At 42.9% G+C, this 288358-nt stretch overlaps 1 protein-coding gene across 6 annotated transcripts; it reads left to right on the top strand.

The window, feature by feature from the left end:
* Window positions 1-78193: 78193 nt before the first annotated feature.
* Dgkg (diacylglycerol kinase gamma) lies at window positions 78194-285986 on the top strand. Of its 6 annotated transcripts, none has more exons than XM_047563811.1 (27): window positions 78194-78616; window positions 119598-119907; window positions 131150-131226; window positions 138691-138856; window positions 139415-139477; window positions 148981-149151; window positions 153156-153205; window positions 156742-156816; window positions 157524-157646; window positions 162064-162181; window positions 163893-163981; window positions 166886-167002; window positions 167991-168083; window positions 169939-169998; window positions 172397-172476; window positions 173555-173629; window positions 176165-176250; window positions 181384-181473; window positions 182589-182749; window positions 191206-191270; window positions 218394-218484; window positions 239608-239785; window positions 260243-260363; window positions 262864-262924; window positions 273549-275855; window positions 281426-281488; window positions 285845-285986. In XM_047563811.1, the coding sequence occupies exons 2-25, from the start codon at window positions 119841-119843 to the stop codon at window positions 273645-273647; spliced, it is 2376 nt and encodes a 791-aa protein (XP_047419767.1). In that variant the 5' UTR covers window positions 78194-78616; window positions 119598-119840; the 3' UTR covers window positions 273648-275855; window positions 281426-281488; window positions 285845-285986. The 6 variants fall into 6 exon arrangements, with proteins under 6 accessions (XP_047419767.1, XP_047419765.1, XP_047419763.1 ...); XM_047563809.1 differs by having other exon boundaries at window positions 281426-281521; XM_047563807.1 differs by having other exon boundaries at window positions 273549-277164; window positions 281426-281521.
* Window positions 285987-288358: the final 2372 nt, after the last annotated feature.

Here is a 288358-nt window from a genome sequence, read left to right as displayed (position 1 = left end):
CAGTGATCCACTTTATGCTTTGAATATAGCCCTCGATGCTCTGCCACACACGACTTACTTTTTTAAAGGACATGTTTCTTCCTCTCACCCTCCTCCTCTCTAATCTCTCCCTCTCCCTAATTTCAGGGGAACTAGTATTACCTTTCTTCCCATCCTAGGCAGAGTTATCAGTCCTTGAGCACACACCCACACAGGAACGAGTAATTCAGATTTGGAAACGGCAGGAGAAGATCTAAGAAATGATCATCTCCCACATTAACAAGTAAATCACAACTCCAGACAGAACACGTGGAATGTAGCCTTTGAATCACCTCTTTAAAACAAAACAAAACCAAATCTTGTTCCCGTTAATGGGTAGAATCACAACCTCTGGGACAGGAGCCGCCTATGTTTTATCTTGGTCAGCAAAGCAATAAAACTTCTTTTTCCTTTTTCTCAAAATTATGTCCTCATTATTGTATTGTCAGGGACAAGGACTGAGCTTTTGGTAACACTTTCAGTGCCGTCATAGTCTTCTGCATTCCTAGGCTAAATGTAGATATATTTTTTAAAATTTATTTTTGTAGATTATATTTTTAATCAGCAGTGACACTAAGTTCCTTTGCTAAAATTATGCAAAAAAAAAAAAAAAAAAAAAAAAAAAAAAAAAAAAAGCCACACCTGGAGTCACTGGTTTCTCCATCCCCAGGTGGTAGCTTCATGCTGGGAGACTGGGCCTCCTGTCCTCCCCTGGAGATTCCTAAGGAAGAGGAATGAATGGAATGTCAGAAGAAGCTGAAGCTCAGTAAATGAAATACCCACCGAGGAAATGAACCACGGTCTACTTGAGAGCTCTCTACAATCATAAGCATCTTTGAAATGTTTCCCCTCCTTTGCTCCAATGATACAAGTCTTTAAAATTTGGGGTGATTTCTAGGTTGACAAGGTGATGTGGGCTAATTGTTGGGTGCAAATTCTGGGTTTTCCAGTTCGCACACTTCAAGGTCAGTTCTATTTAATAGTCAAATTCCTATGGCCTGGGAAGAGGTGGGGACCAGAGTTAGAAGCATCCTGGGGGACATCCGTTTATCTCACAGCTGTCTTTCTCTATTTGGTGAATGGGCACACAGCTGATATCCTGAATGACAGGTCAGCATAAGGAGAGAGAAGGAATAATAGAAAGTGCTTCCTTAAGTGGCCTCATGGGAGGCGGGATGGGTTTTAGGGCAGGAGGGGAGGCAAGTGCATACTTTGCTAGCAAAAGTGCCAGGCCTTCCCTGACAGTAGCTCTAAAAGTAATGCTCATAACTACTTGTGAAGTGGGTACCATTTTTTTCCCACTTAGGAGGATGAAACTCTGGGGATCGGCTTAAACGACTTTGCAAGTAAATGTCAAGTAAATAAGCAGGGATCGACCCCAGTTTTCAAATTCTTAGACGTTGTCCATCCTGTAAGTAAACTCCTCATTCTGGCTGCTGTGAGAACAGTCGTCAGGAGCCTAGACCTTCCGAGCTTTCAAAGGACTGGAGTAGCATCGTGCAGGAAAGGGCCTGCTGATCAGCCAAGATGCCACCTAGCTCTGGCACAGATGGTGTGACCTGGGGCACGTGCCTTTCCCTCTCTGGTCACTGGTACCTCACCTGAAAAAGGAAGGGGTGTGGGGGTAGGGAGCATGAGAGGTCACCTGAAGGGGTGTGGGGGTGGAGCACGGAGGTCACCTGAGGGTCTTTATGAACTGTAAAAGGCCAACCCCACGGGGCCTGGTGTTCAAATGAGAATCTCTAGAGTTGGAGGACACCAATCTGTTAAAGCAACTCTTTAGGGGCTGCAGTTACACAGCCCTGGTTAACACACCAGGCTTTGAGAACCATGAAGCTGGTGAGCTCTAAAGTCCCTCCAGGTTTCTGTGTTTAATCCACTATAGGACGGAGAAGGGGGAAGAAGCTGTGAAAAGTGCAGCGGTTTAGGGAATACTGATCCAGAAGAGGCCACTCCCCTCCCTGTCACCTCTTGGCACACTGCTGGAACTTTCACTTCATCTCCTCTTGAGACCTTACTCTGTACTATTTGGAGAAATACATGAATGGAAAATCAACACTTTTTAAAGTCAGATACAATAACAACTTGAAGGGGTTTCTCCCTGGTCAAATCTGAACTGATTTGTCATCCATATAATGGTACTGATGTACCATATATACCAACTCCTGAGTTCCTATGTTTATATAAATAAATAGATAAACTGAGGGGAAGAAAAAGCTGTCCTTCATAATAGAAAACCAACTAATAGGTGTGGAAAAACTGACCAATTAAAAAGACCCCATTTGGCGACCTTCATAGTAATATCGATTCCGCCAAGGATCTTCAATGGATGCTAGAATAAATGAGGGAAAGCTTGATGAGGAACAGAATACTCAAGTGGTCTCACAGTGTATTCCTACACAATCCTTCCTAATTACTGACAAAATGCTCACTTCACAGAGAAACCATGGTAACCAAGCCCTAGAAGCCAACAGCACCATTTGGGTGGAGTGGGCATGGCACCACCTGACAGGGTGCCCTGAGAACCCAGCATGCTTCAGTGCTGTTCCTGCCATACACAGGGAACCTGAAACCTAAAGAGGAAATGTCAGAAAAACCCAAACCAAAGGAGTGTCATCAAAGTCATGCGCTCTTCAAAAATGAAGACTAGGGAACTGCTGCAGATTAAAGAGGCCTCACAAACAAATGCCACACGTCATCACGTATGGCGTCCAGGCCCAGAAAGGAAAGGGTAAAGCATGCTGATGTTTGTGGTTGTTGCTTTTTATTCTTATTTTGAGACAGGGTCTCCCTAAGTTGCCTGAGTCTTGCTAAGTTGCTGAGGCTGACTTCGAACTCGCCATCCTCCTGCCTCAGCCTCCAAGCAAGTGATATTATAGGTGTGAGCTGCCATGCCTGGCAATTTTTCTCTTCTTGAGTGTGAGCTGGATTTAATGTCTCACTTCCAACAAGTAGAGTAAGGTAGGACTAAGGCAGAAGTGATAGTGTGATTCTGACAATAGTCAGAAAAAGGACTGGGACTCCTCCTTGCTCTCTCTCTCTGACTAGATCTAGGTGATTGCAGCTGGCACATCATGAGGACACAGGCTGTCCAGAGTGGCTCTGTGGTCTCTGGCCAAAGGCCAGGGAGGAATGAACAACCACCACGATCTGGTTACCTTGAGCGAATCCTTCAGCCTTAGTCAAGCCTTTACCCCTACAAGATGGGACCTTGTGAACCAGTAACCAGGCCAAGTTTCCTGGGAAAACCTTCTAAGCCTTGGCCTGCTGAGTTCCATTAGATGAGATCATTCTCAAATCTGACGTTCCAGGCAAGGCCTTGGGTGCACAATTGATTTTCCTGAGCATATGCTCAGAATATTCTGATTTTTTTTTTAAAAGACAGATTTTTGCTTAACTTAGGCAAAAAATTTTATTGTCATGAAAAGTTGGGAGGCTTAATAAGAGTTTCTGATTTCAGGGGGATCTGTGAGAATCAGATAATTGTTTTACAATGCTACATTTCAGTACATAAAAGCAGAGCTTAATACATTGTTATGGGTTACACAAAGTTTAAGGAGGAAAGGAAAGGGTTTGCTTGCTTTTAAATCTGCAAAAGAGAACATTCAAACATCAACAGTATTCTAAGCCAATAACCACAGCAACCTTTTCCCCATCAGTTCATTCAGTCCAGTGTAACTAACACAGGTTCCGCGGCATCTGAAAGGAGTCCTGGAAATTCAGGCTCAAAACACTGGTAATACCTGAAAGCTGCCTAAGTTGATGCCTCAGAGACCTATAACAAGTCGATTCTTTCTTTTTTCTTTTTCAAAAAAATTTTACTGATGTATTTTTAAATTTGGTTCATTCTAGTTACATATAAGGTGGAATTCATTGTAATATATTCACGCATGCACATGATGTTGTTTGCTTGGTTTCATTCTACTGTTCCTCCACTTCCCATCTCTCCTCCTTCTCCCTTGGGCCCCTTTTTGTGCTCCACTGTTCTCCCTTCTATTTTCGTGAGATTCCTCCCCCCTCTCTTTAATTCTTTATTTTCCTCTAGCTTCCACCTGTAGGAGAAAACTTTCGACCCTTGATTCTCTGCATCTGGCTTATATCACCCAGTATGATGCTCTCCCATTCCATCCATTTACCAGCAAATGTAAAGATCTGTTCTTTGAAGAGTCATAGTTCCAAGTACCTGGCGTGGTCCTTCTCCATGGGGGGCAGAGAGATGGTGTTTCTTTGTTGAAGTCCTGTAGCTGAGAGCAGAACCTTCAGACAAGCATTACAGCAAAACAAAACTATGTTGGATGATAAAGCCACTGGTTAATTTATTACTGATGATTTTTAAATGTAAAGGTCTGATGAGAGTTCATAATAAGGACAATGTAGCTGACAATTAGAATTTGATTTTTCCTGTGCCATGCATAACAAGATGATAAAGCCATTCCAAGACAAAATTTTAGACAACATGTCTCTAAAATAGTGATTAGGCCTATTTCCAGAGAAGTCAGTGAATGTTATATCTGATTTATAAAAATGGATGAACATAATTTTAGAGAGGAAAAACTTTGAGGCGTAACATAATAATTCTGAGACATAATATAGTAATACACCAAGATTATAATGAGTATATATCAGGAATATACCAAGAAAGAGTAAAAAGAAATTCAATAAATCTGGCACAGAGGTCTGTAGTTTTATATAACTCCATCAGTTAAGTCTGAAGTTTATCCCCACGTAGAATATACTAGATTCAAGTAAAAGAATTAAGCCTATGACCGAGTTAACATTTTAAATAACTGAAATTATGATTAATATCACTGTTGTTGTCTAATATCCTCAGGCAAAATGTCATCAGGATTGACACATGGGAAACTCAACAGAGTGCAGCCAGTGTTTCCTCTGAAGTTCAACCGTATGGAAAGCAAGGGCACTGACAAATATCCAGGGACTTCCCATGAATTATATAACACCTGAAATCTCTATATTAAAATATTTTACCTATCCAAATTTAACTGTCTCTTCTGATTTGACAACTTCTCCCATGAAACTTCACAATAGTAATGTATCAAACAACCCTAATTATTTCTAGCACCTCTCTTTTTATAAGGTGAAAGAACAAATCTTTGCAATTTGGCAGGAGCCCTCTGGGAAATCTCAGAATGGATTTTATATAAAAGATATCCTGAATCATCCTCCCTCCTCCCCTTATATTTCTATAATTGGATCTGATTTTGAGGAGGCAAAATTCAAAAAAGATGTCAGAAGAGATTTAGACATTTTATTAAGATGGCATTAAGATGGCATTATGGGTGCTTGAAAATGATGTTTGGCAATCTATTTAATCAAAACAGGAATCACAATTCTAAAACCACATAAAGTAAGATGGTAGTAAAAAACATTAAGTTCTTTCTTAGTTGTGATACTTTTTTCTTAAATAACATAGACTATATAACAAAGTTAACATAAAGAATCTTTGCTCTGCAGGCAGATTACACAGCTAGTAAAGAAAAACCCTGCATACTGTAGGTGAAGAATTCATCAGTAAATCAAGGCAGCAATCCCATCAAAGTAGACCTGACTAATGCCAAAATGTGCGCCCATTTCCTACCTCCTTTTAAGAATCAGGTATTATAAACCAAGGCAAGTAAAATTCACTTACCAAACCTTGTCCTTTATTATGTTCCTTCATATTCTGGAACAATCTGAAACGTTCCAACAATATCTTCAGGTTTCATAAACCTTAGGTCAAAACTAATTTCATAATAATTATACTGAGATGTTCTGTTAACATGCAATGTGTTCCTCATAGCCATCTTCAAATGAAAAGAAGTATTTTTAAATTTCTCAGTTTTCATTTTGTTTACTTTTTAAAAATTTGTTTTAATTAGTTATACGTAATAGTAGAATGCACTTTGATACATCATATATAAAGGAGTATAATATCTCATTCTTCTGGTTACACACGATGTAGAATCCCACCCGTTGTATAGTCACATATGCACATAGGGTAATAATGTCTGATTCACTCTACTCTCCTTCCTACCCCCAGACCCCTCCCCTCCCTTCACTCCCCTCAACCTATTCTAAGTTATCTTTATTCTTCCCTAGCCCCCCATTGTGAATTAAGTCTTAATTTTTAATGCAGTATCAATAGTTACTACCCACACAAAGAAAGTTCTTGGGGTGGAGGGGCTGTGATAACTTTTTAGAGTGTCAAGGGGCCCGGAGCCCAAAATTTTGGAAGCTACTGCTCTACACAAACTGACTTTCATGGTACTGGGCCCCAAAGAGATGAAAAGAGTCCAGAAGCCGAGGGAGAGGTGAGGAGTTGCCCCGCTTACCGCCACTCCTGCCGACCTGCGTGTGCACTTTGTATTTCCCAACCCTGTAACTCGGCACTTCATGACTTCAGAGGTTCTGGTTTGCAGAGAGAAAAAGCTTCCTTTAGGAGATCCAGCAAGGTTCCCATGAAACTTTTAGCTATGGCTGTCGGTGAGCCAATTTTGCCTCCTTGTGCCAACAGCAGACAAGGAAAGGAGTCACCATCTGGTTTGATTATAAAGAGGAGGGAGGGTAGGGTTGCCCCATGGGGCCAGGAAGAAAATGCTCAACATTCAAGTTTGATAGCAAATGTCAGGGCAGCTACCATGGCTCCGCGTCCCTCAGGGAGAAAAGCCTAGACGGCAGAATGGCCGGCTGTGGCTGAGGGCTCTGGAATGGTACTCAAGCGGGGAGACAGTCGGTCAGTTGCAGCCTTGGGGCCGTAGCTCCTCCCTTTTCCTTTCTTTCGCATATTTCCCCCAAAAAAGGACCAACCACAATTCTGGAGGAGCTGTTCCCAGAACTTAACCTACAAAGCAAATGGATCCAAGTGGCACAAAATGTGGGCTTTCAGGATGCTGGGGTGCTCTTCCATTGTCCTCTCTAAGGTCGAGGCACTCTTTCCCAACTGTGGATGGGGACTCAGAGAAACTGGGGACAAACCCAACATTTTGTGCCGACCACAGACTATTTCTCTTTGGAGAAAGCCCCGGTACTTGCAGTGGACTGCAGCCCACCGTTGTCTAGGTTAGCATAGAGCCCCTTCCTCCTGTGCGGGCAGGAGTCTTGCTGTCGCCCAAGATGTGCGTCTGCCCATAAGTTCCTAAAACACTGCATTCTGGGCAATCCTGGGTTTCTACACCCTTTCTTTGGTCTCTGTGCACCTTCTGCCCTTGGTTGCCAGTTCTTATACCCTGGGTTTTTCTGAAAGAGTACCTACTGCTATTTCTTAGTAGTGTCCTAAAGGGCACAGCTCAGGAGATACTAGTTCACATTTTTAAGCATTTAATTAGCAATCATTTTGTTTGGAATCTTTAAAATATAAAAGGGCTTTGGGGGAATCTCTTAATAAGTCACTTGTAAAAGCCATTTGAGGAAGTTAGAACTGATGCCTACGTTTGCTCTTCATAAATTGCTCAGTAAGAGTCAGAGATATTGAAAATCGATTCACTGAACTCCACACTCCCTCAAAGTTGGAGTCAATATTTTGAATAATTAGCTCCACCAGGACTTTAGCTGTAACAGTTTATAAAAATGTCTCTGGAGAATAACTCTACTGAAACAACTGAAAGGGTTCATTCATAAATTAAGAAGTCTCCGTGCGTGGCTGGCTCACGGGTGCCCTTTAGCAAAAGGGACTCAGACTCCTTCCTGCATCAGTTGCTGTGGCTCTTGCCAAGTGAACTGAGTGGCACAGTTCTGATGATCTCACCCAAAGGATGAGCCTGTGGATTGACTAAATATAGGAAAGTCCAAACACCATGGGAAGACTTGACACAAATCACTTCCCCAGAGAAGTGGCGCTCTATTTGGATGGTAACCACCTGACTCAGTCAAATTCCCTAATTTTTTTTTTTTTTTTTGGTACTGGAGATTGAGTCCATGGGTGCTTAACAACTGAGCCACATCCCCAGCCCTTTTTCATATTTATTTTGAGACAGAGTCCACTAAGTTACGTAGGGCCTCACTAAGTTGCTGAGAGGCTGGCTTTGGACTCACCATCCTCCTGCCTCAGCCTCCTGAGCCACTAGGATTACAGGTGTGAACCACCACACCCCGCCGAAATTCCCTGTTGCAGGAAGTATATTATGTCGGATCTCTTAAGTGAAGTTTGTAACGCATGCAACACTGGGCATTTGTTCTCAGGTTTTGTTCTAGTTCTGCATTAGCTTTGTTGTACTTACCAGTCTTAACAAATTGTGGAACCAGAGTAATGGGGCTGCTATGAAGAGCACTTCCTTTGTTACTCTGGCAACCCTGTGCATCTTTGTATAAATTCTCCATACCGAAGGGAATCTTTAGAATCACATAAAAACCCAACCAACCCAGAAATTAACACTAAAAGAGGAGCAGAAAGAGGGCCTCAGTGGAGGCCACAGGGTGGAAGATAGTGAATGATCCACATGTTGAGTGGAAGGTTAGCAAGTCTATACTGTACTCTTGCAGTGAAGCCATTATTAAGCTCTCTATTTTTGACAAGAAATCCAGATGAGGTGCCCACCAAGACTGAGGCAATGACAGATGCCATTTCATGGGGTATGGAGGAGTCCCCAGGTAAGGACAAGTAAATTGCTTCTAATGGCTACGTAACCCTCAAGTGGAGACCCCAGACTGTACTGCTCCAGGTGAATAAGGAAACTGACTCTATTCAGGACATGCCATTTGCTTTGATTTGTCTTCTGCAGAATGAAATCAGAAATTGATTACATTCAGAAATTAAGTGGGAGCTGAATTCCTTTTTATATATATATATTTTATTTTTTGGTACAGGAATTGAACCCAGGGGCACTTAACCACTGAGTCACATCCCTAACCATTTTTAGTTTTATTTCAAGGCAGGATCTCATTAAATTGCTTAGAACCTTGCTAAATTGCTGAGGCTGGCCTCAAGCTTGTGATCCTCCTGTCTCAGACTCCTGAGCCACTAGGATTAGAGATGTGGACCACCATGTCCAGAGGAAGCTGGATTCTTAGATACAAGTGTTTTCAGTCAGTGTTGTGGTCTCAGCTGGCAAAACCAGAATTGTGAAAACTAAAGGAATAGCTGGGAATCCTCAGATGAGCCTGTGATTAGCCTATTCCCATTGCAATAGTCTGGATTTTAAAAGTTCCCCAAAGGTTCATGTGTGGAAAGCTTGGTCCCCCAGCCTGTGTTGCTATTGAGAAGTAACAGAACTTTTAGGAAGTGGGATTCAGTATAAGGAAGTTAAATCATTGGATGTGTGTCCTGGAAGGGGATATTAGGACCCTGGCCCCTTCCTCTCATGTTGCTTCCCGGTTGTCATGAAGTGAACAGGCCTCTTCTGCCACACACTCCACCATTATGTACTGTGCCACCACAGGCCCAAAGCAATGAGACCAAGTGCCCATGGAGTAAAACCTCTGAAAATGTGAGTCAAAATAAACCTTTCTCCCTTTTAAGTCGATTACCTCAGGCATTTGGTCATAGTTACAGAAAGTTCACTAACATAGTTTATAACCTCTTCTCCCCTCTATAACAGTTTTTGCTATAAATGGCTCAAGATATTTTTTTTCTATGAAACACCCAACCCTACCATGAATGAGCTTTTTAAAAATAATGACATCTGACTTTTAAATTTTCCTGGGATAGTTTCAATTTATGCCTGTAATCCTATTCAATTAGCACCTCCTCTCACTCTCCAAAGAGCCTGGTTTGGAAGATAAGTTATACGCCTATCCTATTTCTAAATAAAATGCATATTATTTTCCTCTACTTATTAACCTTAAATTAATTAGCTATTCTTGACTTCCTCTTTGAAGTACCTGTCTTGCCATACAGCATGTTTTCACTTTAACCAAACACAGAATCACTGGAGGAATGGGAATAGTAAAGGAGTAACTTGACAAATAGGCAGTGCTGAGAGCAGAGGTGAGGAGACAGGGAATGCTGACTTCCTTCTCCCCAGGGTATCTCCAGAAGCTGCTGTCTCTGTATTTATTGGCAGCTCATCCAGACCCATAGTGTCAATAAACAGGAGGAGGATTCTGTCTTCAGATGACTGGCACGTGAAAAATCTGCTCTTGTCTTTTCAACTGAATGTCCAAAGTGATACATGAGGGGATTCTGGAATCCCTTTTCATGGAAGTATCTGCCCAGTCCTCCTCTAAGTGAGAAGCTGGTCTAAGTAAACCTCCTCAGACACAGTCCGAGGAAAGACAAGCCAGGAATAAGGCTGCATGAGAGGAGAGCCTGTGATAGCCAGGGGCTTACTCTTTAGAGAAAATCCTTGTGCTTCTGGGGAAGGAGAGAGAATCGCCAAGGAATAGAGGGAAGCTCCAGACACAAAGGTTGACTAACTTTATACCCTTCATTCTAGGTAGCTAGAAGCAAACATTCATTGAGGATTTCCACGTGTTCCTACTGAGAAAAACCTTGTGGAGGATCCAAAGACAATCTTACCCCCAAGGAATCAGAAATTGCAAACTAAGATGCTTACAAGGGATAAACAGGAACATGAATGACTGAAGACTTGGTGTAAAAAAAATGGTAACAGCAACTACCATTCAGTGTCAGAGTCCAAGAGACAGTAGGGAATGATGGGGACTTGGGGAGACTTGGAAAGACCACAACTCTGTACCAGAAGGAGTATCCACCACTCAGATACAGCAGGTTATTTCTATGAAGGTCCAATGCCAGACTTTATGATTTTCCAATAAAATCTAGAAACATGGGTTTTCATTCAGTACGTACCTATTCTTTAACTATTGGTAAATGTATTACATTTTGTTTTTAAATTATGTGCCCTTATAACACTTGGAACCAAACAAAACATTTCTGTGGACAACATTCAGTCCTTGGGCCCCAGCATGTGCTGTGTGTAAGCTGGCTTCCTGTTACTATAATGAAATACCTGACACAATTAGTTTATGAAGATAAAAGGTTTTTAGCTCATAGTTTTGAAGATTCCAGTCCAAGATCAAGTGACCCCTTTGCTTTGGATCTCTGACAAGGACAGCACATGATGGCAGGAGTGTGCAGCAAAGCAAACTACTTACATGATGAACCAGAAAGCAAAAATAGAGAGGAAAAGACTGGGATCCCACAGTCTCCTATGAATGTATGTCTCCGAGTGTCTCCAAGGCCCTAAGGCCCTTCCATAAGGCCCCACCTCTTAAAGGTTCTATCACCTCCCAATCTTGCCAACCTGGGATCAACTTTTAACAACTGGGCCTCTGGGACATTCAGTGTCAAAACTCTAGCAGCCTGAATTCTAGATTTGCAGCTCATGACTTTGCACATTTCAGGGACAAATGAGCTTTGGCACATCCAACACTTGAGATGCAACTTTCAGCTTCAGACAACTTTGGTCAAATCATTGAGCCAAAAGTAGTCTTAGAGCTCATCAAGTTTAATTTCCTCATTTTACCAAAGAGGAAACCGAAGTTCAGATGCAGATAGAAGGCAGCTAGGCCCTGCCCAACATGAGATTTTGCCAGTCTGGTGTGACTCACCATGAAGACTTGGAGAACAGATCAGGTAGTGAGGCACTCACGCTTCCAGGCCCCAGGCCCCTGGAAGGCAGTGCATGTGCTTGGATTGTTCTAGTTGGCTCCCTGGCCTCGGGGCCTCATCCTTTCCTGAACCCACTGGGAACATTTACAGCCTAGAGTGAAGGGGTTAGGGGTAAAGGGGAGGAAGAGCATTTTGACTGATATCAGGATTAGAAAGTTAGGAAGGTTCTAAATAGCTCCTTCTGGAAGGTTTTAGGCAAGTTAAATTTAAAGCAGTGATTTGAATTTAGGGCCTAAGGAGGTCATCTGGACCATCCCTCTGCCTCCAAAGAACATTGCTTTTGTTTTACATTCTCTGAGAGTTTCTAAAGGCAAGAGAAGGCCAATCCTGCCACTAGGTCACTATTCTGCCTCCATTTGGACATGCCTGCGGGAAAACACCTTGGTAATGTGAATTTCTTTTTAAAAATCCCATTTACATGTTATTGGGTAAATAAAATACAACTTGCAGAAATTTTGAAATATAAATACAAGCATATAGAAGACAAAACTGCTATACTTGAACTATCTAGAAACAATCTGAAAATCTGTTTGTATTTTCTAGATATATACATATATATACATATATGTATGTGTAATGGTATTATACATATGATTATATGTCTGATATTGAGTAAGATGTAATGCTTTTTGGGTGCGGTGGCACACACCTGTAATCCCAGTAGCTCAGGAGGCTGAGGCAGGAGGATCTCGAGTTCATAGCCAGCCTCAGCAAAAGTGAGGTGCTAAGCAACTCAGTGAGACTCTGTCTCTAAATAAAATACAAAATAAGGCTGGGACTGGGGCTCGTGGTTTAGTGTCCCTGAGTTCAATCCCCATTAACCCCATCCCCACAAAAATGATGTAATACTTACATACATATGTTCCATAATTGTAAAACTTGGGATTATATACATACTCTTTGGAGACCTGTTGTTCAATTTACTTATAAATGTTTTTGCATGTTTTAATGATCCTTCTATGATTTTTTTCTATGGAATATCAATTTCATTTGATAGTTTCTTTGAGGGAATCAGAAACTGCTGAGCAAAGAAGTTTCTGGCACAGTTTAATTCAAGAGTCTTGAATCTTTTTTCAGAAGAAATAAAAAAAAAGAGAGAAAGAGCTACTTGATTTCTCCCAAAGCCAGGTTATGGTGATATACAGTCTCATAAGTGGAGCAGGGAGAGATTAAGAGGGATGTAGACCTTGGTCACTTCCTGGGACACCTACCAAGAAATTTTCAAAATCAGCTGGTCAGCTTTTTGTGACACTTGGCCTCAAACACTCACAGTGAACTGGGAAAATGTCCTAAATTTAGGGAGGCCTGGGACTCTGGCTGGTATGACCCCACACGGGGCACCAGCCTATTTACAGTGACACCAAAAATGGCAATTCCCTGTGTAAAAAGTTGAAGAGGGTGTTGCTGGCGAGCCCAGCAGAGTTCCCTGCCTCTTCCCCTGCCCACGGCCCCTCCCGAGGGCACTGCAGTGCTGGCAAAGCTGATGTGCAAAACCCCATCCTCTGTCCCAGCAGGGCAGGCAGAGCGGTGTTTCTCCTTCCTACGCAGAGCCTGCCTGAGTCCTGCTGACCCAAGGAGTGACAGGCCTGCTCCAGAGGCAGCTGGGTCCTTTCCGGGAATTGCTTCTGCAGACCCAGGACAAAAGGGTTTTCCTTCAGGCAGAAAAGCACAGCAGACATAAGAGCCACTCATGGCACCAAAGCAGGATTCATCGCCTGTAGTTTTTCTGTAAAAAGTCACTTATCTTTCCTTCGTCCCTGCCTCCCTCCTCCCAGGCCACGGAAGCTATTTTTAAATCACCCTAGCAACAAGAGGACACAGGCTGGGCCTCCTGTGATGCTGCAGCCACCATTAACAGTGAGTGTGACTGTCCTGCAAAAGGTGCAGCCTGTTTCTCTCCTGTCCTGACAGAAGGATGTCCTCACAGTACATGAAGAACCGTGTTCCCTGCCCCACCTCTGCCTTAATTCCTAAATTGGATATTGCTAGATTTTTTTCTGAACAAACTTCTTAGACTTCAGCTCCCAGGAAACTCTGAGGGTTCTCAGAAACACCCTCTAGTGTGGGAACGCGTTGGGCGGCTTGAGCAGGTTCTGGGGTGGGTGGGGGCAGCGGCCCGCTGCTGGTGCGGTGAATAGAGGCATCTCGTCCTTAGAGACTTTAAAGTCAAAAGCAATAATTTAGGAACCAACATAAAACTAGTCTGCTTTTTATTACCCTCATGGGGCAGCAATTCTTTTGTCAGTGATAAACAGTCTTTGATGGTCCCTTTCCTGTATACCTGCTGCATTGGTGGCTCCCCTTCTCCTGGTGCCTCTCTGCTTACTTCACGTCCTGTGATGACTGGGCACCCAGTGGCCAGAAAGGACAGACATTCCTCAGATCAAACTCTATCAAGTTCCACTTGCTGGTGCTTAGCTATGAGCAACGGATCTCCTGGCTGCTTGGATAACTGCAATCACAGTCCTGGAATGTGACAAGTCTGTTGTCCGAGGAACGCTGCCTCGTGAGCCCAAGAGAAATGATTACTGCAAGCCCCCTCCCCACCTCCAAAGGGCCCTCTCCCAATCCTCAGAATGGTGTCCAAAAGCTGGTGGTAGAGATATACTCCTCCGGGTCCTGAATGGAAAGTGAACTTCATATCCTTGGCCAAAATACTCTCAGAGGGGTGAGACTGACCCCAGAGAGCTAAGAGAAGTGGAAAGGGAGGCGGAAGAAATGGCCACAAAAAGTCCCTTGCTTGAAAGTTTGGCCTAGAGCCTCCCACTGCATATTTTGGTTCTGAGACCAAATATGTTAATGCTACAAACGCAGGCTAGGTGAATGAAACCTCATTGCCTAGCCGAATTTCATGCCATGCCCTGAAGCACATTTTGTAAGTGCAGCAAGCTCCGAGGGTGCCCATGCCTGGGCTGAATTGGGGCATTTACTCTTTAAAGGAATTAAATGCTCTTTCTGCATTTTTTTTACTACCGCATCTGGAACTGTTCCCTCAACTTCCCTTATATGTTCCTCAGCTGAACTGAATTCCCTCTTCTTTTGGTAAGAGTGCCATTCACACTGAGGTGCGTAAGACCCGGGAGTTCAGGACCGTGGCAGTCCGAAAATACATTTGTGGTTTGGATTACTTTTCTCTGTCTCTATTTTTAATCCTCTTGCATATTTACGTGGGATCTTTCTCCTCTGGGATTCCTATTGCTTCTCAGCTACAATCTGTTCTTCCCAGCTTCTCCTAAAGGAGGTGAAGAGGTATTGCTATGCCACTCTTTGGTTTGGTTACCAGTGTCACTTATGAGCATTGCCTGAGAACAGATTGGGTAATTGAAATATTTCATAATCATCACAGCACTCCAGGTACCTGTCCGTCAGAATGGACACTGCAGGCGGCAGCACGGTCCTTCGGGATCAGACATTCACCCTGTACTAGCTGGAGTACATAGAGGTCTGGGAGGTTCCAGTGGAGGACCTTGGGCAAATAGGGGACCTGGTGACACTCCACAGATGGTTCAGGCAGCAGTTATTTTCCAAGAGGTACAGAAATACTTTAATATTTTTAACAATTGGGGCAGCTTTCCCTCTGTACATTGCCTTGTCGAAGAATAAAACATTCTCATTAGATAGCTCTTAAGTGGGATCACAGCAATTTACTCAGTGCGTTTGCTGGGTTTATGCAGATTAGGGGTGAATTAAGAGTCTTATGTGAGTTTTCCTTTCAAAGAGGTTCAGAGCAGCCATTCTGTTCTCTCTGCAGTTGGCCTCAAAGTTATGACAACTCTCCTTGGGTCTCTTTCGTTGTGGTCAGGTTGTATCAGGTTGCACCACGTCCCTGTCTTTTCCTTCTTTTTCTGGCATGTACAACTAGCCCATGAGGGGTAGAATTACTCAGAAATGATAAGACCAGATCTGTTATTTCATATGTACTCTGTGCACTGGTCCATGATGAAGAAACTTTGCTTTCAGAGACTTCATTTTTTAGAAAAAGAAATTATATAGAGACAGCTCTCAGGACAGGTGCGTGTTCAAGTATAACCAGGCAGAGCCACAGACTGTGACCCACCTAGGATTGAGTTCATCTTCTTTTGTGGAGAAACTACCACCACTGACCTCGCACTGCCCATTCACCTGTTCCTTATGCCCATCTGGGACCTCCAAAGATTATAAAAAGAACTTATTTTAACATTTAATATTTGGCTACTCATTGTGAGTGTAATTAGACTAACCACAGTTATTTCCCAATAGTCTAAGTACACCTTGAGTTATTTTTGGTGCAAGTTTCAAGTCCACCAAACTGTATTTGATGTTTTCTGTTGTTCATATGGCCTCATAATTCCAATTTTTCCTGTACAGCTAGTTGCCTGAAGTATGATGCTAATTTGGATTCAGAGTGGTACTGTAAGAATTTACTTGGGTGCTTGCTATAACAATCTAAATATTTGAGTGGGGTCCAGAGGGTAATTAGCACAGGGATGCTCTGCTAATGAGCAGGACATCTAAGATGGCAAGGGTAGGGTACCACCTCGAAGCAGATTGTTCATTTCCTTAGGCAGTAGGCATAGAAAAGTAAATCAGCAAAAAGCTGTTTTCTCCAAAGGTGAATTTTAGAGTTGAGGAACTGTAGTTGCTCCAACACTATGTTGAGTCTCAGAACTCAACATAAAAGTTACTACTTTTTATGATCTGATAGAATGTGAAAGGAAATTTGTTTGACTCTTGGTTTCCTGAGACCAAGATGGCAAACAGCCCTTCCATGAGATCATCCTGAAAACATTTGATCCCTTGAAGTCAATAGCTGATTGAATCCAATAGCCTACTGGCTAATTCTTATAGAAAATTGTTCAAATTATAATTCTTTTGTGTGTGTGTGTGGTGCTGGGCACTGAACCCTGGGCCTTGTGCAAGTGAGGCAAGCACTCTATTATATCCCCAGCCCTCAAATTATAATTCTTAATCTCTGCTTGGAGTAATGAGATTCATTATTCTCTTCAGAATGCTAATACTTTCACTGCCAATCATATCATGTTGAGCATTTTTGTTTCTAGAAGAAGTCCTTAAAAAAAATCTGGTATCATGTGATTGCTTTTCTAATCCCACATAAATTCTTCAGCTTGATTGTGTCTTCTTTAACATTCCTCAATCAGGATTCAACTTGTGGTTTCCTAGTCTGGAGGCCCCCATGGTTTGTATAAGAGAATAATGTGTCTGATTCATGATGAATTCCATTCAAAATTAACCCACATCCTAATAGAGGTAGTTGATGTTCTGACCTGTTTTATTCTTTTTTGGCTACACAAACTTTTTGGAGTACAGATGCTGCTATCTCTGTTGAATACTGTACTGCTGCCCTTTGTCTTAACTGGAACTTTGGATGCCTGTCACCTTATTTATATAATTTAACCTACCTAAAGCACCCCCTGACTTTGTAAAATTTTGCAAGATTATTCTCATTGGACTAACATTCCCAAACCAAGGTGTTTGATATTAGTTTCATTATTTTTCCACATGACATAAAAATGTTAAGTAAGACCAATTCTTTCATTCCCTCCTCTCTTTCTAGTTCATCATCCTTTTAAAAATACCTTTTACATCCTGTCTTTTAACTAGGTCCCTGGACAAAATGGGGGAAATGAGTTATCATTGATGTGGGGGAAATACTGTCAAACTTTTCACAGATCTTCTTACAAGGTTTTGGAAATATCAGTAATGTCCACTGTTTGTTTTTCATGAATGCCCTTTAACTTCTTAAACGATATGATATATAACATGGCATAATTTTAACTTATGTGACATGTCCTTTTATTACATTATCACACATAGATTATATTTGCCTATTGGTTCAATAGTTAGAGCTTTCAGTTTCACATAAATCAAGTCGCCTATTGTGGTTGTAACCTGTTTCGGTGCTACAGTATCAAACTTCCAGTTTTGCATTATTTTTCTTGAAAGGAACACACATAGTTTCTTGGTCCAAGTTCTCGTTTTGAAGATGTGGAAATGGAGCTCCAGAATACTGATATGACTTGGTTAAATCTGCCAAATGAGTTATTTCAAGTCAATGTTCTCCCTAACCTTACAGCAGTTCAACATGTCTATTTAAATTTTCAGGCACCTGCTATTTATTAAGAAATATGCAAACATTCTGAGTTGGCATTTCTGCCAAGTACCTTGCCATGCAATTGTCCCAAGGGGTGGGTTTTTACTCAATTATCTCTGTTCTCAGCCTGATATATTGCTTCTTCCTGAATACTCTGGTAGGCTCTTGATCTGAATGATGAAATGATTCAGATTTTATGCTTGGGCAGATGATTTGCAGATTGTTTCTACATCATATTATGGTTATATATTATTGACAAGGTTTGTTTCTATTTTTGTTTTTTGTACTAGGGATTGAATCCAGGGGTGCTTAAATACTGAGACACATCCCCAGCCTTTTTTATATTTTATTTCAAGACAGGGTCTCACTAAGTCGTTTAGGGTCTCACTAAATTGATGAGGCTGGCTTTGAACTCATGATTCTCCTGCCTCAACCTCCCAAGCTGCTGGGATTACAGGTATGCACACTGCATCCAGCTACTATTGGCATTTATGTCTCCTACACAAGATGGTAAACACCTTAAGGCAGTTGGCATTCTCAATTAGTGTATCAGTCAGCTTTGCGTTCCTACAATTAAAGACCTGGGGTAGCTAACTTATGAAGAAAAAAGGTTTATTTAGCGCACAGCTTTGGAAGTTCAAAGTCCAGGATCAGAGACTCTATTGGTGAAGGTATAGAGGGGGATGCATTGTGGTGGAAGTGCATGTAAGAACAGTCACATTTTGAACAGGAGCAGAGAGAAAGAGGATGGGCAGGGTTAGACTTGCACCTTCTATAATATATACAACCCTCTTTTGAGAACTCAAGTGGTTACATGAAAACTACCAAGGGGTTGTACTTGAAGTCCCTCAATGACCTAAGGAGTTCTCACTGGACTCCACCTCCCAAAGGTTCCACCACTCCTCAAATAGCACCTCCTTGGGTACCAAGACGTTAACCACATGGATCCTTGCTGGATACTCAGACCATACCCAAACCATACATTTAGTATCTTAGATTTTAGCAGGTACTTGAAAACTGCTTGAGGAACTGAATGATTGAATTACCAAGGACACACAGGTAAGGTAAGCCTTTTGAAATCCACTGCCCAGTAAACATGTGTGCAGGTTATTCAAAGTGGTTCTGACAATCAGCCCTTCAAATGTGAAAAAGAAAAACTTGATCAACACCTGGCATCATAATAAAAAAATAAATAAAAATGAATCATAGAACTAAATGTGAAACCCCAAGCAATAAAACTTCTAGGCAAAAACCTTTGTGGTCTTAGGTTAGAAGAAGATTTTGTAACTACAACACTAAAATATAATTCATGAAAAAGATAAATTGGACCTTTTCAAAATTAAAACATCTGTTCTTCAAAAATGCTGTTCAGAGAACAAAAAGACAAGCACAGAAAGGGAGGAAATATTCACAAAACACATATCTGATAAAGTTCTTCGTTCCAGAATATATGACGAACTCTCTGGATAATAATAATAAAGCAGAAAACATAATTTTAAAAATTGGAAGATTTTAGCAGACCCTTCAGCAAAGCAGATATGCTTATGGGTAGTAAGTACATGAAAACATGTCAACGTCATTAGTTATGAGGGAAATGCAAATGAAGTATATCTGAATAGCGTGAGCCTGGCGTACAAGTCTATTAGAAAGGCAAAAAATAAAAACAAAAGCTGGCAAAGTTGTTTAGCATCTGCAACTCTCAAATATTCCTGGTGGAAATGCAAAATGGTGCAGCCACTTTTGAAAGCCTTTTCATCGTTTTTTATAGAGTTAAATGTGTACTAGCCACATGATCCAGCAATCCATCACCTAGGCATAAAAAAAAAAAACTATATTAATATAATAATATGAAATAGGATGTTTATAATAACTTCATTCACAATTGTCCAAAACTAGGGACTGGGGGTGTTGCTCAGTGATAGAGCATATAACCATAATTGCCAAAAACTGGAAACACTATTCTTCAAATGTACTTCAACCAGTAGATGGATAAATCGTTGTGGAGAATCTTGATTGTGGTGTGAGTTACATAACGACATGCATTCATGAAAATCCATAGAACTTCTATTAGAAAGGTGAACTTTATATGAAATTGTAGTCAATAAAATTGACTTTAAAAATAGACTTGTTGAATATTCCCTGTTTCCAGTTTCCCACAAACTAACTTAGGTGTCATTAAAATGAGAACATCAGATCCTGGAGGGGGGACTCCATGCCCCCACTGACCACCTCTCTTCACACTGGGGTGAGAACCTTCACTGTATTCCAGGATTACAGTTGTTAAAATGCCAATTAAAATGTTAATGCCCAGGAACTGTTTATGGTTAAGACCCAGTATCCTAATCTTTACCAAGCAGAATAATTTGTTAAAAATATATATACTTTGGGGATACAGGACCCTAAAACAATTCCACACCCCATACCATGCTTCCTTTACAAGGACAGCCCTGCTAAGCTACTCTGATACTGGTGATGGATGGCATAGTAAGCACACAGCTATCTCACACCTGTCTAGTAAACTGCGTGAATACACAAAGAATTGATGTGAATATAGGAGTAGGGAAAAAAACCACAAGCAACACTATGTTTATGTCAAAGTGCTACAATTAGAGTGTTTAACTTATAAAATTTCTAAATGTACATAAAAGAAAATTACATAGTGAACCCATCAAAGACAAAAGATCATGGTTTCTGTTTTGGTGCCTTTGATTACTTTTTTTTATTAACCCTTTTTAGTTATACATAATATTTGGGTTCATTGACATAATTCTACAAACATGGAATATCATTTGCCCTAATTCAGTCTCCAGTACTTCCTCTTTCCCTCTCCTCCTCCCTCCCCGTTTCCTTTCCTCTACTCTAATGATCTTTCTGCTATTTATTCATAGTTTTTTTTTTTTTAATTTGTACCTTGTGGATATACATAACAGTGAGATTCACTGTGTTATATTCATATATATGCGTGGAAAATTTAAGTCAGATTCATTCCACCCTTCCTCCCTTTTCCTGTCCCTCCTCCCTCCCCTTTAATCCCCTTCCTCTGCTCCAATGAGCTTTCTTCTATTTTCCTGGGATTCCTCCACTCTTAAACTGCCCCCCTCCCTTGCCAGCTAATATTTAAAAAGTGAAATTGTTCTTACATATTTATAAAATAATACACACTGGTTCTGAAAAGTACATGTGGATAGCCACAAGTACGAATAACTGAACACTGCCTCTTGGAGCACCTGTGACACCAAGTTCCGCTCTAGGTATACAAATGTTGTTCACATTCTTTTACAAAGACTCAGCTGACCTTGCAACAGGCTCCTTTCCACTTAATGATATTTCATGAGTCCAGATTCCACTCAGTCTGCAACCCCTGAAATAGGCCCAACTGCTGAAGACTAATGTGACTGTGGCAGCCTGATTTGATAGGCAGCCTGCACGCCAAGCCGACTGTCTTTTTCCAGTGAAAGTTTTCCAGGCTAATGGAAGAAAAATGTATAAGTGAGATAAATGCCCCTTTAGTGTTTTCCCAGAGTATCATCCAAGCTCCCAGAGGCTTGCTTGTGGGGGAGGGAGGAGGCTCTTTGCACTAGGCAGCCCCTGGTTTACCTTGGTGATCACTGAAGAAACCTAGGAGCTGAAGGGGTTCAGGGCATGTGGAACCACCCAAGGAAACTTACTGTCATAAAGTGTCCTCAGCACTGTTCTCTAGATCCACAATTTACCTCTGGGACCTCAGGGTGGTATGTTGGGCCCAGTAGACTGTAGCTTTCCATAAAGCTGCCCCCAGAAGGATAAACCAAGCTGTGATCTCCTTGATCCTCAGAGCTTGCTGGCTCTGCTCCAGCTGCAAACTGGGTGACTGTGGAAACCACTCAGCATTCACACACCTGCCCTTTGGAAACCTGACTCTCCCATCTGGAAAGTGTGGCTAGGCTTGTGGCCTAGGAGAGTAACTGCTTGGAAGGAGCTGGCTTGTGCAGGGGCGTGGCCAGAGATCTAGCCTGGCAGTTGTGTGCAGGACACATTGATGCTAAGGGCTTTGAAGAAGGGGACCTTTGGCAGCCACCAGAACAGTCCAGTTACAGAACTTCTGCACTGGAGAGGCTGTTGGAAGAGGCTGCTGGGAAACATTTCCTTTCCAGTGAACAAGGACCAGAGTTTAGAAACTATTAAAAATGTAATCGTTTCTATGACTGCAATAGTTCACAGAAGGAAATCCAGAAAATACCTAAAAGTAAAAATAGAAAATTCACTCTTAACACCACTACTCACATTTATGCATTGTAAACAGGTGCGAAGATTTCTGATCTTGCAATCATATGGAAAATTAGAAAATGCCATACATGCCCCGTTATAGCCTACTTTTATTTGCTTAACTTTGGGGAGAACATCCTTCTTGGTCACCAACTGTTGTACCTTGCTGAGGATGGAAAAAGTGGATGCAGGTGGCCACCAGGTCTCTGACATCTCTTCTCTTCTTCACTGTCTGTCAGCGTCCCCTCCCCAGTCCCACACTCAGACAGCTGTCAGTTTATCTGTGATAAAGTGCTATCGTTTCCAAGGCACGTGCCTTTTATAAGAAATTCTGAAGAGCAGGTAATCTTCACACAACCCCCATTTAGTCTCTAACAGTGGGATATCAAGGTGGGGAGAGGTTTTGATTTTCTCAAAAAGGTCTGCTTTGTCAACTCCCGGCTGAGATGGAATCCGAAGGGAATGGGGACACCCAGGCCTTTGGTGAACGATATAGAGATAGCTGAATTTCCCCTGGAGTCCGACAAAATGTCTCAAGCTAATCCATCCACCCATTAAGATTTGTTGATTATTGGGAAACATTTTTTGAAGATGGACTCATAGCTTGGGGTAACAGTAACAACATGGGATTTGGAGTCATATGACTATAGATTAAAATTCTGGCTAAGGTTTTAGCAGTGTGACCCGGGGCAAGTTACTTAGCAACTCTGCGCCCCAGTTTCCTCACCTCTAAAGGGACATCGCAACACCTCCCTCACGGCTGCTGTAAGAATTAAAATAGGATAAGATTTGTAACTATTTAGTCTGGGTAGAGATCTCAACAATAGGTAGATACTAATTATAAAACAACAAAAGCAACAGCACACAGCTTTTGAAAAGATTTTGAACAGCAGTGAAATACATAAATACATAGATACAAACCACATCAAGAAAATGTGACATATGAACACATAAATTATGATAGTACAGTAAGGTCTGATTGGTTTTACTATAAAGGATAATTTGCCTTGCAAAGATTTGATCAGTTAATCAATAGTTGCTGCTTTCTACAAGCCAAGAAAAGGACTAGGTCTTGGATACACAGAAGTGAAGAACTCAGTCTCTGCTCTCAGGGGTTTTACATTTTAGCAGGGAAGACAGATACTTAGCTCATTATTTCAGACTTATGGTCATAGATATAAATATGCAGCTAAAGACACAGTCGCATACAGTCCCCCCCAACCCTTGATGGCAGGTCCATACTATGACGAAGGTAAAACACAGTATTCTGGTAGACGATAACTGGCAAGGGAATGCATTAGCTGACACGGGACCCTCTGAGGAGGTAATATTTACGCTGTGACTTTAATGGTGAAGAAGCAGTCATGTGTAGGTCCGGGGGCAGGACAAAACTACAAGGACAAAGACTTCAGGGCAGAGAAGCAGACAGTGACTAGAATACCGGATGAGGCCAAGAACACAAGGCGGTGTGGACAGACACAGGCAGGAGCCAGGGGGTGAGAGCAGGGTTGGCAAATGGCTTCTATAAAGGGCCAGAGAGTTGATGATGCAGGCACGGTCTCTGTTGCAACCACACAATGCCCGCGCTGCCCAAGGAGCCCTAGACAACACATACATAAATGGTCGTGGGATGTTCCAGTGAAATTTTATTTACAAAAACAAGTAAGCGAGGAAGGCATTTTTGGCCCAATGGCTATAGTTTGGATGAGGAAACTGGACTTTATTCTCAGTGAGGGTTCAAAGCAGAGGAGCAATAGGACCTGACACACATAGTCAAAGGATGGCTGTCTTCTGTGGGGCATGGACTGGGGAGGCACAGGTGGATACAGGGACCTAGGAAGGAGGCGGCTGAGATGGTTCAGTCGAGGTGACAGCTGAGGTGCTGAGAGGTGGACAGGTCCTCGTTACACATCGGATTAGAACCAACAAGATTAGGGATGAATTGGATGGGAAGATGGAAGACAAAAGAGAAATCAGAAGGATCTCTGGGTTTTGATTTAGCAACTGGGTGGACAAAGCCACATGCAGTAAGAGGGAAGCTAGGGCAGAGGTGCATTATGAAGGACAAAGAGCAATAACTCAGAGTTGCCCCTGTTGAGTTTGAGATGCTCATCAGACGAGGAGGGGGCTGTGCTGCAGGCAGGGCTGTCTGCCCTGCTAGGACTCAAGGAGAGCGCCAGCTAGAGGTGGAAACGTGGGAGGAGTCAGTGCGCGGGAATAGACAGCCTCCAGATCAGTCTAGGAAGAAGGAAACCGAGTCAGGAGGACCAAGGGGAAAAAACTGCAGGTCCCTCCAGGGCATCACGGTCTGGTAGCGGCAGCAAAGACAGCAGAGGAAGCTGGGAAGGTGCAGCCCAGGACCTGGGGGCAAAACAGGAGAATGTGAGGGTCAAGGGATCACACCTGTCTCAAGAAGGATGCCCTCTGCCACTGCCTAGGACTCTGCCGAGTGCTCCAGGTCAGAGGAGGCTTCTAGGGTTCACTTGTGGACTCCCGTAACTCCCATTGCGCTGTCTGGGACATTTAAAATATGATTCAATTTACAAATATGCAAAAATTCAATTTACTCACAACTTATTCATAACACAAATCAACTCAACCAGTATTGAGTTACTACCGTGACTCACCTTTCTGCTTAGAAATCATTGGAACAAGGGCAATATTACAAAATGTCTTAAATAAAGCAGTCTATGATTGGGGTGAGGGGCAGATCATAATTTTCTGTACTTTTAGGGTTATAGAGGTAATAAGCAGAAAAAGTCTGTTTTCCATCACCTCTGCCAATCAGAAACATACAAGGTAAGGAGAATCAAATCCATCAGTCATGCCCAAAGACCACAGGTGATCTTTTTCAGGCAGTGGTTTTCATTTCATGCACTACTGATATTCATCTTTAAATTAGAGGCATCAAGAAGAAAGCCTAATTTGAGTTCCTCTGCCCTTTTCTCTCTCCACTTTTAGGAAAGATTGGTGATCACAAGAAATGAACTGGCCAATGTGCACTTAAAAATATGAAACAACAAATCAAATCATCATATACAACTATAATGCACCAAAAAAATGTGGAAAGAGAAAAAATAAATCATATGTATTAGATTAAATATATATTTATACATATTTTATTGAATTGCTATTATATTACTATATTAATAATTTTATATTAATTGAATTGAATTAAATATATATTATAGCCAGGCATGGTGTTGTACACCTGTCATCCCAGCGATTTGGGAGGCTGCGGCAGGAGGATTGTAAATTCAAAGCCAGCCTCAGCAAAATTGAGATGCTAAGCAACTTAGTGAGACCCTGTCTCTAAATACTCTAAATAAAATACAAAATAGGGTTGGGGATGTGGCTCAGTGGTCGAGTGTCCCTGAGTTCAATCCCCAGTACTCATCACCCCAAAATTATATATATGTGTGTGTGTGTGTATGTGTGTGTGTGTGTGTGTGTGTGTGTGTGTGTGTACATTTTTTTTATTAAAGAAAAAAACAAAATGAACTAGCCAGAGAACCAAAGAGCACAGGGAAAGGAAGAATGATCAGAGGGCTTCTAGATGGCCATCAGTCTTGTTATCCATTGTCCGAAACAGCAGAGGCTACGGTCCTCTACTGTTGCTGATTGGGATAGTCCCCCAGGCATTGGTCCCATTCACAGCTTCCGATTTGCATTCAAAGGGTGGTTCTCTTTGACCTCTTGGGCCACTGACACACACCCTGTACTGCCTCTTTTATTGTTCCCTTTCTCATTTCGAACCCCTCCTTTCCTTGACTGCTTCTCTCGTTCCTGTCCCAAGAAAAGTGGGAAGGCCTTAGGAGGCAGAGGGAAGCAGAGTACCTGCTCTGTGAAAGGAATTCTGAAGCCTTCCCCAGCTTTGGCCTCAAAGCCTGAGCCGGCAAGGTCCCCCAGGGATCAATGAACTAAAAATAGCCAGAGGCTTGTAAATGAGCTGGACCTGTTTCTGCTGCCTTCTTAGTCCTTCACAGTGTGTGGGGACACAGGGGAAGCCACAACTCCAACGCCTTTTATTTTTCTAGCCAGGCCCATTGGAGGCGAGAGCCCCACCCCTGCTGCTTGGTGGATTAACGATGGCATTTCCACCCTCTAGCTTCTCAGCCTCCCTCCCAGGAAGGTACAACTTGTCCTGTTCTGGGACACCACTTGGCAGTCCTCCTGGAGGAAGTGGATTTTGTGTTGCATTTCAAAAGAAATGTAATATCACACCAGTGTGCTCTAAATTGAGCACTCTCCCACAGCCAGCAGGGTAAGTCCCATCCTCCACAACTCTGGTTCTTCTCCTGAGGACACTCCCTGCTGAGCATGGTGACACTATCCACCCACCTGTCTACTGATATTTTCTGAAAGCCTCTGAGGTGCTGTATAGTATGCAAAATAGTGCCGGGTACTATGCTAGATGCTCAGAATTCACACATGAATAAATGTGGTCTATTTATAATTCATCATTTTCCCTGAGAGACGAGGAGAAGGGAAAGGGTGTTCCCAGGGTCTGTCAATCTGGCCCAAGAACGGACAAGTTCAAGAGCACAGTGAGGAGGAGGCAGCCAAGGTCATCTCCAGAGTCTGGGGAGGAGGAAGGAGTTTTCCTCAAGGTCCAAAGCCCCTAGTGACAGACTTGGTTGGCTTTGGCTTATGCCATATTTTGGCACCTGGTAGGCACTCAACATGTGGTTATAGAGTTGTGGGGTTTTGGAATCTGACAGGACTTCTGTGCTTACAGGTAACCTAACTTCTCTAGGCCAAAGTTCCTTCATTCATAAAAGAGGGATCATGATTAAATCTTTCTCAAAGGTTGGTTGTGAGGATTGAATGAGACCATCTGTCTAAATCAGTTACTTTCCTGCCTAGCATAGAACAAAGGTAAATGGTATTATTTTAAAATGTAGTGTATTCACAAAAATTTTGAGTTACAGCAAAACATACAGATCTGAAGATGATTGTCACTAAGAAGAGACTTTGCTACTCACAGTTCCCAAGATAAGGGGCATACCACACCATGAGTGTGGGACATGAGGAAGCACCAGGTCAGTCAGGAGAAAAAGGAGAAGGAGGTTTCATTGTGGTTCCATGAAAAGTAAGAAGTGAGACAAGGAAGAAATCTTATTTTTGGTTAGTGTGAATAATTGCAGTGGGCTCTGGGATAAAGGGACTATCTCTAATCACCAGACACCTGGCCTCAGATGATTAGGACAGGTGGATAGTGCCCAGGGTGTGAGAGCTCTATGAAGGAGGAGTTTGGATATGTAGAATCTGAATTGGTTGGTTTGCATTTGTAAGGTATAATCTTGAACAAGTCATTTTCTATCTCTAGGAATTGACTAAACCTCAGAGGGCAGACAGACCCTCTAGAGTTTGCAAGGTCCCAAATGCCAAAGCATTAGAATATACTAATGCATTAGTCATCTTTTCTTTGCTACCAAAATACCTGACAAGAACAAGTTAGAGAAGGTAAAGTTTATTTTGGGATCATAGTTTCAGAGGTTCAGTCCATAGTTGGTCAACTCCATTGCTCTGGTGAGGTGAGGCAGAACATCATGGCAGAAGGGCATGGCAGAGGAAAGGTGCTCAGTTCATGGCAGCGGGGAAGCAGAGTGGGCAAGAGAGAAGCCAGGGACCAGACCTAGTCCAAGGACACACCCTAGTTACCTCCTTTGGCCTCACCCCACCCCCATCTGATTAGATCAGTCCATTTATCATGAATGGATTAACTACCAAATGGATTAATCCATTGACAAGATTATAGTGGTCATAATTGTTAGTTTGGGACTTAAGTGGCAATGTGGGAGGGAACAAAACGACTGAGGAAGCAGGCATCGCACCAAAGAGCAACCAATCAAACACGGACAGATAAACTCCACTGACCCTTACGTCTACCTATACTCAGCAGGACCCCTGCCTATTCTGGCCTATAAAGATCCTGGGCAGCCAGGGCCACATGCAATTTTCTGAGGCTCTCCACCCTGACCTGTACCCCAGAGGGCTGGGAATTTCGTCTGAGAGTCAAATTCCAATAAAACTTTCTTCTGCCGTTTCTGACCTTTCGTTTGGCCACCAACCCTTGCCCTGGAGCCTACAATAATCTAATCATACCTGCATTGCCTAACACGTGAGCTATAGCCAGGAAGCATCCTCAGATTTCTCCGCCAACTTCGAAGTAACAGTCTAGGGGGAAAGGTCAAATAGATGCCCAACAGTTTCCTTTTTTACCTGTGCATTCACCTAAACAGTATTTCTCAACTCCCTTGGTGTTGGGTTGGTAATGTAAATGGACTCTAGATAATGGAATATTAGGTTAGTGGAAGTGGTAAGGGCCAGACTCAGACCTGGCTTGTGAGAACCTCCCTTCTGTACTCTTTTCACACTCACAGGCTGGATGCCTCTTTTCCAGAGCAACCTCAGGGTCACATGTTGGAGATGGCAGAGGGCCTGGCTCACAGATGACCATGTAGAAAGACTCCTCCCAATTCCACTGCATTCAGCTCCATATTGAACTGTTATGTGAGAGGAAAAAACTTCCATTTTGCTAAGCTGTTGCATTTATCTATTTATTTCTTACTGGAGCTGATGTTACCTAACTGATATGCCTTCCTTTGAGAATTTCCTTCATCCAAACACTTCATAATGGTTGATTTACACATTCATCAACTCCATAAGACACTCTCAGATCCCCATCACATGCATCGGAGTGAACTGAATTAAGTTCCATTGAATCCCAAGGGCAATTCAGAAAAAAAAAAAAATTACAAAAGGCAACATGCAGAATACATGCAGGAAGAGGAGAAGAGAGTGGACTTTATAGGAGAATTAACTTTGCATGTTATTAACATTTGACTTATGGGTGGCTTAGTGACCTTCCATGCCCACCACTCAGCTGCTCTGGGGGCTTCAAAGTCTAGGATGCATAAAAATTACCTGAGGACCTTGTTCTATGATAGGTGTCTGAGGTCCCCTCCCCCAGGTTCTAACTGATCAGGTTGGTGTGGGGTCCAGACAAGCACATCTCTAATAAACCTTCCCCACAGTCTCAAGGAAAGTGACTCACATCCAGATGAGACATTTGGACAAATGCTTCTCTAATGCCACCTCTGAACCCCAGTTCTCCATATGCTGCCAACAAGCTTGGGGTGGCCATCAGAGCCCACAGGCAGAATTCTTGGAACCCAGTAACTTTACACTACCATTTTGATTCTTGGCAACTATTTTATGAAAGATATGGTGTTTTATGCATTGCCATGTTTTTAGTAAATGTTTGGGAAAATGAGTTCCAGCTTAATTAATTACAAGTTACCTTTGGAAATAAAACCCATTCTGAAGGAGAAATTGTCTTCACCGGTGGAGAAAGCACCTGGGTCCAGTGTAAGACAAATAAGAGTATTCTTTAGGGGAACCCTAAAATTAGCTCACGGTAGATGATCAGGTGGGTAGTAGGAATAGCCACATTCAATAGCCTCGGGCTCAGGTCTAGATGATTTGACTGATACTCAGCTGCCTCCTCTTGTCCCATCTTCTCAATTCTTAACAAATCTGCCTGCCATTTTTACCATTGATATTTCTCTTTAAATCAACACCCCCACACGTATAGTTGTTTTTGTTTGTTTGCTTGTTCATTTTACTATTGAAAAAGAAACTCTTGTGTAAGGGGAAAATAGATATTTGAAAATTAGTAAGGATCCTGGACTCAGAAACAAGTGAAGCTCCAGAGCGAGAGGTCAGGGATCATGCAGACCAGGAGCGAGGAGGACATACAGCAGGTGGAGGAGGCAGGGAACAGGCCATAGGGGCTGGCAGCCCAGGGACAAAGAAAGGACTTCTGCAGGGGAAAGAAAACTGGCTGGGGACACAGAGGAAGACAGATGGAGGTCAGCGAGGACACACGTGGAGAAGGAATACAGAGACTGGGAGAGGGAGGTGCTATAGGGGTACGGAAGGGAACTGGGGGAGAGCTGCCAGGTACCCAAGGCCAGAGGAGGCCCAGTCTGGGAGCTGAGATTCCTGCAGGCTCAGGATTTAGGGAGGAACCACAGACAGAGTACCAGGGAAGTTGAGGCCCAGTAGGAGATGTTGGAGGAAGGTGTTGATGGTAAAGAGGCTGAGGGGGAGGAGTTCACAGACAAGAGTTGAGGGACCAGAGCAGGGCGTGTGGGCATGGGGAAGTGCTGGGGGGCAGGTGCAGAATGTGCACCCCATAGTACTGGGCTGTGGGGTTTGCCTTCGTGGGACTGGACTGGAGCCAGGTGATGCAGCCAGGTCATCCAGTAATGGTGATAATTAACAATCGTTGACTACTGACTTCACCTGCAGTATGTCGTTTAGTGCTCATGGCATGCCTGACAACTGGTGCTATCCGCATTCACAGCTAAGAAACAGGTGCAGCAGGAGAGAGAGGATGGGTTGTCATCTGCATTTCATCCTCAGGGAGAGATGATGTTAATATGTCCCCAGAACAACTTCCGTGTCACCAGAAGGAGGGCTGCTTGATGTGAGAGGGCCAATGGAACCAATGCCAGCCCTGCCCATTCCTGGCTCCATGTTGGGGTGGACTTGCTCCATCTGGTCCTAGAAAGGAGATCCACTAGGGCAGGAACCTGCTCATTTCCCATTATCCCCCTGTGCCAGAGAAGTTCCTAGCCTCCAGGAGCTCAAAACATTTGTTGAATGAATGAGTGCCGGAGTGGGTGGCAGGTGGCACTTACACATGTGGTGAAGATGGCTGAGTCATTGACCCAGTGTCGTTCACCTTAGGATACTGACAAGGAGCAGCTGCTCAGCTTTCAAGCACCCAAGAGCCACCTGTCTGAGGGAGGGGAAACTTCCTCACACCAAACCCAGGCTCCACTCTGCAGGGACCATCCATGGTGCCTTGATAAATATACATCTCTCTTCTAACTTGAAGTATCAGTCTTGGAGACAAGATTGGAAAAACCAACCTTCTGAGTCTGCCAGAAGGATACCAGGCTCTGGATCCTGAACCTTATAAAAATACCAGCAATAAAAAAGCTAAAATTACTGATCCTTATTCTATACCAGGCATCATACCTTAGCATATATTATCTGATTTGATCCTGACCACCTTGTGAGGAGCACCCGGCAATGACCCCATCAGAGGGGTGAGGTTCTTGCCTAAGTTTATGCGCCAGCAAGCGGTGACAGCAATTGATTGCAGGCGGGGGGACACAGCACTCAAGCGTCTGTCTGTTTTGAATTCCACTCTGGGTCACACCCTTTGCAGTGTGCTCCCCACCTTAAAACTTTTGTGAGGTAGTCTAAGAGCACTGGACTAGACGACAGAGACTGGATTTGACATTTCTAAAATTTGCTGTCTATGTATCTTTGAGAACCTATTCACTCAAGTTTTTCTGAGCCTCCGTTTATTCAGTGTTAAAATAGATATGATGGTATTTGTTCAATGTATGTAACCCCTTTAAATAAGTTTTTAAGTCAAGTAGGTAGTATAGATGGCCACTCTTTGCAAAATACACAATACTGTGTTGAAGGGATTATAATCATACAGATGATTAGAACAGGTGGACAGGACCCAGACCCAAGCTGTCATTGTGATTGCTTTGGTTCAAAGGGAACAGCATTGACTTTTTACCACTGCTCTGAGCCCTGACTTGGGATTTGTCTTTCAGAGGAGTCTCCAGGGTTGTGGTTCTGTCTCAGTGTGAAATCCAGGAGGTCAAGACAGCAGAAGAGCAGAGATGGAAGCAAGTTGGGAGGGGATATTCATTGTCCTTGAGACAAGGATAGAGAAATTGTCCCTGGGGACCTCTCTCTCCCCTGACCTTATCTCCACCTGCCTAAATGCTTTCTGCTGGTGGTGGTGGGACATCCTGACTCTGACGTGCTAAGGTTGCTGTCTGAGGAGGACAGTCTGGATGCTGCCTCCCAAAGTCTTCAAACTGTCCTTCAGTTTCCTGAAATGCTGGGCTCAGGGCTGGAATCTTCTCCCAAGTTGGAGGCCAGTTCACTCTCTTAATACCCTGGATGCCTGTCCAGCCTTTGTCGCCTCCCACACATGCCCTCAGGCCTAGGGGAGCCTGAGTTGTTCCCTGAAACCCCCAGGCCTTAGGGAGGCAGCCTTCATCCGGGAGCAGGTATGGACATCCCCAGATGGACACTGCGTCTGTTTGGTTAGAAACTTTAGGCTTCTTAGAAGCTTAACTTCAGCTCTTGACCTCTCTGTTTTCTTTTTCCACTTAAAGGGAAAAAAAATCTATTGCGAGGCTATTTTAGGTGAACTCACTGAAAAGACAAAAAATAAAAATAAAAAATAAATAAAAAGAAGAAGGAGAAGATCAACGTGGGGACGTCACAGCTATTTTTAGCTGGATCTCCTCGCCCTCCAGGACTCAGGCTCTATTTGGGAACCTTGTGTCTTGGTGGGCAGCCAAACTTGTGCTTTTTCACAGAGTAATCCCCTGGCGAAGGGCAAAGGCTTCTGGTCCTTCTCACTGTTTTTATGAAGAGCGTTCGTCAGTGACAGCCTGACCTCTGTTGTGGCTTCATGCTCACAGCCTCCGACAGCTCAGCGACTTTTCTAGGGTGCAGAGACTGAGCAGTCGGGCCCACCGCTCTGCCCTTCCCGGCTGCAGACACTTCACAGCAGAGCAACTTTCAGCAAATGAATGACTTTGCATCCGGGTCACATGTTGTTGTGGAAAATTATTCATTATTTGCTGGTCTGAGGATCCTTGTTACCTAAGAACCCAATTCATGTGAAACGTTGTGTGATCTGGAATCCTGTGCCTAAGTACCCAGAAATTCATGTGCACTTTTAACTCAAAGAAAAGAAGTTACTTTGCTTTTGAGATGGATCACCATGAAAATTGGGGGAAAGAACAAACATAAACAAACTGGATTAAAACCCACCAGGGACCAAACCCAGGGGAGCTGAGCTGCAGGTCAGCATTGGCAGGGATGAGAGTCCCTGTGGCAGGTGGGTGGGGCCTGAGATCTGGTAATCCCACTCCCATCAAGAAAGAGCCAATAAGAGTGATGAAGTCCTGGGTCCCAATTTCTAGTTAGAAGCTGATGGAGAAGAGGTTGCTGGAAACCAGTTCTCTCTCATCCTCTGGAAGGGGCAACAGACAGAGTTCGCCGTTAATAAGGCTGAATTGTCAGCTACTAAGGATGGTAATTTTGGGGCCACGTGGATGGTTTATTTATCGCTTCCATAAGAGATAGATCTCTCTCTCTCTCTCTGTCCCTCTCTCCCCCTCCCTCCCTCCCCTCCTCCCTCCTTCCTTCCTTCCCTCTTACTAGTACTTGGAATTGAACCGAGGGATGCTCTGCCTTTGAGTTGCATACCCAGCCCTTTTTATCTTTTTATTTTGAGATGGGGTCTCACTAAGTTGCTGAGGCTGGCCTTGAACCTGCCATTCCCCTGCCTCAGCCTCCCACGTCTCTGGAATTCCAGATGTGCACCACCTGGATAAAGGCGCAAGTTCCTTTTTCTTGACATCACCTACCACAGTGCCATTGTGGGAAATCCACCGTTCTTTCTGGAGGGAGCTGCCTTCCTCTGGAGATGCACTGATCCTAGCTCAGCCTCTCTCCGTCCTGTCTCAGAGAAACCCTGCTCTGGAGCTGGGGGCGGAGGACTTTTATGAACTTTTTCCAGGGCAGCTTAGAGCCCCTTCCTTACTCAGAGACTGCAACTCAAGGTGGATGCCACCCTGGAACTGCCTGGAGAGGGTCGAGGGCTTCAGAAATGATAAACCTGGCAGGTCCAGGAAATAGCCAAGATTTAAAGGGCCTGTTTGACTGTTGACTCTAGTAGGCCTAGTAAGAGGGGAAGATTCCCTGAACATGAACTCTGCTCTCTCAAGACCTGGTGCTTGCTTCCAGAGCCATCCTCTGACCTAGGGTCATCTGGTAATGGTGATAATTGACAATTGTTGACGACTGAATTCACCTACGGTATGTTATTTTGTGCTCATGGTATACCTGAGAACTTGTGCTATCCCCTTTCACAACTAAGAAATAGGTCCAGAGAGGTTAAGTGCTTTGCCCAAAGTTACACAGCAGAGGGAGATGTGACCCCACATCCATGTCTACTTGACTCCAGAGACCAAGTGCTTCATCACTATGTTATGGTGACTGCCTCAGCAGTGACAGGTAGTACATTTTGTGATGGTTAATCTATGCCAGCTTGAGTGGGCCATGGGATGTCCAGATTAAACATTCTGAATGTGTCTGCGAGGGTGTTTCTGGATGAGATTAGCATTCGAATCAATGGCCTTAATGGGTCACCCTTCTCAGTGTGTTTGGGCCTCACCCCAGCTATTGAGGCCTGCATGGAACAAAAAGGCAGAGGAAGGCGGGAGTTCCGCCCTTCTGATTTTCTGCCTGCCTGCTCCAACTGGGACATTGGTCTTCTGCCCTCGGGCTGGATTTGCGCCAGTTCTTGGGCTTACAGTTGGACTGAAGCTACACCACTGGCTCTCCTGGGTCTTTGACTTGCTGACTATAAATTTGATGCTCAAATTGGTTCTAAATTTGTCAGTGGGCGTTTCTTCCATTCGGCTCCTGAGTCCCTTTGACGCCACCCCATAGTCCTTAACAGCATCCTTGTTCTAAGCATGATAAGATGTCCCGGGCTTCTGTTGCATATTTCAGTCCACAGACCTGTAACCAGTCATTTCTCCAAGGACCCTTGGTTCCTTTGCATGAGAAATAGGTTAGGGACCAAAATCTGGGCATTAAAGATGCTGCTAATGTGACTCTGACTTCACCTACAGAACCTCATTTGTGCTCACGGCTCCTCTGGTTTTTCAATCAGCTTTTCCACGGCTTTGACTAAAAGACCCGACAAGAACAATTTCAAGGAGGAAGTGTTTATCTGGGGGCTCACGGTCTCAGAGGACAGTCTACTCCATTCCTTGGGGCCTGAGGTGAGGCAGCACCTCAGGGCAGATGTGGGTGGCAGAAGAAAGCACCTGGGGACAGGGCACCAGGAAGCAGAGAGAGAGAGAGAGAGAGAGAGAGAGATCCACTCAACAAGGACAGGCCCCCAATGACCACCTCCTCCACTCATACCCCACCTGCCTACACTTACCACCCAGTTAATTAGGAGATTAATGCACTGATTAGATTAAGGTTCTCATATTCCAATCATTTTACCTCAAAACTTTCTTGCGTTGTTTCACACATGAGCTTTTGGGGAATACCTCACATCTAAACCATAACACTGGTGAACTTGTGTTATTCTCATTTTAGAGCCCAGAAACAGGCCCAGAGAGATTAAGCACCTTGCCCAAAGTCACACAGCAGGGAGAGTCCTCAAGTCCATGCCTACTTGACATGTTGCTGGTTGGTGGTTGTTTCTAGTCCTTTTGGGTGGACTAAGGAAACGTGGACTTCTGTGACAAAATGCAGAATGAATTCATACTGCTAATTCAATTCAAATTTAAGACTACTAACTATATTGTATGGAAAAGTGATATGGCCATTTCAGTAAGTCACAAATACTTAAGTATGGGCAGTTTTGATTGGTTCAGCCTGATACATTCACACCCCTCTTTTTAATTAAGTAGCAATATGTGACACCTATTTGTCTCCCCTTTGCTTTTTTCATGTAAGATAATAACCTTTGTTCACTTTCTAGTCATCCTAGACAGAGGTCTGTTATTTCTAGGAATCAGTAAAAAACAACAATTCAGTAGAAAATACACAAAGGTTATCAGCGTAGCCATTTTGGACAACTATAGCAAAGTATCAGACTGGGAAGCTTATAAACAACAGAATTTACTTAAATCTATTTCTCACAGTTCTAGAAGCTGGGAAGTCAGGATTCAGGGGTGTCGGATAAGAGCCTCTAGTTCACAGGTGGTGCCTCCTCTCTGGCGTCCTCACACTGCAGAAGGGATGCATGCAGGATATCCTGGAGGTCCCTTCTGTAATCACACTCATGAGGCATCTCCACTCCTTCCAAAGGCCCCACCTTCTAACACCATCACACTGGGGTTTAGGCTTCAGCATGTGAATGGTCAGGAGGGACTCAAACATTCAGACTGTAGAAGCCCGGATGTGGCTCAGTGGTGGAGTACTGGCCTCTCATGCTCAAGGCCCTGGGTTGATCCCCAGAACCAACCACATAAAAATAAATAAATAAGAGACTGAATGCTGTAGCATACGGATTCCTTTAAAAAAAATTCAAACTACAGCATTTATCAACATATACGTTACACAAAGGAACAGAGAAAAATATGCTGAGTTTTACTACAACTAAAAGAAACACCAATGAAAACTGCCATAATATACTATTTTTTTCATGGCTGATACTAAACTCTGTGGATAAGTCTATGGAAAAAGAATCACTCTCATACATTGATGGTAGAAAATGAAAGTTGGTATAACCACTATGGAGTACAATTTGGCAATATCTACAAAATAAAACATTGAAGTCAGCAATTCAACATCTAGGAATGTACCTATGGACATGACTTACACAAGCATAAAATAACACATGCGTAAGGTTATTTATGGGTTATAGAAGGATTGGTGTTTGTAATAGCAAATAAATGGAAATAACCCAAATGTCCAACAATAGAGGACTAGCTAAATAAACTATTTTAAAGAGAATGATGAATCTATGTTCTGATATGGAAAAATCCCCAACAAAATCAGAACTGTCAGTATATTCTAAAACTTTTGAGTAAAAATATGGAGGGAAAAAAATAGAATGTGCTTTTGCATTTGCTCATGTATGCTAGGGAAATTCCAGAAGACCCTGTGAGAACTGATGACAGAGGTTACCTGGAGCAGAGATGAGAGTTGTGTGGATGTGGACCAAGGATGGCCAACAGACTTTTTGCTACATATATTTATACAATTTAAACTTTATAAACCATGTGAACTCTTAGATTCATAACTTTTTTATTTTTTAAAGAGAGAAATAAATAAGCTAAAAAACCAAATGCCCCGGCTCAGCTTCATTCCTACAACCCAGTTATCATTCACCATTGTCAACCTGGAGACTGAAACCTCTACAAACCACAGGCGCTGAATCATGCCATCCGTAACTAACAGAAATAAATTAGATTTGTGAAAAAATAATAACATAATTAGGAAAGGGGAGAACCCGAGGCTGACTTTTGCAAGGGAAAAATCATAAGCTCATTAATTTTCACAAGTTATTTGAGTGTTAATTAAGTATCCTGTCACTGAAGGAGAGTTTATTTTTTGAAAGATAATTGCCAAGAGGAGAATAGGAAATAGTGTTAACTCACTGCTATGGTTTAAATCTAGGTGGTGTCCCCGGAAGGGCCATATAAAAAGGCTTGGTCCCAGGGTGATAGTGCTGGGAAGTCCTGTGGACCTTTAAGAAGTGGGCCTTTAAGAAGTGGGCCTAGCTGGGTGCAGTGGTGTATACCTATAATCCCAGCTACTCAGGAGGCTGGGGTTGGAGGATTGCAAGTTCAAGGCCAGCCTCAGCCACTTAGGGAGACCCTGTCTCAAAGCAAAAACAAATGAAAAGATCTGGAGATGTGACTGAGTATTGGAGCACCCTTATTTAATCCCCAGTACCACAAAAATAGAGAGAGGGAAGGGAAGGGAAGGGAAGGGAAGGGAAGGGAAGGAAAGGAAGGAGAAGGCAAAAGAAAAGAAAAAGTGGGGACTAGTGGGAGGTCCTTAGGTCATTGGGGGCATACCCTCAAAGTGGATGATGGTACCCTCTCTGTCTTTTTCTCTGCTTTCTGGCTCAAGGTATGAGTACTCCCTCCAAGAGTACTTCTGCCATGATGTTCTGCCCTTGCCAGAAACATAAACCAACAGGGCTGCCTAATCTTGGATGTGACCTCCAGAACCATGATCCAAAATAAACTTCTCTTTTTTTTTCATGAGTAGCTTGTGTCAGGTATTTCATTATAGTGATGGAAAGTCTACTACTACACCCACCATTCTTCTCAGTGAACATACTTTCTGCAAGAAGTTTTTTTTAACCTTCTTCGTATCCTGTTTATTCTGATGAGTTTCAGGTAGGTCTCCACTATATTCTCTATGTTTCAGATTCAAAACAATCTACTGGAAATCTCCCAGATATCTCATAGGCTTCCCAAACTCATCCTGCCTAAAGTTAAACTCAGCACAGTAGTTTCCGCAATTTGTGGTTTTGCTTTCCATGGTTTTAGTTACCTGTGGTCAGCTGTGGTCCAAAAATACTAAGTGGAATATTTCAGAAATAAATAATTCCTAAGTCTCAAGGTGTGCACCATTCTGAGCAATGTGATAAAATCTCACAGTCCTTTTCATCTTGAGCAAGAATCATCCCTTGTCCAGGATATCCACATTGTACGCACTACTCACCCCTTCATCACTTAGTATTCTTTTCAATTACCAAATTGACTACCTTGGTATTGTAGTTCTTGTGTTATTTTTCTTAAAAATGGTTCCAAAGTACAATGGGAGCAATTTGGATGTGCCAAAGAAAAACCATGTTGTCTTAAAATGAAAAGACAAGTTCTGTACTTAATAGGAAAAACATGATAAATATAGGGTTGAATACTCTGTGGTTTTGGGTATTCTCTAGGATTCTTGCAATATATTCCCCACAGATAAGCGGGCCTACAGTATATGTCTAAAAAGTCTGCTCTACATGACTATAGATGGCATTGTCATCTACCCATTTTCCTGATTAGGAAAGTGAGGTTGTTTTATTCTTCCCTTTTCTTTCTCTCCCTTCCAATCATAAAATCTCAAAGATCTTACCTCCTCGGTATATTTTTGCATTTTGAGAAATTCTTTTCTTCCTGTTTTTACCCATTACCTCCACCATCACTTCCATCCCAGACTGACTCTATCTCATGCTATTGTAACAGCCTCCTAAGTGGTCTTCCAGCCTCTGACCTGCCCAATCCATCCCTCCCACACATCTCCCACATTGGTGTCCAAATGACCCTCAGAAAAAGTAAGTCTAGCTTTGCCACCTCCCTGTTGAGACTTTTTCATGTCTCCCCATTGCAAATACGCTGAGGTTCAGGTTCCTTATGTGGCCTATAGGTGAAAGGGGCTATGCATTCCCATGAACCAAGACTATTCCAGGTTATTCCTACCATCTTGAGATCCTTGCTGGCTAATGCTCTCTCTTCCCTCAAATTATCCTGGTTTGGATAATAAATTATTTGGTCTCCTTAAGTCTAAATTCTTCCAGAATATGATTCTTGTTTGTATCTCCACTTTCATCTCCTACCACTTTGTATTCCAGTAATGTGGAACTAGACATCACCCACCTCATATATGTCACTGTTTCTCATCTCTGGGATTTTTTCCTTGTCTCTGAGTTGGTCACCTTTCTGTTACTGTAACAACATACCCAAGACAAATCAACTTAAAAGTGGGAAAAGTTTATTTTGACTCATGGTTTCAGAGGTTCTAGTCCATGATCACTTGGCTTCATTGTCTTTGGTCTGTGGTGATTCAGGACATCATGGTAACAGCATGTGGCAAAGGAAACTGCTCATTTCCTGGTAACCAGGAAGTGAAGAAAGAAGAAGGGGAGAAGCCAGGGGCCCAAAATCCCCTTCAAGAGTATGCCCCCAATGAAGTAACTTTTATCCACTAAGAGGTAGGGACCTCCTAATGGTTCCACCACCTCCCAGTAGCACCACAGGCTGGCAACCAAGCCTTCAACACGTGGACCCGTGGTGAGGACTTATCCCAACCAGAGCAGTCTCCTCTGCCTGGGGTGTCAGGACCCTCCCTCTCCTACACACTCCATCTTGTCCTTTAAGACTCAGTTCAGCTTCACTCTGCCATAAAGTTTTTCCTGATGGTCTTCCTGCATATGTGTGCTTGCACATCTGCACACACCAAACCACACACACATACACACCCCACACACCACACCCACACACTGTACCCCTCCCAGATACCACACACAGCTGTATTCGTTATGTCTTCAGCCATCTCTGCTCTTGAATTTAGTAGGCTGCATTATAATTGTCAATACCTTCCATCAATGTCAATGCCAGTTGTCATTGCCCCCCATAACTAGATTGTAGATTCTTAAAGGAAATGACTTTCTACCTCCGGAACTTGAAAAGTTCCTGGTTTCCAGGCACAGCAGGCCCCAAGAGAGAAAGCACAGTGGCAGAAACCAGCAGGGGATGTTTGAGGAACAGAAAGAAAGTAGGTCTGTGTGGCTAGGGCAGAGTGAGGGGGAGAGTCCAGCACAGGATGGGGCCACAGGAAGGAGCAGACAGACCAGGGAAGGGCCTCAGGTCTCAGTTGGCACCCTGGCCACCAGCACTGTGCTCGAGTGCAGTGAATGTGAGATTTGAAGTCCAACCGACGGCTCTGGCAGCTGGCTCTCTTACATATTGACTGCATTAACATGGATAACTTTGAGAAATGTTTCCAAGTCTCAGTTTCCTTGTCTATAAAATGGACATAGCAAAATTGTGGTGAGGAGGAAATGAAGCAAAATCTATTGTTCATCTGGCACAGTACCTGGTATAACCATTTAATTCATTCAATCAGAGATATTGTGATCATTTCTCAGAAGAGGGTACAGAAGTTCTGAGAGTGGCATCAATATTCTCAGGGACGAGAGAACTTTCTATGTTCTGAGAAGGGCTGAAAGGTGATAGCAGACAGAAGACCCCAAGGTCAGAAAAGTGGTGCAAGTTCAGAGTTCTACAAAACAATTCTATTGTACCAAAGCCAGCTCCATGCACAGCCCATCCCAAGCTCTGCCTGATCAGAAACAGAGCCCTTGGTCCATTCCCAATGAACTGGCTGAGTTCTCATTTTTTATCATGAGAATCAATAAGACAATCGGGTTCCTTTGAAGAATCTCACCATCTGGCCACTTTTCCAAGCAGACATCCTTTCCATGTCACGAGGGATCCTTGAGAAAACCTTCGAGGGTGCTCACTACCCCTCCTCTAGAAACACTGCATCACCCACAATTAGCTCTGATGCAGGAGAGTTCTTATTCCAACCAAGTATTTCAGATATTGCTTAGCGTCCAGGGGCCCATTCCACAGTTTCATGAGCTCGGCCAGGAATGAAACCAAACTCTATCATGACTGGTACAGCACAAGCAGAGATCCATGAGGGGGACAGTGAGCATAGCACTGAGCCATCAATGCCTCCGATACCCAGGTGATATCCTGCAGGGCTTCCCACGGTGGCTGGGGTTAAGAAAGCACCCAGGTGGCAACTGGGTTCAAGCCAGACCACATTTTCACAACCAGTTCAGCTTGTCAGTGTGTATCTCCTGCATGACAGACAGGTGGGTGGGGTCAGGAGTTCATCTGCAGGAAATCTATTCAGCAGTGATTATTGCTTTGTCCCTCACATGCCCATGCACTTTCCACCCAGAGTGGGCAAAATGAGCCCACCAAGCAATAGGGTGTGGTCAAAAGATGTTCAGATAGGAAGATAGGCTCTCGGGCCCTGGTCTAGGCCTTGCTTTCTACTATCTGTGCGATAGTTGGCAAGTAAAGTTCTTTGTGTGTAAAATGGGCTGGCAGGCTTGCTTAGTAGGGATAGTGTGAGAATCAAATATGATAATACCATGTCTGGCCTACCACTTAGTAGGTACTCAATACATGGCAGCTTTTATTGTTATTCTCTCCAATAGCCTGAGAGTGACTCTTTTCAGGGTGTTGCCAGTCCTCCAAAGGGACACAGGACACAGATGCTGCCTTCAGAGACTTGCATTCAGGAAGGTCTAGTACCTTCACTTGATTGTTCTGTGAGCACTCCCCGGAAGGGGCAAGACAGCCACCAGGAGATTCCTGCATCCCACCCTCCCAGCCCCCAAGGGAAGCTGGTACAAAGTGTCCAACTTTTGCAAGCCCCTTTGTTTTGGTTTTTGTTTTGCAGTGCCAAGGATCAAACCCACGGCTTTGTGCATGCTTAGCAAGCACTCTATCACTATGCCATATCCCTAGCCCTGAAGTCCCTTTTGAAGAGGACTGCAGGGCACTGAGCAGAGGTGTTGATAGGAAGAGTGTATGATGACCAGCTTCCTAGGACCACGAGGTAGGAGACGGTGGAGGGAGTGGTGCCTGCCTTTCCCCACCCTGATTTTCTTCCCCTCCTGCTTCCCACTGTGTTTGGGCAGTTTAACAGGGTTGCCATGGGAACAACGTGTATGGTGGAAGGAACAGAAATAAGCAGGCTAAAGACTTGGGTCTAAATCCTGGACTTGGGTCTAAATCCTGGCTCTGCTGTTTTCTGGTCACATGCCCTTGGCCATGCTATTGAGTGTTTAACACTCTTCTTCCATGACCTTCACTTCTTGAAAAATAGAGATTCGTGCCTTCCCTGCCCACCTGGTACAGTTGTTGTGAGCTTTGAAAGACATGCATGTGAGAAGAATTTCATTAATGTACTCTCCAAACATGGTGTTTTGTAATGTGATTGTTGGCTTAATGTAATCTGAATTTCCCTAGCCCTTCCAGCAAATAAGGCACCATTAACAGCTGCTAGTTTTACTTCACTGACTGCTACTCTTGCAACTCAAGATGGGCATTGACACCTATAAAGGGCCTCCTTAGGACTTCTCACATCCTGAGAACACCGAGCAGTCCCCACACAGTCTGAGTCCACGAGCACAACTTCTGTGCCTGTTCTCCTGAGCATACCTTGGTCCTCGCTTGCTCTGGGGTTCCCCTGGGGGCATGCTGCCGATGCCCAAGAAGCTCCTCAGCATCAAGCAGTGTTGCATCCTCTCTTCTGCCCCCACCTCACATCACACACAGTCCCCTGTGTCCCCTGGGATGCCAACAGAGACTCGCATAGGAACAACTTCTATAGCTTCTCTTTCCCTAGGACTTGAATGCCAATCTCCAGACCAAGCTAATCCCCTTTGTCTTTCTTTCTCCACATCCAGGCCTTCATCAAAAATCTTCCTTGTCATCCAGCCAAAGTCAGAAGTCCTCAGGCATTGAATTTTGAAGAAAATTTTTTATAAAAAGAACATTTTCATAGGCTGTCTATGAGTTATCCAGTTGTGGTTGGGGACACTTGGATGTCTTTGGGCTAAAGGTGATATGCTTACTATAATAATATGTACTATGAATCATCACTTTTATTACTGCAAGTAGCAATACCCCATCTGTGATTCTTAACTCTAATTGGAGTTACCCTGGTGGTGGTCTCAAAGCACCCCAGATATGACCCAGGAGACAGTCCTTCTAGACACCTCTGACGAGAACAGTCCTCAGGGACTGCGGCAGATGAGCTCTAGCTGAAAAGCTGATGGAGGACAACCATGTCCCAATATTCACTACAAAGGGATTTGAATTGAAATTAAAGGGAGGGGCCAAGAAGTCCAGAGAGCTTGTTACCAGGATGGTTTTTAGAGGTCATGATTTCTGAAACCATAGTTCAGACCTCCTTAGTGTGTTGTGAAATTGGCTTAGTGGGTCGTCACCAGCATTTTAAAAGATGAAATAGGCTAGGAAAACTATTGGAGTGAATTACACATAATAAGGTTAAGTATTGCTTCATAACAACTTTGTTTCTGTTACAGAGATCAAACTATATGAAATTGCCATTTTTTAGGTCAAAAAATCAAATATCTACAGTTTCATATAGTTCATCTTAATAAATATGTTTATTTAACTGTAATATAATTTTTTCTGTGAATCACAATTTTTTATAAAAATTTGAAAAAAAAAACTATTGATTTTGGAATCCAAAGATGTACATTTTGATTTCAGCAGAGTTACTTGCTCACTGTGCACGTTCAGCATCAATTCTTTTTCTTTTTCTTTCTTTCCTTTTCTTTTTTCTTTCTTGCTTTTTTTTTTTTTTTTTTTTTGTGCACAAAGGGGGTGATCAGCCTACTTGATCAGACTGGTGTTGAGAATTGTGGGAGAGAGGACTTGTGGTAGCACATACTAAGTACTCGCTAAGCATCATTTAAATCTGGGAGAACAGTGGATACAAATGTGTGGGAGTCAGGACTCTTGCTGCAAGTAATAAACTTGATGCTGAGAGCTGCCTTGATCAGTTTTCCACTACTATAACAAAATACTTCAGACTGGGTAATTTATAATGAAAAGAGGTTTATTTCTTCAGAGTTCTAGAGGTTGGGAAGTCCAAGGTCTGGGGATCTACATCTGGCAAGGACCTGCTAGCTGTGTCATCCCATGATGGAAGGAAGAAGGGCAAGAGATTAAACTCATAGCCTCAAGTTATTTTGTAACAGGCATTAGTCCATTCCTGTGGTTGGAGCCGCCAGGACCTAAACACTTCCCACGGGACTCCACTTTTCCACACTGTTACATTGTGGATTAAGTTTCCAAAACATGTTTTGCTGGGGGTCACATTCAAATCACAGCAGCAGACAAAGTTAAAAAAAAAAAAAAAAGAAGAAGAAGAAGAACCCCAGGAGCTGGGTGGCCTCAGAAATAACTGGAGGCAGGGACTCAAATCGCTGTCACTCCCTCCTTCCACTGCTCAGCTCTACTTTCTTTTAAGGATGGAGTTCTTAATCACCCGGAGGAGAGGGGAGCATTGCTGTCCACAGATCAGGTCTGCATCATCCCACTAATGGCTCCCAGGTGCTCCCAGGGGAGCACTGAGACCCAGATCACTACACATGCTCACCCTTAAGTGTGTCTCTAGGACAGAGACAGGATGAAACCGCCCATGCGGCTCAGCCTCCCTGTGGTCAGAGGGTAGGACTTTGCAATTGACCATCTGAGGAGAGACATGGCAGGGCAGTTCCCAGAAGAAGAGGAAGTTATTATTACCAGAAACAGGGAAAGGAAAGAACACCCAGCACACCAAGATGAGTAAGAGGATTGGAGGTGCCAGCCCAGGGAGTCTGGAACTATATTTCTGATTATGGGTATCTAAGATGTCTATCCACACAATATGTACAGCAGGACAGTGAGCAAGTCAAACAGCCTACCCGTGGGGCAGCCCATCTGCTCTTACAAGGCTCTCTTAGCATGGTGGACGCCTGTAATCCCAGAGACTTTGGAGGCCGAGGCAGGAGGATTGCAAGTTCAAAGCCAGCCTCAGCAACTTAGCAAGGCCCTAAGCAACTCAGTGAGACTCTCTCTCTAAATAAAATATAAAAGGGGCTGGAGATGTGGCTCAGTGGTTAAGCACCCTGGGTTCAATCCCTAATCCCCCCTTACCTACCCCACTTCAAAGAAAAAGGAAAAAGAAAAAGAAAAAGCCTGTCTGTATGGACTTGATGCTGAGCTAGGCCGAGTGAAGCACGAGGGCTTTCATTAAGAACATACCCATTACTGAAAGGTGAGAGAAGAGATGGAAGTCAAGAAGATTTAAGACCACCTGCAAGTTTATAATGCTTGTGACCACGGTAGCATGCAGAAGAGCAAATGAATAACCCAAGAGAGGAGCAGACCTGACAGAAACTGGGTAAAGGGAGGAAATGCAGGAGTTTCTCTGGTGCAGATCATAAAACTGATGCAGGGAGAACACGGTAACATGGGAACTCATGCTAATCGGATCCCCTAGAAGCGTCATTTGTCTGTTTCCCTTCCAGACTATTTAGCTCCTAGGGAATAAAGGAAGTAGAAAATTTTTCTAGATCAAATTCTAAACAATAAGGAAACTGAGACGATAGTGTGGTGGGAGGCCAGGTATGGGCTGGAAAGGAACTTGGGGATAAAGCTTCTGAGTAATTCCTGATAGGGGAACAGACAGCTGGACAGAGCCAAAGATCCTCCCTGGACCTGGGACAGGCAGATATCAGAGCATTTGCAAATGCTGGTTTCATGACTAGGGGAGGCTGGAGAGGATCAGCAAGCTTCCAGAAATACAGTTCTAATGGCGTAAGAACAAAAGGTGAAAAGGTGGTGGTGTCTGAAGAAACAGAAATGGAGACAATTCACATAAATGACTGATTGGTTTTCTGTTTACAGTGGAACTAGGTTTTCTCAAAATCATTTTTATCTTCTTGTTACCCGCCCTCCTAATATCTGTCTACAACCCGTGATCACGCTGACAGTTTAATCTCTCTTTCTCTATCTCACACATACACAAACACACACAATTACTGGTTCTCCAACAACTAGATTCCCTATTTCTTTAACTTCCTCATTCTCTATTTGACAGGAAACTTGGGCGGTCACTAAGTTTGCTGTCATCTTTGGGGTGCCATGCTATTTTTGGAACATACGCTAAGAAAGAATGTCTGATCTAAAATTCAAATTTAACTGGGCATCTTGAGTTTTGTTGTTGTGATTTGCTTCATTGGTGCATGTGTGTGCACACACAAAATCTGAAACCCTGTCCCCGACTCCAGTCGCTCACCCTAGGAGGCTAAGATAATGGCAAGGAGTCTTGGCAGGGGATGCAATCCGGGGCAGGGTGCTACAGTGGGATCTCACATCTGTGGGTTCTGGATCTCTGGACTTCACCAACACAGATGGACGATATTAGGAAAAAAATTACACCTGCACCCACCATGTACACACTGTTTTGTCTTGTCATTATTCCCTAAACTAACAACTGTTATACTGTGAGTTGTGAACCACCTTTTAAGAGATGAAATAGAATACAAATACAAATACAATAGAAATATTGGAATGCATTATATGCAATAAGGTTAAGTGAGTATTGTTTTATGACATTTTACATATCATGTACATTGTATCATGTACATGGCACTGTAAGTAATCCAAGTAACATAAGTTACATGCCAATACTACAGCATTTCATATAAGGGACTTAAGCAACCTTGGATTTGGATTCATGGAGTGGTGGGCGGGTCTTGGACCAGTCTCCATGGATACCAGGGACAACTGTAACTCCAGGCTCCCGGGAATCACCAGATTCCAAGAAGGGGAGGCTGCAGCTCCCACCCTCCGAGCCTCCTCATCCCGCTTGGTGGTTCCTCTGCCACACTCTGAGCCCAGCCACCCACCAGGGAGTCCCACCAGGGACATCTCAATGCTGCTCTTTCAACTACACCACTCTTAGTAAGCTGGTTCATTTTCTGTTCCACAGGAGCTGTGAGGAGCCAGTGCTTTCTTTCAGCACCCAAGGCAGGGGGCTTTGCTTCTGCCTGGTGTAGAGGATCTGCCTGTGGGGCCCCTGCCTCTCCTGTTATTGCAGCCCCTCAGGATTCTCCAGGTCACACCTTCTTCTCTGCTTGTCAGTGGTACCACTGCACCTCTGTCTCCTTCCTCCTCCAGCTGCTTGTGGGCCCCCTCCCCTTCCTGCAGGCTTCTCTCAGTAGTCCTGTGGATGGTTGCTGTAGGACACACTCCAATTTGCTGTGGTTTTCCAAAAATGAGCTGTGCGCAACTAAACCCAGAGTTGCAGACTGGACTCTTAAGGAGGGGCCTCCAGGTCTGTAGGTGGTCCACTATTGATGGGGACAGAGTGTAGGGGGGTCATCCTAGAAGGCAAAACACAGCCTCTGACCCTCAGCGTCAGGCTGCCTCACCTGTCCAACTCCCTTTTACAGAGTATCCATGAAATAGATTTTTTTTTTTTTACATTATCTCTGTTCTCCCTCTCACTGATCAAATACCCCTTAGTTAGGATTAATCAATGCAGCCATTTTCTGGGTATCTATGGAATTCACATATACAGGTTCCATAGTTGCAAGAACAGTTTTCCATTTCCTTCTTGAATAAATTTTTCCAATTCAGACCTAATAAAAAAGAATTGATCGCATGAAAAACAAATCAAGGAGATCTTATTATATACCAGCTTAATGAAATTGAGACAGTCATTTGCTCTTAGGAGAGCATCTTATGTGTCTGGAAGAATTACTTTGAAGATGATAAGTGAGGTCAATGGGTGGATGGATGGCTATTTTCCCCCAGAGGCCTATTCAAGGATCCAAGGACTGTCACTACATTGTCTTTGAGGAGAGTGGGTGGTCTATGTGGTTAGAGACCCCTTGCTTTCTTTAATCCAGGATGAGTGTAAGTCTGTGAAGGTGGGAGCTCTTATAAGGGGAGGAAAAAACCACGATGGGGTGAGGATATCTAGGAAGAAGAAAAGAACGAGGAAAAACAAACAAAAAACTTCTGCCAGCACTCCAGTCAGAGGGGCTTCTGACAACCTAAATCAGAAGTGGTTAAGACACATGTTTTTGGAAAGTAGCTTGGTGTAGGATATACAAGGTCAATCTGTCTTGCATCTTCATAATGAAAGCTTCAGGAGGAATCTGCATTACTCATCGGTGCTTTGGGTTGGACAAGTCCTCTCAGAGAAGCCAAGGAGATGCTGAGTTCTGCAAATGCATTGTACAGGGAACAAAGAAAATAGGACAGAACTGGAAGATAAAGAGAAAGTCAAAGGGAGGCCCGCACTTGTAAATCATTAGCAAGATTAGATTAAGGAAGTTTATGCATCCATTAAAAGTAACACCTAAAAATCAACTGGGGGGCGCCACTCAGTGGTACAGTGCTTGCCTAGCACACTGAGGCCCTGGGTTCAATCCCCAGTACTGAAAAGAAAAAAAAAAAAAAAGAAAAGAAAAGAAAAGAAAAGAAAGAAAAGAAACCATATTGAAAAAAATTGCTGAAAAGTGATGTCTATGGAGAATTTTTGATGCTATGAGAAGTGGTTTATGCTAAATGTTAAAATGAGAGTGCAAGGTTTCAATTATGCATTCTTTATGATCTCAATTATATAAAAATTATAGAAAAATGACTGGAAAGAAATGTACCAGAATGTTAACAGCTGAGAGGGTAGAATTATGATGACATTTTTCTAATACTTTATGCTTTTATGTACTTTCCAAATTCTATGAAATGAAAATGTACTACTTTAACAGCAGAAGGTAAAGAAAATCCATGTGATCAATAAAAATTTTATATCTGACTCCCTCTCCCAGGAGTCTCTAATGGAACACTGGGGAACCATGCTGGGACCCTAGAAACCTGAGTAAAGAAGATGTGTGACTTAATAGATAGAAGTTGGAAAACCCTAATTCTGTTGCAGCTGCTAGTCCTGAAGTACAGATGGACTATCTAAGATAACCCAGGACAGATAGGACTGACTGCTGTCCCTGGAGGGCCAGATGCACTGAGTGTCTGGAAATCCACATGACTTTCCATACAGGTAACCACTGGATCAAGGAGAACCACAAACAGTACCTATCAGTATTAGACATGGCTCTTTGATGGCAAGTTTCTAAGAATTTTTCCCAGTCAAGTTCAGAACAGACATCCATGGAGAGAGTGTGAGACAGAGAAATTGAGGTTAAAACCCAATCATATAAACAAGGACAATATCGGGGACTATGAGAAAGTTATGGTTTGAAGGTCATGTGTATGTTCAGGGCTCATTCCTTTTAGTTAATTAGTCATTTATTCATAGATCAATCCATTCCTCCATTCATTCACTAAATATTTGTTGGGGCTTCCATGCATCAGAGGCACAAAGCAGTGTTCATGAGCTATCAGATTTATGCCAAATCCTCCCGCTTGGGTGGTGCTGAGGTCTTGAGCACACTGAGGATATTCATGAACTTATCCACGTCTGTGGATGGCGTACACTGGTGACTTTAGGGCCTGGGAAAGGAATTACCTCATAAATCCTCCTTTAAGTCATTCACACCTTGTCCCACTGCTTCCTGTTTCACTCAATTAGTTTAGCATTGGAGAAGGTCGGAGCTAGCAAGAGCCATAGAAGGTTCTCCCAACCTGATTCTTAACTGTATTGCCTAAGAACTGTATGCTGATATCAGTAGGAATCTGCCCAGGACTGAGTCCAGGAATCTAATGAAAATCACAACTGGTTCTTGACATGTGCACAAAGCTCTAAAGTGACAATTTGCCTGTAAGTCCATTTTATCATGTAGTCCCAACATGACAGCTCTGAACTGGTCAGGAATTGCCTTTCCAATTTTACAAAAGAGAAAATCAGCTTGGAGACATGAAGTCCTTTACCTACCATAAGTAAGTAACAATGGATCCTTCTTCCAGGTCCATGGCTTTTTGTTACTGCTCATCCAAAGAGTTGAGCTGGACCCACTAACTCCAAGGGAATGGCAGGCCTGGGGCATTCTCAAGTATGGTGTGCAGACGTGAAGGTACTGGGGGAAGGGTGAGGCTGGGTGTCTTAGTTTCCTATGACAGCTCAAATAGATTACCATAAACTCAGTGCCTTAAAAATGACAGGAGTTCTTTGGATATCCTGGAAATTAATGCTCTATCTGAGGTGCAGGTAGCAAAGATTTTCATCCATTCTGTGGGCTCTCTCTTTACATTCTTGATTGTTTCCTTTGCTGTGAAGAAGTTTTTTAGTTTGATTCATCCCATTTGTTGTTTCTTGATTTTACTTCTTGTGCTCTAGGAGTCTTGTTAAGGAAGTCAATTCCTAAGCTGCCATTATATAGATTTGGGGCTACTTTTTCTTCTAATGGGCACACGGTATCTGGTCTAATTTCTAGGTCCTTGATCCATTTTGAGTTGATTTTTGTGCAAGATGAGAAATGGAGGTTTAATTTCATTTTGCTGCCTTTGGATTTCCAGTGTTTCCAGCACCATTTGTTGAAGAGGCTGTCTTTTCTCTAATGTATGTTTTTGGCACCTTTGTCTAGTACGAGAAATCTGTATTTACGTGGGTTTGTCTCTGTGTCTTCTATTTTGTACCATTGGTCTACATGTCTGTTTTGGTGCCAATGCCATGCCATTTTTGTTACTATAGCTCTGTAGTATCTCTAGCAGTTAGAGAAATGCAAATTAAAACTACACTGAGATTTAATCTCATTCCAGTCAGAATGGCAATTATCAAGAATACAAGTAACAATAAATGTTGGTGAGGATGTGGGGAAATGTACACTCACACATTGCTGGTAGGACTGAAAATTGGTGCAACCACTCTGGAAAGCAGTATGGAGATTTCTCAAAAAACTAGGAATGAAGTTTTTTGACCCAGTTATCCACTCCTTAGTATATACCCAAAGGACTTAAAATCAGAATTCTAAAGTGACGCAGTCACATCAATGTTTGTTAACAGTTCAATTCACAATAGCTAAGCTATGGAACCAACCTAGGTACCCTTAAATAGAATGGATAAAGAAAATGTGTTCTATATACACAATGAAATATTACTTAACCATAAAGAAGAATGAAATTATGGAATTTGCTGGTAAATGAACGGAACTTGAGATTATCATGCTAAGCCAAATAAGCCAATCCCATAAAACCAAAGGCAGAATGTTTTCTTTGATATGCAGATGCTAACTCACAATAAGGGGGAGGGGGTAGGAAAAAATAGAAGTATTTTGGATTAGACAAAGGGAAATGAAGAGAAGGGAAGAGGAATGGGAATAGGAAAGACAGTAGAATAAATCGGACATTACTATCCTATGTGCATATTTGATTACACCACCAATGTAATTCTACATCACATACAAGAAGAATGAGAAGTCATACTCCATACATGTATAATAAGTCAAAATATATTCTGTCATGTGTACCTAATAAGAACAAATAATTTTTTAAAAGGCAGGAACCTATTCCCTCACAGATGTGAAGGCCAGAAGTCCAAAATCAGCACTGTGGTGCAGAAATCAAGCTGTCCACAGGGCTGCACTCCCTCTGGAGGCTCTAGGGGAGAATTTTTTCCATGCCTCCTCCAGCTTCTGGTGGCCATTGGCATTCCTTGACTTGTGGCTCCATCATTCACTCCGGTATTCAAGGTCAGCATATTGAAATGGCTTTTTCCTCTGTGTGTCAAATCTGTTCTCTCTCCTAATTATATGTGATTGCATTTAAGGTCCTCCTGGATAATCTCCTCATTTCAAAATTCTTCATTTAATCACACTCACAAACACCCTTTTTCCAATAAGGTAACTTTTCCAGGTTCCAGAGATATAAATCTGATATTTTGGGGGGACATTATTGAGCCCACTACACCAGACTAAGGGTTTGCATGCTACAGTGACCTCTTCTGTCTCCGGGTAATTGCGTCGTGAAAGCTGAATATACTTGTGAAAAAGGAAATATGATATGGTGACAAAAGAATTCTGGGAAAGCAATGTGGAAGAGGGTAGGACTAAGATAGCCTTCCTTAAATAGCATGTTTGGTCATTGCAGCCTCAAGGCGTCTATTGATTCTGTCTTAGATCTGCCACTTCTGCCCATGCGCCTGAAGAGTTGGCTCAGGTTCCCAGGCTCTTAGCCTCCGTTCTCTCCAATCAAATCCAGGGAAGATGAGCTGGCTGTGCAATCCTGGAATGTCAGAGTCAGACAGGTCCCTAGAGATCACACTGACCAGTCCCCATTTTCCTCCTTCACTGGTGGAGAGCCTGAGGCTTAGTGAATCCCCTTCCCCCATAGACAGTACTAACATTGAGTTTGTATTTTTAAGGGGCCAGCAGAGTATACACAGAGGCCTTAGATCTGGGACACAAGCATCAAGGCTTTTATTACCAGATCGACCTAATATGTGAAAATCATCTTGGGAGAAAGACAGCTGCGTATTCTCTCCTTCTATGCCCTTTCTGAGCCTGGCTGTGGTGCTTCCTGCTCATTCTTCCTGGGTCTCTGGGCTCTGTCTTTCACTCTCCCTTGTCTATCCTCTCCATTTGATGAAGTCTCTGCCTCTGCACTCGCTTCTCCTCCCTGGGCTTTACTCTTGGTCTGAAGGCCCAGGCAGGACTCCCTCTTACCTCCCTCGTCCTCCCTCCTAGTGCCCTTCCTTTCTCAGCCTGCAGTATTCTGACTTCCCTGGGAGTGGCTCTTTGGCTAGTGTGATGAACCAGAGAAGCATACATAGTGAATTCCGAAGACAAAGAAAAAAAAGATATTTTCGGGGTTAAGTTAAAGTTCTCCAAAACAGAAAGATAATGAGGAAGGAAGTGGGGATTTGAGGGCGGAGGGTTCACCTTAGCTTCTCTGTTGTGGGTTTCACTTGCCTGCATTTTTCTGTCACCAGAATGATGAGCAAACATGTAAGCATCTACTTGTGTAATTGAAGTGTGAGCCCAGTAGCAAAATAGACCTCCATTCCTTGGGTGATAAGACAGTTATACTTCTACCAAGTTCCAACATCATTTACTAGCCATGTGACCTCTGGAATCACCTTTCCTCATATTTGAGAATCAAGGGGATAATAACATCTACTTCACAGGGTTTTCGTGAAGCATAAATGATATAATGCCTGTGAAATCCTCTGACACAGAAATTAGTGCCAGTTGACAGTCAGTAAATATTCGTGGAATTGATATCTGGGTCATTTCCCCTGTGAAAACTTTTCGGATCTCCTACTTCCAGGAGAAATGACCTGTCCTTAGTGCCCCATTTGTGCCGTTTTACCTGTCTTGCAACTGATCATGCACCATTACCCTGCTCTGCCCCCATCTGCCTGCACCCTTACCTCTCTCCCCCAGTCCTGAGCCTTTCCAGGACAGAAGTGCACTTAACTCATCTCCATAATCCCAGTGCCTAGTACCGTAACTGGCTCATGGGAGATGCCCTGTAAATACTGGTTGATTCATCTTGAAAAGTTGAGGCTTTGGGAATATAAGCCTTTTGGTCCAGGATTATTTTTGATTTATCGTGCCCATTTCTGCCTCCTATTTATAAGATCAATGGCAAAAGCCCATTGAAAGGCATCTGGCTGTCGTAGCCCTGGGAGATTCTGTCGGCTCTGGTCCACCCAAGCAGACAGGCCTATGAAGAGATCAAGCTGTTTCCTAGGCCGGCACAGTTTCCCATTCGATGCAGTCGTACTCTTGAGATTGCAAAGGCTCAAATGAGAGCCACGTACCTATCCAACTTTTCCAAATCTTGTTCCCTGAGAAGTCTCCTCTGGCTACAGCCAGAATCCTGTCCAGATGTGACGGTTGTATACACACCCAGAGAATCACATCTCAACAGGAAGCATTCCAGGACTTGTGAGTGCCTCAAGCCATTCTCTTTTGTAAAAAATATTTTTTATTTGTTCTTATTAGTTATACATGATAGTAGAATGTATTTTGATATATAATATATATGTGGCATAAAAATTTCTCATTCTTCTGATTGTATACTACAATGGTGGTGTAATTCATATATGCACATAGATAGTAATGTTCAATTCATTCTGCTATCTTTCCTATTCCCATTCCCCCTCTCTTCCCTTCATTCCTCTTTGTCCAATACAAAATACTTCTATTCTTTCCTACCCATCCCATTGTATGTTTGTTTCTGCATATCAAAGGAAACTTTGGGCCTTTGTTTTTTGGGGATTGGCTTATTTCACTTAACAAGATAGTCTCCAGTTCCATCCATTTACCAGCAAATTCCATAATTTCATTCTTTTTCATGGTTAAGTAATATTTCATTGTGTATATAGACCATATTTTCTTTATCCATTCATCTGTTGGAGGGCACCTAGATTGGTTCCATAGCTTAGCTATTTTGAATTGAGCTGCTAACAAACATGGATATGACTATGTCACTGTAGTATGCTGATTTTAAATCCTTTGGTATAAACTGAGGAGTGGGATAACTAGGTCAAGTGGTGGTTTCATTCCTAGTTTTTTGAAGAATCTCCATACTGCTTTCCAGAGTGGTTGCACCATACATTTCAGTCACCAGAAATGTATGAGTGTGCCTTTCCCCCCACATCCTCACCAACACTTCTTGTTGCTCCACAAGCCATTCTCCAGGAATGTCTGTAGGATATTGTCAGATGGGGTCCTGTGGAGTCCTACCAGTGTTAGAACTTCAGAAAGAATAAGCTGGGTTCCAAATCTGAGGATGACATGGAGTATCAACCAAAGAATAAGTTACAACGACACAGGAGTCTCTAAAACAGGTCATGGGAAAAAGTGAGAAACTGGCCGAATGGTTACTAATAACTGAAAGGAATTACCATGAATTGAGAAACTACTAATGTGCCAGGCACACACAGACACTTCATCTTTTCACTCATCATGGTAACACATAAAGTAGGCTCTCCAAAAATAAACTGAGGCCCAAAGAACTAAGAAATTTGCTGAAGTTCACATGACTGGCAAGTGGTAGAAGTGGGCACACTCAGGCAGTGGGCCTGGTCTTCCGCTCCTACCTGACCCCACTAGCAGAGCGGGCGGGGAGGAATGTGCTATGATCTCTGGAGGCACGGGCCCGGCTGATTTGGGTGTTCATGCTAGGTGGAGGGGCATGGCCCACTGCGTGTCTTATAAAGAAATAACCCTCTCCTGACCCTTGTGGTCTATTTCTGGCTCTTGAATTAGCACTGGTGTCATTGCACTAAGTTTCTTTCTCATTTGTTATTCAACAAATACACGTTGCAGTTATCCAGGCCAAAGTACAGCCTCATGTTATGCTTGGTGACGTGGCCTTTCCTGAGTTGATCGTCATAAAGAATAGGACTTGAGACAGGAAATAAAGAAGGTGGGAGGGAAGGCTCCCCTTCTCTCCCTTATCCCCACACAACCTGTCAAAGAACACGGTTTTCTGAGGCATGATTCTTGGATGCCAGATGGAGCCACTACATGAAGCCTGCCTGGAAACCAGAGTGACCATCTGAAGACCAAGTTATATATTGAGAACCAGGTTATCCAGCTGCAAATTACTCTCTGTGATTATTTCCCTATTGCTATCCATGAGCCCTGAATGAAGGAATGTTTAAATACTCAAGGTTGCCTTCTGCTCTCCAGGGAAGCTTTTAAGAAGGCAAGGTCAGGACTATTGAAGGTGCATCTCTGGAAACAAGAGTGGGGCCATGTTGCTTTCTGCCCCTCTCCACCTGGAGAGGCTTCTTCCTTGGCTAGTCTTGCAGAGCACTTCACTTGGAATCCCCAGCTGGAAAATGTTGACTCAAACTGATTTAACAGTGAGGAAATGTATCATCTGATATAAATGTTGGGGAACACCGGGCCCCAGACATGATGCAGGCTGTGTATCAGTGATGGCGTCAAATACGCAGGTTCTTTGTGACATTCCACTCGGCTGCCCTCAGTAGTAGCTTCATCGCTCAACTGGTTCTCCTTTTGGTTTTAAGACAGCAATCAGGGATACAGTTGTTTTATGCAAATCAAGCAATGCGATGCTTTCTTGAGCATGGATTATAATTCCTTAGTCTTGATGAAACACCCTCCACATTCCCACACCTCAACCAGTAACAGATGCTAGTAGAATGTCCCAAGTTGGTAATGGGTGGATGCCTGAGAAAATCAGGATTCAGGTGGGAAGTTTTAGAGGCAATTAACATACTCCGGGTATTATTTTAGCAAGTAGAATGGCATTTTCCTTCAATCTAGCCTTTGCTTCTGTGGTTGGTTGGAATTTGGGTCTCTCTCCTTAAACACAGGCTGGTCAGGTCAGGATGTCAAGGATATTATAGGCAGCTACACACAACGCCTAAGCCTTGTGTCCACAGATGATTTGGTGCTCTGTGTTGCTAAACTCTGGTCACTGTCCAGAATTTCTAGGGGTTATAGATACCATGGGCAGATCCTGTCCTAGTGGAGGCAACCAGGGTATAAAAGAAGCCCTTAAAACTGGTTCTGGAACTGCCAGGGACCAAATTATGCCACTCTCTGTGTACACTCATGCAGGTGAGCACTTTTTCTGGTGGCTGTCTTTATGGCCTGTGTCCTTTGGGAGTTCTGTGTATGATCTGACAATGCTGAGTTGAGCCCTGTGTTCCAGGAGGCTGTCTGATCCTTGGGATGACAATTTCCCTGCACCACAGTTAATGTGGCCTGGAGAAAAACTGAAGAGTTTCCACATGTGTATCACTCAGCCCTCATTCCCTTCATTGAAGACACATTTTTTTAACATCTCCCCAAAACAGACACCAAAGAAGGAATGACATCTGCATGCTCTTCCTCCTTCTTGCCCTCGAGATTATTACTCCCTCCATGGGAGGAAATAAGGGACTCTGTCAAAAGCAGGCCCTTAAATGAGTCTACAGGTTGGGTGGTATTTCTGGGAGCATTTGGGGCGATGGATGGAGGAGTGCATGCAGTGGAGAAGGAATATTGTGGAGCCTAATAAACAGCAGGTGTCATTATGGGTGCAGCTACACCAAGCCAGCCTTGCACACAGCCACTTGCCAAGGAAGCTGGTGAGTCACACCAGTTAATATAGATAACACAGAATGGAGTTTCCCTCATCAAGCACCCCAAATATCATTCCTGACAGGCGAGAGGGCACTGGAACTAAACAGAAGGCAAGCCTGGAGTCCTCTGGGGCCCCACCACGGCTGCATCCAGGCCACTCTTTGTGACTTCGTCCGGCTCACTCTCACTTCACAGAGGCAAACAACATCCTGACTGTCTTCTCCGGTGGTGTCTCAGTGGCTGAGTCAGTGGCAGAGCTGCCAGCACTTGCAACCACCCTGGATCAGGATGGTGGAGGTGGACATGTGGCCCCACTGAGCCACTCTCCATCCTCTCTCTACTGGTTTCTGAAGATAAATAGCATGAGCTGTTGTAGAAACTCTTGTGAATGTGAGGGTGGGCTCGCATGCATGCGTGTGTGTGTGTGTGTGTGTGTGTGTGTGTGTGTGCGTGCGCACATGAGTATGTGTGCACACGTTTGTCAGAGCGTATGAAGTGTGTGAGCACATATGTGCCTATTAGAGAAAACGGAAGCGTGCATGGACCTGAATACATTTCCATCATAAGCTCTTCCACAGAGGCTTAAAAACTCTGCCAGCCTGAGGTCTCTGTGGTTTGGCCACTTGGGAAGGGAGGATACTGGCTGTGTCAGGCGAGATTCCAAGAAGCATCCTGACCTGGACAGGCCAGGAGAGAACTATGGAGTTACTCATTCTCCTCATAGGGATGAGCTACCCTGGAGCAGTTTGAGCAACTGTTTGATTCTCTGAGAACTTACCTTCTGCCAATATGGAGGCTGGGGTGTTCCCTGTGTGTACTGGCTTCTCGGGCTTCGGGGAGTCTAACTCTCAATAAACCTTAGGGAGTGAAACATTCCCTCCAAGACCATCACCACCACCTGTTCTAAATTTATCCCCACTTCCTCCCCTAGGATCACCTCCTCCTCCATCTTGAACCACCATCACGACTACTATCCCCACCCTAACCACCCCCACCTCCACCTTCATCTTCAACCACTGCCACCACCCCACCTCTGCCCACCTTGCCTCTATCACCATCCTCATTGCCTCCACTGCCACCGTCACCACCCTCTTCTGTGATGACCAACACCACTACCACCACCTCCACAGTTACCATCCCAGCCACCACCTCCCCCACTACCGCAGTCATTACCATCTCCATCCCCAACGCCACCTCAATCACAAACACCACCTCTGCCACTTATACTACCACTATGTTACCAACACCTCACCACCTCCACCATGGCCACAAACACCACGTATTCTGGATGCTTACCGTATAAGCTTGTGCGTCTTTGTGGTTACACCTCGCTTTTCTATCTCTTATGACAATCTCTCGTTTTGTAAAAATCTATACAGTCTATACAGTTCCAAGCACAAATTAGAAAACCATTTACTTTGGGGATTGTAACTTTAATCCATGAATCAGGGATTCAGATTAAATGACTTAGGGATTCTCTTTCAGTTCCAAGATTCTTTGATAGGTTGGGTGGGTGGGTGGGTGTGAGTGTGTGGGTGTGAATGCACAGAGGTGGCCAGTTCAGCCTGGTATTTGTCTATCTTTCCATGAGAACTTCTGACAAACCCTAGACTTCGGTCGGTAGGAGATGAAGCACCACAATGCACTGTGCACACGTAATCCCTTCCAAGTTCATACAATTGGGCATGGCCTTATAATCCAGTAATGTGTCAGGAATTCTGGCTTGTGGTGAAAAATGAAATTGTCATCATGAGGAATTAGAAAAGACTGGTGTTAAAAATCTTTTAGGCCACTTACTCACTGAATGGTACTAGGCAAGTCACTTTCATGTCCCTGAACCTCAGTTTTCTCTACTTATAAATAGGAATAATTTTGGCCACTTTCTAGCATTAGTGAGAGGATTCAAGCAAAGACGATTTGTGAAATTATCTGATGCCAGGCCTGGAACACAAGGGGTGCTGGTTCCTTCCTTCCTCCCCCACTGAGACCCCGCAGCCTTCAGTTGCTGGGGGAGCACTGTTCTCCATGAAATCCTCTGAGACAGTGGGCTTCCTGTTCCCAGTTCTATCTCGAGTGGCTCTGAAGAAAGAACACAGTGATCTTGTAAAATGTCACTGAATCAGAAGCTCAGCAGCTTTGCCAACAATCTGAGGGAGAGGACTCCGGAGCAGCTTCAGGGAGAGTGAGCGGACGGTGCTGGGGCCAGTGCTGGTGGGTCTGGAGGGCAAGTCCTTCATCTGGTCTGCCTCTGCAGTATAGGGATACACCACACACACACACACACACACACACACACACACACACACACACACACGTTCACACACAGACCAATCCCACTACTGGGGTAGAGGACAAGGACAAGCGGAGAGCAGGATCAGAGACCCCAGAAGCTCAGAACTGTGTTCTGGAGGCCTGAATACTTCCCAGCCCTCATCCCAATGCTGCTGCTGGGTGGCGACTTCCGCAGCAGACTTCTGTATGCAGCCGGGGCACACATTACAGCGAGCTCCGCTCAGCAGGTTTCCTTCCTCAGCTGCTCTTCCTTCCCACTCTGTGGGAGAGTCTCTCCAGCCCTCAGCCCATGGGTCTCACCCTCCATCCCACTGGCCCCAGTAAGGGTGGCAGGGCCTTCTTGTGGGAACTGGACAATGGCTTTGTGATGGTGACCCTCCTCTGTCCCAGCTGCTAGCATTATCCTCGAAAGCAAGCCTAAGAGCGGCTCCTGAAATTACAGCCAGGGAACCGAGTCTGCCTATTCGGGGCCTTGCTGCATCCTGTAAGAGGCTTTCCTATTTCCTCTTTAGCTCACAGACCCCACAGAGGGAATAAAGAGTAAAAAAAAAAAACCTCTGGGTTCATCTACTGGAGGTGCAAACTTCATGAATACCCTGAGCCCCGAACTTGATCCACTTGCTAGGTACAGGGTTTTGGGGAAGTTACTTACCCTTTTCTTTATGCCTTACTATCTTAATCTGTAAGATAAGAATATATAATGACATCTGTTTGAGGGAATTGTGAATTTAAATGAGATTATTTAAATGAGTTGTTTCTGGATTCTACAAACGTTAGCGAATACTGTTCTTACTATGACCGCCTCCACCCTCCACCACTACAACCATTATTGTCATCATCACAAAGTTTGTTATCGGAGCGAGACCCAAGCCTCAGTTACTATTTAGTTAGCATTTACTATGGGAATGCATCAGTTTGCCGCCATTAACTCTTTTGACCCTCTCAATTAGCCTGTGTGGCAATCGTGTCATTTCCACCCTTTTATAGATGAAAAACCTCAGCGACAACCGGGAAATCTCCCAAAGTCTCAGGGGAGTCAGGCAAGAAAGGGGCCTCTGCACACTCTCCATATGGGCATTTCTGCAGTTATTTATGCCTTGCTTCATTCCAAAGAGGAGTTGAGGATCTCTAAGTGATTCAGGTGCTGGGCAGGAGAGTGTCTTAGGAAGTACAAAAGCATCAAAAGTGGTGAGATCTGGTTGGAGTCTCAGCTCTATCACTCGGTAGCCAAGGACTCGGGCATGTAATATAAACCCTCCTTGAGCTTCAGTTTCCGACACCCACAGATGAGCTACGCAAACTGAAAGGTAGTCATTATTAGCCACATGTTTCTGATGAGTAAATCAAGATTCAGAGATTTTGATATTCTATGAAGTTTACAAAACTAATTATGTAAGTAAATAGTGGAACTAGATACTGGCCTCAGGTTGATTTGATTGCAAATTCCAAAGTTCTTCCTCAAATTTCCGAACAATCGGAATGGTAGCCTTCCTAAGTACAGAACTGGAATTAAAAACAGTACAGGGTTTTCTTTTTTTCTTTTTCTTTTTTTTTTTATTGTGTTATGCTTTGCCATTTTCTTAAAATAGTTTTTTTTTTAATTGTAAACAAATGGGATACATGTTGTTTCTCTGTTTGTACATGGCGTAAAGGCATACCATTTGTGTAATCATAAATTTACACAGGGTAATGTTGTTTGATTCATTCTGTTATTTTTTTCCCTTCCCCCCCACCCCTCCCACCCCTCTTTTCCCTCTATACAGTCCTTCCTTCCTCCATTCTTGCCCCCCTCCCTAACCCTAACTCTAACCCTAACACTAACCCCTCCCACCCCCCATTATGTGTCATCATCCACTTATTAGCGATATCATTCGTCCTTTGGTTTTTTGAGATTGGCTTATCTCACTTAGCATGATATTCTCTATGACATCGTGGGGCTACTGTTTGGGGGAAGGCATCGGATTTAAGGGGAAAATTAAAACAGGTCAACAGACATTCTGACTCTCTAGATATCTGCTTTTCTCATCTCTATAGTCACCCCTTCCAAATAAGAAGTATCTCAGCCCTTTTTTCCAGAAAAATTCAAAGTAATAAATATAGGTGGAGATAGAGTTTGAATCAGTGAAAACCAAAGCAGCCCAGATTGCAGCTTGAGTTACTGGTTTGTTTGTTCCTCATCCTCTGAGCCGTGTACCATTGCAGTCTGGCATCTGTCCCAACGTCCATGAAAAAAATATTCTCCTAAGGTCACCACTGATGTGTCCAATATCATGGGTCTTTAGAATATTTCCATCATTCTGTACCCAAAATATACAAACGCTTGCTGTGTGAAAGCTTTGTGACAGGTGGTCCAGTGATTACAAGGGTGCCAGACCCCGGGAGACTAGAGCTGTGGTGGAGAATGACAAGAAGAAAGGCCACGTGGAGTAAGAGACAGCTGCGAACCCATCCTCACCTATCATCTCTCCCACCCTCCTCCTCCTCACCCGACTCATCTTTCTGTGCGATCTTTCCATTCCCATGAATGAAGCAACCACTCCCCACTCTGCATCTCCAGCCCAGAATCTTTTCCCTAACTAAGCCCTAATCATTTAGTTGCCACTTTGATGACTGTGATGGTTAATTTTATGTGTCAACTTGACTGAAATAAGGGTTGCCCAGATAGCTGGTAAAATATTATTTTTGGGTGTGTCTATGATGGTGTTTCCAAAAGAGATTAGCATTTGAATCAGTAGACTGAGTAAAGAAGATCCACCCTCACCAATGTGGGCGGGCATCACCCAATCCACTGACAACCTGAATAGGAAAAAAAATGGCAAAGGTGAAGGGAGGAAAAATTCTCTCTCTTCTCTTCTTGAGCTGAGGCATCCACTGTCTGCTCCTCTGGACACCAGAGATCCTGGTTCTTGGGCCATTGAATTCAGTCTGAATTACACCAGTGGCTTTCCTGGTTCTCCAGCTCTAAGATGACAGATCATGAGACTTCTCAGTCTCCGTAATGGCATGAGCCAATTCCTCTGATAAATCTCTCTATAAATCTACCACCTATCATCTATCTATCCTATGGGCTCTGTTTCTCTGGAGAACCCTGGCTAATATAATGGCCTTCAAAACCAACATATTCATAATGACACCAACATTTTCCCACTAGTAACACCTTATTTGTAAAAGATGGTATTGTTCACAGCTGCCCAAACAAAAAACCTGAGCTCTCCCTAATACCTCTCTCTCACTGATCTCCCGATTTAATCAGTGTCCAAAATATTTTCAAATCTTTCCTCTGGGTATTCTTTGAACATATCTGCTTGTCCCATCTCTACAGTCACCTAGTTAATTTGGGCTTCCCTGTCTCTTATCTGAATTGTTCAGTCAGCCTCCCAGCTGATCTTTGTGCCTCTACTTCAGGCCATCCCTGACTTGCTACCTACACTCTATCAGAGTGACCTTTCTAAAAGCAAAAGATCTGATCTTTGCTTCTCATGCTTGAAATCCCCATGCATTCAGTGTCAAGATTAAAACACCCGGCCTGATCCATACTGCTCTTCCAGACCTGGCCCCAATCTTCTCTCTCCTCCCTTCCCTTCTCTCACTCCCAATCCCATTATGGTCCGTAATTAGGGTGATTGAATATTTTTTCATCCAAGTCAGGATACTTATGAGAGTGAAATGAGGCCCTATTCACAATTATGCTGAGATAATTTAGGATTCTTCAGGGCAAACTAGGACATACAGTCATTCAATCCATAATGGCCTTTTCAGCACCCAAATCTGTAAGTTTTTCTCTCTTCCTCAGAGCTGACAACTTCTTTCTGTGATTCCTGGATCAGGTCTTCAGGGCTAGAGAATTCTTTTTTTTTTTCCAAACTCATCTTTCAAAGCAGCCCAAGTAAGCCCCTTGCCAAGCTCTGGATGGGTTAACTGCCCTACGTCAGGTGATAAGAATGGGCCGATCAGGGGTGTCAGTGTGCCGGCTGCTCTATGGTGTAATATAAGGTCACCCACATGTTCATGGTCACTTATGGAAGCAAGGCATCAGGACAGAGACACCCCTGGAAGGGGGTTAGACAAGCAGTTACTTTTAAATATTTCTAGAGTCTTAGGAACTCAGTAAGGATTTGTGGAATGAGTAGAAGAATGAATTTTAGTCCTCTGCTCCTAGTCTATCCTTCTGCCCCACCCCAACATCTCTCCTGGTCATTCATTCTCCCTCCAAACTAAAACTTTTTCATGCTAAGACCAGAATTTCAAGTGCCAATAGAATGTTAAGCAGGCACTAACTTTGGCAAAAAAAGAAAAAAAAAAAAAAAAGAAAGAAAGAAAGAGAGACAGGTTTGATCCTGGAGGCTGGATCTGGGAGGCAATATAGGACAGTGGTTAATAACAAGACTTACAGGTTCAAATCCCAGCTCCACCCCTTGTTAGCTGAGTAACCTTGAGCAAGCTACCTAACCTCTCCTGCTCTTCATTTCCTCATACGTAAAATGTGCTAAGACTTTTCCTAAGGAGTTTTATGCAAAGATTAAACTCAAGATAAGTATGAAATTAGTGCCATAACATTTACTTGCCATCATGATGATCATTACTATCAAACAAGGAGAGGCTCATCCTAACATGAAGTTCTGAAAACTTGGGCATTCCCCAAGGACTTGCAGATCATGCTTCTTGTGCACCCCAAAACAAAATCTAGCCAGGCACAGTAGCGCATGTCTGTAATCCCAGTTACTCAGGAGGCTGAGGTAGAAAGGAAATTTGAGGCCAGCCTTGGCAACTTAGTGAGATCCTGTCTAAAAAATAAAATAGAACAAAACAAAATAGAAAGGGTTGGAGATAGAGCTCAGTGGTAGAGAACCCTAGGTTCAGTCTCCAGTACCGAAGGAAAAAAAAAAACCTACCAAAAAATTTTCCTCAAAAAGTGGAAAGTCCAGTTTGCTCTGAATAAAACATATGAGGAAATCACATGATAAATGTATTAAATTCTGCAGCCTGGGTAATTTAGCAATAAAATTAAAAGGGCAGGTGACGTAGCTCGGTGACAGAGTACCCACGGGTTCATTTCCCAGTATTACAAAAAGGAAAGATAAAAAGAAAGAAAAGTGTTGAATTCTGTTGAGAAGCAGGAGGAGAAGCATTTTCATATTGTATAACTTGATATTAGAAACGGGATTAGAGAATGATTAACTTCTATTGTAAGCTAGTTCAAACTCCGTTCAAACCCTTGATGCTGGGGTTTCCCGTACAGCACCACCAATCAAAGGGCAGATGACCTCACCACTCACTAGGGGATTCACTACTTGCTGAAGCAGCTCCTTCTATCTTCATCATCTCTGATCATTAGGACTTGGTTTCTTATGTTGAGCCATAATGTATTTCCCTCTAACTTTTGGCCTGTTGTCCCTGGTTCTAGCCCTTGGCTCCTTTAAGGGAGTTCAGTGGAATTTATGTATGTGTCCCAACCCCATAGATCCAGGAGGAGCTATGATTGCATCCTTCACCTGGGCCACTGTTGACTGGTCCAAGGGTGGGAACCTGACTCAAGTGAGGCCAGTCGAAATCCTTCCCTGGGATTTTAAAAGTTGGAAGCAAAGCTAAGTGTCATTGTTTTCTGCCACCTAGAGAAATCAGTCTGGAATGTGAGAAGACGAAGCAGAAGTTCAGAAAGAAGCAGGGATAAAATTGGGTTTTGGAGGTGAGAGAGAAAGAGAGGAGAGAGATTGGGAGAGACCAAAGCCTTATGGCATCCAATCCCTGGGTCCAGTTGCTGCTGAGGTTTCTCTAGTTTTTCCACGAGTTGGTAATTCAGAGGTTGCGGGTATTTTCTGCTATCTGAACCGCAATGAATAGGCCAGACGGTTCTTTCCCAGGAGTCCCATCAAATGTTTAAAGACAGTCCTTAGGTACTTTGCTCTGAGTCATCCCTGCCCCCAGCACCGTCCACCCATCTCTGGGCAGCTGTGGCGTTCAGAGGAGCCAGATCAAGGGCCACATGGAGCTTTGCCTTGTTTTACTATTGGGCTTATCTATAAGACTTAGTTTGAATGAAAGATTCTGTGGTTTAAAAACACTTGGGAAAAACACCCTTAATTTTAAATTATTCAAGGCAGAGCCCATTTGGGATTCACCCTTATACTTTCAGTGCTTAGACTAGACCATGGCATCAATAAATGTTAGAAGAATGAATGTATTATTGGGTTCAAGTTCCTTCATCACCCCGGCTATTTTCCTCTGAAAGCACTGGCCTGGAGGTCACCCAGAGCTGTCTTTATCTACACTATAAAACCTCCTCCCTTCCTCGGGAACATTTGCCTTGCAGCAGGCTTTGACAGACACCCCGAGGTCTCACACAGCTCCTCCTCCGCACCCCAGTCACTCTGCCCCACACCCACCAGCACAGCTAACTCGTCAGCTGGCTAACTTGGAGGATGTCCTTCCTTCCCAGCTGAATTTTCTTCTCTCTTCCTTTCAAATCCTGCTGTGCTGTTATTCAGTAATGAAAACAGCAGAAATCATTTTAGAAAGGAAGCCAGCTGGTTCATTAGTCTGATTAAACTCAAGCAATGGAATCTGAGCACAGTTCACATGATAAATAGTGTGCCCTCCCCCAGGCCACAGTGAGTTTTGCACTGATTATTAATCTTGGGGCTCAGTCACCCCTCACATCTGCAAAATCATGTGTGGGTCAGAAAGAAAAGACAGCGCTACAGCAAGATGATGTCAGGACTTTTTGAATCAAAGTGACTCAATCTCCCCTCTTTTCCTCACTGCATCCCTGGCCAACTCTACAAAAGTTTACCAGGCTCTCCTAGCCTGTTGGAAAGAGAGTCAGAGAGAATTGTCTTTAAATCAGATTTTGTAATGTACCAGCTGTGTGATTTGAGGCATCTCAAGTGGGGGATAAAAATACATATTTTTAGGAAAGTCACAAAGGCTGATAACTACGTAAAGTTCCAAATGCAGTGGTTCAGAATGTGTGGAGTGTAGAAAGGAGTGGGGAGAGGTGAGAACTGAGTCAGAATAAGGTAAAAGGGAGGCTGAAACACAAAAGGTCCTTCAGGTTGAGCAAGGAGGTTAGGATTTTATAATGAAAGTATTGGGGAGATTGTAAACATAAAATCATAAGAAAGTGAGGTGATGAGATCTGCCTTGAAAAGCTCTGTCTGCAGTTTAGAAGTGTGGCTGGGACTGGTACTCGGCTGACAGGAAGGAAGGAGAGCAATGAGGAATCTGCCTCTCTTGCCACAGATTTGGAAATCAGAAAGGAAACAAGACAAATTGTCATTGCTGAGGATGGGAGGTGGAAGGGGACCAGGAGAAGAGGAGCAGGAAGTTTCAGTCGAGCCCTGAAGTTTCTAGCTGGGGTGATTTTACAGAGTGAGATACATTTTCTAAGGAAAAGAACACAGTGGAGAAACAAATTTGTGGGATAAGGAGACAAACCGAGTCTGGGATGCATTGAGTTTGAAGTACTATTTTCAAATTTTCCAGTTAATGGCATAGAATCCAATTTGATGGGGACAAAATTAGGCTGAGCTTGTCTGAAGTGGTCACCTCCTCAGGTCCTATTTCTGGGAAGATGAACAGCCAAACTAGCCCAAACCAATTTTTGTTCATCCCTTGAATTTGAAAGTTTTTTGGGGAGAAAGTCTTTTGGAGGCTGGGAAGGGGCTGGGTTTTAGACATGCTTCTAAGTTTTCTGCCAAGAGATTTCAACCCCTATGCAGAACAACTGAATCTACCATTTCTTATTTTCCCCTCGCCCTCCAGGGATGCCCGCTACACATATGCATTTCTCTGCTGGTTCCAGGTTTGGAGAGGAGAGGGAAGCAGCTCCACCTGAAAGGAAGATAAGCGGGTCTGTGCCCTGCGGAAGAGGTCAAAGACAACCCCAGATAACTGTTGTTACTCGGGGAGGAAAAGTCAGCACGATGGGAAAAGCATAAAGATAAATGATGAGCAGGGACGATGGAAAAGAAAAAGCAAACATGACAACCTATATATAAAGGAATCCCCAAAGTGTTCTACAATGGGAAAGAAAAAGAAAATGGACCTCAAAGAGGCTTGGCAGAGTGGAAAGCACCTGGTTTTAGAGCCCTGTGTCTTCGGTTTGAATCCTGGGACAAAGCCTGGCTATGTCACCTTGACCAAGTCACATCAACTCTCTGAGGCTCAGTCTTTTCATCTGTGAAATGTTTATACTAAACCTTCTTTGCAGGGTCAAGATGAGACTTAACCCTTCGCGGTGAGCTGTGCAGAAGAGCTAAGGGGCTCATTTCAGTGGTGGTTGGTTTCTGCTGCTACTGCCTCCATTTTTCCTTCTTCCAGCTACCCTTGGGCAAGTTTTCCCCACTGTGCAACCACAGGAACAATCCTGCATCCCTGTGGCTCAATTCTTGCAGCTCTATAAGGATGTTAACTGCAGGGCAAGCCCTGGACATATCTTCTACAGGGATCTCTGGGGACTCCTCTTGATCTGTGAAAAAAAATTAGAATTTGACATGAACTTCTCTGGATTTTAGAAACATCTGGTGATCATGAGGAGAAGCAACAAGGTGGAAAGAACTTGGACTGAGGGGTCTGAAAGAATGTCTGCTTTCTGCCACTACCACCCCAAATGAGCAATGGCGGGCAGCTCACCTAACCTCCCTGAGCTTCAAGGTCTTCTTTCCCTTAAAGGGCAACTATGGGGGAGAAATGGCCAAACCCATCAGAGAGTGTCTGTCACACAGTAGGCACAGGAGACATGTCTTCCTTCTTGCCCTTTCTTTCATCTCATTTGAGATTCTAGAAAAGACTAGGAATTAAGTATAAAACTGCATAGAGATCCATGGTATCAATCAATCTCTTCAATTACTGTTAAAAGTAATTGTCAGCAGAAGGGAACAGAAAAAACAAGCTTCTAGAATCCAAAATAATAAGCCAGTGCTGACTTTGTGGATTGATGACAAACTGGCCGAGTTGCTATTCCTTCCTGCGTTTAAAGTTATAAGGGAGGTAACACCATTACCCCGGCTGCAGAAGATGTCTCCGTGTGTTTATATTTGGAGTTTTAATTCTTTTCAAATACAAGAAGCAGTCATTTAGAACAAACTAGGCCAGTGTTTGTCAGCGTCTCGGCTTTAAGAGTTCAATGACGGGGACTCTTCTCCATCTCCATTCACTACTCAAAAGCAAGAGGATATGTAGCCTATTTCTGCTGTTTGTTAGTGCATTACAGAATCATGAAAAGATCAAGGAGTTGAAGCTAAAATTTCTACTAATTTTTAAAATATTTTAAAAATGTTGATAGGCCTTTATTTTTTTCATCTATTTATATGTGGTGCTGAGAATCGAACCCAGTGCCTCATACATGGAGGCAAACGCTCTGCCACTAAGCCACAAACCCAGCCCTCTATTAATTTTAATGATCAAACATGGGGCAGCAAAGAAATCTAAAGCATGTAGTGATGTATTTCAAGCTTTGCCTCAAGACCTGAGGAGGTAGACCCAAGTTTATTCTCCACTGACAGCAACATTTCTAGGGAAATGTTTGAGAAGACCCAGGTGTCCCTACCTGCCCCTTATCACCCTCGGGACAATGCACTATCTGAACCCAGCACCCTGTGCTTCTCTGCACAGGGCTTCTGCTGAGTGATCCAGGGAAGGATAGGGCCAACCTAAGCACCCCCAGGGAGTGTTTACCCAGCAGCTTCCTGGAGTTAGGGACAGGTTAGAACAAGAAGCTATGTCTCCTTCTTGTCCCAGTGTGAGTTTCTAGCATGGCATGAGGAGTAAAATAGTACAGCAGGACTGATGTGCTGGCAAATCCTTAACCACCTGGCAAGGCTGGGGAAGGAGAGCCCTGATCCATGGCGTTTGCAGGTTGCTGTGGTAAACACTCCCACCATTGCTGGTTTGAAGTTCCTAATAGATATCATGGAATGCAGACTCAGGAAGAGAAGAGCATCATCATCTCTAGCACCCCAGTGGGTAAGACCCTGGGGCTACCACCTGCTACAGTTGTCAGGGCAAGCAGAAGACGCTGACTAGCCTTCGGGACACAGAAAAGGCATCAATGTCCTCCGCACACCAGCTGGACCCCTGCATCTGTCTCTCCGGGATCACCTGTGAAGACATGGTGTCACCATCTGCCCACATGCTAGTCTCCCATGTAAACACAAGGTCCTTTCTTTATTTCCATTCCCCGAGCACCTAGCAGAGTGCCCGGGAAAAGTAGGCACATAAAGAATGTTTGCTAGATAAATGTGTATTGAATGCACCCCAGAATGAATACAAGTGAACGCTCCAGGAAAGAGGAGGGGAGAGAAGGGGAAAGAACCCAGAAACTGCTTGAAGCATCCGCAGAGATGTCTTATAAAAAAGGGATCTGAGTTATTCTTATGGTTTCCAGTGGACGAAACCAGAACCAACAAGAGGAAGTGGCAGGGAAGCAGGTTTTGGGTCTCTCCGAGAAAATAAATGGAACTCCCAGCTCCTACAGAGGCATAGAACACAGGATCCTCCCTAACTTCCACCTCTCTGCTAGTATCTTGAGTTATTCCCAGTCTCCAGCCTCGCCTCCACTCTCCAGTCCAGGGAAAGGACATTTTACTATTGCCATGAATACTGAGGGCACATCTACTGGTGTGTATTTCTAGCCCAGCAGAGTTTGGGGTCCTTCAGAGTAATAGAGGTCACAGTTGTGAATATCTCCTCGCAGTAAATAAATGCATGAAAAGTTCTCCTGGCAGGTGCTCAGGATTTCTCTCCCATCCTTCCTCCACAGACTGCTTGACTGTCTCTGCTTTAGACTATTAGCCCACAGCACCTTACCAGCACCTTCTTCCCTGTGTGGTCTATAGTTTTTGTTCCACCTACAAAACTATAAGCCCCTCTGGGACAGAAAACAACACCCCTGTCTGAATCCTCAGTGGCTGACAGCATCAGGCGCATGTGAAGTGTGTTAAATAAACATACAAATGAGAAAGAAAGTCCATTTTCTACACCTCTAATCTTGATATCCCAAATTGGCTAAACTCCCGGAAACATCTAGAAACAATTTGCAGAATCAAGTAAGCTATGAAGCTAGCCAGTGATCTGTGAGAAGACAATTCAGGAAAACCCAGAGTTCCCAGTCCACATCCTTCTAGGGCCAATTGTAAAAATCTTTTTCTCAGACACAAATTACTACAAAAACCTTAAAACACAGACAGTTCCCTACTTAGGAACATGTTGTGTTCTGAAATTCTATTTATGAAATTATAGTTTGAAAATCAGAATACACTCTCTTAAACCATGCTCAGAAGGGGAACTGACAACGTAGCTCTAACGCCAGACATTTGCAGAGGAAAACAGTAGGAAGCCAATAAAGCTATACGGTGGAGTCCACTTTTTTTTCTTTTAAACATCATAAAATAAACATAGAATATGCTGAATTACACAGTAGCCTCTGTTCCAGGGGCCACACTGCTAAGCAATAAAACTAGAGTTTAAATGGCTTTTTGTTAATGGATGCTGGTATGTAGAGAAACAAAGCTAGTTTCTTTGGAGCAGTTACAGAGGTTGAAAGGGAGACCCCAGGGTGGTTCTTAGCCTAGGCTATGGTACTCAAGCTTCCAGAGGCACTCTGCCTCTGAGCCACGTTCTCATTCCTTTTTTTTAAAAATCTTTATTGTACTGTGTATTGAAGCCAGGAGCGCTTAACCACTGAAACGCATCCCCAGCCCTTTTAATTTTTTTTATTTTGAGACAAGGTCTTGCTATGTTGCTTAGGGCCTCACTAAGTTCTGAGGCTGGCTTTGAACTCTCAATCCTCCTGCCTCAGTCTCCCAATAACCAGTCCTTTTTATTATTATTATTATTTTTTATTTTTATTTATTTATTTTTTTGAGACAGAGTCTCTCCAAGTTGCTCAGGCTGGCCTCAAGCTTCCAATTCTCGGGCCTCAGCCTCCTGAGTAGCAGGGTCACAGGCACACAACACACCTGGAGGAATATGCATTTTAACAAGCATGCAGGAGAGTGACCAGGGGGTGAGAGAACCTCACCCCAAGGGGAGGCAGCGCCACCTCCACTTGTTTTGTAGGATCAAAACAAAGATATCAAAAAATATAGCCAGGCAACCATAAACCATAAACATAAATTCAGTTGAATTTGTTCATAGTCACACCTTTCTTTTTCTCCTGTTTCCTGCCCTATGGGGAGAAGAAGGCAAATAACCACCAGTCACTTTTATAGGATGTATATGAATCTGGATTGAGGGTTAAGAGCACAGGTCAGCCATGAATGAGACTGCTTAATTCAAGTAGCAAGCACAGAGGACTGCAATTCAACTGGTTTGTAGGTGATCAGAATTAAAAACAAAACAAAACAAAAAAAAACCTTTGTAGGACCAAAAAAGTAATCTCAGCTCTGAGTCTTCCTTCCAGTAGTACTCCCCTGCCAGTACCTACCTGATACTCTCTGAAGAATGGGATTACTGTAATATATCTTCTTTGTAGCATGAGTGTATTTATGTGTGTGTGTGTGTGTGTGTGTGTGCTGATAAATACATAAGTGCTTATATGTTTATTTTTATTATCATGTTGCTCAGCAAGTATAATAAACTCTAGTTGTAGGATCAAAACAAAGATATCAAAAAATATAGCCAGGCAACCATAAACCAGTTTTCTATACAAGAGTTGAATTTGTTCACAAGTGCCATAGAAGGGAAATTAAGGCAAGCCCAGGTGGGAGAAACCTGCTTAGAGGAAGCAAGGACTACACCTGAGGCTTCTGGCTGCTGGTTTCTGCATGCCAGCTCCACCACTTACTGGCTGGGAGATCCTGAGCCATCAACCTCTTCACGTGGAAGACCAATGATTCTCTCTTCCCAGGACTGGGGCATTTTACACAAAGTCTGCATATACCTGGCACATAGTAGGTGCTCAGTGATGGGTATCTCTTTTTGTGAGTTTTGAAAATGGGGTTAAACTTGAACTTAACTGTGGAATCTCAGGGTAAACTGAGACCTTTAGCTGTCTTTTTAAAATTCAGTCTGATATGATTGGCCCTCCCCTCTACTGTGTGTAGTAGTTGGAGGGTGATAGGAAAACGATGAAGATGTGATGTAAGGAAGACAGATGGCTGTCCCAAGATGGCAGGGCAGTGGGTATGAAGTAACCATAATACAAGGGAGCCTGTTATAAGCACTAGAATAAATTATAAATGAATTTCAATGGGGGCATAGGAGAGAATATAATTAACTTCAACTGGGTGGATTTAAGAGGCAGACTCTAGAAAAAGCATGAGAGAGATGAAAGGCAGTTCTCCTGTCCGTGGGAGCAGCCTGAGCAGAAGAGGGAGAGGGATGGGTGCACCGTGTTTGGAAGATGAAGCTGGTGGTTCACTGGAAGTGTGAGTGGATGAGTAGGCTGGGACCACTTCTTGGAGGGCCCTGAATGCCATTTTAGGGAATATGAACTTTCCCATAAAGCAGTAACAACAATAATTCCATTTATCAGGAACCTGTTATGTGACTGACACTGTGCCTGACTGTTTATAAACACTTCTTCTAAACCTGGCTAAAGTCTTGCATAAGTGTTATGATATCCACCTTATGGTCAAGGAATCTGAGGTTTCGAGGCTTTGGACCAAAGGGAGCGCTCTGGGATCTGTACTTTCAGAAAGCAACTTGACAACAGCAAACGAGAAGAACAGATGAGAAAAGTGGGGACATTTAGGGGCTCCCTCAATTTCTTACAAGCTGAGACTTTTTGTCCCCCCTAAATTGGTTAACAGGCCATCAAGTGGCCAGTATTTCTAAAAATGGACTGATCCTCTCAAAAAATTTTGTGGGTTGGGCAGGCTTTGAAGCCTGTGGTCATTTATGGAATTAGAACCTTTTCCTTCCCGTGGTCTTTCCCAGCGTTCCCCATGAAAAGCATCCCCCCCAGGGACCACAGTGAAGAATTCCACAGCACTGTCTCCTGACCAGGCAGAGCAGAAAACAAACCCGGAGTAATGTAGTGAACCAAAATTAGCCTCTTTACAAGCACATTAAAGCATAAAGATTAGAGTCCATTGCCCAAAATATAACAGGAAGGCGGAAGGCTTTTCTCTTCCTTTTTCTCCCTCCTCCCTCACACCTCCCTTTCCACCATGCTTCTCTCAGTAGGCAGTACTCCAGGGTCTCTGATGAGTATGAGGTCCCTTCATTTTCAAATTGATTTCAAACTCAAATCAATGTTTCCAAGAAAACTACCGTGTGCAACTTCGGCGACATTGCAGAGTTCCGGGCAAGGGCAGGTTTGCAGCCTGTTTATTAGTCAGTCCTGAAGTCGGCCAGCTTCTTTATTAAGTTTTTATGCTAAGATACTACTATCTTTAGGAGCACGGAGACAGTGATGCTGACCTGAATTGCATCGCTGCTTCTTAGGAAGCAGACAATAGAGCAAGTACTATAATAATTGAGCTTTAAAAAAAAAAAAAAATTGTCTTAGGGAAACAGATTATCTTTAATAGCAATACTTTACATGTTTGCATAGCATTGCTAAAATTGACAAAGCATTTTCACATATGCTTCTTCATTTAATCATTACCCCACCCACTGATGTAGATATTACTATACCCGTTTTACAGAAGAGGAAACTGGGACCGGGACACCCACCTAGATCTTTCAATTCTATCTAAATGATCTATTTATCACTCTTAACATCACAGCATCTCTTTTGTGCTTAAAAAAAAAAAAAAAAAAAAAAACCCTATCAGTTGGTATTGAAGGAATTTTCCCAGCTTGCTTTATAGAGGAATCCCACTCAAGCACTAGGGCTGTACTTAAAAGTTGGTTGATGTTGATGGACAGTTCATAGCACAGTATCAGAGCCAGAAAGAGTTGTAGGTTTTTACCTACCCAAATAAACAAATAAAACTGAAGCCCACAGAGTTGGAGAACCTGCCTATATTCCCAGGACTGGATCCACAAATTCCTGTCATGGTAAAATTATGACAAACCTGTCCCCATTCCATCTCACAAGCCTCCATAAGCATGACTTTAACAATCAGAACCAAGGGGAAAGCTAAAGTTAGGACCTGAATAATAGTAGTTCCCATCCTATCTTGTCTGATAAAATGAAAGATCTTACCCCAGTGACTTGGGAGGCTGAGACAGGAGGATCGCCAGTTCAAAGCCAGCCTCAGCAAAAGGGAAGCACTAAGCAATTCAGTGAGATCCTGTCTCTAAATAAAATACAAAATAGGGTTGGGGATGTGGTGCAGTGGTCAAGTGTCCCTGAGTTCAATTCCAAGCACAAAAAAAAAAAAAAAAAAAAGAAAGAAAGAAAAAGAAAAAAGAAAGCTCTTACTGTGAAATTGTGAATCATTAGGTGGGAGGGAACTTGTTGATAATCTGGTATAATCCTTTGCTTTTGACTGTGAGGAAGTTGAGACCTAAGAAGACAAGCAGAGCCCCCAGAGCCTCAACTCAGGTTTCCTGGTCCTCAGCCACCAAGCCTACCCTGTGCTTGGTAGCCCTGTTCTCAGCTGTGCTCAAAGGGTCAAGTGCCACCCAGCTGGTGAGAGACCGTGGGACTTAAAGATTTCCAGCTACAGGTACCTGCCTCAGTTTTTGCTTTGCCTTGGCAGTGGAAACCAGGCATCAGCTGCTGGTTTGGATGATGTGTTCCCAGAGCAACAGGGTGAGTGTTGGCTGCCAACAGAGAAATCTCAGAGAATGTAAAGTGTTGAGCCAGTTAAACATCTCAAACTGCCCTGTCTCTCAAAAACAAAGGTGACTCATCAGAGCGCTTCTGTGACTGGGGAAGGTGTTAGGGAAGCCACGGGGCCTAAAATCCCACACTCAGAAGCCCCCAGATTCCCCGCCTCTGGCCTTTTGCTCACAAGTCCTTTCTCTAACCTAGAACCAGTACCTGCGCCACTCCCAAACCCAGCCCTCCTCCCCAAAGCCCACTGGACTCTTCAAACCTGGAGCAGGTTTCCCTTCTCACATCCCAAGTCTTCTCTATATAGTTTGACACTTGATTCTGTATTTCTTTTACTGCTTATTAGGCATTTTGAGTGTTTTATTGTTGACCCAGATTGCAAATGATCTGAGGAGAGAAGCTGAGTTTCCTCCTCAGTACCCTACAGCCTGCGTCAAGAGCAGTAACGTGTGCAAACTCACAAACAGTTCTGACTTTAAGAGCCTTTCTTTTTCAACTTGTATTTGCACATATAACAAATGCTCAATAAATTTTCACTTGTTCCACAGTTGCTTCTGTCTTTTCGAAGAAAAGACTCAGGAGCTGGGCCTCTTTGCAGGTTGGAAAAAAGGTGCCCCTCCCCTGGTCAGACCCAGCCTTTTCAGGTTGCGTGACTGGGCCAGTGGAGTGCAGGCTAGAATCCAGTTCCCCAACTGGGTGCCCTGTGCAGTGAGCTCCTGAATCACCTGAGCTGTAGCTCTTTGTAAGGGCAGCAACAAGATCTTTTCCCCCACAACCCTCCTCCGCTCTCCATTCTGATGGGGGAAGGCCTACCTGGGAAAGCTGTATTGAACACTTCCCAGCATCTTTCCTGTCATAAACAAATGGAAGCAAAACAAAACAACAACAAAAACACATATGCACATACACATACACACACATAGCTCCTTGCTGTGTCAACACTCCCAGCAGGACATTTGGAGGCCCTCTACAATACTGTCCCGAACTTCCTCTCTTCTGCTGGGAAGACCCAGAACCTACCATGAGTTGTCCTATTTCTCTGTTTTTGCTTTATCTCAGTCTAGAGTGCCCCTTTCCTGCCGCTCTTTGGGTCAAATCCCTTTGTTTCTTTCAAGTCCCATCCCAAACCCTGTCTCCTCCACGCTGCTTCCAAGAGCACTACCCTTTCTTCTTGGTGCTTCTTAGCACCCCCATTCCACTTTGCCTTCCATGTTGCTTAGATCTCTCTTAGAACACTATTCCTTTATGTTACTAGTATGTAACCTAGTGGTCAGTGTCTTCTAGACCTCTGTTCACAAAGGATTCTGGGTACTCATCCTGCATCAACCCAGATGCTTAATTAACTATGCACCAGCCTGACTTCCCCAAAGGACTCATTCACAAACAAACTGGTGAACAATCTTGACTGTAGAAGTGATTTATTTTATAGGAACAGGTACTTTCATAGCTCACCTTATAGCAAACTACTTACCCATCTTTGCAAACAATGCAATTCTCCAAGTCCTTACTTGGCAGCCTTGTCCTGAGAGTTTCTCATCATTCTTCTTTAATGTGCTCCCAGCCAAGCTGAATCTCCATACTGTCTACACATGTCTTTCCCATTTGTCACACTCAGCTCATTGTCTTTCCATCCTGACAGGCAGAAAAACTCAATGTTGCCTCAACTCCTAACTGCTCTCACGCATCCTCCAATCTAACATTATACTCAGTGAAATACAGGCTCTCCTTCAGTTTAACCTTCTTTAGAACAAATCAGGAACAGACAAGGCTAGAACATTTTTCTCGTGACATGCATGCGAGAGTGTTTTCCATCATGGAGGATCGAGCTGGGAAAACAAGAACTGAGTCTTCCCCATCCATGCAACCTACGCAGTGAAGATACATCCTCGACAAAGAACAGGACTGGAGCAGTTTAAAGTCTTTTCTGTCTCCCCTTTTCTCTTTCCTCCCAAGTAAGACCCAGAACTGGAGACAGGGAGAAATGCCTGAAGATGTAACAGACACTTAATAAATAGTTCTGAAATAAATGAGTTAGTGAGTGAAGGGGAAACAAGAGCAAATAAAAGAGCACCTTCACCAATAATATTTCAAACTAGCTGAAGGGAGCTTTGAAAACCAAACCAGGGGGATAGGATGAAGTGTGAATGGTAGGCTGAAGTATGAGTACAGGGTTCTGGTATCAGCTCTGCTTTCATCACCATCTGAAACCTCAGGGACTTCTTTGGGCTTCAGTTCCTCATCCATCTAATCCGCCTGCCTGCAGATTGCTCAGTATGAACACTGATCATTGGGGTCCTCAGGGCTATTTGACATTCATACATGCAGCGTCTTCCCCAAATGTCCAGCCACCCAGGGTCCCTGGGCGCCTTTGCACTCTGCAGAAAGTTTTTCTTGGCTGCAGTCCTGGCCCAGGGACCTTCATTGCCCGCTAGCAGAAAAGAATTCTCAGCTGTGGAAACTGGTAAACTCCACATATTTTACAGATGAGAGTCTAAACTCCTGGTGACTCTAAATGTGGTGTGAAATGGACAGAAGTCATCCCGCTGGTGTGACATGGCTGAAATAGCATCACCATCACCATCACCCCCCACGTAGACATTCACGTCATGGAAAGAGAAGCAGCAACAAGTTATAGTGCCTTAGCCAGTGGGGCCTCTCCCCATCTCTCCCCTTCACTCCCAGTCCCATTCTGGGTTTTTCTACATTTTTAAAAAATTGGTCTATTTGTTCTGTGAGAAACAGTTCAAGGTCACCTAAAAGCAAGGGAGGAGATTTACAAACTACACTCCTGAGACCTGATTTATCCATCAGCCTCCAGCTCTGGAAGGCTGCACAGCACCCCCACCATACATACCTGGGGAGAAAATCTTTTCAGGTTGAATAGCCACCAATCCGCTGCCACCAGGGTCAGAGTTGTGAGAAATGTCTCCACGGACAGGGGCAATACTTTAAATACTAACAACATTGAGTTCCTGGGAAACAGAGAGAACTTGCTGATTTTTACTTTTTTCTCTAATTTGGTTAGGATATTAAAGCAACTTGACCCCTAGGTTTCTAGACTGAGAAAAGGAAACACCCAGTGGAGATTTTATTTTTTAACAATTATCTTCCACCAACAGGTCAGCTGGCTCCTGATGCCCATCACTGCTCTATCCTTTCTGCACCTCTAAGCCCGTAACTCCTCCTACCAAACCAAAGCCCTGCGAATACGAAGAGCCCCAACCTGCCCGCACTCAAGTTACATCAAAGGGGCGCAGGTTCCCATTGAATGTATCCGCATTCATGTGTGTGCGTGCGCGCGCGTATGTGTATGTATATGCGCGCGTGTTTGTGTGTGGAGCGTGTGTATGCGCGCGCGCGGGGCCGTGGAGGGGGCGGGCTCTGAGCCCAGGGGCCGGGCTCCGCAGTGAAGAGTGGCAGCTGGACTTGCCAGGCTGCGAGGGACAGGGTGCAAAGCCGCAGTGCCGTACTAGCGGGCAGGCGAGATAGACTGCTTTCAAGCTGCGGATCCCCGGGCAGAGGTGGAAGACCCTGGAGCTGCCTAACCACAGGCGGGTCGCCTTATCTCCGCGCCGCGCACGCCAGCCGCCATCCCCCTCCCCCGAGAGGGCTGCGCGGGCGGGAAGACGCCTAGCCGCCAGCTTCGGTCCCCTTTCTCTCTCGGTTCCTCTTTCCTCCCAAGTAAGGGAATAAGCCTCGAGAAAGGAGTGCCCCAGGCAACCGCGCAACCAAGTGTTGCATAGTGAGGTAAGACGGCTGCCGTCGTGAAGGAGGGGGTCTCTAGTTCCGGAGGCGCGGGGTGTAGCAACTTGGAAAAGGAGGGCAAAGCGGGAGTTGGTCCCGTGGTCGGGGAAGAGGCTGCAGACGAGGCCACTGCACCCGCCCTGGCAGTGCCACCTGCCACAAAGCTGCAGGAAGGGATGCTCCACTGGAGAGGTGCAGGGTGGGGCGCCGGCTCCTTCTGTGATTAGGAGGCCCCCAAACCTAAAACCGTGCGAACGAAAGGCGGCCTTGCTACAGGCAGTTTGTTGAAGCAACTGGTCCAATTTCTTCCCTTCTGGACTTACCTTGGCTCCTTGGTATCGAGTTTGCGCTCCAGGGAGCACAGAGCTGCGAAGAGCACGAGACGCTTTTCCTAATGTCTGGCGACCAGTGCCTTCTCCAGTCCCGCGGCCAGACTCTGAGGCACTCCACAAAGCCTCTGGGTTGGTGGGCTCAGCAGGAGAGCTGAGGAGAACATCATAGACAACTTGGCAGATGAAGAAGGGGAGGATCAGGAAGAAAATATAACGCTAACCTGTGTAGCCTCAGAGCTAGATGTGTCCGCGTGTGTTTGTGTCTTGAGGGGTGCGCATCCAGAATCACCTGTGGGGCTTTCACAAACTCCACCAGTCCACCTCGTCCTGCATATTCTGAGGTCTTTCCCTCTGATCGAGCAGAATAGAATTTGGGGAGGGGGCTGTGGAGCTCTACAAAGCCCTACAGGTGATTCTGATATGTCGCCTCCATCCCCGCCATCACTGCAGTGGAAAGCATGGGACATTAGCAAAGCGGCAGAGGAGACATTACCCAGACGTGAGCGATCCAGCTGTGAAACTCAGGGTGGCAGTGAAGACCCTTCCCCCAATCGCCCCAGGCGGCAGGAGGGTCTGTTGCAGCGCAAGTTGATTTGTGGCTGCGCCGCAGTGGCGCGCGGGAGCGCTGTGAACCTGTGGTCTGGCTGGTCTGTGTTGCGCGGTTATCTCCCCAGGCCTCATTAGCATACGATGACCTCTCTGAGGGGAGGAAGGCCTAGGAGGGCTGTCTGTCATGCTTTCATTTCATGCGTCTTGCATTTGGAGTGCCCAGAGGTCGCCTCTAGACATGTTGAGGAACAGTAGTCAGGGCACAGGAGTGGAAGCTACCCCTCTGGTCCAGATGGGGGCATCGACTTGGTTATTTCTGTGCCTGGGATTCTGTTATAAAATACAGCTGGCAGAGCCACTTGCTGGAGCATAGGGCACCTTCGTTGTCAATGAAGGACATTAGATCATAGGGCTCAAATGTCAAGGTCTGGTCACAAACTGAGTGCACACACACGCACGCACATACCCTTTTATGCTTTATGCCCTTCTCATTCCAGGGATTATGTCCTAAGGTAGGAAGGTATTTCCACATTTGTCATGTTAGAGAGGGATATATTTGCCAGAAATTCCACTCTGAATAGAAATTGTACTCATTAAATAGTGACTTCCACGAAGCTAACTTTCTGCTTTACTCGTGATCCAAGTGGGGTTTTATTGTTTTGTTTGTTTTGCCAGTTGCCTTTAATGTTTAAGTCCAGCATTATAGGCTCTATGGCAGATATTTTTCTGAGAGGGTTTTGGTAGGAAGCTGGTAGATAAGCCCTTCCCACCTTACATTTTTATATAATGTTTGGTTCAGATCAACCAAGACTTGTGGGGGAGGGGGTGATAAGGTGATAAACATCAGAGCAACTTGGAATGTAGACTCTCAGATAAGAGAGGCTACTAAGATATTCATTCTAGCTTCCCCTCAACTCAACACAACACTATGAGAAAGTGTCAAGGATCCCTTCAACCCTGACACTCCCAGCCTAGGCTGTGCATGTGTGAGATAGGCTCTGCCAGGGCTGGTCCCCAGCTCCTTCGGGGGAAGGGAAAGAGGAAGAAGGAAGAGAAGTACTTTCATTGTGGTAAAATTCTTTTTTAAAAATATCTGACTGTATTACAACCCTATAGTGTACCTTTTAGTATAAAAGTCATTTGTGTCCATTGCAGAAAATTTGGCAAGTTGAAAACTGCAAAGAAACAAATGGTTCATAATTTCACCACCCAGGTCTCACACTGTTCCTATATTGGCATATTTCTTTTCCATCTATTTTTATGACTTGAAATTATACAGTCTGTAGAGGGCCAACATTTATAGGTAACCTAGTAAATGTACTTTTCATGGCGTTGAGCATTTTATACTCATTATGTCATTTAGTCCTCAGAAGGCTCTCTGAGATAGATAGTATTATTATCAACTCCATTTTTCTAGGATTGCATAGAGTTCAGGTGACTTGCTCAAATCAGGCAGCTAGTAAGTGGCAGAGCCAGAATTCAAATCCAACCTACCTGAACCCCCAAGGTGGATGCTTCGCTTCTGTAGCTATTGCTTCTCTACTTTTCTTCTCAATTGGTGTTGCAGCAAAAGTCTTTTATGAAAATCGTTTTCCTGGCTGAATATTATCACACTGTTAGTCATGTAAGTTGTTTCCTATCATTAACAACTACAAATAACTCTGGGCAAAGTCTTTTCTGTACACATTTCCAATTACTTCCTTTGGGTAGATTCCCAGAAGTAGAATCACTGGGCCAAAGGGCACAACTGTTTGAAAGGTCCTAACATATAGCAGAAGTCAATTTTTTCAAAAGGGCTGTACCAACTTATACTTCCATTCACCAGAGGCAACTCTGTGAAAGCAGGTGACCCTTAGCGACTCAAATTGTCAACTGCCTCACATGACCAAGCCACACCACATGAACATTCCCTGACCCCATGGGAGAAGGAACCACACATATCACCTTACTTTATATACTCAAGTGTGATTATAGAAACCATATCATATAAAGATATGCAGAATTCTTTGGCTAGAGGTCACATATTAATTTTAAGCAAATCAAACTAATGTTAAAAAATATATGAATGTGCATAACATAACATCCACTTCTTCATACAAGTAACTATAATGACCCTCACTCATGCATGTAGAATTCCACAACCAAATCAAAATAGGAGTTGATATTTCCTTATAAGTAACAGTTTGGCCAAACACACACACACACACACACACACACCACTCAAGATCAGTAACTGCTAATAAAACAATTTTTAAAATAAGATTATACGCATCATCACAAAAATGTCCCAGGTGGAAGAAATGCGACTTGCAGACAAGGAATCGAATTGGGCAATACGAACACACACACACACACACACACACACACACAATTTTGGACGAAAGCAAACTGGCCCTAGCTATGAGTTTTCTCTAGATCTGTGTTTGCCTCAGAGTCATCTCTGCCACCAGCAGTGGGCTTGACCCTGGGGTACAATTTACAGTTGCACATGAAGTAAATACAGTTGAACCCCACTCTGAGATTTACTTTTGCAAGACTCAGCTAAGGACTTAAATTGTCCTTCTGAGAAGCCTCCCCTGCTGCTCACTGAAGTCGGGCCTCTGAGCTGCACCCACAGCACCTGTATGTACACTTACCTCATTGTGGTGAAATCACTTATTTGCATATCCCCCACTAAACTGTGAGTTCCCTGAGAACAGAGACTACGCCTAATTCTTTCCTCTATCTATAGCACCTGAGATTGTTTCAATGCATGACTGACAATTAAATGTGATGAATGAAAAAGTAAAAATTTCCAGGCACTGTACTGGGTTCTTTGTATGCATTTCTCTTTCAAGGCATCTTTATTCTGTTAAGCCTGGTCAGTCTTAGAAAGGTACCTGTCGGTTTTCATATGTAGTTCTTTCATGTTCATTTAAAGCTTTGAAATAAAATAAAATTAAAAATCCAGTCCTTCAGTCATGCTAGTCAGATTTCTAGTGCTTAATAAACACCACATGTGGCTTTTGGTCACCAAATTGGAGAATGCACGTTCAGAATATTTCATCACTGCTAAAAGTTCAACTGAACACTATCTGATTAGAGTGTAAACTTGGTGCAGGCAAGGGGTGTGTCTATGTCCATTTTGTTTTCTCTACCATACCATCTACACTGGCATCATGCCTAGCCCAGAGGAGATGAAGGGAGGGAAGAAGAAAGAGGGATGGTGGTAATAAATGTCATGAAAATACTAGTTATAGCCTTTATTGGCCACCTACTCCATGTCTCATATTGTGGTATATTTGAACATGAATTATCTTAATATTTGCATTACTACAAACCTGAATTAACCCCATCTCACAGACAAGGAAACTGAGTCTCAGAAAATTTCAGTAACTTGGCTGTGTTTGGCAAGCCCAAAGGAGAGGCTGAATTTTAAACTCAAGTCCATATGATTCCAAAGTCTATTCTTTTAGATCTTTTGCTTTATTCCCTTAATAATTGCTGTGTGTGGCACTTCTGATGTGAATTATCACCATCTTGGCTTCCCAGGAAGTCAGAGAAGGTATATTTTTGAAGGCATTCCAAGGGAAATGATCACTATCATTTGTGAATTGCATTTCAAGAGTGCAGAATTGTGCTCAGGGACTCGAGAGGCCCTGTCCCTGGCTGGATTAGGAAGGGCTAAAGAAACTTACCCATCATGTAGCCTGACCAGAGGACCAGAACCTTAGAGAGAGAGAGCCAGCTGCCACCATCCTCTGTGCTTCTCCTGGGGAGTCCTGTCACAGCTCCCAAGAGGAATATTGGCTTGACCAGGATCTCAAAGCCCATGAACAGAGTAATCTGGCTCCTGTTCCCTGGCCAAGTCCCCCCACTGCCCCATCCTGCCTAGTGGGCCTCTTGCTGCAGTACCCCCACTGTCATTATCACTCGGTTTTCTCTAATTTTTTTTTTTTTGTACCAAGCATTGAACCCAGGGATGCATAACCAATGAGCCACATCCCCAGCCCCTTTTTATATTTCATTTTGAGACAGGTTCTTGCTAAGATATTTTGGGCCTCGTTATGTTTCTGAAGTTGACTTTGAACCCGTGATCCTCCTGCCTCAGCCTCCTGAGCTGCTGGGATTACAGGTGTGCACCACCATGCCCGGCCAATTTCTTTTTCTTAAAGAATAAAATTCATATTTTCAAGGGAGGACTAATCAGCACCGAGAAGAGTGAGATTATCACTCCTTCGTACCACATTTCCTGTTTTTGTTTAAATCCTCTTAGGTCTAAAAAAGAGCTCTCATTCTTTAAGCAGTATGGATATATAGGATGGTTAGGTGAACGTTCTGCAGATGACTGAAATAGTAATTTTATTAGTTGTCGCCTGCCCAGGACATACACCTACCATGGGAGTAGACAGGACAAATAAGTGAAGTGTGAATATTAAATTATTTAAAATTTCCTTTCCCGTAAACTTTCACTAAAATTTGGCTAAAGAATATTGCTTTGTAGAAGATAAACTTTGTGGTGAATATGCCAATCGTTGTAAGTAATGCTAGTGCACTTGCAAATGTTATTTTTAATGTTTTGGACTATCCAACTTCTTCATTGCACAAGTAAGTTGTTAAATCTGTGAATAAAGAATTTCCAAAGCAAACAAAAAAAAATCTTCTAAGGTCCAATTAGGAATTTATATCATTGACACCTCTTAGTATTAACTGAAATAACCCACCTCTCCTTAAAACTCACCCCTGAATTGTCTCACCCATCCCCTCACCCCCACCCCACGCTGGTACAGATGATACTTGGGTTACAGATGGAACAACTTCTTTCATTCCTCATTTTGTCTTACTCGGTTCAGTCTGTCTTGCCAGCTTGCCCACATACTTCTGTGATTTCTCTCCAGTGTTCCACTGTCCATTCCAGCCATGCCCCAATCTCATGAGCATGCCTTCTTTGCCTAAGTCATCAATAAAAATGACTTAAGATTTCAGGGTTCCGAGTCATTTCACTATAGGTTCCATAAAGGTAGAAAATAATCCAATCCACTTATTTAGAACATGTATTCAACTTGTCATACTACCATTAGTTCACATTTCTCTCTCTCTTTTCTATCATAGGAATCTTATCAAAGTTCTTGGTAATGACCAGATTCTCTATTGCTGGTATTTCCTTGATCTGCTGTTTAAGCAGGCAGACATCTGCAAGGCCACTTTGATCCTCAGATGCTGAAATGCTTGAAATGTTTTGGCTTAAATGTTTTCCTTCCCTGGTGGCTTTTCTCTACCCTTCTGTCTCGTAACAGCAGCCCACAGCACTTCACCAGTTGCCTCAGTCTCCCCACATTTGGTTAAAGTAAATCAAGTATAGGAAACTGTCACCATCTCCCGGAGGGTCAGAGTGCTCTTTCCACTTGGGAGTCACATAAAGTAGGTATTCTCATCCAATCTCTCCTTATTCCCCATCTTAAAGTCCCATCAGCAGGGGTGTTTATAACCCCCAGAACCTGACCCCAGGAAACCCACTGGCGGAAGTCCAGTGTCTTCCCTTTTCTTGTGCCAGCATGTCCAACTGATCACAAAGTGACCTTTCTTAACTATTAGGAAGCCAGTAACCATATGTTCCTACAGCCAGAGAAAGTCCTTTCTTCCCCAAAGCCCATACGGTCTCAAATTCTTAAGTCATGCAAATCACAACAGATGCTCTCCTGTGGAGACTTGCTCAACCATGAAACTAATATTAAACCAATATTAAATCAGCAAATTTGTATTGAGCACCTATTTCTGTACTAGGTATAGAACTAATTTCTGGGGAGGACCAAAGGGGTTTCTAGCAGCTGGGTGGAACACACCCAGAAACAGATATGATGCAGTATTATCCATAGATGAGAGTCAAGGGTGGGTCTCCTCTACAACCTGGGAAAGAATCCAACCAAGAAGATCAGGAAGTACTCGGGAGTAAATGAGCTTGATCTGAAACATAAAGGTGGAGAGAACAGTATCAGCAAAGGCTCAGAGGCAGTTCTTGTCACTGTTGCTGTCAGGTGATTCACTGTAGCTGGAGCAGAAACTCCCAAGTCAGGAAGTAATGGGAGATGAGTCTGGAAATGTAGGCAGGAGTTGGGCCCTCGTCTTGTCCAACACATTATTCTTGAAATTGTTGTAGAAGGCACTGAAAAATTTAAGTGGGAACCGACATGGTTGAATTTTAATATTAGAGCAATCCCTTAGGTTGTAGTGTAAGAAGGAGAATAGAGAGGAAGGAAGCAGGACTGCTCATGGGACACTGGGCATGGAAGCAGGGACAGAATCTGGAAAGAACTTGTAACTGAGTGAATGTGAGTGGAATGAGTGGGAGGGGAATCGAGGACACCTCCAGGTTCCTACCCTGCGCACCTGGGAGAATGGTGATTGCATCAACCAAGAGAAACAGGGAACAGGAGCAGAGTGGCACTAGATAATGAGTTCAGCTCAGGGCAGGTTAAATTTGGGGTGTCAGAGAGAGAAAGATCCAGATGGAGATACATTTGGATAGATGAACCATTTTGCAGAATTAAAATCATGCAATGGAAGCATGAACTTTAGAACAAAGCAGAAAACTCAAGATGAATGTGCATCCTCACAGTACCGATGGAAAACGCACAAAGCAATGGAATAATGAGTGACAAACACGGAGGCTGCAGTTCAGCACGCTAAATATACAAATACAGAATCTTTCTAGAAAGGGAAACAGGAAAAGGAAGAAAAGTTTGCAATAAAAAAATATAGAAACATTTTCCTGAGTTTTGTTCAAAATTGTTCCCGGTGTACCAGGGAAATTAAAAGTATGTTCTGATGAAAGTTATTAATTATAAGAATAAAAATCCACTGGCATGAAATCAGAACAATAATATTTTATTTTCAAAGAAAAAATTAACAAGTGTCCAACATTCTGTAATACTTAAATATCTGTAGGAAGTTGAGATATATGGCTACAGAATTTTGAGGTGATAAGATTACAACCCAGAATCCTATATTCAAGAATATTCTGGGGCTGGAGTTGAGGCTCAGTGGTAGAGCACCTGCCTAGCACATGTGAGGCACTGGGTTCGATCCTCAGCACCACTAAATAAATAAATAAATAGATAGATAAATAAATAAAAGGTATCATGCCCATCTACAACTAAAAAAAATTTAAAAGAATATTCTTCAGGAATATGTGAAGAAAAAAAATATCCAGAAAGTAAGCCACTGAAATTTTGTACTGAAAAAAGGTTGTTTACTCAAAATATTCTGGTCAACAGGGAAATTAATGAGTTGGGAAGGAAAAGGTGAAATATTAAAGATGAGAGGTAAATAACCCAAAGCACTCAAACATGGACTTAAAACTCAGGTTAAATCCTGAAATGAAATAAACCAGGTGCAAAAAGACAGGTACCACATTATCTCACTTATATGTGGACTCTGAAGAAACAGATCTCATAGAATTTGAGAGTAGCATGGGGGTTCCCAGAGGCAGGGACAAGGACAGTGGGGGACAGGAGAGATGGGAAAAGGTGGATTAATACGTGTGTGGTTACAGTTGGATAGGTAGGAGCAGGAAGCTCTGGTGTGCTATTGTACAGTAGTGACTACAGATAACAGTGGTGTACTGTATATTTGGAAAAGCTAGAAGAAAGATTTGAAAGTTTTCACCTTTTGAAAGTTTTCACTGTAAAGGAATGATAATCATTTGAGGAGATAAATGTGTTTAACCTGATTTAGACATTACAGAATGCATACCTGTATCAACACATTACATGGTACCCCATTAATATAATTTTTGTTTTTAACTTATCAGTTAAAAGTAAATTTTCAAAAATTTACTTTTTGAAAATTCAGGTTCCTAAAAAATTTAATAGAAGTGCTAAATTTGTACTTTCATACTGTGGGAAACATTGAGTAACTTTTCATTGTTGACTTAGAGAAATTTAGATTTAAAGAGTGTAGACAAGGATCTGGGGTAGTGGCTCAGGGGTAGAGTGCTTGCCTAGCATGTGTGAGGCACTGGGTTCAATCCTTAGCACCACCTATAAATAAATAAATTAATTAAATAAAGGTCTATCAACATCTAAAAAAATGTTTTTTAAAGTGTAGACAAATATAAAACTAGAATGCCACAAAATCAAAAGGAAAATTTTGAGGAAGAAAACATAAAAAGCAAGGAAACATAAAAATAGAAAGTATAAAATAAGATGATAGAAGTGAGGTCAAACATATTAGTTATAACATTAAGTGTGAGTGGTTTAATCATTTCTATTAAAAGATGAAGAGCCATGAATTCAGCAAAAACCAATTCTAAATATATGTTGTTTTAATCAAAATGTGACAGAAGGAGGAGAGGGCATAGATGTACTAGGAAAATGCAAACAAAAGAAAGGAAAACCATGTTAATATTAAACAAAGTAGAATTTAATACAGAAAACATTAAACATGAATGTAAGATACAATGAATCTATGAGAAATTATAATATCATGAATATTTATTCTGATTGACAGCTATCAAATTTTATAAAATAAAATTGGCAAAATACAACTGCAGAGGAATGTTAACATATTTCTATCAATCTTCAGCAGATTGAATGACAAAAGTAAATGAACATATAAAGGATGTATTAAGGATATAAGCAACTCAATGAAATTAAAATATATGGGAGTTTACATTAAAAATGAAAGCATCTATAGCTATTAAGATGTGTTTAAAATATTGAGATCTTTTGATCCATTCAAACAGAAATTCATGATACATTCTAAAGAGTAGAATGTTCTGGCATTAAGAGGAAAATAAAATGGAAGTATAGTTACTCTAGTATAATACATTCTTGAAACTCGACTCAGGTCTGAGATGTGCACACATTCATTTGCCACTCTTTGATTTCAACATTCAGTGAGAACAAGACCAAACACTTTTTATTTGACAATCGCCAGGTCTATAGAACACTTCCTTCTTTATGAATGAGCAAAGAGTAAAGCATAGGAACTGAGGGAAATGCAAAACAAGGGAGCAAAGAATAGCATGCAGTATGAAAATGAGCCCCTCCAGCTGGACCTGAAAGAACCTTTCAAGAGACTAGAGTCTTCATAAGAGGAAAGGAAGGCATGGCTTTTACAAGGCAGAAGATTAAAATGAAGCATGGTATTCAAAATATGAATGAAAAAATGGAGGGATCACAAGAAAATGAAGAAACAATTGCAGAATTTAAAATCTGCTAGTGGGAATTAGTAAGCACAGCATTCTATCAAAAATCAAACCAAGTATGAAGAGGATGTAAGAGGGGAAAGAATAGGCAATTAGTACTGAAGCCAATTAAAAAGAAGATGTCTACATAATAATTGTAAATCCAGTTTAAAAATTGCTCACAAAAGTAAAATATATTCCAAGAACAGATATGCAAAGTTACAAAAAATTCTGAAGCAATGGGCCTGGGTTTAATACCCCAGGTTACATTGTTTTCAAGCCTGAGAAGACTGGTGTTTGGGTCAGTAGGGAAGGATGGGAAGTGGAAAAAAAGTTCTTAATTCCTAGGCTCAATTCTGAGAGTCATTTCATGCTCAACACTTAAATTTAGAAATTAATAGTTTTAGAATTTATTTTTCCACTAATCCACCTTATAGACCAAAAGGTCCAAAGAAACAAACTCTACATAGCTAAAGAAAATAAAGGCAACAGCTAGAAAATACTCAAAATAGTAATAATAGCAACAGGGAAACGATGACACCAAACTCCTGAGTTATAAGAATGCATATAAATGAACTAAATCACCTGATTTAAATAAAGGACTTCAAATTGGACCCCAAACTAAAATTCAACTACATGTTGTTTGCATAAACAACCTTAAAACAAAATCATGTGCAAAAATTAAAAAGCATGATGCCAAGAGAAGGTATAGCAGGGAGATGCAAACAAAAACTAAAGCAGAATCATGAAATTAATATTAGACAGAATGCAATTCAAGAAAAATATAATTGACTCATACAGGAAGGGTTGACTTACCTAAATGAAGAGGCCCAGTCACAGAGCCAGGTAACTATCATGGAAATGGATGCATCAATTATTACTGCAGCCCAGAGAAATGCCACTCTCAGGCTTTTGCAAGTCAAGTAAGCAAACAACATACAGCAGAAGTACAGGAACATCGTCATCTAATTAATACCACCAAGATACATAAACTGTATAGTACCCAGAATGCAGAGAGTGAAACTTTCTTTTTTAGAGTTCATCAAACATTTGCAAAAATTAATTATGTATTAGGTTACAAATAAAGCCTCAGCAACTTCTTCAAAGCAAACATAGCAAAGCCATAGTTTTTAACCATTAGAAATGAGTTTTTAAAATAAACGACAATAAGCCAGGATAGTAACACAGACCTGTAATCCCAGCCTCTGCAAAGGCTGAGGCAGGAGGATTGCAAGGCCAGCCTCAGCAACTCAGTGAGACTCTGTCTCACAATGAAAATCAAAAGGGCTGGGGATGTAGCTCAGTGCTATAGTACCTCTGGATTCAATTCCCAGTACCAAAAATTATTTACTATAGACACCCCTAAAACAAAGTGATGTGCAAAAATTAAAGTATAATACTGAGAAAAGGAAACTGGAAATAATTTATGGTCTATTTATATAGTAAAATAAAATGTAGCCATGGAATATAGGATTGTGTGTAGAAAAATGTTTAGTAACACCAAATAATGGTCACCATTAAGTGAAAAAAGTAAAAAAGAGATAAATGAAGTTGAAAGTAAAAAAAAAAAAAATGTATATGCCTACAGGAAAATTCTAGAAAGAATTTATAGCAAAATGTTAATTGTGGTTATAGATGGGTGATGAGGTTATATGTGATTTTTATTTCAAAATAAGAGTATGATTTGGATTCTCAGCTAAGATTAATATCACATTCACACTGTTTATGGAGTCTGTATTCTTCCATTTTTTTGACAGTGAAATTAATTTTAGATTTGCTCATTTCTAGTCCTTTAGCTTTTTTAACAGCACTTTTTATTCTAATTGGCTATTTATGACAGAAGAATGCATTTAGACACATCGTACACAATTGGAGCATAACTTCTCATTCCTCTGACTGAACATGGTGCTGAGTCACACCCGTAGGGTAGTCATACATGTATATAGGGCATACGTGTATATATGTCTGTCTACATTCTACTGCCCTTGCCATTCCCACCGCCCCACCCCTCCCCTCACACCCTTCTGCATGACAGAGTTCCTTCCTTCTTCCCTACCCCTGCCCCCAACTATGGATCAACATCCGCTTATCAGAGAACCCTTTGGGTTTTTTGGGGGATTGGCTTATTTCACTTAGCATGATATTCTCCAGTTCCATCCATTTACCTGCAAATAGCATAATTTCATTCTTATTTAAGGCTGAGTAATATTTCATTGTGTATACATACCACAGTTTCTTTATACATTCATCTATTGAAGGGCATCTAGGCTGGTTCCACAATCAAGCTATTGTGAATTGAGCTGCTATGAACATTGATGTAACTGCGTCACTGTAATATGCTCATTTTAAGTCCTTTGGGTATAGGCCAAGGAGTGGGATAACTGGGTCAAATGTTGGTTCCATTCCAAGTTTTCTGAGGAATTTCCATACTGCTTTCCAGAGTGGTTGCCCCAATCTGCAGTCCTGCCAATAATGTATGAGTGTACCTTTTCCCCACAAACTCACCAACATTTATTGTTGCTTATATTCTTGATAATTGCCATTCTGCCTGGAGTAAGATGAAATCTTAGGGTAGTTTTGATTTGCATTTCTCTAATTGCTAGAGATGATGGACATTTTTTATATGTTTATTGATTAACTGTATTTCTCCTTCTGTGAAGTGTCTTTTCAGTTCCTTAGCCCATTTATTGATTGGGTTATTTGTTTTTTGTTTTTAACTTTTTTGAATTCTTTCTATATCCTGGAGACTAGTGCTCTATCTGAGGTGTGTGTGGTAAAGATTTTCTCACATTCTGTGGGCTCTCTCTTCAAGATATTGATTATTTCCTTTGCTGAAAAGAAGCTGTTTAATTTGATTCCATCCCATTTGTTGATTCTAAATTTTACTTATTGTGCTTTAGGAGTCTTCTTAAGAAGTCAGGCCCTAAGCCGACACAATAAATATTTGGTTCTGTTTTTTTCTATTAGTCATAGGGTCTCTGTTCTAATGCCTAAGTCTTTGATCCTCTTTGAGGTGATTTTTGTGCAGGGTGAGAGATAGAAATTTAATTTCATTTTGTCACATATGGATTTCCAGATCTCCCAGCACCATTTGTTAAAGAGGCTATCTTTTTTCCATTGTATGTTTTTGGTGCCTTTGTCTAGTATTAGATAACTGTATTTATGTGGGTTTATCTCTGTGTCTTCTATTTTGTACCGTGGTTCTACATGTCTAGTTTGGTGCCAATACCATGCTGTTTTTGTTACTATTGCTCTGTGGTATACTTTAAGGTCTGGTACTTTGATGCGTCCTCCTTCGCTCTTCTTGCTAAGGATTGCTTTGGCTATTCTGGGTCTCCTATTTTTCCAAATGAATTTCATGATTGCTTTTTCTAGTTCTGTGAAGAATGTCATTGGGATTTTAATAAGAATTGCTTTAGGAGGATCCAAGATGGTGAACTAGAGGGAGGATGCATTCCTTGTTGCTCCAACATCATTCTTAATGGAGAAAAACTGAAAGCATTCCCTTTAAAAACTGGAACAAGGCAGGGATGCCCTCTTTCACCACTTCTATTCAACATCGTCCTTGAAATACTAGCCAGAGCAATAAGACAGACCAAAGAAATTAAAGGGATACGAATAGGAAAAAGAGGAACTCAAGCTGTCACTATTTGCTGATGACATAATTCTCTATTTAGAGCATACAAAAAATTCCTCCAGAAAACTTCTAGACCTCATAAATGAATTCAGCACAATAGCAGGATATAAAATCAACACACATAAATCTAAAGCATTTTTATACATAAGCAATGAAACACCTGAAAGGGAAATGAGGAAAACAACTCCATTCACTATAGCCTCAAAAACATAAATAAATAAAATAAAATACTTGGGAATCAATCTAACCAAAGAGGTGAAGGATCTCTACAGTGAAAATTACAAAACATTAAAGAAAGAAATTGAAGAAGACCTTAGAAGATGGAAAGATCTCCCATGTTCTTGGATAGGCAGAATTAATATTATCAAAATGGCCATACTTCCAAAGGTGCTATACAGATTTAACGCAATTCCAATTAATATCCCTATGGCATTTCTTATAGAAACAGAAAAGATCATCATGAAATTCAACTGGAAGAGCAAAAGACCCAGAATAGCCAAAGCAATCCTGGGCAGGAAGAGTGATGCAGGAGGTATCACAATACCAGACCTTAAACTCTACTATAGAGCAATAGTAACAAAAATGGCATGGTACTGGCATCAAAATAGACAGGCAGACCAATGGTACAGGATAGAAGACACAGAGACATACCCACATAAGTACAGTAGCCTCATACTAGACAAAGGTGCCAAAAACTTACAATGGAGAAAAGATAACCTCTTCAACAAATGGTGCTGGCAAAACTGGAAATCCATAAACAGTAAAATGAAATTAAACTCCTATCTCTCACCCTGTACAAAACTCAACTCAGTATGGATCAAGGATCTAGGAATTAGACCTGAGACCCTTCACCAAATAGAAGAAAAAGTAGGCCCAAATCTCCACCACGTTGACTCAGGACCAGACTTCCTTAACAAGACTCCCACAGTGCAAGAAATAAAAGCAAGAATCAATAAATGGAATAGATTCAAACTAAAAAGTTTTTTCTCAGCACAGGAAATAATCAATAATGTGAAAAGAGAGCCTACAGAGTGGGAGAAAGTCTTTTCCACACATACTTTGGACAGAGCACTAATCTCCAAAATTTATAAAGAACTTAAAAAACTTTACACCCAAAATACAAAGAACCCAGTCAATAAATGGGCTAAGGAAATGGGCAGACACTTCACAGAAGAAGATATACAGGTGATCAACAAATATATGAAAAAGTGCTCATCATCCCTGGTAATTAGAGAAATGCAAATTAAAACCACCCTAAGATTTTAACTAACTTCAGTTAGAATGGCTATTATCAAGAACACAAGCAATAATAAGTGTTGGTTTGGAGGTAGAGAAGAAGGCACACTCATACGTTGCTGGTGGAGTTGCAAATTGGTGCAGCCACTCTGGAAAGCAGTATGGAGATTCCTCAGAAAGCTTGGAATGGACCCACCATTTGATCCAGCTATCCCACTCCTTGGTTTATACCCAAAGGACTTGAAATCAGAATACTACAGTGATGCAGCCACATCAATGTTCATAGCAGCTCAATTCACAATAGCTAGATTGTGAAAACAACCTAGATGCCCTTCAATTGATGAATGGATAAAGAAACTGTGGTATATATACACAATGGAATATTACTCAGCCATAAAGAAGAATAAAATTATGACATTCGCTGGTAAATGGATGAAGTTGGAAAATATGCTAAGTGAAATAGGCCAAGCCCAAAAAACCAAAGGCCAAATGTTTTCTCTGATAAGTGCATGACAATATATAATGAGGGGTGGGTGATGGGGGGAAGAGAAGAATGAAGGAACTTTGGAAGGTATAGAGGAAAATGGGGTGGAAGCGGATGGAGGACAGAAAGATAGTAGAATGAAACAGTGTTACCCTATGTACATGTATGATTACATGAATGGTGTGAATCTACATTGTGTACAACCATAGAAATGAAAAGTTGTACCCCATTTGTGTACAACGTGTCAAAATGCAGTCTGTAAAAATAAAAAAAAGATTTTAAAAAAAGAATTGCTTTAATTTTGTATAACACTTGTTGGTAGTGTGGCCATTTTGACAATTTTAATTCTGCCTATCCAAGAGCATGGGAGATCTTTCCATCTCCTAAGGTCTTCTTCAATTTCTTTCTTTAGTGTTCTGTAGTTTTCATTGTAGAGTTCTTTCACCTCTTTTGTTAGATTTATTCCCAAGTATTTAATTTTTTTGTTGAAGTATGGTAAATGGGGTAGTTTTCCTAATTTCTCTTGCAGTGCATTTATCGCTTATGTATAGAAATGCATTTGATTTATGGGTGTTGATTTTATATCCTGCCACTTTGCTGAATTCATTTGAGTTCTAGAAGTTTTCTGGTGGAATTTTTTTAGATCTTCTAAATACAGAATCATGTTGTCCCCAAATAGTGGTAGTTTGAGTTCTTCTTTTCCTATTTGTATCCCTTTCATTTCTTTTGTCTGTCTGATTACTCTGGCTAGAGTTTCAAGGACGATGTTGAAAGCAGTGAAAGAGGGCATCCCTGTCTTTTTCCAGTTTTTTGAGGGAATGCTTTCAGTTTTTCTCCATTTGGAAATATGTTGGCCATGAACTTAGCATAAATAGCATTGACAATGTTGAGATATGTTCCTACTATCTCTAGTTTTTCTAGTGTTTTGAACATGAAGGGATGTTGTATTTTGTCAAATGCTTTTCATGCAATTATCAAGATAATCATGATTCTTGTCTTTAAGTCTATTGATGTGATGAATGGCGTTTATTGATTTCCATATGTTGAACCAACCTGGATCCCTGGGATGAACCCCACTTGATCGTGGTGCACTGTCTTTTAAATATGTTTTTGTATGCGATTTGCCAGAATTTTGAGAATTTTTGCATCTATGTTCATCAGGGTTATTGGTCTGCAGTTTTCTTTCCTTGATGTGTCTTTGTCTGGTTTAGGTATCAGGGTGATACTAGCCTCATAGAATGAGTTTGGAAGGGTTCCCTCCTTTTTTATTTCATGGAATACTTTAAGGATTTTTGGTGTTAATTCTTCTCTGAAGGTTTTGTAGAACTTGGCTGAGAATCTGTCTGGCCCCAGGCTTCTCTTGGTTGGTAGGCTTTTGATGGCTTCTTCTATTTCATTGCTTGAAACTGACATGTTTAAATTGTGTATGTCCTCCTGCTTCAGTTTGGGTATATCATATGTCTCTAGAAATTTGTTGATGTCTTTAAGATTTTCTATTTTGTTTGAATATAAATTTTCAAAATAGTTTCTAATTATCTTCTGTATTTCAGTAATGTCCCTTGTGATATTTCCTTCTTCATCATGAATTTTAATAATTTGAGTTTTCTCTCTCCTCTGCATTAGTGGCTAAGGGTTTATCAATTTTGTTTTTTCTAAAGAACCAACTTTTTGTTTTGTTAATTTTTTGAATTGTTCTTTTCTTTCAATTTCATTGATTTCAGCTCTGATTTTAATTATTTCCTGTCTTCTCCTACTTTTGGTGTTGATTTGTTCTTCCTTTTCTAAGGCTTTGGGATGTAATGTTAGGTCATTTATTTGTTGACTTTTTATTCTTTTAATGTATGAGCTCAATGAAATGAACTTTCCTCTTAGCACTGCTTTCATAGTGTCCCAGAGATTTCGATATGCTGTATCTGTGTTCTTATTTACCTCTAAGTATTTGTTTATTTTTTCCCTAATTTCTTCTGCTATCCTTTCATCATTCAGTAGCATGCTATTTAGTGTCCAGGTGTTGGAGTAGCTTCTATTTTTTATTTTATCATCGATTTCTAGTTTCATTCCATTATGATCTGATAAAATGCAGGGTAATATTTCTTTTTTTTTTTTTATTTGCTGAGAGTTGCTTTGTGGCATAAGATATGGTCTATTTTAGAGAAGGATCCATGTGCTGCTAAGAAGAAAGTGTGTTCGCTTGATGATGGATGAAATACTCTGTAAATGTCCATTGTCTATATCATTGATTGTATTAATAAGTTCTGTAGTTTCTTTGTTTAGTTTTTGTTTGGAAGATTTATCCAGTGGTGAGAGAAGAGTGTTAAAGTCACCCAGTATTATGGTGTTATGGTCTAATCGATTCTTGAAATTGAGAAGGGTTTGTTTGATGTATGTAGATGCTCCATTGTTTGGGGCATACATATTTAAAATTGTTATGTTTTGTTAGTAAATGATTCCCTTAAGCACTATGAAATACCTTTCTTATCCCTTATGACTAACTTTGGTTTGAAGTTCACTTTGTCTGAGATGAGAATGGAACCCTCTGCTTGTTTACACAGTCCATGTGAGTGATATATTTTTTCCCAACTTTTCACCTTCATTCTGGGGATATCTTTTCCTAGGAGGAGAGTCTCTTGAAGAGAGAATATTGTTGGGTCTTTTTTTAAAATCCATTGTGCCAGTCTGTGTCTTTTGATTGATTAGTTTAGGTCATTAATATTCAGGTTATTGTTGAGATATAATTTGTATTCCTGGTCCTGTTGGTTGATTTTTGGTTATTAACTTGACTTAGTTTCTCCTTTGATTGTCCTTTCCTTTAGTGTACTGGCAGCAGGCGATCCACTGGTGTTCTGTTGGAGGTCTGCAGGCTAACACAGTCAATGGCGGGAGGACTTGGGGCAGCAGGTGAAAGGCAGGCAATGGGCAGGCAAGAGGTGGGGGTCAGAGAGCAATCTGCATTTAAAAAGCAAGTGATATGCTGGCAGATGGCAGGCGATCTCAGGGGACAAATCGTCCCTTAGCTTTTTGCTGTTGTTTTTCTCCATAATTTTTCAAAGTCCAGTGAAAGTGTTTCAGTAGTCTCCACTGAACGTCTCCAGAACATCTTATTCCCACGCAGTAGACCAAGCCATTTTCTGCTCTTCTTGATCTAAAATTAACCAGCCCACTTCCCGAACTTCCCCCAACTTTTTTTAGCCTGTAGTGGTTTTTTGTCATTTAGTATTTCCAGATCATTTTAAGCTACTTTTAATGGCAATAAAACTGATATTTTATTTCTTTATTTCATGCTTATAAAGTAAGTACTAAGGCATATGAAGTTGTAAAGCACCTACAACTTCATTTAAAACTACTTTTTAATGCAATGACTTTCATGTATAAGTTTGTGGCATATTCTTCCATATGCCTTTGTTTTCCTTTTTTCTAAATGTCTTTCAAATATGAACCTATGGGTTAGTCCTGCAGGACTGTTTTGAAGAACCATTCCTTTTTCTTCTTTATTGGAATTTTTAAAAACTGTCTTCCCATTTTGGAGAATTTCACTTTGATTCCATTCCAGAATTTTTTTTTCTTTTTAACAAGCAACACTATCTTTGTTTAAATTTAAAAAAAAAACAAAAACAAAACACCTTCATGGAAATATATCTGTCCAAGGTGTCTGTTGTTTACTACAACCAGGCTCCTCCTTCCTAAAAATCATGATCTCTTGATTGGAGCAGCTTCTTTCTAGATATCTCTTGTGCTGCTTCACCAAGCAGTGTCTTTGTGTTGGTTAATGAGGGTCAGAGGAGTTCATCCAGCTCAGCTTCTGTACCCTGTATCAACAAGAGTAATACGATGTGTCTGATGTGCTACTTTTATCAGAAGGAGTCTTTCTGCAAGTGTTCACCCAGAGCAAGTCCACTTTCACTGCTCTAACTTCCTTTGTGCCAGAATAGTAGTGGTGAGGAATGCAGCAGCTGTTTCCTCCTTGTGGCCAAGTAGCCTATAGAAAATGCTCACAGTGCCATCACACATGTTCCTTACCTCTTTCTGCCACACTCATGTGATGTTCCAGGTGCTGCATCCTTAGGGTCATGAATTCTCATCAAAAACCAGTGTTTGATCTAAAGCCATGTTGCCGTGGAGACACATCAGTCCTCAAATAGTCTATAACATGCTTTGTAATTGTGTTGACATTGTGTGTATGTGAGTGTGTCACCAGGCACATCCCCTCTGATGTTGTTTTGCTAGCATTTCTACACAGTGAATATTATTCTAGTTCTCTGATCCTCTTCCTTGTCAGTTTGTAGGCAAAACCATGCCCTTCGTGACTGGACATGAACTCATGCTTCCAGCAAATGGAAAGTCGTGGCCCAGAAATCAACAGCCAGTTATCAATATCATTTTTTTTTCTTTTTATCCTGGAATCCCAACTGTCAGTAGAAGGAGTGGATGACCATCCCATCTTTAATCCCAAGTCCTTTTTGGACTTTTGTCCAAAATTTGTGGGAGATCAAGTGAGACAAGATAACAGTGGGCTTGAATACCTAGAAGAGGAACTTGACCTAAACTACAAGTTTAGTTTTTGAGCTAGGAAATTGCAACTAGTGGTTTCTATAAAGTGCTCATACAGCAGAGCAGACTGAAATGCAGGAAGATAGTTATGAGGACTAGAAGCAGATGCTGGGGCCAGTTAAGAAGCTGTCACCAAGAACAGCTTGGGACATAAGTGTCCCATGGAATAAAATACAGAGTAAGAAATAAAGCTGAGAAATAATCTAAAACAAAACTGGAAGAGTTGGTTTCTGACTTCATATTGACATTTTTGGAAAGGAGGAGAACATAAGTAAATGGAGCCAATGTATCAAGCCCAGTGAATATGGAAAATGACATTTCCATTGAAAAAGATATTGAATTTTGGAGGCCAAGGTGAGAGGAAAATAAGTTTAAGAGGAGAGCTATTTGTGTTTTAAAGTCACACCTAGTAAAAGGATGGAGGAATGAATAAATGTGTGTGATTCCATCAGCAACAGGGTGTCTTTCTGATCCGACTAAAGTCAGCATGCGATTTCACACTATGATCAAAACAATGTCAATCAAATGAAATGGTATTTTCTTTTTTCTGTAGTGGGGGCTGGTTTCTGTTGCCTATTTTTGCCTAGTCCAAAGTGCTTCACCCAGGGAGTCCATTCCTTCCAATTGGATTGAAATTTATTAAATGCATCAGTCAAATGACTAAAGGCTCATGTCTCAAACCCTCCAGTGTCCTAATCTAGCCCACACATCCAGCCACTCCTAACCCCTATAAGCAGATATTGCCACAAAGTTCATAATTTTCTGCTTCAAGGAGTGAAGGTGAAAATTTATTCTCTTCCATCTTTTACAGTTGATGTAAAAAGTATCTTCTTTCTCTCCCATTCTCTTCCTTACACTGAAGTCTAAGGTTTTTCTCTAAATTCATAACTTCTCTCATTTAAACCCTTCTCCAATGAGGGCACTCAAGGTATTAGGGAAACATGAAATATGTACCTGTGTCTGAGAAAGAAGGGAAGGCGACTAACATCCACTCTGCCTTCTATACCAGGCACTATGCTAGGAAATCTGTATTTATTATCTTTAGTCCTGAAACTTAGGCTCAAGAGATTAAGAATGAGTAAAGCGCCCAAGACCAAAAATTTAGTCAATGTAATGGATAAGATGCTGACTCAGGTTTGTTGGACCCCAGGATTATCCTTTTTTTTCGTTTCCTGACAGATACAGATTTCTGGGTGTAGGATACTGTTAGCCCATTGTTCTCTACATTGGAAACCTATGGTACAAATGAGCAGTTCAGATGAAGCCTTTTCTATCTCAGGTCCCAGTGTAAGGACTTCCAAACACACTTGAATAAACTGGACTCCCTAGTATGGAATTTGGGAGCAATGAAATAGTGCATTCCTAATTGGTTTGCACTGAGGAATTCATTAGCTGTATTTTCATTGAAATTGAAAATATAAGAAATAATTTCATAGCATGCAGAAACTCTTTTTAAATGAAGCACAATTTAGGAGTCTTGAAGTTTTGATTTTAGCAGTTCCCCTCTCCAGTGCAAGCCATGTAAAACAAGGGAGTAAACACAGGTCTTTTCTGCTTTTTCGTCTCAATCGACCATATGGACATCATAGCACGCTGAGCTGTCCTTTCTCTGAGCCTCACAGGCCTGCACACACATAGCCCAGGACTCCAGCACTTATGGAAGCACTGTGGTATTCCCAGTGTGCTGTCAGTGCACTGAGGGCTGAAATTAATCATAATCCATCCGTGTGTCCCCATAGCTCCTAGCAGAGCAGTGTGTACATACTAAGAACTTGGTAAATGTACAAGTATGATTGTCCTTAGAACATTATTTCTTTAACCAAACTTTATAGGAAAGGATAGGATAAATAGAAGGGAGAATAGGATTTCAAGTTAGAAAGTCTTCTATGATGCATAAAATAACCATTCTGGTGTAAGAGAACTGTAGGTGCAGGCAGTTTCTTTACTTAACTATGATATGCATTCATGCAACCTTCAACAATATTAGAATTCACATAATACAGACTGCCCATATTGTAAGCTCACACACCACATATGTTCATATGTAGTACTCCTAGATTTATCCTCCAAACAATGACTGCTGGGAGGTGTACGTTCAAGGGAATGCCCTATAAGGCTCAATCTCTAAACCATGGAGTTAAACTATGAGAAAATTGATTTGGGTTGTGCCAGAAAAAAATATAAGACCCAGATGGTGGAAATAAGGAATTTTCTTTAAGTTTTTTAAAGAATGTAAGTAATATAAATATAATATAAATATAATTATTAATTATATAAATAATATAAATATAAATATTTATTATAATATAAATATAATATAAATAATACATTATTTTTAAAAATAAGTAAACCATTACAAATAATAGAACTGCACTTCTAATCTCTATGTATTCCTTGGAGGTAACCATTACATTTTGTGCATATTTCTATTTATTTTTCTGTTTTTTTTATGGTTTAATGCATATATTTGTACCATTAATAATAGTGCATTTAATTTTGAGTTTTTAAAAAATGCTACTTGGTTCTACTAGTTTTAACAGTCACAAGAAAATGTCCGTAAAGGAGAATACGTTCTTATGAGGAAACTAAGGTTTAGCTAAGATTTTAACTTTCCCAAGGTCACATACTTATAAGTACTAGAGCTAAAGTGTGTGTGTTCCTAACTGTGAATAAGATACTTCACCATTTATTCAGTCTTCTCTTTACATCCTTCTATAAATTTCACAGATTTTTCCATAAATGTCTTACACATGTATTGTTAGATTTATTCCAGGGCACATTATACCTTTCATTAAAATTTTGAAATAACCCTTTTTCTATTATGCTATATTTCCTAACTGACACTTGCTAGTATAAAAGAAGATCATTAATTTTTAATATTGGTTTGGAATCAGGCTCTTTCTTGATAACCCTTAATAATTTGTATTTATTTGATTCTCTTGATTTTCCTAGCTATGCCTTCACTTAAACATTGTGACAGTTTCACCTTTTCTATTCAAATTTCTATAGCTTTCATTTTTTTCTTATTTAGTTGCATTGGCTAGGGCTTCTAGGAGATTGTTAGTACCAGTTATAACTTACATTCTTTTCTTGTCTTTCATTTATCTGTCCTAATAATGGGAATGCTTCTAGAATTTTGCCATTTAAATATGAAGTTTGCTGAGGGGTTTTGGTTCATAACCATTATAAAGTAAAGGATGCTCCATTTATCTTCTAATGTACTTAGAGGTTTTGTTTGCATTTTGGTTTTCATCATTTTAGAGTGTTAAATTTTATCTATTTTTTCCAACATGGTGACACAGTCACATATAATCTCCTATTTTATTATGTTAATACAGTGTATTTGATAGGCGTATTAATGTTGACTTCATCCTTGCTTCCTAAAATAAAATCTATGTATTGATTTTGTTTGGTTGGCTTTTTATTTTTTGGTTTGTTTTTTGTTTTGCTTTGGCAGTACGAGGAGTTAAACCCATGCTGGGCAAGCACTCTGTCTCTGAGCTACTTCTTGGTCCCCTGCGTATCGGTCTTCTAATATAATACTCGATTTTACTTTTTCATGTGGGGTTTTACTTCACTTAATAGGTGTGGTTGGTTTTTTAATTTTTTTTCTTTTTTGTGGTACTGGGGATCAAACTCAGGGCCTTGTGCTTGTGAGGCAAGCACTCTACCAGCTGAGCTATCTCCCCAGCCCTTTAATTTGTTTTTTATTTGTGCTCTTCTTATTCAATTTTTGAAACCAGGAAATCTGACTTCATAAAATAAATGTAATGTAACATGTTTTTCTATGCACTGCACAGTTTGTGCAAGAGGAGAATCATCTTCTCCTTGAGGATTGTTAGAAGTGGCCCGTAATATTATCTGGACCAGGGGAGTGGGGCAAGATCTTTGAATATGGATTCAATTTCATCTGTTGTTTGAGAGTTTATATTTTCTCAAAAAATTCCCCTTTCAACTAGGTTTTCAAATGTATTGCTATAAAGTTGAATATAGCATTCTCTCATAATTTAACAAAGCTCTGACAATCATGTCTCCTACTATGCTCTTTCCTCTCCTCTCCCCCCTCTCCCCTCTCTCCCTTTCTCTCTCTGTCATCTATCAAAAGAATCTTCCATTTTATTGGTTTTTTGCCCCAATAATATCAACAACAAAAAGGGCTTTTGGTTTTATTTACTAACTTTCCCATTGTTTCATTTTATTATTTGATTACTATTCTCTAATTTCTGCCTTTATTACTGCCTTTTTTTTTTTTTTTTTAATTTCTCTTGTGTTTTTTTTCCCTACCTTCCTGAGTTGGAAGCTGGGTCACTTTGGTTTTGTTTGTCTTCTCATCTACCTTGTTTTCTGAGATGTTCACCTAAGGGTCCAAGTGTTCTTTAAGCACTATTGGAATCCAATTTCACATCTACTAGATCAATAATGCTTCCATGTTTACATTTTCTTGTTAAACAAGAAGTTCTTTGAGAATGTGTGGGACTTTTTCTTAATTTCTATATTGCTACAGATCAGATTTCCTAGGTCCCAGACTCTAAGATGGAGATCACTGTACGGAGGGTTTGTTTTACTAAGAAATGCTCTCTTGGGATCCCCACTTATAGAAGGGAAGGGGAAGAGAAGCATTTGGCAAAGGGAGAAGTTGGACTGGTATAGTCCTATGGAGTGGTTCCTAGTTAGGGAAAGGGGGCGAGGCTATTGGACCCCAGGCCTTGGTATCAGTCTAACTGGATGCAGGTCACACAGGAATGGGTCACAACCTTGGGAAAGGCAGCTCCTTTTCAGCTAAAACAATTTCTGAAAAATGTTGACAACTGAGAATTAACTGCCAGCTGCATTTCAAAGTAACTGAGGAAATAAATCCTTCTTTCGAAAGGAGGATCTGGTTTGAGCAGTTTATTACCTGATATGAATATTCATAGTTTAATATTTTAACTTTTTGTTGTTGACTTTTATCTATATAAGGCATTTCCCTATGAATTTGAATAATTTTTAAAGCATGTGTTTTAGTGATTTTATAGTATTTTACCTAGATACATGTAATAAAACATTTCTAATAAACCCATGTTGTATGCCCTTTAAATTGTTTGGATTTGTTGCTAGTATTAAACAATGCTGCCACCAATATACTTGTAGTTGAAATCTTGCAGAAGTAGCAATAGTAGTGCAGAAATGGTGCTGTTCCCCAGGCATGGTGGTGCACACCTGTAATCCCAGCAGCTCAGGAGGCTGAGGCAGGAGGATTGCATGTTGGAGGCAAACCGCAGCAAATTAGCAAGACTCTGAGCAACTTAGTGAGACCCTATCTCAAAATAAAAAATAAAAAGACTGGGGATGTGGCTTAGTGGCTAAGTGTCCCTGGGTTTAATCCCTGGTACCAAAACACACACACACACCAAAAACAACAACAACAAAAACTGGTTCTGTTCTTATTGCTCATGGTTTCTTTTTCTTTTCCTTTCTTTTGGTGGAGAGGTGGGTACCAGGGATTGAGCTCAGGGACACTGAACCACTGAGCCAATCCCCAGCCCTGTTTTGTATTTTATTATAGACAGAATCTCACTGAGTTGCTTAGTGCTTCACCATTGCTGAGGATGGTTTTGAACTTGAGATCCTCCTGTTTCAGCCTCCGGGCTGCTGGAATTACAAGCATGTGCCATCATGCCCAGCCATAGTTATTTTCATAAGATAAACTTAAAGAAGTGATATTGTGTGGGAACATACATTTTGAGGCTGTTAATAGAGTGTGCTGTTTTGGCAAATTTACTTCCACACCAGCAATATTGGCATTTTTGTTTCCTTGCTTTTTTAACAACAAGGATATTACCTATTTTTTAATTGACAGCAGAATGCATTTTGATTCATTGTACACAGTGGAGTACAACTTTTAATTTCTCTGGTTGTAAATGATGTAGAGTCACACCATTTGTGTAATCTACTTATCAGAGAAAACATTTGACCTTTGATATTTTGGGATTGGCTTATCTCACTTAGAATGATATTATCCAGCTCCATCCATTTACCTGCAAATTGATTTTATTCTTCTTTATGGCTGAGTTTCTTTATCCATTCATCTACTGAAGTGCATCTAGGTTGGTTCCACAGTGTAGCTATTGTGAACTGAGCTGCTATAAACATTGATGTGGCTATATTACTGTAGTATGCTGATTTTTAGTACTTTGGGTATAGGCCAAGGAGTGAGATAACTGAGTCAAATGGTGGTTCCATTCCAAATTTTCTGAGGAATCTCCATACTGTTTTCCAGAGTGGCTGCACCAATTTGCAGTCCCACCAGCAATGTATGAGTGTACCTTTTCCCCAACATCCTTGCCAACACCTATTGTTGCTTATATTCTTGATAATAGCCATTCTAATTAGGGTGAGATGAAATATTAGGGTAGTTTTGATTTGCATTTCTCTAATTACTAGAGATGATGAGCACTTTTTCATATATTTATTGATCACCTGTATATCTTCTTCTGTAAAGTGTCTGTCCAGTTCCTTGGCCCATTTATCGATTAGCTTCTTTGTATTTTTGGTGTAAAGTTTTTTGAGTTCTTTATAAATTCTGGAGATTACTGCTGTATCTGAAGTGCATGTGGTAAAGATTTTCTCCCACTCTATGGGCTCTTTCTTCACATTATTGATTGTTTCCTTTGCTGAGAAGAAGCTTTTTAATTTGAATCCATCCCACTTATTGATTCTTGTTCATATTTCTTGTGCTTTGGGAGTCTTGGTTAAGGAAGTCTGGTCCTAAGCCAACATGATGAAGATTTGGGCCTACTTTTTCTTCTATTTGGTGAAGGGTCTCAGGTCTAATTCCTAGTCCTTGATTATATATTTTTGGCACCTTTGTCTAGTATGAGATAACTGTATTTATGTGGGTTTGTCTCTGTGTCTTCTATTCTGTACCATTGATCTACCTGCCTATTTTGGTGCCAATAACATTCTGTTTTTGTTATTATTGCTCTGTAGTATAGTTTACAGTCTGGTATTGTGATACCTCCTGCTTTACTCCTCCTGCTAAGATTGCTTTGGCTATTCTTGGTCTCATTTTTCCAAATGAATTTCATGATTGCTTTTTCTAGTTCTATGAAGAATGTCACTGGGATTTTAATAGGAATTGCATTGTATCTATATATAATGTTTTTGGTAGTATGGCCATTTTGACAATATTAATTCTGCCTATCCAGGAGCATGGGAGAGCTTTCCATATTCTAAGGTCTTCTTCAATTTCTTTAATTAGTGTTCTGTAGTTTTCATTGTAGAGGTCTTTCACCTCTTTTGTTAGATTGATTCCTAAGTATTTTATTTTATTGAAGCTCTTGCGAATGGGGTAGTTTTACTAATTTCTCTTTTAGATGATTCATCCCTTATGAATAGAAATGCATTAGATTTGTGAGTGTTGATTTTATATCCTGCTATTTTGCTGAATTCATTTATAAGTTCTAGAAGTTTTCTGGTGGAATTTTTTGGATCCTCTAATATAGAATCATGTTGTCGGCAAATAGGAATAGTTTGAGTTCTTATTTTCCTATTCATATCCCTTTATTTCTTCTGTCTAATTGCTCTGGCTAGTTTTAAGGACAATGGTGAATAGAAATGGTGAAAGAGGGCATCCTTGTCTTGTTCCAGTTTTTAGAGGGAATGGTTTCAATTTTTCTCAATTTAGAAATATGTTGGCCTTGGGCTTAGCATAGATAGCCTTTACAATGAGGTAAGTTCCTACTATCCCTAGTTTTTCTAGTGTTTTGAGCATGAAGGGGTGCTATATTTTATCAAATGTTTTTCTTCATCTATTGAAATGATCATATGATTCTTGTCTTTAAGTTTGTTGATGTGGTGAATCCACTTTGGGTGGATCATATGTCTCAAATTTGTCAATGTCTTTGAGATTTTCTATTGTGTTGGAATATAGATTTTCAAAAAAGCTTATGTTTTGTATTTTATGTTTTGTATTTCAGTAGTGTCTGTCATGACATTTCCTTTTTCATCATGAATTTTAGTACTTTGAGTTTTCCCTCTCCTTCTCTTCATTAGTGTGGCTAAGGGTTTATCAATTTTATTTATTTTTTAAAAGAACCAACTTTTTTGTTTTTGTCAATTTTTTCAGTTTTTTTTTTGTTTCAATTTCATCAATTTCAGCTCTGATTTTAATTATTTCCTGTCTTTTTGGTTTTGGTTTGTTCTTTTTCTTGGACTTTGAGGTGTAATGTTAGGTCATTTAGTTCTTGACTTTTTATTCTTCTATTGAATGAGCTCAATTCATGAATTTTCCTCTTAGTAATGCTTTCATAGTGTCCCAGAGATTTTGATATGTTGTATCAGTGTTCTGGTTTAACTCTAAGAATTTTTTTCTCCTCCCTGATGTCTTCTGCTATTCCTGAATCATTCAGTTGTTAGCAACCTAAAATGATGGCACCAGATACCATGTGGCTAGAACTAAGGGTTGATGTCTAATATTCTACAAGGAAAATGGAATTACTCTTAGAGGAAATTGTAAATACTATTTATTCCACTCTCCACAATTATCAAATGATGAACTTGAAGTCTACAGAGTGAAAGTGACTATTCAAAATCACCTAACTACTGAATATCAATACTAAGATCAGACACAAGGGCTTCAGGCCATTACAATACCCTCTCTGGTTTGCTTAGAAAATAAATTTGTTCTTCTTTTCCATTTTTCAAAACCCATTAAACTGTGGTTTCTCAAAGGGGATTCATGAGCCACCTGGAATGCCTTTTTGATTTTGTGCTTTATTCAAATGATAATATTTAAAATTATTATGATTATATTTGTATTTTCTTGGTGACTTTCTTCTGCCAAGTAGTCATGTGATTTCAATACCACTGTTATCTTCGACCTTCAGAGTCAGATCACCTGGACTGAATTCAGGGTCCATTAGTTAATAGCTACATGACCTAAGAAAAATGACTTAATCTCTGTGCTTCAGTTTTCTCATCTTTATAATGGACTTATTTCTACCTCATGGGGAGTTATGTGGAATCAGTCAGATACAGTAATTCACACAAATGGCTTAAGACAGTCTGGCACATTGCAAAAGTTATTTATTATTAACGAAGTGCTGTTCTAAACTGGATTCTGGATACCTCTGGGTTGGAAGGGGTTACCAGGGTTATATTGCCCTGGGTGACGTTGTCCATGGTCCTGAATCATTATTTCATGATTGTCCACTAAATTATTGTTGGTTCTATGAAGTTTGTGGAGGAAGAGGCACCCTGACTACCCAGTGCCTTCTATAAACTAAATACTGAGCTCCTGGAATGACCCAGAGGATCCATCCTCAGGGAGTTTACAATATAGAGGTGGTATTCATAACCTTTCTAGATCTATGAACCAACATAGATGCTGGGGGATGTGGGCATTCCCTCAGGCAGACATGGGTTTGAATAATGGCTCAGTGGTAGGAAGTTAGTCCTGAGTACCAGTTAGTCCTGAGTACCCTGGTGTAATAATACTTTCCTGGAAAGATTATTCTGAGCAGTGCATTCATGTAGAGCCAGTAGACTCTCAATAAGTGGTTACTGTTTTTTATAGTGTTATGAGAAGCAGGAAAGAGAGGAAGAAAAGGAAAGGAGATTAGAGAACAGGAAATGGGAGACGCAGAGGAAAAGGGGAGGGAGAACATGAGGTTCTTGAAGTGGAGAATGGGGATGGGCTAGCTGACCACAAGTTCCTCCTCATCCATGGGGCTCAGTGTGGTTTCACACACTGTTCCAAACATGAAGGTAGTCTCTCTGGTGTGGTTTTGTTGTGGTATTGCTAACACACACACACACACACACTATACTGTACTTTCACCAAACTTCCTGATGCTATCTCTTTCTAGGCTTGCCCAAGTGCCACACTCGCACTTTTGGACCAGAACTTTGTGGTGTCTCTTCTCAACAGCTCTGTTCCCGAGTTGTGAATGAACTGCCAACATTAATGGAGCTGTCACTCTCTTCCCTCTTCAGCTTTCTTTGTTTCTGCTTCTTGTCCTTTCACTTTATGGTAAGAAACTTATTATCCATTCTGTGCCCTTCATAGATGACATATTTGGCACAAAACGTCACTAAAGGAGTATGAAAAACAGATCCGGAGTGGAGAGAAAGGGAAAACTGCAGGGAACGTAAGTCATAACATGAGAATTTCAGGAGCGTGGCAGAATGACAGGTTTCTGGCAGTCTTAGCGCCCTGGCTTCCCTCTAATGTTTTCCTGCCTCAAGAAAGTGGGACTGACATGAGAGATCCAGCATCTGTCTGCTTGAGGGTTCCTGAAGGAAAAGGAATGGCTCCAGGTACTCCAAGATCCTCTTTGCCCTGCCCATGTTAATGGAAACCAATGGTTAGAGAACACTTGTGCCTTGCAGAGTCACACTGAGCTTCTGTAGCTCAGGGGTGAGTTCCAATAATTTTCTTTAACATTTAACTAAGGTGATGCTGTTGCTGCTGGTGTGGGCACCACAGTTTAAAAACCACCGATATAAAGTTTTACTTGCTCTCTCAAACATCATGCTAATAATTTTGTAAAGCCTGTTCTAATACTATTATTATGTCCATTTAGAAATAAAGAACAGCTTCTTTCATATCACATAGTTGTGTGATAGAACTAAAATTTGGATTCTAATCCAGCTCCAAAGCTAGACCGGTTCTTGATGATTTGGGCAGAACTCTTCCTGATACCAGGTCTGAGTCTAGGGAAGAAGTTTTCCCCAGATATAATCTTAAGGAAGAGACCTCAGCTTTGGAGCCAGAATCAGATCTTCCTGTTGCTATGTACAACCTTCCCATTTACATTTCCTCTGCAGCGCTCCTAGTGGCAGGCTTCACAAACAGGTGACCCCAGAGCAAGATTTTGTTAAGTCTTATGTTTTGCCTCCAAACTTCCTCCATATTTTCCATTCTATTCCATATTCATATTTAATATGGTTTGTTTTCCCTCAACTAATATTGGCCTTACATGAACGAGCTATGAATTCTTGCTTACCTTCCATTTGAGGCTGAGGGTATAGGAGTTCTAAGACTGGCTTGTTGATTATATCAGTACCTTGCACAGGGCCAGGCATTTTTGTACTCCATACTTTTCACCCAGATGTATTATGGTGAAGGGAAGTCCCTGGGCCTTGGAACTAAATAGACTGGGTTCAAATACCACCCTGTCACTAGCGGAAAAATCACTCTGGGTCCATTTCTACAGTTGTAAAATGGGCATAAAAATATCTTCCTCACAGGGTTTGGTGAATATTACAGATATAGTGAGTAAAGCACCAAATGTGCTGTAGTCTACAAATTAAGGTTGTTCTTAGGATTGCTGGCTATTGCAAAGTTTACTGACTAGGTGAACACATAAATGAATCAGTGATTCATCCTCACGCTACTATGTCCTGGAGTATATACACTCCCTAAGTCAACCCTCAGCCCCCTGGAGTAGAGGTCTCAACTTGCCCCAAGAGCCCAAAACCTCTGCTGGACACCAACTCCCCTGATCCCCGGCCCCTGCACCTGGGAAGCTCCATCAAGCCTGACATTTTTGTGACCCCTTTGGAGCAGAGACTCTCATCTTCATTCTCAGATCACTAATGGGGTACAAAGTGTTCCTCAAATGGAAGTCCTGTCTTAATTCTTATGAGTGGCATGTAATTCCAAGACTAATTTTTATGTTTAAGGACTAAGGACCATATCCTGGTAATCTACTAAGTGAGTTATTAGGTATTACTCATATTTGCTATTCATAAACTCAAATTAGCTCATTACTAAGTTCCCTGAAGGCTCTAATTCAGTTATCTGTGAAGTCAGGTTGCCTCTAAAGGCTCAGCAGCTACTGCCCCCGCACTTAAGCAGATGGTTAGAATCCTGTGACCTGGGGGAAGGCCACGTTGTTATCATTGCAATGTCAGTCTTGTTTTGAGTTGGTTGTGGTTTTCAGCTACTGCTATACTTGATTTTTAATTAGAAATTATAGTTCATTTGACTTCATCATTATCATATTAGTCTGTAGAGGATATTTGGTTAACCCTACAGTATGCAGTGGTACATATTTGCATCAAATGTATTTTTAGCCTACAATTTTCCAATTACTAGATTTTAAGACATGAACAAGTTGTAGTTCGAGCATGAATCATGCACATCCTGTTGCTAAACAGATATGTATGTAATCTGCACCCAAAAGTGCTTATACAGTTGTTTTGGTTATCTATGATTACATAACTACTCCAAAACTTACTAGCTCAACACTCATTTTATTATTCTGCATGATCGTGTGCACTGGGAATCCAGATCAGGCTCAGCGTGGGTAGATTATTTCTATTCTGCATGATATTAACGAAGGCTGTAAAATCCAAGATGGTTTCTTGTCTTATATGCCCAGCACGACAGAGTTCTTGCTCATATGTTTGACTGGAGTCTTATATGTGGGGTTTCAGGTCTTGTCAACAGCTGGGTTGTTCAGTTCTCCTCTAAGTGATGTTAACCTCTCTCTGTCCATGTTGCTTTCCACATGAACTCTGTGTGATCTCTCCAGCAAAGTGACTGAACTTCCTACCAGGCAATCCATTGCTCCCAAGAACACAAAAATAGAAGCTACCACGACTTCCCAAGGCACAGCATCACTTCCACTGCATCTTTGTGGTTAAGGCAAGTCACAGGTACAGCTCAGACTCAGAAGGAAGGGAATAAAAAAGGTTATGCATACTAGGAAGTATGGTTTCTTGGGGACCACCAGTATAATGGACTGTGACAATTCATTAATAGATTCAAGCAACTTAATGACTTTAAACCACTATCAGTTTAAGCATTATAAAGTGACCATGTTATAAGTTTGTAGGTTATAGTTCATAATCCTGATAGCCTTTAAATTTATAGGTCATTTTCTAATATTAAAAGGTGTGCATCAATGCATATTTTATTAAAAAGTCAGCAACTAGTAAGTGATATTACCAACATTTATTCCAACTTGAGTATTTTGTTCTCCAATTCTTTATCACCCTGTTCTTTCTGTATGGGAATATGCAAACAGATGTGGTGGGATTCTTTGTTTCATGCAAATGATCTGTCAAAAAAGGTTGAGCATAACTTTTCTATTGATCAAGAAATGAACCGTCAGAGATCTTATAGTAGCTAGAGCTATGAAGTAGGACAATTTTTCTGCCTGAAAGGAGTTCAGAGTCCAATAGGAGAGAGAATTGGTCTTTAAGTCAGCTTTTTCGTTGCTGTGATCAAAAGATCTGACAAGAACAATTAGAGGAGGAAAAGTTTATTTGGCTCATGTCTTCAGAGGTCTTAGTTCATAGATTGCCAACTTTGTAGCTCTGGGCCTGAGGTAAGGCAGAACATCATGGTGTAAGGGTATGGCAGAGGAAGGCAACTCAGGACATGGCAATGAGGAAGCAGAGAGAGCTGTGACAGTCAGGGACAAAATATAAACCCCAAAGGCAAGCCCCCAGTGACCCACTTCTTCCAGCCGCACCTTACCTGCCTACAGTTACAACTCAGTTAATCCATATCAAGGGATTAATCCATTGATGAAGTAACTTTCTTAATTGCCTTACACATGAGTTTTTGGGGAACACCTAATATCTACTATCACCTTAACAGTTAACAAGTCCATATAATGTGGTGTCATAATGAAGAAATGCTGAAGTGCCATTGGAGAACAGAGAAGCCACACCCAGACTGGGCTGAGCAATCTAAGAGAACTTCTTAAAGTAGGTGATACCTGAACTGAAATCCAAAGGCCACATAGGAGTCAAAAGATTGAAGAAGGAATAAAAGGAGAAAATACCAGAGATTGGCAATTGTCAAGATGAGACTTGTCCCAAGTCTGAGAAGACAAAAGACTCTTTTTAACTTCTAGTCATTCTTCTCTTATAAAAAAATGGATGCATTATGGCTTTGTTATCAATCTTCAGATGCATATAAATAAGCTCCCCCCATCTGATGTCATATTCATGAATTAATGTTTTTAGGAGAGCAAAAAGGAGATGAAAAGGTGTTTGTTCCTGGATAATTGGGTATGGATGATTCATTCAGATGAATAGAGAGACCTGGGGTGCAATTCAATACTCATTGAATTTGCCATCTCCTCCTGACTTGTGATTTCCATGCTGACATCTGTACAGAACAAATAGAGTTCGATCCAGTATACAAAATTGCAGAGCTAGAAAATGTGTTAGAAACCATTATTCCCACCCCCTTATTTTATAGACAAGGAAACTGAGGCCCAGGGAGCTGCAGCCATTGCTCAGAGCAGCATAGCTTTAGTGACATAAAATACTCTTCCCCCATCCAAGTCAGACAATATCCAATCTGAGTTTTATTTAGAAAACCCTATTAAATTTTGTCCTGTCAGGAAAGATGCTCAGGGTGGTAATAAGAAGATTGTTTACACTGAAAAGAGCCTGTGAGAGGAGAGTGATTGGGTGGGCTGCTGAGAGGAAAAGCCAACTGATGTTAGAGCTGTCATCTCCATCAAAGGGCAGAAAGGCAGAGGTGGGCTGTCTCTGGGATCCATCGACAGAATCAAGCAGTGTTTCAGGCCCCTATTTTCTCCTGACAGAAATAAAGAACAGCGCCACTCCTTCCACTGTGAAGTCAAGCCCTGAGCTACAGTGATGGTAATAGCAAGAGTATTTGTCGAGGTATCACAACATACACCTCCTCAGCTCCTTACCCCTCCTCAGCAGGCACGGTGGTCAGCTCTTTCAGGAAGCTTCCCCACCTCCATGGCTGCTCCGGTTCCATAATGCCCAGGTCACCTCTGTACCATGACTCTTAAAGCTTGCGTGTTAATTGGCTGTTTAGGCATTTGTCTCCCACACCAGACTGTCAGCCTCCATACAGAAACATGTGGACTTCTATGGAACACAACTGGGAGAGCAAGTAAATTTGCTCAAAGAGTTCCAAAAAGCTAAACAAAAGAAGAGGCTTTTTATATGGGACCAGACAGATGAGTAGAGAAGTGGTTTGTTATGGGAAGGGAGTAATGAAGGGCATCCCAGGCACATGAAAGGCGTGGCTTATTTGTCTATGAACTAAGGTTTCTGAGGTCTTGCTGTGTGCCAGGCACCTTGCTAGTGCTAGAAGTAGACACAAGGTCCATCTGGCTAAGCACAGACTGTGTGGGGCAGGAGGTAATTGGGGTGAGAATGGGGAGGTGAACTGTCACCATGGGTAAAGGACCTTCTGGAGCCAGCTAAGGAGCTGGCCCTTTATCCTAGAAGCCCCAAGAAGCTTCTGAAACAGGGAATTCTTAGAGTCACATTTGGTTCCAAATGAGGATGATCTCTATGAATAGATATGGAGTGATTCATAGACTATATTGTTAAGTGAAAAAAACAATGCAAACAATCATCTATTGTGTGCTGTCTTTTGTGGAAGAAGGAAAGGGAAGTAAGGTGTCCACGTGCCTGCTCACTTGTGCAAAAATAAACACAGGAAAGATTGACAGGAAGCTTTCAGGGGCAAGTGGTAATAAGATGGAAAAAAGAGGGGTGGGAACAGAGAAAAAGAATGGGGGGAACGATGCTTCTCTGGGTATGCCCTTTAATATCATTTGGGCATTTGGAATCAAACTAAAAAAGAATCCCTGGGAATGGAGAAAACGCCCTAAAGTGAAATACAAACAGAAAGTAATGGGAGTGGAAAAGAACTGACACAAGCAGCTTTGGAAAATAGTATTTTGAGGAGAGACTGTTGGCTGAAAAATCAAAGAAGCTATAAACAAATTGTGAGCTCTTTTTCACAGAGGTATGTGGACTAGCAGTTCTGAAATCTCTGTGTATGGTAAGGTTGAGCAAATAAGTATCTTGTCAATAATGTAAACAAAGTTTGTTGGAGAAGAGGGTATAAAAACATGGAACAAGGGGAAGGCTAAAATGGACATTGTTGGACTGGAGTTTGAAGTATGAGCATGAACTCAGGGTGATGGATGGATGGATAGACAGAGGTGAGATGTCTGTGTGCATGTGCATATTATTTCCTAAAAACAAGGAACCACCTGGAATGAGCTTCTGCAATTCAGATCTGGGACAATTTGAGAATGCAAACAAAGATAGCAATGGATTATAACCCACTGGATAAAATAAGAATCCATGAATATATTTGAATATATATTATATATTAAAACAATATATTTTATACTTATTTATATGTTTATTATTTGTTTATTTTAATATAATTTATACTTGTTATATTTGTACTATTTATAGTACATATATACTGACAATGATTTCTATACATGCTGATATAAATAAAGAGAAGGGAAAACTTTCTTACAGTAGACTCTCAACTCATAAATATAGAAAGAATGATGGAATTAGAAAATCACTATCATAGTAATAATTAATGCAGGCAAGAGTGGATGTTAAAACTAGTGGATAGAACTTTGACAAGTAATTACAAAATATCAGTCACCTGGAACAAGGTTAAGACGAGGTTCAGAAGTCTTGGCATGCTGGAGACCTTTCTTCCTACCACTGTCAGCTTAGGCCATATTGCTAAGTGCTGTGTCAACAGTCGGGTAAGAAGGTAATTATTTATTGAGCATTCACTATGTAACAGGCATTGTGCCAAGTGGAAGTTTGGGGCTTTGTATTAACTCATTTAATCCTAACACCAACTCAGTGAGCCTTTTTTTTAAAACCGATATCCTCACTTTTTTTTCCCCCCTGGTATGGGGGATTAAACCCAGGGGCACTTAACCACTAAGCCACATCCCCAGCCCTTTTTTTATTTTTAATTTTGAGACAGGGTCTTGCTAAGTTGCTCAGAGCCTTTCTAAGTTGCTGAAGATGGCCTTAAATTTGTGTGATCTTTCGGCCTCAGCCTCCCACCACTGTGCCCAGGTGGTAGCCTCATTTTTAAGAGGAAAAAACTGAAATTCAATAAATGAAAGATTTGTCTAGGATCAAATACCCAACAAAAAACAGAGCCCAAATTCAAATTCCCTACCTTTTGGTGTTGAGTTCAATGTTGCCTACCATGTAGTGTGCCTCTGGGTCCTCTTAGAACTCTGCTTATGAAAATGTGAAGAATAATTAGACCATCAAGGCATTTTTAAACAAAAGCACTGGTGACTGCCTTTTCCTCCTTGCCATATTTATCCTCATTTTCCTCACCTGCAAAATAGAAATACAATCATTAAATCTCATTTAATAGCAAGGGTGTATTCTGAGAGCTGTGTTGTTAGGTAATTTTGTTTTTGTGTGAACATCATAGAGTGTACGTACACAAACTTAGGTGATATTAGGTCCATCACTCAAAAGCCTCCCTTTTCCCCATAGCTTATTGAGGTGAAATTGAAGTATGATAGAATGCACTTATTTGAAGTATGCTGTTTGATCAGTTTTGACATGTATATAACTAATACAATCAATATAAAAAGCATTTCCATTACTTTTTTTTAAAATTTGAAATCATGCAGACTGTTTCCTGCATGATTTACATTAGAAATCAATCTCTTTAAGATATATAGAACTCCACCCCCACATGTCAACTATTTCAAAATTAAATGGCACACTTATAAATATCTCAGAGGTCAAGGAAGAAAACCCAAGAAAAGTATATAGAAAGTGCTTTCAGCTAAGTGATAATAAAAGCTTAAAATAGCAGGATCTCTGGGATCAAACAGTACTCAAATGAACATTTATAACTTGAAGTACTTGTATCAGAAAGAAGCTAGATTAACAATCAAATTACTTTCAAATTATGTAGTAGGAAGGAAAAAATAAGAGTAGGAGCAGAAATATATGAAATAGAGAAGAAATGATACAACTAAAATTTGATGAAAAATCAAACAGTCTAATCAATAAAAAAGCAAGAACATAAAAATTAATATCAATGGAAAGGTAACCATCCAAATAACCCTACGGATGTTAAAAATATATTAAGATAATAGTACATTGTATGCCAACATATGTGATAGCTTATATGATAGCTTATATGGTCTATATTAGAGAAGGATCTATGTGCTACTGAGAAGAAAGTATATTCAGTCACTGATGGATGAAATATTCTATGTATGTCTTTTAAGTCTAAATTATCAATCATACTTTTTACTTCTATAGCTTCTTTATTTAGTTTTTGTTTGGAGGATCCATCCAGTGGTGACAGAGGCATGTTAAAGTTACCCAGTATTATTGTCACCACAGCCACTTGATATGAATGAGGGATGTGATGACATGGGATGTATGGGCTACTGTCATCATAGCATGGCCTACTAGTTTACAGTAAATTTTTTTATAAGTAGGAGAACATGTTAAAATAATGATTAAAAGTATATTGTAGTAGATACATAACTTAGTCATTTTTATCAAGAGTTACGTGTTTTACATGGTGTGAGTGCTACGTTTTCCTATTACTGGCAGTGCAGTAGGTTTGTTTATACCAGCATTACCACCAACATGAGTAATGTGTGGAGTTATGAGAGCTAGGACATCACTAGGCCATGGGAATTTTCCAGTTCCATTACAATCTTTTGGAACCACTATTGCTATGAAGTCTGTAGTCTGTTGTTGACCAGAGTCCTTATGCAGTGCATGATTGTACTTAATGTACATGTTCTTATGAGGGCTAAATTAGATAATGTATGTAAAGCATAGAGCTCAGTGTGAAATGAGTGTCCGTTAAATGATAGCAGCAGCACTGATAATAGCAGTTGTAATGTTGAACTCTGGTAAAATGGAAAAAAGATGAAAGGACATCTTTTGCTTTGGGACTGAATTGATAATCAGGGACTGGATCATAAAGAACTGGCGTACCATGCAAAGGAGATTTCATCTTATTCTATAAGCAATAGAAAGCACTGAAGAATTCTTACTCGGAGAGATGTGATTTGGTTGGCAATTTACAGAGCAAACCAAGGAAGAGAGAGCAAAATCAAGACAAGGAGTCCAGAATAGGCCATTGTCAAAGACCAGGTAGAAGATAATGGGGGCCTGGTGTACTGAGAGGAGGGGACATGTGAGGGACAGTCACACTGCTGGATGTGTGCTTGGGCTTGGCAAGAGAGAAAGTGGAGGAGCTTAGGTGGAGCCTCATCCTCTGGCCTGGGTATAACCCTGTTAAGGCTCGACCACAGTGCAGAGGAGGAATAGGCTGGAGATGCTGGAAGGTGCCAGTTTAAGGAGGTTTGGGACAATCAACAAAGTCATAGTAGAAACTTGGATATTCAGATCTAGATGGAGGATTGTGAAGATCCAAATGTTCAGATCCAAATTGGGAGAGAACTTAGCCCTGGAGAGTCACTGAAGCTGTGGAGATAGATGGGATCCCTCAGGAAAGGGAGGTAGAGTGAGAAGAGGGCTGAAGATAGAATTTTGGAAACACCCATATTTACAGAAAGAAGAGACAAAAGAAGACTGAGAAGAGGAGCACTCAGAAAGATAAGCGAGGTTCGAGGTGGGAGTTCTCTGCCAAGGCACAGGCAGGGGAGGACTGAAGGCTGTCTGTGGGGTTTGGAACTGGTGACCAGCAAGGGCAGGTGCCAAGTGCAGAATCCAATTTGCCCCTTGATTAAGGAGAGAATGGGAATGGGCCTTTTTGAGGAGAGAAGTTAGTTCTCAAGTGCGCCCAGGGAGGCAGGCACCTCACCTGCCGGCCATGCACCCACACCTACTGCCTTCCTTGCAGAATAGGAGTCCCTCTCCCTCCAGTGTCTTCCCTCAGTTCTGGTCAGCCCTCACTCCAGCCTATTCACTTCTCCAGAGAACTCCCCACGTATGCCTTCCCACTGGGACCTCTGTCCTGCATTGCTCATATGCTCCAGGATCCCCAGACCTGCTTTGAAGTTGGTCCCCAGGATGGATCCTATTTTATTAAAACCTGGCTTGTTCCTTTTTTTTTTTTTTTTTTTTTGGTGTGTGGGAGGGAAGGTACCGGGGATTGAACTGAGGGACACTCGACCACTGAGCCATATCCCCAGCCCTATTTTGTATTTTATTTAGAGACAGAGTCTCATTGAGTTGCTTAGCACCTTGCCATTGCTGAGATTGGCTTTGAACTCACTATCCTCCTGCCTCAGCCTCCAGAGCCACTGAGGTTATAGGCATGTGCCACCACGCCCGGCAATGGCTTGTTCTTTAGTAACATGGGAGCCTGTGTTGCAACTGGTCGTTATTTTTCCTCCTATTAGATTGATAGTTTCCAACCATTTTTTAAATCTAAACCAGACAAGAAATACATTTCTAATGATGATCAGTCTACACATATATGTCTAACTGACAGGCGAGGGAGGCCCCTGGCAAGGCATTCTTACTACAGTAGCTACACTGTAATATTTTCAGCTCCATTCCATTCTACCCTATTCTATTTCGTGTTTTTAAACGCTGGTCCTGGCCTACTACTTTAATTTTATATCCCACAAAACTGATTTACTGAAATACATCATGCAAGGAGGTGGATAAAAGAAAAAGACACTGTCTGAGTCCATTCCCTTCCCCTTCACTTAAGGCCTTCAACACTGAGGCCAGTGAACCTTCCCTCTAACCTCCTTTTATGGCTCTCAGAAGACATAGAACTGCTTCTGTCACTAGATTTTAGCCAACCTTGTGATTATTTGAATTTTCAAAATGGCCCACCAGAGGAAAGTAAGCAGCTGTAATGGAGGAATTTAGAGATCAGTGAAGGAGAGAATGACTTACCTTTCAAATCTCCCCATATAGGTCACTGTTCCTATGATTACTCATGAGGCATCCTAAGGCATTTTCATTCCACGAGGATTCCTTTAGGTAGCTCTAGTACCACCACTCACCTGAAACATTTCGACTTTCCCAAGATGGCCTACCTACACAGGCCTTCCCTTTATGGCCTACCTGTATTCATATGGGTCATCTGACACCCACCCACAGCCAGAAAATGGATGGCAGTTGTGCTGGTCTGGTCTCTGTGCCCGCTTCAGCCCTTCCTAAAGGGAGATTGCTCCGTGAGAACCTCTGAACCATTGCCTTCGGAAGATCTTTCAGCCAAGGACTTTTGGGTTTTTCTTTTTTTTAATTCTAGCGTTCTCATTTACAATGTCTTTTCTGCTTCCACCTAGGAGAAACCAGGATTTCTGAATTCACCTTGACTACCAACAGGAGGATGTTGCCTGAGGAATAGCAGAGGACTTTTCGCAGCTTCAGAGACGTGCCTGCCACTACCATAGGCACCGAGTCCTCTGAGAAGTGTCCTGAAGGGCTCCTTTGTTGCACACCTGCCATGAGTCAAGCCTGGGCCTCGGCTTCACCCTGGTGAACAAAACTCCATCCCTAGCCTCAGAGTGCTCACACCCAGTTTAAAGATGAGCCAAGAGCAATGGGTCTCTCTCACTCCTGAAGAATTTGATCAACTTCAGAAATACTCGGAATGTAAGTAGCTAGATGGACAGACACGGGATGGGATTTTCTCTTGGGTGGAAAGGATATTTCTGGAGAACAGAGCAATATAATCATTGTAAAGCCACAGAGAACAAGGTCAGGCCTGTCAGTTTCTATTGCCTTATAAAAACAGAATTAGGGTCTTTAACATAAAAACACAATTACCTTTAGGCTCTATAAGTAATACATGCTCACCTCAGAATTTGGAATATTCATGGAAGAAAACAGAGTGGGTTAAAAATCGCTGGTCAACTCTATGAACATTTTGGATCACTCCCTTCCTGTGCATACTGTTTTACATAGTTGAGTTCTAACAACGTTCTTTTTTTTTCTAAACCTGAGTTTTTCACCAAACACCATTATAAGTATTTGTCGAGTTAGTTAAACCTCTCTATTGCTGATTTTGAAGCACTGCTGTCTGCATGGTCTCCACGTTACTCAATCACTGACTTGAATACACTTTTGCATTTGGACCCAAAGCCTTCTTCCAGTTAGGGATTGAACTCTGATATGAGTCTCTCTTAACTTTGATCCAGGAAGTCTTGGGCTTTCACGTGGCACTCTTGGTTCCCCATTCACTGTGCCCAGGAACCATTTCAGCGCACATGTCAGTAGTGGAGAGGTCCTCCACATGGGCACATGGCACTTAGCTGTGGCCCCCATGGGTCACTGCTAATCCTGACTGGTGACAGGAATCTGCTTAGGCTGAGTCAGAGGCCTGTGTGACCACTGCCCTCTGCACAGAGTGACATCATTGATTGTGCCATAGCACCGATTTTCTTCAGAGTCCTTTGTCTTACAGAGTCACCCTCCAGCCCCCTGCTCACCTTGCTCGAATCTCTCCCTTCCCATTAATTATAATGGCAGCTTTGTAGATCAGCCTACTAAGGTCGTACAGGTCCCCTCCAATTGCCCTTTTGATGGCCCCTCCCTCTCCCTCATAGCAGGCAGCCCCATAGTATTGATCTGAAAGTAAGATCAGGTCTCCCACCATTACCAGCTCTGCTTCTTATCTCTGTGATGAGACAGCCCTTAATACCCAAGCCTCCATGTCCTCTTCTGTACAATGAGAGGTCTTGACTAGGTGTTCTAACCCTGTGGTACCACCTGGGCCTAACATCCTATGACTCCACATGGTCCCCAAGGTCAACAAGAGCCCCATTGGATACTGATCGTTCTCCCTCTTGGTACTCTGGGACCTGTGCTCTCTTGTCTAACCTCCATGAGTTTAGAGAAACTCTATAATGTACTGACAGGGAACAAGGAATCACCCTCCAGGGTAGATTCAATTTAATTCACCCTGCTCCATAGGTCAGCCAAGTACCAGCCCTGTCAGGGATGAAAAAGAAGCCTAAAGAAAAGGCCTATCCTAGAGGGATCAGAATCTTGTTAGGGAGTCAGAAATATGCTCATGACACAAACAGAATAGCTCTAGGGCATCAGGAAGCATCTCTGGTGGTGTTGGTTAAATGGAACTTTTTAAAGGTACAAGAATCCAAGGCCTGGGAAATCAATACAGGAGGGTGTGTATCACACATAGGTGGAATCAGCAATAGAAATTTATTGTCTCCAAGCTGTGGAGGCTAGAAATCTAAAACCAAGGAGTTGGTAGGGTCAGTTCCTTCTTAAGACTGAGAGAAGGACCTGTCTTAGGCCTCTTTCCTCAGCTTGTCTCCCTGAGTCCCTTCACATGGTCCCCATGTGCCTGACTCTGGGTCCAAATTTTCCCTCTTTTTAAGGACATGGTTTTATTGAATTGGACCAGCACTACTCTGGTATGACCTCAGCTTAACTAATTACATGTGCATAGGCCCTATATAAAGTCACACTCTGAGGTACTGGGGATTGGAATTTTGATACATGAAGCAGGGGACACAATTGAACCCATAACAGATGATTTAACTGCATGAACTCTAAGGGAGAAAGGTTTAAAATGCAGATAGTACTGTCATGTATGACTAAACAGGACACGTTTTAAAAATGCAGATACTATAGATGGTAGAGGCAATAATGGAAGCAAAGGCAGAGGGGCCCAGAGGGAGAGGGTGTACAAGAGGGGGTGAGCAGAGCTCTGGGATGGATGGGGAAAAGGAGCACGAGGATGGGGAGGGAGATGTAAGGAGGGACAGAGATAGTAGAGGCCTTGGTCTTGCACATTGAGTTGTGTGCCTTGGATGGTGGTGGCCAACATAGAATTGTGAACTGAAGACTGTGTGCAGGTGACTCGGATCAGGGAACTGCCAGGTTGGGGAGTCAGGCAAAGTCCTTTGGGCAACTCTAGTCTGAGCTGAGGGATGAGGTTGGAATGGTGAGTGTGGTAATGAAGAAATGCTGATTTGTGGGAAATTGCAGTGGATTCATCATCAGAACTTAGAGGAAAGAAGAAGCCATTAAAGACACCTCAAAGGCTGAATCTGTAGAAAATGGCAACAGTGGGACACAGGGCTGGTGGAGACAATTTGGGAATGTTGACTTTGAGAGCATGAGGACATGTCCACTTATGCCAGACTCCAGGGAACCCAAGAATGAGATGCAGTTCCTGTTCCCAGAGAGCTCACATCTTCATGGGGGAAAACAGAGAGGACCCAAACAATGATGTCACAGCATGGCACGTGCTGAGAGGTGGGGAGCCCGGGGTAGGAGACCTAACCCAGCCCAGCGGGGTCTCCCCGTCACAGAACAGACTGAGATCATAGAGCACACATCGTGGGGTGGGGTGGAGGAGGAACTAGAAGGCCGAGGAGGATCCCATCACAAGGATTCAGTCTTCTAAGTGAGATATCCCTTCTGTGGTGGGTGTTTGTGGCTAGGCTGCATCTCTGACTTGTGAATCATGTGTGGAGACAGAAGGGAAAGAAAAAACTAAGAATGAAGACACTTTAGAAAACCAGGAAAAAAGGAGAGGCTGGAGAATGTGGCTTAGGGTATGCCTTCAGCTGGTGGTCAGTGGAGGAAAAGGAGTCAGCAGACACAGAGAGAACAACCAGCAAGGCCAACAGGTAAGGAGGAGCCCAGGATGGAGGGAGTGAAGGGAAGGAGAGGCTCTGGATATGGCAAAGCAGTTGAGGAGCAGAGGGAAGGGAGAAATCAGAGTATTTACTAGGAAGGGGTTCTTTCCTGGTTTGGATCTTTTCTTTAGCCAGCCTCTTTGTCCTGTGACCTTTCCTCACCCTTCCCATGTCCCAGGACTAGATGAGGTACTCCAATACTGTTCTAACAGGCGAGGGGGAAAAAAAAAAGATAAAATTCTTGGAAAATGATTAGTCCTGAGAGGAAACCCTGAAAAAGTCACTTTTAGATGCATTCTGGTATTCAGTCAGATCACATTGCCATAGCAACCGCTCTTCCACAACCACACAAACAAGAGCTTTACAATAGCGAAATAATGAAGTGTACAGCCCGAGAATTGAGAACTTCCTCCCATGAAGTTACCGAGTGGGAGAGGCTCTTGGTGTGCTCCGTTTATGTAGCAGAAGCCTGCATATTCTCTGGTGGCATTCTGGGAGGGGAAAATCCTTTCTAAAACTACTCTTGGAAAATCGACCAAGTTATATTGTTATATTGTGTGCCTGTACAAATATGTAAAAACAAATTCCACTCTTAAATGTAATTACAAGGCACCAATGGAAAAAAAAAAAACAAGAAAAGAAAAAAACAAGAATGATAAAAACTGCTTTTGGAGGCATAAACTTGGATACATTCTATACTATTTTATATGCTGCTTTCTTCATTCTTAATAGTGTTTCAATTATCTATCACTACATCAAAATCACTTCAAAACTCGTGGGTTTAAATAACAACCGTTTTGTTTTTTTCCCATGATTCTGTGAGTCAGGAATCTGGACAGGACTCAGTGGTCTTCTAACATGATGGCTCAGAGTTCCGGGAGCATAAAGGCAGCAGCTGTCAGACCTTTTAAACACCTTGACTCAGAGGTCCTAGAATAGAACTCCTTCCACATTCCATGATTTAAAGCAGTTCCAGACCTGACCCAGATTCCATAGGGTGGGGAAATGAACTCCTTATCTCATAGACAGTGGCTCACAGCCAGAGGGGAGAGAGAGAATGGACAGCCACCATCTTTGGAGACCATGATTTCATCATTCAGTGCTCTCTGGGAGCATGATTTTTAGTAGTCGAAGACTTTTTAATACATTTACAGTATTTCATTTCACCAAACCAGTTATTACAATCTTAGGATGCATTAACAGACACGTTGTATCTAGTAAGGCAAACTGTATCCCCTCCCACCCTACCTTGATCATGCCTCTCTGGACACTAAACTAGTATTTATGGGTACTACAGTTTACAATGGACAATGGATAAACTAGATCTGTTTGAGAAATGTTGCTGGCAGAGCAAGGGGTTTCACAGCCTGATTGCTGGGGAAGGGAAGGAAAAAGAGAGAGCTTGTTGTATTAAAATAGCTCAGTGCTGTTTGGGGAAGATGTGATAAATTAATTTTGAATGGCTTCAAGAAGTATCCCTGGGACTAGTGGGAGGAAATCATAAGTCACACCTGTCCAAGGTAGAAGATTGACTTTAAAGTGTTGAGTTTCCTTTCCCTGGAACTATGTGGCAGAGTTGGCTGAGACACTATAAAGAAGAATGAGCCTTAGTCATCTGGTTGATTCAGTGACTTTCATGAACCCTTCCAAGATTTAGTTCCTATGTCTAGGAGGTTTCTTTTCTACCTCAGAGGGAATCTCACATGGGGACACCCACTATTGACCCTCTTTCTGACAATCCTGATGTTTATTGTGGGGCAAGGGCACCCCCCCCCCAGGATTCATTTGTTATTTAAAAGTTCCATGATTTATCAGTGACAGAAACTATCAGTTTTTTCAGAAAGGAAAAAAGTTGGTGAGGCATTAAAAGTTTGACTTTTAATTCTCTAACACTTCCTACATCTGCTAGTGGTTTCTTAGAACATGAAGAATTTTTAAAACTGAAAGAGATCTTACCCATCATCAATTCTAATTCCTACCCATTTTATGAATTGAAACTGGAAGCTCAGGGTCACACAGAAAGTCAATGATAGCATAGGAATTAGAACCAAAGTCTCTAAATTCTAATGCAAGGTCAATTTGTTTTGATTCCATTCCAAAGAAATTAAACAATGCCCAGTGGAATCCAGCCTTCAACCTTACCTTAGTAAATAGATGATAGATAGCTCAATTATATTATAATAGGCAAAAATTTTAAGTATATTTAAAGAGAATCAATCAGTACATTGTGCTATTAGGAAATATGTTTTGTTAGAGGCCATTGAAGGCCACATTTCTGACTTTAATATGTCAATACAGTTCAGAATTCAAACCTGTCATTGTCAATAGGGGAGTTAGAGAAAATGTTTAGAGCTGATATGTAGAACCATGTAAGGGTCTGAGCAAGCATTGTTGAAACCTGAACCCTAGGTGCATAAAGGATCATCTCTCATTGCTTCTGTCTTAGAAGGGAGAACCATGACTATTTCTTACCCGCATCTCTGTCAGTACAATTGGTCTTCTTTTTCCATAATGATGACCAGGAATCTGCTCACAAGGAGTCACAGAATCTATGGATGGGGAGAAATTTCTGTGGAACAATGGCTCTCAAAGTTTGGTTTAACTTGTTAAATGCTGAATCCCATGCAAGGCTTTGATCACTTTCAATGCCACCCTGACCCATTTACTTATAATCTGTAGACATGGGACCCAGGCATCAGTATTTTTTAAAGCTGACTGGGCGATTCCAAAATGCAGCCAAGGTTGAAAACACCTGGTCTAGCTTTTTCCCCTATGCTCCTGGGACTATAGGGCACACGGGACAAGCAAGTCCAGCCCAATCCCTTTTCTAGCCCTTGTTTATTCAATAAATCTTTATTGAGTATCTGTTTGTGCCAGGCAATGGGTGAAGATAAACAGTGAGCAGGAAAAGAAGCACAGCTAGGAGAGTGTGATACAAAAGTGAGTCAGGGCTTATGAAGCTGGGCTTCTTGCATGTGCTTCCATGTCCTGCCCTGGGCCCAGTTCCTTCTGGCCAGAGAGGTGGTACTGTCAATGCAGTGCTTTTGGTCCTAGCACCTCTGTTTCAACATCATCCTGCCTCTTTCATGACCCTCACAATTTTTTTGTGTATCTCACTGTGTTCTTCACTCCTTGAAGCAATTAGAAAATTTATTCATATATTCCAGCCTTCATTTGAATACAGAAAATTTAGATTTTATTCCTTTCCTTATATGCCACATTTCCTCCCCTTTTTGCTGTGTCTCCACCCTTTCTGGTCTTTGGAATATGTCCCTGTAGCCTCAGCATCATGGTCTTTTCTGGGTTGTGATAGGCAAGCCTCAATATTCAGCCCACAAATCTGTAGGAATGTTGCCTGGGCTCGCTCACCAAAAGTGAGGTCCATGACCTGCATAAATTAGTTCATCTGGATCTAATTCAAAATGCGGAATCTCAGGTCTCTACTGTCAGAATCTGCATTTTTACCAGATCCCAGGCAATTTGTATGCATGTTACAATTCAAGAAGCTCCTAGAAAACTTTGAGGAATGAAAAGTTATGCACCTTAGGTTTTCACTCTTATATGTTGGTTTTCAGATTCACTTTCAAACATGTTGACTTATGATAATTTTAAAGTTTAAAAGTTCAGTAGTTTAGTGTTCAAATACTCGGTGTTCTTAACTGGAAGACAATGTATAAATGCTGGGTTCTGGTCCAGACAGCACAGCTGATGTTCTTCTACAAACACAAATCTCTGATTTATCTGTTTGTTTATATGGAGGGTATCCCTGCCCCACACCAACAGGCAGAAAGGTACTGTGAGCAGAGCCAATTTTTTCCTTATGCCGGTTTTTTGTATTTTTAAATTTTTATACATAATAGTTTGGTTTATTTTGACAAAATCTTACATGCATGGAATTTGATTTACTCTGTTTCAGTCTATCCTCCTTTCCTCCTCCCTCCCCCTCTCTTCTTTCTCCCTTATATAGACTTTGAACTTTCTCAAATGCTGGGAACAAATGCTTGATTGAGGACCTAGAGTTCTTGGTACACAGAGCATAAATAAATAATTTTGAATTGAAAACTTAGTGCAGTTGTTACCACTAGCAACCTTCACAGAGAAGAACCTTCTAAACAACTGATTTAAGGTAGAACTATGGATTAATGGTCTGGGTTAATGCAAAACATACCCCTGCTTTGTCAACCAGCAGAATAAGTTGACCTGTTGGGTGTAATTCTTTAATGTTTTCCACTTAAACAATGGAGAATGTCTGCCATACACAGCAATTTTAGATTTGCTGGAGTATTTGCTTTTTTTTTTTTTTTTGGCAATAATTATTCAGCAAGTTCAGCTGCTTCTTAAGACAGGCTTTGCTTATAAGAATAAAATCACAGCAGAGAGCAGCAGTTCTCAACCTTGACTGTGCATTTGAATCCCAAAGGAAGGTTTAATATGTAAGATGTTGGCTTAATTGGTGTAGGGTGTGGTTTGTACAGTGTTTCTCCTGTGATTCCAACACAGTCAGGCTTGAGAGCAACTGTCATAGAGGAAGGGTCTTGCCTTCTGATTTGCCAGTGTTTGTGTATCTAATGAATCTCATAGCTGTGTCATATTATTCAGATATGTTAAAAATAAGAGTGACTCACTCACTAGCTTTGAGCCCTTGAGGGAATCACTTAAATTCCACAAACCTCAATTTTCTCTTCTCTAAAAGAGGACTAATTCTTTTGAACTCTTCTCTAAATTAGGGATAATTGCTATATTAAAAGAGAGTTGTGGAGATTTAAATACAATATGAAAGCTACTAGGTCAGTGCCTAGGATATAATAAGCACTCAACAAAATGGGAGTTGTTACAAATAACTGTGGCCATGGCCCTGTTTTGTACACTCAGAAATGGAACTCAATGTCCTCTGAGTCTGGTGGTAGTATCATGATACAGGCTTTGACCATGGAGTTCTCTACCGAGGTTACACTACTGGGAATCTGAAGTAAGATCAGAGAATGCTCCAGAAAAATCCCTCATTATTCTTAACTGTCTTAAGATGAAACAGAATGGAGCAGTGATCATCAAAGTGGATTAGTCATGCAAAATACCCACTCACTCCTCATGGAAAGAGAAACCCAGCCCAGAAATCCTCCAAGAAGAAAACTGCCATAAAATATCAGGGTACATCCAAAGAGAAAGTGATGTGTTTCAAATTTGAGAATTAGGCTATTTCCCTTTTTGAAAACAGTGTTGATACCATAAGCCCATAAAAGCCCATAAAATGAATTGTGGTAAATCATGATGAGGAATACCCTTCATGGAAATTTAGTCAGAAATCTCTTAGATTATATATTTTTTTAACTTTAGACTTTTCATCAGCTATCTTAGAATAAATGTTTTCTCATTTTTTCTTTTTAAAATCTCTTTTTAAATGTGAACATGTGATAAATATGTATTTCTGTACATATCATATCTAAATATAATGCAGTATTTTTAAAAATAGACCCATAGCACTTTAGGGCCAAATGATTTATGCTGGGGTGAACTGTGGAATCTCTAAAATGTGATGATAACATCAAAACAGTATAAGTTCCATTGAAATCACTCCCTGAATCTCAGTCAAAATGCTCACTTTATACTACTATTTCAGAAACCATACCAGAGTTCTTATGTTCTCAGATTTGCATTTTAAAAATCTGATCACTTTGGTTGAGCTGAAAATGTCCCATTAAAATAGATTTGAAAATGTAGGGTTTTTTCCTAAATAATCTAACAGCTTGTAGAATAATTAGAATATACATGTGATGGAACTGAGCTCTGACCTAATTCTGAACTCTCTTTCATTCTGATTCCTGCGTGGCCTGTAGAAAACAAAGACCTGGTTGTGTTATTTTACCATTCAAAAAAAATCTTTAACAATTCAAATCAATAACATTAACTCAGCTGTCAAGATCCCCATAAATCTTGCCCCAAAATATTGATTCTAACTTTTTAAAAATGTTCTGGGGTGCCCAGAACACCTGCATTAGTTGCTCATTCTGTCTCTTCTGAGAATACTCCTTCCACTTCATGTCTACCTTTCAAAACTTTACTCATTCTTTATGCCCCAACTCAAATGCTATCTTTTTCAGAGGACAGTCCCAGTCCCTGCCTCAATCTTAATTTTATTACTTTCTTACTCTGTGTTTCATAGAGCTTCATATCATTACTACAGCATTAATTATACTTTTTGTTTTGTTTACAATCATTTAGAAAGTAATAGTGAATGACATATAAGGGAAGAGAACATAGACTTTGAACAGGACAAGAACTGATCTAAAACTCTGTCTCTTGGGCAAATCACTTAATTTCTCTGAATTTCAGCTCCTTCATTTATAAACTGAAAAAATATTACCAAATTTGTGTGGATTGGTAGGGGATATCTTATGAGAATACACAGGTAAACATCCTCATTAAGGGGTAGCTAATATTACCACAGTTATTCAGATCATCTTCCCACTAGTTCATTAACAGTACTTTACAGCATCTCACACTCCATAGTGATTTCCAAGTTGAATGGAAGCAACCCAAATTGTTGGCATCTGCTGCCTGGATCTTACTGAGCTATTAGTTTTTCAACATCTGTTTTGAATTTCAGAAAGAAATTTCCATTTTTAGACAACAGCAGCATTTTCCTGTGGCATTTCAAATGTCTCAATCCTGCAATGATTATAACTTCTGCTTGATAGAATCCAAGTCAGCAAAACCAGGGTGAACAGCCCAGCCCACAAGTATGTCTACTTTACTTAGGCCAACTAGACCATAATTCTCTGTACAAAGAGCCTGAACAACAAGGAACACTGTGTGAGCTTTTAATGACATTGCCCTTTGCTCAGATGTTTAAATAGCAGCAATAATGGAGTTTGAGAAGCTCTTAATTATCCACAATACTTGGAGACAGGGGAAGCAGGTCATAGAAGACCTTGGTTTTCTTTGATATCTAGAGTGTTGATAACTATACGGGATGCACTCACAGTGTGTTTTTAGTGACACTTATTGAGCCCCTTTTCTTGACTCCCGGTTCCTTTATAAACTTCCCAAAAGAAATCTCCAGTAGTTTCTGAATTATTTCCTATAGAAAGCAGAATTTTCTCATTTACCATGATTCCTGAATCATCTAAGTCTTTTTTTGCACTCTTCCAATATATATGTAACATATAGGGAACGCTGAGGGGAAAGCCTGAGGAGCAGGGAAGGCTTAACTTCCAGAGGAAAAAGTTTTGGCTGTCGGAAATGTAATAGAACCGCCATAAGAATATTAAATCAGCCATGCTAATTATGAAACATAATTGAGGTTATGTTTTTGTGTCAGGACAATTAGCTCAAACCACCCCCCCCCAGTTAAGATAGAAAATAAAAATCAAGAAAAGAGAAACAAGGATATCAGAATCCCAGAATTGGAAGAAACCACCTTATCCTGGTATACAATGATGTTTCAGCACCAAGGACAGAGCCATAGGGCCTTAATACTAGCCCATCCTATAAAATCGACAAATTTTTTAGTGTTTTAAAATTTCCACTCAAATGATTGTACACTCATCTATATATTGTTTTCCTGAACACGGGTTATATTTTAGATCTTGGTCTGGTACATAAAGACACCACCCAGCTACAGTTCCCTAAGTGAAACTAGGCAAGAAATGAACAAGAGAAGAGTTAATAGTTATAATACTATATTATAAGTGCTATTACAGAGTTGTGTATAAGTTATATGGAAGCCAGAGGAGGGAATGGTTACTCTGACTAGTGCAAAGAAAGATCTTACAAAGGAGTTGACCTGTGAGCTGGATATTGAAAATTGAGTTTGCAAGACAGAGAAGAAAGACCATGAAAGAATGCAGTACATTCAGAGCTTTCTGAAAATGTGATTTGAGGTAACTGAAAAGTAGGGTGAATAGGAGAAAAGGATTAGGCTTGGTCACATCACCAAGGGCTGAACTCAAGCTAAGGGGGTTAGGCTTTATCTGGAAAATGGAAATTCATGGGACAAGGACATGATCTGACCATATTTGTTTTAGAAAGATAGTCCAGACATCAGAAGAGAAAATAGACTAAAAAACATAAAAAATAAGAGGGAAGAAGGTTGGATTAGGGATGTTTGTCCATCTGCTCCTGGAAATGAGGGGCTGCTCCATTATACCATGCTTAGAGAGAATTTACTCATTTCAGCTTTAATTAGCTGCTCACAAGAGTTTCACGTGTGGATTGTGTCTCTCCAGATTCCTCCAAGAAGATAAAGGATGTCTTGACTGAATTTAATGAGGGTGGAAGCCTCAAACAATATGGTCCACATGAGGTAAGAATATTTCCATTTCAAGCCTTTTTAAAATTCCAGTGTTCCAGGCTTTCCATAATGTGTTTTCCTCTTGGAGGCTTAGCTTAAAGAACTTGCTCCTTGATCTTTTTTTTCCCCTAAGTCTCAAGTGAGCCATCAGTGCATCTGACATTGAAAGTTTCCAAAGTCCATTCACCCATCCCACCATCATGCTGAGCACATCGCACCTTATTCTCTGCTCAAGCATATAATTCCTGCTGCTCTCCTTTTTTTTTTTTTTTTTTTTGCGGTACTGGGGATCAAACTCAGGGCCTTGTGCTTGCAAGGCAAGCACTCTACCAGCTGAGCTATCTCCCCAGCCCGCTGTTCTCCTTATTGTCAGCTGGTAACTGAGAAAATTAAAGCAATTAGAAAAGTTCTTCCACAAGTACTGACCCATGCACCCAACTAACAGTACCTTTTCTCCTGTAACTAGGAGAATATTGTTCCTCTTGTGCATTCAGTCCCACCCCGTTTTGGCCTGTATTCAGGCACTGATTCAAACACGTCTCCCCCAGTCCCTTTCCCTTTCTATCTCTATTTCTGTTTTTCGCACCAGCTTTCCTGCATATATTAGAATTTTCCCATTAACATATAAACAGGATTATTTTTCTTATATTTAAAAAATGTTCTTTTGACTCCACTTCTCCCCTCCAGCTGCCATCGCGTTTCTCTCATGTCCTTTATAGCAACACTATGCAAAAGATTTACCTATACTCATCTCCAAGTTCTTTTCTTCCTCCTTTCTTAAAAGTCCTTCGTTCAGTGTGTAACTTCCATTCCTCCACTGAAACCACTAGTCCAACTGGCCAGAGACCTCCACATGGCTAAACCCAATCACAGTCTTGCCCAGTGGCATTGGACATGGTTAGTCAAGTGCTCCTCTACTTTCATTTTATTTCAGGATACCACACTCTCCTGGTTTTCCTCTTACCCCTACACTTGACACTTTCCACTTAAAAATCAAATAGGAATCTCAAACTTACCATGAGCTAAATTAGTATCTTTGATACTCGTTTTCCCAGCAGTCTTCCCCATTTCAGTCAATGTCAGCTCCACTCTTCAAGTTACTCAACTAAAGCCATGGAGTCCTCATTGGCTTTTCTGTTGCTCTTGTAGCCCACATCAAGTTCATCTTTAAAATATACCTTCAAAACATATCCATAATCCAGTCACATCTCACCACCTGCACCACAACCATCCTCACCTGAGTTATCGCCATAGTTTGCTCAGATTATCCCAAGAGTCTGTAACTTGGGCTTTCTGCCTCTTCTCTTTTCCTTTATCATCCATTCTTCATACACATCCTGAACAATCTATTAGCTTATGTCAGAGATTGTCACTGCTCTATTCAAGATCTTCCAGAGTTCCCTCACCCCTACTCAGAGTCAAGGTCAGGTCAAGGTCTTTACAGTCTGCACCTCCTCAACTTTTACTTCTCTCCTCCTCTTCATTCCTCTCCAGCCACATCAGCTCGTGGGTGCTGTCTAGCAGGGCAGTGTTGCTATAGCCTCAGCACCTTTGCATTTACTGTGGCCTCTTCTTGGAATGTTTCTCCCCAGCATATCCATGAGTTTCATTCCTCAACTCCTTCATGTCTACGTTCAAGTCACCTTCTCAGTGATTGTCAACTTCTTTACCCCAAGTTTAAAGCCCTCTTTACTGACCCTTTCTGTCCTACTGTTTTGCTTTATTTTCTTCCTTAGTACTTTTCACCATCTGTCACACCATATCATTTACTTAATTAATTGTTTGTCTCTCCCACTAGAATATATTTGTTCATTGCTATGTCTCTGATGCCCAGAAGAGTATCTGGCTCATAACAGTTATTTGACAAATATTTATTGAATGAGTAAATGAATGCAAGACCCCTTCCATTTTCCAATTCAATGCATCTAACATTTCTTGGGCATCCAGGCACTATGCTGGGAACTACAGAAAATAAAAAGATGAAGAAGCATAGTTTCTACCTGCTGGAACTTACTCCTTACTGGCAGGGTCAAATTTAAGAGACACGACCCTAGAGTCATATAGTCTTACATTAGACTTCTACCTCTGCCATCAATCAGAATGTGACCTTGTAAAAGATTTCACCCCTTTTAGCCTTACTTTCCTCATCTGTGAACTGAAGATATCAACGACAACAAAACAAATAAAAATAAAAATAAACCTTAAAGTTTGTGACTGAGACAATTTTTGCAGTATCAATCACTTTACAGGACTCTTTAAAAATCATACTCATGACAACATGTATCCCATTTGTATACAATAATAATAAAAAAATAAAATAAAATAAAAATCATACTCATTACTACTCCTCTTCTGTCCCTTTTCTCCAGAATGTTTTAAACTCAGCTCCCTTTTCCCTGCTCCTAGGTCCTTTTATGAGGACCAGTTGCAGAAAAGGGACAGATCAGAAGGACTAACTTGGGGAAAGCTGGCCACATACTTATTCACATTGTCATCCATTCAACAAACCTGAGTCAATGCCTTTTCTACTGGACACTGGAAATGAATCAACAGAACCTGTGCTCTCTTGGGGTGCACCTGAGAGGAGCTTTGCCTAAAAGGCACTAATTGCTGGGAGAACGAAGCAGAAGGGAGGTTGCCAGAACAGGGGCGAGAATGAAAATGCACCATTTCAAAGAACATTCCTGAAGAGAAGCCATGCAGAGAAGATGGCAGAGCCAGCAAAGAACTCACTGCCCCGCACCTTCCTCCCCCAACTCCAAAAGCATGGGAACAAAGGCTGGCGGGGGCTGCTAATCAGCCTGTTTTCTCCAGGGATTGATGCAAGGGAAGAACAATTTGGTCGGGGCCACCATGGGTGTGAACGCCATGGGAGCTTTCGGAAGTCGGGAGGCAGGGGCAGCTTTTCTGTTAAGAGCACGTGGCCACCCCTGCCTCCGTCAGGCCTGGCCCCCATTCTTTGTAGGCCTGGCGCTGCTGCATCCCAAGGGAGCGCTGTCACTGGATTTCATTCTCTCACACAGTGCACCTGACTTCTAGTAGGTGTAATGTCATGGCATGGGGTTGGGAAAACAAGAAGGGTTTAATTTCTCCTGAGCTTGATGGCTTCCTGCTGCTAAAATGTCTCAATAAGAAAGGAGTTAGCTGTGGGAAGTGGTAAATTGCTAGGAAAGCTGGGACAGGAATAGAAGTTTACAGAATAGTGAGCTGTATCTGGCCATCATGAATGTGCCCTTGCCTGTCAGCACCAGTAGGTCCTCTGGGGACCAGACCAGTGACAGATAGCTAAAGAGGAGTCAAAACCCAGCAGAGCAAAATAAGCAAGTGGCTTGATGGTACTGTGAGCCTAGACTCAGACACACCAGAGCCCAAATTTCAGTTCTGCCACATGTTTTGTGACCTTGACCAAGTTATTTGTTGTCAGAATTTGTTTTATCCAAAAAATCACAGTAAGAGTCCCCTTGGCATTGTCATCTTGAGAATTCAAGTGTCCCATGCTTGATATGCCCTCTCTCTAGGTGTCCTCTCTTCTTCACCTGTGTAAGAATTAACATGCCCTCATGAAACAGGTTGCAGCAGTTGCAATTGCCCAGCTGGTTCCTACATAGAATTTGCTGCTGAGTTCCTTGGACCCGAACAATGAGGGTTCAATGATGTTACCCTACTGCTCTAAGAATGGACCACACAGTGGTTGTTAGGTAGTTTTGGTATAATATCCAGCCATTCCCTCCCCAATCATACATGATACATTTACTAAGTAGCTACTCTGCCCCTGGCCTGTGCTCATAAAGGACCTTCTTGTAACCCAGATATCACTTTGAGGGTGGCATGCAGTCACTTACTGAACTGATGATACTTGGAGGGAGTGGCAAGTAGAACTTTGCCAACCCTAGAACCTGTGACAGAGACAGCAGCAGACTAGGAGTCAGAAGATCTGGCTTCAGGCTTTATTGTGCCACTAACTAACTGGGACAAATCACTGAATCTCCTGAACCTGTGTGGCATGAGGAGACACAGTCCCCTCTGAAGCTTTTCTGGTTTGAATGTTCTGCATTTCCTGGTTTATTCTGTGCCATCCTCTGCTCTGGGATAGGGACATGAATGAATGGGCATAAGTTCCGTCATCATTGTTTTCTCAATTCTTATGGAACTCACCACTTCTCACCATATATTATAATTATTTCAATACCTTTATGGCATATGTAACTCCAAGTCTCTTAAGGTGTGAACCCCTGTCTGATTCAATGGTGTGTTCTCCACTAGTACCTTGCACAGACACCAGGCCATTCTTGAAGTGCACCAACTAGGAACCCATCATCCATTCAAAAATCTATCAAGGCACTGTGTTTAGTGGTTTAGGGAATATAAAAATGAAATAAAACCTTCTAGGAACTCTAGTACAAAAAATAAGATATGTCACAAATAACTACATAAATACAGAGCAGTATATATGAGTGTCACAAGATAGGAACCAGGGTTCAAATTGTAGGAATTCAGGTACAGGAGAGCCTGTCAGGCTTCCTGGAGGAAGTGGTCGCTCAACTGGGCCTTAAAGCCTGGCTAAAATGTTAACAGGTGGAGAAGGAAGTTGAGTGAAGTTCATAGAGACTTGGTCAGAAAAGAATACAGAGACCAGCATGAACAGAGTGCATAATTACACATAGGGAATGATAGCAGAAAATACCAGAATGGTCTGAGAGCTTGAAGTAGCTGCAAATTCTGGTTGGAGGGGATTACACAGGAGACTCCGAATCCCAAAGATCTCAGAAAGTACACAGAATGATCCACTGGACCATCAGAACACTACATATTAGACTTCCTATTTATATTCACTTTTATTTCACCTAGTTTCCTTTTTGCTTGTATTTTATAATGTGTAGTACAGGAGCACAGTACTACATTAACTCGTTCTTGGGCAGTTAGAAGTCATGGAAAATTTTTGAGTGGGGAAGTATCAGAGTTGTACTTTGGGAAAGCAAACTGGCAAGCATGGACAAGACAGATGGGAGAATAAACAGATGGAGGTGGGGACAAGGAAGCCCTGGAGAGGTATTGTATTGGTCCCAGTAAGATACATGAAACAGAAGTCAGAAACTGATGGGGCAATGGACATAGAAAAGGTCTGGATATGACAGACATTACTGAGTAACAGTGGACAGAAGGAAGGAGTGACTAGTCTCAGATCGTTGAGAGTTCAAAGTTGAGTCTGGAATCTTGGAAGAATTTCTGTTGTTGACTTTAACAGAAAGGATCTGGTTTAGGGAGGAAGCTAATAGACGTTTAAAACTTGAGATCTTCTAGCCAGTTTCCTTACCCTACTGAAGAAGAAACTGAGGATGAAAGAATGTGATAGATCTGAGACCATTGACAGGTATCCTGAGTCTCACACTGATTTTGTTTTTTCACAGCATGTTAGACTTTGTTTAACTAAACTTTCTTTTTGTTAAATCATTTAGTACAATCTGTTTTCCAGAAATATATTATTCCAATAGTTTTCAATACTATTAATCAAGAAATTAACAGTACATTTTGGAGCTCAAAACTACAGCTTAAAACAGTACTGTCAATTAAAATAGTTTGAAAAGACAATGCAAAAGAGCTTTTTGAAACAAGTTAATAAGTAATAATGCCATTAGCAAATACTCCATCAAATCAACATAGAGAATGAAGAGAACCAAAATAGAAACAGTTTCAAGAAAAAAGACTGAAACACTGTCAAGAAGCCAAAAATTAGAAAATCTAAAAAGAGATGTTTGCATGTACAACCTCCAAGACAGCAGGTTCAGAGATCGAGAGCTAGCATCCAAACTGAATGGAATGAAAGAGGTAAGGAGGGCTAGCATGGTCTCCTTGGAGAAGTTGGAAGGGAAAGATAAGGAGGATAGTCTACTAGTTCCAGCAGGCAGCAATTTCTTCAGAACAGTAACGTGGAGCAAACTTGCTGGTAGAAGTCAAGTAAATGCTGGAAGATGCAACCAGTAGAAGCAGGGGTCACTGTGGGTGGGTCACACCCAGAAAGTAGGAGGAAAAGATTTTGTACGGGGAATAAGGAGAAGAAGGGACATTCTAAGGTGATGTGACTGTGGAGACAGAGAGGAACAGAAAGAATGTGGACCAGAGGGACATGGACTCAGAAACAGAAAAGGGACAGAGATGGACAATCGTCACAATAAATGCAAATCTACACGTGCTGGGTTCCCTTATTCTGACAGGAGCTTTTGTCTAACCGAGTCAGTCTTCTTCCTCTCTGCAAAGGAGGTCTCTAGAACAGCCCTGCCTGGGGCTCGACACAAATTGCTTGATGAGCTCCTAGTAGGGTAGGTAGGGATCATTTGATTGTAGGGCCAAGATTTGGAACCCAGACTTGACCGTGCACATGCACGTCAGCTCCTGGTTCTGAGAAGGCTCCCAGAGCTCCCAGAATGGACAAGGGGTTAAATGCTATCAACATTTTGATGGTAGCACCAAGTAGGCTCCCCCAAGGGGATTTTGTTCCCATGGCTGTTATTATTCACAAAAACCAGCACAGCAGATTTTGAAGTAGTGCTTCCTAGGCTGGTTTCCAGGAGCATCTGCCGATTTGATGAAGAATCTGATGCCATGAAAGCACAGCCAGTGATGACTCACTCCACACTGTTGTTGTCGTTGTTGTTGTTGAGTGTTTGCTGAGTGCAGCAGCTCTTTCTGGCACGGATGCTCCAAGCCTGGGACCAAAAGCCAGGCGGTACCGGGGGAGACGCAGCAGGGAGAGGGTCTAGTTTTTGGCATGTCTCTTGGTTCTACCTTCTGTCCTTGGCTTCCTACTCTTCTCCTGGTGCCTAAAACCTTCACAAGGACATGTTTCGAGAAGCAGCTGAGCCGACACACACAATCCCCTGTCATCTTGGGATCTGTCCAGGGAGGATCAGAATGATGAAAGTAATGAAGGATGGAGCTTGTCCTTTTCTCTTCCAGATCTCTCCTATTTTCTGAGACCTGAATACTGAGGAATCGCATCCCTTATGGCACAGGAGGAAAATCAGGATATCACAGAACCATTTCTTTTCATTATGTTTTCAATTGTGTCTTTCTTCCTCTTAGCTGGGATTCCAGGGCACTGACCTCGACCCTGTTCTCTAAAGCCATGCTCCTCCCAGGCAAGGCAGAGCCCTCCACTTCCAGATCTCACTCTCTATCACCCCCTTTCAATCCAAATTTAGACCACATCCTATCTTGTTATGTAATCCTACTCTGGTTTTGTACCCAATGAACCCTGATGTACAACTGCCAGTGTTTTACATCCCACCTCCTGTTTCCTGTGCCTATCATTCTCTGTCACCTCCCTGGCCCTTTCCCTCCTGTTCCCATCAACTGCTCTACTTTCTTTGCTTCCTTCTTCATTTGTCTCACCTACCATTTTCCTGCCTCCTTTTCTATCTTTCCTTCCTCCCTGCCCCTTCGCTCCCCTACATTGACTTTTCTTTTTGTCCCTCTCAGCCAGTTAGCTATGATGTCTTCAAGCTGTTCATGAGAGCATACCTGGAGGTAGACCTTCCTCAGCCACTGAGCACACACCTCTTCCTGGCCTTCAGCCAGAAGCCCAGACATGAAACTCCTGACCACCCAAAGGAGGGAGCCAGCAGCAGTGAGCCCAGTGGCCCAGGTACATGAACCAGTTTTTCCCCAAGATGAGAGGATGCAAAGCCACAAGCACAAGCTGTATTTCTAGAGGGTCTCCTGAGCAGAGTCACTTCCCTGTGGGGTGAGAATGGGGATGAAGAGACCAAGACTTCTTTCTTCATAGGACCTCATAGGAAGTCCTGTCTGATGATTCCCTTGTTAAGAGGAATAAATACAAGAATAATTCCTGCCACTCGGGATCAGAGGGTAGGATGGGAGAACACAAACTAACAAGTGGCAATAGGACAAAAGCCCTCAACAAAAACTCTGATTTATAAATGGAGCATATTCAGCCCATGTCCAGGCAGGGCTAGTATAGGACTGTCAGAGGAAGGGAAAGGCATGGCCATTGTCTTCCTGGAGCTTGGGCTATAAGAGGGGAGACACAGCCTACTCCAATCAGTGAGCATGAATCCAGTTGAAAGTAACCCTGGAACAGAGACACAGCCTACATGAACATATCATATGGGAAGGTCCCCTGCCTGTGTCTCTAAGAAGCTGGAGGACCTAAGACTAACATCTAACTCTTTTCATTCCCCAGATTCTAATGTGCAGAATGCAGATAATGGTGCCAAAGCAGACGAGGCTTGTGCCCCTGATACTGGTGAGTCTTTGGAATATAAGATTTGGGGAAGAAATAGAAAATACTCATCCTTGAGGGGAGCAAGGATACCTAACTGCCAATTTTGTCTCCACATAATTGTGAAACTGTAAACAGAACTTTCCTTATGTTGTCTTCAGAACCTCCATCTCAGGGACTCTTCCCATTTGAATGTTCCAGTATTCCAAGGTTAGGTAAAGGTTCTTGCTTCACTTGTCCTGGAACCAATGTTTATCTCTGACAGGTCTGCCTGCCCAGAGACAGCAAAGCATTCTCAGGAGCACTGTGGGTGTGTGTGGGTATGCTTGCGAGTGTGCATACACACAGGGTGGCTTGAAGACTGAAATACAGATGATTCTATCAATAGATGGATGAAGAGGGTACAGCAAGAGTAGGAGTGTGCCCTGACTGATTTTCAACAATAAATACACACACATTTGGCTATATAAATTAGGAAGTTGCTAATAAATTTAATACGAGGAAGCCAGCTACAATTGTTTTGAAGATATATTTGCCAGACACCTTTTTTATTACATATTCCTCTAACCTTCATAATCACATCACTTCACACAGGAGGAATAGAGACTTTAAGAGTTTATATATGAGACAAGATTCCACCACACTTGTCTAACCTCCAGGTCCCTGCTCTCTTTCCTATACAGAGAGAGGAAGCAGTGGTTTCTCTTTAGGTACCTAATGGTTTACTTCTTTGTAAAGTTGCCATTTTGGTTAGTTCCTGGTGGAATAAAGTCTACACACTCAGTGGGGCTATTGTAGTGCCTGTTGTCCACAGGCACCCCCCTGGGCTGTGACAGATGTGGAACCTTCCTTGATACATTTATCAGCAGAAAGTCATTCCTCTGTGCTGCTGACAGGCCCAGACCCAAGGCAAGAAGCTCCTGAGAAAACTGGAAGAAGCAAAGGTTACCATCTTTGACTTCCATCCTCATGTCCATTACAAATTTCCTGGTCATTTTCAACCTAAGTTTTATCAGGCAATAGAGCATATTGGTCAAGAATCTGGACTTCAAAGTCAGACTGCCTGGGTGAGATTCCCAGCTCTGACACCACCTAGCTCTATAACTGGGGACATGTTTGAACAATGTCTCTATGCTTTAGTGTCCCATTTGTAAAAGGAAATGATAATATGAATTTCTATGAAGATTAAGTGAGTTACATGTGTGAATGCTTAGAACCGTGCCTGGCACGTATAACATTAGTCTTTAGTTCAATAACACTAGCCATTGTGATTCAGGCCACTACAGAGGTATACCCTGTTCTTAACTCATCATGACCTGCCATGGTCTGCACCCTTGGCCTCCCAGTGTGTCAACTACGCATCCTGTTCTCACGGGAAATCACTCTCCCAGGTTGCTCCTGAACCTTCAAATATAAAGTTGAGAGAGTTGAACCTTGTTTACTGTACATTATCATTTTTTCGAAAATATAGGTACATGAGGTTGAATTCAAGAACTTGGGATGTACCTAGGGAATAAGAATGTGGTTTTATTATATTTTTCATATATATATACACATATATATGTATATGTATATACAAGACAGATAAGAGATACTACAACTAAAGGAGAAAAAAGAAGTAATTGTAACAGAGATCCAGGACTACAGTTTCTTCAAGTGGACATTAAATACAGTTTTAATCTTTATTCCAGTCACAGACAAAAGGAAATTAGAATTATTATGGAATTTTCATTGTTAAACTGAAGGACTGATGAGATTTTTAAAAATTCACTATGATGGGAGGCAGAGCATGGTTTGGAAAGGAGAGTGGCCTCTATCTGGATTATAAGCTTTTCAAATTGTAGGCTGCTCATGAAGCCCCAGAGAGCCAGAATGAAGAGCATCAGTGTTTCCTGATGCCTTTGGGGACCACAGTAGAACCAGGCCCTATGAAAGTATGGGCTTAACCATGCCTGCTCAGCACTTCACCACCCATGCTCAGGCCAGAGCCCCTTGATAAAGTGAATTTAAGACATATAAAGTCTTACCTGGAATAGAGGAAGCATATTCTGACATAAATCATCTTAATAGTAAGAAGAAAAGGGAAAAAGAGAAGTTTTGAGATTTTAAACTCCTAAAAAGAAAATCAATGGTGAAAAACACCCTACCCCAAATGCTTTACCCAGAGACTATTTATTTTAGTCCAAGTATCTGCTATCTCAAGAGTTACCTAGGAGAAATTACATTTCTTTCTTGATGTTTCAAATTGTCTGAGCAGGGTATGTTTTAGTGGCTGAAGATTCTGAGGTATCAAGGAAGAATTTACTGCAAAGAAGTCATTATGTGATATTTGAGAAAAGATGATGGATAACCATAATGGAATTTGACAGATTTATGGACCCACCATGCTAATTTTCAATAACTATATCATTATGGAGCTGAAAGAGAAACTTCCAAAGATTTCTTCCTGGAGAAGTGATTTGCAGTACACCATTTTCCTTGCTTATACAGAAAATCATGTGGTCAGATCATGAAAGGGCACTTATCTGATTCTTGGCCCAGGAGGATGTATAACACTTTTTTTCGTCTTCTTTTTTTTTTTTTTTTGAGACTTGAGGTTTAAAGGAGAAAATCTTTTTCTTCTAGGCCCCCTTCAATAGATGTCTTAATTAGATGCCCCTGTTCTTCAGAAACAAGAATCAGGGCCAGGCAGATGCCACATAGAGGCCTCTGCCAGCAAGGAAGAGCCAAGTCCTGAAATCACCAGAGATTAGACCATCTGTTGAAAATCCCAACCCTTTGCTTGTTCCCAAGCAGAAGCCAGAGGGAAGAACTAATTCTCATTTGATAGACCTCTCTACACCTATCAGATCAGTCTCCAAGCTCAGATCTCACACAACCCACTTCAAGTTATTCATTCCAGAACTAGGAGTACATGCTTGTCTCCATAAGGCACTTAGAGATGGTCTTCAGTCATTGGTTCAGTCTATCATTGTCATGATGTCAGCTCAGGAAGGACCCGGGCTAAATGAAGAGCTTTAGTTTCCTGGTTTTAATTTTGTTTCTTAGGCTGTTGAGATATTTCAGCAATTCAGAATATTGGAGTCTCAGGGAAAGTCCCCTGTTTCAGAGAGTTTTGTTTTATTGTTTTTAGTATTCCCCAATTATAAAAGCAGTTTACTCACATTGTAGAAAATTTGAAGAGTACAAAAAGGAAGGAAAAGAAATCAACAACAAAGAGCAGTGATTTTAAGAGGTTGGGAGAGGAAGGGTTGAATAGGGAAAGCACAGAGGAATCTCAGGGCAGTGAGACTCTTCAGTATGGCATGACAATGGGTGAGACGTGTCATTACACATGTATCCACGCTCAAAACTTGTCCAATGTTGGGGGCTGTGCCATGCGGACATCGCCAGGGTGGCACCTGACAGTCAGCCAGAGGTTGTCAGCAGCGAGGAGGTTAATTGACATAAGCACACTCAGGTGATTTATCATCCACGCACACAATGCATGCGCATGTGTTCTTGAGCACTCCTAATCGTGCCTGCTCGGACATCTAGCTTCTTGCCTAATCTTTGCATAAGAGGTGTGGCCCTACTCTCCGCCTCCTGGAGGTGATATAAGCGGGTCGTAGGCAGAAGGCGGGCGCCACAGTAAGGAGCAGCAGCAAGCAGAGAAAAGCAGCAAGCAGAAAGAGAAGCAGCGAATAGGGGCAGCAGCAAGCAGAGAGAAGCAGCACACCTTTAGCACATACTCCTAGCACGCACCTGTAGTTCACAGGATGCAGGATGCACCTTTAAGAAGAAGCTGCAGAAACCTAAGAAGAAATAGATCTCTGATAAGCGTAGAAGCCTTTCTTTCTCTATCTTTCTCTCAGTCTCTCTCCCCTCAAAGATTCTTTCTTATGCAAAGTCTCTCTCTCTCTCCCTAAGAAAAGCCTTTCTTCCTCTATAGCCCAGGGAACAAGTGAATAAGCCAGAAAGCAGCCCACTAAAGAAAGATAGTAAAAGTAGTTCGTTTCCAGTCCACCACCCATAAAGACCCGCGCAAATTGTTGCTGCAGGCAGTAACAAATATCCGCAGATTTGGTACCGCAAAGAGCCAGTGACAGTCCAACACCAAGAGTGAACCCTAATGTAAACTGTGGCTTTCAGGTGATAATGATGTGTCAATATAGGTTCATCAACAAACATTCCAGCCACTCTGGTGAGGAACCTTGCTGCATGGGAGGGAGGCTGCACATGTGTGGGAGCAGGGGATGTGAAAAATTTCTCTCCATACCTTCTTTTAATGTTGCTGTGAACTGAAACTACTCTTAAAGTTTGTCTTGGAAAAAAAAAAAAAGAAGCAACAAAAATACAACAATACAATTACCTGTATGTATATGTGTGTGTGTGTGTAATTTACTTGTAAGAAATTTTTTATAGAATGATGATCAGACTGTATGTAATTTTGGATCCAGATTTGTTTTTCACTTAATATTATATTCACAAAAATTCCCGTCGTTCAAGGAAAAACATCAGTTTTCATGCAAGCCCCTCCCTCTGATAGATGGAGAAACCAAGCAGGGAATAAGCTTATTTGTGCAAGATCATACAAAAGTTAGCATAAATGCAGTGCAAGAATCCTTGTCTTCTGCTTCTTGCTTGGTGCTCTCTCCACTATACTACACTGTCCAACTGGAAGGATAAGGTAATACAGAGACTAGGGAAGAAGGTGGGACAAGGCAGGTCTGCCCAAGAACCTTCACATGAAAGATTTTGTGATGGTATCAGGAGAGAACCTCTGGGATCTGGAAGAGGACATTGGCTGTTTTTTCACTGGTGGGACCTGAGGATGTATTCCGGTGGACACAGGTTAGGGATATTTCATGTAAGGTGGCATGAGAAGGAAGGACAACAACGGGACAGTGTCAATGCCCCTCAGTCCTCATGGACCCCAGCATCTCCATGCAGGAGTGAACACTAAACTCAAGGAAAACTAGAACAATGATTCAAGATCCACACATAGCTTTAGTGATGCAAGGATCTTAAGGAAAGACTGTAATAAAGTCTAAAAGAAAAGTTTCATTAAGGTAAAATTGGCATAAAATAAATTGCACATGTAACTTGTATAATTAATAAGTTCTGATATATGTATACACTTGAAAAAAACAGTACAATCATCAATATAATGAATATATCCATGATCTCCAAAAGTTTTCTTTGTAATTCCTTTCTTCTACTCTGCCAGCTCTGATCTGCTTTCTGCCACTCTATATTAGATTGCATCATCTGGATTTTATATAAATTGAATCCTATAGTGTGTACTTTTTTGTCTGACTTGTTTCATTCAGCATAATAATTTTGAGGTTTATCCATTTGTGTGTATGAATATTTTAGTTACTGATTACTGCTCTAGCATGTAGATATTCCACAATTTGTCTATCCATTCATCTGTTGATGAACATTTGGGGTTTTTTGTTTTGTTTTGTTTTATTTTGGTATGAGGGATTGAACCCAAGGGCACTTAACCAACACACCACATCCCCAGCCCTTTTTTATAGTTTATTAGATACAGAGTCTCACTGAGTTGCTTAGGTCCTCACTAAGTTGCTGGGGCTGAATTTGAACTCATGAACCTCCTGCCTTAGCTTCCTGAGTTGCTGGGATTACAGGTGTGAGCCACCGTGCCAGTCAACATTGGGTTTTTTGATATTACATATAAAATTGCTGTGAATATTCTTGCACAAGTCTTTGTCAGGACAGCTTTTATTTTTCTTGGGTAAATAGCAAGGAATAGAATGACTGGGTATAATACAGTAGGTATTGGTATACATTTAACTGTATACAAAACTGTCAGACTCTTTCCAAAGTGGTCAAACCATTTTTTATATCTAACAGCTGTGTGTGAGAGTTCCTGTTGCTCCGCATCCTCAACAGGTGGTGTGATGGTCTCTTTATTTTTAGTCATTCTATGTGTGCAGTACTATCTTATTGTGGTTTTAGTTTACATTTCCCTAATGACTAATGATGCCGCACATCTCTTCTTATGTTTAATTGCCTGCTGTATATCTTCTTTAGTAAAGTGTTCAAATCTTTTCCCCATTTTTAAATTGGGTTGTTTTGCTTTTGCAATGAGTTTGAAGAGTTCTTTATATAGTGTGGATGCAAGTTCTTTACCAGGTATTGTGACTTTGAAAATATTTCCTCCCTGACAGTGACTTGTCTTCTCATTCTCTGTCTTTGAAGAAAAAAAAAGTTAATTTTTATGGAATCCAATTCATCATTTTCTATCTTTTATGAATTGAGCTTCTGGTATTATATCTTAGAAATCTTTCCCTAACTCAAGATCAAAGAGAACTAACATTTAACATACTGGGGTTTTCAATCCTTGAATATAACCTATCTCCTTATTTCTTTAGATCTCATTTAATTTCTTTTTATATATTAGTTGGGTTCAATTTTGTTAAAATTTTATTAAGAACTTTTGCACTTACCTTAATTGATATGCATGTTCTTTTCTTGTATCATCTTCAGTTTTGGCTTTAGAATAATGCTGGTCTAATAAAATGGGTAGAATTAAATTTTCTGGGAGAATTTCTGTAGAATTCATATTATCTCTTCTCTAAATGTTGGGTACTGGATATTTTTGCATTCCTATACATATTCTTAAGCTTCGTTTGGGGTATAGTTAGATTATTTGAAAATTATTTGGTAGGAGAGGTCTAGCTTTAAATTTATTAGGCAGAAACAGGCCAAATTTGCCTCACTGTAGAGGAAACTCTTCTGAGTACTCTGCTCATAATTTGGGAATTACAGGGGTTATCTGCCTAGTTAATGAGAACAGACATTATTCCTGATTCTCCTAGCATTCCAGAGGTTGTTTCTCTAACCCTGGTTCTTTCCCCACCTCAGGTAGCTAGCTTCCTCATACCAGAGTACTAATCACCACTCAGTTGAATAAGAGTAACTCTCTGCTGTTCTATAAAGGGGACCTTCTACATATGTCTGGAGTTCTCTCCTATGAAGTTCCCTCTGCTCCAGCACTCTGCTCGGTGACCTCTGCCACTTTGGGCTCCCCATTCTCCCAACCCCATCTCAGCCCAGCGAGATAGCCAGATCTGCCTGGGTTCCCCCTCCCCAAGTGCAACCCAGGAATTCTTTCCAAAGAGTAAGATGTGACAATTGTAGGAGTCATCTCATTTGTTTCCTATCTTCGCAGGGATCACTGTTTGTTGTTACCTGATATTAATGCCCTTGGAAACATTGTTTCATGTCTTCTGTCCAGTTTTTTAGTTGTTTCAGGTAGGAGGATAAATCTGGTCCCTGTTACTCTGGGTTAAAGTTGAAACCATCAATAATGTTTCAATGGATGAATAGTCTGAGGATATAGCAATAACTTGGGGTATTAGTAACTACTCAGTACAAAGGACTTGTCTCATTTATCTTCTACATTATTGTTGCTTTTCTATGACTTTTCCTCCACTGGTGATTTTAATATTTCTGTTGCATATGTAATTTTATTATAATCCTCCCCTATCTCACTATCCAAGTTTTTATCCCATCCAATTGTATTTTTATCTCTACTCGCTCACCCCTGAGGGTTTCTGCTCTTGTTTCATAAAGGTTATATCTTCCTGTAACCTACTGAGGGTCTTGTCCAGTAGTAAATTATGTTCAAAGATCTGGTCCTCTGAGACTTCAGAATGAAACATCCTTTTCTTATTTTGTAGCTGTTATAAGCTCCATTTTGGTCTCTTCATGGAGCCCTTTGTAGCACACAGAGTACAATAGTCTCCCCTACTGTCCCTTTGAATCCCTTCAGACTCACAACCTAAGCCCCAAGACCTGGCAGGCTTCCATCTAGCACAGCTCTTCTGTCCTGAGATGGACTCCCATTGCTTGGCTCTTTGGTTCTCTGAATGAAGAGTGTCCAGGCCACATGAACTTCTCCAGCAGGTATTACCATCAAGGCTGTCTCTGTCTCTGTCTCTGTCTTCAGCACTTTATTACTTGCTAAAATTGTATTACTGGGTGGTTTTACAACACCTAAAATAGATTTTCCACTGCCAGTCTTCTGTTTATTCCCTGGTCAGTTGTTTTCTGTGAGGTGTATGTGCCTGCTGGGTATAAAGTGATCATTTCTGATGAGTATGGACGTAGAAAGGCTGAGGAAAGAGAGAAGACACTCAAAGTACATCAAAAAATAGATCGACACTGGATGACGTGGCATACACCTGTAATCCCGGCAACTTGGGAGGCTGAGCCAGGAGGATTGCAAATTGGAGGCTATCCTCAGCAACATATCGAAATCCTGTTTCAAAATTAAAAGGACTGGAACTTTTAAGTGGTAAAGTGCCCCTGGGTTCAATTCCTAGTACCCTTCCCCCAAAAAAGTTAAAAAAAAAATATATATATATATATATAATTCACACAGTAAAATATAGCTGCTTGGTTTTCTTTTTAGTACTAAACCTTATATTTCTGAACTAGAACACAGTATGGGGGAGACAATTCTTTTAAGAGAGAAAATTTTAGAGGGAAAACTTACTCTATTCCTGGGATACAATAAGTGTGTTTGTCAGCTTTCCATCACTGTGACAAAATACCTGAGAATAAAAACACAAAAGAGGAAAGATTTATTTTGACCCAGTTTCAGGGGTTTCATTCCATAGTCAGCTGGCTCCATTGCTTTTGGGCCTGTAATGAAGTGGTGCATCGTCACAGAGAAGGCATTGTAACAGATGGCCTCACCTCACTGAAGTGAGAAATGAGGACAGTGGACAAAATATAGTCCCCAAAGGACCACTCCGAAGGACTCACTCCCTTCAACCTCATTCCCCCACCTTCCAGTAGCATTCAATTATGAACCCACCAATAGACTGACTAGTTCATTGATGGGATTAGAGCCTTAATGATCCAATCACTGCCCCCAGGCCCCACTTACTGACATTGCTACATGGGGGGCCAGATCTTCAACACATGAACTTTGGGGGACATTCTAAAACCAAACCGTAGCAATAAGTCATTTTCTACATTTTCTTTTCTTCAACTGATGAAGTTTGCAATTAGTTAAAGTTCTTCCTTGTTTTTGGAAATTATTGATTGTCAGTTCTACTATTCTCTATTGAATATTCATCTCTGTCTTTAAATGAGTTTAAGAATAAAAGTATGCATATATTAGTAAATGACTATGGATGATTTGCCATCTTGAAATGCCAAAATTACTTCTACAAATTGGGTGTATTCCCTAACTAAACAACATTCACCAGTTGACTATTAACATTATCAAGAGTCACTATCATCTTTTCTGAAGAGTTACCAAGAATAGATGGATTTCTTACAAGGATATAGACTCTTAAAAGGGTCCTAATGAAGTCCGTTTAGAGAATATAACCTCCACAAGCCAGATTTCTAGGACCACCGATTTGATCATATCTATGGAACTCAAGCTTTTGAAGACACCAATATAACAGTCTTAACCTCTACCATGAAGAGATTAGGGAAACAAAGAGGGATTAGTACTAAATATAAAGTTTCCATGAATGCTTTCCTTTTTTCCATTGCAGACTCCAAGATGGTGGAGAAGCAAGTACCAGCTAAAAACCAAGTGGCTGCCACCCCACTGGGAGCACCGGCTGCCCTGTCTTCAAGCCCAGATTCCCCAGTAGTGTTCCTGAAGGATGTTGTGTGTTACCTCTCTCTGCTGGAGACGGGGAGACCTCAAGATAAACTAGAGTGTAAGTGCTTACCCTGTCAAGGGGCTTCGGCTTTTTCCTAGAGGAGGATCTGGGGTCCTGTCAATCATTCTATAACACACTGAAGATTGATCTAGGCTCATGGGTATGGGTCCTACCTCTTTGGGGGAGTTTTCTCTGTCCTGCTGCCAGCAGTGATTGGAATGTTTCCTAAAACCCACCCTAAGACACAGTGCACTTATATGTAGGGTAGGAGGGGCATCTAAGACCTTGACTGTGAGAACCAGAATTTGGAAAGGGGAGAAGTGCTCATCTAGGGGTCAAGACTCCTTTGCTTGGCTGGCAGGGCTTTTGAAAGCCTCCAATTCGAAAGCTACTGCCTTCTCTAATGGTTTTTTCCAAGAAAACATGTTCAATATCTGACCTCCTTCTCTTTCCTATTTCATAAAGAAGCAACTCTTTAACCATGAGGAATTCTGCCCCCTCTCCCTTGGGTTCTAATCAACCTCTGTCATGGTAATGTTTATTACATGTCTTCCCCACTCTCTACCCAGAAGCTCTTTGGTCTCTGGAGAAAGGGGATTAGTTAATTAGAATTGAGCTTGGTTTCATGGTGCTGCAAAGATGGTTTCAAAAACATATCTTCAGGAAGAGAGTAAGAGCTGGGGCAGAAGGAGCTTGTAGTCTTGAAAAGGCTCAGCCCAGGAGTTGCTTCACTGGACTCTGAGAAACTGCAGCATGCTTTTTAGAACAGGGGATGATGGGACCTTGTTTAAAAAAAAATACCTATTATCTTTGCTTCTCTTGGGAACTCAAGTAGACAGACGGGAGGAAAAAAACATATACTTTATAGCAAAAGTCAAATTTCCAGTTAGTAATAAGACTAGTCAACAAAACTTAAACATTAGCACAGGAAGTCTGCCAAAGGTTAACCCTGCCAAAAACAAAATGAAACAGTCTGCTCATTAGCCCAGCTTAAAATCTCCCCCATAGGTTTGAGGTGTTAACAATTGCAAGTCTTAAGTGCTAATTTGGTAGCAAATGTAGCAGATTTCTGTTTTCTTCTGGCTAATGTTAAAAGTGAAATGTCAAATTATTTTCAACATCAAGCTGGATTTTGAGTTTTAGGCATTATATTTATTAATAACTGCCAAGGAGAAGGTAGCAAATTCTTCCTATCAGTGACTCTCAGACTGAATCTTGAAATGGCAATGTAAAGAAACTTCAGAGTTTCTGTTATAAAAAAATCTCAAAGGTAGCTAAAAGTAAAGAGCACAATGAATACACGCATAGGTCTTAACTCCAACAAGGACCAAATTCTGGTCAATCTTGTTTTGTTTATACCTCCCGACCATGCCCTCTGCCTCAAGGAAATTTGTCTCAAGCAAATTCTAGGCATCACTTAATTTCATCAGTAAATTTAATATGTACTAAAGTCACTGGTTCCTTCTTAAATAAAACCACATCACCATTATCACATCTAAAGACAATAATTCCTTACTATTATCAAATATTCAGCCAGGATTCAAATTTTCTGAATTAATTGTTTCTTTGAATCCAAGTCCAAAGAAAGTCCCTATGTTGTCATTGGTTATTATGTCTCTTCGATCTCTTTTTATTTCTTGGTTCCCTCTCCATTTTGCCAATTTTTTTCCTTGCAAATTTGTATTGTAGAAATTTGGTCATTTGTTCTGTAGAGTTTCCATTTTCATTTTTTTAATGTAATGACATCAGCTCAAATCCTTCCCTAATTTTAGTGATTGAAAACAAGTTAAACTTTTCTTTTTAAAAACCACGCATGTGCCTTTTGGGAAGTAATAATCTGAAATCTCACCTATTGCCAATGCTATGTACTTGAAGCTACATACTTGAAGTGCATTTTGTTATTTTAAAATGCATCTCATAGTAACCCTAGATGGTTGATAGGATTATTCTCATTTTACATGTAAGCACAGGGAGGTTGAAAGACTTGCTTGAGAAAACATCACTGAAGGTGGGGCTGTACCCTCAGCTCTTTCTAGTTCTATGATTCATATGTAGTCGGACCAGAAACAGGTGCTTGTTAGACTAGCACCTGGGCCCAGATTCCGGAACAAGGCTGGTGGGAAGCTCTGTCCTTCTTTCCATTATTCGACCATCTGTTCAGGGAGTAAGCAGCATACACTGCATGCCCCTGACCAGGACATTCTGACCAGGACATTCTGAGGAGTCACAAAGAATCAGAAGCCCATGGTCCTACTTCCAAAGAACCTAGACTCCATCAGGTACACACCACTGAAAAAAAAAAAAAAATACAAGGTGCAGGGACACTAAAACATCTGGAGGGCAATTTAGTGTGACCAGCATGTCACACTAAATGAGAGCAGGGTCAGCTGGGAGAGGTTCCACGAGAAAGCGGCATGATGAAGAGCTTAAAGAATGAGAGGAAGAAAGAACTGCTTAGCGCTGCTTCCTACCCTGCTTACTTCAGAGACCACAGAGACCCCCCTCTCTGTCCTTTGGATGAATGAAATATAGGTTTCCACACAAATGTTCTCCCTGACATGCAGATGCTGACTCAGAATAGGTAGAAGGGAGGAGTGGAGGTTCACCAGATTGGGACATTGGGGAATTGGGAGAAAAAAAGGGGGATGGGAATGGGAAAGACAGTAGAATGAATCAGACATAACTTTCCTATGTTCATATATGAACACACAAGCAGTGTAACTCCATATCATGTACAGTCACAAGAATGGGAAGTTATACTCCATGTATGTATGTATATGTCAAAATACATTGTACTCTTGGTTTAACTAAAAGAGTATAACTAAATAGAACAAATTTTATAAAAATTCAATTAAAAAAACTCAAAAAGAAATATGTTTCCATGTTCTATAAATGAACTTTCAGTCTAATTCAAATTTCATTCCCAGATCTTCTTTATATACATCACCTCCCTGAAGCTGGAACATAACTGAAGACCTTTGTTTTTAAATAATACGTTGTCATTAAAAAACAAAAAAGACATACAGGCTGAGCATTCCTAATCTGAAAATCGAAAATCTAAAATTCTCTAATGTCCAAAACATTTTGAGTCTCGATATTATGTTACAAGTGGAAAATTCCACACCTGACCTCATGTAATAAGGTCACAGTCAAAACACATGTACACAAAAAAAAATTATATAAAATTACTTTTGGGCTATGTACATATGAAATATAAGTGAATTTTGTGTTTATATTTGGGTTCTATCCACAAAATATCTCATTGTGAGTATGCACATATTGCAAAATTTTTTTAAAAATCCAAAACCCAAAACTCTTCTGGTCCCAAGCATGATAAATAAGGAACCCTCAACCTGAAATAGCTTCTGTGGTAGTATTTGCCTTTTAAGATTGTTACTGAGGATTAAGTAATAATGATGAAGTACATTTAACAGTACCTGGTTCATATTATATGCAATATACAAATGTTCACTAATAAAATATATAGTACCTGTTGAGTACATTTCCATGCACTATCAATTTGGTATATCAGTTGTATTCTAATCCTCAAAATAACTCTAGGAGTAAGAAATTACTATAATTCCCATTTTACAGATAAGGAAACTGAGCCCAAAGAAACAATAACTGGTTTGATACCCCAGAAGTGGTGGGACACACCAGCATTTAAATTTTCTTAATTCCACATTCTTTTTATGTGCAGTGGAAACAAAGGCCCGTCTGTAATTCTGGTGCCTCTGCTCCACAACCTGCTGGGCATCTGCTTTGAGTTGTGTTCCAGTGATGCTGAGAGATGTACATGCCCTCCAGAAATCACACTTTTGACCTTAATCTCATCAGCCAAGAGTTAACTGCCAGGGCAGGCAGGTCCAAACCCAAGCAGCTTGTTCCTCCTTCCTCATCTCTCCTGTGTAAGAAAGTCAGACTGTGCAAATTGTGAACTAGCTACAACAGCTTCACCCCAGTGGTGGCCATGACTGACCCAAAAATCTTGTTAGCACCAAAACCACAGCCCATCCCGGGTTCCTAGAGGACACCTCAAATCTGACCTCTGTTTCTTGCAGTCATGTTTCGTCTCTATGACTCAGATGAGAACGGACTCTTGGACCAAGCGGTAAGCTCTCTCTCCAAATATCCCTCTGGCTCTAAGAAAGGTTGGGGTAGTGGGGAGCAGGTGAAGGAAGAATCTGAAAATTCTCCATTCCATCTTTATGGAAATTACAGTATCTTACTAAGGGCTGCAGAACCCCTGCCTTTCACTTCTAAAGAGCCAGCCTTGCAGAGAGTGAAGCCCAATTTGTCTTTTCATTGCAGAAGCCTGGGATCATAAAATCTCAGAATGCAGAGATGTTTTAGTATTTCATCTAATTTAACTTCCCCATTCACAAACTTCCCCTGAAATTTCCTGTGGCCAAGAGGAGGGGACCAGGGTGGCAACAGGACCAGGGTAAGAAGGAGAGGGAAGGAGGTGACCGCTGGTGTGCTTTGCTGTCACCCTTGCCTTCCTCTCATTCCCAGGGGCTGAGAGCCTGGGAGTCTGGTTCTGCCTGCTCTGAGCACTTGATCCCATCCCACTGCACCTGAGAAAGCCTGCGACTCACCTCATCCCTTCAACAAGAGGCAGGGACAAGTCAGGGACTATAACGTGAGAGGAAGAAAAAGAAAGGAAGAAGGTAGACAAGGAAGGACGTCAGATAGACCTTGTGGCCATGAATGGCAACTCAGTCAGGGCCCAGGAATAGGAAGGCCGTGAGATTGAAATGCAAGGGGCTGAGTCAGACCAGAGACAGGAAGGAAGAGAGCAAGTCCGCTAGACCAACAGCATCATCCCGACTCCCTCTAAACCCAGGTGCCCGGTGCCCCTGTGGGACTCCTCCAGCCACATGGCAGTGCTGTGGATTGAGGCATTTGACAGAACAACCAGACAGCTATAGATTCGCAAGCACTTGGTCAGCACTCACTGAGTGTCCCGATGTCAGGCACTATTCTAAGCACTGGAGATGCATCAGTGTCCCCAAGTGATAAAATTCTGTGTCCTCCTGGAGCTTTCAGTCAGGTGCAAGCATTGACTTTAAGTAGCATAGAAGAAACATAAAGGCAGGAGAGGAAGCCATTGGAGGGAGTTGGAGCTTTGGCTGAGGATGTCAAGGGGGCCTCCCTGGAGAGACTTGAGGAAGTGAGGGAGTCATTCATGAGGACATCTAGGGGAGGAGCCTCCAGGCAAGGGGGTCAGCAAGTGTAAAAGTCCTGAGAGGTACAGGGGGGTTCAAGGACTGCCTGGTGGCCAGTGTGGCTGGACCAGAGTGAGTTAACATATGTCAATAAGGAAGTAATAGAAGATGAGAGCAGAGAAGATATGGAATAGTGCTGGGGCACTTTACCAAGCATATCAGGCTTTCTGGGTGATTATAAGAATGTATCTCAATGGAGAACCATTGAGGATTTTAAGCAGAGTGACATGATTGTCTTCTATTTTAACAGGATTGCTTGAGCTATTGTGTTGAGTATAGACTGTAGGGATGCAAGCAAGGGTACCAGTTAGGAGGTGATGAAAATAAGCATGCAACCATGGCAGCCTTGCACAGAGTGGATGCACTGTCGGTGGTCAAGAGTGGTTCAATTCCTAATATATTATTTTCTTCCCCTGCCCCAGTACCAGGGATTGAACCCAGGAGCCCTTTGCCATTAAGCCACATCCTCTCCCTTCTTATTTTTTATTTTGAGAGAGAGTCTCTCTAAGTTGCTTAGGGCCTCGCTAAATTACTGAGACTAACCTTAAACTTGTGATCCTCCTGTCTCAGCCTCCTGAGTTGCAGGGATTACGGGTGTGCCCCACCATATCCAGCCTGGATATATTTTCAAAGTGACATTTGTAGACCGAAACATGTCTGAAAAAAATGTTGGATTGAACTTCCCTCCTGGAATCCCTGACTGATGAACTTCCAGCTTCTTTTTGAACAGTCCCAATGGTGGGACTCAAGACACACATTTCACTGCTGGGATGACTATTAGAGCTTCCTTCCTCCACACGAGCCATCTCTGCCAGGACAGTTTTCAACACAAAACCTGATGCTCTTCCCACCTCCCCCAGCCCAATAGGGAGGCCAAAATAGACTGATCCTGGAGTTCTTCCCTTTCTCCATCCCTCAGCTTTCCTCTGTCCTCTATAGCTGCCCAAGACAAGTGGAATACCAGTTCCACACAACAGGCCTTCAAGTATTGGAGATGCTGTCACATCTCCCCAGTATCTTCTCCAAGCTAAGAGTGTCCCTGTACGGTCATTGTTTCTCACAAGGCACTCTTAAACACCCACCCTGGACAAGCTCTGGTTTGTCAGTGCCATTCTTAAAATATGACACACAACAAACCCCACCACTCCATGACTCTTTATCCAACTGTGGCTGCCCAGGGTAAACACTGGAGAACCAGTTCTTCCTGAAATATACCCACTGTGCTTCTACTTGCACAGCTCACAACTGGATCGAACCCTCAGTTTCTGAATCATATTTTCTCATTGAATCTTACTTAGACCCAAGTAGATTCACAAGCTCTTTTCCTTTGGAACTTCTGCCAAGTCCTGACCTCACCTTTATGCCCTCTTCCTTGCCTTCACCTACTGCCCTATCCTGTAGTTTTCCTATAGATTACTATTTTAATTTAAGTGAAATGTAATTTTTAAATCCCTAATGGGATTTAGCTTGCTTGTTTTGATCTGGCATTCAACCTGATGGAGGTAATACTTTTCAACCTTGCTTCAGTCCACCCACACATGCCCCCAGAATAATCTTACTACAAACATCTTAGATGGTGCCCACGCATGAGATGCTAACTTTGACACCAAATACTTTCTCAGTCTGATATGTTCCAGTGGGGCTTTCTGTACACTGACTCATTAGCACTCAACAAATCTGTGAGGTTTTTAGATGGAGTCTGGCCTTGGTTTCGAAAAGCCCACTTACTGGGCAAACATATCTCTTAATATTTTCCTTTTTATAGAGCCCTGGGTTCAGGGCTGAACCATGACGCAAAGGAAAGTAGAGAGGCCAAGATGACTCTAAATTTCATTGCATAGCAATCAAGTGAAACTGACCCCTGAGAGAGGGGAAATGGATCCCAAGTTGCTAATGATAAGACCTGACAAGCTTCTTGGTTTGTATTTGTGGGAGAAAACAAGAGGATTCTGTATGCCTTTCTAGTTAAAGGATAGAGTAAGGGAAGGAAAGTGGCCTAGGAGGAAGTCAGTGTTGAGCAAGCTTTCTGCATACTTGTGTCCTAGGCTTCTTGTGAGCATCTACTGAGCCCTGTGGTTGAGGCAGAAATAAATAACTTCTCATGAAATACTGGTTTCTGAGCTGGAGATGTAGTTCAGTGGAAGAGCACTTGCCTAATATGCATGAGGCCCTGGGTTCAATCCCCAGCACAACAAATAAATAAATTAATTAAATAATTAAATGTATCACCATCTCTTACATTGTAATTGGGAGTATATATTGGAACAACTTAAAAAAAAAAAGAAAGAAAGAAAGAAACACTGGTTTCTTCTCATTCTCTGTCCTGCCCATCTTCCCACTGGACTCAATTCTGAATTTTGCTGTTGATAACACCTCTTTGATATCTCCCCTTGATATTTTTCTCCCTGATATTTTGTAGGAGATGGATCGCATTGTCAACCAAATGCTGCATATTGCCCAGTATCTGGAGTGGGATCCCACGGAGCTAAGGCCTGTGAGTTTCTGTAAGCAGGGGGTGACTTCAGAGTGAGCTTTCAAAATGAGATTGGGACATACTCAGGACACAAGTGCCAGTGTTGACTGTGGAGGCGCTTCTAGACTCATCTTCTTACTGGCAGCTTCTTTGGAGTCCTACACTGTGACCTCCTGCTTCTCTGATAGGAAAAATGTAGGTGGCATCAGAAAAAGTGTAGAAAGGACAGAAATCATAAGTTCCTCTAAACTTTCCACCAGAGCTAAAATTTTATAGCAAGAATTCACAGATCAGAGAATTTAAAGCCAGAAATAATTTCAAAGATTTTTCTTCTCAATCACCAGGTAATGTTAATAACAACAATTAACTCCATTTGGGGGATTCTGATGTGTCAGGAATTATATTAAACGCTTTGTACCTATTTTCTCTAATCCTTACTACACTGCTGCAATCATAGTGTTATTTCCATTTTGCAGAGGAGCAAACCTGAACCCAGAGAGGTGGAGTGATGTGCCCAAGGCCATACTGTCAGGTCAACACAGAGTTGAACCTAAAACCCTGGTCTCCTCACTCCTAGTCTAGTTCCTCACTGCTCTACTCATTTTGAATAAGAGAGGAAAGGGGTAAAACAGAAAATGAGTAACATAGGACCAAAGAGAAAACAGAGGCCAGAGGGAGGTAGAAAAATCAAGGATGAAAATGGACACGTTGTCATTTGAATTCCACAGATATTAAAGGAGATGTTGCAAGGGATGGACTACGACCAGGACGGCTTTGTGTCTCTACAGGAATGGGTCCATGGAGGGATGACCACTATCCCACTACTGGTCCTCCTGGGGATGGATGACGCTGTAAGTCAATAAGCTGGAGCTCAAAGATCAGTGCCATTTTGGATCATGGAATTCATGTTATTATCTATGGTTTCTAAGTTGGATTCCCAATGGGCTCACCATGCACTCAGATTGGCTCAAAGTTTCTCTCTATTCTCAGTCCTTTACTATTCATGTCCCCAGTATATTCATCTGTTCAACAAACATTTGATAAATTGTCAATAAATTTAAAACATTATTCTACATCTGTGAGTGGGCAGAGATATGATATTTGCCTGCAAGAAGCTTACACTCAACCAGGAAAAGTGAAAGAGAAACTTCAAGCAAGATGCCAGGCATGGTGGTGCATGCCTGTAATCCCAACATCTGGAGAGGCTGAGGCAAGAGGATCAGGAGTTCAAGGTCAGCCCCAGCAACTTAGCAAGGCCCTAAGTAATTCAGTGAGACCCTGTCTCTAAATATAATATAAAAAAGGGCTGGGGCAGTGGTTGAGTATCTCTTGGTTCAATCCCTGCCACCATAAATACAAACAAACAAAAACCTCAAGGAAGAATTCCATCTTTTCAAAAAATTATATTGTAAAATGGTAAGAATTGGAGAAAGAAAGAAGGGAGGAGGAGAAGAAGGGAAGGAGGGAAAGAGGAAAAAAATACTGATCTGTTGGAGGTGACTTTCATGAATGGTCTCTTACTTAACAAAACAACCAGATAAGGAAGGTATTTTTATCCCGATTTGTACAGATGGAAAACTGAGGTTCTGAGCCTAAAAAGTAAAGGAGGAACCAGGATTTGTAGCTGACTCCAGAGACCCTGCATTTTCTAATTCCCCACACATAAGTGTAGGAAACCTTGGTGGAGGAGTTGACCAATCTCTGAAGAATGTGTGAGATTTTGATAACGCATTCTTAAGAGTGATGTTCAGGTGGAAAGACCTAGGAGGGGATTTGATCGGGTTGTCAAGGTTGAATATGACTAGGCTGGTAAAAGATGGTAGAAGAGAAAGCTTATATCAGGCAGAACAACTTGATCAAAGGCCCAAATGAAGGAAAACCAAGGAGGTCTCCCAGTTGAATCAGAAGAGAGGATTCACCGTGAAAGTCTTACTATGAAATCAATGGTTATAGCCTGCATCTGAGCCAGTCAGTTACTGCATTTTTTGTTTACCAAGTGCACTAACTTCCACACCTGAGGGAGGAAAGTTGGAACTATAGAAGGATAAATGGTGGCATTAAGGATTTACCAGAACAATCACACAGGTTGTGTGATCACTCCTTTGAGTTTTCTCAAGCATCACAGAGAGGAAAAAAACAGGAAGTAAGGTTGAGTTAGCCTCAAGCTGACTGTCATGGCCTACATAACTCCATCCCACACTCCTGCAACTCAGGACTAGAGTTGAACCTTCATTTCCAAAGCTCAGGAACTAAGAGTCCTGCACCATCTTGTAGCACGTACAGTTCTTCCCGAGTGCTAAGTAGTAATTAAGGAACCAGGATCTATACTACTCTCTTCTTAATCTTTAGAACCCTAGAAAGTCAGAGGCAGAAAAGACCTTGTCATCCCTGGTTTGTCCCTTTCATTTTGGAAACTAAGGTCTAGAGAGGTAAAGGACTTGCCCAAGGGCACACACCAAATCTGCACCAGAGGCCATCTGCCACATTTGGTAACATCAGACCCCTCAAGAAGCAATATGTACAAGAACTCCCATGAGCCAGGAACTGGGTGCTCAGATGAATAAGCTTTCTGTTATCAATACTCCCATCAAAATGGAAGTTCTGCTTGGGTGCCATCCCAATGCCATTATTTGGTTTTCCTAATGTGGGGAATGGAGATGGGACATTTTCATCACAATGAACCAATTTCTGGCTAGAGGAGAGAGAACCTATTTCTTCAACATTTTTCCCAGTGTCTCCCCCAAATGCTAAATCAACCTCGTAGAAGACTATAATTTGTATCAGGAAAATGGCAAGAGAAAATAAAAGCAAATTTGGTTCTTGTTAATCAAAAAGCTTTATGCATTCATTTTTAAATATGTACTTAAATCAGTTTTTAACATGCAATATTTGGGGCTTTAGAGAAAGCCTCCATCAATGTCTTGAATGTCCTATTGCTTCTTTGGCCTTTTCAAACCCCACATATGGTCACTGAGGATTCTGGGGATCCTCACGAGACATATGCAAAACAATCTCTCTCTTGGGGTGAAATTGTAGCTGTGGCATAAAACCTGAAGGTTACTGCCACGTTCTGCAGCCTCCAGCGTGCAGAAATGAAAAAACCACATGATGGTGCTGTAACCTAAGCAGAAACGTCTCCTTACTCCAAGTCATGGTCCATTGGCCTCTTGTATCTATAAAAGCAGTAGCTGAGAAAACCAAGACAGCTAATTGACTTAACTAATAAGGGTATTTTCAGATAAAATGATAGTCCTTTTGAAAGCATGCAGAAACTGGATCTGCTGAAAAGGGCTATAATTTCTTTTCTGTCTATAAAGGAAAATCCTGGTTGTGGAGGTAGGAGAGAGGCCTGGAAGGAGCATGGGCTGAGGCCAACCAGACCCCCCAGTTTAACTACTGGCTCTATCACTTATTCTTTAGATGGTCTTGGGCTTTAACTAGTTATAGTTATATAACTGTAACTGTTTCTCATCTGTAAAATAGGAATCAATCTATTTCCTTACTCCTAAATACACACTCTACTTATTTTCATGTCCCCAGTAGCTGTTGCAGAGTAGGAACTTGATAAAAATTTTAATGTATTTGGCAGTGGATTATGAGATTCATGTACATTATTTAATTTAATTCTTGAAAAAAAAAACCCTGGAGATAGATGTTTGCTGAATAAATGAATGAATCAATCATCTGATAAATCATTATCCATTTGTATCTACTCCCTGAAGTGGAGATCCTTTGATGCAGGGGCATTGATTCTATAAAACTTGGGTCTGGAAGAAGCAGGGTTTTGAGGTGGTGAGGAACAATGAGCTTCACCTGGACCAAGGGAAGAGACCAGCATTTTGAAAAGAATATGGGCTGCTGCAGAGACCATAAGCAGAAGTCTGGTCCCAGAAGCAGGACTGACCACAGTGACCAGTACAAAGGCATAAGTGCCCGGAAGTAAGGACTGGACATGAGTTCAGCACATTGGACTGTATATCCCTGACTATGGATCCCCATCACCTTACCACCTACTGTACTTTTACCCTGTAGACCAGTCTGAGACATACTCTTGTGATGGAGTCTATGAGAAATGTTCAGAACTAGCATACGAGGGGAGGGATGTCCTGAAGCTACAGCCTGGTGCCATGCTGTGCTCCCAGGCCACAGGGTTGGAGACTTGGTGTTCCAGGGAAGATGTGTGATTGTGTAAAGTGTGGTTTATCTAGTAGGTGAAGATTTCATCTCTGGGCCAAATCTGGAGGAGATGATCTCTTTTTGTCTTGCACTTTACTATTTTATATACTTTCTGCACACAGATAAAAGTTTATACAAGTAGTACATTATTTTTACTATTTTTTCCCTATTCTAACACTAGTATATACAGTAGAAAATTCGGAAAATGTAGAAAAAAGTAGAAATCAGAAATAAAATTAATGCACAGTGCTGTCAGCTATAGCTGACCTCTGTTGACAGGTTAGAAAAAACTCCTTCCCATCAAAGATCTTAGTACATTAAGACTAAAATCAGAATATATCATCAAATTTGCCTTCTGCCTTTTTCACTCAGCAATATATCATGAGCACGTTCTCATGCCATTAGATAATTCTTTAAATGTCTTTTTGGTTGCCCTCTAACATGAAGTCTTATCGGTGCACTACAATTAACCTTTTAGTAATTTGGAGACTTTAGGATATTTCCAGTGATTCATTATTTTAAATAATGCTGGGTTAAACATCCAGAAGAGCACAAACATGATTATCTTTCTTTTTAAAATTATTTCTTTAGAATAGAGACCAAAAAGGGAAATTTTCAAGGCAAAGGTTGTAAACATTTAACAGATCTTTAGATAGACAGGTGATAGAGATAGACACAGACAGATGATAGGTAGATAGATAGATAGACCAAATTGTTCTAATTTATACTTCTGCCAGACATTTGAAGAGGGCTTATTCCCCCCCACCCCCACTTTCCCATTCAGGTATTCTTGGTTTTTTTTGTTTGTTTTTTGTGGTGCTGGGGATCGAACCCAGGGCCTTGTGCTTGCGAGGCAGGCACTCTACCAACTGAGCTATCTCCCCATCCCCGGTATTCTTGTTTTTAATGTTTGTCAATTTTAGAAAACACAAAAAGAATGTTTTATTTGTATTTAAAACAGTTTTAAAAACAAGTAAGTTATCTTCCAAATATAAGAGTCCTGTTTAGAAAAAAGAACACGCAGGAGGCACCCCACCTGCTTCCTCTAGCTGGGGCTGCAAGCTCAGGGTCTCACCTCCTGTATCCCTGCAGGGCTCAAAGGGGGATGGGAGGCACGCCTGGACCTTGAAGCATTTTAAGAAGCCAACCTACTGCAACTTCTGCCACATCATGCTGATGGGTGTTCGGAAGCAAGGCCTGTGCTGCATTTGTGAGTAAACTTCCCTTAAGCCTCTTCCCCCTTCACGGTGCTGCTCTGTGCATGGTTGGTCAGGCTATTCAAGGGAAAATCTAGGTCTTTCTGCTTCTGAGCTTGAGGAACCACCCTTCTTGTTCCAGCAGCAGGGAATAAAGTCTCTGTCCTGTACTCGAGTCAAATGGACAAGACTTGTACTATTATTGGAGTCACAGGCCACTGATCCCCTAGAAAGAAATATTAAAGTTTATACATAATTAAAAAGCATCTCCTACTGATTCTAGTTGGGTTTTCTAGTCAATGTTTATTTCAGATATGTTCAAAGGAACATGTTTTGTTTTGCTTTTAGTTGGTGAAGCAATGCATTCTAGATTCTGTAAATGCAATCAGAATTAAAATTAGACCTTTGTTTCATTTTACAACCCATTTAGTAAAGTGAGAGGGGAAAGGAGAAAAAAAAAATCCCAAGTGAGGGATGAGAGCAAAAGGGGAGTGGGAGACTGGGAAGATGAACAGGAGAACCAGGTAATAGAAGGAGAAAGAAGGGGTGATGTAGCGGAGAAGGGAATATGGGGAGCAGAGAGAGAGGGTCTCCAACAGAAGTCTTTGCAGGGCCACAGAGTCTTGCCAACCACCTCATGACAGGGACAGCAACAGTAGCTGAGACATATCAGAGCCTGGTGAGGTGGCGCACACCTGTAATCCTTGCAGTTCAGGAGACTGAGGCAGGAGGATCACAAGTTCAAAGCCAGCCTCAGCAACTTAGTGTGGCCCTCAGCAACCTAGCAAGACCCTGTCTCAAACTAAAAAATTTCTTAAAAGGGCCTGGGGATATTACTCAGTGGTTAAGCACCCCTGGGTTCAATCCCTGGAACCAAAAAGATTGTGTAAGGAAGGCCCTCCTTGTGGTCCAGGTCCTCTAACAGGCACGTAAGACCTCAGCAAAGATCATCTTAGTGGAGTTGGGCCCGCTATCCACCAAGAACAAGCATCGGCAGACTAAAGCAGGGGTCCAGTGACCTTTTCAGGCCCATTCAAATTCACCTTCTTGGCACTTCCACTGACCAGTTCTCATTTCCATTAAGTTCCAGGCCGTGGTCCTCTGCCATTTGCATTATAGTAGAAAAAACAACAGTGGTAATTTGGAATAGCTATTATGACCAGGCACACGGTGCTTCACACAGATTATCTCATTTAGTGCTACAAAAATCCCTGCAAAGAAAAAGACCATTTATGCCCATTTTACAAAAAAAAAAAAAAAAAAACCTGAATTTCAGAGAGGTAAAGCAATTTACCCCCAATCAGGTGAACTGTTACAAACGGCAGAGCCAGAGATGAAGCCCTGGCCTGCCCTCCTCAGAACCCCTGGTCTTTCCATCCACTCACCAGCACCCTGACGTGCCATGCTGTGGCACTGGCCCAGCAAGCAGGATGATATTTCACTCTCCCCTTTCTGCGAACATTTCCCTGCTGCATTCACTGCTTGCAGAGGAAGGCAGTGTGCCCCGGTGAAGGCACAGGAGCAGAACTGGAAGATGACTGGGTACTCTGCTCAGGGAGCAGTAGGAGGCTATTGAACATCCATTAGGTGAGACCAGCTCCACATGTCGCCTGTCGTTCACAGGCCACCCAACAGGAGGTAGAGACCTTGGAGGAGGTGAGTGGGATGGCTGACCTTTCTTATTCAGTCACTGAAGTATCGTCCTTATTTTTTTTTTCTTTTCAGATTGTAAATACACGGTCCATGAGCGTTGTGTATCCAAAAACATTCCTGGGTGTGTCAAAACGTACTCAAAAGCCAAAAGGAGCGGCGAGGTTGGTGACACCTGCTGCCTTGTTCTACTGCATGCTGCATCTGGGCAACATGTCCATCACCACAGACTCCTGGGCAGGAAGGGCTTTGGGAGCTTTCTGCCATCCCTTCGCTGCCTTGAGGATCACCCTTAAATCATCCCATTCATCCATCAATCCATTCAGCATCTCCCTGGTGCCCACCACATGCCTGGCACTGTGCGAGGGGGCACACAGGTTATGAGAGGCAGTCTCCAGACTGCTCAAGCACTGCACAGCATACAGGGAGGCACAGACATGTCAGCAGGGTGCACAGCAGTGAGGTGTGCTGTCATGATAAGGCTACATGGAACTTGCACTTGAGGCACAGATGAGAAACCAGGGAAGATTTTGCAAAGGAAGTGGCATTTGAGTTGTTCCTTGAATCCATTATCAGGAGGACTTCAAGAGGTATCTAGGAGTAAAAGTCTCCAGGCAGAAGGAACCTCGTGTGTAAAGGCCTGGGGACATGACTTCTTCTGGGATCTGCACTTAGTTTGGTGGGGCTGGAACAGAGGGTGCATCAAGGGAAGTGACAGGAGATGAGTTCAGAAAGAGACTGCACCTGGAGATGGTCTTGTGAGGTCAGCTCAGGAATTTGAGTTTCCTATGCAGCCACAGTGTGAAGCCAAAGAGCTTCAAAGAAGGAGTGATTGAATTTGCAAATTAGGTGAGTTGTTCTGAGCTTGGTGTAAGAAAGGAATCAGAGTGGGGAGTGGGGGAGGGAATTCTTGGCATAATTAGAGCAAAAGGCTGTGTTGCAGTGAGGGCCCTGCTGGGGTGGAGTCGTGGTCTTGACTGTGCTGAGCATCCCTGGGGCCGTGCAGATCATTGGATATTGAGTGTTCCACTCACTAAGGTGGAGAGACCAAGGGAGAGTTTGAGAGGCAATTTGGAGGTACCCAGGACTTGGCGATGTGATGAGAGAATGGAAGAGGGGAAGAGGTAGGGCTCTCAGGTTTCTCTCTTAGCCATTGAGTGGTGCCATCTGTTGAGTCTGGAAATTGGGTGTCCTTAAAACTAAGCGAAGGGCATTCTGCATTGTTGCAGAGGGAAGATTCCATTGAGGAATCTGAGTTAGGAAGGTTTAGCAGGTGGGAGTGGTACCCAACCCTCCCCCGGAAGTCCTCCTGAGAGAGAAGGGCACCTCCAGGAACGCCTCTGCATGCCCCATGGACACCGCATGGCCTCTTGTCTACTCCCCCCGCACCACCCCATGTACACCCCTTTCCATGCCCATGCCTTCCACCAGGGCACGTGGGGTGCCTCCTGGACTCAGGCCCTGTGCCTGCACTCTGGTTGCCTGCCCCGCAGCAGAGCAAGGTCACTGAGGGACCAACAGGGCACATTCACAACTTTCTGAGCCTGCAGGGACACGCCGAGTCCCTCACCATCTTTTCAGATCCCAGAGAGCCTGGAGAAGACAACGAGGCGCTGGGGAGACAACCCTGGACTTGGAGTCAGAGACCTGGCTGTGGGTCCCTGCTTAGCCACTTAGCAACCTTGGAACCTAGGGCCAGTCACTTAATCTCTCTGAAGCCTTGTCTTCTTCCCTCTGCAAAACAGAAATAACAAAGATCTGAGAGCAAGTTTGATGTGATCATGTAGATAACACATCAATTAACAAACTGAGTTCTATAAACAATCAATAATGCATGGCAGAAGGTGAGAAGTGACAAACTCAGGGTGACACAAATTTTGGAGCCGTTATCTTTACCAAAAACATTCCAGGGTGGGAACCATTAAGCAATTAAGTAGTTTAAAACATTTGTTCTTTTTTAATACAAACATAGACAGTCTCATGCCAACATTTCATGCGTTTTTAAAATATCATGCTTGAAATTGGGTACAAAGTCGTGCATCCCCACCTTCCCCCAGGGTCCACATCTGCTTTCTTCTGCAGCTCAGGGTACCTTGATAGAAATCTGAGAAGTCCTGTGGCATTCATTGCAAGGAGAGCAAGACGATAATGCCATCTCTCAGATGGTGGTATCAGGTCAGGGGCTATCGCTTTAGCCATACTCACACATACACACACGGACATTCTCTCCTACTTCCTGAACTGCTAGCCTCCTCTTGTTGCACTTCCTGGGCAAGAAGCCAGCTCTCCAGGAAAGGGTGTGAAACTAGGATACTCACCAGTTTCCTTAGCCTTTTTGTCTAAGCTTCTTCTCAGGTTCATCTCAGCCATGGTTGCACATTATGACCACTCAGAACACTTTAAAACATATTAATGATGAGAAGAGACTAATTTATTCAGAATGTGGGGTGGGCACTCTGGCTTCTAGAAAATTCCTAAATGGTGCTAATGGACAGCTCAGGCTCAGCAGGGGGAAGGAAGTTAAGCAACAGTGGGCACCTGCAAAAGATGGGTACTGTTGTAGGGAGGTCCTTCCAGGTGTGTTATCTTATTGTATCCTCCCAATGACCCCAGGAGTGGGACTTATACCAATTTCTACAGACGAAGGACCTGAGACTCAGAGAAGTCTAGGAACTAACCAAGAGTCACTGTGCCGTGAAGTGCAAGATCAGTGACTCCAATCAGTTTTGTCTGCAGTGCCAGCCCTCCCAGGTTCCCTGTACCACACTGCCTTCCAGAAAAGGGACCCATACAAAGCATCACTCTGCAAGAAATTCTGCAAGACAGATGGACTTCCAGATGAGATGCTGCTCATCCTGGCTGCCAGTTCAAAGCTCAGATGAAGTGGTTTTTCATCTACTTTGATTAGACAAGGGTGGTTAGGCAGAGAGGGACCCAGCATCCTATGAGCATCCTCTAAATAGGAAAGCATCTTCCCCCTCCTGTGCTCCTCCCAGACCCTCCTGCAGCCCCGGTCCAGGGTCATGGTTCTGCTGCCTTCCCTGGTATCCTTCGCTTCCCTCCCGCAGGTGATGCAGCACGCGTGGGTGGAAGGGAACTCCTCCGTCAAGTGTGACCGGTGCCACAAAAGTATCAAGTGCTACCAGAGTGTCACCGCGCGGCACTGCGTGTGGTGCCGGATGACGGTGGGTTGGTGCCCAGGTGGCCCTGCTTCTTTTCAGTGTGATTTTTTTGCTCATCCTGCAGCCTGGGAGCAGTGAACATCCTGCCAGAGAACAACAGGGTCAGGCAAATATGGCTAGGAAGGCCCTAGAGCCCCCATTCCATACCCTCAGTCTCACAGTGCTCCAATCAATCACCGAGCTGCCCAGAGAGAGGGGACACCCCCAGAATCAGGGGAGTGAGGGCTGCTTAAGAAGATGGCCGACCCATTGCCTACGTGTCCAGGTGACTGGGAAGAGTAGGCTGGGCCATGCGCTTCCTTCGCCAGTGAGGCCAGGGCACTGCCAGAGTGGGAGAGGAACCAGGCACTGGACTGCCTGCCCCTTGTGGCCTCGGAGGAAGGGGCACCTACCCCTCGGACACATTCCTTACAGTAGCCTCACTGCCTAGGTCAGGGGCCTCCATCTGCCATCACCAACCACAGCATAAGATAGAGTCCACAGCCCCTCCGGACACCTGGAGCCCCTCTGGCAGACACTGAGCTGCCCAACCTGCCTGCCAAAGCCAGTTCAGAGGCATGTCTTGTCCCCTGGTCAGGTTTCAACTCCAAGATGAGGAGCCTCCACACCATACTGCAGAGCTCAGAATGCAGAGGTTGAGTCACAGGGTTTACTTACAAGTTTCACTGAGACCTCCCTTCCAGAGTCTTTAAGTCTGGGGACCAGATACCCAAGGAGAGCTCTGGAGTCAACAGGGAGGGCAGGGCCCAGGCCCGCTCATGACCCTTTTGCGCCAGTAGCCACTGGCGGCTCTTGGTCTCCTCTCTGCCCGTGGCAGACCTGACACCCGTCAACACACACATGCAGACACACTCAGCAGTCCTTCCAGAGCCAGCTGTGCTCAGGATTCAGGGGGCATTAGACAGCTCGCCTCCCAGCAAACCTCTGCAGCCTCTGACCTGATGGCTCCTTGATCACTTCCACTCATTCTCATCTCCCTTTCGTCCTCCAGTTTCACCGCAAATGTGAATTATCGACGTTGTGTGATGGTGGGGAGCTCAGAGACCATATTTTACTGCCCACCTCAATATGTCCTGTCACCAGGGTAAGTGCTCCTGCCCAGCCAGGGCTCAGCTCTGAGTTCATGGTCCAGACCTTCACCCCTCAGAGGGCTTCCCCAAAGACTCTTAGAGCTTGTGTTTTCAGTGTCGGGGTCAGTGGTGTACCAGCCAGAGTGAGAGAAAACTCCTCAAATGCTGCTGGTTCCAGATGCCCCAAGGAAGCATGTTCGTCCTGAGCACCTTGTGGGCAGAGTGCAGCTAAATGAGGGCAAGGTCTTCCTTCTCCCTTGCCCCCACGGGCCTCTGCAATGTCCAAACATGATCTCCCCTACCTTGAAGCCTTCTGCTGGAGTATGCCTTTTAGCAAAGTTAAACTCCTTTTATACCCACCTGAAACTCTTTTTGTCTCCCATATTGAAGACTCTTCTTTTTCATTTCTTTTTTTCTTTTTTGGTACCGTGGATGGAACCCAGGAGCACCCTATCACCGAGCTACATCCCCAGCCCTTTTTCTTTTTTATTTTGAGATAGGGTTTTCCCGTCTCCTTCGATTGCCCAGGCTGGCTTTGAACTTGTGATCCTTCTGCCCCAGCCCTGCTGAGTTGCTGGGATTGCGGGCATGCGCCACCAAGCCTGGCAAGGCTCCTCTTTCAAACAAGCACCAATTTAACTCTCTCCTCTCCTCATCTTAAAAATGTTGCCAAGTTCCATGGATTCCTCATTTCTTGCCTTTGGCTTGACCAGCTACTTCTTCTTCACTAAACATCTACAAATTTTCCTTTGGAAAACCATTTGGCAGTATCAAATATACAAACTCCGTAACCTAACAATTCTCCTTCTGGGGATCTACCTGAGAAGTACAAGCATTTACTCCATATGTATAAGACATGTGTGAGAATGTTTGTGGCAACTTTATTCATAGCAGTCAAAACTGGAAGAAACCTAAATGACGGTTAACAGAAGAATAGATAAATCAAGACACATAAGCATATGGTATTCATGTAATGGAATACCACATTGCAGTAGGAAAGAACAAATTATGCTTTGATGCAAAAACAGAGCATTTTAAAGATATAATGCTGAATAAAAGAACTAGACTCCAAAAAAAGGCATGCTCTATGAGTCCCTCTGTATAAAATTCAAAAGCCAGGCAAAACCAATGTGATATCAGAGTCACACAGAGTTACACTTGGAGGGGCAGTAGTATAAGGGCTCATACATGTGCAAAAATTCATCAAACTGTCCCATTTTGAATTGAGCATTGTGCTGTGTGCTAGGTGAACCTCAATGGAATAATAAACACTGAAAATACAAAACCAAGAACCATGACTTAATGCTGTATCATTAGATTATGCCAAGCAGAGAGGCTAAGTGTGAGGCCTTGCTTCTCACGTAGTCCAAGTTTCTCCATCCACAAACTAGATTTCTGCCAACTTCAGTAATGCCTCCTCCTGTATCCCTTGCCTGGGTCCCAAAGTTAAAGTCAGAGCAAGTGATGACAGGGTCCTGGAGAGTCCCAGAGAAACTCTCAGGGGTGCTTTCCTTTCTTGAGATCCAAAGTCCCACTTTGGATTTGGCTTTGCTGATACTAGACATTTGTTGTTGTTGGGTTTGGGGTGGGTTTGTTTTTTGTTTTTTTGTTTTTTTTGTACCAGGGATTGAACCCATGTGTACTGAACCACTGAGCCACATCCCCAGCCCTTTTGTGTATTTTATTTAGAGACAGGGTCTCACTGAGTTACTTGGGGCTTCACTAAGTTGCTGAGGCAGGCTTTGAACTTGCAATCCTCCAGCCTCTGCCTCCCGAGCCACTAGCCATTTGTTTTCATCTGATCTCTTCCCTTTTATTAGGTTTTTATTTTTCTTTCAAGAGATGCTTGTCTTTCCTCTCTCCTCACAGGACAGACAAGGTGGAAAGTCTGATGGCAGCGTGGCAACCAAGGGCGAGCTTGTAATGCAGGTACCTCTCAAGCTTGTAGTCCAGTCACTCATCCTAAGTGGGTCCAAGGCAGTGGCCGGGAGGCCGGGGGTCGGGTTCTGAGGAAATGTATCTCAACGTTTGCTTTCTCATCTGATCGATTCTGTCACACAGGAGGACACTTTATTCCTGGCCTCTGGAGGTACCTTTGACCGCCACACTGTAGGCAAGTGGTGAGAAGGGAGGTTGGCTGATTCCATTGCTGGTCTAATTGGCTTGATCACCTCTGTAGGAGCAAGTTACATAAACCTTCAGTACGCAGACCTCCTAAACGATAACAAAAGTGTGGCCTAGAAGTAGACAAGAGGTTTTCCAAGATTGCCATTCTGTCTCCAGAACACAACTGTCAAAACGTAGCTCACCAAACCCAAAAGTTCTTAATCCTTAAATGTATGTTAAGAATTTGTTTTTACTCAGGCTCACCTCAAAGCCTTCCTCAAAGTTCCAAGGAATGCAGGCAAGGCATCCTGATGAGGTACAAAGAACAGGAAACAGAAATGGGAAAGTAGGGCCTGCTCTTCCACCTTGGACCCAAGTCTCCTTGTTTGAAAGGGGCATGGCAATCCTTGTAGTCTCCACCTCCTGGAGGGGCTGTGAGAGTCAGAGAGTTTGCAGATCCATGTGTTTTGAACATTAAGACAAAACCATGGAGGAACCTTAGTAGATGAGAAAGCTCTAGACACTCAGAAGAGCAGCAAGTCAAGTGGAACACACGCACACACGTACACGCACACGCACACACGTGCACACAGGTATAACAGTTGTTAGGCAGGGATTCTTCTGCTTGTCCTGCATCAGTTCTGATCAGGCAGGACCCATCCGTATGATTTGCCAAATATTTTAAATATCATCCCCAGAAGTTAAGGGCTTATTCCTCAAGCTCCAAGATGATTCTGGATGTCACACAGTCCTTGCACAGATAAGAGAATTCTGAAAAATCACCACCAGTGCCACTGTTCTTTTCAAACCACACGGTGCACTGTGTTTGCTGGGTTTTTAGTGTGAGAGCTGAGATAGCAGGCATTAGATATTGGACATGGAGCAGATCTTGGTCTGTGTCAGAATGTCATTCAGCCCAATCCACAAGTGTTTATTGATGGCCTGCTGTTGCGTCTGGTGCCATGGGACCCTTGGGAAGAGGGTTGTACACACCCCTTGCCTTGTTCCTGATGCATTTAAAATCCAATTGATGCCTTAAGACATTTACCCAGGACCATAAAAAACAAAGACAAATACAAATAAACAAAAGAAACTCCAAAAGATAGGACATGTTTTCAGTGTAATCGTTTCAGTTGCAACGATCCAGGGGAACTTCACAGAGGAGATGGCTCTGAAGTTGGGCCCTGGGGATGAGACGTTGTTTTGATTATTTTTAAGAGGTCGCAGAGAAGGAAGTGAGCATTTCCGTGCAGAGAACAGGAGGAGAATGGTGATCAAATGCATGGGAGAGAGTTTAGGACACACTCCCCGAAGGGTGCAAGCAGGGCTGGGCTGGAACTGCAGCCGGGATTAGACGAAATGAGACCGCAGCAGTGGAATGGGGCGAGGTGGAGAAGGCCTTGATGCCAGGTTCAGAGGTAGGGGTTTCATCCTCTGGACAGTGAGGTGTCATTAGGGCGTTTGCACAGGAGCAGCGTGCCTGACATGATGTTCTGGGAAGGGGGCAACCTGTAAGAAAACACCAAGCACATGGGGACTGTGATGGCTGCTAGAGATAAGAGGACATTCCAGGGAAAGACTTGGCAAGTCAGGATCTTCCCTAAAAGACTGGATGAATAACAATACCTTTATCAGAAGCATGGAACCAGGAGGGAAGATCAGTTGGATGGGAAGAGAAGATAAGTCAGGTTGGGGCATGTTGACCTGGTAGTCATGGGGAACGTCCACTTGAAGGCAGCCCTGGACAGTCAGAAATGCAGGACCAGCTCAGGAGGAAAATTGGATCTGGAAGGTACCAGAGTGGATGTGATTTTTCACTCCGTGAGCGTCATTTTATTTATGTGTGTGACCAGATGGCCACACCTTCTAATAATGTGTTCAGTTGTGTCCCTCACAGAATTTAATCTTGTGCTGTGGGCACAAAGCCACACCGTTGTTGAATGACTGGAAGCTACAGTGCCATTGACCCATCTCTGATCCCAGCCTCAAACCCTCATTGCCATTAGCACCCCTTAAAGGCCACTCGAGCTGGAAACACTTAGCCGCTTGGCCCCTCAGAAAACTCAGCCAGTGGACAAAGACCTGCCTCCCCAATCACCTCTCCTCCATGCCTGGGCCTGCTTCCCATCCACCTTCCGAAGCCGTCTAAGCATCAAGCTCTCATGCCACCTCCCGTCATTGAACAAAGGAGACCTAATTGCTTTTTCTTTTGCCTTTTAAGTATAAGATCATCCCGACCCCGGGTACCCACCCCCTGCTGGTCTTGGTGAATCCCAAGAGTGGAGGGAGACAAGGAGAAAGGTATGTTCTCTCCTCTTTCAAAGTGGAATGGCTAAGGCATGCTGAATGGGCCCCTTCCTCCCCTCAACTAAAACAGATGGAGACCCAGGCTCACGTCCCAGCACCACCACTGGGTCCCTGAGGCCCCTGTGCCTCAGTTTCCCTCTCATAAAGTAAGAAAACAATAACATCTCCTCTCATAGGTTATTTAGCACAGCCCATGCTTAGCACAGAGTCTGTCTCATGAGCCCCTGTGGAGTTCAGACTGAAGGCAGACTGTTCTGAGAAGCCTGTTTCTTCCTAGTCTCCCAAGTCTTTTCTTGGTTGAAGAGACATGGCAGGACTCACTGACCTATTCCCATCCCTGAGAAGGCAGAGCAGCCACCTCATCAGTGAAAAAAATGCCCGGTTTTGGAAGTTGGAGACTGCTAAGCTGAGCGGGAAGAGAGAGCACCTTCTGCCTTCCAGGCTGTTCAGTTCAAGGGTAATGAGCAGATGACACAGCGATCTGGAATCCATGTTAAAAAATAATAAGTAGGGATGAACAATAACTATGAGGACCCCCATCCCAGCCCCAGGGTGCGCCCCTCCTGAACAGACCCGATGAGTCTCAAACTAGAACCCAGAAACCAAGCCCAGATGTGGCCTCTAGCCCCTCCTGCATTTCCTCCTGATTGGGGACTGCATGGGCCTTTCCCCAGGGGGTCCTTCAATGCCTCCAGACAGTTCTCAAAGGACAGAATCACACCGTCCAGAGGATATGGAACGTTTGGGAGAAAGTCTCTTTGGAGAAGAAATTCTGGGTTTCTCTGCCCTGTTCTCTGCAAAGAAAGGGTGATGCTCCTGGAGTGGGAGTTGGAATCTTAGGTGTTGGGTGAGCCTTGGACCAGAGGGTGAGGATGTGGGTGATGCCAGATAGACCTGGGATATGCCAGGGTCTGCCACACTCTTCTCCCGCCTCAGATTTAAAAGGATGCTCCATCTGATTACTGATGGGGTCAAAAGGGGGTCACCCTAATGTGACTTTTTGCAATGACATTTTCCTTCCCAACTTTTAAGTTTTTTTTTTTTTCTCTCTTTCTCTTTTTTTCCCCCACAGAATTCTTCGGAAATTCCACTACCTGCTCAATCCCAAACAAGTTTTCAACCTGGACAATGGGGGACCTACTCCTGGGTATGTAGACAATAATCTTTATTTCTTATCCCCCTCTTCTAACCTCTGAAAAAGACACCTTCTTTTGTCACCTTTTTAATGTGTTTCAGTTCTGAAAAGACCATTTGATGCCTTTTCTCTTTCTCACATCACAATCTTCTGGATATGTTCAGTCACCCCTTATGGCTAACTCTGAGAAGTGGCTTCCTGCCTTGTCCCCCAAACAGGTGTTGGTTTATAAGAGGGGGAAACTGCACGTACCATTCCTGTGATTGATAGGAAGGCGACTGGTAAAGTTTGAACTTGACTGTGAGGCTGTGCTAGCGGGCATCTTCATCAACCCCAGGGAGGAGAAAGTGTTCTTATCACTGGCACTTAGCACTTTGGAACTCTATACAGCTACTCAGAGGTCTGCCCTATGTTCTGCTATGGGGGCGTTTGAGGATCAAGACACTTGGTTATACCATGAAATCTTTGTTTTTCTGGATGATCCAGTTTCGAGGTCAGGACACTCCCTGTGACCCTTCTGCTACTGCTTCTTGCTATTTCCCTGGTCTTTAGCAGAGAGTTGGGAAAAAGGAAGTGCTTTATGTTTTGACTGAAGTTCTGGTAGGAGGAGCTGGGCCCTGTGCAGTGGCTGCCCTGATGAGCTTCCTGTCCTTGCAGTAGAAGGTCACCCCCAGCATGGGGCGGGAAGGCAAGGATATGACTGGGCTTCTTCCCAGTCAGACTCGGTGCTCTGGCGCCATCTGCTGGCCAGTCTCGGCCTCGCGCTCTGCACACCTCACTGGGCTTTCCCACCTCTTAATCTAAATTTGTAACTTCGAATTCCAGACCCCTCAAAGGGGCTGGAGAAAACACTGTTTAAAAATAGAATATATCCCTGTCTCTGATTGCCTGACACAAAGTTTATTTACGGCACTGGGAACCAGGTTAAATGAAGAAACGTGAGTGCAGATTCAGTACTCTTACCATGATTTAACTATAAAACTAATTTGAAAACAGAACCCATCTAGACTGGTGAGGTTTCCGTCTTGGCTGCCATGATTGCCCCTTTCTGTTGGATAGCACAGCCTTGTACCTGAGCTGCAGTCCACAAATGCCTTCACCAGCCCACTCTCTTCTCAGGTATTCCAGTACTTGAATGCAGTCCTCCAGCTTAACTTGATGAATATTCAACTGTTTTACCATGGGGCTGGTGGGTTCTGAGTGTCTCTGATGTGTATATCTGTCCGTAATCAGAGAGGCTGTGTAGCTGAAGGGAGCCTCCATTCAGAATTCACTTCTTGTAGGAAAGCAGAGTTCTGCCAGAGAGATGGAAAACAAGAAATGTTAATTTGCCTACACAGTCATCCATGACTCAGAGAGCCCCCGGGGTCTTCTCAGACCACCAGGCTGGGCAGAGAAGAAGTATGACCTTAGAGTCTGAGTCTCACCCAAGGTGTCCCCAGTTCCCCTCTGTTCTAAAACAGAATTTCTTAGCCATGTTGTGCAAGGCACCCCTTTGCCAGCCTAGTAAAGACTATGGATCTCTTCTTAGAATATTATTTTCTAATACTTGAAATAATACAGGATTACTAGGGAAGAAAATTATGTTGAAAAATAGGTATAAATACATTAAAAAATAAATTGGCAGTATGAGTCTACATATGCTTTTTTTTTTTTTTTTTTTTTTGCAGTACTGGGGATCGAACTCAGGGCCTTGTGCTTGCGAGGCAAGCACTCTACCAGCTGAGCTATCTCCCCAGCCCACATATGCTTTATCAACACATTAAATAGCAACATCCATAGCCAGGTTGAATAACTATTGTAAATTCAAAGCATCAGTGAACATACATGTTAGGATGAGATATGTGCCACACTGTAATATCACATTCAAACATCTGTGATTTTGATTGCTGACAAAGTCATAGGTATTGTTAATAACTCTGTGGTTTGTTACCTACAGTCATAATTAAAGGAAATGCTTAATTTCAGTGAGAGGTTATGGAAGACATGAATGTAATATTTTCTCCTCCAAGTTCATGACCTTCTGAATTCTGTTCGTAGACCCCTTGTAGGTTGATGGACCCCAGGTTAAGAAGCCTGCTCTAAATTAGAGTTAAAACTTCTGGGGAAAATGAGGTGCTTTCTCTACTGAGCTCTAGGTTCACAAAATTGCAAAATGAATCCAGCTAATTCAGTGCATCTTACTTAAAGGGGAGGTTAAAAGGACATAGCAAGCAGGAGAGCCTGAGAAGAGTCAAAATAGTGGGGATTATTTGTATTGTGCAAACTGTGGGTTTCTCTGCCCAAATCATAGAGAATTTCCAGAAAACTGCTTAGTATTTATGTTGAATGTTGAGTCAGATTCTTCTTATACTAGGATGACTCCCTGAAACTTTTCTTCATACTCATTAGCACTGCATAGTAATTTCTGGTTTCAGAACATTAAATGACCCTTTCAACTCCAAAATGAATCAAGGTCTTAACATACCCCCAGGGAACAGAGAGACTCTAACTCAAAAAGTCAAGCCTAGTGACAAGATTAATTGTGGACTTGCTTCTATTTCCCAGACTGAACTTCTTCCGTGATACTCCAGACTTCCGTGTTCTAGCCTGCGGAGGAGATGGGACAGTTGGCTGGATTTTGGATTGCATTGGTAAGAATGGGTTGGAGGGGCCTTTGCTGGTTATTTATAGTGAGTATATTAAAGTCAGCAGAAGGCAATGAAAGAAGAGAGAAATGGAGCCATACTTTGTTCACCCTTATATCTACTCTTGGACTGATGCTTAACTAAATATCTACTTCGGATGAAAAAAATAAAGAAATTTTAATAATGAGAGTACTTCCAAAAACATGAGGATATCAGTTCAGTTTCAGACCTTTCCTCAAAAACGTGTCTGTCACAGCCAGTGTTGGAGGAGCATAACAGGCCAGATTTCGAGGGGAGGGAGGGAGAGGATTGGGACTTGAGATAGATTCCTGGTGGAGAGTAGAGACCGGAGAACTAGGCATAGATGTGTCCCCAGGGGAAATTATTTGGAGATGAACATATGGAGCCTGGGTCCAGAAAGCACATCTGGAACTCACAGATCAATGAAAGCAAAGAGAGATCACGCTGGGCTGTGCCCTGTATGCCTAGACCAAAGGGGCAGTGGAGAGACCGGGCTGAGAATCTGGAGGCCAGGTCCAGCTCAGCCATGCCTGGCTCAGTGAATCTGTGGATACAACACCCCCAAGACTAATGAAAACTGGCTGTGAAGTTCTGCAGTGGGGCAGAGTCAAGAGCTGACCCTGAGGAACCCAGATAAACTCCGCAACATGGAACATAAGGACAGGAAAGCTGCCAGAGGAAGTGCTGGGGAGGGCAGTCATCAAAGTCAGGGAGGGCCCAGAGCCGTAAGCCCGGGCTGCTTCAGTTTTCCCATCGGTCCTTCCACAAATGCCGCCTGTGTGCCTCTATATGCTCAAGGACATGGAAGTACCCTGGACAAATAGGCGAAAATCCTGCCCTGCTGGAGCCTGCCGTCCAGAGGCAAGAACCAGGCCCCAAAGAAATAAATACACAGAATATTGGAAGGTGACAAAAATATAACCGAGAAGGAGCAAAGGAAGCACATGCATTAGGCGGAGTTGCCATCTAAAACTGAGAGGTCAGGGTAGAACTCACAGAGGAGGAGTGGTTTGTAGAGACACTTGAAGGAGAGTGAGACTCATGGATGCCTTAGGGAAGAGCAACCCAGGCAAAAGGAACTGCAGGTGCAAAGGCCCTGAGATAGGAGCAGGCCTGGCTCTTGAAGGCAAGCCAGAGCAGAGCACGCACAGGGAGCATCACAGAGGGTGAAGCAGAGGTAGTGAGGGACCAGGTCACGAGGATACATAGGGCCTAACATGGAACGTGACTTTTATACTGAGAGAGTCCCAAGATGTCAGGTAGTTTTGAGTAAAGGAGGAACATGACAGATTAAGAGAGAAAGGCAGGAGTAGGGAGACTACCGAGGACAGTACTGCAGTGACCCAAGTGAGAGGTGACCAGGACTGGCCACAGTGGAAGGAGGACAGGGTGAGAATCTGAATATCTTTGGAAGGTAGAAGCCACAGGATTTGCTGCAGACTGGGCTTGGGAGATGAGAGGAATGGACGATGGCCAGGACCAGGTGCTGAGCTGGGCAGGGGAGGGGAGCCTCCAGGGGTTGTCATAGGCCTCCCAGGGAGGGTGAGAAGGCACACCTGTCTCCTGCTGCTCCACCAGCACTGTGGTTTCCATGGACACAGCCCTGCTGAGCAGCCACCCACGCTCTCCTGTCACCTCAGGTTCTGGAGTTGTTTGTGGGAGGAAGGAGGCGTTCTCTGGGGGCCCAGGAAGAACGGTTGATGGGCAGTAGGCAGGTGGCTGCGGGACTGGGCTACTTGCATGGTCCCCTCACCATCAGGAGGGAGAAAGCAGCCTTTGGTGAAAAGTTGCACAAAATTCATCTGCAAAGAACACAGGTGATGGAAGCTGCTCAGAACAAGGAATGAAAGGTCATGAGAGATGGGAAAATGTTAGGTATTTGCCCCAAGATGAAAGAACCCAAGAGAAAAATCAGAGGCAAAAGGATGAACTGCTTAATGTGCTCCCTCCTCCGTTGGACACGTGTTCAGGCGTCGTTCAGTGGTCTCCACTGCCCCCCTGTGGTCCCCTCTCTGCTCTCTTCCCCGCTCCAGCCAGGGAGTGAATTCCTGAATGCCAGTGAGTCCATGATGTGTGTGAAATCCATTAGCAACTTCCCTTTATTCTGAGGATAAAGGCAAAACCCTCCAGGTGATCTGCAGGGCCCTGGGTGGCCCAGCCTCTGAGCACCCTTCCAGCCTCCTCAGTTGCTCCTCTGTCCCTCCCCCTTGGGACTCCAGCCACCCAGCCCTTCTCTCAGACCTCTGGACATGCCAGTCTCCCTCCCCACACAGGCCATCGTATGGAACGCTCCCCAGCCTCTGCTTATGGACTTCTACTTCAGATCTCGCCTAAAGCATGGCTTCCTAGGGGAGCTTCCCCGACACCCCACCAGCCTCCGTCACCTTACTATAGAATCAAGCTCCTTTCCTTTCTGATATGAACGTGAAATTGTGCATCCTGTGCATGAGGATCTCCGTAGTACCTGCCTCTTCCCGTGGTCTGTAGGGACCATGAGCACCTGAGCCAGGGCTGTCCCACCATCAGAGTCACAGTGCTCGAGCAGCCTCTGGCCTGTAGTAGGCCTCCATAAGCCAACGGAGAAGCCCTGGAAGGAGACATAGTTCCCTGGGAGCTGCAGTCCATCCAGAGAACAAATGAGTAGACAATTACCAGAGAGTGTGTGAGGTCATTCCCGAGGCTAAGAAAAGAGCCTGGAGAGGCGCCAGGTCCAGACCAGGGCAACCAGGGAGGGCCTCCCAGAGGTGGCTTCTGAGCTGAGCCGCAGAAAACTCTGTGATTTAGGGAACTGAAAATGTTTCAGGATGGTTGACAAGTGGAGAGGGAGGTCAGGCGTGCAGAAAGATGAGACTAGGGAGAAAGGCAGGGCCTGGGGCCTGGTGTCGCCAGGGAAGCACTGATGGGGTCAGTGGTGGAAGTAAAGCAGTGCCCTGAAGTGATGAGGCTGTAGCCTGAGGACTGTCCCCCTCAACAGAAATATGGAGAACATTCTAGGAGGGTGGAACTGGAGGAAGCAGGAACAGAGAGGAGGCTGTTGCAGCAATATCAGTGGGAAGGAATCATACCCGCATTCAGGCATTACTGGAAGGATGGAGAGAAGAGATTGCTTAGAGACAATTTTTCATCACTGTGACAAAATACCTGAGAAAAACAGCTTAGAGGAGGAAAGATTTATTTTGGCTCACAGTTTTAGAGGTTTCAGTTCATGGTGGATGGGCTCTGTTGCTTTGGGCCTAAGGCAAGGCAGAACATCATGGCAGAAGCATGTGGCAGAGGAAAGCTGCTCACCTCCTGACAGCTGGGAAGCAGAGAAAGAGGGAGAGAGAGGAGAGGCTGGGGACTAGAAATACCATTCTAGAACTGGTAGCATAGGCCTGTGATCCCAGCCACTCAGGAGACTGAGGCAGGAGGATTGCAAGTTCAAAACCGGCTTCAGCAACTTAGTGAGGCCCTGAGCAACTTAGCAAAACCCTGTCTTTAAATGAAATATTTTTAAAAGACTGGGAATATGGCTCAGTGGTTAAGCACTCCTGGGTTTAATCCCTGGTCCAAAAACAAAAAACAAAAAACAAAAAAAGAAAGAAAGAAATACCCTTCCGGGTTACACCCTCTGTGACCTACTTCCTCCAACGAGGCCCCACCTCCTGGAGCTTCCACCAGCTCCCAGTCATGTTGTCCGCTTTGAATTCATCAATGGGTTAATCCGCCGATGAGCTCGGAGCCCTCATAATCCAATCCCTTTCCAAGAGCCCCACCTCTGAACACTGGCGCACTGAGAAACAGACCTTCAACACCTGAGTCTTTGGGGACCATTCCAGATCCAAATCATAACAGATGACATATAGGTTTCTAGGCTCAGTGCCATGAGGATGCAGACCTGCCAAGATGGGGACGACAGAAGAAGGGGCAGACAAGGAAACGAGAGCCTTCCAGGCAGAGGGAACTGCAGGAGCAGAGGCAGAAGGCATAAACTTGAATCACATGACGGGGGAGCAATGAGTGTGTGGCTCCATTTTCCACCTCAACACTAGCAGGCAGCCCCAGCTTGGGCCTCAACTGCTGATTCCTGCAGTTCCCACACTCCTGAGTGCACCATGACAAGGGGTCTGTCAGTGTGCCTCTGGGACCCAGTGGGTGCCCACACCTCCCTCTTCAACCTGCCTTGCCTCGCACACGTGCTGCTGGGAATCTGTAGCCAGAGGAAAACAAGTTCTGCTAGGCTTTCTCTGATGTTTCTGTCCAGTGCTCCTTCATAACCAGCAAGGAGAAGAGAGTAGAAATCTGTGTATTCCAAATTCTGGAAAGTAGTGGAAATGATAAACTGGTACGGGGGTGCCCATAGCACCTGGAGGGTTTGCTTGTTTAACACAAGGTTATTTTCAAACTTTTAAATCTGAATGACTTTTAGTGAGCTTTCTCAAATGCCCCATCCTCCCTTAATGTTTTATACCCACTCATTTTAATAACCTATGCACCTGCCTAACCCCTGAAGAGAGGAGGAGAAAGGACTTGAAGCCACAGAGACCTCCGTTTGGATTCTGGTCTGGAATTACTTTCCCTTGGTGAACCTCCATTTCTTCACTTCAAAGAGGATAACATCTTGCAGGGTTGTCTCAGAGATGAATGGGAACAAGTGCTGGTTATCATTAAGGATTAAAACTATGCAAACTAGGCAAGGCAGGAGGATTTCAAGTTCAACTCAGCAGACTGTCTCAGAAATAAAAAGGCATGGATTTAGCTCACTGGTAAAGTGCCCCTGGGTTCAATCCCCCAAACCAAAAAACAAGCAAATGAAAATATAAACCAACGTTTTTGAGGGGTATGCTGCCATCTCAAAGAACAGAATTAAGATGAAATTTGGATAAAAAGGTACAGGTTACAGGGAAACAGCTTTAGCTCAACATGAATTACACACTGACAGATGTGGCACAATTTGTAGTGGTTAACACACTGCAGAGGGAAGAAATAGCTTTAGGAAGCAGTGTTTTCTCCATCATGGGAGGTATCAAACAGATTGCTATGGAGGGGTTCATGCATCAGATCAAGGATAACAAAATGATCCAAGAATTCTGTTAATCCAATGGTATATGGTTCCCTGTTTCTTTGTATGGGTTGCAGATAAGGCCAACTTTGCGAAGCATCCACCAGTGGCTGTCCTGCCTCTTGGAACCGGAAATGACCTTGCCCGATGTCTCCGTTGGGGAGGAGGTAAGTCTGCAATGCTACTCTGGGGACCAGAGCTCTAGAGGGATACTCTACAGGCTAATCTGTGACCCACCTCTAATCTGTTACCCTTCCTCTGCCTTGTGTTCTCTACTGGGTCTCAAATAGGAGCCCCTCTTCTGGGCTCTGGGAACCCTATGCTCACCTCCCTATAATGACTACCATCCTGAAGCCATCAACTTAGAGCCAATCGAACATATTTGACTTTAAGGTAAAGACCGAATCTCATTTGTCCCTTCCCAGTGCTCATTCCAATAGGGGTTTACTTAGACAAGTGTTTTCTACATAAAATTCTCTGTCCCTCAAACAATGATCTTCTGAATTAGGACTCAGATTGCAGACCAAAATACTGCATCACTAGTTAGAGTCATTAAGAACACACAGATTTTCCCAGGTCCCCAGAGCTGTGGGCTCTCATTTTTAAATTCCCCTAAAGGGGTCACAAGGAGGTAATCAGCTTACAGTGCAAAGAGCAGGCGCTAAGGAGAATTTTACATATGGTCGTAGCCCCAGTGGAACTGGGCAAGCTACAGAGTGAAGTTCAGCTTACCACAGAGTGGACAGATCGGTCCAGCAGGCAGAAGAGCTGCAGGGACTCCAGATGGCTGATCAATTCAGGGAGTGATTGTAGACCAGTCAGGGGGTTGTCAGGATTCAGAGATTGGTTCCTGCTTGGTGGGCAGGTCAGAGGAAGCAGGAGCCAGCCCAGCCAGCCAGCTTAACATTCTGCCTACCACACTGTCCATCTCCCACATGACACGGTCCTGGAATGGATCAGTTATCTCCCACACACAGCTTCCCAACCCTCCAGTCCACCACCAGTTCAATAGGGTTCACTGGAGCTCCACAGACCGCCCACCTTTAGCCGGCACCCACCCCCACCTCGGACTTTCAACTCACTGCAGCCTCTTCCTAATTACTCCCTATTGCCCTCCCCTTCTCTGTGGTTCAGGGAACATAAGTGTCTCCAGCTCACAGACACACTGGGGAGTTACCTGATCACAGATGCCCATGAGGTTACCTATCCTGACAGCTACCTGTACATCAGCAACAACTTAGCCTTTCTGCTCTGGTGGCAAATGCAATGCCATCGTCCACAGGTTATGAAGGGGGCAGCTTGACAAAAATACTGAAGGACATCGAGCAGAGCCCCTTGGTGATGCTGGACCGTTGGTATCTGGAAGTCATCCCCAGAGAGGAGGTGGAGAATGGGGACCAGGTCCCGTACAGCATCATGAACAACTATTTCTCCATTGGCGTGGTGAGTTGTTCAGGGATCACCTTTCTGCATAGCAGAGAAATGCCCCAGAAGGGTTCCGGTTTTCCACTGTCCCCTCTGGGTCTGTCCTGCCCTGCCTCAGTTCTGACTTGCATCTAAGCATCCTCAACTCTGGTGTGGGTGTGGACACCCTGATTACACAACCCTTCCATCCCTTGATTATGGAGGAAATTCTTTTCCCTATTATGTTAACAAACACAAGAAAAGATTGGAAATTTTTCATAAGACATATTTACCCTTTAGGTAATTTGAAGCAGTTAAAGAAAACCATTACCAAGAAATATCCAAGGGACAGGAACAGGAGGAAACATTCACGTAGGCTTCAGGAATTGGGAATTCTGATCCTCAAGGGAGGACCCCGTGGTCCCACCTGGCTTGGCAGGCTCAGCGCCAAGTCTCTGCTCAGTGCACACACTCCAAGTGCTTCATAAACCTCTTCAGGAGACGTTTCCTCCTGGCTGACCGCAGTGCTCCACCTTGACACTCCCACGGTCCTTGATGCTCACCCATCAGCACGTTGTCTGCACTGATTGAAGGACTGAGCTTAATGTGCCTGACTCACCAAACACAAGAGCACACACTCTCCTGAACACACACACACACACACACACACACACACACAGCACAAGGACAGCACCATGTTACATGGCATCCCCAGTCCTCAGGACAGCTAGCATAGTTCAATCAGCTTGTCTTGCTCAACTCGGCTTCTGGGTCAAAGAGCATTGAGTACGCACTGCTTTCCACGCTGTTGGGTGGGGAGGGGTCAGTGAAGGGATGGCTCATGTTCATACATACAGCTGACGTTTGGGAGAGGGGTTATAGGAAGGACGCTAACATTTATTGAGCACCTATTGTGTACTCTCCACATGGCGAGGCTTTCTAGTCTTTACAGCGATGCTGCAGTTATCATTGTTCTCATCATCCCCATTTTACAGAAGAGGCTTCAGGATTCTCAACTCATTAAAGGCAGAACTAGGACAAGAACAGTTGTACCTTACTCTGAGGCCAGGGTTCTTCTTCTCCATTTCCCCATCTTAGGGGATTATGCCACCCAGTTTCTTGTGCATACAAATCCCTTCAACCAGTCCTCTGGGTCCAGACTGTGTGACACCCGCATTCCACAACTATCCTCACCTCTTATGAAAAATTTGGTGGTTAAACAATGTAACAGTAAGGAAAGACAAAGGAACTGATGGGTAGCTTGAGGAGATAGCAGGTTTAAAGTGTTTTATTTTTTAATAAGTAGGCTAAAAGGTGAAGCACAGGAGATGAATGGATTATATACAATAATACCTTATATTTATAGAAGGATTTAAGGTTTACTATCTATTCAGTTACTTTTTATTCTTTGAAGGGTATTATCATCTCTACTTTATGAATGAGGGAACAGAGACTCAGATTTTTTTTCACATTTTTAATTCATGCATTATAGTTGTAGATAATGATGGGATTTATTGTTACATATTCATACATGCACACAGTAGAACAATTGATTTGGTCAATATTACACCCCAGCACTTCCCACCTCCACCCTCTGGTCCTTTTCCTCTACTGATATCCTTGTGATTTTGGTGAGATTCCCCCAACCACCATCCCCCCACATCCCTTTCTTTTCCTTTTTTCTCCCTAGCTTCCACATATGAGAGAAAACATGGGACCCTTGACCTTCTTTTTTAATTTTTTTTTATTCTTTTTAGTTATACATGACAGTAGAATGTATTGTGACATATCATACATACATGGAGTATAAATTCCTATTCTTGTGGTTGTACATGATGTGGTGTTTCGTGGGTCAGGTATTCATATATGAACATAGGGAAGTTATGTCTGATTCATTCTACCGTCTTTTCCATTCCCCCTGTCCAATTCGGTGAACCTCCACTCCTCCCCCCATCATTGTGAGTCAGCATCCGCACATCAGAGAGAACTTTCGGCCTTTGGATTTTGGGGATTGGCTTATTTCACTTAGCCTGATAGTCTCAAGTTCCATCCATTCACCAGTAAATGCCATAATTTCATTCTTCTTTATGGCTGATTAGTGTTCCATTGTATATGTACCACTCGCCTTCATTTTTGATTTCCTAATTCAGATTTCTTTTTCTATGACTCAAACAGAAGACAGAGGCATTGCTAAGCCCATGATCAGGTTCAGAGAGGCTGGAGGTGATGGATTAGGAGCAAGTTTAGAAGCTCCTATGCCCCAAGCTAGTTTATCCCCCAGGCCTCCAGCCTCAGTTGTGATGGACATCTTGCCTAATGCCCCCTTCCTGGTCCCCCTTCCAGCCCCCGGTGCAGACACCCTCGCTGCTCTAAGCCCCTCCCCTTTTCAGACACTACCCAGGTTCCACTTCCCCCAACTGGAGTGCTGCCTTCTTCAGCTCCTAACAGTCAGACATGACTGGCGTCCAGGGGGCTCCTGGAGCGAGGACCTCCTGTCATTAGTTATGCCAAACCTTGGGTCCTCCCTACAGAAACCAGGGTATAACTCGTTAACACCTATTGAGTACCTACAGCACACTAGGCCCAGTTTTCATATTGGTAGATAAACTCATTACACAATTACTGTGTTTTATAAGAAGGAACTGTAGCTTATAGAGCTTCAGAAGGAGTCCAGGTCAGTGTGTGGTGGAGCCTGGAACCATGAGCATTGAGCACCTGGGCCTGCTGAGCTGTGGCCTCTGCACAGCCCCATTCATCTTCTTGCCGCCAACATTGTGTGATGGTGGGAAGGGGGGCGTCCTCAAAATGGCTTATCAGTGCCCCTTATCAGAAATGCAAATTCTGCTCTCACAACAGATTCTGATTCATATTCTGACTCAGAAGGTCTCGGAATTTGCATGGGTGTGTGTGTGTTGCTGGGAATTGAACCCAGGGCCTCACACATGCTAGGCAAGTGCTGTGCCACTGAGCTACATCCCCAGACCTTTTTCTTTTGAGATAGGATATTCCTAAATTTCCCAGGCTGGCCTTCAACTTGCCATCCTCCTAGCTGGGATTAAAAGGCATGTGCTGGTGGGAATTTGCATTTTTTTTTTTAACAAGTCTCTAAGATCATTCTGATGCACATGATCCTGACCAGGTCCTCAGACAGTGAAGATAGCCCATCAGAACAGAGAGGAATGATCAAAGGAAGTGGTTCTTCAGTACAAAGAAAATTGAACTGAAATAAATAAAGGAGAGGGACTCTAGGAAGCGGGAAGAGTTAACCCCTGTGAGCAATGAGCCAGAAGTGGCAGCGGTGCAGGGAGACTGGCTGGGGTGCCTAGGAGCTTCCAAGTGGCAGGCTACAGTCATGTCTGCCTTCCGAATCTTCAGTCCCAAATCTTCCTTTTCGGGATACACTCAGCTCTAGCTGACAAAAACATGATTCCCAGCACCTCCTTGTCTGCTCTGTCTACATAGTGATTGCGTAAGATGGACCTCTCTTAGTATTTGCTGACCAAATAGATGGACACACCAAAAAGGAATAGACAACCTTCCCTTAACTAAATAATTGAACCCTCAAGCCAAGAGCCAAGACTGATCAGTAATCATTCTTGAAATTACAAATTACAATTCTTCTTGAAAATACAAATGGAAGGAAGGAGGGAAGGGTGAGCCAGTTAATCATCCTCCAAGAAAACATAGAAACAAATTCTCCATCACTCTCAAAGGTCAAAATATTTATCTGTCCTGGGATGACTGATAATAATCTAATGTATTCATCTTTCAAATTATGAAGAAATGCACAATTTCTTCCTCATGATTTTTTCATATGCATTGAGTTTGTGCGTGTATTGCCTAGGAGTGAGGGACTAGAACCTTCTATCTCATTGGTGCACCCCTTAGCCTTCTCTCAATAAAATGTTTGCATCGTTTGTGTGCTCGCTCTTTAAAAGTTGGAAAGAGAAAATCTTGAGAAAACAAGTAACCAACACGCAACCCTGACAGAGTCTGGGGCTGACATTTGCAGAAGGTCTTGCTCCCTATTTGACTTCCCAAACTTTGTAAGAGGAGAAGTAGGTATGTAAACCAACCCAGTTTTACCTCCTGATGATGATTAAATAGAGTCGAACTCCTTTGGCAAAGAGATTTCTGCAAAGTCTCTGCCTCTTCTGAAGGACCTGGAATGTCTTATTGATACCAAATGGCTGCTGCCTTGCATCATAAAGATGGTGACAGTGACCACTGCTGCGATACCCTGGATGCAGTGGGTGGGAGTTTGCCCTGATGAGTTCACAGAGTTCCCTTGGTAACAACAGAACCCATTTAATAGATGGAGGATTAAATAAGACACTCCAGGCAGTGACAGTGGCTCATTGCCACCACATCTCCATTCGCATGCATCTGTGAAGACCTTAGATAGTTGGCCTTGTAGGTCCTTCTAGCTGAGAATATCCACTGGCGAGAGACTTTAAACATAGCCATATCCAAGACATCACTTCCTCTGACTTCTCTGGCTTCCTCCTCTGTCCTATTTTGGGGTTAAGCAGAAATGTCAGGATAGCCAGGTATCAGTGACAGGAAGTTTGGGACTACAAAATCATTCCTGGAGAATGTGTAACCGTGAACTCCTGGAGGCTCTGCTTCCACTGAGCCTTAACCGAATGGGTGAACAGCTAATCCCTTGATTCAGTGAACTCTATTTCAGATGCTAGGGGAGCCCAGGGGCCAAGGAAAAAAACCACAGTTGTCACACCAACCCATGTACCATTTTCCATCTTACAGATTGTTTTAGAGTTCACCAACCAAGTTTTCCACAATGTCAAGCCTCCTACCTTTTAGGGAGTTTGTGAACAAGACATCATTTGCCGGCAAACTTTTGGATTCTATGAGCATCAAATGTTTTTTGTTTGTTTGTTGTTATTTGTTTGGTACTAAGTTAGGCCAAGGGTGCTTAACCACTGAGCCACATCCCCAGCCCTTTTTACTTTTTATTTTGAGACACGGTCTTACTAAGTTACTTCGGGTCTCAGTGGTTGAGGCTAGCCTCGAACTTATGATCCTCCTATCTCAGCCTCCTGAGTCACTGGGATTACAGGCATGAGCCACTATGCCTGGCTTAGCATCAGGAAAGGTACTAAGGTCAGTGGAAAGGTACTAAGTCATTGGAATTCACTGGGGAGTGACAAGGGGTCTACACTTTTCCATTCCTCAATCTGCCTTAAGTTTTCAGAACAATCTGAATTCCAAATAACCTGTCCTGTTTTCTCCTTTCTGTCTTCTTATCTCTATAAGTTGCCAAAGTGACTTGGCCCTGCCTTTTGTCCAATATGGCAGCTGTTAGCCCCATGTAACTATTGTGCATTTGAAATGAGGCTTGTCTAAGTTAAGATGTGCTGTACATGTAAAATAGACACCACATTTCAAAAATATATGATGAAGAAAATAAAATATTCCAATAATTTTTATATTGATTACACATTGAAATAATAATATATGGGAAATATTGGGTTAATTAAAATGTTATTAAAATTAATTTCACCTTTAAGTTGGTGTATTAAAAATCTTTTTAAATTTTTAATTTCATCTGCTTCTTTTTTACTTTTTTATGTGACTACAAGAAAATCTTAAGTTATATATATGGTATACACTAAATGTCTATTGGACAGCACTGGCCTAGATGTTCCAATATCCCAAAATCCAAATAACAGCTGCTTATATTTGAAAGGAGCCCAAAATTGTTGGTCTAGCCATGTGCTTGGAGTTTTAGTTGAGGAAAAAACAGCCAAACGTGTCCACACGTTTCATCATCTCCCCTTCACCCCACACTGCACACAAAAAGACTTGGTTAGAATGCCATCTTTGCTCCCAGGGGTTTGCAATTCTCAGTACCTGGCTTCTTATAACGGAAGTGTCACTTTACTATAATCATCATCGAGAAAGGATTTGGTGTAGCCTTGATTTCCAAAATCCAAATGAAATCACTATTGATTGTCAATATGCCAAGATCAGCCCTTGTCTCAGAGATGCCCAAGAGGGCAAAAGTGAATCTTGACTCTTCTTTTTCATCTCCAGGTAGAGAAACATGGTCAGGCTCTTGATGCTCAGGATCAGGACTTGAGAACAAGAGAGTCACTCAGCTCTCCCCGGCTACTTTATTGGTCAAGGAATTACATTGGCAAATAAGGAACCACATGCTAAAAAACAAGTAAAATTGTGAAGGCTAGTCTTTATGAAAACCCTAACCCTTGCAAATCCTACTTGTGGAAAAACCAAGGACAATGAGAACTACGTCAAGGGAGGGGCCCGTGCAAACATCCCAGAGAAGTACAAACCAGGAGCCAGTGGCAGCTGTACTGCGGGGAGGGATAGTGAAGTACAAATTGTGCCAAGCAATATACGATTGCTTTTTTCTTTCTTTCTTTCTTTTTCTGACAGACGAAAATTAGTGCTTAAAAGGAACACAAGTAGATGGAATGTTTTCTTGAATTCCAGAGAAGCATTTGACAATGTCACATGAATCTTACTGAGCATGTTCACTGAAGCTTGCTCAGAGTCAGGCAGGTGACGAGAGCCTGGGAGCTTGGGTGCTACTGCCCAGAGAAGCTGCATGGGTCCTATGGATCCAGAGAGTAAGAGAGAGGCCTCCCTGGGGTTTGCACACTTCCCACCACTCGCTCAGGGGGACCTCACCCAGATTTTAACTCCTGATGTGTCTTCAGCTAAAAATGAAATCAGTATCTAAAGTTTAATTGTTAAACCCTCAAGACATTATTTCAGCAAGGAATATTTGCCACCCACAAAGTAAACGCATCTTTTTTTTTATTTTGGTATCAGGGATTGAACCCAGTGGTGCTTAGCCAGTGAGCCACATCCCCAGCCCTTTTTTACATTTTTTTATTTAGAGACAAGGTCTCACTGAGTTGAGTTGCCTTAGGACCTCGCTAAGTTGCTGAGACTGGCTTTGAACTTGCAACCCTCCTGCCTCAGCCTCCCGAGTGGCTGAAACTATGGTCACGTGCCACCACCAGGCAAATTCATCTTCTTGACATGCCCTCTCTACTTATCAAATGGTGGCTGCTAGCTGGGGTCACTCTGATCCCAAGTGAAACTCACCACACACAGTACATGCTCAAAAATGCTTCTTCACTGAACTATACCTCCTGATGTTTAAAAAAAAAAAAAAATCAGCATTCAGAAATGTTCTTTTGTAGCATTTCCTTATAGAGAAATGGAATATGCATTAGCTAAAAATCTGCTGGATGGAATTTCAGGCATTTTTTAGCCACATATTCCAACAAATCGGTTTCTGTAGTTTTTGTTGTTGTTGTTGTTCCTGAACAAATCTGAATCAGCTCCCTTGTTTCTGGGTCACCCCATCTCCAGCCCAATTAGTCTGCTTGTTTCTGAAGCCCAGCACCTGCACCCATGTGCTGGCATGGGGCCTGGGTGGTGAGGGGGTGGTATACATTCTTCTGCTGTAAAGCAAGACAATTAAAGAGGGAGACCAGGTTTGAAGAGGAAAGTTAAGTCCATTTTTAGTGTTGAAGCTCAGAGTTGGTTCTAGAGCTATACATTGTGGAGCTACCAGCATCGAGATGTTAGAAACAACCTTGAGAACTCATGGCACCGCCCACAATGGGAGTGTGGGCTGCACATAGAATTTGGGGCTAAGAAATTTGGATCAGAGGTTAGAGAACCTGGAAGCATGGGGTCATGAGAGCCATCCTCATGGGGAGTTCAGAGTTGCCGGTGGCCAATAGTGCAACAAAGGATATGCCAATAGGAGAACAAGAAAGTGTCCATAGGACACTTACAGATTCTCCTTGACCTTGGAGGCAGTCCTTTGGATGGAATGATCAATAAGCAAAAACTAGAAGTTTAGTATGTTTTCTAATTATCTACTAGATAGGTTATCCAATGCCATTCATTATTCTACTGACATGGAGGGTTAAGAGTTAATATAGAATACCATCCACCAACATCAGCTTTCTGATTTTCCCAATGTACTGTAGTTATGTAAGATGTTTTCCTTGGGGAAGCTGGGTGAAAGGGACATAGGAACTCTCTACTATTTTTGCAACTTCTTGTGAGTCAAAATATTCCAAAATAAAAAGTATTTTACAAAACCACTTAATATGGCAAGGCATATCCAAAGATTCATGGCCAGCCTCCCACATGGGCTGCTCATAGACTCTCACACTCTCCTCAAAGAGTAGGACTTCCCCAACTACACTCATCCCTGAACTATCTGCTTCTCACTGGGCTGGGGATAGAATGTCCACCACAGGGGTTTTGCAGTGGACCAGGGCACCTCTGAGAAAGAGTATTGGGGGCACTAAGGCATGCTTGGACTTGGTGTTGGGTCTGGGAGCCTCCATGTGATCTGGAGCCTCCCCTGTGAGACGGAATCTCAGGTTGGGGGATTCAGTGAAGGCATATGTGCGTCCCTTTCCGCCACACAGCACCACTGGAAGCACTAACCAGGGTTCTACCTTCTCTTTCGCTTTCAGGATGCTTCCATTGCACACAGATTCCACATGATGCGAGAGAAACATCCTGAAAAATTCAACAGCAGGTAAGAGGCTGCATGCCGGGCGTTCTGCCGCCCTGCCCAGCACAGCCAGCCAGACCCAGGCCTCCCACCTGCTCCCTTGGAAATGTTCTTGGCCCGGCCGCCCGGGACTTCGCTTTCCTGCCACGTTGCCGGAAGGAGGGTTTCCATTTCCAAGAAGAAAAAATGTCAGAAACCTGCCGCAGTCTGGCAGCCTGTCCCTCTGTCCCTCCCAGAGGATCTGGGCAGAGGGAGGGACCTGGTGGTGGAAGAGGTGTGGGGCGCTCGCCTTTGCGGGTAGAAAAGGGGTGTCTGTTCTTGGTTATCTGGAGCCCCCCACCCCCCGGCTTGGCTGTTTCCTCGAAATGTGCAGCCCCTCCAACCCAGCCCTCGCCCTGTATTTTTTCTGGGAAGGGTGGAAGGGACTCAGGTTCTCTATGTCTCAAATGGGAGGTGGTGGCAGCCCTGGGGTTTGGACCCGGAGCGCCTGGAGGGCGTCGCCTCTTCCTTCCCCGACAGCAGAGGGCAGCATCTGAGAGCCACCTGCAAAGGCAGTAGGCCTGGAGCCCACCCAGGCCCAACCTCCGCCTGGGCGCCCTGTGTGCAGTCTAGATGTTAGGTTCAAAAATGAAAGGAGAGAGGAAACCAGGTCATTTGCAAAGGAAACCAAACCCTTCTTGCCTGCCAGAGGGAATTTACCAGAACTGAGTCTGACTGGCACGTAACTACCCCTGGGACTGTCAAATTGCCTTTCTCCTTCCTTCTTTCTCTGTGTCTTCTCACTGGCTAACTTCTATCCTTTCTCTTTCTGTTTTATTGTACTATTTCAAGATGACCACAGGATCCCACCCCAACCTCAGGCAGGTGGGAAGGAGGGTGGATAATAATTTGGACTTGATCTTTGAACATGAGGGGGTTGACTTTTATTTAGCCCACAGAATTCTCTTCAAAGCAGAGGTTAGAGGATCTGAAGGCATTCATTAAAACGCCAGCACCCCCAAAAGAGTCGAACATTTTTATTCTGACTCTTTGCCCTGACCCCACAGCCTAACCAAGGAAAAGCAAGCCTTTTTAAGGATCAGAAACTAAACATAATGAAGCAACTTCCACCAATGGAAGAGTGATCAATTGGTGGGATCTAATCGCAGCAGAAGTAACTTTATTAGGATATGTATTCTGTCACAGCCTATTCCTTCTCACTCTCAACACTCACAGATCCTACACACTCACTACACACTAACATATGTACTTCTAGCACCTACAACTGTAGTCTCAAACTTGCAATTCTGTTGATTCTCCTCTCAGTCTTCTTCACTCCCAAATATGTACACAGTCAGTTTTTTAAATACTCTTTTTCCACCCATTCCACAGGATTCACACAAGTCCCCTGACACATGCTCGCACACGTGTCTGAACATTCCATATGCTTGAGAAATCTGTAAGTTCTGCTCATTCATTCATTTATCCAACAGTATCTTTTGAAAACATTCTATATACCAGACACTGTTCTATAGGTGTTATGGATAGACTGGTGCATGGCACTCCCAGCCCTTCAGGGGAAACAGAATGGAAAGCAGATGTGCCTCATGGTCTGTTAAGTGATGTGGACAATTCGAAGCAAGAATGTGGAACTTGGCATGCAGGGTTTTCTAACGAGAGAAATGCCCCATCCAAGACCCAGAAAACAGTGTTTTCCAGGTTGGCAAAAAGAGAAGGGTAACTCTGGGAAATGTAGGAAAAACTACAAAGGAATGAAGGTACAGCATGCTTGGGGAAGGGGAAGTCTTCCAGTGCAGCTGGTCGTATGGTCTCTTGGCATGGGAAAGAAGCAAAATCCCTGTAGTTTGTAGATAACAAGGAAGCAGGGGAAGAGAAATTTCTCCATATTCCAAAAATCAGTAGGTCAACATATGACATGAACAGAGCAATCATCAGTCACCCACATGATTAAGTACAATTAGAAAGATACATCTGGGGCTGGGGTTGTGGCTCAGTGATAGAGCTCTCGCCTGGCATGTGTGAGGCCCTGGGTTCGATAAATAAATAAATGTCCATTGACAACTAAAAAAATAATAATTAAAAAAAATACATCTGTCAGAAAAAAATTGTACAGTGCATTTCAGTGCACAGTATGAACAAATTTACTGTGATCTATATAAACTGTTTTCTTTCCCACTTCCCAGATTTCATTAATAAGACTACCCTTAGAGGTTAGGTTCATGCCCCACTCTTCACCCGGTTAAGGTTAAGGTGTTGTGGTACGGTCACCATGGATGACAGATACATGTATTTGTGTTTAAAGAAGTGATGACATAGGATGTTGTCCCTATTTCCCAAGGTCACCAAAGTCTTCCTTTTAAGAACTTTGGGTCTATACTGCTTCTTTTCTCCTGCTTTTCCATATCCAAAATACCCAGGAGTGCTCGGTTTGTCCACTGAGAGGCAGGCAAGCAGCCATTTTCTCTGGGCTTCCTTATTTAGCATTGGAGATGGTTTTAAATAGGCAGGTGGTTGTTGCCATGGTTACCCATTACACCAGCGGCTAAACTTAGGAAGGGCCACAAGGGATAGGAAGAAAGCTTGATACCCAGGATTTGGAAATATAAACGATATTATCAAATAAGGCTTCATTTTACTGAGCTGAACTTAGGTTCTCCAAAGAGCAGCCACTGCTTGGCTAAAAACCTTTACCATTACTGCCTGGGACTGGGCCCTCAGGGGTAACCTTGAGGTTAAATACAGGGAGTTGTAATTGTTTTGTTTCATTTTGTTTTGTTTCGTTTTTCAGCAAGGGAGTGTGACTAGTCAGGGCTGGGACTCATCAGGAAAGTTGACTCTTCCATATCTCCAGTTCAGTTTCCTGGGCTATTCTAATAAGAGTTCTTAACCCAGGGTTCAGGGGCTTCAGGAATTCTGAGAACACCTTGAAATTGAACCTAAGATCCTGGATATATTTTTCTGGAGAGAATCTCCATAACTAACAGAATTTCTTACAGGGACCTAAAACCTCCAAATGGTTAAAAATCACAATTCTGAGGCTTCTTTGAATCCTGCGGGGCATCAAATTATGACTCAGCTGTTAGGGTTTCAGGAAATTCTTCCCCCAATGGCCTCTTTATATAGGTTGCTGCCAAGGAAGGTGGTTGGTTGCACAAAGTTGTTTCCCTAATGAAATAGCTTTGTTAATGAAGCAAGAACCAGACCCAAGGAGCTAGCAATACAAGCCATGTGTGATGGCGCTATTTTTGGCCCCTTCTACTACCTAGTCCTTGAATTGCTAGGTTCATCGTCTAGCAAAGAAGGAAAAACATTCCTCAAATATTTTTATAAAACTATTTTAACATACAAAAATGTTACAGGAAGAGTATACAGGAAGTCATAGAGTTTATAGAATGTTTTTAACAGTTATATCCCAAGCTTTATTCATAAGTGAATTGTTTTTGAGTGTAGAAGCGGTGTTACAAGGGACCCAAAGAATTTTACCCATTTTTGAACTCCTACAAGATGCCAGGTGAACTAGTTTTTTTTAATTATATTAAATTATTTAAATCTCAAAACAATTATGTAAGGTCAATATTATCATGTTACAGATACAGAAATTAAGGCTGGGAAAAATCTAAGTTACCTAGCAGAGGTCACAGATTTTTTTTTTCTTTACACAGTGGGACTAATTTGATTTCTGGCTTACCTTTCACTCCAGAGTTGAAAACCTTTTGCTGCATTTATTGTCTCCCCCAGATTTCCTTTAGCAAACACCTGCAGTGTACCAGTTGCTCTGATAGTTTTTTTTCTTTTTTTTTTTGGTACTGGAGATGGAACACAGGAGTACTTAGCCACATCCCCAGCCCTTTTTATTTTCTATTTTGAAACAGGGTCTCGCTAAGTTGCTTAGGGCCTCACTAAGTTGCTAAGGCTGGCTTTGAACTTGAGATCCTCCTGTCTCAGCCTCTCCAGTCACTGGGATTATAGGTGTGCACCACCACACCTGCTCCAGTAGGTTCTTTATATATAATCCCACTCAATGCTCATAACTCTGCAGGTAACTGTTACTATCCCTATTTTAGAGAGGAAGAAACTGAGGCTAAAGAGGACAGATCTGTCATGGGCTTATCCAACTTTGTGAATCACCTCAATGAGTAAATGCTTGCTGAGTGCAGAAGGAAGGGACCAATCATACCTTGTGTGTAATGAGTCTTCTCCCTCTTTCAATATGTACAACAGGGAGCAGGCATGGCTATATAATTTTGTGTGGCCCAGAGCAAAATGTGCCTTCCTTTGTTCACAAACTATTAAGAATTTCAAATTGGTGATAGAGCATTAAATTAAGCCCAGAACCTTCCAAAGTTGTGGGGCACAGATCTCACACTGATGAGTGCGATGAGAGAAAGGAAATTTGAGGAGAAAGGCACACTTTCCAGGTCTCAAAGGGGGGAGGGTTTGCAGTAGAGGCAAAATAATGGCAAAAAGAGAGTTTTGACCAGAGGAAAAGGAGAGGGATTAGCTATCCTTCAAGGGACAGCAGTCAGTACCAGCAGGAGGCAAGGATGCCACTGGAGACTTCCATGAAGGATGCCCTCCAATCCTTATTGAAGTTTACAGATTAAGTCTTTGTGAAGCGTTTTGCACATATGAAATCTACACTTAAAAACTAGCTAACCCCAGTGTCCTTGTCAGTGAGAATTCAGAAAGAGAAGTCTAACTACGGAGGTTTTTTATTGTTGGTCAGAAACTCAGAGCACTTGAGGAATGTGTTATTCAAACCTGCTGAGTGTCATCCACTTGAATATGTCCCTCAGCAGTTGAGACTGAAGCAAGATATTTCCTGTCGGGCCTTTCAAAGGAACCGCAACCGTGCTTCATTCCTACCCAAGGCTGACCACCTTTCCCAAAAGCCCTTGAGTAATTAACAGGCTCTAGAGTGTTAGCTTTCTTGGAGCCAGGCCCATGGAGTAGCTGATGAGGGGTTCCCCAGAAGCCCTAATGTAGCTTGAGTCCTTAAGAGGTTGCAAATACATCTTGCAAATAACTAAGCACTTCGTAGATATTTATAGAAAGAGGCAGCAGGGTATAGCCCAAGTTGGCATCCAAACCTGGCTCTGTTACTTGCTAGCTGTGTAACCTTGGGCAAGTTAATCTTTTAAATCCTTTGCTTCCTCCCTTGAAAATCTTGCAAGGTTGCAAGGTTGATGTAAGATGTAAGTTCATGGCACACAGTAGGTTCTCAATAAATATTTGTGCTGAATGTCATTGTATGGCTAACATGAGGAAAGCATTGCTTTAAATTACCATAAAGCATTGACAATAAAAGACCTTTTTGATGGAGTAGCAAGTGGAATTCAGTTCTCATTCTCATAGGCTCTTTGGTCTCTAGGCAGAGTCGTTTAAAAGAAAAGTTTAAGAAAAACTGAAAATTGGAAGACACCCTGGCAAGGATGCATTGAATCTGACTTAATCCCTCTCTTAGAGGATGGGAAGGTGGCACCAATTAGCCAGTGTTGACCTAGGTCTTCCAGGACTGGTGCTGTGGAGGAAATTCCTCCTCCTGTCTCCATGTGGGTCCAAGAAGCAGAGGTTTGGGATCCAAATACGTAGATTCTAAGTCCAAAAATCTAAAGGCAGAATCAAAGTAGGGAGTCAAAGCCCCCAGCTAAATTGGTACCAGAAGAGTAGGAGTGAGGGAGGGAGAGTTGCAGGGCAGGTGCCATGCCATTTACCAGCTGGGTCCATGCAGTGCACTGGTGGCTAGGCAGGTGGCCTGGGGAAGTCAGGTGCTGGAAGATTCGACAGCTCTTCCCATCACTGATGCTCAGTCTGTTCACCAACCCTCAACCTCAGCTGAACACAGAGGTGTTCGGTGGGAGGAGTGAAAAGCTAGGAAAGCTCCAGGCACACCGTTCTGGAAATGAAAGGGCTTCTTCTCTTGAACACCGTGGTATGGCTCTGCAGTCCCAGCATGCGGAGTGTCCCCGTATCCATAAGGTGTTCTTATATCTAAAAATAAAGCCATCCTAAGTTACTCTTTCCAGGAGCACTATGAAGTAGCCCAATATCACAGCCCAGATGTTTGGTTTAACCAAAGCCAAGGGTTTGGCTTCACTGCTGGAGTCTTCGTTCTGTGCCCTAAATTGGGCTGTGGCTCTTCTCATTCAGCACTCAACACCCCAAAAGAGACTCATTCGGTACTCCACACTGTCTGCACCTGTTTCCCCCAATAGGTCAAATTCTTTTTTTTTTTTTCAAATATTTGGGATTCTGAAAAGCCCCCAACATAAGCGATTGTGGCATTTTCTGTGTCCTTCCTCCTGTAGGCATTTGTCAAGGAAATGCAGACCCTGTGCTTTGTGCTCAAGTACCTTTGACTCTTCATGTCGGTCCTGACAGAATAACTTAATTTCTTGACTGTTCAGATACTAACCTACAAAAACATTTTAGCCCCTACCCAACCCCACCTCTACTTGGGAGAGGCACAGAAAATAAATGAATGAAATACGGGTTCATGTTTTTTTTTCACCAGTCTCTCATCGTTACGCAACTGCAGAAGTCCATATTTTTTTGGCTGGATTATTTGTTTACAGTCAGTCCTGGATGATTTGCAGAAACGCAGGAGCAGCCACATGGATCATCTAAAACTGTGGATGATCAAAGATTTTAGGAGGCTTCTATTAATATTTGTGCAGCTCTCTCCACCCTAACATTCACAGTATTTTAAATAATATGATCAAATGAGTATTAACTCTTAGCATTGCCTTCCTTTCCCACCCCCTGGCTTCCCAGTCATCAGGGAATAGGCAAGAAAACCTCTTAGAACGTGCACAGGGGCAGCCTCAGGGCTCTCTCCAAAGTTGCTGTCTGATCAGATCAATTCCTTATTGCAGCTTAACAGGCCTTTTCTCCTAGTCCCTGCCAGGCTAGAATAAGAAAGGTATTATTCATGTCGACAAAGAGCAGAATCAGTTTGTGATAAAACCAGAAGGAACTTGAAAGCAAGCTGTTTTCAAGACTTTTGGCCAAGTAATCCAAAAGGTTTCAGTATTTCTCCATTGATTGGTTCTAGAAGCATTTCCATCAAAGAGCTCAAGGGTTAGCATGTAATCGAGTTCAGAAAGTGAGGGTTAGCACGATAACCTCATGGAAGAAAGTCAGAGTACGCCATTTCAAAGCAAGGTGGGAACTGACGGGCCCTCAGGAGGTGTTGACGGTCTGGATGCTTTCCAGAGGGTGAGGTCAAGAAGGGACGGAAACCTTCAACCATGTTTTATAGGAAAGACCAACTCTGAGATTGTTTCACCCCAAAAAAGAGAAGGTTTAGGGGAAAGTGATTATTGACCTCAAATATTTCAGAGGATTTTCTCATAAGGGAGGAATTGGGTTATTTGGCATGATAAGAAAAGTGACTGGAAAGATCAATTTCGGCCCAAAATAAGGACATTGCCTCTACCAGTTAGAGCCATCCTCATGGTCCTTAGGGATGATGGTGAGTTTTCAAATTTCCTGTGCAAGCAGGTACTAGGCAAACATTTTGGACCCCAGTGGAGCTAAGGGACCAAGAGAATAGGTTCTGTTTTCAGATGACCTGGATTAAAATCCTGGAGTTGTCACCACTTTTGTGTGACCTTGACCTTAAACTTCAGTCTGCCTGCCTGTAGAACTGGAGTGTGTCTCCATACGTGTTTCATCTGGCTGCTGTCTCAACTTACCACTAACTTTGTAGCTTAAAACAACACCATTTTACTATATGATGGTTCTGGGGTCTGAAGTCTGAAGTAAGTGACACAGGGCCAAAACCACAGTGTCTTCAGGGTTGCATTCCTTTCTGCAGGCTTCAGGGGAGAATCTGTTTCCTTATCTTTTCTACTAGAGGCTGTCCCCAGTCCTGGGCTGTGGCCTCCTCCTATCCTTAAAGCTAGCAATGGTCAGTGGGATCTTTTTCACATTACAGTCCTCTGAAAGCTTTCTTCTGCCCCTCTTCCACTTATCCAGGTCCTAAGATTACATTGGAACCACATAGAATAATCCAGAATACTACCCCACCTCAAGTTGAGCAGACTCACAATTTAAATTTTATCTGCACCCTTCATTCCCCTTTGCTGTGAAACCTAACATATTCATAGTTTCATCTTTAGGGCATTGTTCTTCCTACCACAAGTACCTTACCTCATGAGGAGCCAATGAAACAATGCATTTAAAGGGCTTATTAGAATCTGTCATATCAATCATGGCTATTATTATGGTTATTAATATTCTTATTATTACAAAGACAGATCCTGCATCAGATAATAGTCAGATTTGATGACTTAGACACCTTTAAAACTGGAATTTGTTGATTTAGATATTTATTAGTCATAGAGTAACATAGTAATCAATGTAGAAACATGCAGCATTTTTTCTTTTCATACATCTTCATTTCAAGTTTTTTTTTCAGTAAAACATTGATACATTTGTCATATAATTTAATAATGTATCACATATTATTATTACATGGTACATTGAAATATCATTATAAATAACTTGGAAATCTCAAAAAAGTTAAAGTTAGGAAAAAAAATAATCATCATTCATAGTTCCATCATTTGGAAACACAGTATTGACCTTTTGGTGCATCTCAGCAGTTAACTTGATGTGCATATCTTAAAATACTTGTGATAATATGTTATTATAAAATTATATGTACCATTTTTTAAACAATTTTTCTTTATAAAAGTCATTCGGGCTCACTGCAGACAGATTAATCATATTGCACCCATTTCCCCCCAAAGTAAACCCTGTCCACATCAAAATGTCTTTTCTTACAGCACTTTCATTGCAGTTTCATTTACTTGAGCTCACACTGTATATACTGGTTTAAAACACGATTAACACAGCATTGCTTACAAGTTTTGAAAGGAGATGATAGGAAGCAGCTGATTGGTGCTTTTATCTGCAGGAGTTTTATTAGTCTTTTCCAATTAAAAATTCCCAGTGCTCTTTTCAGTCAATATGAGAGTTTGAAAGCTATTATTTAGTCCCTTTGCATTGGAAATAACTATCTGATCTGTTATGCAGTTCTACTTTTGTGGAGGGTAAATTAAAAAGATCATATTCTCTCTGCACCATTTCAGGTTCTGTACATAGTTTTACAGTATCTCAGTAGGGCCAGTTTCTATGTTATTTGACCATTGCAAGGGTTGCCTTCAGAACTCTGCAGGGGTGTAGTTTTTAAACACAAGTGAAGAAGAGTGTGTTTATTGGTGTTTAGAATTCAGTGCTGCTGCAACCCACACTAAAAATAATAGTTATCATTTGTTGAGAACTTTCAAGAATCTCATGTATATTATTTTTAATTGGCACAACTTTCCAAGTAAAAGTTCAATATTATGGGTCCATTTTACAGGTGAGAAAACTGAGACTCAGAGATTATGCAAGTTGCTCCAAACCACACTAGTTAATAGGAGAGCTGCTGTTCAAACATAGTTCTGTCTGACTCCTCTGCCTACATTTATCCCATCACATTTCCCTGCCTTTCTTTGGGCCCAGTTTGATACCTCATGACCAAAGAAGCACCCAAGAGACTAGAGAATAACCAGAATCAATGAAAGAACCTACATAAAAATCATAAATTTAACCGAATCACTTTTCCTGGGGAAAAAAAAAGAGAATGTATTGGTAACAGGTGTCACGTGAAAGATTCATGGTAGTTATTGGCAAACCCACCTCCTTACTCTTCATCTCAGCTCAGGAAACAATGGGGTGGGGACTGGAAATGTGCTTGTGCTTTAGAAGTGAGACATTGCTGTTTGGGATAGGAGAAGGAATCTTCTGACCTGGAGATATATTAAAAGCTGAAATTAATTCTTGAGAGAAGTTGTGGAAATCTCTTTAAAAGTTCCCCAAAGCAGAAAGTTTCATTCATCTGGGGTCATAAACATTATCTTCTCTGAGTCCAGGGGTGTGCTCATCGCACCATCCGGCCCCACTCCCTCTGCCCGTCACTCCACAGCAGGGCTCCCGAGAGACCTCTTCACTCTTATGCTCCTCAGTTGCCCACTGGTCCCTAAGACATCCCAACCTTGGAATTTCCACAGCCACCTCTAGCCCATCATGTCACCCTCCCTGGGTAAGCCCGCCCCACCTGGAGCTGCCCATTAGTTACCCTGAGATGTGGTTTGTATCCTATTCCTGCCACACAAGAATCTGCTGTCACAACTGTGTCCTATTTTATAGTATTTAAGGTCCCTTGCATTTGCATAAAATCCTCCTCCTCAGACGCCAGTTCCACCTTCCCCTTGGCTTGTGCCAGTTCTCTTACCTTTCTACACACCTGCCCTTGTGCTCTTAATTCTTCAGTCTAGTATGACATCTCCAATCATGACCTAATCATCACCTATTACTTGTTGCAAGACGCTGCCCCCAAATTCCAAGTACTCCCTCCCTGACCAACCCCAGTCCTGGCCTCCATGTTTGTACTCAACTTTCTCTTAGATTTCATCTACAAGGTCTTTGACCCATTTTTCCCACTTTGATTTGTCTTCTTGGTTTGTTACAATCTGTTTATAATCTGCTAGCTCTTCAGCACATTCAGAAGCTTTCACTCAGAAAAAAAGTCTGATCCTGTTTGGTCCCCACTAAACTAAAACTAGAAGGGTGGGACCGATCATCTTTCTTCATTGAACTAAAATGCATTGAGCATGATTTTGTGTTAGCATCATGCTAGGGCTGAGAGGAAAGATGAACTGCCATAACCACTTGTTTCCAGCAGTCTGTGAGTCTTCTGGGAAGATGGATATGTTCAGAAGCTATAACAACTGTATCAGTATCTGAGGACTGCTGTAACAAATTACCACAAACAGGTCATTTAAAACAACAGGGAGCCAGATGTGGTGGCACATCCTTGTAATCCCAGCAGCTCAGGAGGCCAAGATAGGAGGATAAGAGTTCAAAGCCAATCTCAGGAAAAGCGAGGCGCTGAGCAACTCTGTGAGACCCTGTCTCTAAATAAAATATAGAATAGGGCTGGGGATGTGGCTCAGTGGTTGAGTGCCCCTGAGTTCAATCCCCTGTACCAAAAAAAGGAATTTATTCTCTCACAGTTCTGGAAGTTACAAGACTGAGATCAAAGTATCAGCAAGGTCTGTTCTTTCACTAGGATCCAAGAGAGAATGCATTTCATGTCTGTCCCTAGTAGTATTCTAGTAGCTGCTGGCCATCCTTGGCATTCTTTGGCTTGTAGGTGCATCCCTCTGGTCTCTGACTCCCTCAACACAGGACGTTCTCCCAATGTGTCTCTCTATCCAAATGTCCCTCTTCTTATAGGACATCAGTCATTGAATTAAATACCCCTAATCCAGTATAAACTCAACTTGATTCCATCTCAAAGATCCTGTTTCCAAATAAGGTCACATGCACAGGTGGGGGGAGTTAGGACTTCAGCATATCCTTTTTTCACAGGGCCACAATTTAACTCACAACATCAACCCTCCCCCAAGGCTTGGGGGAGGGGAAATACAATATAATATGGAGATCTGGTTATCCATTTCAAAGAGGGGACATGAACAGTGAGGGTATTGTGTTGCTGAAGCACCTGATTGTGAAAGTGAGATTAGACTTCAAAAAGAAGGTAATTTTTGAGTGAGAGCTTGGGAGAGAAATGGGACCTCACTGAGGATAGAAGGAACCAGGGGCAAGCTAGGAGGAGGGAGGCAGTGTGGATAAAGAACACAAAGGGTGAGAGGTCACTGCGCAGGAGAGAAAGGCCAGAAATTCCAGGTGAGGAGGAAAGGCAGTGGAAGGTAGCTCCTATGTCAAGATGGAGGTGGTCTGTGCCAGAGTTCCCACTTTATCCTAACGGTGGCTGAGTGCTCCGTGAGGACACTCAGTTACCAAGGGTCTTTTGAATGGATTAATGAAGATATGGCTTCCTTTCAAAATCTTTAGAGCAAAGACTTCAGGGCTCCTAGAAACACCTTTAAATACTGAACCTTGCCACAGTCTTACCACAGGGCAGGATGTTGGGTTAGACAGAGACCCAGGGAAAGAGAGGTAAAGAGAGGAAGAGGTAGCTCCTGGGGAGGGTGTCAGGAGAGAGATGAGGGAAGCCAGCTCTGCTGACCTCCCTGAGCTGACACAAATCAGGGCTGGGGAAACTATGGCAACCAACCACAGGGCTTTCCTAGAAACCCTGAGCTTTAAAGCATGCTGTCAGGTTGTGGAAGTAGAAATCCATATTGGGAAAAAAAATAATCCAAAGTCATTCTCTCTTCCTTACCACCACAATTCAGATGCTCTCGTGCAGAAGTCAACTTCGGTGACTGTTAAAATTAGTTTAACATGTCTTTTTGTTTGTCTCTTGATTGCTTGCTTGCTTGTTTTTAGTTCAAAAAAAAAAAAAAAAAAGATCAGAGTTCATTAGCCTTCTACTGTACTTTACTAATTAGAACTTTGGAGAATTGTTTTTTGCTTATGAGTATATTTATGGTATAATGCAGTCCATCTTTATTGTTTAGAGCTGATGTGATTAGCATCACATTTCACTCTGACATATTTCCTTTAAAATGTTCATAGTTGTACACATTTTATTAAGAAGACATTGAAAAATAAGGTGAAGGGATAATAGATGTTCTCAAGAGTGAGTCAAGGGATTAATTTTCATTCTTTATTTAAATCAACATTTCCTACAGAAATCTTTAATGCACTTACTCTTTGACCAAAGGACATTTTGAAAGCAGCTTTTCACTAAACTTACCAGGAAACTCAGTAACTCTATTTAGCAAAATTAAAAATAGATAAATAAATAAATAAGACACAAGGGGAAATGGCTTTACGACTCTGTTATGTTAGGCCATGGAACTCTGATGTGAAATGTAGACATGATTCCTTGGGTTTCATTGTATCCAATATCTGAAGAACTTCAGCCCTGACTCTTACTTACTGTGTGCTTTTGGAAGGTTATTTGTTTCTCTGATTCTTAATGTTCTGATGTGTAAAATGGAAATCACAACTATCTCGCAAGATGCTTGTTAGAATTAAAGCAGATAAAAACGTGGATTTGAAATTTTGAGGGGGTTGGTATGCTATTGATTGCCATAGGAATTTGTAAGGAGGACATGCAGCAGGGAATACATGAGTCCATTGCAAATCTCCAATCTAAATGCATGGTGTGGTAGCTTTTATCTGTAATGACTTAAGGATCTTAGCTTTAGACAGGACTTTAGATTTCATTCCCTTCCCAGCATAAGTTTCCTCTCCATAAATATCCCTCTAGAGGGTCATCAGATTTCTACTTTGAAGATTGTAGAAGTGTTTAAATTTTGGTGCTGCAGGGGAGGGGTCTTACGACTTCACATTTACTAAGAAAGCATTTTTTTCCCAATCGTCTAATGCTCTTCAACAAAAGAAAGGCTCTCCTTAGTTTAAGAATGTACCCTACACCCTCAAATTACTTAAGTGTCAGGGACTTTTGTAATCGCTGAATATTCATGTTACTTGAACCTACACTTAAATCGAAATTCCTCTTTGTCTAGTAGAAGACATCTTCTCTTTTACTGAATGGAGAGTCCCTTTAATCTTGGAAGTGGGCCTTTTTGGAGAGCATTCCAAAGTGCCAATCAAGACAAGTGCTCTACCTTGCCTTTGAACTCAATGAGCCGAAAGTGTGTCCGTAAACTCCAGCTTCAGGTTACCATAGAGTAAGAGGTGGCGGGAAGATCCTGAGTACATTAAAATCTTAACCCCGTTTTTCTTGGCTTTTGTTGGAGCTGTCAACACAGAGCATTCCAATTAGTCTGGTTCTCCCTTTCCTCTTCGGTATCACGTTCTCCCTGAACTTGGTTGGGGAGAGGGACAGAAGCTACTCATAATCAGAGTTTCTGTGGCTCTGCACAGGGCAGGGATGAAGATAACATAACAGAATGCCCTTTGAATTGAGCTGATGGCTGGGTTCAGATTTTATATAACCTTTTCCTCCACCTAACTGAACATAAGAACATAGGTGGGCGGGGGTGGGGGATGAGATAGTCAACAATAAGTCCATGGGTTAAAAAAGAAGAGATTTGAAGAACTGGAGAACCTGCTTTTCCAGTTGTTAAAAGTCAAGTTTATTACTCAGTGTTTCATGATTGTGGAATAGTTGATATGCCTACCAGATTGTACCCTAACTTATAAACGCAGAGCAACAGAAAATATTTTCTCCCAAAAAATGTAGATGTGGATATTTTATTTCTGTGCATATGAGCTTTTGTAAACACCAAGATCTTCAGCTCTCATCCTGCTGCAACCAGTCAGCCCTTGAAATCAAACACTCGTTAGGACTCATGACCAAAGGTGCCAGCTTATCAGATAGGAAGGATCAAATTGGGAAGGATAGAGGGGAGACACTTTTGAGTCAGCTTCCAAGAAAATTTCCAGGAGGAAACTACAAAGGCATATATGAGGGGTCATAAATCCAAATGCCTACAGAAACCTGGAAGTTAACGTAAATGACAGCGTGCATGGATATGAGGCTCTGGGCATAATGGGAGTCCCGCAAACTGGGAGAGAGCTTAAGCGAATCAGACAGTACTCAGTTCCAGTCAACTGTTGTCAGGTTGAAAAGGAACCTAATATTAAGGGACTGATTTCCTAAGAGAAGTTGGACTCCAAGTGTGAATGTACCATTTTCCAATTTAAAAAAATCACTGTGCAGAGCCGGGCAAGGTGGTGCTCGCCTGTAATCCAGGCAGCTCGGGAGGCTGAGACAGGAAGATCACCAATTCAAGCCAGCCTCAGCAATGGCAAGACGCTAAGCAACTCAGTGAGACCCTCTCTCTAAATAAAATACAAAATCGGGCAGGGGGTGTGGCTCAGTGGTCGAGTACCCCAGAGTTCAATCCCCAGTACCAAAAAAAAAAAAAAAAAATGCACTGTGCAAGTCAAATTATTCCTGGACCCCATAACATGCTTGGACTTCCAAGTTGCCATATTGATCCCAGGAATTAAAAACCATAAGGATGAGGTGGAAACCAATTATTTATTTTTCTTGCTTGACTTTGGTCACAAATGGTTGACGTAATAAATATAAACTAGTCCCCTACCAAAGAAGAAAATGAATGGGCTTTAGGAAAATTTAAGAGGTCAGTGTATTTGCAGCAGTAAAGGGTTCCTAGATGTCATAAAAGAGATGATTCAAAAAGAAAAGGAATTCAGGAGGCCAAAGAGAACATAAAGCAAATTCAGAGTTTGAATAAGAGATAGAACATGGAAATAAAGAACAAATGCCCAATCCCCATTTGGGGAAAAAAAAAAAATGAAACAAAAGTACGAGGTTCTGCCCAAAGAGGATAGATTTGGACCTTCTGGAAAAGAAGAGAATAATTAACAAACTCATCACGAGATTCGACTCTTGATGAGCCTGTGGAGATAGTTACCTAAATTGTCTTCTAGCACGCATTATGGTAAGTAGCGTTGTTGATGTGCATTCCATAGGATGGCAAGAGGAAATTAACAGGAATATGAAGGGTTCATTAAATGCACCTGGGAAAGTCCAAATTAAATTTGTTTCTGTTCTGTACAATATTATAGAGCCTTTAATATAGATTCTAACCTACTGAAAGCAGAATAAAGTATTTTGGAAGAAATGGGCACCAGTGGGAAACAGAGCTGTTCTGTAGCTAATCTAAGAACAACTGTTCTTCTGGACCATGGATTTTGAAGCTGGAATGAGAGGCCCCTGGCAAGGAATCGGGAGCTTGTCACGTAAACCAAGAGGAATATTTTGGGCCAGACTTGAAGACCAAACAGGAGAGCTTTAAACTGAGATTTAAGGGGGATAAAGCAGAGAATGTTCAAATGAAACTGCCCACGGAGGGGCAGCAGGTGTAGGCTAGAAATAAGAGGCACCGGCAGAGGTGGTGCCAAGCAGTTCTCCTGAGGAACTGGAACGGAGGAACATGGGGGTCACACCTACAGCTGGGGCACATTTGCCAATGGCACAGAGGGAGGGGGCACACTGACTGAGTCATGGTCTTAGGGGAGACAACTGGACCTTAGAGACAGCAGGTAACGACAGGGTGGGGTGGAGCACACATCTACAGAGCAGGACTAGGTATTGACGGAGGATGACAGGTTCACATAAATCACAGTCACTGAGATGGGTGTTAAGAACGCACACACAAGTGTAAGAAGTCACACACGTCAGAGTGGAAGCAAAGCACAGAGCATATGGCTGAGATTTGCAAAAGGACGAAATTGAAAAGATTTTGCTGGCAGTGTATACTACAGCTTCTCAGGCAGAGCAAGGCTCTGGCTGATGCTTTTCTATTTAAGATTTTTTAAACTGGCACAGGAGGGAAGTGGCATAGGGAAGGGAGTGGGTATTTATTCAGGCATCTGCCCCATCTAATGAATTTTTGACTTGCCTTGCTAATGGTTTCATGATTGAGAGATAGGGGAAACAGAAGAAAGAACTTTCTCTGGACTTCCTCTGACCAGAAGGCAGCAGGCTGGTTGAGGGTGTGGAAGGCACAGGAAGCTTGGGAGGAGGTCACCAGACCATGCTGGAGTTTCATGATAGCAAAAGAAAGAAATATGATATGTAGCTAAGTGTGTGCCCTCTACTACCCTTCCTGCTCCCTCTGCTTCTCACTTTTCCCTCTGGCATCTCCAGCCCCATCCTAGCAATAATTCCAGTTCAGACTTCAGGGTCACTGCTGGGGACTTCAGGGGTCCAAAAGACTCCATGTTTCTTGCTCTGGAAGTTGAGGAAAGCAAAAATCACCAATCCAAATTCAGCAGGAAAGATTGCTGCTGGTATTTCAAGCTACCACTCAGAATTCATGAGGCCACAAATCCAGTTTCATACAAGAAATTCTATTTTGGGTGTATGTGAGTGTCTGTCATATGTATGATAGATACACACTCAATATTCCCAACAACCCGGGCCAGGAAGGTGATATTATCCCAATTCAACCATGAAGAAACTAAGAGACAGAGACTAAATGGCTTGCTCAAAGCCATAGAGGAAGTAAATGAACTATGACTTGAACCCAGACCTTTCTGGCTTCTAACCAGAGTTCCTTCAGCTCACCAACCTGCCTCCAAAACTAGACATTGTACTTTCAGTACTGAGGGGTTAATTGGTTTTTGTGGGCAAGTGCAGGAGCCCAACCTCAACATAATATTGTTTCTATGGGGAAATGTGCTCAGAGTAACAAACAACTGGCTTAACCAAGGAACTTTTGTAACCTGACCTATCATAAGTTGGGCACTGCCTCATGTTCAGAAGGGCTGGTTGTGGGAGAGAGATCAGGCACATTCAGCCTACGTCCCCTGACTCCATATATATCATTCCCCATCTAGCTTTTCATCTGTCTCAGCCTCATCTACAAATAGCACTGGCAGTACCTACCATAGACGGTATCCTTTGGGAAAAGACCAGGGGGACCCTTGGGTGTGTAAGGCAGCCAGCGTAGTTCAGGAGTACAGTCAACATGTGAGACGTGGGGACTGAGATTCATCCTAACAGCTGAGGGCCAGGTTGAGTCGGAGAAGAGAGCAGAGAGTGAGACAGAGCTCTGCAGGCCCTCCTTGGGGTCCAGCTGGCAATCTCAGCAGGGTGAAGTATGGACCTGCTTCCTGGCTTTGCCTCTGCCCACCCCGCAGGCAGTTCCCCTTTTAACCTTGGTTGGCCAGGACGCAGGAAGTGGCCTTTCTCAGCAAGAGGCTCAGTTCTAGCAAAAAGCCACCTTCTCAGGCCTTTGGGGCTTATGTTTCAGTAAGTTGTCCTCACCTGCCTGTGTCTTAACTGTTCCTGTGCACCTTCAGGTCCTGGACTGAATGACACTGCAGACATTCCTCTCCAACCCTCCCCCTCCTCCTCTAGGCAAGGATTTCTTTTTGTTCCAGTATTTGACTTTGCTCACTGATAAATGCTCCAGCCAAACTGGCCTGAAGGGGATTTTCTTTCCACGAATAACTGAATAACTCTTCAAAAGGAGAAAGAATTGCCAAGAAAGAGCCAAACTTTGAATTTTTTGTCCTTTTTTTTTTTTGATTGGGGAAGGGAGCTCCTTTTTCCTGGCAAGAACAGATACTGACTAGAAAAACATCCTGAAGACTCAGGCTTGGCCCTTTGTTACTTTGGGCTAAGTGTAGATAGAGTTGAAAGACCAATTGGGAGGCCAAGACAATGGACTCTCTGATGAGTGTCATGGAATTCCAAGCAATCAGAGTGGCCAGCCCTGAGCTGGGATCTGGGGCCATGCATGGAATCTGGGTAGTAAATACGAGCAAACCCAGCCCACAGCTTTGGAGTCACTACCTTTTGGGAGTTGGGTTGGCTGTTCCATTTCTGTCGGATGCCTCTGGGGCACAGCAGTGGAAGCTGGGCAGGGAGGGGAGTGAAGGGTAAAGGGTAGGGACCGGAAATCAGGAGCTGGCATTTCCATTCCAGCTCTCGACCTCCCCGCTGCACCTTCAAGGACTGATCTCAGTTCTAACAGTTACCACAAGGATGCCATGACTCAGACAAAAACCACCGGCCGCCCTGGTGTGGCGTGGGTCTGTGTGTGCCCTTTTACCATCATATTTCTAATCATCCCCCACTACTGCCCACCATGGGGACCATATGGAGTAAGATTTTTGTCAGTCATAAAGCTGATCTTAGTAGTTTTCTCATTTTTATTATTCAACATCCATTTACCATTCAGTCAGTATCTCTGGTTACCAAGTGATGTAATTGGCTTAATTATTAAAAAAAAAAAAAGAAATTTAACCCATTAGTTAGCCTGTGTCACCTGTACTGTGATTAAATGCACGAATACTATTCTACATTAAGGCATGTTGAAAGCAACTCATGGGTTTCATTTATACTTTGAAAGACTCCTTGAAACCTTGATCCCTTGACTGGGAATCCCTGAATCCCAAAGACCACTTAAAATGTGAACAATCTGTCATCTGTGATTTTACAGGTAATTTTTCACACATGCAAATGACTGAAGAAGTGTCTTCATAGGTGAAGGGAATTTCAGACTTATACAATAAATTACATCCTGAGCAAGTTTCTCCTCCAGTATCAGCCTTTTCCCCACCTCAGGCTCTTTCTTGAGCTCGCCCCTCTTTCTTGCTCCCTGTGTTTCCGCCCACTCCCTCCTGATCTCTGGTCTCCAGTCCCCTCATCATTCATCAACATAGATTTTTCTGAGTGCCATGAACGCCCGTCTTGTCTCAAGTATGGAACAAAGCCAGGGAATACCTTGCTCCTTGAAGCTGAAATACACGCAGCCAGCACAAATCTGTTGGCAGGAGCAGCAGGCACAAGAGTCCGATTCAGAGTACAAGAACAGCTATTTATAAAGCCTCCTTCCTGATTGCTGGATATTCACTTTCCCTTGAACCGAAGGGGCCACTGCTGCGCCTTGGGAAAGATTATTCTATCCGCAGCTCCGTGCCTGAGGGTCACCAAGTGCCCATAATGATGAGCAGTGAGAACAGAGGACAGCAGGCAGGGTGGATTAGAGGTGGTGATAAGCCCTCTGATGGGCCAGGCAGCTGAGTGTGCGGATGATACAGATGGCCTCTGTAGCACCTGTGAGGGGACAGTCACCAGGACTAGACAGGACTAGACATCTAGTCCCCTTCTAGGACTAGACATCTCGGTCTGAGAGTCCACCTGCCTTGTTTTGTTTTAACTCTTGATGTAAACTTTGGTTAAAACAATTACTAAACTTCCAAACGCATTTGGAATTCAAATACCATAGGATGTTAGCAGGTAAAATGCTCTCAATATTATTACTAACATTTATCATTCAGTTAGATGTGCGTCAACTGTAGCTGCATTTGCCCTTTCTGTGTTTCTGCTATGCCTGCTTAATTTGCTGGATTATGATTTACCTTAAAAATCAGATCCTAGTCTAGTATCTTCAGTGAAAATAGGAATAACACCACTAATAACCCAGCAAACCCAAAAGGATATTATGTGAGATCATTTGTTTTGCTTTTTCATTGATATTAAAATTAATGTCCAGAAATGGCCTGTTGGCTAGGTATAGTTTTACCAGATGTGTAGTGTTTGGACTATACCGTGTTCTCTTATAAAGTCAAATTAGTTGCCAACACTAATATTCAAGATATATTACATTAAAAAATACACATTTCAGGATTCTCTTTCAAACATGGCAGCTCTGGTCATTCTTGGGCCCACACTCCTACAGGGTGACAATTGTGCAGCACCTGGGTCCTCCCACCCTGTCCTGTATGGTGTTACCTCAGACTACCCAGGGGGCTTGGAGGAATGTTAGAAATCAGTTAGTCCTAGCCCTGCATTGTAAGTTAATGAAACTAAGACCTGGGAATCACAAGTGACTCTAGTGGTGTCACATGCTGGTGTGTATGAGGACAGAGACTGGAAGGCGGCCTCCTGCCTGCTGGTCCAGCATAGTCTCCACCACATGGTTCTGCCCCCTCCACACAACACCGTCTTGTGGGTAGCATCTGTCTCTCCAGGTCTCCCAACCTGACACTGACTGACATCGAGGGCCCAACTAACTATTTGAGTCATGAGCTACTCAGGGAACCTGATTATCAAAGCCCAAACCACAAAAAGGAACACCTTCACTTCAAGGGCTTCTATTTCTAGAAATAACTATAGTGTTCTCTGTGTAAACTTCTGAGCCCAAAGAAATGTTTTCATGTTTTGACTTCTGACAACTTCAAAAGTCCATTGCCTTTAAAACTTCCTTGATTCTCAGAAAAGGGCCACCAGGAGCTCGTGGTGGTGGAGAGAGCTAAATACATTGCCTCTGCTGGTACAGATGCCCAGCGGCTAGCTTGGTTTCACTTATGGGCACCCTTGAAAACAGGCTATTCATAGCTGTCAGGATGATGACTGATTCCAGCCCTAAATGGCTAACAAACATAAAAGAACATTTTTAATTAGTCTTCTTTTTTCCTCATCTGTCAAATGAAAAGAGTCAACTAACTAGTGTGCAATTGATGTTATTGTCTTATAAACCACGGGGAAATTAAGAGAACCCAGAAACAGTCACTCCGTGGTGTCACTACTGGTATTTCTCATTCCTCTACATGGTTGAGAGCTCTTTGGACCCCAGAAGAGGATCTTCTGCCTCAAGAATAGGTTCACCTGGATAAGACTAGAGCCTGACCCGGCACCTAGGAGTCTTGTGGATCTGGGAATCAACCTCAGGACAACTGGTTAAGAATTAGTCATCTCCAGCTGAAAGGTGATTATGAGAGGGAAAGAGCGAGCCGCCAAAGAAAACTCAGGAAGAGAGATGCCGAGGACACCTTCCAACAGTCATTAAAACATTGTTAGTTTTATTTTTTTCAGAAAATATTGGCCATCTGGGATAGACCCCCACCCTGCTTCTGCCCTTGTCCCTGTGGCCTCAGGGATTGAGTCCTCCAGAGACTGTGACGCCTAGCAACAAGGGAGGAGCGGTACTGGGCACTTCCTGTGCATTCCACACCTCCCTTCACAACTTAGATGGGTAGAAAATAATGTCCCTACTTTGTAGAAGAAGAAGTGAAGATTCAAAGACCTTAAATTACCTGCCCAGTCAGGAAGTGGCAAAGTCAGGCCTAAACTCTGGCCTTGCAGCTTCCAAATGCCATGTTCTTGTACGATGCCAGATGAAATAGACAGAAGTCCAAGGCCACGGTCAGCAGCACAGTCTTCAGTGAAGGCAGGTGAAGTGGCTGGGAAATCATCTTCAAAAAAGAAGGAACATCTGGTGCTCAGGCTGTCTGCTTGGCAAGGAGACAGGGGCTGTGCTCCTGCCTCCCATGGTAGGGTATCACCTGCCTCTAGGCTCTTGCCAGAGATTTTGGAAAGGTGATTATGGCAGAGTTATGCTGATGGTGGGAAAGGAAGATGAGGCAGAGGAGAATTCAATCTTGAATTTTTTTCTTTTTTTTTTTTTAAGGGTACCTTTTTTGTTGTTGTTGCAGATGGACAGAATGCCTTTATTTTATTTTTATGTGGTACTAAGGATCAAATCCAGAGCCTCACACATGCTAGGCAAGTGCTCTGCCACTGAGCTACAACCCCAGCCCAATCTTGAATTTCTTTAATTCCTGATTATTTGCCACCCAGGTTCTGGGAAATAAATGTGATAAGACATGAAAATTTTTTAACAAAGTGAAAAAAAACTAAAGGGTCAAGTGCTGGGCATAGTGGTGCACGCTTGTAATTCCAGTGGCTCAGGAGGCTGAGCAGGAGGATAGAGAGTTTGAAGCCAGCTTCAGAAGCTTAGCAAGGCTCTAATCAACTTAGGGAGACCCTGTCTCTAAATAAAATATAAAAAAGGACTGGGATGTGGCTCAGTGGCTAAGCAATCCCTGGTTTAAAAAAAAAAACAAAAAAAGTCAGCAGGGTAGGGGTGGGTGTCCATGAGAATAGAATGCATTCATTTTTAACCAAAAAGTGCCTGTGTTAAAAGAGGACAAATAGGGGGCTGGGGAGATAGCTCAGTCGGTATAGGGCTTGCCTTGTAAGCACAAGGCCCTGGGTTCAATCCCAAGCACCACACACACAGACACAAAAAAGAGGACAAATAGAGACAGGCCTGATGGGGCACAGCTGTAGTCCCAAATACTCAGGAGGTTGAGGTGGGAGAATCACAAGTTCAGGGCCAGCATGGGCCACTTAGCAAGACCCTGTCTGGAAAAAAAATCACAAATAGAAACTTTTAGATTTTGAACACATGGTCTCCTGTGGGTCAGTGGTCAAATGTTAGAGTCTAGGTGAAGTTATTAAAAGTATGTAAGCTCTGTGAGGCCAGAGATCCTGCCTATCTTATTTGTCACTTACTTCTAGGTCTTACACAGCACAGGGCCCATAACAGTTATCAATAAATGCTCAGTGGTAGGATGGATGGACAAACAGATGAATGGATGGATGGGTAGGTGAATGGGTGGATAGATGGATGGATGGGCTGAAGCCAAAAAGTGCTATCCTTCAGTTACACCCCTAGAAAATTGATGTCTAGTGCCTCTCAGAAAATGCTGTCTGTCATCTATCATGTTATCTGAGACAAAACTTGAGGTGTCACTTTGACTAACTCTTTTTCACTCACTCCTCACAATTAGCCAGCTCTGTCAATGCCACCTTTTAAACGTTAGCTTGTGAATCTCCCCCAACACCTTTTACCTTTATTCAGACTCTTCCCAATTCTCTCCTCAATTCCTCTACCACATTCAAACTGTTCTCCAAGTCTTCAGTTTCTGTGTTAGCCCTTTCAGTCCATTCTCCATAGCTGCACACAATGATCTTTAAAAAATACAAATATGCCAGACACATCGGTACACACCTGTAATTCTAGCAACTTGGGAGGCTGAGGTGGGAGGATTGCAAATTCAAGACTAGCCTGGGCAACATAGAGAGACCCTGACTCAATAAAAAAGGACTGAGATGTAATTCAGTGGTAAAGTGCCCCTGGGTTCAATCCCCAGTACCAAAAGGTAAAAATTTTAAAATTATACAAAACACGAATCTGATCAAGTTACTAATACCACCACCTGCCTCACTACCACTTAAGGATGGTCCTCGACTCCCTATGGACTTTAAGATCAAACTCAGATACCTAAGAGTAGCATCTCTGTCTTCACAATCTTGCTCCAGTCTGCCTCTCCAACCAAACCTGGCCAAGCCCCACCTCGAGTTCTAATTCAGTGCCTGGCACTATGGTTTAAATGTGGTTTGTCCCCACCAAAACTCATGTTGAGCCTTGGTCCCCTGTAATGATGTTGAGAGGTTGGTGGGGCCTTTAAGAGGTATTCAGATCATAATTCCTTCATGAAGGAATTAATGTAGTTCCCTTGAGAGTGGCTTGTTATAAGGCACATTCAGCTTCCTTAAGTCATTCTTTTTTTTCCCCTTGATTTGTTCTTGCTTCCTCTCTCAAACATGTGTTCCTTCCGCACACACCCACTTCTCCTTTTAGCTTCTTCACCATGATTGTTGCAGAAGCCAAGCCAGCACCATGCTCTTAGAATGGAAGCTAAACTAACCTCCTTTCTTTACAAATTACCTTGTCTCAGGTATTTTGTTATACTAATGGAAAACAAACTAAGACACCTGGGCTTCTTCCTCTTCCTTGAATGCTTGTCCTCCACTTTCTCCTTGAATGCTTGCTCCAACTTCCCCTCACCATCTAAGATTTCGGTATCCCTCCTATGTACCCCAGTACATAGTACACAGTGCATCACAAAGTAGTCTGCTTCCTTGCCTCTCCTTTCAGGTTCCTGTTTCATGGAATGCTGCATTTGTTCTTGACTGCATCTGGTACACCCTTTCCTGGTCCCTGGCACAATGAATGTTTGTTGAATTATAAATATTTTGTCTTGCATCAAATGTGCACTTTCTCAGAAGCATATATGCAATCACATCGTATCTTTGGCTAATCATGTGACTAGTCAAAATAATTAACCAAGGATTTGGGTGTGGTCTATGACTCTGGAAAAAAAAATCTATTAAATTAGTCATGAGGGGGAACATACATTTTAGCCAAAAGTGAAGACATTTGATCTAACAAGTATGACTATATATTTTTCTTGCCCAGAAAAATATGACTACATAATATCTACTGCTATACAACAAAATCTATCATTTTTGCTTTACCGTTATTCAAATATGTCAACTGAAGGTACTAGCTAATAGTAAGTAACTAAAGTTCTTGATAAGCAACGAGTATTATGTGAAGCACTTTGCTGTTATTTAATCTTCTCAACTATCCTTTGAAGTAGATCTTACTATCTCCATTTTACAGATGAGAAAACTGAGGTTTAAAGAGATCAAACAACTTTCCAGAAGTAGCATAGCCAGCAATGGATGAGTAGTGCAGTCCTTCTGCGATACTGACCTTCTTAACTTTATTAGATCATCAGGAGAACCATGAATGGACAAAAAAATAGCTGTGGCTTCCGGAAATTTTTATTAAAACTCTAAATCTCCTGTCAATAACTTTCCAAAAGTCATGATTCAGACCAGCAGTGGTACTTGAAAATGGACTCACTATGCAAGTCTCCTGGCTACAGAGATGCTCTTGCTGCTAGAAAGGGATGCTTGACCTTGGTGATTCCTATGATCTGTGCTGTTCCTGTTACTTGGTCTCTTCCATCGTTGACTGTTGAAAGGCAACTGACTCTCATTCTGTTCTCCCTGAGGAGTTCACTCCTTCAGGTCTAATGAGTTCTGTCCTTGTCCATGGTTTTCACGCAATGAGATCTACAGCAATGTTTCTCAAAGTCCTGTCCACTGACCATACACATAACGATCACTAGGACACTCATAAAAATGCATATTCTTGGGCTTCACCCCACAACACCCTACTGGAGCTCTGGAAGCAGCATTTTAATCACATTCCTTAGGAAATTCTTATGAATACTAACATTTGAAAACTATAGATGGAGTCTACTTACAACCACCAGCAACAACTTGTTATAAAATGAAGAATCACATGCTCCGGCCCTGAACTACTAAATCAGAATCTGCATTTCCACACATCTCTGTTGAGAGAACCCCTATTTAGAACAATGCTCCCCAGTGTTTTTTACATCATGGCATGCTTAAAAACTGAAAACAGCTATTCCTGACATTGACTATATAGCTGTATCTCAGGCACACCTGTGCATGGCACACTAGATGAGAATCACAGGTCTAAATCACTCCCAGTCCTTCCAACTTTTTTATAAGGCTTAATTCCTTACACCTTACTTGCTCTTATTTCCTTCATCATTTATCACTTATTTTTATGCACACTAATGATCAAAAAGGCTACTTCCCAACCAACTAGATCTTAGAAATCTTCATACAAATGGAAGAACACAGTCTCACCTCCAAATTCTAGGTAGACTGTTGGAGAAATGATGCAGAGAAGATGTCTGTCATTCTGATGAGTCATCTGCTATGGCTGAAGGAAAATCAGAAAGAAATAAGAACCTTCCTCCCCTCTGGAGAATGCTCCTTCCCCTTGGTCCACAAATCTAAGGACAGAGGATTAGCAACATTCTAGGTGGCTTCCTCTCTCCTGAGTGCCAGAAGGAATGTGATTTTGCTTAATCCTTCCTTAGCAAAATCTGTCAGCTTGTAAACTGGACAGGTGTCCCTTCTCTTAGCCAGACCCTGATAATGGGGTGACAGTTGGGGTGGAAGGAATGGAATACCTTCAGAAACACTTCCTGGTGAGACCATCTGATCAAAACCACCAAGTATCAGGCACACCATCTGACTTTGCAAAGCCCCAGCTACACAGGAACCCCATTGATTGCTTTTCTCTCTCTCTCTCTCTCTCTCTCTCTCTCTCTCTCTCTCTCTCTCTCTCTCTCTCTCTCTCTCTCTCTCTCTCTCTCTCCTCAAGCAAATGTTCAAAAAATTTAAAGTTTGAAATGGTGAGCTCCTACTCTGAAAAGCACATTTGACAACATCTACCTCTAAATGAAGGGTCATCGTGGTCTAAGCAAATATATTTGGGTGGGGGGGTGACTACTGCTATCAAACTCTCCTGCAATCTATTGCTTCTCTCTGCTTCCCCCAGAGAAAAGACAAAGCATCACATATTTTGGCTGTGTAAGTGTGGTGTGGATCTATCTCCTCTGTCCTAAGACTGCACGCCCGAAGTCTCAAATGGCTCCCCTGTGGTACCTCAGCCATACCCAAAAGAGGGCTCTACCTGAATTCCTCTGAATTACTAGTTGAAGAGACAGTTACCAGACCAGAGCATGTTGTCATTTGCCACCTCTGGTTGATTTTCCTTGGAGCTCTTTCTTGATACACTTCAAGGCAAGCAGGCCTTTCTCCTGCTTGCTTCGAGCTGCATCAGGAAAAGTTCAGAGAAGTCCAGAGAGCAGTTACCAGTTCACCCAGAGTTGTCATGATGTATGAGAAATGAGGGGGTTTGGGGCTGAAGATGTAGCCCAGTGGTAGAGCACTTGCCTAGCAGGCCCAAGACCCTGGGTTCAATCCCCAGCACTACAAAAAAAAAAAAAGGAAAGAAAGAATGAGGTTTTATCTAAGGTCCCAGCAAGAACAGTTGGTAATTGATCATCTGATTAACAAGTACTAAACATGTAAGATTAGGGAATGCTTAGGACTTGGGCCTCCTGGACCAAATAACATAACTCTGTTCCTTGACCATTTTAAGTACAGAATATTGAGCCATGTCTCTGCTCCGTGTGTTCCAGGATGAAGAACAAGCTGTGGTACTTTGAATTTGGCACCTCAGAGACCTTTGCAGCCACTTGCAAGAAACTCCACGACCACATCGAGTTGGAGGTAAGCCCCAAGTGGGGAGAAGGCTTCCTGAGCTGGTTTCTGTTCCTGGAATATCATACATGCATTCTCAAGACGTAATCTCTTGGGTCCTTAAGAGGGGAGCCAGAGAGCTCCCTTTTTTTGTGTGTGTCTGTCCTGTCCCCACACACCTCCATGAGAAGCCTCCAGTTGCTGGGTCTATCCAGGGAATCCTTGGGGCTCTGGGACCCTCAGTCCATTCTGGCTCTCAGCCATCCTTCAGTGTGACCCAACTGCTTCCTTCCCCACTCCTCCAAAGAGACAAGGACAGTTACCACCAGCACAGGGTGAGGGGCTGCTGTGGGGTAGAGGTAGTGTCCCAAGCCTGGAACTGGTGACCATAAAAGCAGCAGAGTGAGGGGCTTGGGGGTAGAGAGTTGACCAAACCGCTCCCAGCTCACCCACTGGCTTCGGGGAGCTGCTCTCAGGTGTGCCCGTCAGCCTCGTGAGTGTGCAGCCTGAGCAGTCACAGAGCCCCCTGTGTTCAGAAGGGTCCTATTCCAATGCTCTTCTGCCTTTGGCCTGAAATTCTTGAGGATTTTTAAACAAAGCACCCTGCCTTTTCACTCTGAACTGAGCCCCACCAATTACACAGCTGATCCCACTGGCGCGTTCGTGTGTTCCTAACTCTTGGGCACTTGTAGCAGCCTGCCTCGGATGCCTGTCCTGTTGGCACCCTCCCCTGGTAGATAAGCAGCCTCGCTTCCCACCCCCACCTCTCTCTAGGGCTGCTCTCCCCAAGTCTCTCAGGGACTGCTGTGAGCACCTCTCCTTGGTCTCTAGCCACCCAAAAGCCTCCATGACTGTGCTGGGGCCTGGGCATCCCTTTGAAAAGAGCGTTAGGCCTGCAGTACTGTGGGAAAGCCCCACCACGCCACTCCCTGCCGGAAGGGAGGCTGTGTGCACACTCCCAGGGAGTTTTCACAAACAAACACTAAGCCAGAGGTTCTGAGCAGCTCTATTTGACTCATCTGCCTGCCTGCCTCTCCCCTTTGGTTGCTAGGTTACTGACACCAGGGTGGGAGGCACCGATCCTTGGCTAATCCCCTGTACTTTTGGCCAGCTCAGTCAGTGGGCACAGAGGCCCAGGAGCCAGGGGAACTGGGTCCCCAGGTGGTAGATGGCTGAGGTCACCTGCACCTGGAAGAGGCTGAGGAGCCAACCCTGCTCTATTTACAGGCAAACACACTGCCAGGGAACTGTGGCTGAAGGAGGAGGCTTTGGCCAGGGGATTGAGTGTGGCCAACAGAGATCTGTGTGCATTTTTCCTGTTGGCACGATCGCCTGGTGGGATCTCTTTAAATGTACCACAAGTGAGGGACAGCCCTGGCCTAACCGCGGCCAGCTGCACACAGCGCCTGCCTGTTCTCCCTGCAGCTGGCCTTGCCTCCAGGGCCCGCCCTCCTGGCTTCAGGCTGGCCTTGCCCCACTGTCCCCTCTGGGTCCAAGACAGAGCAGCACTTCCTCAAATGCAGGGGGGCTGGTGTCTAGTGGCAAAAGACACTGGTGGCTTCTGGAGGAGTGGGGTTGTTCACACTGTGGGTTGTTGGGACTTTTCAAAAGCACTTCCTGTTTTCCTTATCTCCCTAGAATGAGTCTTTTTAGTATTTATTCATGAGGGTAAGCTGGAGGAAGTGGGGGTAAGGTTGTCATGTGACAGTGGCTTCTGACAGCCCAAGAGATTGGGGCAGGCACCATCTCTGCATTCAGAGAACAGTGGGTGTATGGTCCACCCACTATTGTGTGAGCCAGAGGGGACTGTGGGGTGGAGGGTGGGGGACAAGGCATGTGAGTGACAGGTGTAAAGAGAATGCAAAGCAGAGCAGGTAGTCGTGAGAGCATCAGGGACCTCAGGGAAAGCAGGTGAGAGAAGCGACACGTTAAGTGACCATCTAAACGTGGCTGCTGCAGCACTCAGCAGCCCAGGCCTGTGGGGACTCACCAGCCCCAGGTCAGTGAGGCCCAGAACACCCCATGCAGGTATTTCTACCTCATTTCACTGTTTTCAAAACTCTGCCACAGCCTTTATTCCAAGTCACACAATGGCCTTGTGAACTAAGTAGGCCAAGGATTATTCCATTATCACCTCCATTTTATGAAAAAGCAAACCAAGGCAAAGATAGTTAGAAGGGTAAATAGAAGGGAGAGAAAAAATAAAAAGGGACAAAGTCACATGCTTTAACTGCCTACCATGACACATCCTCATTTGATAGGAAAACCATCGAGGCAAGTATTGCCACATTTTTAAGATGATGCTGAGATACCTTCAATACTTGATCGAGACTTCATTGCTGGAAAGTGGGAAGAGAAGATTCCAGGTCTCCTGGAGTGAGTTGGGCAGAGATTTACCTACCAAGTGTTAAAACCCAGCAAATCCTTCAGCCTGGGTCCACAGTTCTTTATTCCTCCATGATCTGTGGGACTGTTCGATTCCCTCTCAGTTCAGGCAGTTTCACGACTCTGCAAGAAAGGATTCTCAAAGATCAGAGAACACAGTCCTACTGTTCATTTGAGGAAGGAATCAGAGATTCAGGCGGACAGCAGGAGACAGTAGGAGAGGAAAACTGCCCTAAAGCTTACAAAAGATTTTTCCACACAGCATCTTACTTTATCTTGATCCACGGGACACGCTGGGCAGATATTCATGTCCTCACTCTGCAGATGAGGAAACTACAGCTGAGGGGTTTGGTGACCTGAGAAAGGACACAACTGTAAGGAACTCAGGGAACAGAGAGTGAAGTCCATTTATTTCTTTTTGATCACTTTAGTCAAAGGTTGGATGGTGAAACTAAAGCCCAAATGAGACTTTGCAGGGAAGTTCTCCACTGAAAGTCATTCATGTGGTTTACAGACTCTCTGAGGCTAGTAACTGACTGAGAAGGAATAGGAGACTTGGTTCCATCTCTGAAATAAGGCTCATACCCACTTGAGACAAGAAAATAGCCCAGGAAATACAAGATGGTGTGTTTCCTTAACAAGTGCTCACTTAACAAGTGCTAAGGAAACTTGATTCAAAGAGTCCCGGCAGCCACCCTAGTCAGATCACTCTAGACCCTATTTTGGCAGCCCAATGACTCAAGCAGGGAAGGAGGTGACCCCAGATCTATGACTCACCTGCAGAAACTTGTCCAGGGCTGCAGTGAAGGGGCCCCAACTGAGACTCACAAGGCCTGGGATTAGCCTTGTTCTATTCTTGGGATAGGTGATTTGCTGAACTATATATCTGAGTCTCAGTATTCACATCTGTATAATGGAGTAGAAGGGAACTGACCTATCTCTTTGATTATTTGAGTTAGACTTTTGAAGCCTTGTGTTTTTTAAGTTAATTATTTAATTCATTTAATTTAATTACTGATAGGGAAATTTACTTATTTATTTTTGGTCTGGATGAAACGTAGGTACTCTTTGCTACTGACCCCAGCGCATTTGATTTCTTACTTTGAGACAGGCTCTCACTAAGTTGCCCAGGCTGACTTTGAACTTGGAATTCTCCTGCCTCGGCCTCCAGAGTTGCTGGGATTATAGGCACGTGCCCCGGCACCTCTTTTGGGGTCTTGTTATTGTTGTTGTTTTATTTTGTTTTTATTGAACTGGCAGTAGTGCTGAGTGTCTCCCTAAATCTGCAAAGCAGCTTTAGGTGGCAAGTGTCCTAATCACCTTCCCAGAGCAGGGGAACAGGAGGCTGAGAGAAGGTAAGGAGCTCACCTGAGGTTCACAACTATGAGTGGTCAGGTCAGACTTCCATCCCATTTGCCAGAAACGCAAGAGTGTCAGGGTCAGAAAGGCACTTGAGAAGCTCAGTCTAGAGCATATGCTCTCAACCTGGTATGGAACCTATCCATTCTGCTAATTATTCACAGTCTCTGATTCATTGTGACATTCAGATAACGTTAAAATCAGGCATGAGATTTTTATCTTTATCAAGAAGGGAGCATTAAAAATATTGCAAATGGTCTCCATAGAAGAACTAAGAATAAGGGCTTTACTTGCAATTTGGGTGCTAGATACTTTCTGAGTGTATGGGCTTTACCTGGAACAGGGGCATTGGATACTCTGCTTCCAAGGCCTCCTCTCAGGGTACTCTCCGATGCCTCTTTGCTTCCAAAGAGACCCTTTATATTTATCCTAACCTGATTTCACCTGCATAAACAGGTGAGGGAGGCTCACAGTGAGTCACCTCCCCAAGCCCAGGCTCAGAATAGCCTTGCAAAGATTTTTAGACGTGATCACAGTTAGGTTGAAAAAACCAGGCAAGCTGCAACTCGAGCATTCATTTTACATTCTGCAGAAATATTTCATTTTTCTGCCTAAAAATAAGAACTCCCCCAACTCCTTGATAGTTAATCTAATCTTTAAAACAATGTTCACAAGGCTAGTCAGTTCCACTAAAATGAACCCACTACTGGGAAACATAAATGCAAACTTAGAAGCTGTTCAAAAAATCCACTATATGTGGGGAATCTCTGTATATTGTCACCCTTTTTCACTGAGATTTTAAAAATAACAGAAAATTATTGAGGACAGTCTTATCAAACACTCCCACTTCCCCCTCATTCAGAATTGATTTTTCAATATTGTATCTTATTTCCTTTCAGTATTTTTCATCAAAGAAATAAGACACTACAAGTAAACCTGAAGTCCCCCGCACCCCCTTTGTGCTCTACAACCTGTGTTTTTCACTCACCCTTGTGTCCCTGAGCTCTCTTTGCGCTGATGTTGCTAGAGCTTGTTCCTTATTTTTACCTGCTCTCTAGTGCTCCATGGATGTCCTAGCCACTGTTGGCAAGGAGGAGCAGAAATGGGTGGGGACTCTCAGAAACTGCTGGTGGGAACCTGCGTGGTAGACCCCCTTGGAGCGGAGTTGGGTAATCCACACTAAATGCATTTATGGACTATCTGACCCAATAGGTGCTTCTCACCCTAGACCTGGAGAATTTCCTGCGTCTGAGCCTGAGATGAGCTTGGGAGTGCAGTGAAGGGCTTTTTTTTTTTTTTTTTTTAAACAACAAAACAGAACCAACCAGGCTGGGCACACCTGTAATCCCAGCAGCTTGGGAGGCTGAGACAGGACAATCTTGAGTTCAAAGCCAATTGCAATTTAGTGAGGTCCTAGGCAACTTAGTGAGACCCTCTCTCTAAATAAACTACAAAAAAAGGGCTGAGGATGTGGCTCATTGGTTAAGTACCCCTGGGTTCAATCCCCCGTACCACCCAATTAACTGTATTGGTCTAACACCTTAAAAAGAGATTGAGTGACTCTACCAAGTGCCACTGAATTGAATATTTCAAAATGATTAATTTTGTCTTCTGTGAATTTTACCTTTCACCCCCCCAAAAAAAAATTAGTTTAAAAATGCAGAGTGAACTAGGTACCATATCATGATCTGGGTGGGTCTCACCTATGAGAATCCTAAAACCTAAAAGTAGCATTGAGCACCATTTGACCCAGCTATCCCACTCCTCAGTATATACTCAAAGGACTTAAAAATCAGCATATAACAGTGATGCAGCCACATCAATGTGTATAGCAGCTCAACTTACAATAGCTAAACTGTGAAACCAACCTATGTGCCCTTCAACAGAAACATGGATAAAAAAATGTGGTATATATAGATGATGGAACATTACTCAGCCTTAAAAAAGAATGAAATGATGGCATTTGCCAGTAAATGGACAGAACTGGAGAATATCATGCTGAGTGAAATAAGCCAATCCCAAAAAACCAAAGACTGAATGTTTCCTCTGATATGTGGATGCTAATTCATAATAAAGCGGGGAGGCTAGGGAAGAACAGAGTTACTTTAGATTAGGTAGAGGATAGTGAAGGGACAGATGGAAGGAGGTAGGGGGAAGGAAGAATAATAGAATGAATCAGACATTATTACCCTATGTACATGTATAACAATACGACCGGTGGGATTCTACATCATGTACGACCAGAAGAATGAGACATTATACTCCACTATATATGATGTATCAAAGTGCATTCTACTGTCATGTATAACTAATTAAAACAAATTTTAAAAGAAGAAATGTGTATTATAAAAGCTACTATTTACCAAGTCAGCAGAAGATGAATAAATTTGGGGGAAAATTTTTAAAAAATTAAGCACAGCTATATGTGCATAAAGAAGTTTCATAAAGAATGAGTCAGGCCAGACACAGAGGCACAGGCCTGTAATCCCAGCTACACCAGAGGCTGAGGCAGGAGGATCCCAAGTTCAAGGCCAGTCTCAGCAACTTAGCGAGACCCTACCTCAACATTTATAAAGGGCTAGGGATATAGCTCAGCAGAGTCAGTCTCTCTCCATTCAATCCTCAGTACTGCAGGGTGGGAGTTTAAAAAAAGAGTCAATTTAAGATTAGGCAGATTCCTTCAGCTACTCTAGTCCAATCCAGTGCCATTATTTTTCAAATGAGAGAAATGAAGGACTTTATAGGTTCAGTAGCTTGACCCAGTTCACCCAGCCAGAATGTTACAGAGAAGAACCCGTGGCTCTCAAACTGTAACAGGGGCACTCTCTTATTCCGCCTTGCCACCCACCCGCTGGATAACACACTCTTAAACTGAAGGAGATGAGACCTTTAAGCCTGGGTCTCTTCTGTCATGCTATGAACCTTCTCGGCCTGGGCAGGTAGAGCCTGCCAGAACTTGGAGTAAGAAGGGCAGAAAGTGACCGCTCAACCCAGCCAGCCAGCCACAGGGAATGAAATGGAGGGGAACCTGAGAAAATAAAAGGGGCGACCAGATGTGCATCAAACCCTAGAGGCAAAAGTAAGACTAGAATGCTCTTTAGAGAGACGTCCTCCTTCTGGTCTGTCCCCTTCCCCAGTCAAGTCCAGCGCTCCCCTCTTTCTAGCATCATCCATTGCGTGAACGTGCAGTTCAGCTCTCGCCACTTCGGATTTCCTCTTCTTGCCCACCTACTTGTTCTCCCTGCTCAGAGGCCTCTACCTGGCTTTCTTCCTGCTCCCTACTGATACGTGAGCTACCCTCTTTCCCCTCTTTGCAAAGTAATGCAAATGCATGGTTAGAATATCTTGAAATATGGAGGGGCAAAAAGAAAAGCGACCCAGAGTCTCACCAACAGATCAGCACCACTGGAACACTAGCCTCATTTCAATCCCATAATAATATTAGCCTCCTCGTGTCGTTAACATCAGGCCTCCTGAGGACCTCTGGGATCGATTGTTTGGTTTTGCTAAATCATCATCCATTGTTAAAGGCAGCACATCATCCCCATCTCTCCACTTCTTTCAACCATGCATTTACTACCAGTTTCCTTGGCTGATGCTTAGAATTGTTCCGCTGACCAAGGAGAAATTGTTTCTGTCAATTTTCCCTTAGAAAAATCTATTGTTTGCTTGCAGTTCTGATGCATAACTTTTTCTCTCAAACGACCCTCTTTCATTTCCCTCAAATGTGTACCCTGTAGTTCACGTCAAGTCTCTACTCCTCCATATGCTTTTATTTTTCAGTTCTTTCCCACTTCCTTTGTTCCTGGTGAATTGCTTTGATTTGCTTTTGTCTTTAGATCCCTGGTGATATAGACTTTGTGTCTTCCAAGGACTTAGGAATAACTTTTAAAGATGAAGTTTAATGCTCACACTTTCTCCAAGTAGTTGGGTGATATACAGTAGATTTGACAGACAGGACCCCAGGAAATCTCAGAGGACCAAGGCTAGAGGTCACATGATTTACATGCTGTATAAGAACCCTCTCCCCCAACAGGTTTCTGGAAGATGCTGTCAGCTAACCTCTGCCCCAAAGGGCTTAGCTTTTTAGCCAACAAGGTCTTTTGGTAAAAGAGTAACTTTTCCCAAGCAATGGCCACCAAACAATTACATCTTTTAAGTAAAAATGAACTATGAGGCCCCATCAGTGGGAAAGTTATTCATTCTCTTAGACATTTTAGAATATTGAAAAGAATCTGTGGTCTCCATCACCACCTCCAGATACTTGGGGGACCTCAGGGAGGAGAAACACTTCAATTCTTTTTTTTCCTCTACAACTGAACTATTAGAGAATTGTAAATACAAATATGTCTTGTTGACTGGAGCAGATAAGTCTGTTTTCTTAACTTAGTATGGGAGGTCATAGATTTGCTGATCCTAGTCTTCCTTAGAGAAGGAGCAAAGATGGTAGGAGAATTGACTCTTAAAGGGAGGACATAGAATCTCACAAGGGATCGGATAAATGCCTCTGAACAAAAATACATGTTATAACTCAAGTTTATAAGGATTGACAAATGAAGGACAATAGTGGCCACTCACTGAACGTAGCCAGCTCTGTTCTGTCACTTTCAGACATTGTTTTATTTAATCCTCATAACAATTGTGCCTAGTGTCTATTATTCTCATTATTTAAACAAGGAAACTGAGTCTCAGGAAGTAAGTACTCCAAGATTAGATGAGTTTCAAGCCTGCATTTGTGATGCCAGTCTCATGTGTCCCCACAAAGCCAGGTACACCCAGTAGGAGATGTCCTCTGCATTACACTTCTGCTTTCCACCTAATTCATGTTTCTAGTTGATAGAGGACTTGGCATGCGGATTAGGTAGTCAGCTTTGTGAAGCAAGGACTTTCTTATTCATCCTGTATTCCCAGGCCCATCACAGAGTCTGAAATGAAGTGCTTCCTCAGGAGTTATTTGTTGATTATAAAATTAAACCAGAGTGTGAAAATCCCATATTTAGTGTGAACATTAATAGAAATTGCCACTTGACCAGCCTTAAGTCACACCTTTTTGTTGGAAGCCACTAGAATAAAAGGGACTTATCCTGCTCCATTTGTACCACAAAGTGGGGGGTGGCAGAGCTTGCAGCCTGGCACTTGGGCCTTCTCCTAACCCTGCACCAAGTGGGAAGACCTCCCACGCCCTGCTCTGAGCTGTCACTGGGATCTTGGAAAGTAGCAGAGGGTCTGGGACAACTGAGAACCAGGACAGGAAATGCCAGGGTTCTCCCACCTCTTTCCCACCAGAATTAAGACAGTGAGTGGGCAGAACCCATATGGCAGCAAGGGTGCTGGGCAGTTGTGGGGTTGGAGGACATAATCCTGCAGGGCAGAAGAATGGGTCTCCATTCGGAACCCTTTTTATTGCCCAGGGGCCTACCTGCCCTTGAGTTCTGCCGGTCCCTAAGGCCACCAGTTTTGCTCTGCCTGCAGGAGAGTTGGACTCCTCAGAAAACCTCCTCCAGCCCAGATTGGTGTCAGCTCCTCAGACAGACAGCAAAACCTATTAATCTGCATCCAGAGCAAGAATACCTTAACACACCAGGGTTTTTCTAAGCTTGGGGAGAGCAGAGTGGTGGATAGGAAAAGGCTTTGCCCTCTGTCCAGCTCTGAGACAACCCACCACCATGAGCTCTGAGAAACGGCAGTCTTGTTTTGGAAACTGGCACCCAGTGCCGGCTCACTCCTGGAAATGAATCAGGGCCCCCCACCCCCAGCTGCAGTGTTCTACTTCCAGCGCCTCTGCCAACACCCCTTCCAGCTGCCCCTCTCAAAGGCACCATTGTGCCTGCCTGGCACAGCAACAGAGGAGGGCTGAAGAGGAAGAAAACATTTTCTGCCCATGGGTTGTTCTTAAGCAGGTTGTGTGTACATGGCTTCAGGGCTGCATTCCCTGAGCCCACACAAACCCGCCAGAACTCCATCATCCCTGTCACAGATGGCAGCCTCTTTCCAGTGTAACTGGCCCTCCACGGCTCACTTCGCGTCAGAGAACTTGAAACACACAGCTGGGTGGACGGGGCTGGACAGAAAGGAGGAGGAGAGTGTCACAGTGACACTTTCTCCATCCAGCACACTTCAGTCTGCCAAAGTAAATTCTGAACTCGGACTCTCTGAACTGGAAAGGGTAAGTCCCACTTACCACTCAATAAAAGATTCATTCTAGCACATTCTGATAAGTGGGCCTCCAGCCTCCTGAATACTCCAAGGATAGGAATAGGAGGCTCACTGCTTCTCAATAAGCCTGTTCCATTGTTGGACAGTGCTGATTTTCAGAAAGTTCTTCCTAATGTCGAATGAGAGTTGTGTGTCCTATTCCTCGCCATCCACTTCCCTGGTCAACACTTGGTACAACACTTGGAACAAACTCAGTACACAGTAAGCGTTTGTGAATTAAACGGACTGGATTCCTCATTCATTGGACCTATGTTCATCCTCCAGAACCACACAGAACTTTCCTCCTTGGTCCTCCACATGTCCTCTCTTCCTAGGGCTAAAGATGTGTCTTCCACATTGCCTCCCATTAATCTTCACTGGGCTACACGTCCCCAGTTCCTTATATGACTGCATTTATAGACATGTAACTATCCTGACCACTCTTCTCTTGAGAGATTCCATTTTTTTTTTCAATGTCTTCTTTAAAATGAAAAATTGAGTCAGGCATGGTGGTGCACACCTGTAATCCCAGCGACTTGGGAGTCTGAGGCAAGAGGACTGTGAGTTCACAGCCAGCCTCAGGAACTTAGCAAACCCCTAAACAATCTAGTGAGACCCTGTCTCTAAATAAAAACTAAAAAGAACTGGGGACATGGCTCAGTGATTAAGTGCTCTTGGATTCAATCCCTGGTACGAAAGAAAGAAAAGAAAGAAAGAGAGAGAGAGAGAGAAAGGAAGGAAGGAAGGAAGGAAGGAAGGAAGGAAGGAAGGAAGGAAGGAAGGAAGGAAGGAAGGAAGGAAGGAAGGAAAGAAAAGGGAAAACTGCATTATCTTGAATGTTTCTAGAATACTCCCAATGTGGTCTCATAGGTAACAAAGCACACAATTAACAGGCATCCTAAGTTGAACTGGCTTCTTGATTTTGCAACTTGTCCTCATGCAGGAAACCCGGATGCTGACAAAGATACCACAAACCCTGGACAAAGACCTTCCTTAGTTTCAATGTTTCCTCATTTGCAAAAGTGAGGGTACAAATACTGACATTTCAAGGTTGTAAGGATTAGTCATAAAATACATGAAGTGCCTGGTTCCTAAGAGTTACTCAATAAATCAATTAATATTATATAACATATATGTGTATCACTATATTTATCTAACTGCCCACAACAGACATCAGCTCCTTAAACAATATAAACAACCTCTCTGAATACAGATTGACCTGCATGCCAGGCCAATTTTTGTATGTAGATAGTACTAGACTATCTTTCCAGTAATGCTGTCACCCCTCGTCAGTAACTCTCAATATAGCGCCTTTTCTTCCCTGACAAGATCAGATTATTAACACTAAAAGCTTTCTCTCTAGTTCTTCTCTAGGGAAAACAGATATCATTGTTTGCCCTGGGTGTTTTTCTTTCAGTCTCAGTAAATTTCTCTATTTCTGGCCACATATCTTGCAGATATGAAAATATCTACTTCCTTTTCTGTTTTGTTGCCTCCAGTCAGTGGGGTCCTGGAGCCCCAATTTTGGCTGCATCTTTTCTCAGCTTTCCTTTGGACGATGCCTTCTAGATCCTTGAAATTGATGATAGTGGGAGTGTTTACACCATAGAACATAACAGAGTTACTTTTTTGTTTTCCTGGAGAGCCTGTTATTAAGCATTTAGCAGCAGGCGTCTGTTTCGACCACTGATCTGCAATGAGCACCTGGAGGACAGGGACTCTCCACCCCCAAGGTCCAGCAGAGAAGAAGTAGGCTCTCATTATTATTGATGGGTGGATGAGCGCTTTTGTCCTTCGTCTCTTAATGCCTCTCTCATGTGACGTGTACCTTCTATGCCCTATTCTTGGTACCATATAGGTCTGTGGATTTCCTATAGCTGTTGATCAGAGGACCACTTTGTGCAGACTTGGATTAACCCTCCACCTCTCTCTCTATCTGGGACATTCAGTCCACTTTATTTGGTCACTATATTCTATCAGAGAGGTTGGGAGCATTCATCTGGAAGGAAGGAAATCTTGCCAGATTTTTTTTAAGGAACGCCTTGGTTTCCATATTAGGATTTCTCCACACATTCTTCCTTTCAATTCACAAATGTGTTGGACACCTGATGTGGGTAAGCCATGCCAGGATCTATGGAGAACACAAAGCTGAGGGTCCTATGTTCTCACCTTCTAGGAGCTTCAGATTTCCTGGGGTTCAGGTGAATATGCATAACAGAGAACAAACATTCCATAGATGAGGGGAAAGCTAAGCAATGCAAATCTAGAGGAGGGGGAGATTATTTTCTAGCTAGAGCACTGGGAATTGCCTTCTAGAAGAGATGCTTCTCTGCTGGCAGGGTAGGATTTTATGAGGAATACAAAGAACCGGTGGGCAACTTGGGCATTTTGCAATAGCAGAAAGAAAAGTAGGCCCCAACACTGTGGGACCCAGCTAGCAGTTTTCCTCACCTACTCTCCTCTTTCCAACCAAAGGAGATCTTACTGGGTTAACATTCCAGCCTGCCAAGCCAGTCAGAGGGCGGCTCCTCTCCTCCCACCCTAGCTAATTTATGCTCCCACTGTAAATGAACGTCACCACCTGTCCTTCCCAGGCTCTATAGGCCCCTGCGACTGCACGGGGAAGTTCACTGATGCCGTCTGTCTAAAGTCTTTTCTGTGTCCTGTTCCTTCAAAAAAGGGGTGGAGAGGGAAGAGGTGGTCAGGTGTATGTCAGTTACCTCTCTGCCCTTCAGTGACTATCTGAGGCTCTGACATGGAACCCAGGCCTCCAGGGAGACCATCCTCGCCTCCTGCTCACCACCAACCCTAGCCCAATGGAACCCCTGTTCAAGTTTGTCCAGACATAGTCCACCTCTTCCTTGATCTTCTCTCTTCTTCCCCACTGAAACTGAAATATTGTTTTTGCTAAAAATGGGTCCAGTATTTCCTTCTTTCCTCTTCAAGAGACCTATGCTCTGCCCAGTCTTCTCACTCACTGAGAAAAGAAAGGACACCAGTATCAGTCCCCAGACCAACATCATACTACTCTTTTTAGCATCTTCTCTTCCATTCTATCTATATCCCATTCTAGCATCTCCAATTTCCTCTTCTGTCTATGCATTCATTCATCCCACAAGCATTAATGGAGTATCTTCTCTGCCTCAAACATCATGAAGGCCTTATCCTCAATCACATCATCCTTTTAGAACCCATCTTCCCTCTCAGGTCCCATGTTACCACCAAACTACATTGCTCTTCTGACCCTCAGACCATGCTCCTTTACTATCACCATCCCTGGAGTCCCTGGTTCAGCCCTTCAGGTAGCTGTGTAAACTGGGTAAGGCAATTAACCAACTTTTGACCTTACTGATTTAGTTTTGGTAATTAGGAGTGCCCTTCAGTGTTCCATCTGGCCTTATCATTCTGATATTCTGTGCTTGGCCTTCCATCCAATGACAGAGTTCCTCTTTGAAAAGTCACTCTTGACTTCTTGGTTGTCAATTCAAATGTCCACAGGTCTAGTTCTAGCTCATCTGAGTCTTGTGGCCATTGGGCCATTGGGCCATTCCCTTGGCCTCTGTAGCCTTTGTTTTTCTCATCTATAAAATGAGGTAATTGGATTGGGTGACATTGCAAGATGTTTCAGGTCTTTGATTCTGTGAGAGGACAGAACAGAGAAGAGAGGGAAACAGAGAAACCCTTTTTGGAAAGTACACAGGGAAACTCTGAGAGAAAGTGGGATATGTAGAGTTTTGAAAGAAAGGTAGAGAGGGAGGGCATTGGAAAGGCACAAGTGTACCCAAGGGCATCCTGTCATTACCAGACTGTGATAAGGGATCTAGGCCAGGATCATCACAGGCTCATGAAGGCTATAATGGGAGGTTTAGGGTGGCAACACCTGAACCCACTGATCCATCTGAACCTCACCAAAAAAACAGACAACCCAACCTAGGCCTGCTAATGAGATGTAATAGGAGGTACAAAGCCCCACTAATGAAGTATTCTTGCCAAAAAAGCCAACACTGTATCTGATCAAGGTCTTAGTGTAAAAAGACTAATTTAGTAAAATGCATGGGATAGACTGGGAATATTTTTGTTTGTTTGTTTGTTTTGTTTTTGTTTTTGTTTTTGTTTTTAAAGGCACCTCAGAGATGCAGTTAGCAAAGTGCACACTCTGGGAAACACTATATTCAGCCTTATTCCTCAAGGTACGGTCCAGGAATGTGAATCATTAGCATCACCAGGAAATGTGTTACAAATGCAGAATCTCAGGCCCAACCCTAGACTTCCTGAATCAAAATCCTATTTTAATACCCCCCTCCAAGTGATTTGCATGCACATTAGCGCTTGAACAGCACTGCTTTTCAGGACAAATGACCAACCCATTTCTTTCCAAAGAAAGTTCAGAGAAAGAAAGAAAGGGGGTGGGGTGGGGAGAGAAAGGCAAACCAAGAAAAAGAAGTAGAGAATTTATAGATCAAAAGAAACCCAAGCCCTATATATCAACTAAATGCAATATGGAGACCCTTCAGACAAACCAGCTGTTTTTTAAAAAAATGAGACTACTCAGGAAATTTGAACAATTACGGATGTTTATTGATTTTAAGGAACAGTGACAATGTTGAGCTAATTTTCAAAGTCATCACTTAAAAATACACAGTATTTATGGATAAATGATAAAAAATTCAAGATTAGATATAAAGTAGTTCAGTACGGATGTGCAAAGAGAACTCGGGTTGATTTAAAACAGTATTAGCTGGGAATTACTAATTGCTGAGGTTGAGTTTTGGGGTAGATGGGGGTTATCATTCTATTTTCCTGTGTTTGGAAATACCCATAATAAAAAGATCTAAAAGAAAGACCCCGGCAGAGTCCCTGGAGGCCTGGGTTTCACCTCCAAACTGGCCTACAGGAGGTCTTTCCCTAGAGCAACCAGCCCAGCGAGGGCTGTGAAATGTGCGCTCCAAACCAGAGAAAATTTTGCCTGATGTACGGCATGGCGAATGGAGGTTAGAAGGGAGAAATTCCTAGTTGCTAAAAACTGAAACAGGTCATTAAGTAGATTGTGGGATCTCCTGCTCTGAAGACCCGCAAGACGGGGTCAACGGGGCTGATTTGGAGGGGGCCTCCTCCCCTGCCTTTTCAGGTCACCGTGGTGGGCGGGCAGGAAGGGCGCGCAAAAACCCACGGTGGAGCGGGGGAAGTATCCATGCCCTCCCTCCTTCACCTCCTCTGCTCTTTGTCCCTCTTGGTGAGGACAGAGAACTGGGCGAGTCCAGGTTCTGCCCAGAATTATGGGATTGTAGGGATCCAAGACATCAAGGGCGGGGTGGGGGTGGAGAGGAATACGAATTCCCAGTGCGTTTCATTTGCACATAAATACACATTCTCTCCTAACCTAGTCTCTAGTTACCTACGCGTTGGCCCTCCAGCCAAACCAGCCAACCATCCCTGGCTCAGAGAGAAACCCAAACTGCGAGGTATTGTCTTCGCCAGGGGACCAGTGAATCGTTGCCGACAGCTGCGGGCGGGCCCCGCGGGGCCTGGGAGGAGGCTCCGACAGATTCCTGAACTGCTTCCATGTGGACAGGAGTGGAGTTGGCCTCCCTGTACCCCGACTCCCACCTCGTGCCCGAAGAGCCTCCTGGGACCCAGGCGGCCCGCCGTCGGGTACCTGGCCGCCGGCGCACACCCGAAGCAGGATTCGGGCGTGTGCGCACTGGCTGCTCCGGACAAGAGCGCTCTGTTTCAGCTGCGCACCGGCTATAAATACCTGGTGCCGCTGCAGCGCTGCTCCGCTTGGAGGGGGACCTGCCAACCCAGCCGGGGTAGGATGGCTAGTGGCGCGCGCGGGGACCGCCGCCCTCGTTGCTGTGTCCCCAGGAGACGCCCGTGGTGGGAGTAGGGAGGAGGGGGCCGGATGACGTCATGGAACAGTTGGAGGATTTAGCTCAGGAACCCGCCGGGACCGGCGTTCCATTTAGGCTGACTGTGTTCCACTCTCAGCTCCACTTTCTCAGATTCAGCACACAGCCTTCCACCTTTCCCGAAAGCCGGGGTTCTGAAGGAAATCAGTGTATGATGGCTAGGCCGAGAACTCCGGAAAACGGGTACACGGGCGTGGGCTGGCAAGGCTCTCACCAGCACAGCCGGTTAAAATGCTTCCAGCAAAGCCTCAAGTAGTGACTGAACTGATTTCAGGGAAGAACTATGCCTCATGGCACAGGGATTGAATAAAATGTAATGATAATGCAGATAGTTATGGAGTGCCACTGCATTCCAGAGACCAGTCGAACCCTGAGATAGATGTTATTCCCCCTCCACATTTTACCTATAACAAATTAAAGCTCAGAGAGGTTAAGGAACCAATCCAGAATCACATAACTGTCGACTGACAAAGCCAAAATTTAACCCATATCTCCGTCTCCCACCCACACCCTTCCAGACACTACATTGCTTCTCACTTTTCAAGTAGGTGCATTTCAAGGGCTGGGACATCAGCCATCAAGAGAACCCAGGTTCCTATTACTTTCTCTGTTTGCCTCATCTACAGAGTAAGATCCACAAAGATTAATGGAGGAAGAGGGTAGACTATCAGAAAGCAGAGTGAGAACTATCTCCTTTCCCAGGGAGAGGTTAACAATTGACCAGGTTAACAGCTAGCCCTCCTAGATGGTTATGATTAGAGATGGAGAGGACAGAGTATATAAATGTAGTAGGAAAGAAAGATAGCTGTATGGAATTCCTTTTGCCAAGGAGTATGCTGTGAGTTTTGTTGTTGTTGTTGTTGTTGTTTTGTTGTTTTGTTTTTTGTTTTTAACAAACCTGGCTCAGAGACAAGATATAATAATACTAATATCCAACACTGTTGTGCCAGGCACTGCCCTAAGCACTTAGAACATGGAGCAGTAGTGGGAGATTTCAATAATTCAAACAACAGCTGGAAGTTTAATTTTGCTATAAGTCTAGCATCAGCACAAATCCCAATTTGCCTCACTGACTCATCTCCAGAGTAGGATCTAGCATCTGATGCCTGGGTTTGTATCCTAGCTCTGCCACCTGTACATTGGCAAGTTCTGTAGCCTTGAGCAAGCACCTTTGCCCCAGTAGACCTGTCCGTTGGGGGTAGCAGTGGTACTTCTTCATTGTGTTCATGGGATGTTGTAGGTGAAGGGCCAGCACCTGAGGAAGCAATCGCCATGCATGAGCTGCCAATGTTACCTCCCAGAAGTTATGGTGCTGTTTCAACCAACAATGAATAAATTGAGGTGATGTAGAAATAACTATGACCAAGAGGGGACGTGACCATTAGGTCTAGGAGAAGATAAGGGAAGGGAGACAACGCTGGGCTCATTTCAGAGAGTGTGGAGGAAAGTGTGACTTATGAACTCTAGCCTAAATTTCTAAGTAGGAATATGTGTATGAAGGATGGAAGGGTAAAGGGCATTCCAAAATAAATTTCCGACTAGTCTTTAATCATATTGAGAAGAAAAAGGAAAGGAGTTTGTGTTTGGTTCTTAAGTCACTGTGACAGCACCCAGGAGCTGTAATAGACCCCATGCTTTAAGGGGACTTGTGTGCATACTTGCAGGGACAGGGTGGGTGCAGGTACCTGGGTGTGACCACACAAAAGCAAATCAGATCTCTGAGCCTGGCTTCAGGCAAACTGAAGGCCAAGGAGAATGGTAGACAATGTTCAAAGCAAAACAATAGTGAAAACATGGAAAGCAGCACTTGACAAGGAGCCTGCCATTCTGGGAGTTTTTCTTCTCCAGAGTAGTAGCCCTAAACTAAAAATGAAAGAACAGATGCTGAAGCCCAGGGTAGATCAACAGAGACTTAACTGACCTTGGGAAACACACACACATTTGAATCCAAGTTGCTGGACAAACCTCTAGATGTCATTCAGGGCCCACTGTGGCAATTCTAGAAAATGGAGTAGGTTCTATCCAATGAGAAGCAAATAGACATGACCCAGTTTTCAAAAAAGAAAAGGGCATATCCTGGAAACCACATATGGATATATTGTATTCCTATCCTTGGCAAGATTCTAGAAGATGTAATTAACACAGAGATATTAGTGAGTTAATATAAGTTCTCTTATTTCTTTCCTGTTAGAGGTTGTAAGGGAGTCATGTAGAAAATCTTATTTGATCTCAGCACAGTGTCTTATGTTTTGATGGAAAGAACACTGACTTGAGGCCTCGAGACGTGGATTTTAATCTATTCCACCATTAATTAATTAGATAACTAGAGGGAAGTTTTTACCTCACCAGGTCTCTTTTATGAAATATGGGGCATGTTCTCTTCAGTCCTGCTCATCTCTAAGTTCCATGATTCCACCGTGTAATGGAAAGTGGGCTGATTACAGTACAGTGCAGAATGCAGAATACAGAAGGTGCAGCCCCAATAGAACAGCCCCAAGGGCTGCAGGTGTACCGTGAATGGGCCCAAGGAAAGGAACTGGTCCCTGGTTTTGCCTTTGTACTTATGTTAATGACTTAATCCCCAAATGAGGAGAGAGCTAGGACCAAGGGTCACAAATGAAGATTTGATTGGACTGGAAGTGTTTGGACCTCCAGTCAGGTGAAATTAATTAACATAAATGCAAAGTCCTATGTCTAAGGTTTTTTAAAGCCTGCACATGGAGCATGGTGGCCCACATCTGTAAGCCCCACTATTTGGGAGACTGGGGCAGGAAGATCACAAGTTCAGGGCCAGCCTGGGAAATTTAGCAAGACCCTGTATCAAAATAAAAATGAAAAAGGTTGGGAGGATAGCTCAGTGGTAGAGTAACCCTGGGTTAAATCCCCAGCAACTGCCCCCAGGAAAAATTATCCTATATAAGTGGAATGTAGGGAAGAACTGGCTTAGAAATAGATCAGGGGATAAAGGTCCAGGTGACTGAGATGACCACCCTTTCACTGTGAAGGGATGCCATCACCTAGCTGTTAATGGAAGGGCCAGCATAGCTTTCGCTGTGTGTAATGGTAAGGGTAATGGAGTGGGCAACCCGTGTTGAGCTCTTACCTGGGCCTTACCCGGTACCTCATTTCTGGGGCATGACAGCATCATGGAATTCCAACCCTGGCAAGTGCTGGCCTCATTGCCACCTCCCCATCAGATCCTGTTTTTGGTGGTGTTCTCGGGCCGAGTGTCTCACCAGTACCTTGGTAACAAACTGGAGCATGTACGTACAGTATAGGACAGCCAAAATGGGAAAGGGTCTGAAAACCAAATCCCGCAGGAGAAGGTTAGGAGAGCAGACAGGCTGAAGCCAGAGGCGTCACAACCGCTGTGGTGGGCAAGGTGGAGACCTGGAGGAATCGTTAAGGCTTGGGCTCTGACTGCCTGCTGCCAATCGGTGTGTTTCCACATATAAGCCACGTGCTGTCAAGCAAGTGACTTAGCTGCTCCTCTGTGCCTCGGTTTCCCCACAGTTAGAGAGACGGTATTCATAGTAGATTATCATGAAGATAATCAAGGAGATGTGTATAGAAGCTAATGTGGCAGATGGCAGTGCTTTATCCATATGCACCGAGATGGTGGTGATCATCAAATGTGACTGCTGGGCTTCCCCATTGGAGGAGAAAGGATGTCATTCCACCTGGCTTCAGAGAGAAGAACGGGACTGATGGATGTGTAGAAGCAAGAAAGAGAGAGAATCTAGGTCCACATAAAGAGACCAAATGTCTGGAGGTCTGGAGTGGAGGGGCTGCATCGGGTAAGAGTCTTCTTACTGGTGTTTACCTTGCAGCCCAAAGGCAGCACTGTGGGTCTTTTTTTAAAAATATATATATATATTTTTGGTATTTGTAGATGGACAGCATGCCTTTATCGTGTTTGTTTATTTTTACATGCTGCTAAGGATCAAACCCAGTGCCTCCCACCTGCAAGGCACACTGCCACGGAACTGCAGCCCCAAGCCCTCCTTTTCTTCCTGCAAAGCCACTAATAGCATCACAGAGCCCCACCCTCATGACTTCATCTCATCCTGGCTACCTGCTCAAGTCCCCACCTCTTAATTCTGTTACAGTGGCTAATAACTCTCAACATGAGTTTTGGAGGAGACCTTCAAACCTTAGTAGTAGGCAAACTTTACAGTATATAGTAGATTTTTTCACATGATTTTGACTTTACCTTCCAACAATAATGACGATAAAGGGTATGGACTTTGTAGTCAAGTTCTCCAAGTTTGAATCCCCATTTTGTAATTTATCAGCTATAAACCTGGATAATAGTTCATCCAGTTGGTTCTTCTGAAATAAAAAATAAATTACCTACAATCCTAAGGAAGGAGGATCAGGGCTAATACATTTCTTGCAGTGTTGGTAAGCACTCCGCCAAGGTGGTTGACTCTAGAGCTGTGAGACTGGCAAATTCAAGCCTCTGGCCTCTCTTACCTGGTGGTGGTATAGTGGTGGAGATTGGTTAAATAAAGAAACTCTGCAAGTATATGTGTCAAATTTACACTTACAACACAGAAATGAAAGACGGGCAAGTTCTTAAAGACATCCAGATCCTAAAATCTTGTATTTCTCACAGGAAAGATAAAATAAGAGGGAAAAGAGGGAGTAGTAATTTTTTTTTTTCTTTTCTTTTCTTGTCTTTTTTTTTTTTTTTTTTTTTTTTTTGGACCAGGAATTTAACCAAGGGGAACTTAACCACTAAAACCCTTTTTATTTTTTATTTTGAGACAGGGGCTCACAAAGTTGCTGAGGCTGACCTCAAACTTGTGATCCTCCTGTCTCAGCCTCCCAGACTGTTGGGACTATAGGCATGCATCACTACGCCTGGCTTTTTTTTTTTTTTTTTTTTTCCTGCTTTTGCTCTGTGTTAGGCTTTAGATTTAGTGTCTCTATATATCTTTACAGTGGTTAGAAAAGGGGCAGAATTGATGATAATGAGGTTGGACTAGAGAACTGTTTGGCAATTAACTTGGGAACTTTCCCTAGATCTCTAGATCTATTAAAGTCTTGGGCTGAGCTGACCCAGGACTGAATCCCCATCTCACTGTAGTGGCTAAAGTATTAAACCTGAGCAAACCCACCTAAGATTCTGTTTCTGACAATGGCAGGGTGGTAGCTGAGGACCTGAAACATCCTTTAAAAGACCCCTCCCCACGTACCTCTGGAGCACCTTAGGTTGAAGTCCACTGGACACCCTAACAGACACACACACCTCCAGAATACCTTGGGTTGAAGTCCACTGGCCTTTTCTGTCTGTCCCCAGTGTGACGGAGTGGAGGTGGATCTGAGCAACATCTTCCTTGAAGGAATCGCCATTCTCAACATTCCCAGCATGTATGGAGGCACCAATCTCTGGGGAGAAACCAAGAAGAACAGGGCTGTGATCCGAGAAAGCAGAAAGAGCATCACTGACCCCAAGGAACTGAAATTCTGTGTCCAAGGTAAGCCACACATGAGGATAGTTGCTCTAGACGATGCCCCTGTGGAAGGTGTGCTAGCAAACCATCTCAAGGCCTACAGCAGGCTCCACGGGAAGGCCTGACAGCCCGCCAAGACCTGGTGCTCCGGGAATATGGTGACTCATCGTCTCTGATGTTGCAAAACTTACAACCTAATTGACAAAACAGAATTGCTAATAAGGGAGACCCACAGTCAGTAATCAAACCAGGGGGCTCGGTAAGGTTAGGTGTCAAGTGCTGCTCCTGTCAACACATGGTTACGTGTTCTCCCATGTCCACATCCAAAAGTTGACTCTCACTTCACCTTCATTTGAACCCAACTGGACACTCCCTTTTTCTGGAAACGCTTTGTCTGCTTGGCTTCAAGGACTCCACTTACTCCAGGATTTCTTCCTACCTACCTCACTGGTCACTCTTTTCTCTCCGACCTCTGGATGCTGGAGGGTCCCCTGGCAGGGGTTCCCCTAGACCCTCTTTTCTGTCTGCATTTGTTTCCTTGATGACTTCATCCAATCGTGAGGCACTATTTAAATAGCACATGTGTGCCCATGATGACGCCAAACCAGTCTGACCTGCTCGGAGCCCCAGGCTCAGTGTCCTGCATCCCTACTCCTATTTTCCCTGGAGAGGGTAACAGACAGAGCAAGCTCCACGTGTCCCAGACTGAATTCCTCTGTCCAGCCCAGCTCACGGTAATTCCAGACTCCCCAGCACTTGAGTCAAAACCCTGGCACCATCTCCACGCCTCTCTTTATCTCACACCTCACATCCAGGCCATAAGAAAACCTGTTAGCTCGATTTTTCAGAAACATCGAGGAGCCAACCATTTTCAGCCACCACCTTCTGTCTTCTGGATCACTGCAGGTCCTCTTGCCTGGATCCCGTTCCTCCCTGTGCTGTTCTCCCCAACATACTAGAGACCCCCGTAAAAACATTAGATCATGACACTCTTCTGCTCAAAATCCTTCTGTGACTCTGAGTCAAAGGCAAAGGTCCTAATGTAACCAACAACCCCATACTCTGGCCTCCCACCACCTCCCAGACACCATCTTCTGTGATTCCCCCTTCACTTTCTCTGGCTGTTTACACAGTGGGTGGCTTCTATGAACCCACTATTCATTCCGTCTAGAAAAACCAGGCAGTATATCTCAGAGGACCTCAGCTGGGCCTTCTGCTTGTAACCCACCAAAATATAGAAGACAGCTTTCTGAAATTGCCCTTAAAATGGTTTTCACCCCAATCCTTTATCAGCCACTTCCACAATGATCTGAATGGGGACTCAGACAAAACTTCTGGCATCTTGATTCCACGATCCACTGTTGGATTCTCATGAGTTTTCAGTGACCTGGTGAACCCCAGGAAAGAAAGAGGCCATGTGTCAGGGTGTTGGCAAGTCACCATATCAGCAGCCAGGGAACTGGTTTCTAGTCCAAGTGCTGCTACCAATCTATTTCTTGGCATCTCGGTTTTCTTTGCTGTACAATCCACTTCTCATGTAAATCTTTAGTAGTTGGATGGATGGGATTGACCAGATCATCAGTTCTTAATCCTGGCCTGCATGTTGAAAATGAAGGTTGCTGGCCCTGCCAATCGACCTGATCAATCTCTGGGTTGATTCCTAGGAATCTATGTTTGTCTTGAGCTCCCTGGCTGACACTGATGGGCTTCCAATTTAGAGAACCACTTATAGAGACAAACAAATGCCCAGAGTCTCTTCTAGTATTCCATGAATCCGAGTCTGTGTTTTCTGATGTTCCAAAACATAATCGCTAAGGTTGGATATAATCCCACCAGTAAGAGAAGCTTGTTTGACTATCAAAGGGCAGGGTTACTTGCTTCACACCCATTTTAGACAATCAGGTTGTTATATTCCAGGGCGAGGTCATCAAGAAAGATCATCTCCACACCTTCATCCTTTAAGAGGATTCACAAATTTTTGTTTCTTCCTTGCTTTCTTAAGGCCCTTTTATTTCACACAATAAACTTTTCAATTTGTATAAATTATTAAACTGAATAATGCATTCCTCCTTCCTCCCTTGGCAGGGGAAGTTGTGGGTGCTAGCAGGGGCAGGGGAAGAACTGGAGATTGTAGAAAGTTCCTGCAAATTTTCCCACCCTGGTGCTCCTACCTCAGGCCCCATCCTGGTGTCCATCCCTCAGAAGGAAGTGAGCACAGGAGAGTCCTCCCGTCTTCCCACCCCAGGGCTTAGGGAAGCCCTTACTAAGGTCATGTTCTGATTAGGACTCAAGGTCAGCCTTCATCTTCCCCTTAAATATCTGGTCTTTATTGTCTGATCTTCATCTTCCCCTTCTTCAAGTGAGTGAAGTATCTGCTGATCACTCTTGATCATTATGTATAGGAACTCTCTTCCCCAAATCCCCCTTTCTCACCCCCAAAATGTGCTTTCAGAGCTTAAAAACAAAGCCACTTCCTGTTCTTTAGATGAGGACATGAGCTAATCAAGGCAGAGGCCCTGACTTCTGGGCTTTGCCGAGACACCAACCCTGCACTTCCTTCTTAAAATGGATGTGATCTCAGATAAGTTGAGTTGCTAATGGGAAAAGCTAACAGCAACCTCTTTTAGTGGAAAAGCATTGGCCTGGAAGTCAGGAGACTCAGGTTCCAGTCCAGACTCTGCCTCTTACCATTGTGCATGACCTTGGGCACATCCCTTCACCTTCTTAGATCTCAGTCTTCCTTATCTGTGAAATAAGTCTAGCAATTGTTATCTTGAGATCCCTTACAGCTCATCAGAACTGAAATATAGTCATATTTTGGTCTACATGGATTTGGGACAAGAAGTGTATACAATTTTTTTCTTCTTTCCATGACTTTTATCCCAGGATTTCTAGACTGGTGACTGAGGAGACCGGGATCTCTCTCTGCAGGGTCTTCATTTGTTAGGATTCCTTCCTTTTTGGAAGTTCCACTGGGATTGGAGGACAGGAAGGAGTCAGGAGAGAGGAAAAGAAGTGAAGCGTTAGCAGAGGAGGTGTAAGAGGGGATGACGATAGAACAATAGAACAGGTTGAGGTCTGATCTCTCCTCATAAATCAGTCTTTCTTTTTTGGGAAAAATGATCCAAGTAAGAAGGTCATGGAATGCATTCTCTAAAATCACTGACTGATGAAAAAGCAATAATGCACACAGAGAAGCTCCCATCTTGCAGCTGAATAGCATGGATTTAATTTTTGGCTTTATGCTTTCTAATTTTATAAAACCTTAGAAAGTTATACTCTAGCCCTGAGTCTCACTTTGTCACCTAGAAAATGACAATGAAAATATCTAGTGTGTTATGAAGCTGATGGATGTAAAAGTGCCTGGACCACAGTATAAGCTCAAACTCTGGAAAAAAATTTCCCCCTCCTCTTTAATTCCACTGTATTTTTTACTTAATTAATTTATTTTTAAATACATATATTTACATATTGGTATGGGGGTTTTAACCCCGGGGTACTTTACCACTGAGTCACAACCCCAGCCCTTGTTATTTATTTATTTATTATTTATAATTTTTTATTTTGAGATGGGGTCTTACTAAGTTGCTTAGGTCCTCACTAAGTTCCTGAGTCTGGCCTCAAACTTGTGATCCTCCTGCATCAGCATCACAAGTCCACAGGCATGCACTATTATACCAGGCTTTAATTCCACCTTAGGCTGAAGCATTCCAATCAATTTCTGCTTTTGAAGTTTATGCCTTTAGCATTACAGTCTACCTGCATTGCCATTAGGAAAGAGCAGAGGTCCTGAAAACTCCAACCCAGCCTTTGTCCTAGCTTAGTAAACTGATACCATCAATTGTTTCCTTTCTTAGACTTTTTAGATTTCAAAGATGGAGGCTAAGGGCGTTAATCTTTGTCTCCCCAGTGGCTGCCCCCAAGCAGTTACTCAAAAAAAAGAAAGGATATTAGATGAGTGAGCACATGGCATTGGTTATTTTTAGTTTTTGTAACAACAAAAATAGTGTGAAGTAATCTTTTGTTTTTAATCCATTGTGGCTTGCAAATAATTTTGCTTGTATTAACTTAATATAATCCTAACCAGAAACCCATGAGTAATGTTATACCCAGCCAATTTCATATCCTAATTTCATAGTTGGGAAAAGTAGTGGCCCAGATAAAGGGTAGGACATAGATCATTTATGTCCAGGGCTATAACCAGAACCAAAACTCAGGTACATGAGACCTAGTCTAGCCTCCAGTGGCTAGTATCCATCTAGAAAGTTTATTAGAGAGGGTACTGGGTGTAATGCAAACACCAGGCTCTCAGAAACAGGAATCATTTAGACCCAGTCCAAAGAAAGATTCTACATCTACTTGTTGAAATTCTGTTCCTCCTGCAAGACGAGGCCTAAGGGCTTCTCCTTCTTGGGGCCCCAGAAGTGATGCCAGCCTCTAAATTCTTGCAGTACTGCCTTTGCCTTCTATCTCACCAGCACACTGGTTATGGGCTGCCCTGTATCAGAGGCATGTGTATCCTCACACCTCTCCCCAGCCCATCCCTGGAAAAGGTGTTCCTTACCTGTGTCTCTTTCCAAGTCTGCCACCCCTGGCTCCCAGTGTCCTACAGAAATGCTTGTTGGAGGAAGGGAGGAAAGGGAAGGACTCTTGCCTTCTGCCAGCACTGTGAGCAGTAGATGCTGGAGCAGGACAGAAAAAGGTATGAAACGGAAAATCTTGAAGGAAAAATAATGTCTTAGAAAGAGTTACCTCTGCATATTTGTGAGGCTGAGAATTTAGTTTCATGGAGCCTTTAGAAACTCATCTGATGAGTAAGATGTGCTAACCATCTTCACATGTAATTCAGATATAGCTCAAAGGACTTGCAGTTGAGAGTCCCTGTACCTAAGGAACTCACCACTGAGAGTTCAAGCCCCAGACCTCTGCGAGAACCACAGGACATTGAAAAAGCCAGGATCCTCTCCAATTCGCCATTCAACATTTACAAAATGGAACAATTCAGCATTGTTTTGAGGGTTAAATGAGATCATTCTTGCAGAGCACTTAGAAGAGTGCCTGGAAATTGGTGAGCTCTTTATTTTACTTTATTTTATTTTTAGTTGTACATCAACACAATACCTTTATCTTATTTATTTATTTTTATGTGGTGCTGAGGATTGAACCCAGTGCTTCATATGTGCCAGGCAATGGTTCTACCACTGAGCTACAACCCCAGCCCCAAGTTGATGAACTCTTGATCGATAGTAATCAGAATTATTGTTTGATAATAAGCAGAAGATGTTTAGCGTGTGACCCAATTTAGAACTTTTTTGACTTCTGCTTTGGGAATTTGGTCTAGAATACCTGTGAACTGTCCATGGCTCAAGCCATCTGTAATCCTAGGGCTCCTTAATGGCACTGTGCTCAAGTGTGTCTGGTCTTGCTGCCAATGTGGGGGTTACTCCTGAGCCACTGTCCAGAGAAATAAGGTGAAGCTAAAAGGAGCCAAGCCTTAAATCCAGGTAAAGCACTAAGCTGGACCAGTCCCCAGGAGGCTAAGAAGTGAACCTGGGAACTCTGCTATTGTCCCTTTCTGACTCCAGCCCAAAATGTAACTGCAAGACCTCCTACATTCTTTCTCCAATGTTCATTGAGCTTCACATCAGCTGAGGCCAGCCTCAAGTCTCCAGCCCCAGCCAATGGCTAGAGCCTGATGCCTCCAGGCTGTGCTACCCAAACCTAGCCCCTCTGGCTACCACGGATGTCATTTGTCATCCTGCTGTTTGAACTGCAAATGGGGTGTACTGAACAAGACTCTAAGCCAGTAGGGCAACATCTTCCTAGACTGTTACTAAATAATGATTTTTAGGATTATTGGTAAACAAAGACAAGGAGATAGACACTTTGGGTATAGGGGTCACTTTGAGTCATTTCCCCAGTGGTGGAAACAGGTTTTCTGTTAGATCATTCAACACATACTTAGGAAGCATCTACCAAATGCCAGACACCAGGTTTGGTGAATAGGACTCCCCTGTAACCACAGGGAAATGGCAAAGCCTGGCCTTAATAAACTAATAGATAGGCATATAATTAGGAACTGTGTAAATGCTAAGAAGAATAGACACTTGGCTACCCAGGACAAGCAAGGCCAGCCAGCCCATGTGTAGCTTGCAGGTCACCTGTGGCCTCACTAACCTGGCATTCAAACCAAGTGACACAGGCACTCTCCAGGCAAGTACATGCAGCCATCAGATCTGCCCTCCCAGATGTGGAGGCTCTATCTGGAAAGGGTAGAACCTTCCCATTGCAAAGCCAGTTGACTCTGCTACTTTGTAAGAACAAGTAGTTTAATAGCCTGCACTCTGTGCCTATGCAGATTTTAAAAATTGCACGAACTATGCCCTTGATCCTAAAGCAAGGGAAGTGGGTACCAACCAGCCATCTCTGAGCATCATACTCCACAGCAAGGAAGGAGAGTTCAGCTGAGACACCTCAAATAATTTTTTTTTTATTGTAAACAAATGGGATACATGTTGTTTCTCTGTTTGTACATAGAGTAAAGGCATACCATTTGTGTAATCATAAATTTACATAGGGTAATGTTGGTTGATTCATTCTGTTATTTTTTCCCTTCCCCCCACCCCTCCCATCCCTCTTTTCCCTCTATGCAGTCCTTCCTTCCCCCATTCTTGCCCCCCTCCCTAACCCTAACTCTAACCCTAAAACTAACCCCTCCCACACCCCATTATGTATCATCATCCACTTATCAGCAAGATCATTCCACCCCAAATAATTTTAATCACAGGGGTACATTGTTTCTTGTGACTTTCTTGTCACTTTTATTAAGCCGTAGCAGATGGTGGCCTTGTGGGTTTAGGAGCTGTCCAGGGTTGTTCCCAAATTTCCCATTCAGTGAAGTCCTAGGGAGCAATAGTCAACCAGTACCCTTTGGGGTTGAGAGAAAATTAAAATGTTCCTAAGTTGTGCATTTCAGAGGTTGCTCTGGCCCAGGTCTCTCCCGTGGATTGAGACAGAGCAAGGCAAGCAACCCCTAAAGAGCCTCCAGGACACCGAGGGTGTGCACTGCAACTCCCCTCAGCTCTGGGGAGTAACCATAGCAACTTCCGTGTCATTCCTGCTAAATATTTGCAGACCTATAGAGAGGTTGCTTTGCTTTTCATAGGAAATCACAGCTTTGTCATTCAGTCCGTCAAACAGCCCACACTGGAATCAACATGCCTCAAACTAGTCATTATCTCCTCCCTCTTTACAAACTCTCTCCCTCTCCTAAAACCCACGACCTCCCCCACAGCCACATGTTCTCTTGGTCCAAGCTAGAGACCCAGGGTCATGCATTTCCCTTCACATGGTGTCTTTTCACCAGACTATGAACTCCTCATGGAGCCCCAGATGTCAAAGTGCCTTCTCTACCCCGTGCCAGTCTCTGAGACCTCAGAAGGGCTTACAAATGTTGGTTGACCAGAAGCACCACTAGTCAGGAGCACATGGGGTGTGAGTTAGGGGATTTTTTTGAACCGGTCTCTAGCAAAATGGAATTTGTGTGAGTGATGTTGACATGTAGTGCCCCTCTGCCAGCATCAGCCTATGTGGCAGCTCGGGAGATATGCCTCCAATCCTCCCTTTCTGCTTCCCTGAAGCCCCTCTTGATCCCAGCTAACTCTACATCACGCAGTAGCTGTGGTCTGTTTCCACAGACATCTTGTGGCTTCTGGCAGGAGCTGCCCTGCTAGACTCTGCAGAGTTAGGCCAGGTATGTTTTTATAGCTTCCAAGTGAAGACTACACAAAATGGTTCTCAGATGTCTGTTACTATAGAAACGGTGATGTTTTCCATGTAGTATTGAAACACCAGAGTCATAGACCTCTTAAAGATTTGGAGATCATTTTGTCCTCTAGAAAAGGAAAGAGAATCAGCAAGATGAAGTGACTTGCCCATGCCACATCCAAACTGAATTGCAGATCTTTTAGCCCAAAATAGTTCTCGAACCTTTCAAGTAGGGCCCAGCAAAATTTTTCTGTAAAGGAATACATAGTAACTATCAAAATAATTAGGTTTTGTGTGCCAAACAGTTTCTGATGCAACTACCCAACCCTGTTCACTTAGCATGAAAGCAGCTCTAGACAATGTATAAATGAATGTGAGAGGCTCTGTTCCAATAAAACTTTATTACAAAAACAAGGAGCAGGCTAGATTTGGTCCTCAAACCATGATTGACTAGTTCCTGCACTAGATCCTCATATGGCCCATGAACCAGGAGCACAGGCTTTGCCAGGTTGCATGTTAGAATGTGAACTCTCAGGGCTTGCCCCAGTAGATTCTGCATTTCCACAAGCTCCCCTGGTGTCCGGTATACACTGACATATGAGAAGCCCTGTGCTGGTGGGCCTGGCTGCACCCCTTAAGAATGCCAAGAAAAAATTTCATAGATCAGAAGAATGAAGCCCAGGCAGGTTTTAATTGACCTATCCCAGGTCAGTTGGTAGATCTGGGACTAGAGCCCAAATCCTAGCATTCTACACATGGAATTCCTTCTACACACACCAGAGTACCTGCCCTAACCCCACCCTAGCCTTCCCATTTTTGTCTGGCCCTGACCCAACTCAAATTCACTGGGAATCCAAGGGAAGCTGTGGGTCATTCTTCCCCAGCTGACTTATGAATGAAGAGGACTCTGACTCCAGCTGTGTCTTCTCCTCCCCCACACCCCTCTCCAAGCCCAGGGAGGGGCTGGCTTGGTGGAAATGCGCCTCAGGAGGCTGCTCACCATCTGCAGAACTTGCTCACACAGGTTCAAGCTGAAGTGAGCTCCAACTTTATTCCTGCTTCCAAAGGTCTGCTGCTCAAAATAGAACCACAGAGCCAAGGAAACTTCCACTTTTCACATACAGAAGAAACTTCTACGCTAGTCCTCCTCAGCAGGACTAGATACCTCAGTTTCCGTTTTCTGCTTATCCTCTCTTGGTTCCCAAACCAGTCCCTGTTCCCCTGTAGCAGCTCTTGGGGCCTTTAACATTGACACCTCCTGAGACATATCCCACAGCAAAGCACCGTTCTGGTCTCCTTGCTCTCCAGTCTGAATACTGGATTTCTCCTTGGTCTGTTTGTATTTTATGCAACAAATATTTGTCATAAGTCAGTTTGGGCTACTTTGATAGAATTCCATAGATTCAGTGACTTAAACAACAGAAGTTTATTTCTCACAGTTCTGGTAGCTGAGAAGTCCATCATAGTGCCAGTTTGGTTCCTGGGGAAGGCCTGCTTCCTTGTTTGTAGACAGACTCTTTTTCCTGCATCCTCACACAGAAAGATCACCTCTGCCATGTCTCTTCTAATAAGGGTACAAATCCCTTTCAAAAGAGCTTCATCCCCATGACTTAATTATATCTTCCAAAGGTCCCCTAATAGGGATCTAGGCCTTCAACATATGAATTTGGGATTGTTATTCAGTCCACAGAAGTATTTAATCTTCTTAATCAACCAACAAACATGTACTGGACTGTCATTTATTGGATACCTACTTAAGGGACAAAACTATTGCATATTTAATTATTTAATCCATTTATGTCTGAGAACATAGGTTCAGTGGAGTCAAGGGACTAGTCTGAAATCACACAGATAACGTGATAGAACCAGACTCACACCTGGCTGTATGTACCTAAGGTGCCTCAGGTGCTGCGGAGATGACAGCACGAATACCATGTGGTCCAGTGCTCAAGTAGTTCACAATCTGCTTGTGTCCAGCATGGTGTTTTGCTGTGGGATGGGTCTCAGATGGTGCCTACCACTTGTGTTAATACAGGCATAGCAGGCAAGCACCGTGAAGTTAGAGAGTCAGTGCACACCATAAGAGCATGGAAGGCAAGAAAAAGTGTTTCTCCTTTAGAACTCGATCCCCAGTTGCTGAGGATTATGCCACGCACCTAGCAGGCAATCAGTAAATATTTGATGTATGAATTAATGAATGAACAAGGTAGCATGTGTGTGTGCAAGTACTTGAAGCTGGAAAGGATTTGAAAAGAGAGTGAATGAGAAAAAAAGGAGTATGGGCTGGGGCACTAACACACAGCAGTGGTACAAGTTGAGAAGACTATTGAGTAATGTTATGGAGTTTGTGCACAATCTTATGAATAACAAGGAGATATGGAAGTTTCTTAAGCCAGAAGCAATAGGATCTGAGTGTCATGAACAGACTGTTTTATAAGAAAAGGAAAGGAACTGGCAGCAAGGAGGCCCGAGGAGGCTAATGCAAAATGCACATTTACAACTCTGAGGGTTCAATTTGGGAGTTTGTGGCCCAAAAGGAAGAATTGAGAGAAGCCATCAATAAGTAAAGGATGGACAAAGAGGACACTTCTGCATGGGTATGGATTCCTTCCTCCCCACAAAACACTCAACAGATCTCTGCTTCTTTGGTGCCCCAGCTCAGCCTTCTGCCAGCCTCCACATCTAAGCCATTTCCTATTGCCAAAGGCTCCTGTTGGCAGAATGGATGCCTTCAGCAGATCCTCCAGCACACTGCCAGCATAGATCTTCCCATTTTGATGGGTATACTCACTGATCCCAGAGAGACAGTCAGAGGAGATTCGTGACGTATTTCCCTGGTCGTTGGGTCAGGATCAGTCAGAAATGGAGAGGTAGTGGAAGGTACTGTGATATGTGTAAACAAAATTCTAGGTTTGGAAACTAAGACTTGGGCTGTAGTCCCAGATCTACCAATTAATGTGGCCTTGGACAGATCAGTTACCCTCTCTGGGCCTCATTATTCTAAACTATGAAGTGTCTCTCAGGGGTCGCTATGGTTTGAATATTTGTCCTCGCCAAAACTCATGCTAGGATTTAATTGCCATTGTAATAGTATTAAGAGGCAGTGCCTAATGGGAGGAGCTAGGTGTTAGGTGCTTAGGTCATGAGGGTTCCACCCTCATGAATGGACTAATGCTCTTATCATGGGCGTGTTATCTTTGAACTATGATTAGTTTGGTCAGTATAGATCTCTGCAATGTACTTTATATAAGGTATGCCTGAGAATCAGATTTAAGTTGAACTGGAAAGCTCATCTCTAATTGATTTATTTTATTATATACACCTCTACCTGGGATTGAAACGTCTTGAGCTCAGTGGGTAAAGTAATTCCAGATAACACACCAGCTAGTGTTTTATCTTCAAGTCAAAGAACTCGGCCTTCCTTTTAATAAGATCATGTTGCCAGGACGTCTTCCTGAGAGGAGTGAGGAACAGGCTCACCCGCTCCACCCTCACCTCCCAGGCTTCAGGTGTTGTATCACCCCAAGGCACTTTGTCTCTGCCTCAGGTCCTTTAATCTGCATCTCTTCTTTGAGTCAGACAGTCTTGTTTGAATTCTGGCTTTACCTCATGCCAAATCTGTGAAATTATGCAAGTTTCTTGACTTCTCTGAACCTCGAGGTTTGTTTTTATGTTGAGATAGTAGTTTCTAACAGTGTTGCCATAAGAACTGAGAACAATTAAAAACGTTGCCAAGCTCTCGGTCTGCCCTAGAGTCTGTGCCCAGCAGTAGTCCTTGCTGGAACCTTCGGGTCAAATTCCTGTAGCTCCACAGGCCTCCCAAGCCTTACCAGACATTCTCACCCTTGGATCCTCCCAGAGGCATGAGGAAATCAGACCCTTGGTGCATAGCCATATCTAGTAGAAGAGCCTTTCTTCCTGAGAAATCCTCTACCATGCAGCTCTGCCGGCACACACACCCTCCCTTCTGAAGCTCCTGACTCTCCAGCACAGGTTTAGAAGCCCTCCTCCCCCCAAACGCTGCTCCTTCATCAGAGCCTTGGCCAACCACAGAGGATGAAGCCACATGGAATGGGGGTCACAACGTTCCAGCCCACCTCCACACAAGCAGGCCTGCAGGAACCAAGGACAATATGGTGGTCGTGTGCTGCACTGAACTGGCTGGGTATTTCTCTGCCCTCCGTCTAGGGTTGCACCGAGTACTCGGTCTCTGGCTCAGCATGAGGACATGGGAGGACTGCTGCCAATCTGCTCTCAACCCAGACAGTCAGGAAACCAAACCAACCCCCATTTTGGCTGGAAGAGCTCAAATATCCTTAATGATGAGTGTTGTTCACCCCCAGTGGAGGGAAACTGAGGCCCTGAGCAGGGAAGGGATTTATTTGCTCAAGATCACATGACTACACAGAATCAGACAGAGACAAAAATTCCAGCCCCTGCCTGCAGAGTCAGCCGCTCAGTCCCTCTCCCTCAGACCCTGCAGTCGCTCTCTCCCTAAAAAGCTCTTGGCTACTTCTCCTTCCTACCTGTCCCCAGCAGGATCATCCAGAGTCAAAGGCCTCTGACCACTTTTAGGCCCTGATGGGGCTTCACAGACCCCCTGAGAGTAGAAGAAGCCTGAGAGCCCATGCAACAATGAGTGGCTGCCCAGCAGGACCAGGGGCGTCAAATCCATGCCTCAAAGTTTTCCAGAGCCCACTCTGCTCCTCGCTTCTCTCAGGAACAAGAGAAGGCAACCTGAATTATTGTGGGAATCCTTCCCTACCCCACCCCACCCACACACACACCCAGCAGCAGCACCACCACCACCACCACAGAAAGGAAAGGAACTCATTTTTCCAGCAAAAGGCTGGACTTTCTCCATGTTTTTGACTAAAAGAAACAGAAATAGGGACGTTTCACTCGCCGGGAGGGGCAGTCACCCTCAAGTCTCAACGTCTCAGTGTCTTGGCCCTTTACTGTGCCTCTGTTTTTCTCTTCCTGGGCGCCCTCTCCTCCTCGTTCTACCCATCCCTCCTCTCCCACTCCCTCCTCCCCCTCCTCCTCCTCCTCTGTTACCTTCTCTGAGTTACATTAATTACCATCTACAGAAGGCCATGCATTCACCATGTAGCAAAGGCAGAACTTCCGGAGGACATCCCTTTCGGCGGAAACATAAAATCACAATGACAGCAACTGTTTCCTGGGAGCTGTCCCCCTGCAGCTCCAGAGGGATCCAGCCAGGGCACTGATGGCATCACTTCTAAACTCACAACGACCCTGTCAGGAGTGATTAGCTCTACATTCAGATAAAGGGCAGACTATGTTTCTCCCAAGTGCCCAGTGAGTGGCCAAGGAGTAGGATTCAGACCCAAGTCTGTGCAGGGCTCACGCTCTTTGCTTCACAAACTGCTCTCAGGGTGGCTTGCTGCGCTGGTTTACAGAATGCCAAGGAAGGAGCCTCCGTCCTGTTTGTTACCAGCAAGGGGCCCTCTGCCTCTGTCCTGTGCCTGCCTCAGGATCTCTAGGGGAAGCATTAGTTGCAGATTATTCTTCAGGTTAGTTAGGGTTGGGATACCTGAGGGCCTGCTGCCTCGAGAGCCAGGTGGGTACATGGCGGCGAGGGGGTCCAGTTTGGCAGTTATAGTCTTCCTTCCTCCCTCACTCTTTTGTACCCAAGGAGCCCCATAGCTCCTCCCCTGCAGAAGATCAGGAAACAGTCTTTGGGGTTCTTTCCAGTTCTCTAACCAGGGCCTTTTCAGACTACAGTGTTTCTAAGTTGTGCCTTGAAGTTGTTTAGCCAGGAGCAGTGTTTCGTCTGGGTGACCAATCCCAGCGGAGGGCTTAGAAGAACTGATCAGTACCTGGCTTTATTGGACTTCGGGCGCCTGAGCCGCCAAGGGCACATGGCCCATCTCCATGGAAATTTGGAGGCAAGAGAGGAGCCTGAGGCAATGCCCATTGCAGCCTTGGCGGGTCCAGTCGACAGGGAGCCTGCCAGCTACTGCTCACCTGTCTAGCCTGTGGGGACCGACCCAGCCCTGCTGCAGTGTAGAGCTGGGCTGTCTTCCTTCTTAGGAGGGAAACAAGGCTCCATACACCTCCAGCACACACCCGCTCCTCAGTAGCAGTGATCACAGACATTTCTGTTTACAGAACACCTTCATACTCTTTATCTCTTTTGTTCTCAAAATAACCCAGTGAAGTAGGTTTTATTATTATCCCTCTTATGGGCAAAATTGGGTCACTCCCCAAATTCATATGATGAAGGCTTAGACCCTGGTACCTGAGAGCGCAACTATATTTGTAGACAGGATTTTTAAAGAGGTGATTAAGTAAAAAAATGAAGCCAGTGGGGTCAATTAAATCTGACTAGATCCTTCTAAAAAGATAATTTGCACACACAGAGAGATACACCAGGGATGTGTGTGCACAGAGGGACATCCATGTAAGATGCAACAAGAGAGCGACCATCGGCAAGCCAAGGAAAAGGCCTTAGAAGACACCAACCCTGTGGGCAACTTGATTCCGGTTTTTTTTGTGTGGTTTTTTTTTTTTTTTTTTTGGTACAAGGGATTGACCCCAGGGGTGTTTAACCTCTGAGCCACATCCCCAGCCCTTTTATTTTTTTATTTTGATATAAAGTCTTGCTAAGTTGCAGAGGGCCTTCCTAAATTGCTGAGGCTGGTCTCAAACTTGCCATCCTCCTGCTTCAGCCTCCCAAGTCACTGGGATTACAGGTGTGTGCCACCACGCTCAGTTGGCACCTTGATCTTGGACTCGGATATTGTCCCAAAAGGTCTGAAGGAAGGAGTGAACAGTCAGGTGTGCCCCTTGAATGCAAGTATTTTGCCAGCCTTTACCTGTCAGTGTTGAGTTGTGGTCCCTTCTCCCAACAGTGGGCTGGACTAAGGAAACAAGAGCAAGATGGAGCTTTGGGATAAAAGTAGAAAGGGATCAAAATTAGGAAAGAGATGAAAGAAGGAAAAATCCAACCAAGTGGGATGCCCACGCGGTCTAAACAATGTGACCACAGGGTCTGGGTTGTGGCTCAGTGTTACAGCGTGCGCCTAGAGCGCGTGAAGCCCTGGGTATGATTCTCAGCACCACATAAAAACAAAATAAAGGTCTAGTGATCACCTACAAGTAAAAATATTTTTAAAAAAAATAATTTAAAAAAGAATGTGACTGTATTTGTAGAAAGGGCCTTTAAAGAGGTGATTAAGTAAAAATGAGGCCATTGGGGTGGGCCCTAGTACAGAGTAGTGTTCCTAGAAGAATTTCCAGCCTCTGTGTGGAAGTGAAAAATGGTGAGGAACATTGAAGACTTACAAAAATGTTTTTAAGTCTAATAAAAATATTATGGTTTGGGGACTCTTGTACATGACTCAAAGAAGGTAAGTAGGCAGATAGTTGGGAGTTGTCAGAGTGTAGATGGAGAAAACGGAGTGAAACAGTTACCTACTATGTGCCTGGCACTCTCACCTACCATTCTGCCATTTCAATCTCTTCACTAAATGTTGAGGTCATTATTACTGTCCCTGGTTTTCAACTGAGGAAGCTCTAGATCAAAGCTGTCAGAAAGTAACTTACTTGTATTCTTCACTCCAACTCCTGCCTACATTTTGGGCAGCTTTATTGCCTCAGGCTCAAGTTCTTGGAACTTGAATGGGTCTTAGAATCTTCCAGAGTGCTTGTTAGAACACAGACTGCTGAAGTCAACCCCACCTCCAGCATCTGAATCAGGAGGTCTGGGGTGGGGCCCAAGAATTTGCATCTCTGACAAGTTCCCAGATGATGCTGAGGCTGAGCCTCTGAGAACTTGGCTCTGAGAAGCCAACGGGCCAATCACAGCCCAGTGGACCCAAACTGTGCTGCAGTTTGGAATTACCCAGTATCTAAAACAATTACTGATGCTTCACTCCCATGCCCATGCATTCTAGTTAACTGGTATAGGGTGACACCTGGGCATCGTTGTTTTTTAAAACTCCCAGGTAACTCTAACACTGCTCGGATCCTCATCGCCACCATCCATTTCAGCTGCCCATTTTTGAGGCCACAAGTGGAATCTGTCATCAACTGGCACTGCCCACAGTGCCTCTTCCCAACCTTCTCTTTCCCTCCATCTCTTGTTCTAGAATTTCTGGAGTCTCTACTTATCTTCTCCTTTTTCATCCATCCTTCATCTCTTTCCCTATTCAACCCAGACTCTGTGGCACAGTAATCGCACCTATCTCCTGTCCACCGTGAGCAGCAACTGCCTTGTTCTTTGATCATATCTACTAGGGAGAAACCGACAAGTATCTAAATTAAACTGCAGGCATGGCAATCCAGAGACACTTGATGACGCTTGACATTTATTACCATGAAAAATAATTGCTAGGTTTTTTCAGTGACTTTTAGGTTATACTATTAATCCTTACTTAAAGAAAGTAGGAAACACCTAAGAAAGCAAAATGAAGCAATAGCGATTATCTTTAATTTAATTTAATCCAGAACTCACCTCTGTTAAGATTTTGCTGGGATGTGTCCTTTTCTTCCAAGCCCATTCTACTCAAGAACATGCTCTATAAGTAAACTTATATCCTGACTTCTCACTTAACATTGTAACATAAATATACTTAATATTATTGAAACTTTGTAAATATTTTAAAGACAGCAAAAAATTCCATCATATGGATACCATGTTATTTATTTAACTGATCCCATACCAGTGGAAATGGGGGAGGGAATTTTACTATTTTAAAATTTATATGATGACAAAATGTATGTATTTGCACAAATTTGGGTTCTGTTAATGATTTCTCATAAATCCCAGGAAAGAAAATCATGAATTAAGCAGTCTGAAAACTTTAGACTTATTACAATTGCCAAATTCTTTCCAAAAGATTTTCTCCTGGTTTACATCATCAGTGTAAGGAAAGAACATTGTTTTTCCTCTTGCCCAGCATTTAGTGTTCTGCTTGATGCCACTGAGGATCTTTAATATAAGATAACATAATCAAATTTATATTTGTAAAATCGTATAGTGAAGACTGAATCAAGTGGGTCAGATCAGAACTTATATTATAGACCTTGCTGTTCCTCCTTTTCTTCCGTAGTCTCCCTCTTCTGTTTTGCCATACCTTACCTTCTCTCTTTCCTGAAGAATGTATAGTAAGTGCTGTACACAAAGCAGTGAGGAAAGCTTTCTTACCAAAGAATAATAGGAGTCATGCTTGGCCAAGCTTGGCCTGGAGATCCTTTTCTCTAGCTCTGGCCAAAAAGCGTCTCTGGACAGTAATTCTCCTTAGGGAAAAATTTTTAAAAATATTTTTTCTAATGAAATTGCCAAGTAGGATTATTGCTAAATTAATTTTTTTCCTCCATCCGGTGCCTATCCAACCCCACGCTTGACCATTATCCCTATTCCTAGAATGTCCTCTCTCCTTCCTCTTCTCAACCCAGCAAACTACCTTGGCACTCAGCCTTCAACACCTTTTTAAATATCTTTGACACCTACCTTCTGTACCTTGCCCAAACAGAATCGGCCACTTGGGCTTCCTTGTCCCCATAGTTTAATTATGGCATTTTCTACACCTAATTCTGTTTCTCTTTCTTGGCCAAGAGTCCTTCAAGAGGAGAACATTTCGTATTACCAGTTCTTGATAGAGTTTCTGGAACTTGGTTGATATTCTACAACTGTTGAATAAATGAGTGAGCAAATGAATGAATTTCTGTTATACTAAGGTATATCCATGTTAAACATTAACAAGATGAATAGTGTAAAGACAACACAGAGATGATGTGAATTGCCAAAATCATATTCAGAATCATTGGTGCTTATGGGAAAACAGACACTGGGTATACCAGCTGTCCCAACCCTGGATTCTGTGTTCTAAACACTAATTGTTATATGTGCCTAGACACTAAATTCATTTTGTTTCTTTTACTTTTTTTTTTTTTTTTTTTTTTTTTTTTTTTTTTTTTTGCTACAGGGCATTAAACCCAGAGGGGCTTAATCACTGAGTCACATGCCCACATCCCCATTTTTTTGAGACAAAGCCTCCCTAAGTTGCTGAGGCTGGCTTTGAACTTGTGATCCTCCTGCCTGAGCCTCTGGAGTTGCTGGCATTAGAGGTGTGCGCCACAATGCCTGGTCCTTTTCTTTCTTTCTTGGCATCAGGGATCCAACCCAGGGCTTCACACTGCTGGACAAGCACTCTACCCCTGAGCTACATGCCCAACCTCCCTTGTCTTTTCCTTTTAACACCAGAGTTAATGTGCACCTAAATATCTCTGTGATAAAGGAAGTCAAGAGGATTAGGTGATGCCAGAATTTCCAAAAATGGGATGCAAAAATGCTACTACTGTGGGCTGTGTATAGGTACCACACCAAAGAAGGGTCTTGTTGTTTAGTAAGTTTGGAAAACAAAGTTAAATGGGTTTAAGTCACAAATTCTTAATAGAAAGTTGAAAATAAGATCAGCGAGGCAATATAGAGAAGAGCAGTCAGATCTTGCTTCACCCAGTAGACAGGAATCATCCTTGCCTCTTTATGCCAGGGAAGATTCTCAGAGCACAAATCCAAAGGCAGAGTGGGAAAAAGGATAGCAAGATCTTAGCCCCTTCCCCTGAGTTCTCTCCTGGGTCACACATCTGTGTAAGCCCCTGCCCCCACCCACCCACTCATGCTGATGAGATCAGCCTTCATTACTTCTCTAGAGCTAGGAAACAAGGTAATGTGTGGGAAGTGAGAGCTACAAGGTAATGTGTGGGAAGTGATAACAACTTTAGAGTTAGAGCCATTCAGCAGGAAAATTTGTTAAAAGACCAAGACATTGTAAAGCTGAAACGCTGGAGTCTATTAAGTCCCCTGCTTCTTAGAACATTTTGTTACCAGGGAATGTTTCAAGGAGGGAAAACATTGAACTATCACAGCACTGTCAGATACCAAATGCTGATACAAAGAGCAGCATTTTTTAAAGACATCTGTCTCTGCCACTAGAGAAACTTCTAAAAAGTTCTCCTTCTCTCCTACCCCAACAAACCTCCCCCACCCTCCTCACCCCTAGAAGCACTCTATTCATTACTTTCTTCTCTCCTGCCACCTCCCCCTCCTCTCTTCCCGTCTCCCACCTCCTCTTTCTCTCTCTTTCTCTCTCCTGCCCATGGCCCATGTTGTTTCCACAGACACTATTAGAGTAGCACAGTAAGCTAAGACTATCCAATGGTTAGTCTGCCCTCTTTGGTAAGAAGGGAACTAATTAAGTGACTAGAGGTTTAGACATTCATTGTTTATTAGCTCCAAACTCCTTCAGAGAGCCTGGAGCATTCTCCTAAACAAACATTGCCCTTTTATGGCTTCTTGTCCCAAATCCAAATGAGATGGAGAGCTTAAGGAGACAGTATCTTTTCATGGATGTTTGGTAAGGAGTAATTGGGAAGGCGAATGGAGTGTCGATGGATATAGAGGAGAAAGCTGCACGCCTGTGTCAGAAAGACTACTACAATCTGTGTATCTGCAGGCAGCTGATGCCCATCAGTGATCATCAGGAGTCTAAACTGTGCAATGCTGACACATCTGTGGTCAGCCCCATGCTTTGTTTAGCTGCCTTCATTAGAAATACATCCATCTAGAGAATGTTTTTTAAACTATAGTCTTCCAAACAAAAGAGTAAAGACCAACCCAAATATCTCCTGCCAATCTAAAACACTGTTACACTGTATCAGGAGGCCCTTTAGAGAAAAGAAACCATCCTTTAAATAAACAAAAGCCTTAAGATAGACCCAGTTTTCTGGTCTGTGGATATTAATAACCTACTAGTGATGAGCTACAACCTGTGAGAAAGGTACTTTTGCCTGGGTAGGCAAAGGAACAGAAGCTTTTAAAAACCCTGCCTTTTAATTTTGTTTCTGTTTTAAATATATAAAAGTTGCATTGTAAAGTGAGTCTTGGATGCAACATCAAACATTAATCCTGCCATGGCTTTCGCAAGGGAAATTGGGAGGCAAAATCCAAGCCTTAGGAACTGTGACAAAATGGACCACTTCCAGATTCTGAATCAGAAGCAACTGCCACCACCACAGGAGGCCACTGATCCTGGGTGGCTCTGAGCCTGAGACTTGTGTTTTCTACCCCTCCTTTTCTGCTGTGGACCCACAATAATCTGGTGTAGGTGACATATTCTTTTCCTTGGCTTGGATTAGGAACCTGGTGTCCTGAAAGAGGTCACTGATTTTCTTAGTCATGTCCAAGGAGGTTTGGCTCACCAGTGGCTTACCACAGGCCAAATTTGAGGTTAATTAACCATCAGTCCTTGTCAAGAGGGCCAAAATGTTGTTCAGACATTGAGAAAAGAGTAGATAATGACCTTGACCAACATTCCTTCTCTCCTGGTCCCAAGTCATGTGTCTTTATCGGCTGTGGGTGGTGTTGAAGATTATCTCAGAAATTGCTGGTTCATCATCTCTGTCACTCAACATTTGAAGAGGCCTGGCAATACATCATCCTATTCATTGGATGCAAATTTGTGTTCTGAATCCAATCCTTTTTACACTAGAACTGGGCTTTTGCTCATGAAAAGGTACATTTATTGACCTTTGGGGAAAGCAGAGTAAGTATAAAAAAGCCGTTTGTGGAGATGAAAGGATGCTGCAGATCTGGGTTGACCATCTAGGGACCAGACCTTCTGACTTGAGCCAGTCTGAGAAACAAAGAGACGCATGAAGTGCTTTTGCTGTCTCACTCTGCAGACCTCAGTGACCAGCTCCTTGAAGTGGTGGGGCTCGAGGGAGCCATGGAGATGGGGCAGATCTACACCGGCCTGAAGAGTGCGGGCAGGAGGTTGGCACAATGTTCCTCTGTCACCATCAGGTACGCTCCTTGTCACCCTACAGCCTCCGAACTTCCCTACCTTTCTAAACATTCTTGCAGACAATTACCAGGAAGCTATCTCTGGATTTCAGAGCTGGGAAAGGGGAGGACAGAAGCTTGGTAAGGTTTGTAAACAACATCTTTGTAGACCATTTCCCATGCAGGATAGGAGGCCACCATCCAAGACAGCAACTAGAGGGTCCACCACAAGCAGTTTGCTGTGTTCTTAAAATGTCTTGGTGAGATTCTCTAAATAGGAGTATAAGATTAGGAAGTCCAAAGAACCAGAGGCCCACTTCTTTATGTTTTTTAATCTTTACAAATTAAAAGGTTAGATGTATGCCAGGAGGCACACTGATAAACACCAGGTGCTTTGCTCTGCTCTGCTCTGTTGGATACTGGCCTTGGAAATGCTATTTCTTGTACACCTCTGCATGGTAAGCCATCATCATCAGCAAACTGGTCGTAATTGACTAAGAAGATGACAGCTTTTCAAGGTACAGACTACATAGTCAGTCACTGCAGATCTGGAAGATGGGGGGCGTCTACTAAAAGGGATCCTCTGGTTTCAGTTACCTCTGTTTGATCAATGCAACTAGTCACATTTTTTCTTTTCTCAGATTCCTTCCCCATCTGATTATTTCAAAAGTCTTTGTCCTTTCCTTTTTTCATTCACTTGTTACAGATCAGATCTATTAGTATTGCCCAGGCATGTCCTGGAGGGACCGCAGCATGCAGGGCTTCCCACAGGTATTTGACTTTTTTCTCCCAGAACCCCTTGGGCAAGTGTTGTCACAGCATATTTGGGGGAACTCTGCTCATGGTACTACCCCGAATCTCTCAGAAATGTCCCCACAGCTGCTGCCCTGATGTTTCCTAGCTCTCTGTTCCACTTTCCCCTATTCTTCATGCCGGCTTTGTCTTCTCTGGCTTTTCTATTCCCCTAGAGTTTGAGCTGTTGTCATGATGGGGACCCTGTTTTCCAGACCAATCTCTCTAACCCTGTCCACTCTCCAGGTCTCTAATACTGAGTGAATCCAGTCTGTCAACTCATCAAGGCCATAACTTATGTAGACTACCAAGAATACATCATGGGCTGGGGTTGTGGCTCAGTGGCAGAGCACTTGCCTAGCATGTGTGAAGCCTGGGTTCGATTTTCAGCACCACATAAAAATAAATGAATAAAATAAAGGTCTATCAACATCTAAAAAAATTTTTTTTTTTTTTTTTTTTTTTTTTTTTTTTGTGGTGCTGGGGATCGAACCCAGGGCTCTGTGCTTGCAAAGCAAGCACTTTACCAACTGAGCTATCTCCCCAGCCCACTAAAAAATATTTTTAAAAAGAAGAAGAATACATCCTGATCCCTGAAGAATGTAAAAAGCTATGAAGCTTTTCTTCATTATTTAGATCTATTTCCAGATAGAAACAGGGGACAAGCTAGGAGCCCCATCCTCGTGGGTATTCCCAGTTACCCTCTTAAGTCCTAAGTGCCAAAATGCCACTCTTTCCTCTGATTATTTGTTTTTATTATTATATTTATTGTTTTTATTATTAAATATCTTCAAGGTCAGCCAGAGAGTCATCACACCAAAATACGTTTGCCTCTCATTTCATCATTTTAAAAACAGGGCAGATGCCAAACCCAGGTGAGGGCTTTGTAGCTAGTGGGGGTTATCTGATCCCATCACCCCAACCAGTGGTCTCCAAAGGGCCACCTTTCCTCCCCAAGGTAATGGAGTTTAAGTTCACAGCCTTACAGGAGAAGTGAGAAGATCTCCTATCTGTCCTTTCAAGAATCTTTGCCAAAAAAAGCCTTGTGCTAAGTAAGAAAGCAATGCTCCCCGCAACCCCCATCCACCCACCCCCACCCACCCTCTACTTCCATCCTTGAGAACAGTATTCCTGGATGCCTCCTTTCCCAGTTAAGCCAACTCCACAGTCCATGGGACCCCAGGTCATACTGTTGTTCAGGATAAAATACAAGGCAACACACACTCAGCCCTGAGCTGTACCCGTGCAGCTTGGAGACGTTACCTCATGGACATGATGCAACCACTCACTCAGCATAGAGACCAGGACTTTCCCATTCCAGAGCAGGGTTTTTGGCACGTGGTGCTCTCCCTCTGGTTGATTGCTGAACTGAGGAGGATCTGCCTAGCAGTGGTCTGCCCTGTTGCTGGCCACTCTATCCCAGACTTGTGTGGCTTTTATTGCTCACACACATCAGTGTTTCTCAAAGTTGGGTCCTATGACCAAGGCAACACAATCACCCACTAGTGCTTCTTACAGTGAGGACCTCTGCACCCAGCCCCAGAGCTGCCAATCAAATCTCTGAGTGGGGCCCTGGGTTCCATTTTTAACAAGTCACTTCAGAGAGTCTTAGAAAACCACTGGTAGGTGGACAGATAAGGTTTTCCCACTTCTTTTTCCCCTGTGGGAACCACACTGATTCTCCAGCTCTGAGAAGCTCACTGTGTTATCTCGGTTTTGGGGATTCCAGGACCAACAAGCTGCTGCCCATGCAAGTGGATGGAGAGCCCTGGATGCAGCCGTGTTGCACGGTGAGTTTTGCACATCTTGGAGATGGGGGTGAGAGCTTGATTTTTGACCCCCACTTGGGCAATGACTTGATATGAAATCACTGCATCTCAGAGATGCAGGGACCTTGGAAGACCTAGTGCAACCCTTTTCCACTTTATTCCCCACCCACGCATCACCTGCCAAATGTTTACTGAATGCCTGCCGCACACCAGGCACCGTGAAGCACCAGATACCAAACAGAACACGGTGCAGACCCGTCTTCAAGGAGCTCACAATTTACATGGCGAATGTGGAGGTTCTACCCACGCAGAGTGAACTGTCCCAGGGCAGGGAACGTACCACAACTAAAGGATGATTGTCCTGCTGGCTAGCAAGTCTGATTGTTAGAAGATACTCCCTTAGGTAGAAGCCCAATCTGCACACCTGCCATAGGACTTCTACCCAATCTCTGTGACCACTGGGGAGAATTCCCACAGTGACAGTGCACAGGTGTGCTTCCCTACAGGTGCACCCACCGCCTTAAGCACCTTCCTGGAAACTCCACCAAAAGGTCGCCTACAGGTTACCTACTTTGTTTATGGCATTGCCACCCAGCTCCTAGCACAGTGCCCATGTGTACTATTTGCACAATAATGCGTTGAACCATGAACAGAGGACACAACAGATGAACAAAGGGAGCAGCCCCCTTCCCTTGCAGCACCCATGCGAGCTCTCCTTACATCACTTCTCCACAGGCCAACTTGGTTCATTCTCCATGGAGTTAGAAATTCCATGGGGGAAGAGAAACCCCCATTGTCCCAGTTTCCAGGGCCTCTATCGGGCTATTAACCTCGGTATGCTCGCAAATATGCAACTCTCACAAAAGCCAAGACGTGTTTCTAAGCTTCCTCAGCTACCTTAGTAACCTCTTTTTAAGCCCTTCAGAACATTGAGTTGTCTTCTTCTAGAGAGAGGTTTTCATGAGCCTACTGAGAAAAAATAGCATCTTCTGGAAAGGTTGAAAATAGAAATTTCTATAAAAATAGAAAGTTCTTTGCAAAATCTTGCCTCAGTCTTATGAAGACTAACAAAAAGATGAAAACACATAGCAAAAAGTAATAATAGCAATAATATCATTCCACCTTGCTGGAATAGGAAGGATTGAGGGAATTTCCACAATTTATCATTATGATGAAGTTGAGTTGAAAACAATTCATCCAAGCTTTTCCTGCTTCCTTAAAAAAAGAGAGAGAGAGAGAAAAGAAAAGAAAAAGAAAGAAATCAAACTTTCTCCCACCTGGTTCCATATCTGAAAACTGACTTGTCATTTTTCTACATTCAAGCACTGATTTTTTAAAATGACTCCCATCCCCACCCCGACACTTCCTCCATATCACTCTTACCCTAGAGCCAGCACAGTTCACTGGGAAAGCTATGTGACTCTATGGTGGTATGGTGTGAAGTCCAGAAATCTATGTGTGAAAATATTTTAGTCTGCTCTGGTGGCCCCAGCAGAATACCATGGATTAGTGCATTGAATGACAGAAATGTACTTTCTCACAATTGTGGAGTTTGGAAAGCCAACGTTAAGGTACCGGCAGGTTGATATATAATGGGGTGTCTTCCTGACTTGCAGCCAGCCACCTGTATCCTGATCCAGCCTTTCCTCTGTGCACGCTCCTGTCATCTCTTCCTCTTCTCATAAGGACACCAGTTCTTTTGGGTTGGGGCCCCATCCTTGTGACCTCATTTAACATTAGTTACCTCCTTAAAGGTCTTGTATATAAATATAATTACACTGGGGGTGAGAGCTTCAACATTTGAATTTGAGAGGACACAGTTGAGTCCATAACAAGGGGTAACAAAGTCGTTCTTAAAATTGAAAGGGTTCAAACAAATGTATCCATTGTTGAAACGTTTTCTTGAAGGTACACACCAGCTAAGAAGTGATTCAGAATTAAGGGTTTAAGATGGGAACATCACAGCACAAAAGAACTTTTGGTAAAAACTGAAATTAGGTTAAATTGAAACTAAGTCTAAAAACCAAATAGGGTCATGCTCATGAATGCAAATAGCAAAACTCATTCCTTGAGAGAGAAGATGTATAATGTAAACATTAATAACCTGGATCTCAAACCTAGGTTTATAGTGAAAAGTCCATGAGACACATTGTTGAAGGGACAGTAAAAATATGTTCAATTTCTCAGAGTCTATTTTCACTTCGATAATTAAAATATATAAATCAGAAGGAAATTTTAATAACTAGATGTTCACTAATAAAACTAAAAACAGCATACACCTTTCAAATCTGAGAGAATTTGAAATATAAAAGCTCTCTGTCAGTATAGCAAAACACAGAAACCAGATAACAAACCAACATTTAAATTTTTTTGAAGTAAGATGAAAGAGATTCAGATTAAATATATCAATATTGATTTTTAAAAGGGGTTAAGGTCCTCTATTTAAAGACTAATATCTTCATGTTGGGTTGAAAATTAACATCCAAGCCAAGATTACACCTGGAATCCCCATGAATCGGGAGGCCAAAGCGGAAGGATCCCAAGTATCTAGGCCAACCTCAGCAACTTAGCAAGACCTCGTCTCAAAATAAAAAATAAAAAGTAGTAGAGCTCTTTTCTCACATGTGCAAGACCCTGGATTCAACCACCAGTACCACAATAATGTAAAGTAAAATCCAAATGTATTTCCCTACAATGAGTATACCTAAAACAAAAGGACACGCACACACACACCTTTTATCAAGTGTAGAGAAATTAAATACAGGAACTATCGATGTTAATTATATTAATTTGAGGCAAACTGTACTTTCCCACACACTGAAAACACTAAACAGAATAACAAAAGACGTTATTCATTTGATTTAAAAGTACATTTAAAATATCTGGGCAGGGTGGTGCACGCCTGTAGTTCCAGCTACTCAGAAGGCTGAGGCAGGAGGATCACTTGAGCCCAGAAGTTTAAGAACAGTCTGGAAAACATAATGAGAGCCTTTCTCAAAACAAACAAACTCGATTATGAGATGTGGTGGTCATAAAATCTTAGATATTTAATGACAATTAAAATATATACTGTGATAAAACAATGTATATATACATTGACAGCAAGACAGTTATTAAGAAACTTTTAAACCATTTGTTTGTCCCTAAGTAGCTAAAATAAATACATAAATGACACATAATTTGAATAAAATAACTCTGTAATCTATAAATAATTTAAATGTCATATTTTTTTCAAGGATAGATAATTTGCAAAAATATATCACAAACTAGTTTACTGACCCCCCCCCCAAAAAAAAGAAAACTGAAATCCAGGAGCAGAAATTACGAAGGTCATTTTCTTTGAGCAAAAAGCAATAAAGCTGGAGATTACTAATAGAGAATTAAATGAAAAAAACAGAAATCAAGTCCCTTGGAAACTTAAAATTCTTCTAAAGAACAATAGGTTCAATGGGATTTCATTACTGAGTACTGAAAAAAATTATAAACATAAGAAAGCCATAGTTCAGACCTTATAGAATATAGCCTAAATTGTATTTGGCAGTAAATTCAAAACCTCATCTACTTTTATCATACCAAAAGAAAAAAATATGATGAATAATCCCCAAATTATAATAACAATAATAAAACAGACTTAAGAGAAGCAGAGGAAAGAAAATGACAAGCACATACCTATAATTTCAGTGTCTTGGGAGTCTGAGACAAGAGAATCATAAGTTCAAAGCCAGCCTCAGCAATTTAGCGGGACCCTGTATCTAAATAAAATATAAAAAGGACTAGGAATGTGGCTCAGTGGTTAAGCACACTTGGGTCCAATCCGTGGTACCAAAAAAAGGAAAGAAAAGAAAAGAAAACCTGGAACTAACTCCTTAAAATGTGTCAAACATTTGAAAATCTAATTAAAAAAAAAAAAGAAAAATCAGAGTCAGAGATATTCAAATGTAAAAAATATATATAAAATAAAATCTAAATATAAGTGGGGCAGTGGCTTTATTTAAAGATAATGTATATAATCATCTTAATTCTTTTTTTTTTTTTTTTTTGGCACTGGGGATTGAACCCAAGGGCACTTAACCACTGAGCCACATCACCAGTCCTTTTTATTTTTGATTCAGAGTCTCGCTGATTTGCTTAGGACCTTGATAAGTTGCTGAGGCTGGCTTTGAACTTGTGATCCTCCTGCCTCAGCCTCCCAAATAACTGGGATTACAGGTGTGTGCCACCAGCTAGTCACTTTAATTCTAATAAGTATGAACTTCTTAACAAAATGAAGGGAAATCTTGGCAACCATAAACAAAATGGTAAATGCTTTCAAAGAATTGCATACAAAATGATGTCAAATGGCTTTACTGCAGAACTCTTCCATACCATTAGGAAATATTTGTACTTAGGTAAACTATTCCAGAATATATACAAACACAGAAAGCTATCCAATCCATTGTATGAATGAAGATAGATACAATCACCTAACAAAAATCATATTTAAAAATAGAAAACTACAGACAAATCTTAAATATGAATAATATAAAAATTCTAGTACACATGTAGATAGACAGACTTGAGCAATATGTTGAAAGAATCATTCACCCCTCAGAGCATATTAAAGGAATGAAGGAAGTCTTCTATTAGTTTAGATAGAAAAATTACATGATAATATAAATGGATGACCCAAAGGTATTTGATTATATTCTACATTTCTGATTTTTAACCTTTTAAAACAGGAGTGCCCATGGAATTAATTCCCAGTACAAAATATTTATATATCTCTCTATATATTTTTACCCCATATACATTTATTTTACTTAATAATAAAACAACAGATAAAAATCATAGATAAGACATGTATGCTAATGTTGTTTGGAAGTTGTAGCCAATGCAATGTATATGAAGCAGAAAAGAAAGTAACTATTTGGAAAAGAATAAAAACTGACATTGTTTGTAGGTGATATATGTATGTATATAGAAAGCTGATAGAATCAACCAAAAATCTCATAGGATAAATTATTTCGATAAAGTCTTATAGAAAAATAGACAAAATTGATACCACCAGCAATAATCAATTCAAAGAATATAACACCAAAAGGTTAAAATGTCATAATAGCAACAACAAGACCTAGAGTATTAAATTGAATTGTGGCAAGAGAGAATACTTATAAGAACTAACTAATAATAAAAAAGTGAATATAGAAACAAGCCAGGTCCCTAAACAGAGATTCTAACATTTTTTTAACTTGACATCAGGGTAGTTCCTAAGGCATTTGATAAAAGAACTTCAAGAAAAGACTTCTCAGAAGATATTAATTATAAAATCACAATAATTTGAATGATATACTCTTGTCACAGATTGTGTAGGGAAATTAATAATATAAAAGAAACCCTAAGAAATCCTGTATATATAAAACTAATGAAGGAAAAATAAAGATCATGGAACTAATTAGAAGGAAAGGAACTGTTTTAACATATGATTTCCAAGCAATTGCCTGTTTGTGAAAATGTCATTATGTGCCAACCTTTCACTTCAAATTATATTTGGAAAACAGAAACAAAACAGAAAGTCTCTAAAGAATAAAATGTTGGGCTGGGGAAATAGCTCAGCTGGGAGAGTGCTTGTTCAATCCCCAGCACCGGCACAGAAAAATAAATAAATAAATAGATAAAATGTTACTAACTATGGGGAAAATAGATGATCATGACTATTCCATGGGCATGGCCTTTGTAAGGAAAGGTAAGTGACTTTTTTAAAAAAATTATTAACCAGTTTAAATTCTACAAGTCAAGAATCAAATAAACATGTAAAAGGCTAAGGACAAGATGTTTGCAATAGCAGTATCAAAGAGCAGGTTAATTCCCATAAGGTATAAAGAAACCAGCTCTTAGCAGGAAAAAGAAAAAAAAAAAAAAAACTAATAGTGCAATTGTGAACTAATAATTCACAGAATTGTCATGAGCTATTAACCTATGAAATAAAATTTAGTGTCACAAAGAAGGAATGATTTTCAAATTAAAACAGTTAGAAGGCCATGCCATGCTTCACTTATCAATTAGCAAAGTTTGTTTTTGTTTGTTTGCATAAGAAAGTATTCATTGCTGTCAAGGGTGTGGTGAAACCAGAACTCAGTGAGCAAGAGCACAAAGTGGTGCTGCCATTCTGAAAAGCATCTGGAGCCACGCTTCAAGATCAATCATTACAAGCCACGCACTGTGGTGCTCACCTGTATCCCAGCAGCTTGGGAGGCTGAAGCAGGAGAATCACAAGTTCAAAGCCAGCCTCAGCACCTTAGCGAGGCTATAAGCAACCTATGAGACCCTATCTCAAAATAAAAAATAAGAAGGACTAGTGATGTGGCTCAGTGGCTAAGTGCCCCTTGGTTCAATCCCTCATACAAAAAAAAAAAAAAAAAAATTTTAAGAACCATTATAAGCCATTGTAAATATTAATACACACTGATTCAGTTCATTTACTTTTCACAATTTTTAAAAATTGTTCATACATTTCTAGGAATTTAGTCTAAATGTAATACAGACATTGATGTATGTCAATTTCTATTTCATGCATCATAGCAAAAAAAAAAAAAAATGGAAATTACCCAAAAGCCCAATATTCAAGAACAAGGTTTAAATAAGCTCTGTGAGATTCATCAAATGGAATTATTTTCAGCTGTCAAAAATCATATTTAATACATAACTCAGTGGTAGAGCACATGATAGCCCTAGGTTCTTTCCCTGGCACCACAAAAACACATACATACATATATACATGCATAAAGTATAAATAAAATCTTTAAAATGAAATACCTAATGATCTGGAAATGCTTACAAAATAATGTTAAATAAAAAAGCAAATTAAGAAACTGATTTCAATTTTATTAAAAACTTATAGGCATAGAAACTAAAAGTAATATACAAAGAAGTTAAGTCATTACCACTTTGATTTTTAAACATTATCTGTATTTTCTAAATTCTTAAAAGTGAATATAGAAACAACCCAGGTCCCCAAACGGAGATTCTAACATTAAAAAAATTGTTTATACATAAAATATATATTTATTAAGACAACTTGTCTCACAATTGCAGTACTTTAAAATGATCTCTCATGCTTCACTATCACAGTTAGGTGGCATAATTTGAGTCTCAAATACAGAATCTTCTCCCAGAGTTGGATGACAGTAGAACCTCTAAGTTGAAGGTGCTTCTAGTTAATCAGTCCATTGATTCCCAAAGTTCAGCATGCACCTGAGTAACCCAAAGGGTTTTAATGCACACATTACTTGATTACATTCCAGATTTTTGTTTTTTAAATCCAGGAGTCTGGATGCCCAAGAATGTGCATTTCTAACACATTCCAAGGTGATAGAGATTCTGTTGGTTGAGGGAACACACTTTGAGAACCTCTAATCTAGTTGAAATTCCTGACTTAATAAATCCCATGCTGCTTCTCCTCCATCTCTTGCGAAACCTGATTGTCCAGCTGCATTCGAAGGCCTCTGGTGGCAGCAGACACTCTCATGAAGCAGGATGTTCTAAGATCTTGGAGAACCCAGAAATAGCCAAGACCTGGAAGATGATACCAACCCTGTCCTCCTCCCTTAGACCTACTTTAAGCAGAAATATTACCTTAACTTTTTAAAATATCCCAAAGGGTATTTCAAACCCTTGAGGATTTTTTTGTGCCTTCTACTTATCTCCAGCAAAAATCAGGGCAGACCTGGGACACTTGCCAACCTGATTTGGGAAGGATCCACACTTAGGGTTATTGGCCATTTTATGAGGTGTGATCTGAATCATTCACCCCAAGAGGGCAACATTCAGGAAGAGGTCCCTTAGTTTATTGCTTCTTCTGAAGTAATAAAAATGTGTTGATTTATAGAAAATCCCCCCCCTCAAGTCAACTTTCAAAACTTGTGAGGTTTAAAATTTTACTCTATTATAGGCGGTGTTAATTTTGTGAATTTTTAAACTATCATGCAAAAGTCTACTCGGTCAATTCTCTTGGTGATAGAGCAGAAAACTAACAACATGGGGATACTGTCCTTAGGGCTTGTCTGGAGATGTGAGTGCTATGAGTGACTCTTAAGAAAATCATGGAGACTAGTTAATTTCCTGATCTGACCAATTAACTACAAAAATGTGGGATATTCTTTTTCTATCAGAGGTTGAAGAGTTGAGTTTAAGCACACGAACTGCTGCCTAAAATGGGATCTAATCTATTTTACCCACTATCCCTTCCTAATTGGGGATAAAAGACTGACATCTCTTTGACCCAAAATGAGAGTGTGATCTCATACTTCTCTCAGTTATCTATACTAATAGAATCCACAAATATGACCAAAATATCATGTTACCCAGGAGTACAAACTCCTACCCTATCAAAATCTTTGTCAATATTGCTGAAAAACCAAATGGGAAGGATCAGAGTTTCACTTCCTCCTCTTTGCCTTCGAGGTGCTAATAAGCAAGCACATAGCTCAAAGACAGAAAGGAGAAGCAAAGGTCTTCTATCATCTAAAAAAATGGACTCCACCAGCAGGACACAGAGGCAGTGCACCAGCTGCTGCCCTGGCCCAAGCAGAGCCCTCTCCATTGCCAGGACACACACTTTTTCCTCTCGGTCCTGTTCATCAGTCAGGACTTCCACAGCCTGTTCTCTGAGCTGAAGTCCTTCCCCTCGAGGGCCACAGGAACTCAGAAGTGAGAGACCCCAGGGGAATGTGCTACAAATCACTATCATCTGAGATTGCTAAATTGGCATGCCACAGATAAGTGTCGTGGGAGTTCCCAGTGTATACCTCACCTCTGTGAATTCTGGAACAAACATAATGCCCACAGTGAGACACACAACACAGAATGGTGCTGGATAGATTCTTCTGCTCCTCTGGTGACTGCCACAGAACAGGAGGTCTCCAGGCTGGTGGAAGCCAACCTGAGGATCACTTTTAGCTTCCATCACCAGGCTGTGCCAATGTGTCCACCGTGCCTTTGGTTTCAGCCTTTCCTTCTTCTGCCTGGAAACTTATAAAGGTAAACCTGGCTTAGCCAAACATTCCCACTTGAGCTCTTTCCGACAACTGTTGAATAATTTCCCTCAAAGTCTTTTTTCATCATGTTATTCTTCAGCTTTCTTTCACGTTTTCTCATTACCTCACATGAATCCAATTCTGCCACCTGCCCTTTAAAACACTCCAACAACCAACTGCCCCACTGAATCCCTGACCACCATTCCCATGCTTGACCCGACTCAACCTGTTCACAGGTGGCTACCCAGTGCTTCTTTCTCTTTTCACCAACTCATTTCCTTCCCTTCCTTCAAATCATTAAATTTCTACCTAATTGCTCCCATCAGACTCCTCTCCTTCCTCCCCTAACTTCTTTTTGACACTGCGTGGTTTACCCTACATTAATTTGATCATTGAATTCTATTCTCTGTGGTCATGCTGACATTTCCAATAATGTAGTAAAACCCACAAGATTGGGTTCACTGATTCCTGGGCTCATAGATTCTGTTTCTTTTGACGTCCATTTTTCTCTTTCTTTGCCAGTACATGACAATATGTATTTAAATAACCATTGCTTCCCGTTTTAGAGTTTACAGTGGACTTTCATTGACAGTATATCCTATGATCTTTGTGGGAAAAAAAAATAGGACAAATGGTTTATCCTCATTCTATAGTTCAGCAAGTGTTGGCTCTGAAGGCTAAATAGTTTGTCCTAAGTATTACAGCAAAGAAGTGGAAGTGCTGGGACCCACACGCAGGTCTTTGAATCCTGGGTGCCTCCTGTCCCCATGTCATCTGCTCACTTTGAACATGTGTCATACTTGATAAATGTTGTTGACGGACTGATAATGTAGATAAATAAGGTAGCAGTGTCACAAGCCCACATTCAAATAGGGATTAAACATCTTGAAGCCATGCACTGAGGATGAGGGTAAGAAGAAAGGCACAAGGGAGAATCAGTCTTTTACTTCTGATCAACTTATAGTTTACACAGGAAAAAAAAAAGTACAAATCCTAAAAATTTTTAAAAGTATTTTTAGAAGAGTAGGATCTTCCCCAGAGGCTGTGGGAAAAAAAAAAAAAAAAAAAAAAAAAACACCTAAAGAACTCACTTGGGGACTTGTCCATATGATGTTGCATGGTCAGAGGTCAAACTGAAGCCTCCAGGTCAGCTAGTGGAGTCTGTCCACTACTCAGGCAGGAGTGGGGGCTGGGAATCTGAAGAATTGGACTTTGGCTGTTCTGCCCCTCCACACATGAACTTAGGCTAATCTAAGACCCCGTGAAGTCTTGGGCTCCCATTTCTTATCTGTCCAACCGAGGGGTTGAATGAGAAGGTCCTCAGGTCTCCTCCGGCTGTGACATTCTGACAGTCTATGAATAGAAAGGACACAAGACAGGTGCGAGCTGATCACCACGTGGGAAGCTCACACCTGTCTCTCCCCAGTGTTTCCGCCCCTCACTTCCAGCAGTGCCAAACTCCAGGCCCAGTCAGGGTCAAGTTGCCAATTTTGAAGCCGTTCAAGGACAGTTGTCCTTCTGCATGGGGCTCCTTCCAACCCAAAGCTGGCCTTCTTTCCTCTCTGCAACTCATTCTCCCTTAGGCTTCTAGAATTTGCATTGCCACTAATTCTTTTCTGCCTCTTTGCTTTTAGATTAAAATTACTCACAAGAACCAAGCGCCCATGATGATGGGGCCTCCCCAGAAGAGCAGCTTCTTTTCACTGAGGAGGAAAAGCCGTTCAAAAGACTAAACAGTGTGCCAAACGCCAGCTAACCCAAGAGAGAAAACAAGAGACTGTAACTACACAAACACACACACACACACTTAAACACACACACACACACACACACACTTAAACACACACACACACACACACACACACACAAATTAGTGGAAGCAAAGCCACCCTTCTGGAAGAAAACTTCACCTTCCATACAGTCTAATTCAATAAATGGATACATCCCTAACACAGCCAGTGCCCAGAACATTTTGAAAAGACTTAGGGCCCACCAGGTTGGGTTGGCTCGTGCAGCAACCTCCAGATTCCCACAGGCCTTGGGTAGGACTCTCTGAGACTGAAGGAGAAATCTCTTTCTTTTCACCAGCTCTGCAAGTTTCCTCACAGTTGCTCGTGAGGAGCCGGCTGCAGGTTTCCTGCTACGGTGAGATCGGATGTGGTCAAGGGAAAGAGCTTCGTTCCAGAGAACTTGCACAAAGGTCCTTCTGTCCAGAGACAAATCGGCCTCCAGCTCTCTGAGCATAATCCTTGGCAGGGCTCAGCACGCGCGATGGTTTCTTGGTTGTCCTTTGAGCGACAACATCTCCCCAAACTTGCTGAGGAGGCAGAAAGGCTGTGGAAAGCTGTGTTTCCATTCCTGGTTCTCTGCACCGTCAGTGGGCACTTGTTCATTTCCCTAAGCCTTCTCCTGGTGGCTGTGTGTTTGTTTAGAGACGGCTCCAAGAGCCCCCAGAGCTGCCTGTGCAGCACGCCTTAGATGTGGTATTTATTTTCTTAGTTCTGTGAACACCTGGGAGGGAAAGTGGAGAAACTGGGATTTATTTTTTAAATTGGTGTCATAATATTGTGTAAAAAGGGAAGAGGAAAAAAAAAAAAAAAACACCCCCAGTTTCTTTTTTTCCCGAGCCAAAGTGTGTTTCCTGTTGAGTTCCAAGCCCTGGTGGCAGACTTTCCTGAAGGCAGAGAAGAGGAGAGGACAGGACTGTGCTGGGGGAAGACAGTCCATCAGGAAGTTCCCTTCACCTCTCTGCACTTCCCACTCACAGATTATGACCTGAAGAACCTTCTGTTGGTCTTATGTGTGTATATATGTAGCATATATATTTATATATAACATATAAATATTTATTTACTGCTGGACTTTTACTGATTGGAAATAAACACAGGTTAGTATGGGAATAGAAAGCGGGAAAGAAACCCTCCACCATTTCATTGTCAACACATTTCCTTGTGCTGATCATAATGTTTAAGGGAAATGGAAGGCAGTCCTTATCATGAAAAGAACTCCTATTCCTGAGCATCAAAACAACCATGAAAGATAGACTGGGCAGGGTTTACTCTCTCAGTTACGAGATAAGGACATTGAATCTCAGAAAAGTAAGAGACTTCTCTCTCCGTGATCTCTTGGCTAATTGAGAGTAGGTGCCAAGAAGAAGATACTGAATAGAGAAAAGAATTCACACAACTGGGAATAGGGTCATTTCTGGTCTCTGGGAAGTGATTTCACTTGGATCCAGGGTGACATGGAAAAATGAATGTGCAGCACGCATGTGGATGGGTCAAGTCCAGATGAGAGATTGGGACCTTTTTTGCTTCCAAAAGTTCTCTCTGGACTGAAGAGAAGTTGGTCTGAGGTTGAAGACACAGGACAGATCATCACACTGAACCCACCATATGTCTTCTCATCATGGTCATCAGAGTCTCTTCATTTGGAAACACCCTTGGCTGTTGGAATGGCCTCAGTGAAAAGTCACAAGGAGGACTGAGGCACTTTCTGCAAGGTGCTGCCAGCCAGGAGCTCCGTGGTCTTCATTCAACTGGCTCAGATATTACCTCCCTTCCTGAGGGCAACTGTGCAGTGCTTCATTGGTGGAAAGCAACATTTCCTCTACCCCTTGGCTCACTGGGGCCCCCATCCTCTCAGATTTCTCAAGAGAAAAACATGGACTGCTTGACATCATTCCAATGAGCTCCCTCTAATCTCCATGCATTGGGCCAGGAGCTTTGGATGAGGAAGACAATGTTAAGATTGTGTGCACAAATGGAGCCCACCTCCGAAGGAAGTAGTCATCTAGGACCATCTTGAACTGAGATCTGGGACCATCCTGCTCAACCAACAGTGCAGAAGGCTGAGCAAGGGGAAGAGCAGGCCACCCGAAGGATACCCTTAACTGACGGAATCTTATGTGGTGCCACCAACAAGCTCCAGAATGACTACAGGTACTATCTTGGAAGCAACTTGATCCCGAAACTGAGGCAGGTTCAGGTTTAGGTCACTGATTCTGAGACTTTTGCAGAAGTTTTTGTATGTGTTTCATACCCCAAGACAGAGGCTGTTGAGACATGGCACCATCAACAGGTGAAATTGATTCTCAGAATCTCACAAGTCTCACGAAGGGACCATGCAGAATTGGCTCCTACTCACTCTACCCCAATGCACAGGACTTTAATATTGCTTGAGAGATGTACCCCAATCCTCCTTAGAGGCACAGATTGTAATGAACTTCCGTGGAATTGCACTTCTGATCTGGTCACCTTAGTAAGTCTTGTGTTGCTGTTAAATCCTATCTTACAAATCATCTTTTAAGCTCCATGACTGGTTTCTTATTGTGGAGTAGTACCTCATCAGAGCGACCCCCACAGAAAATTCTGAGGTTAGCAGGGAAGGTATTATTACCTCAACCCTAATGAGGAGAAGGAGGTTTAATGAGGCTTAGTGACTTCCAAAGCCACACAGGTAGTCAGGGGAGAGCCCAGTCTTATTTCATGTCTTATTCTGATTCTTACCATGCTATAGACATGTTCTCACCTGCCTTCATCTTCCACCCCACTAGCAATAAAAACAGTGAAACAGGAAATCATCAGTACATTGTGTTGTCCCTGGACCAATGGGCTGGGAGCTGTGTCTCATTATGCCTTGGTCTTTGTGGGGTTTCCCCAGTGAGTTGAAAGTGGAGATAGACTTAGCAAAATGATTATATTCAGGTCAGAGACCAGTTCCTCTCAAGAGAGTTCTTTCCACAGATGGAAAAGATACGTTAAAATTGCCAAATAAATTAGGAAATACTTGGCAGAACTGGGAAGAGCCTCCAGACTGGCGTTACATAACATGCATATACATTATACATATGCACATTATATAAGGTGACATAGTACTTAATGTGCTGTATATATTATGTAAATTGCATATTTGTGAGTAATCATGATAAATATAGAGACCCACTAATCACTTTTTTACACATACTCAGTGACAGATTAGGAAGTTACTTTGCCAGAAAGGCTTAAAACTTACACTCTCCTGCTGCTTTGGTTCCAACTCCTGCCAAAAATAATTGCATCAACTTTTCCCATCTCTAGCCCCCTCTCTTCTTGGCCAAAACTCTCAGTTACCTCCTGTCCCAACGAGGCTGTGCCTTCCGTACAACACTGCCACAATCGGGATCCACAAAAATAGAATCCTGAGGATGGAAAGTATCTAGATTCCCAGAGTCCCTATGTCACAGACCTCTACCTCAACACTCCCAGGCAGGTGGGTGCCTGATGCTAACCTTAGAGGGAAGGAAGAGTGGGGAGGGAAGGAGGAAGAGTCTACCAACTCTTCAAGGAAGGAAACATCATAGTCTTCCTCAGCCACCGATTTCAATATCCAACAGTAATCAGTCTAGCCTAAGATTGAAAACATTTCAAATGTCTAGTCTCAGTCATTACAGCATATCTGAAACCATAATTTCCTAGAATGTTTCTCCCAAAACACTAGTCATAAAATGTTCCATGAAGAAAGAGGTCTATGGTCAATTACTAGATCCCTTCCAGGAGATATAGAGAGAGGCTTGGAGAACTCAGAAGAAAGAACCATGACATTTTTTGTGTCTCAACATCTATAGAGTAGAAAACACCACCTTAAGTCCACCATTTTTTATTGGTATTGTAGTAGTATTGTTAGTTCTCAGTGGAGATGGGAACATGCAAGTACTTTTCTAGGACAAGAAGAAGTCTCCATCAAAGACACTGGGGATTTTGTGTTTGCTTGTTTGAACTTTCACTATGTTGCCGGGCTCAGTCTCCCACACTGAGAATATAGGCAGGTGTCACTGCACACAGCTAAGACACTCTTCTTTGTTTTTTCTGTGATTGTCTATATTTTTATTGTGCCTCTCTACACGTCTGCAAGCAAGAATGATGAATCTGGATATTTTGTTCTCTGAGTGGGGCAAAGAGTGCGGAGGGACATAAGGTGAGGGGAGGGTACATTAAAGGGGAGACCTGACAACTGCTACATCTGTGTAGCTCCAGAGAACAGAACCACATCTAAAGAATCCAGGTGTAGACGGTAGAATGTTATTCCCCTGAATGACTGCTCTTGGAGCTGGCCGAGGTGAAAGGGCTGCCTTATGGGTGAATGAGCAGCAGTGGCTGCTCTTGCCTTGACCTGATTGAGTGGGGAGCAAGCAGTATTTTCTCTACCTTGCCCAAAAAGCTGTTGAAACTGTTTCTATAGGTTAGATCGGTGTTAGATCTATTGATTCTTTTTAAACAGCATTTCTTGGTATCTCTTATTTTCTGAAATAATAAAAAAAAAAATTATTCCAAGAGGGATTTCTAAATCAGTGGGTACCAACCAGTTAGACCAGCCTTATTTATAGTAGGACTGACCTGACTCTGGTACCCTCAAGGGCAGCTGGTAACGGCAAGGAATGGATTATAATATTAAGACAAAAAAGATTTTACGTTTTAACTGGGGATCCCTAGGAGCAGTTCAAAAGTCTTCTCCCCATCGCAAATATAAGACCTAGATCAGACTTGCAATGGCAAGGAAAGAGAAATTCCCACATCTCAAATATTAACCAAGTTTTAATAAAACAGGAGAGCACAATCACAGACGTTCACATGGAGCCACTGTTTTTAGCTCAACTTCAAGTTCTACCATATTGAAGAACATATTTGGACATTTTGTTGTAGAGAGAGAACAGGAAAGGGAGATAAGAAAGGGAATTCCCATTCGTTGCTTACTAGGTACCAGTTACTAATGTCAAGGTCTTTTCATGTACTATCCCTTTTAATATTCAGAACAGCCTACTGTACTTATTTCACAGATAAAGGAATTAATGCTTAGAAACGGGAAATATCTCATCCAACAGAGAGGAAGTGGTTGGACCAGGACTTGACACACATCTTCCTGGCATCAAAATCTATTCTTTTTCTACTATATTTTGGTGCCCTTAGCAATCTTATATAATTGTTTCCAAACCTACTAGCATCCTAGGTGAAGTTACATGGCATAGACAAATTGATATCCTATCTGTTCCACCTCTGTGGAGTCATCTAATCATGTTCCTACTGAAGAACTTCCAGTGCTTGTTCATATTTAAACTCAACAGCCTCCATGGACAGCTGGATCCCCAAACCTCGCCCTTGCTATCCAATTGGCAGCTATCCCTTAATCTTCAATGTCTTCACATTCTGCCAGAGCGAGACCCATTTCCCAGCACCTACCTAATACACTTTGTTGTTGTTTTTCAGCTCTGTGAGTGGGAGAACAGCCAACATCTTCTGTGGCTTAAATGCCATGGTCAACAGTGACCAGCCAGCTTGGGGAAGGAGCACTGGGGTTGTTGAAGGGAGCCTCCAGCAAGGAGGCTTTGCATGTGATCCTCATTAGTGATAGGCGTGGGCTGGGCCATCTGTGTTCCACAGGAGAACAGAATGGGAGGCTGCCTTTCAGATGCCAAGAGATGCTATCTAATGGAAGATCCAGAGTGCTCAAAAAGCAGAGAAGCATCTTTCCTCATGGGCATCTCCGTGGGGAACCAGGGACACAGAAAACCAAGAGGTTTTGGAAATTACCTACTTAGCTTGCTGGGCGTTCTACCCTTGCCACCACTTTGTCCTGCACCGTGGTGCAGGATGCCAAGCGGAGTCCTGCAGCTTCATCTGATACTTAAACTGCCTTAGAACCATGGTGCACCTACAGTATCCTAAATCTGCATATGTTATAGCAAGTGCTTTATAGCAAGGCATTAGAGTTTACCATTAAGCCTCTAAATCTCCCAGGGGTCAGGAAACACTGCAGATAGAAGAGACCAATTCATTGAATGCTAATTGTAGATTCTAGAAGAATAAACAGAAACAATAAGGGACTATTATAAATGGGTCAAATTAGGAAAATGCAATTTGGAAGCAAAGAGGATAATGTCTAGCCCAGAATCAAGCATATAGTAGATAGCAAGTAAATATTTGCTAAATGACCAAATGAATGAAGAGCTAAAGTAGGTATCTGTCCTTCCACCCTGGAATGAGTGGGGGGCAGGGGGATGAAAGCTCTTTAACTAACAACTCAGGAACTTGAAACCACAGGATGTAGAGGGAGCTCACGGGGGCCTTTACCCAGACATCTGTTGAGTGATGGATACAGCTAAATATGGATCATCAAAGGGCTTTCTGGGTCACATGGAGGGCAGCTTCATGATTCAGAAAATATGAAATTCAGCTTATACAGAAAGGCAGAAATATTTGCAATCCACTTCTTATAGATCAGGCCAGAACTGACAAAGAGAAAAAGGGCAGTACCGAAGTAGAGTAACAACACAGTAAGAGATCAATATAATAAGCTACAGATGCATGAGATGAAAAGAGAGAACTGGATGGTTTAGAAGATTGATCTGGACAAGGGAGGTGAATGTGAACACTACATCCAAAATTGGAAAAAAGAGAATGGAGAAATCCAAAAGAAAGAAGAGAAAGAAAGAGCTTACAGTTGAGTCATGGTAAAACAGAAACTTCCAGGTATTAATGAAATTGTTATTAAATAACAGCTCTCATTTACTATCTAGTTAAAGTCCATTCCTTTTATAACCTCTTTTGAATTTCACAAGAACCTTATGGTGAGATATGGCTCCCTATTTGACAAGACAGGAAACCGAGAGAAACGCACATTCCATGGTAGCAGATCCAGGATTCAGATCTGTCAGGAGCTGTCTTCAAAGCCCATGTTCGTGCCTGCAGTGCCATTAATGATTCCCCTGAGTTTCAAGCACAGTGGCAGGGGTTTACAACCCCGAAACCATAACCCTGTGTGTGGCTTACTTTCTCTCAAACTTGACACCCAAGTCCCTCTCTTCCCTCTTCCACAGACTGGAGTGGAAAAAATAGCACTCTGGTGAGGGGGTGCAGGGGCGCCCAGGAGCAGGAGAAGAGCAGTTATGGGCATCAGCAGGCCCACGTGCACCTTCTCCCCTCCCTTCCTCTTAGATTCCCACTCTCAGGCACCAACTGGACTATGTCCTAATACTACTCAGAGAAGAGATGGCCAAGAATGGGTACCCAGCGAAGAACTCAGCCGAATCAAGTAGGAACACAGTAGTAAAGATTCAGAGACATAGTAAAGATCAAGGGCAAGGAAAAGACTTCAGGCAGTCAAACCTCAGAATTTAGTAACTGATATCTAAAGGTGGAATGAAGATTCGAAGTGTCCTTTTAAAAATCTGTTGGGTGAGTCATGATTTAGGATAAAAAAAGACTGCCTCTGGAGTGATGTGAAAAACTGAACATTTTTCCTTTCCAAACAATGAAATTCTTTTAAAAATGGAGGCTTAGGAAGAATGACAAAGTGCGGGATGATAAAAAGGGTAATTTCTTTTTACCTTAGATAATAGAAAAGGAATGTTAAAACCCCACAATACATAAATGACAATCCAGAAGAAATTTCCAGAAAGTTTGCATTTTCTGTCGAGGGGCTACACACTAATACTTGCAAAGTGATTAATGAATTTTTTTGTCTTTATTTTTTAAAGAAAACTGGTACCAATCGGTAGCCAAAATTTGGCATGATCTTCAAGAAAAGAAAAGTTTTCCTGGTGAATATTTCCTCTCTCCCCAACATCCCTGAGGTAAAAGGATTGAGCACTAGATCTTTTAACTCAGAGGACCAAATGTGCATGAAGGTGTTAATAATAGAGGGTGTCATGACCTGTGTGGGGTTTGCTACCTTCATATCCTTCTGCTATCAGGCATCGAGGTAACCTTCAGCGACCTTCATACCCCACACCCACTCCCTCCCTGCCTGCCTCTTAACGGCTCTATAGGCTAAACATACTCCCTGGAACTAGAACATCTGGAAATAATTTCTTTTTTATGAAAAAGTTCAAATATACTAAAAAGTAGAACCTTGAGTATGTAGCCATCATTTAGATTTAACAACTGTTAACATTTGCCTTACCTATTTCATCTTTCTTTTTTTTTTTTTTCCTGACCGAAAAATTTGAAGGTAAATGATAGGTATCATGACATCTCCCACTAAAGTACTCAAGCATGCCTCACCATGAGGGATCCTTTCCTTTTTAAATATTTTTTTTATTAGTTCATTTTGGTTATACATAATATTAGAGTTCATTTTGACATAATTAATACAAGCATGGAATATAATTTGCTCCAATTCGGTACACAGTACTTTAACTTTTCCTTCCTTCCTCCCTTCCCCTCTTCCTTTCCTCTACTCTAGTGATTTTTTTCTATTTATTTATAGTGTTTTCCATTAGTGCATTATGGGCATACATAAAGGTGAGAGTCACTGTGGTATATTCTTATATGTACATAGGAAATTTTGGTCAGATTTATTCCACCGTTCCTCCCTAGTGGGGGATCCTTTCTTAAACTTTTATAGATTGTACATACCATCCATGTTGCTAGAGGAAAATTCAAGGTATTATGCATATGAGCACAGTTATTTCCCAACTGACCGAATCAAGTTGGGAATTAAATAAATGGAAATTGATCAGGACATCACCCAGTCACTCATGAGGAGAAGTTTTGAGTGGAACCCAAGGAAGGTCTTAGTTGTATTCAAAACACTCCTGGTTGATCTAGAAGGAGGATAATGGCATATTAACTAAGTTCTCAAAAATCATTAAATTAGACAATGTTATAAGCATTAATCATGCCAAGAGAAAAATGCAAAGCCTTTAAAGTAGTTAGATATTTACCTGAAAAAAGTCATGTTCTTATTTGTGAAACAAAAATTGCTTACAGTGTTAGGTACTCAGTGACTGGGCACAATATAATTTGGAAAAGCTTAAAACAATAGAACATCCTATCTACAGATCTATATAGTCATATAAAAAACAGATAGTTATCATATCATCATGTGAAGAATCTGAAGCTAGACTGGGGGAGGGAGTAGGCTGCTGAGATGTATAGACAGATCCACACCCTCCACTGGGGCACAACCAAACTGGAAGTGTGTCAACCCCTGAGAGAATGTCTGGGAAGCCTGACTGAGAAGTCTTGGCTCATTTAAACTTGTAGAGATGATTTTTAATACACAAAGTGTACGCCATGCTAGCCCCTGGGAGCAGAGTGAACTGACTGCAGGTTTCTGGACAAGATGGTAGATAAGGTGGTTAGTTTGCAGAGATCCAATGGCTCAGCGATTTTGCCACATGAAAGGGAAGCAGGTGACACGAGTGACTGCAGGTTCCAAAATGTTCAGCTGCCTCAGCCAATAAATGAAAAAACGTTTCCCATTTGAGCACAGCCTAGTTAGCAGCACCAACTGGAGACCAAGGCCTGATAATTAAATCCTGACTCAGCCTGTGAATGGTGGACGTCACTGGACCCATTGATTTCTCAAAGATAAGGAGGAAATCTTTCTCATCCACACCCCAAGGGCACATCTGCATTCCTTTGTCTCATCAAACACCCCACCTCTACCACCCGTGGCCCCCAACACCACAGGGTTCCTAAGACCCAGTATTGTCTTTTCTCCCCTGACATGGACACCATGAGGAATGTAAGTCTATGTCGACTGGCACAGAGACCAAAATCGCTTTCATCATCCTGAGTGTGAGAACATGTTTTCTTCCCAGAGCACCCCTCTTCATAAGAACACATCTCTTCTAAGCTCCCTCCTCCTGTCTAACCCCTGGCCCCAAAGCTCAGGATCTGCTGATGGGTGTGAAAACACATGAGCTCACTGGAGCTTATATAAGAGCTCTTGGCAGGTCTTCCTGGAGACGGATGGCAAACTGGGTCTCGGCACACTTGATTTGCCTTGGTGAGGCTGTGTGACGCTTCTTTTCTCTATCTGCCCAGAACAGAGAGGTCTATTTGCACCCCGTTCTTCAGTTGTTTTATAGCAGGGAGGAGAAATCACAGTGTTCCCTCCCTATTTCCCAGTGATTCAAATGGACACAATTTCCTGAGGGGGAAAATTAGGAACTCAAATCACATTCATTTGAAGGCATCAAGCCCCACCTTTGGTCAGCTGTCATCCACCACAGGGCCATCCCGCTTTGGGTCACTGCAGAGAAGTGATGAGAGAAAAGGGGTGGGGGTGAGGGGCAGGAAGGGGACCTGAAAGTCAAGCTTCCTTGGCATCTCAGAGGACTCCAGCTTCTGGGTCCTTCCCAAGGTGTCTGTGAGCAGGACTAAGGGAAAAGCAAATTAGATGGGAATTTCGGTCTTCCCACAGAGGAAGAAATGGTCTCAAAGGCAGGTCATCTGCAGGAAATGGATCCTGCCTCCAGTTGACTTGGGGAGAAGTTCCATCCATTCCCAAACTATATTTTCTTGAAGGAGGAGAGAAACTTCTGGAAACGACTCAGGAGACTCAGAGAGGTACAGAAAGAAAGTACAGATTCCATGAGCCAAACTCCAAATGCAGTGGGGTTTTTTTGGTGGGGGTGGGGGTAGGGGTACCAGTGATTGAACTCACTAAACAACTCAGTGGATATTTTTACATGGCTCCCAAGAAGAGTAGAAGTAGTTCGTGTCAAGATGTGGTTCTTCTCCTGCCACTGGAGAAAGGAAAGGAAGCAGGAAGACCTAGAGGCCCTGTCCAGGGCTGTACTCCCCACTCAGTTACCCTGGGCCTGGCAGCCCTGAGGCTCCACCAGGGAGGACAGAAGGTCTCAGCCTTCACCCCTTCTCCTTCCTCAGTTTCACAGCTGTGTTCTGAAGACACTTCCTACCCACAGCAGCGGGCGGGGAAACCCACCCTTCTCCCAGTGCTCAGCATTGAACTTCTTGAGTAGAACTCTGGTTTCTACAATGACACCAATTAACAATAGGGACTTGGGCCAGTCAGGCTATATTGTGCTTTTTCCACATGTAGAATGAAGCTGAATAGAATGATTCATGCATGTACTCATTGATTCAGCTACAAATAAATTGTTTTTAAACAATGTTTATTTACTGGGCACTATAAATGATCTCAACATGTCTCACTGTGGTTCTCTTACTTTTTCTCCTTCTTCTCCCACCCCTACCCACCCTGAAAACATGCTTCCTCCACTTTTCCTTTTATCTTCATGATGTTTCTCTTCATTCATCACTTCTCCCATGATTTTTGTTTGTTTGTTTAGAGTGTTCATACAAAAAAAGAAATCAAAAAATCAGAAGGGATTTTAAAGAAACATCTGCCCACTTTGCAACCTCCAGCAAACCTGTGCTTAAAAGGCTCAGGAAAGACCAGAGGACGCACTCCAGAGCCCAGCTTCAGGATGCACCCCGTATCTCACAACTTCTCCCCTAGACAGTTGTCCTCAGTGTCCAATAAACCCTCTGTTCAATACTACTCTCCTCTACCTCAAGTCACATCACAGGCCTAGGATACCTTTATGGATATAGCATGGTTGGAAAGTTTAACCCATAATGACATAGTTGAACAACTCATGCCATGAGGATATTAACGTAAAAACAACAGAATCAGTGAGTTTGGTTTCTGTAAAATCAACAAAACAAATGAAAGCCCATTAGCAGAGCCCTACTAGAGTCACAGTTTCTAACAGATCATCTCAATTAAGGTAGAAAGTCTAATGATCAGGGAGTTCTGGAATCAGCCTCCTAGGGTTGGAAAGGCCCTTACTCCCTTGTCCTCAGCCCAATCATTCACACTGATTTGGTAGCCAGCATAATAATGCAAGGCCTGCTCTTTGTTGATTGTAGTTGAATGACAGGTGCTCATTCAGTCCTTGTTCCTGCATCAATAGGTACAGTGTTACTCTCCAAAGCCATTTCCCCAGGTCCCTGGGTAGGAAGCAAGTCAAGTGTATGCCTGGACAGAGTCTGATGCTCCAGATGTTGTCTTTTTTGATCAGTGCCAACCTGCCAAAGTAATCTACAGTCGAGAGAGAGAGAGAGAACTCTAGGGTGTCAGTTACCCAATAAAAAGGCTGACTTTGAAACCTACAGCATTGTGTTTCTTTCTTCTCCAGATGGCAAGAAGCAGGTGACCCAGCTATAGAGAAGAGGCTTCGCAGCAAGTTGCTGACCCAGCTTCCAGCACAGCTGTCCTCCTCCATAGAATGGGAAGAAGTAACCTTTTGTGCTTCTCTGTGCCGTTGACCTCAAGGCCTGGTGGGTATCTCAGAGAAAGAGTTATCACTGGTAAATAATCACAATTCTAAGAAGCCTGCTGAGGGGGTTCTGATGGGTGCTTTTCTCTCTCTGCAGAAAACAAATGAGGCCCTTCTATCTTGAGAAAGTCAGGCAAATGCTTCATGGAGGTTGCTGGGGAAAGGAGCCAATCCACGTCCCATGAGGGGATGAGGGATGAAACCCTGCCTAGAAAACAAGAGCAACACAGGGAGTGGGCTACGTCCTGTCTCAACCTTGTGGTCTTGGACATGACCTTTAGCCTTCTGGGACGTCTCTTTCTACCACCTATTAAGTGAGGGAGCTCTAAAGACCATCCTGCATCAGCGACCTTGCTTCCCCCTGGGGTAAATACTGCAGCCATAAGAGAGAAGGCAGGGTCCTTGTCCTCCTGGGTCTCCCACCAGGCCCAAGGCTTCCCCCTGCCCTGCTGCCACCAAAGGGCTCCTCCTAGCCCCTCAGTCAAAAATTGACTTTCTTTTCCTCCTAACAATTGATTATACTTGGAAATCAACTGATTTGAGGGGCCCAACATGAAATACCACAAAGAAACTCCTCAGTAAGCCCCTCACCTATACACACAGCCATGCACACACACACACACACACACACATACCCGAACCCCAAAACATAAGCGTTTTCCCTTCTGTGTACCAATCCTCTTTTGCCTTTTCTAATTGCCAGCAATTTGGGAGAGAGTTTAATCCCATGATGGAAACGCATTGCTCCCACTTAGGGAACTCACAAATCCCACATGTTTGGGGGTGACCCTGGGCACAGGTTGAAACTAAAAATCCTAACACACTTCAAGTGCAACCTATAAATGCAGACTTTACCAGCCAAGACTGCAAAGTAACTAAGTAGCACAGTGCCAGGGTCCGTCCTTCTCTGCTGTCCCACCTCCACCACCTCCCTCACTGTGGACATGTTGTTCCGTAACAGCAGTTGCCTGCGCAAGCCTGCCTGTCTGCCTGCACAGAGTGCTGTGGACTTGTTCTGTAATGCACTGTGTATGTGTGTGTCCTGACTCTGTGGTTTACTGCAAATAAAATGATAGCAGATGACTGACCCCTGACCTCTCCTGGTGGTTTCTTTCCATGTCATTACTTGAGAAACCAAGATATGCTGATCTGCCACAGAACTCTGGGGATGTGCATGCCTGCCCAGACTCTTCTGTAACCTTTTCACGGCTGCTCACTACCAGGAAGGTACCTCTGATATGCCAGGGCTGGGAGGAATTGAAATTCTCTGTTGCCACTTTCTTGGTGTTTAAGGAGAGAGAAAGGAAGTCAAAAACCCTATTTAATAAGCCCAGCTAAACACTTTATACACATCATCACATCGACATCTGCAAACTCCCTTGTGAAGCGGTGAGCATTTTATAGATGGTGAAACAGAAGTTCAAAAATGATGATTAACTTGCTCAACAAGTAACACAAGTAACCCAGTTCTGTCTCTCACATACCCTCAAATTCAAGTTCTTTCCTGAAAACTCGCGTTTCTACAAGTGTGGTCCATGGACTTCTTAGATTCAAAATACCCGGACTCCAGATTTCTGCATCCCACCCAGACCTGCTGAGTCATAACATCTAAGAGTAACTCTGAAACCTGATATTTTATAAGCTGGGGCTACAGATGGACACTTGTGCCCATGGAAGTTGGCACCTACTGTACCACACACAGCTGGAAGGGCAAGGCCATTCTCAGAGGACCAAGATAAGTCAGAGCTTTAGAGTAGCTTAGAAGCTAGAGTATCCAAGAGGGCCCCTAGGCAGAAGAGGCCTGGTGAGAGGGCAGGTCTGGAAAGAAAAGAGAGAAGTAAGGCAGGCCGTGGGCTTCACTTCAGAGTTGGCTGGGCCATCACCCCAGAATTTAGACCCAGGAACAAATCCTGAGCCAAGGGTTCATGGTCTCACCTGGGTAGGGCTAGATAAGGAGCTGTGGGTTCCCCATGGCAACCTCAGGGACTGGGCCTGCTGTGAGCGGCCCACCTTGGAGGATAACCATTGCAGGGCTGCTGCTATGGGCTTCTGTTGCCTTCTTGGGGCTCCCCATCAGCACTCCCTTCCCAGCGTGACCTGAATGGCCAGTCCCCTGAGTCTGCAGAGCCATTACTGTCGTCTCTGCAGGTTCTTTCCACCACAATTGACCAACAAGGCTCCAAAAGCCTCAGAATTCATGCCCTAAATCCTCAGTCTCCTCTGTGTCCTTGCTGTCATTCTTAGAGCTGGGCAAGGACTCTGACCTCAGGGAAACCAACCAAGATGTTACTCATTTCTGCCCATTCCCCCCTCCTTCCACCTGGATCTGCCAAGTTTTATTTTGACTAGGTGGAGGTTTCTGAAATGATGGTT

The sequence above is a fragment of the Sciurus carolinensis genome, chromosome 9, assembly GCF_902686445.1.
Source record: "Sciurus carolinensis chromosome 9, mSciCar1.2, whole genome shotgun sequence".
Lineage (NCBI taxonomy): Eukaryota > Metazoa > Chordata > Mammalia > Rodentia > Sciuridae > Sciurus > Sciurus carolinensis.
The sequence above is the reverse complement of the archived record's forward strand: the minus strand, read 5'-3'. Positions and strand labels throughout refer to the sequence as shown.

What these genes read in the sequence shown, in the direction of transcription:
- Dgkg (XM_047563810.1), top strand. Translation starts at nt 119,841, where the DNA reads ATGAGCCAAGAGCAATGGGTCTCTCTCACTCCTGAAGAATTTGATCAA. An exon ending in ACTTCAGAAATACTCGGAAT is followed by an intron (nt 119,908 to 131,149) that starts GTAAGTAGCTAG and finishes GTGTCTCTCCAG; the next exon opens with ATTCCTCCAAGAAGATAAAG. An exon ending in CTGGATTTTGGATTGCATTG is followed by an intron (nt 176,251 to 181,383) that starts GTAAGAATGGGT and finishes TATGGGTTGCAG; the next exon opens with ATAAGGCCAACTTTGCGAAG.